At 44.2% G+C, this 288,358-nt stretch overlaps 3 protein-coding genes and 2 non-coding genes across 16 annotated transcripts; 2 read left to right on the top strand and 3 right to left on the bottom strand.

Annotated features, from left to right (window-relative positions):
- The first annotated feature begins 66,428 nt into the window (after positions 1-66,428).
- On the top strand, positions 66,429-234,514 carry GDPD5 (glycerophosphodiester phosphodiesterase domain containing 5). Of its 12 annotated transcripts, XM_027848315.1 has the most exons (21): positions 66,429-66,909; positions 78,166-78,245; positions 78,932-79,105; positions 89,910-90,201; positions 125,093-125,185; positions 127,163-127,221; positions 138,459-138,633; positions 183,103-183,206; positions 195,141-195,234; positions 197,985-198,044; positions 199,958-200,056; positions 201,080-201,173; positions 203,931-204,076; positions 208,922-209,004; positions 211,673-211,823; positions 213,755-213,973; positions 214,612-214,769; positions 215,159-215,306; positions 218,820-218,902; positions 225,628-225,740; positions 233,372-234,514. In XM_027848315.1, exons 7-21 carry the CDS (start codon positions 138,517-138,519, stop codon positions 233,488-233,490), a joined length of 1,788 nt encoding a protein of 595 aa, XP_027704116.1. In that variant the 5' UTR covers positions 66,429-66,909; positions 78,166-78,245; positions 78,932-79,105; positions 89,910-90,201; positions 125,093-125,185; positions 127,163-127,221; positions 138,459-138,516; the 3' UTR covers positions 233,491-234,514. The 12 variants fall into 12 exon arrangements, with proteins under 12 accessions (XP_027704116.1, XP_027704107.1, XP_027704106.1 ...); XM_027848306.1 differs by lacking the exon at positions 127,163-127,221 and having other exon boundaries at positions 66,430-66,909; positions 78,166-78,249; XM_027848305.1 differs by lacking the exon at positions 127,163-127,221 and having other exon boundaries at positions 66,430-66,909.
- Positions 234,515-244,318: 9,804 nt separating this feature from the next.
- On the top strand, positions 244,319-253,057 carry KLHL35 (kelch like family member 35). The gene is made up of 6 exons (XM_027848046.1): positions 244,319-245,163; positions 245,991-246,175; positions 246,807-246,925; positions 249,171-249,359; positions 251,052-251,240; positions 252,796-253,057. Exons 1-6 carry the CDS (start codon positions 244,319-244,321, stop codon positions 253,018-253,020), a joined length of 1,752 nt encoding a protein of 583 aa, XP_027703847.1. The 3' UTR covers positions 253,021-253,057.
- Positions 253,058-265,143: 12,086 nt separating this feature from the next.
- RPS3 (ribosomal protein S3) lies at positions 265,144-274,135 on the bottom strand. The gene is made up of 7 exons (XM_027848197.1): positions 274,060-274,135; positions 270,827-270,957; positions 269,769-269,862; positions 269,098-269,192; positions 268,118-268,305; positions 267,517-267,713; positions 265,144-265,218 (listed from the first exon to the last, which is right to left on the bottom strand). Exons 1-6 carry the CDS (start codon positions 274,087-274,089, stop codon positions 267,520-267,522), a joined length of 732 nt encoding a protein of 243 aa, XP_027703998.1. The 5' UTR covers positions 274,090-274,135; the 3' UTR covers positions 265,144-265,218; positions 267,517-267,519.
- On the bottom strand, positions 267,818-267,963 carry LOC114032864. The gene has a single exon (XR_003567880.1). It is a non-coding gene; the product is annotated as a small nucleolar RNA SNORD15 (small nucleolar RNA).
- Positions 271,032-271,177, bottom strand: LOC114032865. Its single transcript, XR_003567881.1, has one exon. It is a non-coding gene; the product is annotated as a small nucleolar RNA SNORD15 (small nucleolar RNA).
- Positions 274,136-288,358: the final 14,223 nt, after the last annotated feature.

Consider the following 288,358-nt stretch of genomic DNA (forward strand, 5'->3'; position numbering starts at 1 on the left):
CTTAAATGTACATAGTTGTTTGCATGTTGGCTCCCCCATTAGATTGTGATTTCCCTAAGGTAGGGACTATTTTTGTATCCCCAAAACTTAGCGCAGTGCCTAGCCTAGAGTAAGTGCTTAATAAATGCTTGTTGATCTGACTTATTTATGCTGTTGGCAGCTAGGTAACACAATGGATAAAGCATGGGTCCTGGAGTCAGGAAGACCTGATTTCAAATTTGACCTCTGACACTTATATGCTCTGACCCTGGGCAAGTCACTTAACCCTGTTTACCTCAGTTTCCTCAGGTGTAAAATGAGCTGGAGAAAGAAACGGCAAACTACTCCAGTATCTTTGCTAGGAAAACCCCAAATGGGGTCATGAAGAGTCAGAAACAACTGAAAATGACTAAACAAACATATTTATGCTGTATATGTCTTAAATCTGTTGTCACTTCCATCAGTGTGAGCTCAATGAAAATAGAAATTATTTCCTCCTTTGTATTTGTATCCCCAGCACTTAGTACAGAAGCTGGCATATGGAAAGTGCTTAAATATACTTGTTGATTGATAGATGTCCAAGTCCATAGCCCTCCCTTGTAAAATGAGCAGACTGAGGGTTAGAATTAAAGTGAATACCTCAAGATGGCAAAGGCAGTAAGGGGCAGAGTCAAGATTCTAACCTAGGATCTGAGTCCAAAGCCAGTGTTTAAAAAGAAGTGTTACTGTAGACTTTTATTTTTAGGTTACAATCATTTACCATTAACCCCACACATACACGCACACCCATCATGCTGAACTGTCTCATCTTGTAACCGAAAAATAATTAAGTAAATCCAAATGACATAGCAGCTTCATCTTATGTGAATTCCACATACCCTGTACCCACTTCCCTGGGGAGAGGAGGGAGAAATGTCTCCTTAGTCATTCTCCAGGACCAAGATCAGTTACTCCGATTATCATGATTAGGCAGCTTCTTAGTGTTGCTATCACTAGTAGTAATAGTTATTGTATTTATAATGGGGGACTAGACAATGAAAGTCTAGTCTTTGCACCAGACACAGATTTGCCCTTCCTGGTGGATTATACAGTACAACATAATATTCTCTGCCCACTGCCAATCCAACATGAGAAGGGTTGGTGAGCTTGTTTCCAGGCAAAAGTAACAAAGGGGCCCTTTCCCTAATATCAGAGCATGCACAGGTATCCTCTGACCAGGTTCTGTCAGCATAGCATGTCACAATAAGAAGTCTGAGTGGGGGAGGTGTATGGCATCTATGTCCTCCTGGCTACCATGTGCCCATGAACTCATGGCATCTTTGTTTTTGTTGTGTTTCTTCTTTCTTGATCTTAGGTAAATGAGCATCCTGAAATGGGAGTGCCCAGGCCTCCTATTGATGCTAGGACATCCATCATCTGGGAGCAGAGATCCCAGACCTGAGATGGGAACAGCTAAATCTAGGGAAGAACCAGCATAGCTATCTGGTGAGCTGCTTGATCTAGCCCAGCAGTGAATCAGCCCATCAGCTGAGACCCCACCTCCTGCAACGAGCTAGATTCAGGGAATGACCCATCCACTAAGAATGTTACTAGTGTATCCTTCTTTCCTTATTCTGCATCCTTTCATACAAATCCTCTCATGTTTCTCCAAATTCCTTATCTTTGTGGTTTCTTATACCCCAATTATATTCCATTACATTATCATTCACAATTTTTTAGCCATTCCCCAATCAATGGACATCCATTTTGTCTCCAGTACTTTTTGAGTGTTCATACCACTATATTCTCTTGCCCAAGTCAATGGTTTTTAAAATTTATTTTATTTTTAATTCATGGGATAAAACAAAAATTTCTATAACATATTATAATAAAAAATTATTACACATGAAACTGAAAATCTATTATGTACAACTTGCTATCCATTTATATATATAATAAATTTATGTATAATAAATTTATTTTTTCTTCCCTCCCCACCTCACCCTAAAGATGGCTACCATTAGACACAAATAGATATGTATATGTAAAATTATTCTATACATCTAGTTATCAGTTTTCTCTGCAGATAGCATCTTTCTTCATATGTCCTTTGTAGTTAATTTGGGTATTTATAATAGCCAAAATGACTTTGTCACTCAAAGTCGTTCTTAAACCAATACTGCTGTCATTGTATACAATGTTCTCTTGGTTCTGCTCATTTTGCTCTTCATTATTTCATGCAAGTCTTTCCATGTTTTTCTAAGATCATTGAGCTCATCATTTCTCATAGCATAGTAGTATTCCATCACAGTCATATATCACAACTTGTTCAGTCATTCCCCAATTGATGGGCGTCCCTGCAGTTTCCAGTTCTTTGCTACCACAAAGAGAGCTGCTAAGAAAATTTTAGAACATGTAGGTTTTTTTTCCTTTTCAGCTAATCATCTTTGGAAACAGACCTACTAGTAGTAATGTTGGGTCAAAGGGTTTAGGCAGTTTAATAACTCTTTGGGCATAATTCCAGATTTCACTCCAAAATGGTTGGATCAGTTCACAATTCCACCAACAACAAATTAGTGTCCCAATTTTTCTACATCCCCTTCAACATTTGCTACTTTCCTCTTCAATCATTTTAGCCAATCTAGTAGGTGTAAAATAATATCTCAAGGTTATTTTGCATTTCTTTAATCAATAATGATTCAGAGCATTTTTATATGACTATAAATTATTTTGATTTCTTTGTTGGAAAACTGCCTATTCTTATCCTTTGACCATTTATCAACTGGGGAATGATTTGTATTCTTATAGATTTGACAAAGTTCTTTAGATATTTGAGATAAGAGACTTTATCTGGGAAACTATTAAAATTTCCCCCAGTTTTCTGCTTTCCTTCTGATCTTGGCTACATTTGTTTTATTTCTACAAAACCTTTTTAATTTAATATAATCAAAATTATTCATTTTACACTTAACTTTGCTCTCTATCTCTTATTTATTCACAAATTATTCACCTATCCATAAGTTCTAATTTTCTTTTAATATCTCTCTTTATACCTAGGTCATGTATCCATTTTGACCTTATCTTGGTAAATGGTGGAAGATATTGGTCTATGTCCAGTTTCTACCATGCTGCTTTCCAGTCTTCCCAATAATTTTTACCAAATAATGAATGAAATCACACAATGGGTTATTAACAGAGCTATAACTAGAACCCAGATGTTCTGAATCCCAATCCAGATCTCATTCCATTGCCATCAGCTCTTTTCCCTCACCCCTATAACTTATATCACCAGTAGTCTACTTCAACAACTGTTCCACATTGTGAATTTCATTTGGTGGCCTGGTTCACCTCCATGGACATCTTTAAAGGATTATTTAAGGCTTATCAATCCTGTGAAGCCTCCTCTGATGACCCCAGCCCTTGATAATTTCTCTTTGTTAAGACTCCGTAGTCAGTACCACACAATTTCACACTAGGTTGTACGCCATCTTATCTTACAAGTATTGGTTCTGCCTTGATTTAGTTTGAGTACAAATCAGGAGAGACAAAGAGATAGATCCCCTGACATACTCAATCTCCCAAGATCTCTCAGAATTATAGAACCTCAGAGTGGGAAGAGAACCTTGCAGGCCCCCTAATCCCACCTTTACCTGAAAATGAACTTTCTCTACAACAAACACCCTCTTTAAGTGATCATCCAACCTTGGCTTGAAGGGGAGGCATCCATCGTCTTCCGAGATGGTCAATTCTACTTGACATTCTATGTTCTATGTTCTGAGGCTCCTTCCAACTCTGACATTCTGTTCTATCTCCTGAAGTCCTTTCCAGCTCTGACATAATGTATTCTAGAGTCCCTTCCAACTCTAACATTTTATGTTTCCATTTCAGATACACATAGCATCTGTCCTAAAAGGTATGGAAGGTCAGACAAATCTTGGTCCCTGGCACACTGCATCACCCATCAAGGTCTCTAATGCCTTTATAGACAAGTCACCCCTACTTATACCACAGATGTGTCCATTTACTTCTTAGTCATCCAGATTCTCTGAGCAGTGGGTTGGAATTTGGCTGCAGCAAGCTTTCTAAGAAAGCTGCAGAGTGAACCTGGAATCAGGAAGAAAGTCAGATGGACTGGAAGGAGTTTTCAACCAGAGCAAACCCTGCTTTTCTCCATAGTGTACCTTCCTGGTGACCACAACCATCAGGGCTGCCAAGAATAGCATTCCCCTCCCCCCCAAATAGGGCTGGAGACACACTAACCCATTATTACCCTTTGAGAGCTCCATTTTCATTCCACACTGAACAAGCTTCCTGTGTGCAGGGCCTCGGTCCTGGTCAAGGTTGTGGGAGGGTCAGACATGAATAAGGTCCCTGCTGTCACAGAGCTCATGGGATTGTAGGTAGGGGCAAAAAAAATTAAAAAAAAAAACCAGGCACATAAAGAACCACAGTCAGAGGCAGGATGTGATGAGGGTCATATACAGGGCTTTGCTAGGTTAGAGTCAGAGTAGGGGAAAGAGAGTACTTAGCACAGTGCCAGGCACATAGAAGGTGTCTAAGAAGTATTTATGGGCCCCTGACTATTGACTGATATGTAACTGGGGGCATCAGAGAAGGCTGGAGGAGGTCAAGTTTGACCTGGGCCTTGAAGGATGAAGTGGGATTTTAACAGGCAGAGATTATGAAATTTGGAGTATGAAGACAATATAAGCAATACATATTCTACGGAAGCAAAGGTATAGATGCTGGAGAGAACAGGCAGGTTGTGTATTCTAGCCTTGGTCTAGGTGACATCCAGAGAAATCAGGAAAATCATACTGTCTCAGGGCTTCGAAGAGAAGTATAGCTGGAAGAGAGAAGGGATGAGGAACAGTGGGAGTCAAAGAAGCAGGATGAAGTCAGCCTCCTGGGAATCCATTTTATGCGACTCTGTCCTAGTTCCCCTCTCTGGTCCTCAGTGTGCTCAGCTGTTTTGTGAGCGGGGTGAACTGTACTAGAAGAGAGACTTCTAAGCTCCCTTTCAATGTTGCCTATGGAGGGATCCTGCCCAGCTCTGACACAGCATGTTCTAAACAACCTCCCACCTTTGATATTCTGTGCTCTAAGGTTTCGCTGAACTCTGATATAAAATAAATTAAGGTCTTTTCTACCTCCAATATTTCTATTTTAAATACATTTTATTGATGATGCCCTTTATCTTTCTATTATTTTTATATCATTTCCCATTCCCCCTTCACACTGAATCCTCTTTTGTGACAAAGAAAAACAATTAAGCAAAAATATCTGATTCAGATGTTGACCATATCTGACAATGTATATAATTGTGTATTTTGTCCTACCAGCACCCCACCTCTCTACCACGAGGGAAGAGATGTGCCTCATTATCTCTTCTCCAGGTCCTTCCATTATTCAAAGTTCATTTTCCTTTTGGTGATCTTTTTTAAAATGTATAATCTTTGGGGCAGCTAGGTGGTACAGTGGATAGAGCACCAGCCCTGAAGTCAGGAGGACCTGAGTTCAAATGTGACCTCAGACCAAACACTTGACACGTACTTGCTGTGTGACCTTGGGCAAGTCACTTAACCCTGATTGCCTCACTAAAAAAAAACAAAAAAAACAAAAACAATGTATAATTTTTATTTTTCAGGTAACAAATATTTTTAATTAATCTTCTTCCACTGAACAAAACAAAAGAAACAAACCGAAACCCCAAATCCCTCATTACTTATTTACATAATCCAGCAAAACAAATTCCCAGAGTAGCCAGGTCTGAAAATGTCTGGCTCTTTCTGCATTTTAAGTTCATTACTTCTCTGTCAGGAGGTGAGAGACATGTTTCATCTCTTTTGGTTTATCATTATGTTGATCAGAGTTCTAAAGTTTCTCAAAGTTATTTTTCTCCATAATGTTATTATCATTGCAGAAATTATTATCCTACCCTTACTCACATTGGCAGCTAGGTGGTGCAGTGGATAAAGCACCAGGCCTAGAGTCAAGAAAACTCATTTTCCTGAGTTTAAATCTGGTTTAACACACTTACTAATTGCGTGACCCCGGGCAAGTCACTTCACCCTGTTTGCCTCAGTTTCTCATCTGTAAAATGAGCTGGAGAAGGAAATGGCAAAGACACTCTAGTATCTTTATCAAGAAAACCCCAAATGGGGTCATAAAGAGTCAGACATGCCAAAAAATGAGCAAACACACATACACACACACACACACACACACACACACACACACACACACACACCAGGCACTGTGCTAAACACTTCACAAATATTATCTCATTTCATCCTCTCATCAACCTTGGAAGGTAGGTGCTATTATGATCTTCATTTTACAGATGAGGAAACTGAGGCAGAGGTTAAGTGATTTGCCCAAGGTCACATAAATGATAAGTATCTGAGGCTGGATTTGAACTCAGGTCTTCCTAAGTCTAGGCCTAGCACTCTATCTACCATACCATCCAGCGGCATTTACCTCTGAGCAGTTAATACTGTATCTCAGAAGAGGAGACCTCAGAAGTCAACCGTCTCCCACCCAGTTCTGTGCAGGGAATCTCCTTCTTCACCCTCTCTAGCAGGGAAGTCCTCCAGCCTTTGCTTGTACACTCCAGTTCACAGCATTCCAAGGCCTCTGGCTCCATTTGGGGCATAGCTTGGATCTGGTAGTTGGGGAATTTTCACTTATAAGAATACGTCATGCATGAACACTGCCAGCCCTGCTTGAAGGCAGAGGTCTCTGACAGCCTCCTCATAAAGGGAAGAGGTCCCAGGAACCTAGGCTTGTCCAGCTCCCAACACCTCATCACTCCGACTTTGATTTCTGTTTTTCTTTAAATAACATTTATTTTTATTTGCAAACCTTAAGGTCTACAAAATGCTTCACACAGCTTATCTCCTTTTCCCTCATATCAACCCAGTGAAGTAGATAGTATTATTAGTCCCATTTTATAGATCAGAAAACTGAGGCTTTAATAGAGGTTTAATAATAATAATAGCTAACTTTCATATAGCATTTTAAAGTTTGTAAAGTGCTTTACAAACATCTCATTGTATTTTTACTACAACCCTGGGATGTAGGTGCTATTGTCTCCATTTTACAGATTAGGAAACTGAGTCATGGGGCAATTAAGTGACTTTCCCAGGATCTAAGATCTAGTCAATGTCTGAGGCAATATTTGAACTTAGGTCTTCCTGACTTAGGGGTCATTTATTCCAACACCTACATGCCCTAGGGCATAGGATTTAGAGATGGAAGGGATCATGGAGATTATCTAACCTCCTCATTTTACAGAAGGGGAAATTGAGGTCCAGAAAACAGAAGCCCCTCACCCAAGGTTAATAAGCCTGATCCCAAACTCAGGGTCCTCTCTGCTCTCATGTTGGCTCTCAGAGCAGAGACGTTGACAATGATACAGAGATGCAGAGAACCCTCTCCACATCCTGCCCAGGGCCTCAGCTGTGCACTGGGGGAGGCGCTAGAAGTGACTCCATGATTTCAGCCCTCAGAGGCCAGCCCTGCCCCCAAAGGGGCCGTGGGAACGATACGGCCTCCTCTCCTTGGCTTTCCTCTAGGGCCAAACACTAACGGCCAGAAGCAGGCCCTAAAATAATAATGGCGATCCTTTGCACCAGCTACGTCTTGCTTTTTTACTTTCTAGGGTGCCATTCTTAACTCATTCCTGCTTCAGAATTACAACATCCCAGAGTTAGAAAGGGTTTCAGGGGCCAGCTGGTCCAACCCTCACCTGAAGCATGAACTTCTTCTACATTCCAGTATCCAGAGCCACGGCTGGGCAGAGAAGGGGACAGAATGGTAAGAGAGCCAGGGGATGGCGCATTATTATCAAGGGACCAGCTGACCACCTCATGGGTTTCTCTTCTGGGAGAGCACCTAGGGTCCCCTTGATCTATTATCAAACAGGTGACGGGACACATGGGACCACCAGGCTCTGGGGAAGTTGGAGCCAGGCATCTTTTCTTTCTTTGACAGCTTCAGTGACAACATTCTAGGTGCCTCCTACCCGAGGATGTAGTGATGGGGATAGGAATGGCAGGCAGCCACCAATCTTTCACCCTCCCTGCTAGGGAGTAACTAGGGAGGAGGAAGGAGCTCAGAGAGGCAGGGTATTTTCCTAACTCCCAGTAGTGGGCTCTGGTAGATATCAGTTTGCCATAACTCTGCCCTATTTAGGCCCCTGGCTGAGTGGTGGGTAGAAGGCTTGATCCAGGCTAGGGGCCACTACCAAAAGACTGGAAGAACTCTGGTTGACTAAAGCAAGGTCCCTTTCCCCTGCATCTGGGCCTCCCTAAGGCTCTGGGCAATGTGGGGTCCTGGGCTTATAGGGATGCTGGAGAACCTCACATGACTAGAGATAATGTACTCCTTTCTGCTATCTCTGCCTATATGCACCAAAGGGTGGGGGTAGTGTTGAAGTGATGCAAATGCTCAGCCAGGGTCTAGTAGCAGGTGAGCTACCGATCTCATCACCTGGGACCAGAACGCACCTACCATCATATCAGAGATAGGAGATAATTGTTAGGGGATGGCGGGAAATTGGAATGCAGACATGGATTATGGTGGGGTGGAGAGGCAGGTAGGTAGAGACATAGGTTGAACCTTTTTTCCCCATCCAAAACCCCCATCCTCCTTGGGCAACACATGGACTAATTAGCATCAAATTAGCAAGAAGACACTAAGAATTAGCCAATATTGGCCTATGGCTCTCCTACCTTTCAAAGACAAACTCCTTTGTTTCCACTTTGTTCTTCCTACTCCTTTCTCAAACCCTTGCAATCTGGCTTCTGATTTTCCCTGGAGTGATGTCAGTGGAATCTGAAAATATTCTCTTTGAGGCTATGAAGGATCTCTGAATTGCTGAATCTGATAGCTTTTCTGAACCCTCATCTTTCTTGACCTCTGTGGCTTTTGGCTCTGTTGGCCACTACCGCCTCCTTGGGTATTCATAATCTTGCTCTCTCCTGGTCCGTGTTCCACCTGTCAAACCATTCCTTCTCAGGTTCCTTTGCTGGCTTATAATCCATGACCAGTTGCCCAACTATGGGGATCCCCCAAGGCTCTGTCCTGAGCCTTTTCTTCTGTCTCTCTCTCAATGGCCCCATCACCTAGGTTCAATTGCCATCTCTCTGGAAAAAAAACCTCCCATATTTATATATCCAGTCTTTGTCTCTCCTGAACTCTAGTCCTACATCATTAGCTGCCTGTTAGACATCTCTGAATAGACATCCCATTAGCATCTCCAACTCAACATGTCCAAAATGGAACTCGCTATATTCCCCCTAAACCTACCCTTCCTCCCAGCTTCTCTATTTCTCTTGAGGGTACCACCATCCTTCTAGTCAGACACGTTCACAACCCCAGCATCAGCCTCCACTCTTCCATCTCCTTCACCTGACACACCCAATCAGGTGCTAAATGTTTGATGATTCTACTTTTACTTACCTCCATTCACTCTAAATCAGGGACTCCAGCTCTCCTCTGGATTACTGCAATAGCCTCCTAATCGAATTCCCAGCTTCCAGTCTCTCCTTCCTGCAACTCACCCTCCTTCACAAAGTTGTCAAAATATTTTTCCTAAAGCATATGCCTGACCATGCTGTTCCGCTGGTCATGAGTGTTCAGTGGCTCTCTACGATCCCAATTCCTCAGCTTGACTCTTAAATCCTTTTGCAATCTGACTCCAACTTCCTGTCTAGTTTATTCACATTTTCACCTTCATACATTAGGTTCCAGCCACCCTGGCCTCCTGGCTCTTCCAAAAACTCAACATTTGGAGAAATGTCTCCTGCTTACATACCTCTGCACAAGGTTTGAATGTACTCACTCCTCCCTCTGACTCCTAGATTCCCTAGCTTCCTCCAAGATTCAGCTCATGTCCTACCTCCTACTGGAAGCCTTCCTTGAGTGCCCTAGCGGTTAGTTCCTCAGATTACATTATACTGTACTTATTTGTGCACATGTTATATCTTCCTCCAGTCAAATATAAAGTCCTTGATCGCTGGAAATATCATGTTCATTCTTTGTATCCCCAGCACCTAATGCAGTATCTGGTATATAGCATGATAGGGGCTCATTGGCAGATTTAGAATCATAAAACCATAATATCTTAGGATTTTAGAATCAGTGGTTCATCGGAGTTAGAATCTTGGAATAGAAGGGACCTCAAGGGTAATAATAACAACAACAACAACAATTAGTATTGTGCAGCACCTACTATGTTCCAGGGGTTGGGCTAAGTGCTTTATCGCATTTTATTTTGTTTAGAGCCATTTTTTACAGGAATTTGGAGGGGTTTGGGGGAGAGCTCAAGCAAGTCACTGCTTGTACTTCGCCATCTCCACTTTATTTCATTTTAACCTCATAATCACTTCCACTATGCCATACCGCCTGTCCAAATAACAACTCCTGTTTCTATAATGTTTAAAGATTTACAAGACCCTCTGAGGTAGGTAGTGAAAGTATTCTTAGCCTCATTTTACAGATGTAGAAACTGAGGCTACCCAGTAAGTAAATTTCAGTTTAAATTCAAAACCAGGTCTACTGACTCAAAATCCACTGATCTTTCCACTGCAATGGTCATCCTTCTACGCACTAGGCAATAAACTTAGGGATTCATTGTTCCCGAGATGTGTAAATAGAAATGGTTGGAAAGATTATTTGGAGAAGTTAATGTATGATGAAACAAAGCAATAGAATGTTAAAGCTTCTCCATTCCCCACCCACTAGCTTCTAGTACCCACTCTCTCATGAAGTGTCCTTGGGTAAGTCATTCCCCTTCATTAGCCATCAGTTTTCCTTTCTGAATAACCCAAAAATTAGACTAGATGGTTCCTATGACCTAATCCGGTCGAACATTCCAAGTTCTATGTTACAAGCTCCCTTCCAGTTTAGAGTTGGACTTGGACCCAGTAAGATCTGAATTCAGATCCTGCCTTAGATACCTACTAGGTATGTGACCTTGGACAAATCACTTTACCATTATCTGCCTCAGTTTTCTCATCTGTAAAATGAGGTTAATAATAACACCTACTCATAGAAGTTGTTGGAAGGCTCAGATGAAATAATCACTTTGTAAACCTGTAAATGCTATCATTGTTTTGTACTATATATCCACTGCCTTGTGGATATAATTCTATATTAGTTTTCATAAGTATGCATTACACTAGTCAAACTAATTTAGGATTTCAGAATTGGAAGAGACCTTGATGATGATGAAACTGATGCCCAGGAAAAGTACCTTGCCCAGGGTCACAAAGCTTGAAAGTATCAGAGGTGGGATTCAAACCCAGCTCCCTCCCGACTCCCAGCCCAGCCTGGGTTCTACTATATCTGGCTGCCCATGACTTATTCAATTTGAGGTCCATCTGTGATTCTGACTACACCCCTAATTTTGAGTGATCTTCCTGTCAACCAACCATGTCTTGCTCTTCCTTTTAAGTCACCTTCTTCAGAAAGCCCTCCATGATTAACACCCACTTGACACTGCATTCCCAATAATTTTGACATACAGTCCGCACAATTAAACCTGGTATTTGTTTCTTTGAATCTGTTCTGAAGAATTATGTTTTGTGTGTTTCTCCACCTTTCCCCTTAGACTTTAGCGTTTCCTTGCAGCTCTGACATTCCTTGAGTTGATTAAGAGGGAGAGAAGGGCCCTTTCCCAACTCCAAGCATCTCAGGCCATGAACCCCCAGGGAAACCCTCAGCCACGTGAGCCAGCGGAGTGAAAGGGGCCGGGCGGAGGGGGAGCCAGAGCCGGCATCTTGTACACTCGTAAGGGCCTCATTGGCTGGCCAGCACAGGCAAGGGCTTTCTGCCTGCTGATGCAACAACCCGCCATCCTTACGGGGCTGCTGATGGAATCCAGCTGTGCTGGAGAACTTGGCAAAGGGACACGTGGAAAGTCGGGCTCTAATTTCAGGGCGGTCTCTACATTTCAGAACTTCAGCCCGTCTGCTGTGGTTTCCTGTTCTGGGGCCTTCTCTGACTCAGGAGGGAAAAATGTCATGTTGGCTACAGGCCTTAGATCTAAGGACCAATTTGACTTTGGTCCTGGAAATCGTGGCTGCTGGAGGACAAAAGCTATGACTGATCTTACAGGGCACCAGGGCCTGGGGATTCAGAGCTCTGGCTTCAGATACGGCCTCTTCCCAAGACCTTGCAAAGAGTGCAGAGAGGGAGTGAAGCCTCAGCACAGAGCTCAAAGGCAAGGCATCATTTTAAAACCAGAGGGGCCCTTAGAACATAGAAATGTCGGAGCTAGAAGGGACCTTAGAACACAGAAAATTTGTCAGGGATGGGAGAAAAGCCAGCCTCGGAGTCAGAGGCCCTGAGTTCATATGCCATTTCTGATGCTTACTACCTGCATGACCTTGAACAAACTACTAAACCACCCTGGACTTTAGTTTCTTCATCTCCACAATGAGGCGATTGGACCAGATGGCCTCGAACGGCCTCTCAGGCTGTCGATCAGAGATATTTAATTTGAGATCTGTGTATCAGCTTTTAAAAATGTTACGATAACTGAATTTCCATATCATTTAGGCAACAGCTAGGTGGCACAGTGGATAGAGCACTGGACCTCAGGAAAATCGAGTCCACATCCAGACCTCAGACTCTTACTAGTTGTGTGACCCTGGGCAAGCCGCTTGACCCCTGCCTCAGTTTCCCCATATGTAAAATGAGGATAATGATAGCACCTACCTCCCAAGGTGGTTGTGAGGTTAAAATAAGATATTTTTTAAGTGCTTTGCAATCTTAGAGCCTATTTAATAGTTGCTATCTTTATTATTAATTATTATATCAACGGCTTCTTTGTAATCCTATGTCTTTTATTTAAAACCATGATTCTTAGAAGGGGTCCCTAGGCATCACCAGACTACCCAAGGGGTCTAGGGACACCAAAAAGGTTAGGAACCCCCGCTCTACATCTGTGATGTTGCCATACTATGACTCACCTGTGAGACTAGCTGTGTGGCCTTAGGTCAATCACCTAATCTCTTAGAACCTTAGTTTTCTCCTCTGTAAAGTGGAATAATAATAATAATAACGGTACGGGTGCATCTCCACCAAAGTGCTCTTCAGGTATTTCCTCATGGTCACAGTCATGGTCACGATGTGGGGCTCTGGGGGGATCAAAGGCTAGGCCAGCAGAAACCAAGCTTTGGGAGAGCCTACCAAGCTGGTGGGCAAGGTTCCGAGTGCAAACCCAGAGACTGACCATGTTTCTATTGTTGGAGCACCCACCTTGCTAAGCACACAGAGGCCCATCACCAAAGGAATAGCCACCGAAGGAAAGAGTTTAATATTTGGGGGCAGAGCAGTTCACAAAACCATCTTCTAAGGCTTAGAGGTATTGGGGCCTGTGCCTGTGGAATGGGAACCCATCCTGATGAAACAGATCCCTGATCCTGGAAGCTTTGAAGTCAACCAATCCTTCATTCAACAAGCATTTCATGATTGCTTACTACGTGCCAGGACCTGTGCTAAGCTCTAAGGTTATAAATATTTGTTAGTTGACTGCCCACCTAGCAGAGTGCTAGCTGAACATCATTTGGGGGTGAGGGGATGCAGCATAAGGTGGTGAGTGCTAATCAGGAGGGGTTTCCTTGGAAGGATGCAGAAGGAAGAGAAAGAACATGGATTGATTGACAGGAAGGGTATTCAAAGTTAGGGAAATGGCCAGTATCACAGTATATACATATTGCATACAGAGAGGCAATATGACAATGTTTAGAGAGCTGGCATCAAAGCCAGGAAGACCTGAGTTCAAGTTCTGCTTCTAACACATACTGGCTATGCACCCTGAAAAAGTCATTTAGCCTCTTAATGCTATGGACAACTTTCTAAGGTTACAAGAATCAGAGAGGGCTTCTATCTGCATTGACAGAGAGAGGGTTCTCATCTGGAAGTTCCAGTGAAATCACAGGACCAGTATTCCCCTTATAGTGCATACAAATTGCATATGAGGCAGTTGTTTTTTTTAAGGAAATCCCTAACAGGTGGGTACTTTATTGTTGTTCACTCGTTTCAGCTGTGTCTGACTCTTCATGACCCCATTTGGGGTTTTCTTGCTATTTCCTTCTCCAGCTCATTTTATAGATGAAGAAACTGAGGCAAACAAGGTTACGTGACTTACCTAGGGTCACACAGCTAGTAAGTGTCTAAGGCCAGATTTGAACTCAGGAAGATGAGTCTTCCTGACTCCGGGCGTGGTACTCTGTCCACTGTGCCACCTAGCTGGCCCTGGGTGCCTTATAGGATAGTACTAGTATTCATCCTCCAGCCTTCACAGTTGTTGTCAGCCAAAATCATCAGCGCCCTCAGATTGTATCCTAAGACCCTTAAACTCCCTCCCCCTATTTCTTGGTAGTTCTCTTCCTCACCCAATTGCTACCCTGACAGTCATTTCATCTCACTATTGGAGACGGTGAGATATAGTGGGAAAAGCCCTAGATGTGGAGTTGGAATCCCAGCTCTGCCACTTAGAAATTGTGCGGCTTTAGGCTGGTCATTTCCATTCCCTAGGTCTTGGTTTACTCTTCTATAAAGTGAAAGCCACCCAGAATCCTTCACGGAGGATCCCTTCCTTTAGGCTTTTTTCCATTCTGTGGATTAACAGGGTCTCGGTTTCCTCATCTGTACAATGAGTTGGCTCAGGCCTGGGTTATGCTAGATGACCTCCAAGTCCCTTTATAGCTCTGGATAGATCACTCCACGACCCTACGACTTGACCTCATATTTGCCTGAGCCACCATGTGAGCCGCTCTGGAGGTAGTTACATAATAATAATGTGCCCATTAAATATTTAAAATAATAATAATCATTCATATTTCTAAAGTACTTGAAGGTTTACAAAGTACTTTCTTCCCAATGGCCCAGTGAAGTAGGTAGTGCTGGTTTCATTATTCCAGTTTCACAAGGGAGGAAGCTAAAGCCAGAGTCATTAACGGGCTAGCTTGAGGTCAGACAACCTGCAAGGGGCCGAACTGGAACTCGAACCCGGGTCCTCTACCTCTAAATCTGGTCCTCTTTCCATGACAGCACACTCTAAAAGAGCCATGGTTTCATTCCCTTGCTTCTTCCTTTCACCAGGCACACCGAGGCAGCCCTTACCACATGGGTCTTCATGAGCTACGGTGGCCAAAAATATTCCCCTGGTGGCCTGCTTGGTGAGGAGACTCTCCAAAACTCACTGGCCTCTTCTCAAAGCTCCTCCAGTTCAGCAGGAGCCGCCTGAGCTTGGCTCTGCTGACATAACCTTTGAGAGGCCTGGGTCTCCCTCCACCCTACGATGAGGCTCAAGAGGAAGGGTTTACTAGAGAAAATCCATTTTATAGCTGGAAAACGCAAGGCAGACTGACCTCGAGTCACCTCCCCTTCATAATAAGGCCTTTGATGAGGATGTCAGTTAAGTGAAGGAGGCCCATTAGACATCCAAGTTATATAAGCATTCCTGGATCATATAACTGTGCTGTTTCTTTTACCCTAGGTAAAGGCAGGGATTGTACTGGGGTATGTGTGTGTATGGGTTTTTGGCTAGGGGTGGGGGGAAGAAGAGGGGGAATGAGTGGAAAGCAATGGCAGGAAAAGCAGGGGGGTTGAGAGAGAGTGGTGGGACTGCATCAATGCTGACATTGTTTAGGCCCCAGAGTATCCCCTGAGCATCAGGGCTGGAAGGCCGGTTCTGGGCACTGATTCTGAATGGGGACCTCTGTTCTCCATGCTGGGGCTGCTTTGGCCAAGCATTCTTCCAAGAGTGACTTAGGAACTCCCTGTGGTCACCATTGTATCCCCTTCCACCACTACACAACTTCCCTGTCCCTGAAATCCAGTCAATCCAATCAATGTTTTTCTCCTGAGACTCTCTCTCATTCATTCTCTCATTCCTTCTTCCACAAAGACCGTCCTAATTCAGGCTCTCATCACCTGTATCGTAAGTCTCCTAACTGCCCTTGTTTCCTTCAGTTTTTCCCTCTCTTCATTCCATCCTGCACATATTGCTTGAGTCATCTTCCTAAAGCCTAGCTGGGATTATACCCTTCCCCTGCTCAAATACCTTCAGCGACTCCCTGTTACCAACAGAATAAAGTCCCAACAGCTCAGCCTGGCATTTATGCCCACAATATGATTCCAACTCACCTTTCCAGTCTTATCTGTCACACACTCCATATTCCTAGCAAACTAGAATATTTATTGTTTCCCAGTTGTGCTCAGTCTTTCCTCCCTCCTCTGTGCCTGCTATATTACTTTCCTTAATAATAGCTAACATTTATGTATGTATATATGATATATAGCACCTAGTCTATGCTAGGCTCTTTACAAATATTATTTCATTTTATCCTCGCAATAACCCTGTGAGGTAGGTGCTATTATTATCCCCATTTTAAGATGAGGAAACTGAGGCACACAGAGGTTAAGTGACTCTGCCAGGATCACACAGCTAGTAAGTGTGTGAAGACAGATTTGAATGTAGGTCTTCCTGACTCCAGGTTCAGGGCTCTATGTACTATGGTACCACCTAGTCATCCCAAACTTACCTCAGGCTATTAAAATAACTAACTTTTAAATCCTAGTCCAGGTGCTACTTCCCAGCAGGAAGTCTTCCTTTATCCTCTTTCCCATCCCACCACACCCCACTAGATGTGCTCCTTCCTGGATCTCTCTGCCATGTTGTTAATCTCCTCTGCACATAATAATGTTTGAATTAGCATTAGCATACTGGTATATAGATCTCATCTCCCTTCTTGACTATAATAATAGCTTCCATTTCTATAACAGAGGTTTACAAAGCGCTTTGCCTAGCAGCAACCCAAAAAGCAGTTACCAAGAGATTGAATGAATGAATGAAAAATCACTTATTAACTCAGCCACACCCAAGGTATGCCAAGCTTGAGGTTTGAGTGGTGAGTTCTGGTGCCCTCTGCTGGCTGATTTGGACCACTGCTATCCACTCAAGGTACGTAGACTTGAGGCTCCACGGATCATCTTTGCCTTAGTACTGGCTTGTGTTCTAAAAGTATGTGTGTACTTACTACTAATGACCGTCACATTCAGAAAACTCATTTCCTAATTTTCTAATTTCTATATCCATTATTTAATTTGAGCCTCACAACCTCCCTGTGAGGTAGGCAGTGCAAATATCCCCATTGTTTAGATTCAAAGAATAGCAGAGATGGAAGAGATCATGGCCCTAAATAATGTGGCTCTAAACCATCCTTCTAACCTTATTGTGCCATTTATTGCATTTTATGTGCAAGCCAAACTTTCCTTGAATTGAACATGTCATCTCCTTAATCTGTATAATCACACAAGGCTTGGTGTTGAGGAAAAAGTTAAGTCAACAGACATTTATTAAGCATTTACTTTGTGCCAAGCAGTATGCTAAGCATTTGGAAAACAAATACAAGCAGAAGGAAAATCAATCCTTGCCCTCAAAGAGCTTACATTCTAATTGGGGAAGACCTCATATAGAAGGAAGCTGAAATGAGAGAAGAGAGGTAGGAAAGAGATACCTTTGCCTGAACTCAATAGAAAAAATAAATTGGGAGAAAAAGGACTCCAAAGAAGAATGAAAGAATGAGCATAGCTGGGGTGGGCACTTTCTTAAAATGGAGATTCCAATCGTCCAGAAATTCCTTCAATTCTGTATTTTCCCTTTTGTTTGTCTTTTTGGTAGACTTATCCAAAACTGAAAAGATGAACTTTGAAATCTCCTACTATTATTGTGTATTACCATCTATGTCATCTTGTAGTTCAGTTAACTTTCATAAATTCAAATGTTAAAGCAATTGGAATATTTATGTTAATATTGAAAAAAATGGAGATTCCAAGAGAAAGTGGCCAATCAGAGGAAGGGGCTATAGGCGCAGAATAACCTTCAAGGGTGAAAAAGCTGCTGGGTCAACCAGAGCAGATCCCAGAGGGGAATGAAGGAGTTAAAATTCAAACAAAGAGCAATGGAATTGCTCTTTGGAATCAGAGAACGTGGGTTAAAATCTTGACTGCGACTTACTCCCTGTGTGATTCGAGGCAAGTCCCTTAATGTCTGTAAACCTCAGGTTCCTCATTTGTCAAATGAAGGATTTGGGCTTCTCTGGTCCCTTCCTGTTCTCAACGTATGTCCTTATGCTGTGGTCCAGCCCCCATGCCTGGAATGCCCTTCCTCTTCCTCTCACTGTCTCAGAATCTTTATCTTCCTTCTAAGCCCAGCTCAGATCCCTCTTTCTCCATGCTGCCTTCTCAGATTCCTCAAGTCTTTAGTGCTCATCCTCTCCACTTACCTGGTGTTTCATTATAATCCATCTCCTACACTCTGACCTGGTGGTCTCAGCTCCAGAGAGTTCAGTTCCCTCTCTAGGGGGAGGCAGTGTGGAAAGAGCACTGAACTTGGAGCCATAGGACCTGCGTTCAAATTCCAGCTCTGTCATTTATTTGTTGTATGACCTTGACCAAGTGCTTAAGTTTCTCTGGAACTCAGTTTCCTCACTTATAAAATGAGGTGATTGGGAGAGATGACCTCTAAGATCCCCAAGCCTATGACTCCCCTATCTACATGTCCATCAGTCATTATCCTTCTGGCCACCCAGATTCACAATCATGGAGTCATCTGTGACCCTTCACTCTCACTCATCCTTCCACATCCAATCAGTTTCCAAGTCGCAGTGATATCGCCTCCACATCTCTCACATCTGTCCTCTTCTCTCCTTTCACGTCCCCTCTCACCTCTCTCCTTTCACGTCCCCTCTCACCTCTCTCCTTCACTCCCCTGGACTGTATTACAACAGCTTCCTAATTGAATTTCTTGATTATAGTATTTCCCCTTTTTAATACATCTTCCAAACAGTTGCTAAAATAATCTTCTTAAAGCACTGACCAAATCACTCACCTCCTAAAAACTTTTCAGTGACTCCCTGTTGCCTCTAGAATAAAATATCATCTCCACAACTTGGCATTAAAACCCTTTATCTCTAACCCTAAACTACCTTTTTGCTCTTGTTACAAATTACTATCTTTCACAGACTCTCAAGCCATGAGCCTGCCTTGGGGAATCCCAAGCCACCTTCAGCTTTAGCGTGGAATCTACTTCATACTGCCACCTCCTGCTTCCTGTCTTAGATCCCAAATTCCCCATGCAATTCCTCCTCCTCACGAGGCAATAGATCACTACCTCCTATGAGGTCTGGCCTTGAGGCTCAACTTGAGCCATATGGACTCAATTCTCAATGGTCAGTATATTCCCACCCTCTTTTACTCTATCACAGTGATACTGAAACATCCCCCTCCAAAAATCAAATCTCATTTTCCAACCTTAATTGCCCAGTCTGTTATTCCCATCCATCTAAACCCTACTCCTCCAATACCTTGATAAAGCTCTACCCACCCCTTCCATTATGGCATCTGGAACACTTGTTCTATAATTAACAAATTTTCTTCCATCTTAACTCTTTTCCTTTCTCACTCCTTTCATCTTTTATGACTCACTTAGAGCTGGCTCCCTCCAGAGGACACTGCATCCCTTGTCACCCTTTTTATCACGGGTTATACTTTCTCATGTAATATCTACCCTCCTCCCACCGGTTGTGGTGGAAGAATTCTAATATTCCTTCTCCCCTTGCAATTTCCAGAGTCTGTTTCTTCCATCATCACTCAGCATCTTCTTCTGTATTGAGGTTAATGTTACCCAAACTTATCATCCAATCCAGATTCTGGCATAGCACTTATTTACCTAGCCTCAGATCATTCTCCCTATTTCTCAATAAGTTTAATGCCTGGCTCAGAGTCTTTCCAAATCAACCTCCTGCATTTTATTCTAGGGATCTTCAACATACATATTGATGTTACCTTAAATTTTCTAACTTGGCAATACCTCAGTCTACTCAGTTCCTATGACCTACTCCTCTACTCCACCTCGGCTACATACAATAATCATCATACCCTTGACGCTGGCATCACTTCCAAATATTCCAAATTAAATGCAAAAACAGTACCTGCCCTTGAAAATTTACATTCTAAAAGAAGACTCTCTCTCTCTCTCTCTCATATATATATATATATACATACATACACACTCACATACATATATTCTAAGACATATGCTTATATGGACATATTTATATGTATGATATATGTGTATGTATACATATTTATCTCAGTATATACAAGATAAATACAAAGCAGATAGAAAGTAACATTTGTGATGAATGAAAAGCCCAAGAGACAGAGTATTTGGGTAATTAATAATCAATTTATTAATTAGGCTGGTAAATAATCAATAAATTGATGGTCAGTGGTCTCTCTCTAACAAAAGACAAAACCAAAAGACACAAGTATTCAGGAGATCTCTGAATGCTTAAATACTTTTGGAAAAGGAGGTACCCCTGACAAGTGAAAATCAACCTTGAATGGTGAACAATTAATGAGGGGGTGAGCATAATAATGAGAAGGTGGGCTAAAAGTCTTCAGCTCTTCCTTCTAAGAACTTGCCTTGATCATGAGACTCAGCTGCCTCTAGCAATCTGGACAAAAGAATCCATCTCTACCCAGACCACTCTGGTTATTTTTCTCCTTCATAAGCTGGGTTCCCCTAAACTCTAAAAGGGGGCTACAAGGGCACAAACTTATTTCCTAAGGGCAAGAATTCACCCAGATTAGATTCTGTTTGTAAGGTCTTCTAATTGGGTGGGGTCCTACTCAAGATCAAAGAGCATTACCCAGAGGATCTGGGCAATCTCATCTATCAGTCTTGTCCTTCAGAGACTGGCTAAATCATCTGCAAGGGCTGGTCCCTGAATGAGGAAATAGAAAGGAAAAACTTCAATCCTAATTTAATAATTAGTTATTAATATAAAAGAAAAATAATTACTTTAAAGGAGATTCTACTAACAGCTATGGGGACCAGAGAAGACCTTCTGGAGGGTGTGGCTCTTAAGGTGAATCTTCAAAGAAAGCAGGAATTTTAAGAATTGGAGGTGAGGAGGAAGAACATTTCAGACAGGGTATGCTAGTAAATATTTAACAACTAACTTTCCTGGGGGGAAAATATATGCAGGACCCACTTTTAAATTTAATCTACATTATTAACATTTTCTATCACTTTCTTAAGACTAGACAATCAATAAATCAATAAATTGGGGTAGCTAGGTGGCACAGTGGATAGAGCACCAGCCCTGGAGGACCTGAGTTCAAATCCAGCCTCAGACACATAACACTCACTTAGCTGTGTGACTCTGGACAAATCACTTAACCCCAATTGCCTCACCAAAAAATTCTTAAAAAACCAATAAATTAAGCCCCAATTTGTAGCATTTATGGACTTCTGAGGTATAAATACACTGAAAATTTTTAAATCTGCTCTCTTGCCCTAGTTGCACGTATGGGGATAGACAGTGCGTGCCACACATATACTGAGAGAGATATACATATATTTTGATTTATATGTATGTATACATATATATCTCAGCACAGAGCAGATTGAAGGTAACTTTAGAGGAAATGGTGCTAACAGCTATGGGAATCAGGAAAGGCTTTCTGGAGGAGGTGGGTCTTAAACTGAGTCTTAGAAAAAAACAGAAATTCTAAGAATTGGAGGTGAGGAGGGAGAACATTTCAGACAGGGAAGTATCAAAAGACTAGAAAGACATGAAGGGACCAGGTTGTGAAGAACTTTAAATACCAAACAGGAGTTTATAGTTGATCCCACATTGGAGTTAATTGAGTAGGGTTCATCTGCACGGTGTTGGACTGTTTTGTTGTTTGTCCTTTGTTCTGGAAGAGAACCAATGATATCAGGAGGTTGATGTCTTGATTTGCAAGTGAATTGGATTTAAGTGAGGCAGAGCTGTGCAAAGTCTTCAGCCTCAGTTTCTCCTCCAGGGTCATCTGAGTCCAGTGGCAAGACATAGATCAGGACAATTGAAGATGACCTCAGATTCAGTGGGACTCCTCGGCCTTTTTAAGCTAAGGTCTTTCCCAGGTCTTAGTTCGTCTGAGGCAACACCCATTCAGTGAATAAAGGCTAGGCAAGAATTGAAGCAAAAGATGGCCTAGTTTGCCTTCAGAAAAGAATTGGTCTGGGAGGGGAAGAGCCTCAGAATTTCTGGCCAGAATAGAAACAATTGCTGTTTACATTCACTCTGAGCCATCAAAACCCAACAGAGGGCAAGTGAGGCTTGGGCTGGGGCCTATTATTGGCCAAGTGGCCAATGAGAGCCAGAGTGATTTGGGTTTAAAGGCATAATCAATTAGCTCCATTTGACTTACAATGGGCATGTTCAAAGCCTGGTTTTCCAGAGCTACATTTCAAGAAATCATAAACGAAAACTATACGAGACAAAAAGGGTTAATTGTCTCAGTTTAAAAAACATAACAATGATAGATTAGAATGTATAGACACTTGAGGCAGGGAGACCAATTAGAAGGCCCTTGGCATACAGTAGTGTAATCAAGAGATGAAAAATGCCTGAGCTAGGGTGGTGGCTTTATTAGTGGAGCTAAGAGGATGCATTCCAGAGACATTCTAGAGAAAGAAATTACAATATCTAACAATTTATTAGACAGGTGGAGTGAGCAAAAGAATGCCAAGGATGACAGTGAGATTACAAATTTGGGTACTAGGAGGACTATGGTGTCCTCAGCAGTAATAGGAAGGTGAGAAGGGGATCATGTTTGGGGAAAAAGATGAGATCTGTTTTGTTGAGCTTTATTGAGTTTGAGATACCTATATAATAAATACATCCAGTTCATGCCCTATAGTCAGCTGATAAAACTGGAACTCAGGAGAAAGCCGAGGGCAGGATATATAGATTTAAGAATCACTTACATAGCAAGGATGATTGAATCCCTGGGAGTTGCAATTAGCAAAGGAGATAGCATAAAGAGAAAAAAGAAGAGGACCCAGGACAGTGCCTTGGGTTTCACTTGCAATTAGTGGGTGTGATGGGGACAAACGTCCAGCAAAAAACTGAGAAGCAGCAGTCAGACCAATAGAAGGAGAACCAGGAGAGAACAGTTACCAATCCTAGAGAGGAGGCAGTATCCAGGCATAAATATACAAGATGAAAGGAATCTTAGAGGGACATGCTCTATTTTGAACCTAAGACGTCTGACTCTACATACACTACTATTTTCATGGCACCATCCTACCTCTATTGGCCATTGATAAAACAATAATGAAAACAGCTACAGTGATGCAGCACGTTATGGCTACAAAGTATTTCCATATCCCAGACTTTATTTGATCTAAACAATAACGTATTGAGGTAGTGAGGAATGTGAGATAGGAATTATTATAACCATTTTACAGATAGGGAAACTGAGACCCAGAGAGGAAAAATTACTTGTTCAAGTAGTCACATAGAAAGTCAGTGGCCCTGGAAGCTCATTGAATGTATAAGGGTGTACATAAGTCAAGGAACATTCATATTTCCACCTCTAGGTCCCCTAATAGGGTTGGCAACCTGGTTTGAACATACTCTATAAAGCTCAGAGTAGATGAAAAGTAAATTAGAAAACTGGGTGCTAGATTAAACTAGAATCACAGGGAACCTGCAGCCTCAAGGCCACATGTAGCCTTCTAAGTCTTTTGGGTGCAGTCTTTTGACTGAGTCCAAGTTTTACACAACAAATCCTTTTACTAAGGGGATTTGTTCTGTGAATTTTGGATTCAGTGAAGTGTCACATTTGAGGACCTAAGGGGCCACTTCTGGACAGCTCACATTTGCTAGGCAGATTTCCTTGGCATCAGGCTGAAATTTGCCCCTTTTGCAATTTTCCCTATCAGCTCCCACTACAAATTTCACTCATTTCTCCCTGTGGGCTCAGGCAGAACAAGTGAACTCTGTTCCAAGGGATAGACCTTTAAATACTTGAAGGTATCCATCACGTCCTCTCCATCTAACTTCTTTCCAGACTGAACATCCCAGGTTCCTTCGAGCACTCTTTCTTTGTAAGGGCTGCTAGGTACTGCGTCAGGGTTACATGGCTGTAGTCATTGTGTATATTGGTTTCTTGGCTCTTCTTACTTCACTATTCATCAGCTCAAGTAGATTTTTTCCGTGCTTTTCAGTATTCAACACACATATCGTTTCTTACAGCACAGTGATATTCCATTAGGTTTATGTACCACAATTTGTTAAGCCTTTCCCCAATAAATGGGCATCTACTTTGTTTCCAATTCTTTGCTATCACAAAAAGCAATGCTATGAATGTTTTGATTTATATGGGGACTTTTTTTCTTATCAATGATCTCTTTGGGGTAACATAAGGCTAGTAGTTAAATATCTGGGTAAAATGGTATGGATGTTTTACATAACTCCAAATTGTGAAGCATATTTTTAATACGCAGATTAGAACAGGAAGAAAACCAGAAAGCAGGATAGCTTTGAAAGTGATATGTTGTATATAACCTTTATCAAATTGCTTACTGTCTCAAGGAAAGGGGAGAAGAGGGAGAAAATTTGGAATTCAAATTTTTAAAAATTTGAATGAGCTTAATTTTTTAAAATTTAAATGAATGTTAAAAATTCTCTTTACATGTAGTTGGGAAAATAAAATATTTTTAAAAGAAAGTTATATGTTACATGTATTCAAAAAAAAGCAAGTTGTACATAATAAGGATTTGCAGTTTCATGTACAATCTTCTTTCTGTTCTACAGTGTACACAGAAATGCTGATTTTATTTGGTGTTTATTAAGCTTAGAATTTTTAAAATTAAGAAAATTTAAATTAAAATTGTTTTAAAATTTAGCATTACAAATTAAACTTTTAATTATGAACTCATAAGAAAAGGGGAAGTCATAGAAGGTAGAGCAGATTAAGGGAGATAATGGTCAGAAGCATAACAGACTTCTGAGGAAGGACAAGACAAAAAGAGAAAGAAGGCTAAACAGGAGAAAATAGGATAAAAGGTGGTATACTGTTAGTAATCATAACTGTGGAAATGAGTGGGATGAGCTCACCTGTAAAGCCTAAGCAGATAGCAGAATGGATTAGAAACTAGAATCCAGGAATATGCTGTTTACAAGAGAAACGCTTGAGACAGAAAGACACAGAGAGAGTTAAAATATGGAGCTGGAACAGAATTTATTATGCTTCAGCTGATGTAAAAAAAAAGCCAGGGGAAGTAATCATGATCTCAGACAAAGGAAAATCAAAAATAGACTTAATTAAAAGAGCTAATCAGGGAAACCATATTTTGCTAAAAAAAAAGTACCCTAGAAAATGAAGTCATATCAAAAAAATTGTACAGCAAGTTTCTCTGATAAAGACCTCATTTCTTGAACATATAGGGAACTGAGTAAATTTTATAAAAATAAGAGCCAATTAATAAATGGTCAAAGGATATGAACAGTTTTCAGAAGAGATTAAAGTTATTTATAGTCATATGAAAAATGTTCTAAATCTCTACTGATTGTTCAGTCGTTTCAGTCATGTCTGACTCTTTATGATCCCATTTGACATTTTCTTGGTGAAGATACTGGAGTGGTTTGCCATTTCCTTCATTTTACAGATGAGAAAATCAAGGTAAACAGGGTTGTGACAGCTATTAAGTGTCTAAGCTTGGATTTGAACTCAGGTCTCCCCAACTCCAGTCCTGGCACTCTATCTTCTGTGCCACAAAGAAATGTAAATTAAAATTAAAGGAAAACAGCTCTGAGGTACCACCTCATACCCATCAGATTGGCTATCATGACAGAAAAGGAAAATGGCAAATGCTGGAGGAACTGTGGAAAAATAGGGATACTAATGCATTATTGGACTTGTGAATTGGTCCAACATTTCTGGAGAACAACTTGGAACTTTGCCCAATGGGCTATCAAACCGTGCATACTCTTTTGACCTAGCAATACCACTACTAGGTCTATATCACAAAAAGATCAAAGAAAAAGGAAAGGGACCCATATGTACAAAAATATTTATAGCAGCTCTTTTTGTGGTGGCACAGAATTGGAAATTCTATGGGGAATGGCTGAACAAGTTGTAGTATATGATTGTGATGGAATACTATTGTGCTATAAGAAACAATGAGGCAGATGGTGTCAGAAAAACCTGGGAAGATCTATATGAACTGATGCAGCGTAAAGTGAGCAGAACCAGAAGACCATTGTACACAGTAAAAATAATATTATAATGATAGCTAACTGTGAAAGACATAGCTGCTCTGATCAATACAATTTTCCAAGATAATTCCAAAGGACTCGGGATGAAAAATGCTACCCACCTCCATGAGAGAACTGATGAACTCCAAGTGCAAATTGAAGTATAATTTTTCACTTCATTTTTCTTGCTTTTTTTTGAGACATAGCTAATATGGAAATATTCTTGCATAATTTCACAGGAATAATTAATATCATATTGCTTGCCTTCTCAACAGATGAGGGAGAGCTGGAGAGTAAGAATTTAGAACTCAAAAATGTTTAAAGAATGTTTACAAATACTAAAATTTTTAAAGTAATAAACTCATGCTTATTACCCCTTTAATAATGTATATTAGAATTTTTCCAGAAATCAAAACAAATCTCACTGTACTATAGTTTGCAGTCTCCATCGTCTTCAGTATTTTGAAAATCAGAACAGCGACTGCCCTTCTCCTGACTTGGGCCTCTTTTCCCCATTGTTCAAAATCATTCAAAGTTGACTAAGAGTAGCTCAACAATCATAGCCACTAAAAGGAAGTTGGATAAGATGACTTTTTTTTTTTGCCAACTCTATAGTAACATTAGCTACCATTATGTAGAGCAGCTAAGTGGTACCACCATGCATAGAGCACTGGCTTGGAATCAGGAAGACTCATCGTCCTGAGTTCAAATCTGACCTCAGACACTAGCTGTGTGACCCTGGACAAGTCACTTAATCTTGTTTGCCTCAGTTTCCTCATCTGTCAAATGAGCTGCAGGAGGAAATAGCAAACCACTCCAGTATCTTTGCCAAAAAAACAAACAAACAAACTAAAAACAATCCAAATGTGGTCATGGAGAATCAGACAAGGCTGAAAAATGGCAAAACAAAAACTATTATGTAGCAATTTACATATATTATCTCATTAGATCCTCACAACAGCCCTGTGAAGTAGGTATGATTATCGCCATTTCATAGATGAGAAGTTAAGTGATTTCCCCAGGGTTATATAGCTAGGAAGTATTTTAGGCAGGGTTTCACCTGAGACTCTAAGCCTCGTACTCTACTATTACCACTTAGCTGCCACATATAATACAACATATGTACTATAACCATGACGTCCTCTCTCTGGGCTCCAGTTTCCTTCTATGTAAAAATCAGAGAGTTAGATCAGACGATCTTGAATATCCAGTCTGATTCTGATATAGTCTACATTCTATGGATACATCATAGATTTGCCGTGTGACCTAGGGCAAATCGCCCTCCATCTCAGCTTCAATTTATTCCTTTAAAAATGGAGAATGGTCATGAAGATTAAATGAAGTCATGTATGGGAAGTATTCTACCCAAGGGAGTGATTGCTACTATCTTCTTCCAGGGCTCTGCTCTTAGAGGAAGCTCAACCAACCTCATCCACTGACTGGCCATATTGGCCTTTGTTGGAGCCATCTGAAAAGCATGACTCTGGCGAGCATGAGGAAGGCAGCGGAATATATTTGCTTTTTTTTTTTTATTTGGTGAGGCAATCAGGGTTAAGTGATTTGCCCAGGGTCACACAGCTAGTAAGTTTCAAGAGTCTGAGGCCAAATTTGAACTCAGGTCCTCCTGACTCCAAGGCCAGAGCTCTATCTACTGTGTGACCTAGCTGCCCCCAGCATAATATATTTGAAAGAACACTGGACTTGGAGTCAAGAAATTTTGATTTGAGTCCTGTCTGTTTCATTTCTGGTAACATGGCCTTGAGCAAAGGATTTACCCTCCCTGAGCCTTAAACTAAGGCTATAGAGAAAAGACTCTATAAAGGTCATTAAGGCACCTGTGTATATTTATATCTATATATCTATAGAGATATTTTAGTGCACAGAAAAGAACAGAAAGAATAACAGGCAAGCAAGACAACTTTGAAAGCAATAGGTTAATATATACTTAATTATGTACTTAATATTAATAATCAGGGCAGCTACATGGTGCAGTGGATAGAGTGCTGGGCCTGGAAATCTGGCCTCTGACACTTACTAGCTATGTGACCCTGGGCAAGTCACTTAACCCTGTTTGCCTCAATTTCCTCATCTGTAAAATGAGCTGGAGAAGAAAATTGCAAACCACTCTAGTGTCTCTGCCAAGAAAACCCCAGACGGGACCACAAAGCGTTGGACAAGACTGAAAAAATGACTGAACAACAATTAATAATCAATATGCCTAATATTAATTATGTTATAGAATTATATAATAATATATTATATGTGGTCATTATAATAAATATACTTAATATTAATTGACTAAAATTAATAATTAATATATGAACATAACAGAGACCTGCAGTTTCATGTATAATGTTCTATGCTATATAAAATGGAAAAATTCATTTTATCTGTTATTTGTTTGGTTTGAAATAAAACATAAATGAAAGAAAGAATTCCATAAGCCTTAAAGTGCCATAAGAATGTGATGTGCTACTACTGATGAAGACAATGAATGGACATAGTAAAAGACAAGCCCACATGTATAAAGTATGGAACTTAGAGTCTGGGCCTGGGTTCAAATCTCAACTCCTCCACTTACAACTTGTGTGATCCTGAGTAAGTCATTTCTCTTCTGAGGGCTTCTGTTTCCTCAGCAATAAAACAGTGAGGATGGACTAAGTTTCAGGAGTTCTTAGCCTTTTTTATGTACCATGGTCCCCTTTGGCAATCAGGTGGGACCTGTGGACCCCTTTTAAAATGCTGTTTTTAAATGTACAAAACAAGTACAAAAGATCACAAAGGAAAGGAATTATATTGAAATAAAAAAGCTAACTTTTTCCGATCCAAGTTTGCTCACACTCTGAAATCCGGCCTCAGGCCTGTCCATGGACCCTAGGTCAAGAATCCCTGGGTTAAAGGATTGCTAAGGCCCCTTCTAGCTCTAACATTCAATGCTTCTATTCTATGCTGTGGTCATTCAGTTCTGTCCAACTCTCTGTGACCCCATTTGGGGTTTTCTTGGCATAGATATTGGAGGGGTTTGCCATTTCCTTCTCCAGCTCATTTAACAGATGAGAAAACTGAGGCAAACTGGGTTAAGTGACTTGCCCAGTGTCTGAGGCTGGATTTGAACTCAGGTCTTTCTAACTGCCGGCCTGGCACTCTATCCACTGTACCACCTAGCTGCCTTTTTAATTCTATGATACACACAAATCTCTCTGTTACCCAAAGGGCAAACTCTCATCCTTTATGGCTAATCTGGATCTTTGCTTCTATTCCCTAGGCCTTCTCCCTTCTCAGCCTTTGAATCCTTTTTTGTCCCTTAACACACACTCCATCTCCAACGTCATCATCACCACCTCCCTAGACAGACCAGATCAAAACCTAGGGAAGAAAAACTCCCACCAGGAAAGACCACTTCTTCTCTCCCACATGGTCAATTCAGCTCAAATAAGTGTCCCTTTCCCACCCCACCCCCCAAGCATTGCATGACCTTTCTGGGCTTCAAGGCTGAAATGGTAATAAGCTCTGTAGCCTGGAAGTGTGGCTGGCACTAATCAGCACTTATTAAATACTTTGAGATCCAGGGATACAGGCCACCCAGGGAACAGGGAGAGTCTTAGTCAACAAATATCAGGCCCCTGACGTCTGTCTTACTTAGATAACAGAAGAAGGCTTCTCGGCTTCGTTCTGAATCTTACAATCTCAGAACTGGAGGGGACCCAAGGTCATAGACAATCCAATCTCTACCCCAATGCAAGAATCCTCTCCAGAGCCCCTGCTTGGACAACTCCAGCAATGAGGAGCTCATTCTCTCTTCAGTCAGTCCATTCTATTCTGGGATGACTCTGATCTTTAGAAACTTCTTTCTCATCCTCTAGATCTCTGATACATTAGTTTTTGGTCCTTGTCCTTGTAAATAACAATTATAATAACAATAATAATAATAGCATATATATATATATATACATATATATAGTGCTTTCAAGTTTACAAAGTGATTTGTACATGTTATTTCATTTGACCTTCATAACATTCCTGGGAGGTAGGTGCTATTGTCTGTTTTTACAGATGAGGAAACTGAGGCATACAAAGGTTAAACAACTTGGTCAGGCAAGCACAGTGTCTGAGGTGGATCTGAACTCAAGTCTTCTTGATTCCAGGTCCAGTGTTCTATCCACTGTGCCACCCATCTGACTTCTTATATTGGGCTTATTCCTGCTTTAACATCTTATGACTTATGGAACAATTACATATTTCTAGGGCTACAAGGGGTCTACTGAAACAAAGACATGACTTAGAATCAGGAGACCTGGGTGTAAATTCTGGATCTGACACTCATTGTGTAACCTTGGACAGTTCACTTCCTCTCCTTAAGGTTACCCCATCTGTAAAATGGGAATAATGTTACTTTCACTACCTACTTCACAAGGTTGTGGTGGGGAAAGTGTTTTGCAGAGGGACAACAGATGGATAGCATTAATGGTGTCCATACGTTGTCAAGAAAAGTAGGGCAGGAGTTCTTAAAGCAGAGTCTATGGAGAGAGTGGGAGGGAAATCCATAGACTTGGATGGAAAAAGAAATTGCATTTTTATTTTTATTAACTTTTGGTTTCCTTTATAATCCTATGTATTTTATGCATATAAAAAACATTATTCTGGGGGCATTTAGGGGGCACAGTGGATACAACACTGGCTCTAAAGTCAAGAGGATCTGAGTTCAAATCTGATCTCAGACATTTATTAGCTGTGTGACCTTGGGCAATTCACTTAACCCCGATTGCCTCAAAAAAAATTCTGAAAAGGGCTTCACAGGCATCACTAAACCCTAAAGGAAATCATGACACAAAATAGTTAAGAAGCCCTGCTCTAGAGGAATGCCTTCAGCATGGTGAGTGCACCCTGTGGAAGATTTAAGGGGAAGGCGTGGACAAGAATCACACAGGATGGGAAGGCAAGGATGGGCTGCAAAGTGCTTTCTTGGAGTGCCCACACACAATGGGAGGAGGGAATAAGCCAGGCATTGAGCTTTGCACTTTTTCCAAATAATTACTTTATTTGATCCTCACAAGAATCCTAAGAAGCAGGTGCTGTTATCATCCCTACTTTACAGTTGAGAAAACAGAAGCAAACAGAGGTTAAGTGACTTTCCCAAGAGTCACACAGCTAGTAAATGTCTGAAGCCGAATTTGAATTCAAGTCTTCCTGACTCCAGGCCCAGCACTCTATCCACTGCACCTCTGTGCCTCTGAGAGGCATGGATCCAGCAAAGCATCAAAGTACAGAAATGTGAATTATTATTATGAGTTATTAACACAGAATGTCCGATTTCAATGTGTAACCCCAGCCCCAAAGTCCATTGGTGCAAATGTAACATTAGACTACTGAATATCAAATTAGTTCAACAGGCACATATGAATTACCTACTATATATGCCAGGCCTTTTGTTAGCACTGGGGATACAGAGACAAAAATCAATCAGTCCCTGCCCTCAAGAAGATTGCCTTCTGTTGGGGAGGTAAGTGTAACCCCAAAGGAATGCTTGATTTGGAAGAAATCCAAACTTCTCATTTTATAGAAGAAGAAACTGATGAAAAGAAGTTACTTCTCCAAAATCACACCCAGATTCCCTGGCAGAGCCGGACTTAGAATGCAGATTTGTTTCTTTCCCCAATACGATGTTGGATTTTGAGAGAGCTAGGGACAGACAGGCTGAGCCTTGTTTTCAAACACCAGCCTGGCTCCATCCTCCGTGGCTCAGGGGCCAAAAGAGCTAGAGCAGATGTCTCTCCGATCAGCGAGAAGGCCCTGGCTGGGTATCAGGAGCAGAAAGGAGGAACAGACAGCATTAGTGAGTTATCGCAACGTCAGGGGGCTGAGCGCCAGCCTTCAGGGCCACCATCTGGCCTCCTAGAGGACAGTCACCCTGTGCCCTGGGCTTCTATGAAGGTCACCCAGACCTAGCCACAACAGTCCTTTGTGTGAGGCCGCCATCCTATCCTGTTCAAAGTGAGTTTCTGTCCCTTGTTTTATTTCATCATTGAATGATTCCCCGGGGTGACACAGCTGGTCACAGCTAGTAAAAGGGGAAGCCAGGACTGACTCCAGACTCACCACATTGCTCTACCTCTTGGTTCTCGTGCTGTTCCACGTCCACAAAGGCTCAGAATTCCCCAATTTCAGAGCTGGGGGGGACTTCAGAGGCCATCTAACTCAACCTGTATTTGAACATGAGTCTCCCTCTGCAACACACCAACTTTGCCAGGTAAAGGGCTGCTACTGGGTCATGCCATTCCACAGCAGGACAGCTAGAATTCTTGGGAAGTTTTCTCTGATATTGAGCTAAAATTGGCCTCTGGGTGACTTCTGCCCCTTTCTCATAGTTTTGGTCTAGGGTTCGAGCAGAACAGGCCCAATCTTTACCTTGAATGGTGCCACTGGGTTAAACATCGCTACTTCCTCCTAGTGCCCCTTATCCATCTTGGTCTCTTCCCTCTCAATATATTCTGGATTGTCAATTTCTTCCTAAAATGTGACTTTAGAATTGAACACAGGGGCAGCTAGGTGGCGTAGCAGATAGAGCACTAGCCCTGGAGTCTGGAAGAGCTGAGTTCAAATTTGTCCTCAGATACTTACTAGCTGTGTGACCCTGGGCAAATCACTTAACCCTGACTGCCTCAAAAAAAAGAAAAGAAAAGAAAAGAAAAGAAAAGAAAAGAAAAGAAAAGAAAAGAAAAGAAAAGAAAAGAAAAGAAAAGAAAAAAGAAAGGAAAAGAAAAAGAAAAAGAAAAAAAAAGGAATTGAACACAATACTCCAGGTGGAGTTTGATAAGGGCAGAAGACAGCAGGAGTACTCTTTCTAGCCAACCCTGGGGGCCTCCATTTTGTAGAGAGGCCCAGGCAAGCCAGCCTTTATTCTCCTCCAGACCCAGGCCTTATTCCTGACTTTCAGACTTCAAACCAAGTCCTCACACCCAGTATCTTCATTATTTGTCCCTATTCCTTTTCCAACTTTCTTTTGTGTTTTTTCTTAACTCATTAGAATGTAAGCTCCTTGAGGGCAGGGAATGTCTTTATTTTTGCCCAGTACTTAGCACAGTGCCTGACACATGGTAAGAACTTAATAAATGCTTGCTTCCTTCATCCCTTCCTTCTCAGTTCAAGGCACTATGTTTCTCTTACTGCTGTCTAAAATCATATTATCTTTTCTGGCTGTCGTATCATCCTATGGACTTACAATTAAGTTTGCTACTCATTCATACCACCAGATCTTTTTCATCAGAATATTTTCCTATCTTCCCCACCCTCGGCATGCATGCTTTGTTTAAAACCAGACATCAACATTTATCCCTATTAAATTCTATCTTATGAGATCAGGGTCCAAATTTTAACTTGTCAAGTCTTCTTGGGTTCCATCTCTTCCGTCCAATATACGAGCCATTCCTCCCAGCTTCAGGATATCGGCTCATTAGATAACCATGGCGTCTATGAGTTCCTAAATATCTGAGAAAAAGGTATAAAATATACAGCCAAGGACCTATACTGGGAACACTGTACCAGAAACCTCATCCTTCCACTTGTTACCACTCAGATCAAGTCTGGTTATTCAACCATTTTGGCATTCAGTGATTAAGAGGTTGACCATCTCCATTTCAAACAGATCAGAGATGGAAGGAGGCTATCTTTGAGGTGTGGTCTCAGGCTCCAGCTTTGTGTCTCTTGATGCTCAGACTGGAAAAGGCAGGTGATATTTTTACTCAGAGACAATACTGTCTAACATTTCTTTTCTCACTCTCCCCAGAAGAGTGAGATAAGACAGCTCCACGTGACACTTTGCAAATACACACATCTCAGGTCTGTTTGTAACTTGGCATTTATGCTTTTTCACTTTGGTACAGAACTAGAGCTGGGATCATTTTCACATGGGGCAAAACCATTTAAGGCGGGTGAGTAAATCAGTCAAGGTATATTTACTAAGTAACAGTAGTAATAATGATAATAATAACTAGCATTTAAATAGTGCTTTAAGATTTACAAAGCCCTTTACCTAACTCATTTCATCTTCACAACCCTGTAAAGTAGGTTATTCCATTTTAACAATGGGGAAACTGAGGCTGAGAGATTAAGTGACCTACCCAGGATCACATAGCTAGCTGGTAAAAAGTAGTATCCAATTTGAGCTCAGTGTTCCTGACTTGAGTCCATCTCTAGCTCCAAATACAATGCTCTAGATAGAAAAATCAAGGGAAAGTTTTTGGTTTTGTTTTTAACAGGATTGAGATGGTCTTAGCAGGGATGTAGCCATTTTATAGAGAGAGATTAGAGATCGATTGATCTGGCTCCCAAAGGAGATGGAAGGGGAGGGAATCCAGGACAATACCATCCTCTGAGATTGAGCAAAAGAAAAATGAATGATGATGGCATGGAGGAGAAGAGATGAAGGGGCCCTTCTCAATAAATCAGGAATCTGGATAATCAGCAGAGAGATGGGTGAAATTGTGGGCTTCAGGAAAGGGGCAGCCACTGTGGGAAGCATACTAGAGGGCCGACTGCCCATCTCTCCCACTGTATGGTGTGTGTTCCAAGGGCACTGCTAGACCTGATTTGACAGTTCTATGAATCTATAGAGATGCCCATCCATGAGCAAACAGGCGCCCAGCATCACTAACGCCCGTTCAACAGCAGGGGGCAGCAGAGGCAACCCCAGGGAAGCACCACCCTCGCCAGTCACTAGAATAGGATTGTAGACAGGGTTTGAGGGATGGAGACCCATACATAGATCTCTCGTTTTGGCCTCCTTAATGGTTGGTTCAGATTGTTTCAGCCCGATCAATGGGAGCCCCTGAAAAGAACTAAATGATAATCCATCTGCTATTAGAGCTGGGCCCTTAGAACAGAGATGGTCCAGGATAGAAGGGGTCTTAAAAATCTTTTAGTCTAGCTCCCTCATTTTACAAAGGGGGAAACTGAGACCGGGAAAGAGAAAACTTGCTCATGGATACACAGTAGTAAGGAGCAGAGCCAGGATTTGAATCCAGGTCCTGTGGTGGCAAACCTCAATGGTCCTACCCCATAGTATCAGAGCTAGAATGGTCCTATGGGCATTGAATTTAGAATGTTGGAGCTGGAAGAGCCTCAGAATGCTCCTAGAGAGTGTGGTGCACATGAAATCAGGAGATCTGACTCCAACACTTATTAACTGAACTAGCATGAGCAAATCACATCACCTTTCTGACCCCCAATTTTCCCTTCTGCAAAATTAGGACAAGTATACTGGTACTACCTTATAGGTTTATTTTGAAATAAGTACTTTTTTTTTGGCAATTGGGGTTAAGTGACTTGCCCAGGGTCACACAGCTAGTGTCAAGTGTTTGGTCTGAGGTCACATTTGAACTCAGGTCCTCCTGACTCCAGGGCCAGTGCTCTATCCACTGCACCACCTAGCTGCCCCTTGAAGTGAGTACTTTGCAGGCCTTAAAGCACTATAGAAATGTGGGTTACTACCTTTAAAATGTTAATTCTAGGCACTTTTGGACAACAGTCAATATTCATATTGCTTAACTCATTTGTTATAAGGGTTTTTTTTTCCCCTTCTGGAGGGGGGAAGATAATTAAGAGGGAAAAAAATAAATACTTGATAATTGAAAAAAAATTTTTTAATCTAAAAATGTTACTGCCAGAAGGGAATAGTGTGGTATAGTAGAAAGAACACTAGGCTGAGAGTCACAAGACCTTGGTTTGAATCCCATTTCTATCATTTTCTTCTAGGTGTGTGGCCTTGGATAAGTCACTTAACCTCTAGGTTTCAGATAGGTTCCTCCTAATCTAAATCTTATGATCATTATCCTCATTGTCTGGGATGCTCAAGTCTTCCTACATCTACTCTCTCCCTCTTTAAGATCCGTGATTCCCATGCCAGACTGATCTTGTTTAGACAATGCTCTGCTCACAAGTCTTCAGTGGCCCCCTATTACATCCCAAGTAAAGCTCAGTCTCCTTAGCCTGGCATTCAAAGCCCTCTGCAATATGACTACAACTAACTTTTCTAGCCTCATCCTTCATTGCTCCCTCTCACTCATTTTATGTCCCCATCAAACCTGACAGCTCAAATTATAGCACATACCCTCTCCCTTTTCTTTCTCCCCAGACTGTTTTTTTTCTCACTCACCTGATTCCTGGTGCACAGTACCCTTTATTTCCCATTTTTATAGTGCTTTCAGGTTTAGAAAGCACTTTCCTTACAACAAACCCTATGAGGTACAGGATACAGATAGTACCCTTCCCATTTTACAGATGAAGAAACTGAGGCTCAGAGAGCTGACATGAGTTGACTTTAGTTGCACAGCTAGAAAGTAAGCTCAGCTGTGTCTGATTTCAGCTGTAACCATCAATACTTATTCCCCTGCCTCTAGCACTCATGATATGCTCAGGTTCTAGGGGACAGAATCACAGAACATTAGAGTTGGAAGGCACCCCAGAGGCCATCTAATCCAACCCATGTCTGAACAAGGACCTCTTCTACAGCTTCAGCAATAGGTAGTTATCTGTCCTCCCACTGAAGACCTTCAGGGGTGGGAAAATCCCTCCCCTGTCTGCTCCAGTATCTCTCTTATACCAGCAGGATCTGAAGTACATCAGCTAGTTAATTCATTCATGTATCCATTGAACCACCATTTATTAACTGCCTACTATGTGTTGGGCTTGCTGCTTTCTGATGGGGAAGATCCAGCAGATAATTGTATCCCTACTGTCATTCTGCTCTGTGTCTTGAAGCCTCAGCTGTTCTTAGAAAAGGACAGCTTTTCTAAAACCACCAGCTTTTACACTGGTACTTTGTACTCAATTCTCCATCCCACATGGCTGCCTTCTGACTGCCAAGCATCTTTGAGCCTGTTCTTAGGAGAAAGAAAGGCCTGAAGCTGGAAGACTGTTCAATTAAGCAGCTGTCAGAGCTGAGTTACACACACACACACACACACACACACACTCACACACATACACCATTCACGTGTGTATGCACATACACGTATACCCAGGTCTGCAGATTCTTCTTCAGTGGAAACCTAAGAAAACCTTTGCTGGAGTTGATAGAATTATAAAATTAAGACTCAGAACTGGAATCAAAGAATCTTAAGACCTTAGTATAAATTTTTTTTTAATTCACCTTTGGGATTACAGAATTTTAGACTCTTAATCCCATAGAAATGGTTGGGTTTTTTTAAGTCATTTAATCTTAGGATAGCAGAATTTTAAAACAACCCATTGCCTTGTAGCCAACCTTTGGTACTAAGTCTTTTTCTGCTTGGTTAGGCTGGAACCTAGTTGACAAACACACAGTTGTAGGACCTGCCAGAGAGTATGCTCTGCCAACATAGCCGTTGAGAGCCCAAGGTTAGCCTACACTGCTATGAGGAGTTAGTGGGCCACAGAGGAAGGACATCAAATAACAGAATTTTGGACCTTTAGAATCAAATCCCTTATTCAAAAATCTTCAATGGCTCTCTAGTACCTACAGAATAAAGCTCATCCTCCTTATCCTGGAATTCAAGCTTTTCCCCAAAAATGTCCTCACCTCCCTTTCTAGCTTTATTTCTCACCATACTTGTGTCAACTGGCATACTCTGTAACATTCAATGTCTCTTGCTTTCTCAATTCAGTGCCTGCTTTCACTATTTCTTCCAGCTGGGATGCTTTTCCCCTTCATCCCAACCTGTCAAAACACCAGCCTTCTTTCCGAGCCTACTGCAAATGCCACCTCCTCCATAAAGCCTTCCTCAATCCCCTCAGTCTGGGAGAAAATCTGGTTCTGTTCCAATCTTCTAGTGCTAATCACACTTTGTCTTGTTCTTCAGCTAAGTGTCTCCCCCATTGAACTATGAGCAACCTGAGGGCAGAGACCATGTAAGCAAAGAAGCATATAAGCAAGATTAGTTTGGTGCCATGTAAAGGATGGATTATAAGGGAGACAGTGTAGATGTGAGAAGACGTAAGGGTCCTGGAATATCACCATCTCCCTGACAATCCTTGGTCAGTGCCCGTCACAGAAGTGCTTAATAAATGTCACTGACTGACATCAGTGACCAGTAGTATCATCAGTGAGGATCCTCATTCCACCAAGTCCTTTTCACACTTCAGTGAACAGCCTTTGAGAGTTCCTATGGCCAGAAAGAATTAATCTTCTCAGAACCAAACCCTCTAGCATTAAGCTTCTCCACCCTTGGCTAGGCTGGTCCATGGCCAGGCCTGTAATGGAAGTCTTTCCAGCTTGGTAGGATTTGCACAGGGCCTGGCAAATAGTAGGCATTTAATCAGTGCTTAGTGACTGACATTCCAGAGTTTGTGTTTCCAATGGCAGTCACCCTTGGAGATGGATGGGTTGGCTTCCAAGTCAGATAGCCATGCCACATGCAAGCCAATCTTTATATTTATATAGCAACTATATGATATTTATCTTGTAATTATATTCCTTGTAAGTTCCTTAGAGGCAGGTCTATTTTCCATTTCTATCTTTGCCTACTAGTACCTAACACGGTAACTTGTACACAGTAGGTGCTTGATAAATGCTTTCTGAATTGCTTTAAATTGAACTGAATTGAACTCAATTCTCTCCTGACTCTGAGTCCTAGATTGTACTACCTAGCTTTCTAAATCTAACTCCTCCTCTTCTAAATGATAGTCAGGTCAAGTAGTATTTATTAAGTATTTACTGGATGTCAGGCACTGTGCTAAGCACTGGGGATACAAATAGAAGCAAAAGGAAAGGGACAGCTAGGTGTCTCAGGGGATAAAGCACCAGCCCTAAAGGCAGAAGAACCCGAGTTCAAATATGGTTTCAGACACTTACTAGCTGTGTGACCTTGGGCAAGTCACTTAACCCCGACAAAAAAAAAGGAAAAGGAAAGACAATCCCTGTCCTCAAGAAGGTGGGAGAGACAACCCATTAAAGGGAAATGAAAAGCTGAAAAATGTGGGGGGTGGGGGTAAACTAGGAGCATCAGGAGAGTGAGAAGCTAAGCCAGCTGACGAAGTATAGACCTTAGTCAGCCCAAACTTCCCATCTCCAAGTCTGTGGTTCCTTCAACTCATCTTCCCCATCCTGGCTGCCTTCCTCTGGACATACTCCAAAAATTATGTCCCAGCTACATAATATGTAATCATGTGTGCCCTTTCCTTGCCAACTAGTCACATTGCCCTGAACTAGCAGCGTGGTACTATTCCTCACTGGGATGCCCGTTAAGTCACAGTGTGACATTTGACACATCCTATACTGCCAAGCTGGTCACAAGATTATGGTAATTTAATGGCATCCAGTCTAGAATTTTTTAACTTAAATCATAAGATTTTAAGATTTAGGACTGGGAGGAAAAGATTATCTCATCCAACATTCTTGTTTTATAGAGGACACCTGAGGCTTAGGAAGTGCTTGGTCCAAGGTCATCTAAGAACCATGACTGAATTTGAACCCAGGTCCTCCAAATCCAGAGTTCTTGCCATGACACCACACACACCAGGCTCAGTTCTACTCCCCTACTTTTGTCCGTGCTGTGTCCCCAGTCTATAGGGCCATATCACCTCCCTCTCCAAATCCTCTTCTTGCTTCAAGTTTGAACTCAAGCACACCTCCTCCAGAAAGCCCTCTCTGATCACCCCAACACACTCGGACTTCTCAGACCTCTAGCTTCTAACCATGCTGATTTTCAGTAGGCTTGCCATTTCGTGCTTAATTAGCCTCTAATTGTTTTAATGTGTGTCTTGCCTCCCTCTAGAATCCTGCAATTTAGAGTTGTAAAGGACCTTAAGTGCTATTTAATACAACTCCCTCATTTTACAAAGGCAGAAACAAAGAAAGTGGCATCCTGTAAGGGAAAGAATATCTGGACTTGATGTCAGAGGTTCTGCATTCAAATCTTAACTCTGCCCCTTACTACCTAAATGACCAGGGCAACTAGGTGGTGAAGTGGATAGAGCACTGGGCCTAGAGTCAGGAAGACTCATCTTTCTGAGTTCAAATCTAGCCTTAGGCACCTATTAGATGTATGATCCTGGGCAAGTCACTTAACCCTGTTTGCCTCAGTTTCCTCATTTGTAAAATGAGCTGGAAAAGGAAATGGAAAATCACTCCAGTATCTCTGCCAGGGTCACGAAGAATCAGACATGACTGAAAAAGGACTCAACAACATCTATATGACTGTAACCATTTAACCTCTCTCGGGGAAGGGAAAGAATAAGCATTTACCAAGTACCTACCAAATCCTAAGCACTTTATAAATCTTATCCTATTTCATCCTCAAAACAACCCTGAGAGGTAGGTGCTATTATGATCCCCATTTTACAGTTGAAGAAACTGAGGCAGACAGAAGTTATAGACTGACTCAGGGTCAAATAGTGTCAGTAGTGTCTGAAACAAGATTTGAACTCAGTTCTTTGTGACTTGAGACCCAGCCTTCTATTCACTGTACAGTACCCCCTAGATGCTTCTCTCAGTTTCTATGTCCACATCTATTAAATGACAGGGTTGGACTAGTTCAGAAGTGTCAAAAAATGTGATCGATCAGGCAACAGCCCTTATGGGGAAAGGAACAGAGTAAAATGTAATTAGGAAATGTTTAACAAAATAAACCAAAGTACAATAAAACATAGATAATATTACATTTTGAAACCAAGTCACCAAGTGATAATTAAGGACCCTTATGTAAGGACTAGTAGCCCCTGTTTGTATTGGAGTTTGATCCACTAGAATAGAGGACCTATAAAGTTCCTTCCAGCCTAGTGAGGCTCATAGAAAGGAGGTGACTTTCATAAAGTCACTCAGTTTTTCTGACTTCAAAGATGGGTTTGGTTTTTGCCCCCAGTATTCCAGGCTGCCTCTATCAATTAAGAGATTGGTGGTGCCAGGTAATTAGGTGTAGATTATTAGTGTAGAGAGAGGTGCAGGACCTCTGGGGATAGAGAAATACTGCATGATGTCACTAGCTGGAGAGTGATTTAACAATCCCCAAAGAGACAGAAGTACAAGCAGAGGCTGATTTATTCAGTTCCTTGTCTTTTCCTTTTTCTTATTTGAGAAGCTATTTGCTTTTGAATGCCATAAGACTCTGGTTGCTCTCCTTCTTTCCCCTATTTCCCCATTTCTTTCTTTCTTTGTTTATTTTATGAAATAGAGAAACATCAAACATAGAGAGAACTGAGTCAAATTTATAAAAGTAAGAGTCATTCCCCAATTGATAAATGATCAAAAGATATGATCAGTTTTCAGATGAAGTAATCAAAGTTATCTATAGTCACATGAAAAAATACTCTAAGTCACTATTGATTAGAGAAATGCAAATTAAAACAGTTCTGAGGGACTACCTCATACCTATTAGATTGGATAATAGGACAGAAGGGGTAAATGACAAATGTTGGAGGGGATGTGGGAAAAATGAGATTTTAATGTATTGTTGGTGGAGTTGTGAACTGATGCCCAAAGGGCTATAAGACTATGCATACTCTTTGACCTAACAATACCACTACGGGGTCTGTATCCCAAAAGATAAAAAACAAAAAGGAAAAGGACCTATATGTACAAAAATAGCTCTTTTCCGGGGACAAAGAATTAGAAGCTGAGCGAAGTCCATTAATTGGGGAATGACTGAACAAGTTGTAGTATGTGATTATGATGGAATACTATCGTACTATAAGAAATGATGATCAGGATACTCTCAGAGAAACATGGAAAGTCTTACACTGACTGATGCAAAGTGAAATGTACTATGTACAAAGTAACAGCAATATTGCAAGATGATCAGCTGTGACTGACTTAGCTATTCTCAGCAATACAATGATCCAAGACAACTCTGAAGGACTTACAATGAAAAATGCTATCCATCCCCAGAGAAAGAACTGATGGTGTCTGAATACAGGTTGAAGCATACTTTTTTAACTTTCTTTGTTTTTTTTTTAGGTTTTTTTTGTCTGTATTCTTTCACAACATGACTTACGGATATGTTTTGCGTGACTACACATGTATAACCTATATCAAATTGCTTGCCATCTCAATGGGGGGGGCAGGTGAAGACAGAGGAAGGGACAGAATTTGGAACTCAAAGTTTTAAAAACGAGTGTTAAAAATTGTTTTTACATGTAACTGGGGAAAAATAAAATACTAAATAAAAGCTAAAACATATGTCCCTCAGGATTCAAAGAGGGGAGCTCTAAGAGGTTGAGATATCTCTCTTCTCTACTAACATTATCTGGAACCCCCAACAACTATGTTCCCCTTATTGTTAGGAAACAGTAACTAGATCCAGGGCAGCTGGCAGTGCAGTGGATAAAACCCCTATCCACTGTAGAGCCCACATTGAGTCAGGAAGACTCAATTTCCTAAGTTGTGTGACCTTGGACAAGTCACTTAACCCTGTTTGCCTCATTTCCTCATCTGCAAAATAAGCTGGAGAAGGAAATGGCAAACCCTTCCAGTATCTTTGCCACAAAAAAACCAAATAGGGTCACAGAGAGTTGGAAGCAACAATATTTACTTCAAAGACATAGCAAGAACAAATCTACCACAAATATTTTCCTCCATACCTTGAGGACATGCTGTCCCTGTCCCTATACCTCCACTGAGGTGCAGACTCAAAATTATCTCAGTTCTTACATAGCATTGGTCCTACCAAGATCATGTCTAGGTGTGGCATGATTGCCCGGTGAATCCTCAGGTTAGCCGAGATGCCTTTTCTTTAGGAAACTGGTGCTGCATTGGCGGCAAAATCTGGCCTGGATTCCAACTCCTGGATTCTTGTGGCACATGTTCTAAGCCTTTGAAATCCCCATGGTCAGAGACTCCACTTTCTTCACCTAGAACAGAAACGAACAAACAAAAAGGCCAAGGCCTGAAGGTTATTTCTTGGGTCCATAAGACCTCAGAGGAGAAAATTCCCTAAGACCTTCCCTCTCACTACACGGTCTCTCTTGGGATACTGGAAGGGAAAGAGTGACCAAGCTCTTTCAGATGCACATGGGTCCAAGAGCCCTGGGCTGATGTTGATGGGCCTTTATGAATGCCTCCAAAGTCTATCAAAGAGCTTTCCCTCTACCAGATCCGGTTATGGAATGTTGACACATGTTCCAGTTTCTCCAAAGTGCTTTCCTGGGGCAGCTAGGTGGCACAGTAGATAGGGCACCGGCCCTGAACTCAGGAGGACCTGAGTTCAAATCCAGCCTCAGACCAAACACTTGACACGTACTAGCTGTGTGACCTTGGGCAAGTCACTTAACCCCAACTGCCTTAACAAAAAAAAAAAAACAAAAAAAACCAAGTGCTTTCCTTACTCTTTATCCTGATTCTCCTAGAAGCAAGTTCCATAGCATCTTCTACGTGGAGAAGTAGCTGAAGCTGATGGCATCCACACATGTGCCAGACTCCCCTCACAACAGAAATACCACTGCTTCCAATGTGCTTTAAATAATCATCACACAGAAGGCAATGGAGAGGGGCGTGATGGGTGGCTGCAACATATAACTAGTGAACAGAGAAGTAATGAACAGGAATGAAGGATGGCCTCAAGGAAGAGATGATGGCCTAATCACTTGGCAATAAGGAGAGATGTCAGGGAGATAATTAGAGTGCTCTACCGGTACACTTGCAATGTTGCAAGAAATTGAGGAAGGCTTCCATCACACTGGATGGACCTCTTGTGGTGAACTTTCTGGAGTTCAACATGGGCAAAAGTTGCAAAGGATAGGGAGGCATGCATGGAGTTGCAAGCTGCACTGCTGGATGGAATCCCTTGCATATATTTGGGAGTGTTTTTAATCGATTCACATTTTTGGAAGAGTTGAGCTTTCCTGCCAGAACTCCTCAAGACCAGAACCTATATATCATTCTTAGAGAGAAAGAAAGCATTTAGCCAAACTGAGGCCCAGCAAGACTAAAATGATAGACTCAAGATCAAAGAGGCAAAAAAAAAAAAAAAAAGATCAAAGAGGCAGCAAAAATCAGAGCCTGGGTTCAAATCCAAGTCCTCCAACTATGGATCCAGCAGTCTTTCTTTGGTCACTAGGTAAAGTTGCTAGCCATGATCTAGGTCCATTTTACCAAAAGGATAAAGCTTTGAGCAAGTCTCAAGCACACCCTGGAGCCAAACAAATTGTCTTCCCCTTCCCAACTTCCCATTTCTGTTGAGGGTGATGCCATCCTTCCAGTCTCAGCTTTGTAGTCTCAGAGTCATCCTCCACTCTTTCCAGTCCCCCCCCCCATATGAAGTAAGCTGTTGATTCCATCTTGAAGTCATTCTCTTCTTTTCACCCTAGTGCAGGCCCTCATTGCTGTCTGCCTGGATATTGAAGCATCCTGTCCTGAATCCATTATCTCTCATCTCTAATCCAGCCTCTATTTAGCTGCCAAACGGATATTCCAGCCACATCACTCCTTTATCCAAAAAGCTTCAGTGACAATTTGTTGCCTCTAAAATAAAACAGAAACTCATGTCTTTGGTATCTAAAGTCCTTTACAATCTGATTCTGACCCGTATTTGTAGTGTGATTTCATTTTGCTCTCTCCCATATACTCTACATTCTCTAGGCCAGGGGTGGGGAACCTGCAGCCTCAAGGCCACACACAGCCTTCTAGGTCCTCAAGTGAGGTCCTTTGACTGAATCCAAACTTCACAGAACAAATCCCCTTAATAAAAGGATTTGTTCTGTAAAACTTGGACTCAGCCACAAGGCTGCACCCAAGGACCTAGAAGGCCACATGCAGGCCCCACATGGTTCCACAGTCTTGCTCTAGGTATTTTAACATACATGTTCTCTGTAGTAGACATCCTATCTCTGTGTCTTTGCCCAGGCTGTCCCTCACACCTGGAATGCCCCCTACTCCCCTATACCAGGGAGCAACACAGAGCGTGCCCTAGCTGTCAGGCCTAGAATTAGTTTGGGACAGCTCTGGGGCTAGAGGCCAAATGCTTCCATGCTCTGCACTCTCCTAAATCTATCTCCAGGCATACCCACTCCCAGGCAGGCTCACATAGCTCAGCGCCCTTCTCATCAGCTCCCAGATCCTGGGAAACACAACCACTTCAATTGCTGCTAGGCTTCGAACACAGGACAAAAGGCATGACTATTTCCTTCCTCTGTTAGATTTTAACCAGGATGACATAACAGAGCACTGAATTTGGAGTCAAATAATCTGGAAAATAATCCTGGCTCTGCTGTTTATTTCCTGAGTGACACCTGATGTCTCTGAACTTATCGGTAAATTGAGGGAGAGTGTTGGACTAGAAAACCTCTAGCTTTAAATTTATGGTCCTATGATCTCTAAGCTCCTTCTCGTTTAAAATCCTAAAATGTCTAAACTCCCTTCCAGCTGTAAGGCCCCCTTCAATTTATAACAGGGGGTTATAAAAAGCCTCAAGGCTAAAGGGAGTGTCCTGATCTCTCCCTCCTATCCCTCCTCCGGCAGAGGTGATCCTCTCATCTCAGAACACTTTATAGCTCTTTTTGACAGGTAACAGTTTATTTTAATTGTGGTTATTTGTATACAATGTCTCCTCTACCCTGTTAGAATGTGAGCTCCCTAGGAGAGAGGATTGATTCTTGTGCTCCCTGTCCATCCCCCTAGACCAAGACACAATTTCTCATTGGCATCTGCAGTATTATCCCTTGAACTAAGTAGTAGCTGACAACTGTGTCTACACTGGAAACTGAGACACAAGATATGGACAAACTAGGCACTAGGAAGGCAGCTTCAGGACTCCTCAAGAACACTGACCCTCAGAACCTAGCAGAGAGCTACACCTAAGGAGGAATTTCATTGAAGCTCCATAAGGGGAGAAAAGACTTCTATACACCCAGGAGTTGAGTAACCTCTTTGCTACATGTGCTCCATAAGTTTGAGGTCACTTTTCCCTGGACTCTATGTACTTATGGGAAAGTATGTGCCAGTCTTGGGCAGGGGGGTGGGGGTGGGGAGAGATATTTTTTTTTCCTTCCTTCCCTCCTTCCTTCCTTCCATCATTCTTCCCTTCCCTTCCCTTCCCTTCCCTTTTGTCTTTCTAACTAACTGGTCATATAGTAGTATGTTATATTAGTAAATACCCCTTTCTAAAAGCGAACTAAGCCAGTCTGGCTGGGAATCAATGAGGAACATCTTGGCTGGGGGCTTGTGAGCCACAGTATTAGAAAAGTCACCTCAAACCTTCAGGGTTACACATAGATCCCTGAGGTGAATAGTCAGATATCCTCTGGGAACTCAACATTCCAATGTTAGTGAGAATTGGGGAAATACCCCAGCACACTGCAGGTGAATGAATGAATGGTGAAATGGAAAGTGCCCCAGGCTGGAAATAAAAAGAAGTGGATTCTATCCCCACATCTCCCATTTACTTGCTATATGACCTAGTCAAATCACTTCCCTTCTCTGGGCCTCAGTTTCCCCACTTGTAAAATTAGAATAGTTAAAATTTATAGATGCATTCTAAGGTTCACAAACCACTTTCCACACAACAATACTATGCAGTTTATGAATTCTGAAACTCCATTTAACAACTGAAGAAAACAAGGTTCAGCCATCCTGGGTGACTTATCCTATGCAGCACAGCTGGTTTCAGAGCCAGAATCTGAACCCTCTGAACTCTAAATCTCCTCCTACTACACCATTAAACTCTTTAATAATATTTTGTGTATGTTCTTGGCAAGATTTTTGTGAAGATCTCTTGTCGTGAGGATCAAATGAGAAAATTATTGCTAAGTGCTTTGTCAACTTTAAAGCACTCTAGAAATTTGAGCTATCAGTATTACCTGTAAAATGAGAATGTTTTGTAATTTCATTAAAATTGGGAACAAATTAAAAAATTCAGGGATGATGGAACAAACTGTGCTTTATTCAATAATTCATTATAGAACAAGATAATATAGATACCACCATTGTGGTGGATGAACAAACAAAGACAATGGAAGGGAGTGGTTGATTAGCTGAAAGAACAAAAGGATTTATGTTGAAACATGCTAATCACCTGGGGGGGGGGATAATGGGTTCAGAATGAAAAATGAAGTGATTTGTTTGTTTGTTTGTTTTGGGTTTGTTTGTTTGTTTGTTTTTTTTAACATGGCCACTGCAGAAATTTGTTTTGCTTGACTATAATATACGTATTTGTAATAGGTTTTGTTTTTCTTTTGTTCTCAATTGGGTTAAGGGGAGGTGGGAGAGCAATAATTCATACCTGAAAATAAATTAAAATTTTAAAATAAATTAAACCAAAATAACAAATTAAATAATATAATAATTAATTTAAATTAAACTAACATTGAATTTATTATTTGCTTTTTAAGAAATGGAAGCTGTTTGTAATAGAGATTCGTGGTTTCATATGAAAAGACCTGACAAACCAACTTTGTGACCAGTACAGGTATTATTACTACTATTTCTATTTCACAGATAAGTTCATTCAATTCCATGATTATCCACTTAGGAAAAGAGGAAAAGAGATGCCTAGCCCTACTCTGACCTGAACAAAGGCCTACAAGCCACTGTTGTTATTGTTGTTGTTGGCCCTTCATTCTCAAAGAAGACCAATGACATAAGGATGGTGATGTCTTGACTTACAAGTGAATTGGATTTAAGTGAGGGAGGGCTGTGAAAAGTCATCAGCCTCAGTTTCTCCTCCAAAGTCATTGGAGTCCAGTGGCAAGACATAGGTCAAGATGACTGCTGATTGCCCCAGATGCAGTGGGGAACCTTAGCCTTTCATGCTAAGTTCTTTCCCAGGTCTCAGTTTGTCTGAGGCAACACCCAGGACCACTGATTATCAGTCCAAGTCTGGCCAAGTAGAGCTTTAAATATTATTAGCCAAGGACCGATATTTAAGCAATAAAAGCTGCTTTCCATTTACTGCTCCAAAAAGAATAGGTATGACAGAGGTGTCACAAAATGGAGTAACAAATTACAGATATGGAAGTAAAAGCAAGTGAACATAGCTACCCATAAAAGGAGTTTTCTGGGGCAATCTGCATCAATAGAGCACTGCTATTCAGTGTCTCGTTTCTCACTTTTTTATATGAATCATTCTTGTCCTCAACTGAACTTTCCTTGATATCAAAAATTTATTCCTACCAGTCATACCATCTATGTAAATCCAGAGGAGAAGAATCAGCATACCCAAGAGACACATATTCCAAGGAGTAATGTATAGAAAAAGAGAGGATGGTTATTTAACATCCTCCAGAAAGAGAAGAATACTTTTTCTGACTGTCAATATAATAGGGCATCATCAGTCCATTCTATGTCTTTTTGGAGGGTTTTGTTGTTGTTGTTGTTGTTGTTGTAATAAATAAAATTAATCCCATACCTGATATCTTTTTAGCTTGAGTCCTTTTGTGGGTGCCCTTAAGAAGACATGAGCTAAATGCTTATATTTGTAGGGAAGACCTTGGGTGGGGGGCAAAATACGACAGAAAAATTATAGAGACCCCCCAAAGTGAAGTTGACTGATAATGGTTTAAAATCCTCTTTGGCCAAAAACACTCCATATCTTGACTGGCCCAGTGCCCGAAATGCTCTCCCTCTTCATCTCTGCCTAATGGGTTCCTTGGTTTCCTCCTCCTCCTTCTCTTTGTTCAGTTGTGTCCAACTTTTCCTGACCCCACTTGGGGTTTTCTTGGCAAAGATACTGGAGTTGTTTGCCATTTCTTTCTCTAGCTCATTTTACAGAAGAGGAAGCTCAGGCAAACAGGGTGAAGTGACTCACTCAGGGTGGCACAGCTTGTAAGTATCTGAGGTTGAATTTGAACTTGGGTCTTCCTGACCCAAGCCCAGCACTCTATCCACTTTACCACCTAACTGCCCTAGTTTCCTTCAAATCCCAGCTAAAATCTCACCTTTCTATAAGAAGCCTTTCCCAACCCCTCTTAATATTTCCTTCCTTCTGTTGATTATTTTCAATTGAACCTATATATAGCCTATCTGTACATGGTTGTTTGCCTATTGTCTCCCAGATTAATCCATGAACTCCTTGAGAACAAGGGACTGTCTTTTGCCTTTCTCTCCCTGGACTGAATCTGGTCACCTTGGGTGAGGGGCCATTAATGGAGGAGAGGATACCATGCCCCAGCCCTTTGGAGCTAGCAATAGTTTTAATTCTTAGATTGACATATATATATACATATATGTATTTTCTTCCTCAACTAGACCGTAAATTCCTCAGGGACAGGGATTGTTTCAATTTTGTATTTGTCTCCTCAGCCCTGAGCACAGTGCCTGGTGAAGAGTAAGTGCTTAATAAATCTTTATTGATAGATTGATTCTAACACATAGTCTAAGGTTCCCTCCTGTTCTAACATTGTATAACTATTAAGCCCCCTTCTAGCCGTGAAGTTCTATAATACATTAATAATAGTTCACTGAGCTAACCAGTTGTTGACTTCTAAGATTTTAGGATTATAGAGTTGGAAGGGCCTTCCAACCCTTTTACAGATGAGGAAATTGAGGGCCAGAGGGATTGACTAGAGAGGCAGCTGGGTGGTGAAGTAGATAGAGTGCTTGAGTCAAGAAGACCTTAGTTCCACTCCCTCTTTAGACACTTACTAGCTGTGTGATCCTGGGCTTATCCTTTGTCTACCTCAATTTTCCTCATCTGTATAATGAGGATAATAATAACACCTATACCCCAGAATAATTGTGAGGATAAAATGAAATAATATTTGAAATGGTAGTTACTATTGTTGTTGTCCAGCCTCATACAGGCAATAAATTTCAGAGTCAGAATTTGAACCTGGGTTCTATGACTTCAAATCCAGAGCTCTTTCTACTTCAATATTCTTGTTAATACTTCTCCTAAAATATAGCCCCAGAACTCCAGATGGGTATTGACAAGGGCACAGGACTGTGGAAAGGGAACCTTCTGTGAAAATAAAAGCACATATTTCTTTAATGGTTTAAGGATGTTTACAAGGCAATTTCACAACCACTCTGTGAGGTAATAGATTTTGGAGAATAATCAATAAAACAAAGACACAAGTATTTATGAAGTGCTTACTGGGTGGCAGGCACCATGCCTGGGGAGGCAAATGAAACAGTCCTCATAGAGCTTACATTGTATTGAGGGAGACAATGTGTACACATACACATACATATATATATGTGTATATATGTATGTATTCTATATACACACATATATAACACATACACATAATAAATATAATTTTTGTTATTCAGTCGTTTAGTTGTGTCCAACTTTTCATGACTCTATTTGGGGTTTTCTTAGCAAAGATACTAGAGGTTTGCCATTTCCTTCTCCAGCTCATTTTACAGATGACGAACTCAGGCAAACAGAGTTGAGTGACTTGCTCAGGATCACACAGCTATAAGTGTCTGAGGTTGGATTTGAATTCAGGTCATCCTGCCTCCAGGTCATCCTCTGCTAAGAAGTCTTTGACATCACCTAACTGCCTATATGTATGTGTATATAAGTATATGTACATGTGTGTGCAATATATCTATATAAAATAGTGGCAGTCTATTGAGTCAATATATTACATCACTTCATCCTACTCAAAGTAACTGACAAACTTCTACACCATGCCTGAAAACCAGCACATTAATGTACTGTTGGTGGAACTATGAACTGGTCGAGCCATTCGAGAAAGCAATTTGAAACTACTCCTAATAGTTTTCAGACAAAAAGCCAAAGCTATCTATAGTATTATGAAAAAATGCTCTAAATTACTATTGATCAGAGAAATACAAATTAAAACAACTCTGAGGTATCATCTCACACCTATCAGATTAGCTAATGTGACAAAAAAGGGAAAGGTTGGATGCTGGAGGGGATGTGGGAAAACTGGGACACTAATGTACTGCTGATAGAGTTGTGAACTGATCCAAGCATTCTTGAGAGCAATTTGGAACTACGCCCAAAGGGCTATAAAACTGTGCATATCTTTGATCCAGCAATACCACTGCTAGGTCTATATCCCAAAGACATCCAAAAAAAGGGGAAAGGACCTATTTCTACAAAAAATTATAGCAGCTCTTCTTGTGATGGCTAAGAATTGGAAATCAAAGGGACGCCATCAACTATGGAATGACTAACAAGCTGTGGTATACAATTGTAATGGAATATTATTGTGCTATAAGAAATGACAGGGGCAGCTAGGTGGTGCAGTGGATAGAGCACTGGCCCTGGATTCAGGAGGACCTGAGTTCAAATCTGGCCTCAGACACATAACACTTACTAGCTGTGTGACCCTGGGCAAGTCACTTAACCCCATTGCCTAGCCAAAAGAAAAAAAAAGAAATGACAAGTAGGATTTTAGAAAAACCTGGAAAGACTTACATGAACTGATGCATAGTGAAGTGAACAGAACAAGAACATTGTGCACAGTAACAGCAATACTGTTGAAGAACTGTGAATGACAACTATTCTCAGCAATACGATCCAAGACAATCCCAAATGATGAAGCATACTATCTGCCTCCAGAGAAAGAACTGATATTGATTGAATAGACTGAAGCATGCTATTTTTCACTTTCTTTCTTTCATTTTTTCTTTTATTCAAATCTTCTTGTACAAAATGACTAATAAGGAAATATTTTGCATAATTGCAAAAAAAAAACTATGCTAAAAAGTTACTAAACTATGTCACTATTATGTCTTTGCCCCCAGAGATCAAATAAAGAGGGAAAGAACTTACATGTACAAAAATATTTAGAGCAGTCCTTTTAGTGGCCAAGAACTGAAAACTAAAGTGGTGGCCAACAATTGGAGAATGACTGAATAAATTATGAAACACACATGTGATGGAATATTATTGTACTATAAGAAATGACGAAAGGGATGGTTCCAGAGAAGTCTGGGAGGACTTGTATGAACTGGTGCAGAGTGAAGTAAGCACAACTAGGACAACAATCTATACAGTAACAATACTGTAAAGATAAACAACTTTGAAAGACAAGAACTCTGACCAGCTAGGATTGCAGAAGACTGATGATGAAAAACTCCACCTTGTGTCAAAGTAAGAAATATATTTTTGGACATGGCCAATGTAGGAATTTGTTTTGCTTGAATTATGTATTTGTGTTACAAGGTTTTTGTTTTCTTTTTCAATGGGGGAACAGGGTGAATAGACTTTTGCTCATTGAAAAAATTAAATAAAAAAATTTTTTAAAAGTTATTCCCTGATAGCTTTGTCAGGTGAGAACACCTCCACTGAGTTAATCATAGGGGTGAACAAGACTGGGGACAATTATATTGAATCAATCAAAGGTTTTAAATTAGGTTTGAAAAGCTTCTAATCAATTTAGAAGTCCTTGCAAGCCACTAGTTGCAATTGACTTATATTGAACAGGAAGTATATTTGGATTGGATTAGGAAATTTGGTCATGCCCTATGGGTTTTATATTAAAAAGGAAGCCAATTCAGAAACCAGAGATTTAAGTGTCTGGCTCAGAAAGTTCCAGTGGTTTTCTCAGGGTCACCCAAGGAGCCATTAAGTGTTGCAGGGTCACCTGATCTCAAGGTCCCTGCTCTTTTCACTATACCAGGATGCTTCTCCAAAACAATAGCTCCCAATGAACCAAAGCCAAAATTGGAAACTAGATGTTTTGACTCCAAGTCCTGAGCTCTTCTCACTGCCCTACTCTGTATCTCCACGCTGGAAATCTATCTATGGGCTCAGCATTTCTCCATCCATTCTGGATCAAATGAGATAACATATGTAAAGTTATTTGCAAACTTGATAATGCTATATACATGCTAGCTATGATCCTAGTAGTGGCAGTGTGAGTGGGGGGAGGGGTGCTGGTAAATGTTTAACAACCAATTTCTCCAGGAAAAAAAAGTATGAACACACTTTTAAGTTTAATTTGCATCATTAATTTTCTTAAGTCTACACAATTAACAAAACAATAAATCAAGCCCATATTTGTAGTGGCTTTTCTGAGTTTTCTGAGGTGTAGATGCTTGCATTAAAAATTTAACAATTGGCTCTGGCTCCCTTTGATACACCTTTAATAGTAGTAGTCTCTCCCTTGACCTTCACAATAGACCTGGAAGGGAGGTAGGAGCAAATATTACTCAATCATTTTGTACTAGGACCCTTTCTAGCTAAAATAAACAAATCTATCACCCTAGCGCTCTGCCCCTAGGATCACCCTGACCTCGTCCCTTGGCCCTGGCCTCTGTCTGCCTCTGAGTTTGCTTGGCAAAATCAGCAGGTCTACACCTATATGTCCTCCCCTCAACCTTCCCCTCATTGCCTTCTTCCATCCTTTCCCTAGCATTTGGTAGAAGCTTGCTGGACAACCAACCCCCCAACAAAGTCTGAGCAGGTCATTCATTCATGACCTACTGTGCGTAATGAATGTACCAACCTTCGTGCCAATAACCATAGCTCACAATTCTATAATGTTGAAACAAATTGTTTCCCCTCACAACCACCATAAGGACTAGAATGCATTTGCACTAAGGAGTGCAAGTATTATTTTCCCTCTTTTACAGTTGAGGAAACTGAGGCTCAGAAAGGATAAGTGACTTGTCTGCAATCCCATAACTAGTAACCATCTGAGGCCACGTTCAAACCAGGTCACCTGACTCTATTGTCATATTTTCCAAATATGACAAACTTCTTGCTCTAAGACCTGGAAGACGCCTTAGAACACAGAATGTAGAATGTCAGAAGTAGAAGAACCCTTAGACTATGGACGACAGAGCTGGAAATTAGCTTAGAATAAGCTGCATAGTCCGTTAAGTGACAGAATAGATAGAATTCTGGAAAGTCACAAAGACTTGGGTTCAAATCCCCCATCAGACATTGTGTGACCCTAGGCAAGTCATTTAACCTATGTTTGCCTCAGTTCTCTAATCTGTAAAATGGGGATGATAATAGTACCTACCTCTGGGGCAGCTAGGTGGCACAGTGGATACAGCACCGGCCCTGGAGTCAGGAGGACCTGAGTTCAATATGATACTTACTAGCTGTGTGACCCTGGGCAAGTCACTTAACCCTAATTGCCTCACCAGAAAAAAAAAAAAAGATAAAAAATAGTACCTACCTCCTAGGGTAGTATGATAAGCAAATGGAATAGCATATGTGAACCACTTTGAAAATCTTAAAGAACTAAATAAATGCTAGTTATTACTATTATAGCTATTAATAAAGAATATCAGAAACCAGAATATCAGAGCTGGAAGGTACATAGTATAGTCAGTTGGTCAATAAACATTTATTAAACACCTACTACGAGCCAGGCCCTGTGCTCAGCACTAGGGATACAAAGAAAGGTCAGAAAACAGGGTCCCTGGGGCAGCTAGGTGGCGCAGTGGATACAGCACCAGCCCTGAAGTCAGGAGGACCTGAGTTCAAATCCAGCCTCAGACCAAACACTTGACACGTACTAGCTGTGTGACCTTGGGCAAGTCACTTAACCCTGATTGCCTCACTAAAAAAAAAAAAAAAAAGAAAACAGGGTCCCTGACCTCAAGGAGTTCATAAGTTCATGGAGGAAACAATCTGTAAATGATATATGTAGAGGATAAATTGAAAATAATCAACAGAAAGAAGGGACTAGCATAAATGGGGATTGGAAGAGGTTTCCCACAAAAGGTTGTTGTTATTGTTGTTGTTCAGCCATTTTTCAGTCATATTAGACTCTTCATGACCCCATTCGGGTCATGAAAGTGGATTTTCATGAGTCAAGCAGTAGAAGTAAAACATAAATATAAACACATCTAAAACAAATCATGAGTCTGTAAGAGGAACAGGAAGTGTTTTGAAATCAAATGAAGGAGAAATTGATTCTAGCTCTGGGGATCAGAGAAGAATTCACAAGTAACATTTATAGAGTCAGGTGATCTGGTTTGAACTTGCCCTTAGATGGTTACTAGTTATGGGATTAGATGGTTACTAGTTATGGGATTGCAGACAAGTCACTTATCCTTTCTGAGCCTGCTGTGCTGAGAGATGGGAATATAAAGACAAAAGACAGTCCCTGCACTCAAGGAGCTTACAGTCTGAGAGAGACAACATGTAAACAACTAAGAACGAATGAGATGCAGGGGAGGATAAATTGGAGCGATATTAGAGGGAAGGCACCAACATTAAGGAGAAATTAGGAAGGAATTAATTAAGGAGGAGTTAATTAAAGAGAAATGCCTTCTTGTTGAAGGTAGGACTTTAGCTGGGACCTGAAGGAAGCCAGGGAATTCAGGAAGTGGAGATGAGGGAGAGAATTCCAGGCATAGGGAACAGCATGACTATTGGCCGTAGAGTGTGTTGTTCATGGAACAGAAAAGAGACCATTGTCAGTGGACCACAGGGCACGTGGAACGGAGAAATGTGTAAGAAGACTGGAAAGGTAGGAAAGGGCCAGATCATGAAAGGCTTTAAAAGCCGAATAGAGGATTTTATATTTAATCCTGGCAGTAATTCATGACAGAAAGAACTAGAAATGCAATCGAAGCCTCACTACTTGTGGACTTGCCTGTGGAAGATCTTAAATGCTAAGATGAGGAATTTGTATGGAAGGCTTTTGTGAGAGTAACGAGATCACACCTGTGCGTGAAAACCAATCTGGCAGCGATTTGTAGGATGGATTTGGCAGGAAGAGATCAGAGGCAAGGAGATCATTCGGGAAACTGACAATAACTTAGGTGAAAAGGGCAAAAGGCCCTACTCGGAGTGGTGGCTTGGGTGGAGAGCATATGGGAGATATTATGAGGTAATGGGAGAAGGCAAAGATGACTCCAAGATTACAAGCCCGGTGATTACGAAAATGTGGCAACATTGATAGAGACAGGGATATTATCAGGGGGAAAATAAACTCAGATCAGAGAAGTAGATTTATATCTAAAGATAGGACATACAATTCAATTCAGTTCAACAAACATCTATTAAAGGGATTAGGCACTTGGACCTGACAGGATGTCAATCCCTCAAATCCCTGATGAGCCTCTGGAGTCATGCCATGCTAAGGTAAACTCCCCACGAAGGTTAAAAAAAAAATAATCCCAGATGAGCCACCAAGACATACGGGATCCTTCCAAAAGGGGCATTTGTGGTTGATTAAAAGTCAACCCCTCAAATCCCAGAAATCCACTCTCCCCACCAAGATATAACAGGTGGTTCGAGACCCATCCCCCTAATTCTCTGGGCTCACACAGACCTGAGTCAAATTCTGGAGGCTGAACCACAAGAGGTCAGTTTCTCTTGTAGGCTCACAAGTAAACTGGCTCTGGAAAAATCTCCTAGTATATACACGCAAAATAAAATGGCCCCCAGTACTGTGCAGTCTCCTACTTCTGCAGTGATGTGTGCAGAGGGGCAGAGAAAGGAGCGGGTGATAAGAATCACAGGTTTTACACCATCAATAAACTTTAGGTTGACAGTGTTCTAAATATGACATCCTTGTCCAGTGACCAACAAGTGGACAAACTGTGGATCTTGTAATCTTGGAGTCATCTTTGCCTTCTCCCATTACCTCATAATATCTCCCATATGCTCTCCACCCAAGCCACCACTCCAAGTAGGGCCTTTTGCCCTTTTCACCTAAGTTATTGTCAGTTTCCCGAAACAGAATCATTATTCTTGACATTCTTGACATAAGTGAAGCCAGAAGAAAGAAGGAAGTTACAATTAATGAAAGGATGGCTCATAGGTTCTCTTAAAAGAAGCAAAGAAAGCAGTTGAAGAAAAGGGCTTTATTATACTCACCAAGGCAACAAAAAAATACCATTTCCTGGGGCCATTTGGTCATCATGTTCTGCAGTATCAAGGGTATTTGCAAGAAAGACCACCATGAAAATAACTGCAGCTCACACACTACTAGTGGTGGTGTGAAAATGAAGTAGAAACATTCTATGAAGAACTTATTAAGATCCTCCTTACCAAATCAACACACACTCTGATACTTGGGGGCTTCAGTGCAAAGGTGGGAAAAGGTGAGGATGGGGAGAAAGATACGGGTTCAGGAAAAAGGACTGAGAGAGGCTAAAGACTGCTAGATTCCACAGAAGCTCATATCTCCAGATCACGAACATTTCCATTGAAAAAAAGAACCGGTAGCACTAGACATAGTGAGCACAAAATAACACCATAAAGAACAAAACAGATATTTTAGAAGGCAGGAAAAAACGTGTTATTGACGTGGGAGTTATCCTTGAGTCAGCTGACTGTACAGCACAGTCAGACCATTGACTCATTGTAGTTAAAATCAGAATAAAAATAATAAGAAAAGGCTATGTTATATAAATTGAAGCAACTCAGCCCTGTATAACTTAAATAAGTAAGTGAAATTCAAAAATGGGAAATGGACAACAGAAATGACACCAGTGCTAATACAATAATACCAATGCTACATGAATATAAGAACAACACCACTACAATATAAATTAATATAAATTAATTGCCACAACAAGAAGACCAAAAGAGGTCTTAGCCCCTCAGTCAGCAGATATCTAACTTTCTTGCCAAACAGATTTCGATGGCTGCTGAAGGAAGGACCAGGTTAGAATAGAAACTGGTTCATAAAACGTTACAAAGGATGATTGATGTTAATTAGTAGTATCATCTCATAAAGCAAAGAGAAGCAATGGAGAGCAAAAACAATTTAATTAAAGTTTGGCAAGATATCCATCTAGGCAAAGTTGTCCCAAGAGCATTCAAGGATGAAAATGGAAGTAGGACTACAAAGAGAAGAAAGATGGAAAAGATTTGCAAAAAACATTGTAACAAACTGTTTTCTCATGCAGGCAGATTAGACTCTGTGTATGTTTGTGAGTGTGTTTGTATGTCTAGAACTAGAAGTGATACAACTCTAAGGGCACTGAGGGATGGGTTTATAAAATATCTTAAGGGGGAAAGATATCAAAGGCATGGAAAAAAATCTCAGACTTCATTATTTAAAAAAAAAAAAAGACCACCAAGAAAACATCAATAACCAGTGACCTACATGCCTACTTTCTCATCTATTTAAAATCTTTATGAGAGTCATCCATACATGAATCTAAGGTGAACTCTAGCCTCACAGAACAAGTATGCTTTTGCAAGCAATATTCCACAAAGGCCCACATCTATACCATTTCACAATTAACCGAAAGATGTGGAGAACATAAGATTCCATTGTACTTATTGTTCATTGGTAATGAAAAAGCATTTGGTTTTAGTAGAACAAAACACAGTCTCATAGGCTCTTTTACAATAAGTGTCACTCATCAATCAGATATAACAAGCAAAGTGCTGATAAGTGTTTAACAACCAGCTTGGGGGGGGGATAAACAAATGGCTCACTTTTAGATTTAATCTATATTACTAACATTTTCTCTATCGATTTCTTAAATCTAGACAATCAATAGAACAACAAATCAAACCCTGGCTGCATTTGCCAATTTCTGGGATGTAAATGCTCACACTGAAAATTTAACAATTGCCTCTCAAGAGCCGGTACAATCTGACTCCAGCACACCACTCTATAGATCCTTGGAAGATAGACTAACGGAAATCATCTTATTCAATGACCCTCTGATAACAATTATCCAGAGACACATAAAACAGAAGGGTATGCTTGCCAAATGTATTTGCTGCTGTGATGGAGGAGCTCCATGACGGTATCAAGGTTGAAGAGGGATTCCTGGTAGATGTGAAATCCTCCTGATGCTCCTGCTTGTGGATGACATTGTGCTGATTACATTGAGCCTCAGAACATTGCAGGACCTCCTGCAAGAGAGCTATGAGGATCAGCTAGGTGTAGTGGATATAGTACCTGCCATGGACTCAAGAGGACCTAAGTTCATATCTGACCTAGCTGTGTGACCCTGGGCAAGTCACTTAACCCTGATTACCTCCAGAGAGAGAGAGAGAGAGAGAGAGAGAGAGAGAGAGAGAGAGATCTATAAGCATTCAAAGGAGTTTAGTCTATCCATCTACAGAGGAAATAACAAGTAGGGGAAGACTATCTATGGCCCAGATTTCAATATGCATTTTGATGGACATTCTATAGAGCCTGTCAAATTGTATGTATACCCTGGACATGGAGTATAGATGGACAGTGAGCTAGGCCCAGAGTTGAATAGGAGAACAGGCTGGATTACTTTTGAGAAACTGCAAAGCTCTTACAGTAACTCCAAATTTCCCATGTAAGCAAGGCCCATCTTTTCAATACTAACATTTTACCAGTGTTGCTCTATGGCATCCATAGAACTAAAAATAAATTTCACATGTAGAGCAATGGAGAGGTAGGTATATGGTAGGTATGAGCAAATTCCGACATATAAACAATAAGGAACTCTAAAGAACAGGAGTAAAGGATGTAAGAAAAAATGGCATTGGTCACCTTGCAAGAGTGAAGGATGACCAGGAAACGGCTGGTCATGGTACGCTCATGATGTCAGGAGAAATTGAGGAAGGCCTCAAACACAGTGGATGGCCGCCCTGTAGTAAACTGTTGAGGGAACATGGCCAAGAGCTGTACAGGATGGCTTGTCATGGGTGGGTTGCAGTCTACATCCCAAATAGATGAAATTAGTTCCATGTGAATTTTTGAGTATATGAATGGAATAGTTCGTGTCTAGGTTTCCTCAAAGTGGGTGATACAAGCATTCAAGGTCCCAAATACATACTGGCACAGGATAGCCTCTATTTCACCTCACAGAAAATGTATAAGATGCAAAAAGCTAACAAATCCTATAAATCAATTCAGAAACAAAGTGCTCAAATGGTCTTAACAATTCTCCCTAAAGGGACATGAACTTGGGTTTGGTATTAGGCAAGCTTTGATGGTCTGCTCTTTCCCAAAGAGTCCTATACAGTCCCACCAAGACTCATAGCATTACCCTGTGGTTTAAACTCCCCTTGGAAGATAAATGTACTTTAAGGGCTGCTGCAATCCCCTTTCTATCACATCTATACTATCTGAGGAATTCATCAGTTTTGCTCTCTAAAGAGGACCCTGTACAGGAGTTCCATGGGCTATGCTCTTCTGTTCTCTAAGGAACACACAATTTCAGAAGATCTCCTTTCTCTCTCTAGGTCCTATTCCTGAATGTTGGATCTCTTGAATTTGGGCTTTAATCTCTCAAAACGGATTCTTCTCAGAATATCTCCATTTTCTAACTAGAAAACTAGATCAAGTTGTATAGAGAATTCAAAATGTCACCTCCTATACATAACAGTTTGAAACTTACAAATGCTGTCCATGAACTACCAGCTCAGATCACAGGTAAACACGTGCCTATCTCTACCATGTGCTTCTGATACAAGTGTTTATCCATCATTCCCAAAGGGAGCAAGCTGCAAATGGACATAGGATCCTCTCCCTACTCCACATGTCCATTGTACTTGCCTTTGGTCGATTCTTCTCAAAGAGAATGAGAAAAAGAATGTGTGGGCTGGTCTTTCAATTTGCTTTTATAGACCACAGATGAGAGTAGTAAGAAACTAGTTTCTTGAGTCTCAATCAATCATCTTGAATGAAGGAAACATTTCTGGAATAGTAGAAAGAACAGTGGCTTTGCAGTCAGAGAACCTGGATTCAGATCCCACATCTGACACTTAATCAGTGTGAACTTGAGCAAAGCCAATTAAATTCACTGGGCTTTAGTTTCCTCACATATAAAATGAGGATAGTTGGAATAGATGACCTCTAAGGATCCTTCCAGATCTAGACTGATGATCCCATGATCAATCAATCAACTAATAAGAACTTATTAAGGAAGGGGAAGGGAATGGGACTAGTATTTATTAAGCACCTACTATGTGCCAGGCACGGTGCTAAGCACCAGGAATACAAAGAAAGGCAAAAATACAAAAACCATCTAGATCCTCAAGAGCTTAATAAAGGACTCAACATATAAATAAACAAATATACCACAGATAAAGAGTAGATGGAAGGTCACCTTAGAGAGAAAGCTGGGAAGCCCTCCTGCAGAGGTTGTGTTTGAGTTGAGCCTTGAAAGAAGTCAGGGCTGTAAAGAAGTGGAATTGAGGAAGGAGAGCATTCCAAGCATGGGGCACAACCAATGTAAAAGCATGGAGTTGGGAGGCAGAAGATGCTATTCACATCCCTTTGTCTTATCATCCTGGTGGTAGTGGGCATACCCCAATCCCATGAGGATATCTTCCTGTAATCTCATCAGGTTGATTTGGGAACTCATCAAATTGATCAAGGACCTCCTTACATTTTTTAGGCAGAAACTGAGGAAAACTCAAGTTAGAGATAGAGATTTCAGATTTAAGTGCATAAAGGTCAGAGATGAAGCAAGGGAGTGGATGAGATCACAAAGAAAGAGAAGAATGTAGAGAAAGAAGAGAAGAGGGCCAAGGACTGACCTTTGGTGAAGATCAACATTAAGGGGTTGGAAAGAGGAAAATGAGCCCAAGAAAGAACATTTAGATAGGCAGGAGAGCCAGCAGAGTAGAAGGCTCTTAAGTCCAAAACAGAATTCATTATATTCCCTCCTAAACCCTAGTTACTCAGATCAGCAACTTTTGAGTCACCCTTGATTCTTCATTACCACCCATATTCCATCAGTTACTAGGTTTTATTGATGTTATCTCCACATCTCTTCTATATGTCCCTTTCTCTCCACTCATATAGACCCCACCCTGGTTTAGGCCCTCACTACCTCCTGTCTGGACTATTGCAATAGCCTCCTAATTTCCCTGCTTCCAATCTCTTCTATCTCTATTCCATCCTTCAAACAGCTATCTGAAGTCACTACCCAGCTCAAAAATCATCAATGGCTCCCTACTGCCTCTAGCATAAAATACATACTTTCCATCCTGGCATTTAAAGTTCTCTAGAAGTTGATTTCAACTTGCCTTTCCAGACTCAGCACATCTGCACACCCTATGGTCCAGCCAAATTGGATAACTGGCTATCCCTTTGACCTTGGCATTCTATCTCTTGTCCCCTGCCTTTGCATAGACTGTCCTCCGGCTTGAAATTCACTCCCTCTTCACCCCCAGCTTTCAGAATTCCTGCCTTCTTTCATAGCTCAAATTAAGTGCCACATTCTACCATTAGCCTTTTGCGATTTCCAAATTGCTCTCTTCCTCCTCATATTACCCAGAACTTATTTATGTACAGGTTGTACCTCCCCATATCCAAAGAAGATTATGAATTTTATCAGGGAAGGAAACTTTCATTTTTCTTAGTATCCCAGGGCTTGGCATAGTGCCTTACACCTACTGAGTGATTAATAAATACTTATTGAATTGAAATGGATTACAGAATAGTGCAATCAATCCAGTAGGAAGCAAGCATTTATTAAGTGCTTACTGTGTGCTAGGCACAGTGCTGAGCACTAGCGACACAAAAAAAGGCAAAAACAGTTCTTGTCTTAAAAAGCTCACACTCTAATGGGCTTAATGTCTCTGGATACCAATTTCCTCATATGTCAAGTGAGGAGGGCATTCTTAAATGACCTCTAAGGTCCTTTCTGGCTCTGAAATCCTATGATCCTATGAAATATATTCAACATTTAGGGAAGAGAGAATATCCAGGAGAAGTAACGTCAATGGATCAATTGCAAAATGATAACCAAAAAACACCCCTAGGCAGTGTAAACTTTCCTATTTGTGTGGATATCAGTGAAAAAGTCCTGTCACCTTGAGATTGCCACCACCTGGTTCAGGCCCTCTCACTTCACACTTTGATTACAATAGCCTGCTGGTGGGCCTGCCTGCCTCAAGTCTCTCCCCATTCCAATCCATCCTCCAGTCACCTCCTAAAGTGATTTTCCTAAAGCTTATCTCTGACCACTTCACTCTTCTATTCACACCAGTGGCTCCCTATTACATTGTCTTCAGGAGCAAATATAAAATCCTCTTTTTGATGTTCAGAGCCCTTCATAACATGTCCCTTGCCTACCTTTCCAGTATTCTTGCACTTCACAGTACCCCTTCTTCCTAATGTACTCTTAAATTCAGGGACACTAGCCTCCTTGCTGCTCCTCAAATGAGACACTTCATCTCTTGACTCCAGGCATTTTCACTGGCTTTCCCTCCTCATCTCCATCTTCTGGCTTCCCTGACTTCCTTCAGGTCCTAGCTAAAAATCCCACCTTCTGCAAGAAGCCATTCCCTTAGTGCTAGCGCCTTCCCTCTAAACTTTTGTCTGTTTTGGGGGGCCATTACCAGTCATCCTGACCTACATCTTGCTGCTGGACTCCAGTGACTCTGAAGGATAGAGGCTGATGACTTTGCACAGTTCTGCCTCACTTAAATCCAATTCACTTGCAAGTCAAGACATCACCTTCCTGATGTCATCAGACATCTTTGAGAACAAAGGATGAACAACAAGGTCCACTTCATCCCTCATATATCTTGTTCTTACACAGTTGTATGCAGGTTGTCTCCCTACTGTAGACTGCGAGTTTCTTAAAGGCAGATGTCTCTTGCCTTCCTTTGTATCCCCAGCCAGCAATTAACATGGTGCCTGGCACATAGTAGGCACTTAATAAAAACTTACTGACTTGAGGAAGAACAGAACCATTTCCACCAAGATGATCAGCTAACACTCCAAATTCAGCTGGTCTAAAGTGAACTCATCAGTCAGTCTCTTGGATTAACCTCAATTCTCCTGTTTCTGTTAATGCCCCCATACTATCAGCTGCCATATCTCATCACTTACATCTTAGTAATATATCTCTCATCAGTTTCTCTCCCTCCCTCTTTCTCCCTACACAGTCTCAGACCCTAACTCCAGCCTAATTCCAACCACTCAACTACACTTTTAAAAGTAATAGCCTCTTAGCTTATCATTCTGCCTCCAATCTCTCTTCCTACAATCTATGCCTGTATCTTCCCAGGGGGCCAACTCATTACAATGGAACTACTTTAGTTTCAGTCTAGCTACAATCATAAACTCTCAGAGAGCAGGAACCAGGTTTTAAATATCTGTCCCCTTTGTAATTGAAGATCACAAAATTTAGAGCTGGAAGTGACTTTACAGAGATTGTATACTCCAACACCCCCATTTTATGGATCAGGAAACCAAGGCGCAGTTTTGCAGAATGATTTTCTCAAGGTCATGCAGACAGTGCTTTACAAACATCTCATTTGAGCCTCAGGACAACCAGGTGAGATAGGTGCTATTATCATCCCTATTTACAGATGAGGAAATGTGACTTGTCCAGGGTCACACAGCTAGTTAAGTGTCTGAGGCTGGATGTGAATTCAGGTCTTCATGACTCCAGGCTCAGAGCTCTACACACTTCAACACCTACCTGCCTCTAAGAGATAGAATTTGAACCCAGATCTGTTATCACTAAATACCCAAATTCTTTTCATTGTACCAGGAAACCCAGTCCCCGGTTCAGCAGGCAGGTGCTTAAGGAATATGGGTGGATTGCCCTCTAACCCAGGGCTGGTCTTAGCCTTCTCCCCTGTCCATTCTTCTGGGAGTGAGTTCATTTCCAAAGGTGGGAGGACAGATGGGGGAGAGCTGTAATGGGGTGTTTGTTAAAAAGCATACACACTGTGGAATTTCCTTTCCTATAGCAGCACCGAGTTATTAAACAGCAATGAAATCCTGAGGAACAGAGTTGGGAGAGGGGAAGGATCTAACAGAGATCCGTTTTCTATTTTTAAAAAGCTTTTTTTCTTCCACTTCTTTAAATCCGAACATTTCCAAGGCACTGAAGCAACCAATCCGGGAAGCAAAACTAGAGAGGGAGGAGAAGGGCCCAAGGGTGACCCCGGAGTCCATTCTCCCTCCCTCCGCTTGGGGCCTCTCCCTTCCTCCACCACCCCCATCCGACCCGACCATCCATCTCTCCGGGGTTCCTACAGCTCTCCTTCCCAGCCCTACATCACTCTCTCCCTGGAACCCATCGACCCTCCCTAGAATTTGCAGGCAGAATAAGAACCCATGAGTCCCCAGGACGTTACACAACATCCCACCCCCCTTCCCCTAACTTATTTACAAAGCAATTTGAAATGCAAAATGGGGCTGAAGCCCAGAGGGCCTCAGCAAAAGCACTTTTTGCCCTAAGGTTAACCTAACCACGCCCTTCTCTTCCCAAAGCCCTTCCCCAAATCCGTCGTCCCCTCCCCCAAACACTTCCTCACACTTTACCACGCTCCTTTCCCCCCCTTTCCCTTCTCCCCAGCTCCTGGCTACCTCCAGACGTTTTCTCTCAGCTCCTACCCACTCCCCAGCACCTTGCCTACTCTCTAGCCTTTTTCTCTTACGATCCCCCCCCATCTTTTAAAACCTCCCTCTCCCCACCATCAGCCCCTACCTCTTCTCCCCAGTCCACCCCCACAGCCTTTTTTTCGTTGTCCTCTTTCCCCGAAGCCCTTCCCTCTCTTTCCCACTCTCTCCTCGAGAACCCCTTCCCCTCTTCGCTCACACAAACCCCTTCCCCTAACCCACCAGCCCCTCCCTCTTCTCCCCTATTCGTTGCCTCCTCCTCCCTCAGCCCCTTCTCCTCCAACCCCCTTTTTCTTCTTTGCTTGGCTCACCCCCTCCCCCAAGTTCTCCGACTATTGATTCCTCTGCCTCCCCACTTGATCCCTTAACCGATTTCTTTGGGGGGGCGGTTCCCCCAACCCCAACTTCGCCCCCCCTCAGGGAACGTGATTGTGCTAGCTCCACCCCATTTCTATTCAGCGCTCTCCTATTGGCTCCTCTTCCCTAGTCGCGTGCGGGGGGGGGGCGGGAGAAGGTTGGGGGAGGGGGGTCGGCAGGTTAGGCGATCCGTCCCCTCCCCCCACTTCGCCGCGGCTCCGCCCTCCCCGCGCAGACTCCTCCCGCCTCCGGGCGGGGTCCTCCCGGCTCCTTTCATTCCCGGCCCGGACGGCGCTCCTAAGGCTCGGTTTCTGACCTCTGCGGAGCTGGCTCGGAGTGGCTGGCTGACCGCGTTAGCGCAGAGCTGAGAGAGCCCGGGAGGAGGAGGAGGAGGAGGAGAAGGAAGAAGAGGAGGACTGCCGGGTTGCTCGGGACCCAGGCTAGCCAAGCCAAAGCTTGCGCTCCATTTTGCAGCGGGCGCCTGGCCCGAGTTCCCCGCTGGGGCATCGGCTGCAGAGTCCTGCTCCCGGCCCCGCGCCAGCCGGGGCTACAAGCCCGGACACCACCCGCGCCTCTGTCTGGAGCCGGAGCCGGAGCGCACCGCCTGCCTGCTCCCCCATCCCTGGGTCCTGGATCCCGGTGCGGCTCGCCAGCCCCGTGCCCGGGACGTCGCCGTGCGCCCCTGCCCTAAGGCTGCTCTTCTACCCTAGGCATCCAAGCCACAACTCTGCCTGAGCTCCGATACGCGCCCACTGCCCTCACCCCGTGTACCGGAGCCCGGGTGCTGCCAGCCTCTGCCCACGTGCGAGCGATCCAGGAAGCTGTGCGATCCCGGGCGCAGCTTGCGCCTCCAGTCGGGTACCGGGCGGCCCCCTGGAAGCAGTCGCCTGGGTCAGAACTTGGCCAGACCCCTCCGCACCCTCGGTCCCGGACCGCCGCCCGGGTCTGAACTTGTTCTGACCCCGGCCGCCTCCTTGTCCTAGGCGAATCAGAACCCGTTCGCCGCTACCACTGCTTGGCCCCCTTGATTTGGCATTTCGGCTAGCTGGAAGCCGGGACCCCACCCGCTGCCCTGTCCCAGGGCACCATACTCTCCCATAGCCCGCGTCCTTGGTCCGGCTCCCCGAGGGCACATTGGTTGCAGCGGGCTTTGCTCCCGGTCCTCGCCTTCTGGAAGTCTACGCTGTATGTGCCGGGGAGGCTGCAGGCGGGCCGGGCCCTCGCCCTCGGGAGAAGAGAAAAGCAGAGGCCGACTGGGCTTGTAATTTCCGAGGTGCCTTGGGCTTGGGCTAGGTAAGCCCTCCGCACCGAACACTGCACGGAACCCTACAGAAGCGTGGGAGAAAGCAGGAAACACCCCAGGAAGAAGGTGAGTGTCAGATTTGGGGTCTGCGAGCCGGGACTTTAGGGCCAGGATAATGGGGACTGGGCACATCCCACCGCCACCTCTTTTCAGGTCAGGAGTACCCAAATGTAGGAAAATATGAGAATTTACTTTGTCACACCCTGGGCCTCGGTTGGATTAGATGGTCTCCAGGGTCCCTTCCTGCGCTAAATCCGTATGATGCCCAATGCCACTCTGCACATCTCAGCTCTTCTCAGTGAGAACTAAGGGAAGAGACCGAGGGGAGCAGAGGAAGGGAGATAGGGGTTGGGGAGAAAAGCAAGGGAGAAGGAAACGTGGAGAGACAGTGACCAGGAGGGAGAAATGACAGAAAGAGCTGAGGACATTGTGAGGGGATATAGAGAAAGGGAAGGAAAGACAGAGAGGTGAGAGGGAACAAGTTTATGGAAGAGACAGGGCATATGAGAGCCATTATGTGGTTTTAAGGCTTACGAAGTGCTTTTATGTCCATAAGCTCTCATTTGTTCCTCACGGTGACTGAAGGAGATAGACTTGTAATATCAGCCCTACTGAGGCTCAGAGGGGTTGTGATTGGCCACAATTAGTAGAGGCCAGTTGGAGACTATATGAAACCTAGATTTTCTGACTTCAAATCCAGAGTATTTATACTATGTATAAATAGCATTTGTACTATGCTACACTGCCTTGTAGAAGAAGATGAGGACATCAAGGGGAGAAGGAGAGGGCTAGATGGGGTTGGTGGTAGAATGTAAGTTCCTTGAAGGCAAGGAAGGACATTTGTATCTCCAGCATTCAGCAAGATTGGTGGTACATTATAGGTGCTTAATAAATACTAATTGTTTGCCCGTAAAGGAAGTAGGTCAGTGAAAATAAGGGTGGGAGAGACCAGAGCAAAGGGGGAGAGGCTATGCATAGACAGGGTGATGTCAAAGCCCAGTCAGGTAGCAAAGGGTAAAGATTGTGTGCAAATATCTCTTTCCTTCTCTCTTGATACCCACTAGATACCTGTTCAGTTTAAAAACCCATTTTCTAGGTGTAGCTGGAGATACTTACCTCAGCCCTTCAGGGATCCGAGATTCTATCAGTTGGCTTTGCCATCATCCTTGTGCTTTGGGTCACAGGCTCTCTCCCTCTCCCCACCCCCCTTCTCTCCCTTTCTTTCCGTCTTTCATTCTTCATAAGAAGTAGGCTGCCTTCCCTAGTAACTGTGGCTAATCCTTTGTTGTTGGGCCTCTCTGTGCATAGCTAGACTGATCCTCTGAGGACACACCCAGGCCATCACTGGGCACTTACTTGACCAGCTGGAGTAGGACCTGCTGAGACTTAAGTATCAGAGGAGAACTTCAGCAGATATACCTGGTGATTTGAAGATGATCAAAGAACTAATGGCCTGAATTTGGGAAGATTAATCTAGTGGGATGGATGGGTAGGGGAGACAAAATCCTTAAAAAATAATTGCATTGCAAAACAGAATGTGAGTTACATGGTGCTCTGTGAGGTTTGCTGAATTGGAGTGGAGCCCAGTGACCCCTCCATGGACCTGGCATTCTAGGTCTTTTACAGTCTGACTCTCGACTATCTTTTGAGAGACTTTTCATTCTGTTCCCCTTCCTGTGTGCCATTCTAGGTGGCGTGGCCCTGATTTCAAATCCTGCCTCAGATAACTTCATGGCTTTGTGACCCTGAGTAAGTCAATTAACCCAGTTTTCAGTTATGCAAAATGAGGATAATAATAGCGTCTATCTCTAAGGTTGGTGTGAGGATCAAATGAGATCCATATGTGAAGTGTTTAGCAAGCTTCAAAGTTCTATGTAGATACAAACTATTATTATTAAACTGTACTTCAAATCATTCCCCAAATAGGTAAGATGTGCACACTTTTCATCTCTCTGCCCTGCCTTTTTTTGTCTGAGCACTCAAATGTATTTCTCATCTTTGTTCCCTTCAAAGCCCAGTTCCGATGCCCCCTTAATCCCTTCCTGGAGGCCTTACTTTATTTGTACACCTGCCCTCAGGATCGTTCTTACGTCACCCCCATCCTGTAGTCAATCAATAAGCATTTATTAAATACCTGCTTAGTGCCAGGCATTGTACTAAGTGCTTGGGGCTAAAAGAGAGGCAAAAAAGTGCCTGCCTTATAGGAGTTCATATTCTGATAGGGTTGAGATAATATCCAAACAATTATTCCCCCCCCCTTTAAAAAAAAACAAACAACAACAACTGGGGTTCAGATCCTACTTCTGAAACTTAGTATCTGTGTAACCTTGTTAAGCCTTAACTTCATCTGGGCCTTGATTTCCTTATTAGTATATGGCACTTACCTTTCAGGATTGTGAAGATGGAATGAAATTATGTTTACAAAGGGCTTTCAAAGCACTATATCATTGCCAGCTATTATTATTATGAGTTAATTCATTGGATCATTAGACTTAGAGCTGCAAGGGACCTTGAGTCTATTGAGTCTTCCCTCATTTTTACAGATGAGGAAACAGAGACAGAGAGTGGGTGACTTGCCCAGAGTCACACTGATAAGGAAGTACTAGCTGGATTTGAATCCAGATCTTTCTGACTTCAAGCGCAGTGCTTTATCTCCCTTGTACTTATTGAGTACAAGTCTGACAACCCAATTTTCTGCAGGAACCTGGACAGGGCAGGCAGGGTGTTAATGCTAGACCCTGTAGGGGGTAGGGATTTGACCAGCTTGTTTTGTGTTAATCTTTGTTCTTAGATTCCAACAGGAAAACTGAGTAATAACTTAGCCCAAGAGAGGAGGGGCCTAGATTGGATTTGCTCTGAGCTCCTTTCCAGCTCTAAATTGATGACCCTGCAGGTTTAAATCCCAGTTCTAGGACTGAAGAGCTAGGTAATAACTGGGTGAGCTCTTCAGTTGTCTGAATCTGTAAGGTGGCGACAATGATCACTTGCAGTAGGGTCCTTGTGGATAAAGGGACCAGCTTTGAAGTCAGGAAGCCTCAGTTTCTCAAGACCTGTCCTTCAGCAGAAACTCCTTGTATGACCATTGAGCAAATCACTTAACTTCTCATTTCCTCTAGCCACTGTCTTTCTCCTTGGGTCCCTATGCCTAGGAGATCACAAGTCCAGACTGAACAAATCATACGTGCCTTACTAGAAAGCCCTCATGAGGAAAGGGCTTTCTAAATCTAGCCAGTGCTGTAGTGATGGAAGTTGTTATTAGAAAGGTAGGCAATTATTATGCCTCTCTTGTCATGGTTGATCACTCCTGAAGCCAGCATATGTTAATTGCCTGTTGTGTGCTAGGTGGTGGTGGTGGCAGCGGCGGTGGCAGTGGCGTTAGTACAGAGACAAAAAAAAATCAAAACCAACCCTGCCCTCAAGGAGTTTACATTCTCACTGGGAAGTAAGGTTGAGGTCATTTTGGGAGGGATTAGAAAAGGCATCCTGTGGAAGCAGGGCTTGCTTGAGCAGAGCCTTGAAATTAGCTAGGAATTCTCAGAATAAGACATACATTTCTGGACATGGACACTGTGGGAATTTGTTTTGCTTGATTATGCATATTAGTTACAAGAGTTTTTTTCCTTTGCTTAATTTTTTAAAATTTCAAATGGGGGGGTACAAAAGGAGAAAATAAATGTCCATTGATTGGGGGGGAAATAATTAAATTGAAAAAAAGAATCCTAGAGATTCTTTGAGGTGGTAGCACATTCCAGCTTAGGCAAATGGAGATTGGAACTAAGTGTCATGTGTGAGAGACAGTTGGCCGGACTATGGAGTTTCTGCAGGATGTAATAAGCCTGGAAAAGGAGGTCCTCCACCATCTTACTCTGACATTTTGTTTTGGTATTGAGGTCACCCCAGGTTCTAGAAGGCTGCATTGGGGCAAACAAGCTGCAAAGGCTCCAAGTCCTGGCTTCGCATCAGAGATCCACTGCTAGGGGCAGCTAGGTGGCACAGTGGATAAAGCACCAGCCCCGAAGTCAGGAGGACCTGAGTTCAAATCCAGCCTCAGACCAAACACTTGACACTTACTAGCTGTGTGACCCTGGGCAAGTCACTTAACCCCAATTGCAAAAAAAAAAAAAGAGAGAGAGAGAGAGAGAGATCTACTGCTTAGGAACCAACCCAGGGTAGCTTTGGGGGTGATGGACAGTTCAGTCACAGCAATACTGGAAGGCTTCCAGGTCTCAAGAAAGCTTGGGAAGTGTGTTAGTGAAGGGAGTAGTACCTGCCGATGTTGTCCAATGGCATCATGGCTCCTTGAAGCATTAGTTATGTTATCATAGAATTGCAGGCTGGATAAGGCCAATCCCTTATGAAAACAAAGGCGTCTGTAGACACGTAGACTTTTTGAACTCCCAGGGCTCTTGGAGATCATGAAGACCAACCCTATCATTTTTTCGGGAGGGAATTGCCTTAGGAAATATGGCCAAGTTGTTGGAACTAGGACCAAGCCCCCTGACTTCTAGTCCAAGGCACCTTCCCTGGTGTGAGGGGCTCTCCTTAAGTAAGGCTTTTCCCCAGTGCCTAATTAACCCACACTAGTTTATAAGGTGCCTTTTTTGTTTTTCTTTTTACAACTTGGCTCCAATCTGTCTTTCCAACCTCACTGGACATTATCCATCCCCACCCAACTCTGTAATCCAGCCACACTGGCCTTCTCTCTATTCCTCACTCACAACACACTCCATCTCTGGTCTCCATTTCCCGTCCCTTGAGCCTTTGCTCTGACTGTACCCTGTGCCTGGAATGCACTCCTTCCTTACCTCCTCAAATAGTCTAGGCACCCTAGTCCATTTTGGAGCCTTTCCTAATCCCTGCTAAATACCCAGTGTCATCCCTCCCAAACCACCTTGAGTTTAACTATTGTCTAGATGTTTGTGGTGATTTGCTTTATATTTCTGCTGAATATAGTTTCATATGTACTGGTCTCTTGCATTGAAATGTCAACTCCTTTCCAGTAGGGATTGTTTCGTTCTTTGTACCTGTGTCCCCAGGCACCTTGCCCAGTACCCAGCATATAGCAACCCTTAATAAATGCTTGTTGGTTGATTGATTGAGCCTGCTTCCTCCACAGCTGTAGCACTGAGGAAAGAGCAGAATCCTGGGATTCTGCAGAGTGCTTGAATTCTGGTCCCAGGTCTGTTATTAACATACAGTGCGAGCTTGGGCCAGTCTGTCTGTGGTCTGACCCTCAGTTTTCTCATAAGTGATGGGAGGCCTTTAAACTGGTGATTTCTAAAGCCTCTTCTTAGCATGAACATTTTTTTTTTTTATTCTTACCTCACATTCTATTCCAATCCTTCTTAACTGTAGCCTCGCACTGCAACAGAGCTGGCTTCTTCCCTGTTCACCAGCTTATTTTAGTTTAGTTTGTCAGGATTTGAGGTCATCTTGTGGCCAGATTTGAACTCAAGTTTTCCTGACCCCAGATCCAGTTCTCTGTCAACTAGAGAACACTTAGCTGCCTATATAAAGCAAGAGAGGAGGGATGGTGTCAGAGATTCAGAACGTGCAGCCTCTAAGCCACATGTGGACTTCTAGGTCCTTGGAAACTGCGGGCTAAGAGGTGGGAAGAAGCTTGGATTAACACAATAAAGCACAGACTTGGACCCAAACTCCCCTGCTCCCATTCCAATACTCTTTCTACCATGTTACATCTTCTCCTTTTGAAGGAAGAGGGGGTTTCCTTCCCTTTCTTTCTAAATGTGAGAGGATATTGTAGAAGTCTCCAAATAGCAAGCTCAGAGAAGGGTTTTTGCTTTGGGGGGCATGTATGTGTGTGCTCCTGGTTGGTTAGGGATAGGGGAAGGATGTGTGCAGGGGGAAGCTGTTCATGGGGTCTGGCTTGGAGTCCTTGATGTCACCCGTCCTCTATCCCATATTGAGCTCCCCTGAATCACCACAGACAAGTTCAGGGAAATTTTCCAAACCAGCCTGTTGGGAGGGAGTGGTGCTCAGGGGCCTGGGGGAAGGGGCCTGTGGCTCTGTTTGATCTCATTGGTTGTCTGTCATCTCTCCAGGAAAAGGAAACTTTTCTTGGTTTTGACAGGTGCCAGAGAGGGAGGCCCCAGCTGCTGTCTGGTTCCCCCTGGACTCTCAGTCTGACCTCACTCCCTGGGCCCTTTCTCTACAGAGGTGTGTCCTGAATAATTTATCGATCCCTTAGGATATGCTGGAGGCTCAGGAAATTGTTACATGGTCAGATAAGAGTTTCCTCCATCCCCTGGAGAGCAGGGAGGTTTGAAAGGTACTGAGCCAGCATTTATGAAGTGCCTTGTCCCAAAGCCACAGAGGCCTGGGTCCTAGCACTGGCCCTGCCACTGGTTCACTGGGTGGCCTTGGGCAGTGCTATGCACAGGCATGTATTAAGCACCTCATGCATACACAGCTGTATGTTAGATACTAGGAGAAATCCAGTTTTTAGGTGAGGCATACATAGGTCCTGCCCTCATGAAGCTTTATCTGGTAGAGAAGCTCTTCACCTGGGTTCAGTGAATAGATTTCAGGGATCCAGGAACTTGGATTGGAAAAAAAAATTACATCTTTATTTCACTATCTCACTGAAAATTATTCTTCTGTTATGAATGTAGGCTACAAACATTCTGAGAAGGATCCTAACAAATTGATAGTTCAACTTCACCAGTCAAACAAAGGAGTCCAAGGATAAGGACCCCTGGACCAGGAGGCTAACACACAAACCCAAATGCCCATAATACTTGGTAGGGACATTAGAGAGGTGCCAGCAAAGAGTGGTGTAAAATTTAAAGGGGAAAAGAATTACTGGGGCCAGGGGGAGGGATCAGGGAGAAAATGCCATCTCTTCTAGGAAGTCTATAAAGAGAGGACGTGATTCCTGGTAGAAGGAATGAAGTGATCACAGAGAAAATGCCACCTTTTCTAGGAAGTCTGTAAAGAGTGAGAGGGATGATTCCAAGTATCAGGAGTGAGGTAAGCAAAGGGAGTAAGCCAGCAGAACCAGGGTCTATCTGGGGCTTGGCCCGGCTGTCCTGTGAGAGGCAGAGGAAATTGGGTGAGATAAGGCTAGAAAGGCCTTCAGATTGTGAAGAGCCTTGAATGGCAGGAATTTGGAATTTATTTAGCAGGCAAAGGGGACCCACTGAAGGGTTCTGAGCAGCGATCATATGCAATAATGTATTTAATGTGAAATTATGTAAGTAATGTGAAAAGTGCTTTGTAGATTGTCAGGGCTGAAAGAGACAATGTTATGATATAAAATAGTGAAGATTAGTAGTCTATGTATTTTAAGGAGTTATCCTGTTTCTGACAACAGCTGTGTGACCTTGGACGCGTCTCTGAACTGGTTTTCTCCTCTGTAACACAGATAATGCTTACACTCTACCTACCTCACAGGGTTCTTGCAAACAAAGTGCCGTAGAAATATTAGTAGTTTGTTTTTATAATAGGAGAGAAACAGGATCCATCTTCCCTTCCTGTGGGAAGCTCACAGTCTTATGGAGGAGAAAAGGTAATCAGTGCCTGCAGGAAGAAAGGACAGACTCATTTGATGGGTGGTTGGATGTACCCTGCTTCTGGGAGAGTTCAGCAGGGAGAGGCTTGTGACACCTGAGGCAGTCAGGGAGGGCTTCCTGGAGGAAGTGATGGAGGTGGGGTGTGGTGGGGTAGGCTGAGTATAAAGAGAATGTTATGAAGGAAGCCTTTGAAGCAGGAGTGAGCCTTAGAATTTGAGAATTTGGAGACTGCCATTAAGAGGCAGCGGCATGGCTCAGTGGAGAGAGTGTTGGGTCAAGAGTAAGGAAGACCCAAGTTCAAATGTGGCCTGGGCAAGTCATTTAACCTCTGTTTGCCTTTATCCACTAGAGAAGGAAATGGCAACCACTCCAAAATCTTTGCTAAGAAAACCCCATTGACAGTGTGGTGCATGGGGTCATGAAGAGTTAGACATGTGTGAACAGCTGAACAGCATTCTGGCTGGAACCTTGGAGGTGCGTTACAGAGGAGTGAGAAATCCAATCCAGAAACACAATAAGGGCCTCTGCTCGGTGGATAGAGAGATGGCTGCAGTCAGGTCCTGCTTTAGGGAGAGTCACCTCAGTGCCCCACACATTCACACCGAAACTTCCAGGATAGTTCTTGATCTACTCTGGAACCTCTTTACTGGGAGGGAGTTCCTTCCACCAATGGAATGGGGGCATTGTGCTTCCTGCTGGGGATGCAGAAACAAAACAAAGGCTGATTATTGGTGCCTGCCTTCAGGGAGCTTCCATCCTACCAGAGGAGGTTCTCCAATGGGTTAATCCAAAGTTATTCCAAGAAAGAGAATGCACAGACATTTGGAGATGACTCAGATGTGTTACTGAGTTTTGGCCAGCTTGGTTTACTGTTTTGTTTGGGGCCATATCCCTCAGGAAAACCATCCATTAAGAAGGGGAGAGGTTGATTTATGTGTTGTTGGTAGGGAAACCCCAAATTATGGCTCCTAAGGCATTTAAGCAAGAAGGTTTTCAAAGGTTCCTTCCATCTCTGATATTCTTTCTGAACATTTCATGTTTTTCTCTGGGCTTCTCTGTTTCTAATGTTATGTGTTCTAAGGTCCCTCCCAGCTCTGACATTCTGTGCTCTAAGGTCCCTCCTGGCACTGACATTCTGTGTTCTAAGGCCCCTCCCAGCTCTGACATTCTGTATTCTAAGGCCACTCCCAGCTCTGACATTCTGTGTTCTAAGGTCCCTCTTAGCTCTGACATTCTACGACTTCTGATACTTGTGTGCAGCAGACCACAGGGAACTATAGCAGGTTCTTGAGCAGAGTGAGGCAGTGCGGATCATGTTAGGAGGATGGGACTGTTTTCCCTGCTTGACCACCCAATGTCTGGGGAAGGGATGTCTGCTCATCAAAATGAGCTGGCTGCTTTTGCCTGAGGCTCCTTTCTCCTTGCTAATTAGCAGCTGTGCTAAATGGAGAGCCCTGTGATTTGGAGCCGGATGAAGGCAGTCTGCTGGCTGGCAGGAGGGTGGGATGGGAGGGGTTCCAGACTTAGTCAACTGCCGGTGTCGGACTCCAGGAGTTTACAGCACAAAAGCATCCTGCTGTCCTCCAAAGGGCTCGCTCAGGCACGGTGCGGCCTCTGCCCTCCCTGGGGCCCAGCAGTGCATCATCCAGCACATTCAGGGCCCTGCAGGGTCACAGCTCCTTCAGGAAGTGACTGTATATGGGTAACCAGCCTGGGCAATGGAGAGTGCTTGGGAGACCCCGGGGGAGACAGAAGTTCTCATGGGTGTGGGTATTCCCTCCACAGGGGCAGCTCAGGCCCCCTTGATGACTTCTCGTGCTGTTTGATTTTTGGCCCTGTCCTTCCATAAACCCTGCCCAGAGGATCTTCTGCACCCTGGAGGCCTTCCTCCTGGCCTTTTGTTTGTTGTTGTTATTGAGTCGTTTTTCAGTCATGTCCAACTCTTCATGACCCCATTTGAGGTTCTCTTGGCAAAGATATTGGAATGGGTTTCCATTTCCTTCTCTAGCTCACTTTTACAGATGAGGAAACTGAGGCAAACAGGGTTAAGTTACTTGCCCAGGGTCACACAGCTAACAGGTGTCTGAGGCTAGATTTGAACTCAGGAAGACATCTTCCTGGCTCCAGGCCCCTCACTCTATCCACTTTGTCACCCAGCTACCCCAGTCTTTCGGTATTTGGGGAATAATGGTGCAGCACCCTGTGGACTGGTCATGTGTTATTCCTCACCCTTATTGCATGACTAGCCCCCAACATTTGTTGTTCCTGGTGTCCTTGACGACTTTTATGCCACATCTTGCATAATGTATTATTGCATCCTATTGGCATATGCACCATGAGTCTTTCTGTTACCCTTTGGGACGCCAGCAGTTTTGACTCTTCTTTGATTATGGTGTTTGATAAGTCACAATCATACAACATGAGGTGTGAGGTATATTGATGTCAAGGCATTTCAGTGGCAGAAAACAGCTTAGGGGAGGGAGGGGACCTTTAAAAGCACAATTTAATCCCGCTGTACCTGTCCATTTTTCATTCTGGACCCAGATTATTGTTTATCTATGGTGCCTGTGCAAAAGGTGCTGCTGGTGGGGCAGCTAGGTGGTGCAGTGAATAGAGCACCGGCCCTGAAGTCAGGAGGACCTGAGTTCAAATCCAGCCTCAGACCAATCACTTGACACTAGCTGTGTGACCCTGGGCAAGTCACTTAACCCCAATTGTCTCACCACAAAAAAAAAAAGTAAGGGCTCTCCTTGAGGGCAGGTACTGTGGTTTCTGTCTCAGGTGTCCAGAAAGAGCCTAGCCCCAGAGAATGAGAGAAATGTGTATTGAGTGAATGAATGAATAAAGGAGCTTCTGGAAAATCCCATTGTTTACAGGGGATCTAGAAGAGATGTTAAAATAAGAAAATGGTACGTGCCCTCAAGGAGTTCACAGTCTAGTAGGGGGTGGGTGGACATAAGACATATACACAAATGTAATATATGTTAGAATGTAGAGAAGGTCAGATGTGAGAGAGGAAATTCCCAGCTTGGGGGAAAAATCAGGAAAGGAAGCATTGTAGAGAGTACATTGAATGAAAAGTGTCTGAGAGGGAATAAAAGATCAAAGAAGGAAAGTGCTGTCCCACCTCAGATCCTTCCTGTGTAAGTTCTAGGTCTTCATTTCTCATATCTAAAAGTGGAGGGGGAGGTTGAACTCTCTGGCCTCCAAAAGTACCTTCTGTTGGAAATCTGTGATCCTATGAGGTCACTTTTAGCTTTGGGGGATTAGGAGGTGGTGGTGGGAGAAATCAGGAAAGTCTTTATTGGGGGAGGAGGAGGCAGGCGGTGGTGGCACTTGAGCTAAGCCTTTAAGGATGAGCTGGCTGGCTGTCACTGGCAAAGATGAATAAGAGAGGCATTCCTGGCTTGAGGAGCCTTGTGATCAAAGGAGCAGAGTCTAGAGTTCAGCAGACATTGAAAAGTCTGTTTTGAGTGGTTGGGGGGGGTATTTGGTTGGGGTGGGGGGCAGTGGGGAATAGTATGAGGTAGGTAGAAATCGGGAGGCTTGGTTCTGAGTGCCTTCTTCTCTGACATTCTGTATTCCAAGGTCCTTTCCGGTCCTGGTGTTTCAGAATTCTAACTGGTACCATGCTAAGTGTTAGATAGTGGGTCAGAATCTAAAGGCTATGGCTAGTTAGAGGAGGGAGAGATCTCTCCTCTCTCCCAGGCTCTGGCCTGGGGTGGTCTGGGAAGACTTCCTGGAAGAGGTGGAGCAGAGTCTGATCAATAGAAATTTGATGTCCATCCAGGTTCTCTGAAATACACCCCTGCTTGGAAGTAATGCTGGAGAATTGCCTCTGAGGGCTGAGCTGGAGCTGTCTGAACGAGGGTTGGTGAGATGTTCATGTGACCTGACTGGGGGAGAGGAGAGGGGAGGGAAAGAGGTGTTTTTCTTCTCCCTCTTGGCACTTTTCAGTTCTTATCAGAGTGAATGACCCAGTCAGGATGAACCCAGGCCTGGCTCCAGCCAACAAGAAGGTTCTATCGGGCCTTAAAGGGAAAGGGGGCCCTGTCTCTCCGCCCCCCCACCCATTACATAGCCTCTTCACCCCCAGAGGAAATCCAGTCTGAGCCTCTTATGGAAGAGGAGGTCCTCTATTAAAAAAAAAAAAAAAAGTCCTGTGTTTGTGAAACCAGGCAGGGTGGAGACATGGGAAGAGGCCTGAGCTGGAGGTTGGAAAGGGGCAGAGGTGGTGGGAGGGGAGGGAACAGAAGGGTAAGAATGGAGGCAGAGGGTCTGATGGGGCTGTGTCGGGGTTCTTGGCCTTAAAGCCTCTGGTTCTGAGTGAGAGATAGATGTTAGAGATAGATATTATGAGAAAGACATTCACCTAGAAGGTGTGGGTTCAAGTCACCGACTTGCCCTGTGACCTTGGACAGGTAATTTCCCTTATTTGAAGCCTCTGGTTTCCTCATCTACAAAATGAGGGGGTTGGATTTGGTCCCCCTTTCCTCTAACTTTTGCCCCCATTTTAGAGCTTGGTAAGAAACAGACTGAATCACTTGCCTCCACAGTCATGTAACAAGCTAGAGGCAGAGAGAAGATTCTGGGCTGAGGATCACTCCAGGTGCTTCAGGGGGTCTAGACTCTGACCCCGAGCTTTCAGCCTTATTGGTGGGAAGTTATGACAACAGTAACCTGTACCCATCCAGCAGAGCACTATCCTCAGAACAGCTCTTAGAGATTGTGTAAGTAGTGTTTATCTTCATTTTACAGAAGAGGAAATTTGAGGTTCTCAATTAAATGATTTGTAGCAAGAGTCTGGGGTAGGATTTGAACTCAGGTCTCCTGACTCCCAAGCCAGGATTCTTTCTCCTATACATCACAAGAAAAGAGTGTGGTAGAGTGGAAAGGGCATTGGGTTTGGACTCAGACCTAATTTCAAATCCTAGTTATTCTGGGTGTGAACTCAGGCAAGTCATTTCACTTCTTCAGCCTTAATATCCTCCTCTGTATAGCTATCCCTGGGCCTCAGTTTCCTCATTTACATCATAAGAGGGTAATGCCTTAATTGACTAAAGAATGCATATTCTTGGATAAGTCCCCTCCAAGCTCTCGTGCCTAGACTGAGTTTTGTGATGGCAGGACTAGGTCTTTTTCCCCCTGTCCTCCTATGGTCCTGTGCAGAGTGCACACCTCAGAGAGTGTGCCTTGAAAGAATGAGTGACCAAAGGCAGCAGTGGGTATTGGATAGACCCTTGTTCTTGGAGTCCAGATCTTTGAGTTCCTAGCTGTGAACCTTACTTCAAAATGGGAGTGATAATCCTAGCAGTGCAGGAACACCCTCCCCCCCTCAAGAGTATTGTGAAGAAGTACTCTGTAGACCTTAAATTACTATTGAAATAAGAGTTGTTTTTGTTAGACAGTCTTGAAAACCAAACTTCTTTTAGCCTAAACAGACTTAAAATTATCATTGGCAGCCAGACTCAGGACTCTTAGGACCACCCCACCCCCCCCCCATTGGAATATAAAATAAACAGCTGGTTACCTCAACTTTCAGTCTCACTCTGAAGAGAAAATGAAAAATAGGCCCCATTTTTATGGTACCTCGTAGTTCCCAAAGTACTTTTTCCACTGAGACCTTGCAAGATAAAGATTAGCTAGTAAAGACCCAGTATTATTGTCCTTGTTGTACAGAAGGAAAAACTGAGGTTTGGGAAGAAACCATTAAATCCTAGATATAGAACTGGAATGGAATTCTGAGGTCGTCTGGTCTAATACCCTTCATTGACAGCTGAGGAAACTGAGGCTGGAGGAGATTAAGTGATTTGCCCAAGGTCACACAGGTAGGTGGGAGTTGGATGTAGGTCCTCTTGACTTTCTGTTTCCCCAAATTGCTTTCCTAAGGTCATCTAGCTTGTGGGAGGTAGAGTCAGAGTTTGAAATCAGGCCTTCTACTTTCTGGTCCAGTTTTTATTTTTGCTCTAAGATAGAGCTGTTCTTGCTCTGTTCCCAGTCCCAGTCATTGAGGTCCTGCTGCCATTGTGACTGTGACCCTGACTTGGCCTTGTTACCCACTGCCTCTTGTCCTCTGGGACTCAAGAGATAGGGAAGAGACCTGCCTTGGCCAGCTGCTTATGAGCAGGGGTCATGCCGCTTCCATTCAGCCTGCTGCTGGCGTGCCCTCACCCTCTTCTGAGACCTGCCCTATAAGGGTTGGTTGAAGGAACTGGGGCTGTTGAACCCAGTAAAGAGAAGACTTCATTCGTACATGTTCAGTGTCAGACTTGTTCTTCCTGACCCCAGAGGCCAGAACTAGGAACAGTGGGTGAGAGCTGCAGAAAAGCAGGTTTCATTTAGAGAGAAGGAAGGATTTCCTAAAAGTTAGAGCTGGCCAGAAGTGGGATGAGCTCAGGAAGAGGGGAGTTCCCCATCTTTTGGGGAGTTGAAGTAGAAGCTGGATGACACTTCATTGTAAGTGGGTTACCTGCTTAGGTATGGCTTGGACTAGACCAGAGATGGGGAACCTGCTGCCTCGAGGCCACATGTAGCCCTCTAGGTCCTCAAGTGTGGCCTTTTGACTGAATCTTGAAGTTTGGATTCAGTCATAGGTCCACACTTGAGGACCTAGAGGGCCACATGTGGCCTTGGGGCTGAAGGTTTCCCCATCCCTGGACTACATCCATCCACCTGTTGATTAACATTTCTTAAGGGCCTACTATGTGCCAGCCACTGTGCTAAGTGCTGAATGACTACTAGGTGATATCCAAGGACCCAGCTGTCTCACTCTGTGACACTGTGCCCCTCAGGACTGTGGCCTGCTGGCTGCTGATAGAACCTTGGAGGATCATTGGCCTCTGGACCCCAGCCATCCACAAGGTACCCAGAATACAGGACTTGGGGAGAGGGGTGATGGTCAAAGTGCCTAGATAGGAGTCCAATATATGATCTTGACCAAGTCAATTTTCCATGGTTTCTGTAACATGAGAGAGTTGGAAGACATGCTTCTCCCCCACCCCTCACTCCTCTTTCTGCTCTGACATTCTCTGTTTCTCTCCAGCATTCTTTGAAATGTGCTCTGTGCTGATGGCTCTGCCCGGTCTGGGTTGCCTGAGTCCCAACTGAGAGTTTTTGCAGTCAGTCCTTGATGGGTAGGGGGTGGGAAGGAGAACAGGTGCACTAAAGGGGAAGTGAACTGATGGAGTATGATGGGAACGGTAGGGGGCAATGAACTTCCCAATCAGTTGGTCCTTTTTAGTGGTTCCTTGGTATGGAGTTCGGCATTTGTTTATCAGTTGGTTAGGGGTGGGGGATCCCCTCTGCACCCTGGATTAGCAGCCTGCCTGAGAGGATGCAGCCATTCATTCACTGATACTTTGATCTGCTAGAATGGTTTGTTCTGTGGAGCAGCACACAACTCCTCATTTGAGTTTGCTGAGGCCTCGGAGCAAGAGCCCGAGTCTTGGGAGGCCCCTCCCCTTTGGCTAGGGACAGCTGTGTGCTAGTAAATGTTTCACAACTCATTTAAAAAAAAAAGTGCTGCAGGAGACAATTTTAAGTTGAATTTGCATTAATAACATTTTCTCCATCGCTTTAAGTCTAGGCAATCAACAACAACAACAAAAAAACAAATCAAGCCCTGGTTTGTAGTGTATCCAGTTATGTAGGATGCCAATTTCCAACGTGTAAATGTTCCGTATGGAAAATTTAACAAGGGGCAGGGTACAAGCTGGCTCTGGTCACATCCGAGCCGTGAAGGACTTTCGTTTCTGCTACTCTCAGTTGGTCTTCACTGTAACTTTCAGATTCCAGAGACTTAAACATGGAATGTCAGAGCTGGAAGGGACACTGGAAATCATCTAGTCCAACATCCTTATAAAATGGGAAGAGACTGGGTAGTCCAACGCATCAATAAACATTTTTATAAAACAAAAACGAGACAGAGAGAGAATGAATTCCTGTCCAGAAGGAATTTCCATTCTGTCAGAGGAGACATATATATATTTTGAGGGGGATGGGGAGGCCACAGAGAGGAAGCGATTCCGTCCGAGGTCACAGAACAGGAATGACTGAGGTGAGGGAGCAGCCAGCACAGGACGGGGGCAGTGGGTCGGGAAGGTTCTTCCCTGCTGACGGGGCCCAGTGCGACAACACTAGACAGAGTCGGGCACCCTGGTTAGACTCTGAGAACCGTCGGGATGTCAGCATCCCACAAACAATGTACACGTTGTTGAATGAATTTTGACACTGAGGCTGGTTCTTTTTAAAAACAAAAACAACCCACTCTTGTGTATTTTACTTTATTCTTTTATCTGGGTGACTATTTGTGTGACCGGGGGAGTTTGAGCTCCTTGTCACTCCCTCTGGGCTTGGGAAGGATCTGGTCAGGGCTGACCAGGGGCTGTTCAGTTAATACTTGTTGTTTGGAATTGGAGCCGTGGCCGGGGACTGGCTGACCCGGTGACCTTGGGCAGGTCACTTCTGAGACTCTTTCTACAAGATGAAGGGGCTGGGCTAGATCCCTTCCAATTCTGAACATCCTACGAGTTCAGGAAGGCCATGAGGCTGGCACAGGAGGAGGCTTGCCTCCTTTCTTCCCAGACAGTGAGATTATGGCTAAGGAAAGAAAGGCCTTAGATGTCATGAGGTAGGAGGTTGCGTCACTGGTATCCCCTCTTTATCCTCCCCACCTCTGCATGGAGAGGGCATGATAATAATAATATGGATACTAACATTTATATAGTGCTTACGAGGTACCAAGTACTTTATAATTATTATCTCCTTTTATCCTTAGTTCAACCCTGGGAGGTAAGTGCTATTATTATCATCCCCATCTCACAGATAAGGAAACTTGAGGCAAACAGAGGTTAAATGACTTGACCAGGGTTATACAGTTAAGTGTTTGATGTTGGATTTGAACTCGGGTCTTCCTAACTCCAGCTCTGGTGCTCTATCCACTGAGAGAAGGAAGGAAAGAGGAAGGGAAGGAGGAAGGAAGGAAGGAAAATTTTTAAGTGCTTACTATGTGAGGGACACATTGAGCCTCCAGTCCATGTGCAAGGGCCTAAAGGTTGCCCTGACTTAGGGAACAGGAGTCATTTACTTTGGCTGGAGTGGATGGTATGTACAGTGTGGAAGGTGTGATGTTTCTGGTCTTAGGAGATTGCCAGGTCCTGGAATTCTAGCCTAGGAATGGACGTAGGAACATAAAACGTCAGAGCTAAAAGGAGAAATCTAGGTGCATGGATTGGGATGGAAGGGACCTTAGGGAGGCTTAGGCCAATCCACTCATTTCAGAGGAGGAAATGGAGGGCCACAATGGGGAAGTGAATCTGCCTAAGGATACACCATGAGGTAGTGACTTCTTAGGTAGTAAAGATAATCTCTCTCATTTCTATAGTTCTCTTCACTACAACTTGGTGAAGTAGGAAATACATATTCTCTTAGGCCCATTTTACAGACGAAGAAATTGAGGTTTAGGTGAAATGACTTATCAGAGGTCACACGATCTAAACTCTGAAGGGGGATAAGATCAAGCTCATTACTTGATAAGCTTAATTAGTTCAGCAATCATTAAGGGTCTGCAAAGCTAGGCATAGGAACTAAGTTCTGACAAGGGAGGGAGAGTGATGTAAAGCTGAGCTCTTGGTATTACTGAGTTCCTGCTGTTCCTTCCTGGACTGGAGCCTGTGCCCACCAGGCCCTTTCAGCTCAGCTGGGCTCCTGGGCTGTGGCCAGCCCCATACCTCTCCCGTGGCTGCCCTCTCTCCCCTGTGAATGGGCATCCCTCCTTGGAGCCCGATGCCCATGACTTTGTCTTAGAGTTCCTGATCTTGTCCTTCTCTTCCTTTCCGTAATAACACTGGTCACTATTTATGAAATGCCCCAAGCTGCCCAAGAGGAGATCCAGAGATTAGAGATTAGCCCCTGCCCTCTGGAGTGCCCAGCTCATAGGATGGCTGCATGCATAGAAAACTAGACTATGCACTGGGGCCTAAGGGCTTTATAGAGGGGGCAGGGAACCAGCATTTAAATACTTTATCAATCATCTCGCAAGGGTAAACAAAGTGTTAGAGGAGAAGTGGATAAAGGCAGTGATTTGGGGGAAGCTTCTGTAAAATGGGTCTACTTTTCTTTGGATGTGTGACAATCAATCTCTGGGGTTTTCTGAGGGACATCCCTGGGCCCCGAGTAAAAATTGATAGAGAAAGGACTTAGAACTAGAATAATCTTTTGTGAAACTGCTTCTGTGTGATAGCTTGGAGGCTTATAAAGGGCTTAGACTCAGAGCTGGAGGAGAACTTTCAAGTCATCTAGGCCAAGCCTCTCTTATTTGGCTGTGGAGGAAACTGAAGCCCACAAGTGTTAAGTGACCTGCTCAAAGTTGCATGGATCATAAATATCCAAGGCAAGATTTGAACCCAGGTTCTTTGACCCCATAGTCTTTCCACTGTACCGTCACTGCTGTCATCCCGTTGGGTCCTCCTCACCTGCGGTGTGTGAGGTAGGCAGTGTGGTCACTGGTATCCCCATTTTACAGATGAGGAAATAGAGGCCCAGCCTAATGAAGTCACAAAGGGTCATCCATGGAATAACTTAGTGGTAGGGTCATACACTGAATAAGTGATGGGTCCAGGACTCAACCTAGGTGTCCTGGCCACGGTTCTATGTTCTTTCTCCTATATCATCCTGCCTTTTTGGTCTTTTCTGATCCCCTTGATGCCTCCCCTACTGGCCTGCCTCATTGCCTGAAATTCTACCATTAAAGAAAATGTCTGGGGTGGAGACCTGGTCCCATTTAACATACTCATCCTCCCATGCAAAGCAGAGCACAGAGGGAGAATCTTTAGTGGCACACGGCCCTACGCAAAGCCACGTAGGTATAGGCCTTACAGCTTGGGGAAATTGGTGGTCAAGCCCAACCCCCTCATTTTAAAGGGGGTGGGAGGAGGTACTGAGACTCAGAAGGGAAGTGGTTTGCCCAGGAGCAAGGCAGGGACCTCAAACCCAAACCTCTTGATTCCTGACCTAGTACAGTCTTTTTCCTGTGTTATTGATTTGAGTTAACCATTCTTTCCAGTTTAGCAAGTAATTACTAATGCTGACTGTAGTCCTGGCTGAATGCTCTGGGGTTTGAGGGAGAGACAGATAAGACCGAGTTCCTGCCTACAGGGAGCTCGCAGTATAGGGTGTGAGGGCATAAGATACACACAGAGATAGGCGTCATGTGAAATACAAGCTAAGCATACCAGAGAGGTGCCACTGAAATGCTCTTGCCTGGGGGAGGGGTGGTTAGAAGAGGGAGGGCTTTCTGGAGGAGGTGGCACCTAAGCTGGGCCTCTGTAGAGGCAGAAGGAGAGGGCAGTCCAGGCAGGGCACAGAAGTGAATGTGGGAATGGTGAATCCAGTTTGGTGAGAGGAGAGGAGACAGGGAGGGAAGTATTGAGGATTAAAAGTTTCAAATGCCAGGTTGAAGAGTGATGAGAGAACACAGAGTGTGAGAACTAGAAAGGGCCTTAAAACACAGAATGGTGGAGCTGGAAGGGGCCTTTCTCTCCATGGAGAATGTCAGTTGACAGGCATTGGCTAAGCTGTACTGTTTGCTAGGGATAGGGATAATGGATAGACTTGTGATTTCATTAGTACAGTGGAAACTTCCAGGCTAGGAAGTTCCCCCTCCCAAGTAGTTGGCCCTTTCTCTGAAACTTTTTTTTTGCAAGGCGGTGGGATGAAGTGACTTGGTCAGGGTCACATAGCTAGTGTCAAGTGTCTGAGGTCACATTTGCACTCAGGTCCTCCTGACTCCAGGGCCAGTGCTCTATCCACTGTGCCATCTAGCTGCCCCACCCTTCTCTGCAACTCTTAAGTCTAGAACACTGAAGTCTGAAGTGAGTTAACCAGGGTCACATAGCAAATGTGTCAGTGGCTTCTTGGCGTCAAGGCTAGCTCTTTATCCACTATTCCATGCTTCCCCTATAGGCACAGGCAAAAAAAAAATTAAAACTCAAAGCTTGGGGACTGGGGAAAGTGGTTTAGAATGAAAAATTTCAGAGCTGGAAGGGCCCTTTAGAAATCTTGGCCAATCACCTTATTTTACAGATGGGAAAACAGATTGAGATTTAGCTTACCCAGGGTCCTGGTAAGCCGTGGGAGGCCACTGGAGGATTCTGAGCTGAGAAAAGTCACCAGAAAGGTTTAATTGGGCCGATTTGACCAGGTAGCTGTGAGATGGCTCAGAGAGAGGGAGAAGTGGAGGTTTTGGGTACTCTTTACTGAGGGTACTTGGCATGGCCAGAGGACACTGGACATCTCCAGGAGAGGAAGGACACATACACACACACACACACACAGAGAAACTTTCCGGGGATGCTATTGGCCACCCAGCTCCCTGGTTTAGGGAAAGTAGAGGAAAGACCAGGAGATACATAGGAACTCCCTGAAAGTTTCACTTAAAGTATGTTTCTTCCCCCCTCCCACTATTCCACCGATCCACCTACCCCACTTGTTTCCATGGCAACTCCTTAAGCTCCCTTGTCACAGCTGGTTTATCTTCAAGGTCCAAAGGACGGTGGTTATCAGAGTGTTGATGTCAGGGGAGCAAATGTCCAGGGATGGGGAGTTGGGGGGAGGGGAAGAGAGAACTTTTGCTTTGAGCTTTGAAGGAGGCTCCAGGGGCAGCCCAGGACCGGCCCTTTACAGGCCCCTCGGTACTTGCTGATACCACTGGTACCCTGAGCAGGGAAGGGGGGGATGCCCCATGTCTCGTACCCAGGGGAGTAGGTGGGGACGTGGGCATCACTGTGGTGTCCGCACAACAGAGCAGTGGGAAGCAAATGGAGATGGGCCCCCCAAGGGCCAGGCATCTGTGAGAATAGAGGGGCCTTCTCACCTAGGATGAGGAGCTCATTGTATGTGTCTGTGTCACTGAGGCCATCTCTGTCTCTGTGACCTCGTCTCCCTCTGCGTTTGTCTATCTGATCACTGATTTGTATGCTGGCTATGAAACATTTCCTGCATTTTGCCTTTTTCCATAGGAGAAAGAGACTTAAGCAGGGTTGAGTGTGCTGAATTCCAGGCGGCAGTATGTTGCAGCTGCTTTTAAAAAAAAAGGTGGGGAGGAATTTGATCTCAGGCTACATGAGTGGAAGTTTAATGCCCAGATGTGTGGTTGTTGTGGAAGGAGCCTGGGTTCGAATCTCATCTTCGCTGTATACTTTAACGTGACCTCGGGGGAAGTCATGGCCCTTTCTCCTTAATTTTCTTTTTTTGTAAAATGGGGGTTGAGGTGTTGGTATATCCAAGTCCCTGCCTCCTTTCCAGGAATGTTGTGAGAGTCAGGTGAGAGAATGGAAGGGAAATGCCCAGCCCATAGAGGGTTTGGGGCTGGGGTGGGGAACCAGGCACCTTGAGGCCTTTGAAAGGGCCACATTTGAGGACCTAGAGGGCTGCGTGTAGCCTCAAGGCGCAGGTTCCCCCCTCTGATTAGGAGCACAGAGAGATCTCATGTGATGTGGAGGAAAGCCACTTTGACTGAGTATCAGAAGCCTTCGATTGCAGTTTGGGCTTTATCACTCAACTGATTGAAAGCTGTGGTTTTTGGGTGATAGCTTGGTGAAAAAAGCAGTGGACTTAGAGTCAGGTGCCTTGAGTTCTAATCCCACCTAAAACCCTCTTTTCTTGTCTCCAGAATGCTACCGCGCTCACCTCACAGGGTGGCTGTGAAGATGCTACATTTTAAATCTTAATGTGTTAGAGAAATGGGGGTTAGGTTGTTATCATTATAATGGGAGGTACCAGTCTCACTGCCCTCTGCCCTCATCAGTTTCCATATGGAGTATAATGTATAGTTCTACAGAATTTTGGAATCACAGGCCATGGGTTTAAATCCCAGATCCGTCATTTGCCATCTAGCTGACCATTGGACAATCACCCATAAAGGAGTAAAATGAGGCGGTTAGACTTGACCTCCAAGCTCCCTTCTAGCTTGAAATCTGTTATCCTGTGTCCTAGTTTTGAATCCTACTCTGTGACTCTGTGATTTTGGTGGAATCTTGGGCACCTTGGGGTGGAATCTTCATTGACTGGAGTCTTCCCTGTAGCCCCATCCATCTTGCTCAGACCCAGTTCTTTACATGTTGTCTCTCCCAATAGACTGTGAGCTCCTGGACCCCGGGGGGCTGCCTTTAACCTTTATCCTTGTCAACAGGCCAACTCTTTCTGGCCTTCAGTTTTCCCATCTTTAAGGGAGAAGGGGTTGGACTAGAAGCATTTAAAAACCCTGTCCAGAAAAAATGAATATTAACATACTTTACATGTAAATGGGGAAATATATAACAAAATATTGGTGCAGTGGATAGAGTGCCAGACCTGGAGTTAGAAAGACTCATTTTCCTGAGTTCAAATTCAGCCTCAAACACTTACTAGCTGTGTGACCCTGGGCAAGTCACTTAACCCTGTTTGCCTCAGTTTCCTCATCTATAAAACAAGCTGGAGAAGGAAATGGCAAACCGCTCCAATACCTTTGCCAAGAAAACCCCAAATGAGGTCATGAAGAGTTGGACATGACTAGAACGACTGAACAACAGCAAAATAAAAATATATATTTAAAAAAAATAACCTCCGTTCAGCTCCCAATCCTATGATCCTCCTATAAGATGAAGAATGCCCAAAGGAGGTCTTGATCATCCTGAAACCAGGCTAGCAGAAGGGTAGTAGCCTGAAAAAAAAAGTCTGAGTATTATGGGATTGAATGTTGAAAGGGACCTTATTGAATTGAGTTCATCTCTTTACTTTTAAAATAATAATAATAATCATGATAATAATAGCAGCTAGTATTTATATAGTCCTTTAGGACCTGCAAAATGCTTTACAAATATCATATTTTATCCTTACAACCACACTGGGAACTGAGGCTTGAAGAGGTTCCACATCTATTTAGAGTCCAAGGCTGGATTTGAACCCATGTCTTCCTAGCTAAAGCCCAGCACTGTCCATTACACCAAGCTACCTCTCAAAGGCAATGGGAACGAAACAAGGGAGAAAGAGCAGGTGGATGGAGGCAGAGAGGACAGGTAGGCAGTTTTTGTAAAATGGCTTGAGAGTGTAGTGGTGAGGGGTGCCCTTGGCGGCTTTGAATTGTCTTGTTTGGCTGCAAGCTGACCTTGATCTTTGGGGGTCTCTGGGGGACCGGAGGAGGAATGGCTCAGTGCCAACCCTGAACCCTGGGGGAGGAAACTACTTGGAGCGCTTGGTTTACTGAGAGAGAACATCCCTGACAGCTCTGAGAGTGATGAGGAGGGTGTGTTCTTGAACAAGGAGAATTAACCAGAATTGATGAGAAACTCATTTGCCATCCTTGAACCTACATAAAGTTGAGTTTGGTTATCACCCAAAAGCCATTTCTTTAAGAAAGGTCTTTTCCAAGGGGCTTTTCCTAGGAGTCAGGAAAGGGCTTTAGAGGAAAATATTATTCTTAATATTTTCAGTTTTACTAAAAACAAGATTTTAAAAAAATATTTCCACAGTGTTATTAGCATTATTCCCATTTTACAGATGGGGAAACTGAAAACTGAGAAGATAAGGGACTGACTGAAGGTCGCACAGCTAACGAGAGTCATCCTGACTCCAACTCCAGCACTCTCCGTGCCTTGCCACCAGACTGCCTCTAGCAAGATGACCTTATCTGACTGTGTATGGGACATTCAGCATCACTATTCCCCCACCTGTCTAGTGAGAGAAGAAAAGATTTAGGCTCAGACAGGCTGGGATTTGAACCTAGGCCTCCCGATTCCCAGGCCTGAGCTCTCCTTCAGGTCTTGTCATCTGTTTTCTGTGACCAGGATTGGTGAGTGCAGTTGATCTGAGTTCAGTGACTTCTTTGGGTGGTTTTTGTATATATTACTGTTCTTCTCCCTCTCCATTTTGCAGATGAGAAAACTGGGGTCTAGACAAAGTGAATTGTCGTCAGAGATGGCACAGGGAATTGGGAGCAAATAGGTGATGGGAACCTAGGTTTCCTGACTCTGGGGAGTCTTCCCATTATACCACTCTGTCTCAGAGGTGGAGCAGAAGCCCCTGGCTAGGGACTGGGTGGGAGGGGGTGGAATGTGGCTGTCTTTGGGGGAGGAGGCCACCGGCAGCCCAGCTCTAAGCACAAACCCTCCCCCATGCCGAAGGTCCCCTGGGCTCTGATGCACATGAATATTTCAGGAGCCTAGTTAGAACCTTTGTCTGAACCACTGCAACTGCCTAGGCAGTCAGGGTTTTAATTTTTAAAGGGAAGATGAAAAGCAGTTATTTCCCAGCTCCTCCTGCTTGGGGGTGTTTGTCCACGTTTGAGTGCCTTGCTTACAGGCACTTGGAGTCAATATCAGAACTGGGGCGAATTGATAACAAAATCATACTTCTTCCATGACATTTTGATGTCTTCCAAAGCATTTTCCTTACACGGACCTTGTGAGCTTGATAGCACTAACCTTTTTATCTCCATTTTACAGATGAGGAAACTGAGGTCTTCAAAAAAATGTTAAGCTCCACTTACATAGCTGGGGAGTACCATAGCCAAGATACAAACTCAGGCGTCTGGGGGAAATTCCCTTAGGCTGAGCTGTAGCCCCACCAATCCCTCTGGTTATTAGAATTATTCTTTTATAAGGGTTAATTATAAAAATAGTTATGTTCAGTGGCTTCTATGATTGGGACTGTCCAAGAAGCAGTGATCACAACAGTGAGTGGTTAGGGTCAGGTCCAGCTGAGCTGGTTTGGAACTGAGAGGAAGAGACCTGAACTAAGCCATTGGAGCCAGATAAGCGGAGGAGAAGGGTACCTGTGGGCGTGCACCTCCATTCAGTTTCCTAGTCTGCCTCGGTCTTTCCCTTGCTGTTTGCTGCCTTCTGTGACTGTCTATCACCCCTCGATGGGATATCTCTATTTTCCTGTGCTTCTGCGTATTTCTTTGACTTTTCCTGTTTTTGTTTCTTTCCCCCCTTCTCCCTTCCCCCCCTTCTCTCTCCATCTCTCTATCTCTCCATCTGTCCCCCTCTCTTTCCATCTCTTTCTCATCATGTTTTCTTCAAAAGAAATTTTTATTGATATCTTTCATTTTTACATCACCTACATATCCCCCTGTAGCCCTCCCTCTTCTCTTCTTCTCTTAGAACAGAGTACATTTTTTAAAGAGAAAGGAAGAAGAGAAAAAAACAATAAGCAAAACTCATTTTAAACATATATGTAGCACTCTGCACCTCTGGTATTCTTGCCTCTCCCAGGGATTTGGGGGAGCTGTGTGAGCGTGTCTTTCAGTCTAACTCGTAGTCTGTCCTTCTGTCTCTGATCACTGCTCCCCCCCATCTCTGCCCCTCTCTCTTTCTCTCTCCTGTGTTGATGGTTCTGACTCTGTCTCTGTCCGGGTGCGTCTAGGCTTCTCTGGTTTTGGTTGTATGTCTGTTCTCATGCCAAATATATTACAAACCTCCATGAGACACAAACCCGTCTGATCTTACTGATGTCACAATGAGCCTGGTGGGCTCGGGGTGTCTGTCCCACCTTGGCCCCAGGGGCCTGAGGAGGTGGCTCGTGATCTCCTTCCCCTTCCTCTGTTTCTAGGGTACCTGTTTCCAGTGGTGGAGGGGGGCAGACCCAGGGAGTGGGCATATCACGGGAGGAGATTCATTCCCATCCTAATATGAACCCAGAGCCCTGAGAGGCAGAGCTGGATGGGAGGCAGCAGACTTCATGGCATAGTACAGAGGACACTCTGGCCTTTCAGTGCAAAGGTCTGAGTATTTCAAGTCCCTTGTCCTGTCTGGGTCTAGTTTCTTCCTCTTTAGACTTAGAGCTATGGTCTATAACCGGGGTTCTTTTAACCTGGAATTCATGAAAGTTTTTCATATTGAGAATTGCATTTCAGTATTATTGGTTTCCTTTGTAATCCTCTATATTTTATTTGATGCATTTGAAAACATTCTGAGGAGGGATCCATAGGCTTTCAGACTGGCAGAAGGGTTGCTGATACACAAAAGGTTAAGAACCCCTAGTCTGGAAGGTCCAGTCTAGTTCTGACATTTTCTGAATCTTGGCTTCACCACTTCTTTGCTCTATGACTTAGGTTAAGTCGTTTAACTTGATCCTCAGTTTCTACATCTGTCAAATGGGGATAATCATCCCCATATGAGAGAGGCTTGGGTTTTCTTCCATTGGATTGTAAGCTTAATAGGATTCAATTGTGTGAAATGGTGGTTTCCTGCCCCACTCCCCACGTCCCCACCCCTGAACTCGGTCTTAGAGGCTGCACTAAGAGAGGCACAGAGTGGTAGTCCAGCTGTCTGCTGCCAGGTCATTTCTTATGATCCAGGTGCCTCCACCCTTGTGGCCTCCTTGCATTGGTGAGTTTCTCCCCAGAACTTCCATTTGAGGAGCTATGCTCATTTCACACTTGGCTCAGCCCATGATGCCCTATATTACTTTTTTGCTTTATCCCCAACTGAGCACCTTTCTCTCCTGTCCCCTTTTTCAGCTTCCTTTTCTGTATTTGTCTTCATCCATTAAGAGGCAGCTAGGTGGCACTGGGCTTTGAGTCAGGTAGACCTGGATATAAACTCATCCTCAGACACTGGTGAGCTGTATGACCTTGGGCAAGTCACTTAACCTCTGTTTGCCACCGGAGAAGGAAATGGCAAACCACTCCAGTATCTTTGCCCAGAAAACCCCATGGAGAGAGGTCCAAGGAGTCGTGAAGAGTCAGACATGACTGAAGAGACCCAACAACAACTGCAACAACTTCATCCATGAGAATGCAAGCTCCCTGAGGGCATGGACTGCTTTTTCTTGTTGCTTCTAGCTGTATTCTGAGCATTTAGTACAGTTCTTAACAGATAGAAAGTGCTTAATAAAGTCTTTCTTTTTCTTCCTTCCTTCCTCTCTTCTTTCTCTCTCCTTCCTTCCTTTCTCCTTCCCTCCCTTCCTCCCTCCCTCTGCTTGGAGACCTGTAAGTGAGAAGGCAGCCCATTTCCCTCTAATTGTCAGGAAGCTGGTCTTTAAAACAAGCTTGGATCAGCCCCTTTGCAGTTCCTGCCCTTTGCTCCTGGTTGTGCCTCTGGGTACATGCAGAACAAATCTGAACTTTATTCCCTTCTAATACTTCCCTAAGGCAGGTGCCATGTATCCCCCAATTCTTCTCCTGACTCAACATTCTTGCAGCCAGCTCTTCAGACCCAAACATGGAAGCCCGGAATGAGGCAGGGCCTTGCCCCAAGGTCACACATCTAGTCAGCAGCAGACCCTGGATTGAAGCCCAAGTGCCTTGACGTCCGGCCCCGTCCCCCGACTTCTGCAGGCACATGGGATGAGGTCTGAATTCTCTGGGGGTCAGAGGAAAAGATTCCCTCTGGATGGGCTTGTAGAGAAGTTTTCTACTCATATACAAGTTGAACTATCTAATCTTGGAGATTCTTATGGAGATATTGTGATTGCCTGTCCTGCTTCCCCCAAGCTGATGGAATAATGAGTGTGAGAGGCACTAGCCCACACCTCTATAGGAGCCCCAGACACTGCCACCAGCCTGCCTCCCTCTAGAGAAAGAAAGGCCTCAGTCTTGGTCCTGTCCAACTCTCCTGGCTTCCTCCCTTGGAACTTGAGAGCAAGATGGGAAGCAAGCCTGGCTGGGGGTGGGGATGAGAGAGCAGTGCTGTGGCCTAGTGCCTGGAGTCCGACTTGGCCCAGGGGACCGGTGACCTGGCCTACATCCTGACTTGTCTCTCACCCCTGCTTTCCATCTCTCTGGAACGCCTTCTGCTAGCACAGTGAGACTGGCATTGACCCTTCCCACCATGATTGGGCTCAGGAGGACAAGGGTCACTTCATTTTCCTGGTGGGGTGTGTGTGTGTGTGTGTGTGTGTGTGTGTGTGTGTGTGTGTATGGAATGGGAGGATTATTTGGATTATTTTTATAAAATAGGCAGCTTACTATACCATGTCCCAAAAGTTTTAGTGCAGTTTAATTCTTTAAAAAATTAATAAAAACATACACTATATTTTGGGACACTATATTAGAGTTTGAGAGTGAAGAAGACTTTACCTCTTGTCCTAGTTTGGCCACCAGTTAGCTATGTGACCTTGGATAAGTCATTTCCATTTTATGGTCCCATTTTCCTCAACTCAGAAATAAAGGTTGGGCTAGATGTTCTCTAAGGTCTCTTCTTTTTTTTTTTTTTTGGAGAGGCAATTGGGGTTAAGTGACTTCCAGGGTCACACAGCTAGTAAGCGTCATATGTCTGAGACTGGATTTGAACTCACGTCCTCCTGACTCCAAGGCCGGAGCTCTATCCACTGCGCCACCTAGCTGCCCCTCCCAAGGTCTATTCTTGAAGACAAGGGCAGAGGCTGTCTTCCCACAGGCATGGGGGGGCTTCCACAATGGGCAGACTGGTCTGCTAGGGGTTAAGACTGGCCTGACCCAGCCATGGGGCCAACTAAAGTTGGGGCTTCCCTGCTTCGGGTTGGCCCCCTTCCCAGCAGAGGAAGCTGGCCAAGAATCTTGTCCTTCCTGTTACTCGGGGGCTTGGCCACACCATGCCAGGCCTGGGCCCCTAAGCCGGAGGTGACCATAATGAAGGGAAGAGGGATTTGGAACCCTGGAATTCTTAGCCCCAGGAACCATGCCAGATATCAGGGAAGCCCCTGCAGAGTCTGGGATCTGAGGTAGCTATTGGAATGACCCCTCCCCCCCAACCTTTGTGAAAAGGTTTTAGTCGATAATCCTGGAGTGGTTTATATTTATCTTTGGAATGCTTGCTGATGACAAATAACAATGGCTTACGTTTATGTAGCACTTTGCAGTTCAGGAGAGATACATAGAGAAAGGGAGGAAAGGGAGAAAAGCTGAGGGAGACACAAACAGTGGTCTGGAGTTGGAGATCTGAACTCAGAAGAGAGAGAAGATCTAGTTTGGGGAATTATCTGCATAGAGGCGCTATTTGGAGTCATGGGAAGGGAGAGAATGTAGAGAGAGAAAGGCGATGAGGGAAAGAGCTTTAGGGAGCACACCCATGATAAGGGACCAGAAACAGGATGAAGAGGAGCCAGAAAAAGTCCTGATTAGTTGTAGTGATGGTGGTTGGAGAGGAGAAAGGAGAACCGGGAAAATGTGGTATCTCCAAAGACAAGGTAGGAGAGCCTATACAGGAGGTGGAGAGGGTCATCATTTTCAAAAGTTTTAGAGAGGTCAAGGGGGATGAGCATAGGAACATAGCTTTAGATGTAGAAGGCACCGTAGAGGCCATTGAATCCAAACCCCTCATTTTACAAGTGAAGAAACTGAGGCACAGAATAGTTAAATAACATGCTGAGAGTCACATTGCCAGCAAATGTCAGGTGGGATTTGAACTTCTTGACTGCAAGTCCAGTGCCCAGGGCCTTATACCATGCCTCCTTTCCCTGAAGAATAAGAAAAAGGCCGTTGGATTTGGTGATCCAGGGGCACTGGTGTGACTGAGTCAGTTTTAGCGGTGTTCACGATGGAATACGGGTTGGAGGGCATGGATGAAAAAGTCGGTAGTGAGGTAAGATCTGGACTAGGTACTCTTTAAGGCCCCTTCCAGTGGTGAGACTCTGTGAAGGGTCAAGGGAAGATTTTTTTAAGATTGGGCCTTTCTGGTCAGACAGAAAGCAGCCAATGAAGAGCAGAGATTAGTAGCGAGCAGTTCCAAATCTGTCCAGCCGTCTCCATCTTGCCCGCAGTAAACCAGAAGAGAATGCCATATGCTTTTCTATAATCTACACGAATTAAAGCTCTCAGGTTCCCCTGATCCACCCATGCGGTCACCTTGCCAAAAAGAGAAATGAGGTTAGTCTGACTTTTCGTGATCACTCTTCCCTTATCTGGATCACCACAAACCATCCCCCAGTGGGGGAGGCAACATTGTGTGGTACAGAGCTTCTTCACCGGGGGTCCATGAATTTGGTTTTAAAAATATTTTTATAATCGCATTTCAGCATTCTAGGTCTCCTTTGTAACTCTGTGTATTTGACTTGATGCATTTAAAAACATTCTGAGAAGGGGTCTGTGAAGCTTCGCCAGACTGCTGCCAGAGGAGTCTAGGACACAGAGTCCATGGTATAACAGAAAGAGCCCTAGACTTGGTGTGAGCAGAGAGCCAAGTTTGAATCCTACCTTTTCTCTTATTAGCTGTGTGAGCGAGAGCAATTTACATAACTTCTGCTCCTCACCTTCGTCTATAAAATAAGAATAATGACACCTGTGTGGCCCACCTTGCAGGGTTGCTGTGAGGATCAATAAGGTGTGCTATTAAAAATCCAAACCCAACGTTTTAGAAAGTTTTGAGAGTGATATATAAATGTTGGCTGCTATTCTTAGATGCACTAGAATTTTGAAAGGATGAGAAGTCAAGCTTATTGGCCCAGATTCTACCCTTTTTTGCTTCTTTGAAAACTGGCCCTTTTCTTTTCTTTCTTCACCTGTGCCTTCTCCCAGCTCTTTAGAGATCTCTAATGGCAGCAGAGCCCTCCCGCCCACCGATTTTTCAGTATCTTGGGATACAGGTGGCCTGGATCTAGCAACTTGAACTTATTGGAGCAAACTAAAGCCATCTCCTCACTTATCTTTGGCGTCATCCCTCTTTTAATCACTTTTCTTCTGTCCTTTCCAGTCCAAGGATCATTCTTCTCAGATGGGATAACAAAAGCAAAGCAAGAATTGAGAAATTCAGTCTTCTCCTTGTCTTCTGTTATCATCATCCCATCTACCAGACAGGAATGACAGTCCTATCCAATCTTTGATTCTCCTCTGTTTCCGAAGTGGTTTAAAAAGACCTTTTTTTGGGGGGGGGGGGCCTTGATGTTCATCAGAAGCCTCCTCTCTTGTTGTGTTGTACCATGTCGGGCCAGGACTTGCCCTTGCTTCACATGTCTTTGAAAAATCTCAGTTGGTCCCTAAGATCTCTGTCTGGCTGGTTTCTTTGCGAAGCTCCTCCTTTTCTTCCTTGTGAATTCTTTGTGCCTTCCAATTTTTACTCTGTTGAGCTTCCTGTCCCTTTGACCCAAATTTCCCCCCAAAGAATGTTAAGCCATTGAATCGTATCTATGCTTTCTGTGAACTCTTTGAAATCTGCTTTTGCACCATGTAGAATGTACATCTGAAAAAAAAAGAAAGAAAGAAAAAAAATAGAATGTCCATCCGACAGTACAGGGCTTTCTTTGTTCTTCCTCCCACCTCCTCCCCAAGGGTTCCACCATTCTGCTTCAACAACCAGTTTTAGGTATGTTCAGAATCAGGTTCAGAATAGCAGCTTCCTTCCTTGCTCTCTTTAGTCCCCCCCCCTTCAGATTTATTATTTAACATTCTTTTCTTTTTAAATTTTGAGTTTCAGATTTTCTCCACCCCCACCCTTCTCTCCTCTATATTTTTACCCACCCTCTATCTGCTATCTTTTGAAGGAAGAAATTATCATTAAGGCAAGTCAGTGGTTTATCAGCAGCTATTTTCTGTGTGTGTGTGTGTGTGTGTGTGTGTGTGTGTGCGCACAATCATGCACTTACATAGAGAAAGTAGTTGGCTGAATATTTGAAGTGTTCCCTCACTACACACTAGGCTTTTGTTTTCTCCTCCTTTCTAGGTGGTCTTTAGTATACCTTGAGGAAAATAGCATTCCCATTTCTGCCTATATTGATTTTCACCCAAATTCTGTCTACCATGTTTCCCCTCTCACATTCTTGGAATTTTCTCCTGGGTGTCTTCTTAACATCCATGTAGTACTTAAGTACAGTGTCTTTCACATCATAAATAGTCAATAAATACTCTTATCTTCCCCAGTATCCTCAGCTCTTCTGTTCCTTTTGAATTAGCTATGCCTTTCCAGAATTTAAAGGATGTTCTGGTCCTTCCCACCGAGTCTCAGAGATGACTATGAAGTTAGATTTCCCTTCTTCTGCAGGATTTCTGGTTTACCATCTCTGTTAACCGTATTTTGTGCATTTGTTTATAGACATTTGGAGTCCATGAGTTTTCTTTCTAGCTTCCTTCTGGGATGTTATCTCCCATTACTATTCCTATTTCATACCCACTACTATCTGTGGTGGGCAGCTAGGTGATGCAGTGGATAGAGTGCCGAGCCTAGAGTCTGGAAGACTCATCTTCATGAGTTCAAATCCAGCCTCAGAAACTTACTAGCTCTGTGACCTTGAGCAAGCCACTTCACTCTGTTTGCCTCAATCTCCTCATGAGCCGGAGAAGGAAATGGCAAACCTCTCTAGTATCTGCCAAGAAATCCCCAAATGAGGTCACAAAGAATCAGACACGGCTGAAACAATTGAACAACAACAAAAAATTGTCTGTGGTATCAAGCTAGATACCTTCTAAACAAGTCAGACCTGATGTTTGGAACATCGGTGACAGCTCTGGACATTGCTGACTGAGCCAGAAATTGTAAGGTTCATTAGGGTCATTCATATCTGTGACTATTCAAAGGTCTTGATATTGCCTCATAGCCACCCCATCCTTGATAAGGAGAAATGAATTGTCTTGGCAGTAGGAATACAAGCCTCCCACCCCTCTAAATTGTTCCTCATCTTGGCAGGGACATCCTCTCTCTTTGATTGTTACCTATAGGACATGCATGGAGTTAGCCTTGTGGCAACAGTGGGATACTTGAGCTCCATCTGGTCCTTTCTGCCTTCCTTCCTATGGGAGCTCAGATCCATGGATGGAGCTGACTTAGAATGCCAGAGCTGGAAGGGGCCACTGGACATGGATGGGTAGTGCCAAGAGGGACCCTTATGGATCATTTGAAAAAAATCAAACCTGTGATTTCATTGGTATAGGGAGTTCCCTGTGCAGACCATCCTCCCCCAGTGCAAGTCATCACCTTCTCTTCAACCCATCCTCTTAGAGAGGCTCAGTGAGTTGTCCAGGGTCGCACAGCCAGAATGTGTCAGAGATCTGAGCCTTCCTGATTCTGAGGCCAGCTCTCTGCCCGCTCTCCCATGTTGCTTCTCATTATAATTATTTTTCTATATTACACTTGTCAGAGCTTAAATGGATATTAGAATGTAGACTATTAGATCACAGAACTTAGATCCGTTAGGGACCTTAGAGATCATACAGCTTGGCTTCCTCCTCTTGTGTGTGAGGAAAATGAGACTCAGAAGAGGCAGGTTGATTTTTCCAACGTCACACAGGTAGTAAATGGCAGAGCAGGGATACAGACCCAACTCTTAGCTCTAAAAGAAACTTTGTTGTTGTTCAGTCATTTTCCAGTCATGTCTGACTCTTTGTGACCCCATTTGGTGTTTTCTTGGCAGGGATACTAGAATGGTTTGTCATTTCCTTCTCCGGCTCATTTTACAGATGAGGAAACTGAGGCAAACAGTGTTACGTGACTTGCCCAGGGTCACACAGCTAGTAAGTGTCTGAGGTTGGATTTGAACTTGGGTCCTTCTGACTCCAGGGCCTGCACTCTATCTACTGTGTCATCTAGTTGCCTCAGGAGAAACTTTGGAACTTGAGATATTGGAGCCGGAAGGGATTTTAGAACACAAAAAGTCAGGGCTGGAAAGGACCTTAGAATAAAGAATGATAGAGTAGGAACAAAAAACACAATATCATAGCTGCAAAGGACCTTAGAATAGGAAATGTTGGAGTTGGAGAGTCCTTAGAATACAGAATGTCAGAACTGGGAGGGGCCTTAGAACCCAGAATGTCAGAGCTGGGAGGGGCATTAGAACCCAGAATGTCAGAGTTGGAAAGGACCTTAGAACACAGAATATTAGAACTGAGGGGAACCTTAGAGCAAAGAATGCAATAACAGAGTTAGATGGAACTTCTAGAATATAGACTGTTAAAGGTAGAAAGGATCTTAGGACACAGACTGTCAGAGTAAGAAGGAACCTTAGGGAGCAGCTAGATGGTGCAATGGATAGAGCACCGGCTCTGGAGTCAGGAGGACCTGAGTTCAAGTCTGGCCTCAGACACATTAAAAAAAAAAAACAACTCACTAGCTGTGTGACTCTGGGCAAGTCACTTAACCCCATTTGCCTCACTTAAAAAAAAAAAAGAAGGAACCTTAGAACAAAGAATATACAAAATGTCCACACTGGAAGGAACCAGTCTCTTGAGGCCAATGCTTTTCCCCTTATACCACTGATTCTGTTTGTCCTCATGTGTCTTCCCAGAAGAAAGGCCAGGCACAGCAGGGGTTTGTGGGGAGAGGTTTCCCCAGCAGAAGGCTGGGTAACAATGCCCACAACATTCATTATTCATGCCTCTTTCCCACAGCCAGGATGAAATGGCCAGTTGTTTGTGCTAATGGCTAATTTGACCTAAACCGCAGGAGGTACTAACAGGACGAGGAACTGGAAGCCCCACCTTTAAATGCCTGGTTTCATCCAAATATTTACAACCATGAAATATGTTGGGGGGAAATGGAGGACTAGGAACACTTGGGATATGGTTATCAAAAAAAACCTAACTCCATCACAAGCTGCATTAAGATAGATATAGTTTAGGGAGGGGGATGGTTATTTTCTAGCTGCCTTAGTCTCACCCCATCTAGAGCCTCATTGACAGCTCTGGCACACACTCTCTCAGAAAGGTGCTGACATCTATCAGAAGGGCAATCCGGGTGGTCAAGGGATTGGAGACAGAGTCCTTTGTTACTTCCTAGCTATGTGAACTTGGACAAGTCATTAATTTTTTAAATCATTACAAAATAATTTTTTTCAATTAAAAATCCATTTTCTGCATTTGCCTCATCCAAAATGAATGCTTCGTTCTGCCCGAGTACACCAGCCTCTCTGTCAGGAGGTGGTAGCATGCTTCATCATCAGTCCTCTGCAATTGGGATTGGTCACTGCATTGATCAGAATTCTTACGTCCCTCAGACTTCTTATCTTTATGGTGTTGTCACTGTAGAAATTGTTCTTGATCAAGTCACATAGTTTCTTTGGTCACCAGTTTCCCTAGCCATAAAATGAGCGGGATAGAATTGATAATAACAACTAATATTTATGTAGTGCAGATGGAACTGATAATAATAGCTGATATTTATGTGGTATAGATGGAGTTGATAATAATACCTAATATTTGTGTGATGCAGATGAATAGATAATAATAGCTAATATTTATGTAGTGCTTTAAGGGATGCAAATCTTTTCATGCATATTCTTATTTGGTCTTCACAACGACCTGGGAGGTAGGTGCTATAATTATCCCCATTTTACAGATGGGGAAACTGAGGCAGACAGAAGTGAAGTGACTTACCCAGGATCTCACAGCCAGGAGGTGCCTGAGGCAGGATTCAAATTCAAGAATTCTTGACTTCAAATCCAGCTTTCTATCCACCATGTCACCTAGCTGTCTAGATGGGTGTCCCTTGCGGGTCAAAATCTGTTGTCCTTAAGGATCAGTTGAAGGAATTAGGAACGTTTAGCTTGGAAAAGGTTTATGTGGAATACATGATAGCTGTCTTCAAACTGATCTACCTTCTGTGCCTCGGTAACATGCCATTCTGTCTGTTGCTTTAATGCCTTTGCTCTGAGAGTCCCAATCTTCCTTCAAAGCCTGGGTTCGGGCACCACCTCCTTCCTGTACGAAGACTTTTCTGGCTCAAACTTACTCCAGTTTTGTGTTTGTCATCCCTGTGACTGCCACAGGACAGATACTTAAAGCCTGTTTGATTGCTCTCGGGTCTAGACCAAGAAAAAAATATTTTCACAAGTCAGGTCAATAAGCAAGCCCTTCTGAAGGGCTGTGTGCCAGGCACTGTGCTGAGCCCTGGGAATAAAAATACAAGGATGAAGAAAGAAAGTCAGTCTCTGCCCTCATGGAGCTTACATTCTAATGGAGGAAGACTTCACATAAAAGGAGGCTATAAAGGTGGAGAAGGGCACGGTAGATAGGGCAAGGCTAGAGAGTGAGGAGAGGGATCCTGGAGAGGGGTGATGAGATGGCTGACCTGGGCCTCCTTCTTTTTGTGGAGGAAGGCCAATCAAGGAAGGGGCTGCAGGGCCTGAGGTGCTTCCAGGGTGTGAGATCCAGAGGTGCACTGAGCTTCCAGAGTGAAGAGGTTTCTATGGAATGTTAGAGAAAGTTGAGAAATTCTGGAGAGGAATGAGGATGGAGACTGTTTATGTAAGATTTATTTCTCTCCCACGCCTGTCTATATTGTCCTAAACACAAGACACACTTAATATTAATAGATAGTGGGTTAACTTTTTTCTTTTTTGACTGACTTTTGAATTTTAGTTCCAATATTTTGTCATTCTATAAAGTGCTTTGTAACCATAAAGCCTCATATAAATGTAAAGAATTATTAAGATTGTTATTAATAATAGGACTTAGAGGCTTTGCTTCTCTATTCCTGGCCCTCTCTGGTTTATGGATTTCAGCCACTTTCCCCCATCCTGAGGTTAGCCCTCGGGCATCCCCATGGCCAATCTGTCCATGTATTGAGCTGTGTGCATGCATGTCTCTGTGAGTGTATGCTGTTTCAAAGAGCCAGGCCTTGAAGGGAGAAGGAAAGCTCACTGACCAGGGAATCCCTTAGGCCTCACCCTCTCCAGCTGGGGAAACATTATCCTGGGGGATGGGGGGGATATTTTAGCCTTGACCTGGCAGGACCAGCTGGAGGGTGGGAAATGGGAAAGCTGGGAGCTGTAATAGGGCCAGGAACATACAAGCAAGTGGCCTAAGTCATTTAGGCCCAAAGTGGAGCTTAATTTTCTTCCCCTAATTGGATAGCTGCTCATTAGGCTTGGAGTGTCCCCAGTGAACAAATGGCAGGCCAGACAGGGTATGCTCTGTGTGTGCTCAGCCTGAGAGACAAGCGGGTCTTGATGTCCCATTTGTAGCCTAGGAGATCAAGGGATTGACCACTTCCCCTCCACGCTGGGCTTGGGTGGAAAAGACCTAGGGAGGAGAGATGCCTTTTCTGTTTGAAGTTGAGAGGATGGCGATGGGGTGGCGGGGATATAGCCTTATTCTAAAGATGCCCTACTGGGAAGAAATAGTCCTTCCCCTCAGGGAACCTTGGGGGGGGGGGGGCAGGGCCTGGGGGGAGGAGAAAGACCAGAAACCAATGGAAACATTACATTTAAAGAGCCAATAGGTCTGAAGGGGAGGAAATATGGCTGTGGCCCAAAAGCCCCCATTCTAAGGGGAAAGATACAGCTCCTGAGGAAGGGAGAAAAGAGAGGGTAGGAAATGGATGATAGGTTAGGCTAGGCCTGAGTGTCGGTCTCTGGGCTACTGGGCGATAGGGGTGGTTGAGAGTTCAGCTGGAGGGCACGGGTGTCTTGTGTATGGGGGCAGTTTGGGGTGAGGAAGAGGGTGAGATACTGACCTGAGAGGGGATGGCCTCTTTCCACCTCACCTGCCATGTGGCTGAAAGCACTGGACTGTAGGCAGGAGACCAGGGTTCCAATCCTGGCTCTGCTACCATCTTACTTGGTGACCTGAAGTCACTTCCCTTATAAGGGCATCAGTTTCCCCAACTATGGAATGGTGATTAGCATACTTGGATTACCTGTCTCACAGGACCATTGTGATAGCAGAGTGTTTTATAAACCTTAAAAGCTCGAAAATTGGATTATTATTGCGATAATTGCATAATAATTATGACATTTTAATAATAGTCCTCATTTGTCCAGTGCTCAGAGGTTTACAAAGTGCTCTCTCTCTCTCTCTCTCTCTCTCTCTCTCTCTGTGTATATATGTATGCATATATGTGTATATGTGTGTGTATGTATATATATGTGTGTGTGTGTATGTGTGTGTATATATATATATATATATATATATATATATAAAATCTCATTTGATTCTCACCACTAAACAGACCTCTGAAGTAGGTGCTATTTTACAGAGAGGAAACTGAGATTCAGAGAGGTTAAGTGATCTACTCTGGTTGCACAGCTATTGTCTCTAAGACAAGATTCAAACTGCAGTCTTCCTGACTCTCACTATGGCACTGTCTCCACCATGCTACAATACTTCTGATTCTTTGAACTTGATCATCAAGACAGCCCCAGGCTCTACAGGAGACAGCAGCCATAGCAGTTTTGGAATATCAAGACATAAATTTTGAATTGCAACTCTACTATTCAATTGCTCTGTGACCTTGGGAGAAGGGGAAAGGGAAGGTAAGGAAACGAGCATTTATGAGGTACCTACTGCATGCTAGGCATTGTGCTAAGCGCTTTACAAGTATTATCTCATTCGATCCTCACAACCCGGGGAGGTAGGTGCTGTTATTATCCCCATTTTGCAGTTGAGGAAAATAAGGCAAATGGAAATTAAATGACTTGCACAGGGACATACAGCTGAAAAGTGTCTGAAGTCAAAAGTGTCAAATCTAGATTTGAACTCAGATTCCTGTCCAGACCTTTATCTGCCTTGGACAAATTACTTCTACCTGGGCCTTTGTTTCCTTATCTGTAAATTGAGTGGGTTAGACTAGGTCACCTCTAAATTCCCTTCCAGCTCTAAGGCATGTTATGTTATCTTGGGGAATGTGTCAAGGCACTGAACTCTCACCTCCCCTTTGGTCCAGTTGGGGAGACAGGCCTAGGGACACGTGAGATATCCAAGGAGCAGTAAACAGCCGTATCTTATCAAGTGCTAATGGGTGAGTGCAGGTTAGGGACCAGAGAAGTCATTCAAGGTCAGGCTGGATCAGGAGATCTAGTCCTCTCGTCTCAGCTGTGCCTCTCACTTGCTGTCTGTCTTCAGGTAAGTCACTTAAACTCTCTGAGACCAGTTTTCCTAGCTGTAAAATGACAGAGTTGGATCAGATAATCTCCAAAGGTCCCTTTTTGCTCTTAATATAAGATCCCTTCTGAATCTGAGACTCCGTAGTCTTGTTGGGAAAATGAGGTGGGGAGGTGCCCTCCTAGATAGTGCCTACTATGTACCAGACACCATGATAAATAATTATAAATATTATCTCATTTGATCCTCACAACAACCTTGGGAGGTAGGTGCTATTATTAATCCTCATTTTATAGATGAGGAAACTGAGGCAGACAGAGGTGAAGTGACTTGCTCTGGGTTGCACAGCTTGTCGGTATCTGAGGCTGGATTTGAACCGGGGACTTCCTGACCTGACTCTAGGCTGAGTGTGCCAACCACTGCACCGCTAATCTGGGTCTTAGGCAGTGTGATCCAGTGGAAAGAATTCTGGAGAAACCACTCTTGGCCTTTGATCCCACCTTATCTGTGAGGAGCTTGGTCAGATCACTTCATCTCTGTTTTCTTGTATTAAATGAGGGGATTGGTGCTGAGAAGGCTGAGGCTGTGAATTTCTTTGCCCTCTGGAGTTCTGACCTGCAGTGGGCTAAGCTGCTCCTTTTGCCCAGCCTGACTCTGGTATTGATATAATGAATTTCCAGAATTGGATTTCCCTAAGTTGAGGAGCAGGTGAGAAGGGCCGGGACTGGAAACTGAGCAAGTCAAAGCTACCTTGCTGATCGATAATGCCATCAGGCCTGTGAATGATTCCTGCCCTTCCAGCCAGAACCAGGTAGGGAGACCCAGTGTCAAAAAAAAGGGGGGGGGAGCAGGGAATTGGACCAGATGGCCTGCAAGTCCCCTTCCAGCTCTAAATCTCTGAGCCCATAACCTTAGGCAGGTTTTATATAAGTAGAGAGGCAAGAGGTAAAGCATTCTAGGCCCAAGGAACGTCATGAGCAGATAAGAACGTGATAGAATGGCAACCATGTATTATCACAGCAGGGAACAGAGAAGGGTAGCTAGCCATCAGCAAGCTACCTCATGGACCATCTGGTCTAGGCTTCTTAGCCTGGGATAGGTTGGGGGGTGGGGCAGGGGATGATCTATGAACAAGGATGGGGAAAAAAATGTACATTATCTTTACTTACCTGTCACTGAAATTTTGTATTTTCTTCAGTTATTTAAAAACATGATTCTGGGAAGGGCTTGTTTCACCAGACTGTCAAAGAGCCAGTGATACAGAAAGAAAGCTAATTGTCCACCAGCAAATGAGAGAGGACCAGGGACTTGCCCACTATGACGTAGTAAGTAGCAGAACCGAGCCTTGAACCCCGGTGTCCTGACTCTCCACTGGGGGCACTTTCCACCTACACCAGGCTGTCCCCATTCCTAGGGAACTTGAGGACTCTGCTTTTCCAAAGCTGCCCGCTACAAAAAGACAAATACCTCTGGGAGGGAGGATAACTGCGGAAGCTGGGAAGCTGTCAGCTTATCAGTCGTGAGCACGTTGGGGTGGGGGTCAGGGTGGAGGGTGCTCAGACAGTCACCTGATAATAACACACATATCTGTAGGGCTTTTGAAGGTTTATTATATAGCACTCTTCGCACTAGTCCTGTGATGTAGATAGTACATATCATTATCTCCATCTTACAGATCATGATGAGGATAACAACTAGCATTTATATAGAGCTTTAAGGTTTGCAAACTGCCTTACATGTTATTTCAGGTCTCAAAAAAGGGAAAGTGACTTGCTCTAGGCCACACAGCTATTTAAGTTGAGCTAAATTCATTCCTCCCCCTCCACTCCCCACCCCAGGACCAGGGGCTGGGATCAAGGCCAGAAAGGAAGGGGGAGCTCTCTAAAAACCAACTTGTGCTGTAACTGAGCAGCATTCAGCCGGTGCTGTTACCGAGAGCGGGGCTTCCAGCCTCAGCCAGTTTCAGGATTACTGTAATCCCCTTAGCTTTTCTGCCTTGGGAGGGAGCTGGTCCTCTTTTGCCCTTCCCCAGCCTGAATTTGCAGATACTTTAGTTCCCTAGCCGGCCTGTTATTAGGAGAGAACTGAGAGAGAGACAGAGAGACAGAGAGAGTTTTCTTGGACAGAAAGAAATCTCTGGATCCCTAATACAGGTGGAAGAAGCCCAAGAGACAGACGCCAGGCTTCGGGTAGGTGGACCCTCCTTGGTGACTGCTGTACTGATCTAGGGCTGTTTTAAAGGTAATGTGGAGTCAGGGGGAATTGGGCTACAGAGAGAAACCTAGAACAACAGAGATGGGAGGTATCTGGGAACATGGAATGTTAGAGGTGGGAGGGACCTTAGAACAGAGAATGTCACAGTTATGAAGGACCTTGGAATATAGAATGTTAGAGCTGGAAGGGACCTTAGGATTCAGAATAGAGACAGACTGAATCTGTGATTCCTTAGGAGGAAACTGCCTGTACCCATACAGATTGGCCCCTTCTTGGCAATTTACAGTCTTAGAGAGTTACCTAGATCCCTGAGAGGTGGAAAGGACTTGCCCAGGGTTCCATCCCCAACAAGGATGTATCCGAAGCAGGCCCATGGGAGGTGGTCTATCCATTTCCCAGTGGGTAGTTGTGCTGGAGATCTCCAGAACCCCCTGGAGCGAAGATACAGTTTAAAGCTACTAAGAACAGGAAAGCTTTTTGAGACTTAAGTACCAGACTGATTTTATCAGACATCGTCAGCCCTGTCTCATGGGATCTTATTAACTCAGATTAGTGGAAGGCCTGAAATCTCCCATCAAAACCAGGCTGTGGCGCAGGCCAAAGGGAAGGAGTATGAAATGTGGTGCACGGGACCTGGTTGGAAAATGTGTGTGGGGGATGGAGGGGGAGGAAGAGGAGATCTCTCTAGAGCTGTCCCTTAGAGAGCCCTCTTTGGTTTCTAGGTCTATGTATACATGTATCACATGCCCGCATGGTGTTGTTGCATTTTGCTTCCCAAGCAACAAGACTGTCACTGGGGATGCATCAGAGACTTAACTTTACTCATGTCCTTCCTGGGGGAAAGTCACTATCACCAAAAAAAAAAAAAAAGAAAAGAAAAGAGGGAGGGAGGATGAAAATCTCAGTATTTAAACATTAAGTAATAAACTGATTTACAAGGAAGGTCACAGTCCCGCTGCCAGATACACTGGTGTGACTGCTCCTGGAGGTCTGTCTCATCAGGTAGTGAGGTCCCTGTTATTGAGGTGCAGCCTGAATATTAATAGCTGACATTTCTCTAGGGCTTTAAATTCACGGTGCCTTTTCCTCCTAATAATGCCGTCCTGTGAGATAGGAAGAAAAGAAAAAATAAAGGGGAGAAAGCATTTATTAAGCACCTACTATGTGCCAGGACTGTGTTAAGCACTTTGCAAATATCTCATTTTATCCACCCAACAAGTCTGGGAGGTAGATGATATTATTATCCCCATTTTACAGTTGAGGAAACCCAGGTGGACAGGAGTTAGGTGATTGCCAAGGGTCACACAGGTAGTAAGTGTCTAAGGCTGGATTTGCATTTAGGTCTTTGTGATGCCAGACCCTGTGCTCTATTTAGTGTACAACTCAGCTGCCTCTATAATTATAATAATAGTATAAATGGTATAAATTTAAATATATGTGACCACTTCAGGGGATTCTTTATTCTCACTAATTGGGACCTAGCTATATTATCTTATTTGATCCTTACAACAGCCCTGTGAGGTAGATGCTGTTATTCTCCCCATTTTACAGATGAGGAAGCTTTGGCAGACAGTGGATAAGTGACTTACCCAGGTTCATACAGCTAGGAAGTATCTGAGGCCACATTTGAACTCAGGTCTTCTGACTCCAGACCCAACCCATTATTCTCTGTGCCACTAGCTGCCCCGATAGGGAATGTAAGAATTATTCTCATTGTAGAGATGAGCAACATGAGTCAGCTACTTGCTTATGGTTCCACAGTGGTGAAGTCAGGATTCAAACCCTGGCCCTCTGACTCTAAGAATCCTTCTAAACTACACCGAAGCTGTTGAGCATGTTGTACACTATTTAGTTGTACTTAATCAACTAAGAAGTTGACTTCTTAGGACCATTTTAAGGACAGCAGTACAAAAAAGCTCAAATGTTGGATCCATAGAGGCAAGAGTGTAGGGGAAGACGACATGAACTTGCATTTTAGGGGTCTGAGCACCAGTGGTTCTGAGAGTTACACTCCCCCTCCCCCCGCCCCGCCCCATCCATTCATTGAGTCCTAGGCCAATCAGGTGTTGGTTTTGAAAGGGACTGGAGAGCACAAATATCAGAGCTGGAAAGGACCTTAGAACAGAGAATGTCAAGAGTTAGGAGAGATCTTAGAAGACAGAATGTCAGAGCTGGGCGGGGCCTTAGAGCACAAAATGGCAGAGTTGGGAGAGGCCTTAGGACATCACAGCTGACAGGGGCTGTCATCTTGTCCAACGCCTAACCTGACAGAACCTGCACTAGATAGAGCGTATATATTTTTATTGTTGGAGAAGAACAGAAGGTTGAAACTTGGTTTACTCAGCTCACATGGTGTTGGTCCCAGTGTAGACTGGGAAGCTGCCAGCTGACTTCTGGGAACAATTACCCTTTTCTTTCTTGCTTGTCAGCATCTACTCTCTAGCCCTGTTTTTTGTGAAACTCAATTAGACTTCTCATACTTCTCCCTCAACCTACCTTCCCCTCCCCATGGGAAATGAGACCTCTACCGTGGGAAGAAGGCAGCTGAGGTTTGGACCCAGACATATCGTATCAGTCTGGCTTCCTGGGGGCGAGGTGGACTCTGGAGCCCTATTTCCGTGCGATCAAACTAAAGGCCTTCAGTCAGAATTGTAGAATGTTAGAGCTATAGGAACCATAGAATGTGCAAAGGCCTTTAGAATATAGACTATCAGAACTGGAAGCAGTCTTAGAGATCCTCTCTGTGACACCTTCACCTTATAGGAGAGGGAACTAAGTCCTGGAGAGGGACTTCAAAGTATCAGAGCAAATTGGTGAGAGAGCCAGGACAGAAATTCTAAATCAGAGGAGTCTGCTCTGCAGTGCCTCGAAATGTCTTCTGATAATAGGGAAGTTGGGGGTAGAAAAGGGGAAATTCAGTAAGAAACCTTGGCAAAGAAGGTGTGGAAGTGTGGGGAAAGTATAGGATCAAGATTTAGAACTGGAAGGTACCTTACAGGAAACTGAGGCTCAAGGAGGTCAAGTGACTTGCCCAGGATCACACAGGTAGTAAGTGTCTAGGCCCAGGTTTTTCTGACTCTTTATTACCACTCAGCGCCTCTCTTGGGGGGTGGTAGCTAACAAAATGTGTGATGATGAGTGCATTTATTTGCTTTGTTGACCTACCCATGAAGCAGTGGTCATGGAGGGAAGGGAATCCTGGAGGCTCCCTTGAGACTGGTCTTTAGGTTTTTGACACTGTCTTTGAAAGGACAACTTCACCCTCATTTTGGGAGTGCTGTCTAGCTTCTTGCTCTCTACCTCCCACCAACTTATATATCCCAACAGTTCACACCCAGAGCCTGGAAGAAATTAGACAGTTGGTCCCAAAAGAAACAAGATGGCGAGTCTGACAGAAATCAGGCCGAGGCCTGGAAACGTTGATTCTCCAGTGAGTTACCCCTGTTTTGGGGCAAGGAGAGCTGCGGTCTGGGGTTTCTTTCCTTTTGCTTTTAACAATGGATTGGCATCTTCCTAAATATCTGGTTCTTTGTTTGGGGTCCTGGGGGGCGGGGATGGGATAAGAAGATGGGAAGAGGGTATTGGAGCATCTAGTCTGATCTGACGTGGCTGCCTCATTTGGTATAGTAGAAAAGAATATTGGGCTCCAAGTCAGGGGAGCTGCAGTTGAGTTCAAGTGCTGGCTCTCGAATTTACAAGACCAAGTTATTTGACTTTTCCTAAGCCTCAGTTGCCTCACCTGTAAAATAGGGAGAATGCTTTGGAAACCTTAAAGTCTTGTAAAGACAGGAGTAATTATTGTTATCTCCCACTACCCTCCTCCCACAGCTCTCAGGACTCATTTCACAATCTGCCTGGCATTGTGGTCATTTGTGTCTATATCTTGTTTCCATGGTCTCTCCTGCTGAGACTCTGAACTTTCCAGGGGTCAAGGGCCAGTTCGTCTTTATCTCTGTATCTCTCCTAGTGTTGAACATGAGGTGTACTCAGTAAATGTTTATTGAAAGAATGAAGTGATTCCCAAAGAATCCCAAAGTTGAAGGAAAACAGAGGTCATCTTGTGAATCATGGGGTTCAGGGGACTGGGGGACCTGGGTTCAAAGATGAACCCTGCCATTTGAGCTGGGTTATGTGCATTCCCATGGCATCCCAGTGGGTCTGTCCAGTGTATGCCCTGGATTACTTTCCCAGGATCAGGCAGACCATGTCTGCTCCCTCAGAGTTCCAGGGTAGCCTGGGGGCTTTGTCATTGTCTCTTTTGCCTGCCCTTGACTTAAGCCCTACTGATTGTGTTCCTTCATTTTCAGGGTGCAAGCACTTCAGGTCCATTTAGCCACTTAACATATTGACTTTTTCAAAGATATAGCAAGAACAAATATATAAATATTTCCCTCAATGTGTTCCTCCCTAGCATTGGTCCCACTAGCTATTTGGCACAGTGGAGAGAGAGCCCTGGACTGAGAGTTAGGAAGATCTAAATCCTGAGTTACTTACTAGCTGTGTGACCCAGGCAAGTCACTTCACCTCTTTCTGCCTCAGTTTCCTCAACTGCAAAATGGGGACGATGATAATAATAGTACCTACCTTCCAGGGTTGTCGTGAGAATGAAATGAGAATATAGGCACTTAATAAATCCCTTCCCTCCTTCCTTTCCTTCCTCCCTCCATCCCTTCTTTCCTTCCTCCTTCCCTTCTCACTTTCAAAGTTGATGCTAGGTAACTCCACCGGGCTGGGTCCTGCTCCTTGGGACATCAGTACTAGGTTCTCTGTAACACCCAACCTGGGCTCAATCTCCCTACTTTTTGAAACTCCCAGGGTCACAGACCTATGAGTGACAGAATCTCTGAGATCCCTCAAAAGCAAATGTGGCAACGAGCAGGGAGTGGAAGCTGACAGGCCCTTCTGAATGCCTTCAAAGCCAAAGAGCCTCCTGGTCACCACGTGGCTATCAGGCCAGAACCAGTTATAGGAAGTCCATTTGTGCCCAGTAGACTCTCTCCAAGGCACTTCTCTGAGATGTCATCATGAAGCTGCTACCTAGCTCACTGTCCTCCACATGGAAGGGTCATGTCTGTCAAGCAGGCTGATGGTGATTGCATATGTACCAGACCCCCATTTCACCAGGTTCTTACACTTTCTGACTAGGGATCCAGATGTTTTACAAAATGTCCACCCAGCCTTTGCAGCTGGGCTGGAGGAAGCCACATACTTGTGTCTTAGGATGACCTGCAGTGGGGTTGGTGGGGAAGGAAAGATCCAGGTGTCTGAGATGGTTTGCATTGAGTTCATTTACAAGTGCTTTGTGTACAGTTTTGAATAATGCAGACCTAATTCCCCTTTTCTCACCCCCTAATACTGCCTGAGAGACTAAGAGTTTGTTTTGACTAAGCCAAGACTGGAAAGTCCTAGAGTGAGGAGGGAGCTTTTGGAGACCATTGACTCCTCAAGAGGGAAAGGGTCCATCGGTCAGCAGTCTTAGAACATTAGAACTTAGAATGCCAGGGCTGGAAGGGGCCTTATTCTTCAAGTCAAGAAGGATTTGCTAAACACCTGCCATAGAAAGATGTGCAGGAATACAGATGTGAGAGCCTGCCCTTTTCTGAGGGAGTTATAATGTAATGGAGGAAAGGGACACAAGAGAATGCCATCAGAGAAGAGGAGAGATTCAGATAACATCTGTGAGAATGGGGAGGATGAGACCACTTTTACCTGGGGACATCAGAGAAGGTTTCATGGAGGAGGTCCAACCTCAGCTGGACTTTGAAGAAAGGAAGCAATTGCAACAGATAGAAAGAAGGGGAATGAGGTGATGGGTCCAATCCAGACATGAGGGGGCACCATTAGCAAAGGCCCAGAAAAAGAGGCGAGGGCAGGACAAGAATGGGAGCATGGAGAGTGATGCAGGTTGAGGTCTGTCCGAGAGTGCAGTGGGAAAAATGTTGGCTTTGGAGTCAGTTACTCAGGAAGCAGATGTCTTCCAGTGAAGACTAATGACCATTTGGATAGGTTGTAGAGGGGACTCTTGTTCAAAGTTACGTCAGACGTGATGGCCTCTGAGTTTTGTGATTCTTTGATGTAGAAGGAACAATCAGAGAAGTAGGAGGAGAATCATGACTGACTAGAGTTATGGAAGCCAAGGGAGGAGAGGGTATCAAATAGGTTAGAGTGATTCCCCAGTGTCCAATGCTGCAGAAAGACCAAGGTGGAGGAGGCCTGAAAAAAATCTATTGGATTTAGTGATAATGAAGTTAGTAGAGACAGCTGTGGACTGATGGGATTGGAAGCCATACTGCAAGCAAGAATTGAGAAGTGAGTAAATAAGTAAGTAGTGAGGAAATGAAGGCAGTGAGTGTAGATCAGGGGTGGGGAACCTGTGGCCTTCAAGGTCGTTGGGTGCTGCCTTTTGATTGAGTCCAAGTTTTATAGAACAAAATTCTTTTATTAAGGGGATTTGTTCTGTGAAGTTTGGATTCAGCCAAAGAGCCACATTTGAGGACCTAGAGGGCCACATGTGTCCTTGAGGCCCCAGGTTCCCCACCCCTGGTGTAGATTCCTCTCTTTTAATAGAGTAGCAATGAAGGGAAAGAGAGAGAGGACAATAATTAGATGGGATGACAAGGTGAAGAAAGGTTTTTAGGCTCAGGGAGACCTCTCTAACTGAGGGAAGGGAATGACTGGAGAGAGATGGTTCGAAGATGCCTGAGAGAATGGGGAATGATTAAGGGAACCAGGTCACCAAGGAGCTAGAAGGGAGTACGGTTCAGGGTTGGCTTTGGCATGAAGGGTCACCCGTAATGAGACAAAGGAGGAGAGAGGAGATGGCTGAGACAGGATGCTGAGAAAATGTTAGGAGTAGAGCAAGGAGGAATTCACATTGGATGGCCTCAGGAGTCTCAGTAAAGGAGGAAGTGAGGTCATCTGCTAGGGCTGGGGGTGGGCAGAAGGGAGGAGGGTGTGCTTTTCTCTTCTCTCTGTGCTTTTTCAGTGAACATTTGAGCTTAGAGATCAGCTAGTTCGACCCCTTTATTTTATAGAGGAGGAAAAGGAAACCCAGAGAGGAAATGACTTTTTGGAGGATAAATAGTGAGTTAGGGATAGACCCACTACTCAAGATCTCAGATTTCCTGTTCCATGGAGGAGGCTGGTATGTACAGAGGGTGGAAAGAGAAGCAAAGACCCAAGGGATAGGACCCAAGAACTGTTTTACTGAGAAAGGGAAAGGGTTGGGGTAGTGTCTGTGTGTCAGTGGGGGGGGCAGGGATTCAGGCTGAGGTACCCTCGTTCTCCCCCCAAAGTAGGAAACCTAAAGAGCCCAGGCTGTGGACTCTCCCCTGCTTCCTTCCAATCCCCTCTTCCCTCCCCTTCCCCTTTCCAGAGAATAGTTTTGAAGGAAGGAATGACTTCCTATGCCAAGGAAGTCCAGTACTAGCCTTGGGTTCTGGAGAAAGCCTGCTTTGGTCAGGTTTGCTGACTCAGCTCTCTCCTTTCCTGGGAAGGGGGAGGACATACTGTCTCTGATCCATTAGTTTAGGGATCACTGTTCAGGAAGGAATAAGATACCAGAGAGAGAGAGAGAGAGAGAGAGAGAGAGAGAGAGAGTGTGTGTGTGTGTGTGTGTGTGTGTGTGTGTGTGTGTGTGTGTGTGTGTGTGTGTGTGTGTGTGTGTTGAGCTTGGGGGAGGGGGATGTTTGTTTGATCGGTCTCTGGGTAAATGTTAAGAATGGGGGATTTAGTTTGGCCACAACCCAGCCTGTACCTACATTGTGAATGTAGCTTGGAAGGAGGGCGGGGCAGAAGAAAGGCCTCTGACCGCCTTTAGAGGACCCCCTAGTAAGAGAGCAAGGACAGCAGGAATCCCTCATCTAAGATGGAGACATCCCTACACTCCAGGATCCTTTGGCCTCGACGAGCACCATTTCTGAGTGGGGAGACAACTCCAGATCACAGGCAGGCCCTTGTTTTGGGTGGCAGACATGGTCCCCACCAAAAAGAGTGTAGCAGTTAGAAAGAACCAATCCTGTCTGTCAGTAGATTTCCTGGGGAAGGCGAATCTCATTGAAGGAGAGCAGTAATGGTATCATGGAGAGCAAGAGAGAGAAGAGCATGCTGGCAAGGAGGGGCAAGAGATGGAGATAGATCACAACTGAGACAGCATGTTCTGGCGCTGCACTGGAGGGCAGGCTCCCTGGCTTACCGTCCTTACTCGGACACTTAACTCTCTGTGTGACCTTGGGCAAATGAGTTCCCCTCTCTGGCCCTTAGATTTCATGATAAAAAGAGGAGATTGGACTTCATCTCATGCGTTCCTTTATGGCTATGAATATCTCAGACCTTCTGAGGCACAGGTATGCCCTGAGCTCAGCCAGTGTTTGGGGCTAGTCACCCCATAGAGTGACTGTGGATCCTGAAATGCACAGGCTTTAGGCTGTCTGACCACAAAGCAGAATCAATCGTAAAAGCCTTTTGAGGTCCGTAAATGAAAGGTGCTGTGGGATAGAGAGGGGTGGAGGATGCTATGGTTGACTCTTATTGGACCCGGGGTGGGGGGTAGGGAAGAACCTTCAAAAGTCATCAAGTCCTTTCACCCTTATTCCTAATAGGACCACACCCAGCCCGTTGTCCCTGACTGGGCAGCATCCCTCCCACTAAGAGGCAGCTCTGTGCAATATGGACAGAGAGCTTTGCTATTTAAAAAACTCCACAGATTGTCCAAGCTGGAAGGGGCCTTAGAAAACCCATCTAATGTTAGAGCCTTAGATCATAGGATCTCAGAGATAGGAGGGGCCTTATAGGATGTCAGAGTGGGGAGAGAACTTAGGGGTATGGGTTGGGAGGGCCTTGGGAACATAGAATTTTGGAGTGGAGGGTTAAATGATGGAGCTGGGAAGGCACCTTAGAGCATAGGTCACAGGGGTGGGGAACCTGCAGCCTCCAGGCCACGTATGGCCCTCTAGGTCCTCAAGTGTGGCCCTTTGACTGAATCCAAATTTCATAGAACAAATCTCCTTAATAAAAGGATTTTTTCTGTAAAATTTGAACTCAGTCAAAAGGTTGCACCCAAGGACCTAGAAGGCCACATGTGGTCTCAAGGCTGTGGGTTTCCCATCCCTGGCATAGCACATCAGAGCTGGGAAAAACTTTAGGTCATAAAATGTCAGAACTTGGAAGGATTTCAGGGCATAGGATGATGGAGTTGAGTGGACCCTGGAAACAGAATTTCAGAGGGAAGGGGCCTCAAAACAAAACAAAAAAATGTCAGAGCTAGCAAGGACCTTAAACATAATTTGGTCCCCTCTTTTATTTTACAGGTGTCTAAATTGAGGCCTAGAGAGTCTGAAGTTACTTAACCCAAGATCACACAACTGAGAGGGAGCAGAATTGGGAACTGAGCCCAAAGGTCTTAGAACATAGACTGTCAGAGCTAGAGGTGATCTTGGGTCTAAGCTCTTCATAATTCGAATGTGGAAATTGGTATTCAGAGAGAGGAAGGATTTGGCCAATATCACAGAGTTAGGAGCACCCCCTCTGAAGGCTGCCTGGTCCACCTTGGGAGAGCTTGACTTGGTAAAAAGCCCAGACAGGCCTCTTGGTAGCTTCGATGCGTTGCTCCTGCTTCTGCCCCACTAAGGCCGAGCAGAATTGGCTTCATCCTTTCCTCACAGGGTGGTTGGACCTCTCATTTTACAGAGGAAACCTGAGACCCAGAAAACGGCTTACCCAAAGTGGCGTCCTCATGAGTCAGTGGTAGAGCTGGGATCTCGTGGCTCTTGGACCCAGGGCTGGCTCCAAAGGTCTTTCAGGGCGTGGCTTCTTCTGATGAAATGTTCAGCCCAGTTACATCTGGGCGAAGCAGACCAGAAAGATTGGCTGACTTGGGTTGCTTTCCTGACATGTGGCCAGTTTTATAGCCTAGTGTCTTTGTTTATGTTTGAAGTGTCTGCCAGCTTTCAGAACTAGGGAACCACCCCTGTTCATGTGGATAGACCAAAACAGCCTCCCAAGCCAAAAAGAAAGAATTTGTGGGAATCACTTGCCAGGGTCACATAGAAGAAAAGCCCTGGAGCTTCAGTGAGAACCTGGATCAAGGCCAAATCTCTTCCCATATCTGATAGGTCTCAGTTCCCTCCTCTGTAAAATGGAACTAATCATAGACCTCATGGTCTCTCAGTCATAGGGCTAGTATGAGAAAAGTATTCTGCTAGCCTTAATGAAGGAGAGAAATGGGAGATATTTTCTTTGTCATTATTTTGAGTTATGTTAGAAGTAGGCACTGGATCTGTGATTTCATTGCTAGAGTCATCTCCTAGATAAGAAGACTCATGTCTATGCAAATTGGCAATTCTCTGAGTTGCCTAGGGCAGGAGATGAGCAAATTATACCCCCAGAGCCAAATCCTAGCTATCCAGCCTGTTTTTGTACCATTAGGCTAAGAATAGTTTTTACATTTTCAAATAATGTTTTGTTATATTTAAAAATGTGAATTCTCTTTGGCTGACACCACCACCCACATCCAGGTGACTTGTGCGGGGTGTCAGACAGCTAATGTGTGTCAGGAGTGGGACTCAACCTAGGTCTGGCTCTAAAACCAGCTACTCTGTCCACTACTCCTGGCTGCCTGCCAACGCCTGCCAACACCTGCCTGGATTAGGTTAGATAGACCCCTTAATGGTTTACTCCAAAATGCTAGACAGAGTTTCTCTCTCTTGATCAGCCCAATAGCCCCAAGATGGCCCCTGACCTCCTCTTCGCCTACTTTCCCCAAATCTTTGTTTTTCAGTACTTTGGACCTATGACTTCACAATGGTTAGCATTTATATATTGATTTAAGGTTTTGCAAAGCGTTTTACGTATGTTACGTCATTTGAGTCTCACAACAACCCTGTGAAGAAGGTGCTATTTGTTCTCATTTTATGGATGGTGATATCGAGGCTAAGTGATTTGACCAGGGTCATGCAGCTCATTAAATGTTTGAGGCAGGATTTGAACTCGGATGTTCCTGTCTCCCAGGTCCAGTGCTCTCTCCTCTACGTCATCTTCACGCCCTCTAACTCATCAGTGTGGTTATTTTTCCTACCGGGACAGATCCCAGCCCTTTCAAACCTCCTCCCCTAGCTTGTGTGGATAATGGAGTGGTAAGAGAAGGGCTCTAGTCTGCTTCAGCTTCAGTTTCTGCATCCAGAAAGTGGGGATCACAACAATTCCTTCGTCACAAGGGTTGTTCTGAAGACCAGATGACGGAACATAAAACTACCCCATCCTCACAGGGTGGCAGTTGTGAGGGTCAAGTGAGAGTGGGTTATGTGGAGTGCTTTGCGCAGGGCGCCACACAGATGATGGCAGTTACTTCTGTTGCCATTTCTTCCTCTGATGCTTTGAGTATTGGGTGTCCCAAAAGTCGGAGTGCATTTTTAAGCTTCAATATCTTTTGTGAGTGCTCATGCCATGCTTGGGCTGCCCCTCAGTTACCCCTTGTGGACACGACCTGATAGAGCCTTCCACTCTTGTATGTACATGTTATCTCCCCCATTAGGCTGTGAACTCCTTGAGGGCAGGGACTTTTTTTTTTTTTTTGCCTTTCTTTGTATTTCCATTGCCCAACACAGTGCCTGGCACATAATAGGAGTCCAATAAATGATTGTTGATTGATTGTCTTTGATGATGTCATTTGTGCCACATCCCAAGAGGGAGTGGTCATTGGTGACCTGCTCCAACCTGTATATACCCACCATGTGTCTCTCCATTGCCCTTTGGGTTAATCAGCAAATTTTTATTAAATGCCTACTATGTGCCAGTCACTGTGCTAAGCTCTGGAGATATAAATATGGAGACCTCTGATCTCAAGTTGCTTAGCAATCTAATAGGGGAAGACATGACACAGAAGGAAGGTAAGAAAGGTGGGAGAGAGAGGAAGAGAAGAGAACCGGAGTGTGCAGCCAGGCGGGAAATGAAAAGCCAGGTGGTTACCCTCCTTGAATGGCACTTTGGGGAAAAGCTCTCTGTTCCCCCTTCTGTTTAGAGGGGTCCCAGGAGTGGGATGAAGTGTGAGGATCACGTCTGAAGTGGCCCTGTAGGGTGCTGAGATACTTTGGGGACATGTTAGAGAATGCCAGAGGAGTGTAGCCAGGTGCAGGTTCTGTAATCGATCAGATGAGATCATGTCTGTAAACCACCTGGCAAAACTTTCAAGGGCTACACATTCTTAGTTGATTTTGTTTTTGCTTTGGTTTTTGGGCAATTGGGGTTAAGTGACTTGCCCAGGGTCACACAGCTAGTAAGTGTCAAGTGTTTGGTCTGAGGCTGGATTTGAACTCGGGTCCTCCTGACTTCAGGGCCGGTGCTCTATCAACTTTGCCACCTAGTTGCCCCCACATTCTTAGTCTTACTAAGGTGGCGGCCCCTAATTCACAGCCCATGGACGGTCCCAGTGTCAGAGTTGGGCCCTTAGAGATCACCTGACTCAACCCTGGTGTCACCAAAATTCTCTTTGATAACATGAGAAATTCCATCCAGCCTCTTCTTGGAGACCTCCAGGGATAGAAAACCAGCCATCTCCCAAGTCGACCTCATCTATTTTTGGATGGCTCCAATAGTTAGGAAGCTTTTCCTCGAATGGAGCCCCAAATCCTCCTCTCTGCAGTTTCTACCTGTTGCTCCTAGTTCTGGAACCAAGCAGGAAAAAAGCTGACCCTTTGTTCAAAATACAGCCCTGCAAATACTCCAAAAACAGGGATTACTTCCCACCACTACAATGTTTCTCCAACAGTAGTATTCCCAGTCTCTTCAACTGTTTCTGATGACCCCCAGCCCTTTCACCATCCTGGTGGTTGTCCTCTGGATATCCTCCCATTTGTCAGTGCCCTTCCTAAAAGACTAGCACAGAACCCGATATTCCAGTTGTGGGCTCATCAGGTAGGAAAACAGCAGGACTGTAGTGGTTCTTTTGCCTCCCCTGCTCATGCCATGCCCTTTGCTTCTCAGTACAACCTTAGCTCTGCATTAACTTTTTTTTTTTTTTTTTTAGTGATGAGTGCTCAACAGGGAAATAAGGTTAAGTTCTGGGTCTCAAAAATATCTAGCAAAGAAAACATCTTGGGAAGGTCTTCTCCTTCTATCCAGGTAGCTGATGCCCCATTGGGACTGAAACTCCCGCAGACTTAGACCCCATACCTTCCTTTTCTGAATGGTTGTACAATGATGCTCATCAGCTCCAGGAGAGGCAGCTGAACAAACCACTGGGCCTGGAGGGAGGAAGACCAAATTCAGCCTCAGACACTGTGTGACCTAGGCCATGGCACTTCACCTCTGTCTGCCACACTTTCCTCATCTGTAAAATGGGGATAATAATAGCACCTGCCTCCCAGCATTGTTGTGAGGATCAAGTGAGAGGATATTTAATAATAGCAAGTATTTATTTGGTGCTTACTATGTTCCAGATACTGTGATACACACTTCACAATTATTTGTAAAGATTGCTTAGTACAGTGCCAGCACATAGTGTTCAGTTGTTGTTCAGTCTTTTTTCAGTTATGTCTGACTCTCTGTGACCCCATGTGGGGTTTTCTTGGCAGAGGTACTGGAGTGGTTTGCCATTTCTTTCTTCATCTTATTTTACAGATGAGGAAACTGAGGCAAACCGGGTTAAGCGACTTACCCAGGGTCACACAGCTCGTAAGTGTCTAAGGCCAGATATGAACTCAAGAAGATGAGTTTTCCTGACTCCAGGACAAGTGCTTTATCCACTGTGCCACCTAGTTGCCCTGACTGGCGCATAATAGGTGCTACATAAATGCTTACTCCCTTCCCAACTTCCCCTTCAGGAGGTGTGGGATGGTATGTTGTTGGAGATTATCTAGTCCATTTGACAAATGGGGACATTGAAGCCCAAAGGTACTGAGTGACTTATACATCCACACAGTAAGTTAGTGTCAAAGTTGAATCCATTTCTCCCAATTCCTAATGCAGTGCACTTACCATCACACCCTATTTTCTTTCTGAAGTGGTTAGTGAGCTGGCCTTTGGACCAGAAGACCTGGGTTCAAGTCCTGTCTCTGACACATACTGGTTCTGCGACCCTTACCTCTCAGTGCCCAGGCAACTCTCTTCAGACTATAAATACCAACCTGCGTTGGTAGAGGGACTGTCCTCATCTGCGAGTTCCTTACACTAATGAAATCTTGGGTCTGGTTCACAAAGAAAGAAAGTGACGAATATGTGGAGGAAAATTTGTTTCCAGACTTGACTCTACCATTCACCAGCAATCTTTGGGAAACCTCTCTCTAAGCTTTATTTTCCGATTCTGTACCAATATAATCACAAATCCAGACCTTATCCCTATGAAGGAAGCTGAACAGCAACCGTAGAGTGTTGGTTGGAGAGCCCTCCTCCGGGTCAGGAAGGCCTGGTTCAAGTGTTACCTCAGATACATATTGATATTGCTTTGACGCCAGGCAAGTCATTTAACCTTTAGTGTTTCAAAGAGTTCTCTAGTTTTTTAAAATAAATTTTATTGCCATCTCTTATTTTCATATCACCTAAAATTTCCCCTTATCTCTCCCATCCCTCCTCACAGAGAGTCATCCAATATCAGATTTTTAAGTCCCAGAACTGATGCTGAATTGCAGTGGGTGGTGAGCTCAAGAGGTCCTTACCAGGGGCTCCCTGCCCCAAGGAAATCATCTGTGTAACTGGCAGATGAAGGATGGTCTGAGTTCCAGTGCTGCCATGCACTAGCAACCTTTTAAAAGCTGGTCACCCTTTCTCCAAGGCTCAGGTCCACTTCTGTAAAATGGGGGGGAGATAATAATTCTTCCTACCCATGTTATAAGGTCATTGTGAGGGTCAGATGAGAAAGTGAGTATGGAAAGCACCTCTGGATGTGGGAAGATCAGAAGTCTGACTGGCTTGGGCTGCTTTCTTGACAAGTGGCTGGTTTCAGTGGCCTGGTGTCCATCAGCCACGTCAGGCGTCACGGTGACTGTTGGAGCTTTAGAGACGGAAGACACTTTCAAGAAGATCACTTGGTCCGGTCCTCTCATTTTATAGAGGGAGGGAACCAACCCAGGCAGGTTAAGCGACTTGCTTAGGATCGCTCAGACAGCAAACAGACGATACTGTTGTTTTACTAATGGACTGTCTGTCAGGGATGGGGAGCCCCTCGGGGAGGCCGGCATCCCGTTGTCAGATGTCATCATTCTTCCCTTGACAGGAAGCCAATGATCTTAAAAAGTGATGCACAATTCTTGTATGTCTTCGATCTTCAGACTCTTCAGAGTGAGTCATTAGTCAGGGCTGGGCTGGGTTGCCCAGTTTCTCCATCCAAATCGTGCCCCTCCCCCAACGCCTCCCTTCAGCTTCTTGGAGTGTTGTGCTATGTTCCAGGTGGGTTTAAGAAGGACATTGGTAAGATGGAGAATATTTAGAGTAGGGCAGCCAAGATGGGGAAGGGCCTTAAGTCTGTGTCGTGAGAGAGAGACAAACAGACAGACAGGAGAGAGAGAGAGAGAGAGCCCTGTCCTCTATATGTGTATATGCAAACAGATACTGTCAAGCTTTTCTTTGGGGTGAGGGGTACCCCCTTTCTCCACCAAGCCAGATGCCCACCCCTGCACACCTTAGTACAGCTACCCTCATATAAATTATCTACCCCAGATTTCAGAAGCTCTGTGACATTATTGACATCTCCATGGGTCGAATCTTCTAGCTCCGCTGGTTCTTTGTTTACTGCATTCCATCTCCTTCCTGGGGTGCTCTCTTCCACAGTGCCTCAGCCTCCTTCAGAATTTAGCTCAATCCCATTCTGCAGAAGGCTTTTCCTAGTCCTCCCCAGCTACTAGTGCTGTCTCCTCTAAGGTTACTGTGGTTACAGTTTGTCTAGATTTTGTACAGGTTGGTTTGCCTAGGAGAATGTAAGCTCCTTGAGGACAGGCATGATTTATTTCCCTTTTGTCTTTGAATTCCCAGCACTTAGTTCAGTGGCTGGCACAAAGTAAGTGCTTACTTATGATAAATGCTCATTGATTGACTGTGTAGGATTCTATAGTGAGTCAGTAGCAGAGCTAGGCCACAAACATGGGTCCTTTGCCTCTTAGGCTATAGGTCTTCATGGATCAGATGGGACTGGAGCTGAGCCTCAGTTACAGGGTGAGGCAGAGACAAGCATCCTTGCAGCCTCACCTGCTGTGCCCCACACTGACAGCTATTCATTTACCTTTTGTACTGCTGCGGGATGTGGAAGTGTCAGTAATCGGGCATGAGGATGGGAGGTGGGGTGTATGAGGGGAGCAGGGCTGTTTCCTGTCTGGTGCTTAAGGCTTCCTCTGGCTGACTCACTGATTCTTAGCTGGGCCCTGCAGGCAGTGAATGTGATCAGGTGGGAGCCAGGGCTGGCCCCATCTCAGAGGTATTGGTCCCCCTATTTTCCCAGTAGTGCCTGCCTCTGAATCCCGCTGGGTGCCCAGAAGCCCTGAGAAAAGGCCAGGTTAGGCCTCCATGTACGTTTTCCTCTCTTGTCTCTGTCTCTCCCTCTGTTGTTTTCTCTCTGTCTCCCTCTCTCCTCTCTCCTGCCTTTGGTACCTTTGGCTCTATGTGCCCATCTACGTGCCTTCTAGAGTCTGGCACATTTATCCGTCTCTGCATGGCTCTGTCCGGCTTTGTGCTTATCATTCGCCCACCTCGGGTGTCTCTCTCCATCTCTGTGTCTGTTGTCTCTCTGCTTGTCTCTCAACCATCTCTGCAAGGCACAGGCTGTCTGTTGTTGTCTCCCTCTAGCTCTGGTTTTGTTGTCCATGCACCCCGAGTGTCTGTCTGCCTCTGGTTATCTGCATTTCCTATCTCTCTCTGGCCTTGGGTCTGTGGTCCATCTGCCTTTGTGTGTCTTTGCCTCTGGGTTTCCCCCATTCTCGTCCTTTCCTGTTTGTCAGAAGCTTCAAACGACAAGAGTGATGCCGTGCTTTCCTCCCACCCCCAGCCTTACAGACAGGGCTTCTGTGTAGCCCTTCCCTGTCCCTCCCCTCATCTCCCTGTGAAGGGCACCTTGTCAGACGAGCCCCTGTCCTGGGGTTTTGGGGGTCTGGGCCCCGCTCTGCCTATCCCCTCTTGTGCGTGGGAGTTGGTCATGGTTCCCCATTGCCCCACTTTACCCTGGCTTGCTGAGAGTGAGGGGGCCAGGAGCTGTCAATGAGTCACCCACATGCTATTCTGTGCCGCTAGGCTCTTAGTAATGTAATTGGAGTGTCCCAGTTCTTCCTCCTTCCTCTCCCTGCTTTCCTCTGTGCTTCCTCGTCTTCCAATTCCTCTTCCAGACTTTTCCTCCCCTAGTTTCCTTTTCCTGGTCTTTCTCCCTCCCCCCTCCTTTTTCCCCTCCTCATCTGGGTCCAAGGGCAGCAATATAACAGCTGGTTTCACTGACCAGCCCGAGAAGTGGGTTTCAAACAGCTGGAGAAGGAGACTTGCCTAGGCAGGGGCATAAACATCAGCCTCCACTCCTGCCCTTGGGCCTTGCACCCCTCCCCTAGGGGGATCTGGAGCATAGCCCTGAAGGCAGCATGCTGGCTAGATAGGAGGTGCTGCGGCCCTGGATTCACTGGCCGGCTCCTTGGCTGGACACTGGATGTATTTCTATCTTCTCAGTGTTGTGTGTGCATGTGCAGTTTGGCATGCGGCTGTGTGTGTCTGGTTTGCGGATTGTTGTCAGCGTGGTGGTGCGTTTGTGAAGATTTCAGTGCTTTCCTGTTTTTACTTGCTTGCCTGGGGGCAGGCTATACTTGAATGACCCGTGTCTATCTGCCTTCTTTCTCCCCTGCAGTGTTGCCTGTGAGGTGGCTGTGCCCCCTGCAGAGGAGGTGCCCTTGGGCAGTGGAACTTTGGACGACAACTGGGACAGGCCTTTGAACTACAGGTAAATTTGAGAGCTGCCTCGGGAGGCCCTCAGCCTTGTTATTCAGGGGCCCTTCTGCATTAAGGTCCATATGTGGAGAGGAGAACAGCCACATTTGGTGTGACCCTAGAGGACACAGCTAAGACCAGGTGGGTTGTAGGGTGGAAAGGGACTCGGAGACAGATTTAGTCCAATGTATAGAAAAACGCACTAAAAGGCAAGTCTTCAATTAATACAGAGAGTTAGCAGGAGAGGTAGTGAGCCCCTGTCAGTGAAGATCTGCAAACAGAGATTGTAGGCCCTCTTACCAGGAGCCTTAGACCCTCCCCATAGTAGGTGGACCTAGTAAATGTTTGTGCAATTAAATGGAAGCATCTGAAGGGCTGGTAGGTGAATAGGGATGTGGCTCATTTTGCCTGGTCCCAGTTGACCAAACTAGGACCAAGATGAGGAGAGTTACAGAGAGGAAGATTAAGGTTCGTTATTAAAAAAACTTGATAAAAGTTAGAGCTATCCCAATGGTGGAATAGGGTGTATAAGAAGGTAATGAGTTCCCTGTCAGTGCAATTCAAGTGGAGGCCGAATGGAAGACCTCTCAACTGGGATGTTGTAAAGTGGATTCTTGCCCTGGTGTGGGTTGGACTGAATTCCCTTTCAGGTCTGAAAATGTGACTCTGTGTCCTTTGAGTTCCCTTTCGCGGCTGAGATCTTGTGGTTAGAGAGGCCTTCTCCTCTGGTAGAAAGAAAATTGTATTAGAAGGTGGAAGATCAGCTCTGGCATTTATTGCTACCCAGCTTTGTGACCTTGAGTGAGTCAGTCCCTGCAGACTAGAAAAATGGAAGCTGAGAGGATGATGCTAGTGCCTGTGGGTTTTCTTTTCTTTTTTTTAATTAATTTATTTGTGCCTGTGATTTTTCAAAGCGTCTCAGTTTCCTCCTTCAAAAAGTGAAGGGGTTGGTACTCAAATGGCTAGGTGGCTCTGGGGTAGAGTGATGGACCTGAATGCAAACCTGGCCTCACACATTTTCTAGCTGTGTGACTCTGGGTAAGTCACTTTACCACTTTCTGCCTCAGTTTCCTCATTTATAAAATGGAAATAATAGCAGCACCTGCCTCCCAGGGTGGTGGTAAGGATCAAACAAGATAATATTTGTAAAGTGCTTACTTATCACAATGCCTGGCATATAGTAGGTGCTTAATAAATACTTGTTCCCCTCCCCCTTCAACTGATCTTGGCGAGCTCCTTCCACCTCTGACATTCTCTGTCCTAAGATCCCTTCTTCGTCTATCTCTGACGTTTTGTGAGTGATGCGGTGGTCCGTCCAGCCTTCAGATTAATGGCACGGGAGGGGATTGATGAGAGCTGTTTTAGAGATACAGACCCTAGACTTCTCCTCTCCTGGGGCTCTAGCCTCAGGCCTCCTGACAGTGTCTACACTTGCTCACAGGTGGAAGGACTCCTCTTTTAGGTCAGAACCAGTTCTAAGGAGCTGTCCCCATAACTAGTCTCCCTGGGACTGAGATAAGGCGGCTCTGTGTGTGACTTTGCAAATACACACATAGCAGGAATGCTGTTAACCTTGTGTTGGTATATAGCTTTATGCTTTTAACTTTGGCGTCTATTATCTTAGCAGTAGTCCTGTGGGGGAGGGAGTAAGGGGAAGGGAAGAAATTAAGGCCGGGAGAGAAATCATAGACTTAGTAATAATTTGCATCCCTATAGCTCTTTGAGATTACAAAATGTTTTTTCCAACAGCCCTGTAGGGTAGGTAATTTAAGTACTGTCATTGTCATTTTACAGACAGGCTGGGGATGCTGAGCTCCAGAGAGATGAGTTGACCTGCCTAAGGTCATCATACATGAAGGAAGTTGTTAGAGAAAGAATTCGAACTCGGGTCTTGTGACCTCGCCCTTTCTACTGCAGTGTGACACCTTCCTAATTTCATAATCTTAGAGCTTGCAGGAGGCTTAAAGATTACTTGGTTCTTGTTTTACAGGAGAGAGCTGGGGAGAACATTTCCTTTTGATCCCACAGGGAACAATTCATAGGCCCTAAGTAAGTGTTGGTTGGTTGATTGATTGGATCCAGATCTAGGTCACTGACCAGTTCTGAAGAGGAATCTTTAATGGGTGGATGATGTGTTAGAGGGACATCTCTGGTCTGGGGTGCCTGAGGGGATTTATTGTCAACCTTGGGCTGATTTTCTAAAATGTCTTTGGCTATGTTCCTCAAAGGAAATCTTAAAGGCTGAAAGTGGTGGGTGGGGGTGTGTGTGATGTGGACAGTGAGGAACTAACTTACCTAAGGTCACACAGCAAATTATTGGCAGAGTCTCTACTTTTGTATTATTTTGTCCCTATATAAGTACCAGCCCATTGTGCTTATGAGCACAAGGTACTCTTATTAACTCTTATTTTACAGCTGAGGAAACTGAGGCAGACTTGCCCAGGGCCACACAAAACTCATATCTCTGAGGCTGGATTTGAGCTTGGGTTTTTCATAGTCCAGGCCCATCCATTGTACCATGTAGTTGCCTACCTCTGTTTACCCAAATGGACCAGAAAAACTGTTTTCTGAGCAAAGAAACTGTTATTGTTAACTATTGTTAATTGCACTTGGTGAGTAGTTATCATTTTGGACTACCTGAACCTTCCTCATTTCTTCTCCCCAAAATAATGGAAATGAAAGAAAATGGGGAGGGAGGGGGAAAGTTTTGCTAAGTAAGAGCTGATTGTACTTGGGAGCCCAGTGTTTTTCTAAGCATTCTGAAAGTGCTAGAGGCTAGATTGAGGTGGCAGGATGATTTTATCTTGGTGTGGGGAAGATATGTCTACAAAAACATAAACTGGGCCTCAGTTTCCCAGTCTGTAAAATTGAGAGGGTTGAGTTAGTCTATGTATGGTCTCTTTCAGTTCTGTCATTCTCTGTTCTATGTTCTAAGGCCCCTCCCAGCTCCAACAGTCTGTGTTTTAAGGCCCCTCCCAACTCTGACACTTCGTATTCTAAGACTCCGCCCAGCTCTGACATTCTCTTTTCTATATTTCAAGACCACTTAAAGTTAAAGTTCTAGCCTATGTTCTGCATTCTAACTCCTCTCTCATTTTATTTCCTATAATTTGATGTCCTTTTCAACACTGGCATTGTTTTCAGGTTCCTCCCAGTTTTGCTATTCTGTGTCATATTTTAATATCTTTTTCATCTGTACTGTTTTATGTCCTAAGGGTTTTCTCATTTGGATAAGTACAGTTCCACCTTTTTTTTATACAGATAAAGGAACTAAGGCCCAGAGAGGGAAAAGGACAAAGAAAGAGCCCATGTCTCCTGACCTCCAAAGCTCTGGCTCTCTGACTGACTGATGGAAATACTGACTGATGGGCAATGAAGAAACAGGCTAGGTCCCTTTAAAACGCCAGGGTTCAGAATCTGGCATTTAGAGTTCATGGAGAGGAGAGGAAGAACTGGGATTGGATAAACATGCCACTCTTCTCCCCTGGCTTTTTACAAGCCCTGTGGGGCGGATGGGCAGTCCCCACATGCTTATTGGCCTTTCAAAATTGAAACAGATTTTTTCCAGAGAGGCCTTTTTCCAGATAGGTCCTGCCTTGTTACCCTCCCCAGGCCTCAGACATCTGGTCTGTGGGTGTTTGGGACTGTTGTTGTTTTTAAAAGAAAAAACCCTGCTTGGAAGGAGACCCAGCCCTGTTCCCAGGACCCCGGGGAACGTGGGCCACTGATGGATGGCTTCGTTAATCCATTCATTTAGCAATCATTGTTAAATAAGCCCCTTGATATGCTAGAAGAATCTAGTCCTGGATTCCCCCCACCCCCTACTCCCCACTAGCTGTGTGCCAGTGGGCAACTTACTTAATCCCTCTGAGACTTAGTTTCCTTTCCTGTAAAAGGGGTTAATTATCTTTAGGATCCCTGCTTCATAGAGTTTGGTGAAGAAAATGCTTTGTAAACCTTAACACTGGGGTTTTGCATTCCCTTCCTCACAAGACTGTCGGGAGAAAGATGCCTTTTAAATGTACTAGATAGGTGAATGGATAAGTGGGTGCATGGGTGGATGGTTAGATGGATAGATAGATAGATGACGGATGGATAGATAGGTAAATAGGTAGGCAGATAAGTAGGTAAGTAGATGGATGACTGGATAGATACGTGGATGGATTGATGAATGGATGGATGGATGAATGGATGGACAGATGGATGGATAGATAGATGGATAGGTAGATACATAAACATATAGATGGTCGGATTGTTGAATGGATAAACAGATGGATAGATAGAGCATTGGATGGATAGACAGATGGATAGATAGATAAGTAGATAGGTAGAGTATTTATTAAATTCTTACTGCATGCCAGGCACTGTTACAAATAGAAGCAAACTAGTCAGTCTTTGCCCCCAGGAGCTTCCATTCTTGCGTGAGAAGATAACGTATGGGGTGGGGAGAGGGAGTTGTATGCCTTGTATGGAGATATCTGGAATGGTTCTGAGCAGAAAGCTCTTGTCTTGGGGCTTAGGGCAGTTCCAGAGGCAGAATCCAGGGGAGAAGGTGGGTATAGTTTGGAACCAGTGGCCAGGAAGTGGCTAGTCAGCTTACACCTCTGAACCTCACTTACTTCCCCTTGTAAAATAGGGATGATGATTTCTGTGGCCTCCACCCCACAGAGTTGGAAGGATAGTGCCTTGTAAGTCTTAAAGCACCAGAGAAATGGGAGGAGCTATTACCAGAATTATTATTGTAAGCGGCACAGTGGGGGAGGGGCCTATAGATTGTACCATTTGAGGATCAGTTGGAGAAGCTGGTGATGTTTAGCCAGGAGAAGAGAAGATTTTGTGGGAGAGATGGTAGCTGTTGTCAAGTATTTGGCAGGAGGCAGCATCGTGGCTAAGTAGAAAGAAGGCTAAATTTAGAGGCAGAGGTTCTGGGTTCACAATCCTGGCGCTGATATTTACTACCTTTGTGACTTTGGACAAGTGGTTTTCTTTTTTTTCTTTAAGGCAATTGGGGTTAAGTGACTTGCCCAGGGTCACTCACACAGCTAGTAAGTATCAAGTGTTTGGTCTGAGGTCGGATTTGAACTCAGGTACTCCTGACTTCAGGGCCGGTACTCTATCCACTGCGCCACCAAGCTGCCCCCTGGAATAAGTGGTTTTCAAACCCTCCCTTAATAAATGACAGGGTTGGAATAGATCACGTCTACAATCCTTTTTTCCAGCTCTGGACCTATGACCCTATATAAAAGAGGGATAAGGCTTGTTCTGTTTATTTGCCCAGGGGGTGGCCTAGATGCCATTTGGGTTTGATGTAGGGAAAGCTTCCTAATGCATAGCACTATGCAAAAGCACAGTGGATCAGCCCTAGGAAGGAACAAGTCCCCTATCCTTGGAAGTCTTGATGCAAGAAAGTTAGAGAGGGCCACTTGCGTGTGTGTGGGGAGGGTGGCAGGGGCTTGCTTTAGGAGGAGGATTCTTGTCCAGTAATGGGTCTGACTTATGCCTTCATGCGCTCAGAGGTCCCAAGCTCACCTGAGAGGCAGCTGCCCCAGGGCCCTAAACATAGCTGTGTGCAGAGAAGTCCTCTGCACCCCCACCCCCCCATCAGAGTCCCTGCAGTAAATGTGTAGGGAGCTGTCCTCAGAGAGACACTGTTAGCAGAAATCCGTCCTGGCTGATGTCTTCAGTGGTCTTCTGGGGCTGATCCCACAGCTGCCAGGCCCTTGGGCATGAGGACGAATTGCATTAGGAGAGGGGAGATGTTGCTGACTGTCCTTCTCGTCTGTCTTGCCAGAAGAATTAATCTTTAAGTCTGCAATTGAATTATTCCTCAGAGAGCCTGCACACACACACACACACACACACACACACACACACACACACACACACAGAGGCATGCACATATGCACAGTCCCAGACATGTCAGCTATGAATCTTATCTTCTCTGTTATAGGTGGGAGGCAGAGTTAACATGCCCTGACCTTAAATTAACTCACTCCTGAGCTTCAAACCTCTGAAAACCTGGCCAAGTTGCTGCCAGCCATGAGTAACACCCAGGGTAGGGAGTGGTGAGCTTGGGGCACTCAGTCCCTGGTGTATGGCCTGACAAGGGGTCTGGTTAGGCCTTTAGCAACAGAAGCAGGGATTGGGGGGGTGGGTGGTATTGAGAGAGACACAGAAGGAGAGTCATAGACCCTGCCATACTCTGAAGTGGGGAGTTCCAGGCTTTGCCCCTGGTCTGAGAAGATTCTAGCATCAGAACTAAAAAGATCCTGAAAAATCATTTAGGCCATACAAAGCATTTACAGATTTGAAAGGTGGGGAAAGTGAAGCCTCAAAGAAGCAGCAGCAGCAGCTTATCCAAGGCCATTCCATTGGTTATGTAGCAGAGCAAAGATCTAGCCCACATCCTCCACCACAATGGAGTCTTGGAATCAGAAAGGCCCACCTTGGGTAGCTGTGTGAGCTGGGGGAAGTCGCTTCATTTCCCTGTGCCTCAGTTTCCTCACCTGTAAAATATGGGAGTTGCCTTCTAGCTCTAAAGCCAAGGTACTGTGATCCTGCATGAATCCATTGTGGGGATTAAGGCCAGCTTAATGAGCCTGGAGCCCAGAGAAACTCAGCTCTAGTCCCACCTGTCATACAAAAGAGCTGTGTGACCTTGGGCTGGCCAGACCTCTTCTTAGTCTCAGCAGCACCATCTCTAAATGAAGAGATTAGTGCCTGCCCTGCCTCCATTACAGGGCTGTTGGCAGAGCCCCAAGGAGAGTAGGGAGGGGGACAGGATTGGGAAAATGAAATGATAGATGAGAATGTCGTTAGTTCTTGCTTTAGTATTATTATCATTATTATTATTATTATTATTATTATGATTTTATCCAGGAGGAATACTTGTCCCAACAATCCCCATTTGTCCAGTTCTTGACAGATGCAAAGCATTTTCACACATACCCCCTCATCTGATCCTCTCAAGAATTCTCAGGAGAGTGAATGTTTTTCTAATCACCATTTTACAGATGAGAATATCGAGGCTGAGAGGTGTTAATTGACCTGCCCTCGGGTTCACAAAGCTAGTAAATTTTGGCGCCAGGCCTCCAGCCTTACACTGCATCACTTGAAGGTGATGAATAAGTCAGTCAAAAACATTTAAAATCCTACTTTGGGTGAATGAGTAGTATGGTGTGTGGGATGACAGGGAGTGTCGGACGAGTCCAGCAAGTTCAGTTGGGGTCCTGACTCTACTTACCAGACTGCTTGTGTGACCTAGGGCAAGTCACTCATCCTCTCTGAGTTCCAGTTTCCTCTTCTGTAAATGGGGCTAATGATACTCAGAGGCTCTACCTTTCTGAGTGTTGTGAGGAAGGTGCTTGGTGAGTCATAAAGCCCTGTAAAGGTATTATTATTGTTAAGGAGAGACGTGGTAGCATAGTGGGCTGACAGCCGAGGCTGGACTTGGAGTCAGGGACGCTCAAGTTCAAGGTCTGATTCTGACACATAGGAACTGTTCAACCTGGACAAGTCATAAGATCACAGGTTGAGAGCTGGGTGGGACCTTAGAGGTCTTTAAGTCCATGCCCCCTCCCCCCTCATTCTACAGATGAGGCCCACAGAGGTGAACAGGTTTGCATAGCTCATAAAGCTAGTAGAGATCTGAAGCAGGATTTGAACCCAGATTATCCTGATTCCAATTCTAGCACTCTGCTTACTACTCCTCTGCACTGCCCTTCAAGTCGCTGGAACCAATCAGTGCCGTAGAAGAACACTCTACTGCAAAGTATAAGTTACTGTATCAGTGCAGAGATACTCTAGCCAAAAGCTCTGGATGCCCCCTACTCCCCCAAATTCTTAAGATCCAGAAGACTAGATTAATTAATTCCCTCTTGCTGAGGGCTGCCAGCTCTCCAGTGGTCCTTTACCTCTCCCTAGTTCCAGCCAGAATCTTCCAGTTTTCAGGGCAGAGGCGTCAGTAGCCGTTGGGTGGGCTCAGAGTCGGAATGCTAGAATGAACTTGAGAGATCATCCATTCCAGTCCGCCTCATCAGCTGACATTTCCCCAACAAGGCACCAGTGGGAGCTAATAACTTCCAAGATGACATGGGGCATTTCTGGGAAAGGCAGCGAGGTTAATCCCAAACCAGAGCAAAGCCCCAAATGGGACAGCTGTGCTGTGGGGGAAGCAGCAACCAGAGAATTCTGGCTCTGACATAGTCCTGTGGTATGACATTGGGTAAGCCACTTCCCCTGCTGTTGCCTCAGTTTCTCTTCCTGTAATAGAAGGGACTTGAATGATTTCCCTTCAAACCTCAGCTCAGACATCACCTCCTAAAATGAAGCCTTTCCCAATTGCCTCACAGCTATTTACTTTGTATATTTAAATGTATACATTGTCTCCTCTGAAAGATTGTCGGGTTCCTGGAGGACCAGGAACCGTTTCATTTTTGTCTGTGTATCCAGCAGAGGTAGCAAAGAGCCTAATTACTTCATAGGTGATTAATAAATGCTTGGATATGGATTCTGAGGTTCCTTTTAGTTGTAACATATGGTGTTCCAAGATCCTTTCCAGCTGACATTCAGAGAACATTCTGTGTGTGTGTGTGTGTGTGTGTGTGTGTGTGTGTGTGTGTTCAGAAAACACATACACAGCTTGTAAGTCTGAGGATCATAGATTTAGAATTAGGAAGATCCTTAGCAGCTGTTGAGTCTGACCCGTGTTTTATAGATAAAACTCATGCTTAGAGAGGTTCAGAGATTTGCTAGGGTGACCCGCTGCTAAGTGTCTGGGGTCAGGATTTGAACTAGGGTCTCCCTGTAGTCTATCCAGTGTTGCACCACCTAAACCTCCCTCAGTTTAACTGCAGGTACAGAATGTAGCAAGGATAGGTATTATTAAGAACCTCAGTAGTCTCTCCCATTGAGTCCCTTTCCATTGCATTTGAATGAAAACCCAAGGTTTCAATAATACCACAAACCCTTCCTGAAGTCTTCTGGGGGGATATACAAATGACTGATAGTAGATCCCTGTCCCCACCGACCTTACAGTCTATTACCTGAAGATAAGACATCAGTAAAGAACTGCAGTATTAAAGGGTTTGATATGTGCTTATTTGGAACATAAAGTGTTATGAGATCAAAGGAAAGAGAAATCACCACTGACTGGAGGGATGGGGGAATGGGGTTGGGAGAAGAGATCAAGGAAGATTTTGTGGAGGAGGCTGGACCAGAGCTGGACCTTAAAGCATGGCTTAGAGTTTCATGGGGCATCAGTATTTCCTCATCTATAAAATGAGAGGACAATTAGATGAGGCAGAGACGTGGTAGAGGAGATAGTGCTGACCTTAGAGTAAGCAGTTAGGAAAACCTGAGTTCAAATCCTTTCTCAGATGTTTATTAGGCTATGTGACCCTGGGCAAGTCACTTAACCTGTTTGCTTCAGTTTTCCCTTTTGTAAAATGAGAATGATAATAAAAGCACCTATCTCCCAGGGTTGTTGTGAGAATCAAGTGAGATGATAATTATAAAGCATGTAGCACACAGCCTGGCACATAGTAAGTGCTATATAAATATTGTTGTTTAGTCAGTCAATTGTGTCCGACTCTTCGTGACCCTGTGGACCATAGCACACCAATGCTGTCCATCGGGTTTTCTTGGCAAAGATACTGGAGTGGTTTGCCATTTCCTTTTCCAGTGGATTAAGGCAAACATAGATTAAGTGAATTGGCCAAGGTCACACAGATAGTAAGTGTCTAAGGCCAGATTTGAACTCAGGTCTTCCTGAGTCCAGGCCCAGCACTCTCTCCATTGAGTCCTCTAGCTGCTATTATTAGTGATTATTTAGCTCCTCTCTGCCTCAGTTTCCTCATCCCTAAAATGGGTGTGATAGCACCTTCCTTATAAGCTCATTGAAAGGACCAAATGAGATAACATGTGTAAAGTGCTTTGTAAACCTTAAAATAATAAATACTAGTGGTTTATGATTATTAAAGGACTTGGAGTCAGGAAGACCTAAATTCAAATCCTACCTCATATGCTGACTTGCTGTGTTAACCTAGGCAGGGTCATTTAAGTTCTCAGACTGTTTGCTCATCTGCAAAATAGAAAATCCTACCACTGCCATCCCAGGTGGTCATAACGTTCAAAAGAAGTGGCCCAGGTAAGGCCCTTAAAATGCTAGCTGTTAGTATGAGCTATCCAGTTCCTTTCAGGAATCCTTCAATCTCTGTGTTCTAGGTTCCTAAGGTACAGGCAATGTGAGTGTGGTTAACTATAATTTTATGGAACCCCACAGGTCAGAGATCAGAGCAGCTGGTGGGAGTCACCAGGAGGGGATCTCTCTGGATGCTAAAGAGAGGATTCTTTTCCTGAAGAGGTCTATTCCCTCTGTGGTCTGTCCCTACAACTCTGAGATTTTGTGCTTTACCCAGCACACCTCAGTTGGCCAGTGGCCAAAGACCCAGTAGGGATTACCTAGTCATATAGCTTCCCCTCCCACCTTAGGTCTTAGGGCTGGTACAGTGGGCACCAATCCCCTGAAGGGGAACATAGAGGTCATTGCATCCCGTCCCCCACCTGCTAGATGAACCCCTTCTTCAAAGTCCCTGGCAGATGAGTGTGGAGCCTCTGGTTGCATGGTTCCAGGGACAGGAGCAGGGCAGGGCTTGGCTTCCCAAGTTCCCCTCTCATAGATTTTAGATTTCCATTCTCTTCAGTCTCCATGAACATAGATAAATACTCTAGTCGTGGAGAGAATCGAACAAGGGGCCTTGTTTCTTGTTTGGGTCCTTTCCCTGAACAAGCCCTGGCGTTCAGCCTGCCAATTAAATGTGTTGTCAGCAACAGTTAGGAGACTAAGCAAGTCATGAGTCTCACTTAGTCTCTTGCAGTCTTGAGACCAGGAATGCGCACATAGCTCTTGCAGTCTTGAGACCAGGAATGCGCACATAGACCAGGGCTCAAGCTTCCCAGCTCCATGGTTGGTTTTTAATTCACAGCTGGAGGACTCCAGCATCTGGCACAGACAGAATCATGGAGTAGCAGAGTTGGAAAGGAACTCAGAAGACACTTAATGTAACGAAGACCAGAACAGGGCTCCTCTCTGGAGAGGCACTATGGTGTGATGGGTAAGCTAATGGACTTGGAATCGGGAAGCCCCAGCAGACAATTACCATGTGACTATGGGTGAAGTCATGTTGCCTCCTTGCACCTCAGTTTCCTCATCTGTAAAATGGAAATAATAGCATCACCAACCTCAAAGGCTCAAGTGAAATCATGTGTGCAAGTAAAGTGTTTTGTAAACTTTAAAATGTGATATAAATATTAAGGTTATTATTAGAACATCTTCAAGAAAAGAAGCCCTTTCTCCTATTACCTCCTATTTCGCCCCTGAGACATCTGACTTTTCTCATTCTGGAGTGAGGTGGTGAGAACTCTGGCCTGGGAGTCTGGAGGCTTAGATTTGAATTCAGATTCTGCCTCAACTCTTGAAGCGACCATAGCAAAGTCCCTGTTGTACTCTGGACCTCAGTTTTTTGCCTCTGTAAATACAGGCTGCTCATATATATAGATTTAGAGCTGGAAGAGGCCATCATCTCCTTGCCTTCTTCTTTTTATAGGTGAAGAAATCAAGGCTGAAAAAGTTTGACTTGCCCCCCAGGGTCACATAACAATTAAGTATCCAGGGCAGGATTAATAATAACAATAATAGCTAACATTTATATAGCTCTTACTCTGTGCCAGGCACTGTGCTAAGCACTTTACAATTGTTATCTCATTTGATCCTCATAACAACCCTGGGAAGTAGGTGTTGTCCCCATTTTAAAGATGAAGAAACTGAGGTAGACACAGGTTAAATGACTTACCCAGTGAGGCTGGATTCAAATTCAGAATTTTCCTGACTGTAGTTCCCAGAAAGAATATTTCAGCTCAGTGGGAATGAAATTACCCAATGGCCTCTGCCAATAAGACTTGACAGCCTGGCCAAGTGATGGAGAGGATCTTCTGTCTGAGTCCTGAGAGATACATCAGCAAAGGTTTGGTCTCTATTTTTTTTTTTTTTGGCTGCAATTCCTGAAGGAGACATACAGGAGGATCTTGGAAGTATTGAAAGGCTGATGCATTCCCCCAGAAATTCATTATCTTGGGACTTAGCCAGAGAGGATCTCTTCTGTCTGTGAACCCTCTAAGTTCGGTCTCTGGTCCTTTTCTCATGGCAAAGCAGGGATCAGTACTCTCATCTTATAAATGTGGTAACAACCTTTATGAGCTGACATACACTAGCAGCTAGGATTAAGAATTTCATGTAGAAGGAGGTGAAAAGGGCTTGCATTCCAGGCATGGGGGGCAGCCGATGCAAAGACTTGGAAATGGAAAAAGAACTTCTGTGTAAGGAACAGTCAGAAGCCCAGGCTGACTGGACTGTAGTGTTCATAAAGGGTACTAATGTGTACTAAAACTGGAAAGGAGGGGCAGCTAGTTGGCACAGTGGATAGAGCTCTGGCCTTGAGTCAGGAGGACCTGAGTTCAAATCCAGCCTCAGACACTTGGCACTTACTAGCTGTGTGACCCTGGGCAAGTCACTTAACCCTGATTGCCTCACCAAAAAAAAACAAAACAAAAACAAACTGGAAAGGTAGTGCAGGACCATGTTATAAAGAGTTCTAAATGCCAGAGAAGTCTGTATCTGATCCTAGAGATACAGGGGCCTCTGGAGTCTATTGAGTAGAAAAACGTCAGACCTGTACTTTAGGAAGAATGACTTTGGCAGCAGTGGATGGACTGGTGAGAGGAGACTTGGGGCAAGAAGATCAGTGAGGGGGCTGCTGTCCTGGATTAGGTCCTAGTCCAGCTGAGAGGTGATGAGGACCATTGTGATGGTGGTGGCTTGAGGGCAGAGGGAGGGTGATCCATGGGAAAGGTCCAGGTCTTCTCTAAGAATTCCAAGAGGGGTTGCTATTCTCTGAGTCAGCTCATAAATGAATGGAGACGTAATTTAGAAATCTGTTGCCCAAATAACAACTGGAAATTTACAAAGGAAATTTCTTCACAAAAGCTCTTTGGGATGGGCTGGTACATATCCTATTACCTCCTCCTAATACCAAGAAACCAAGGTTTATAGAGGTGGTTGCTTTACCCAAGGTCGCCTAGCTAGCAAATATCAAAACCAAGACCCTCGATTCCAAACCCATCATTCTTTCTGCTTCGCAGAACTCTATCAGGATCATCAGAGCTTTCTCCCCATTTCTATCTACCTCAGCTGATGCCTTTCCCTCCTCACACCTGGTCTCTTTTTGCAGGGTGCACAGAGGCTGGATGGGGCTCTGAGGACGAGTTCCCAGGGCTGCGGGCAAGAGGATGGTGAGACATCAGCCCTTACAGTATTACGAACCCCAGCTCTGCCTGTCATGCCTCACCGGGATCTATGGTTGCCGATGGAAACGGTACCAGCGGTCACATGATGACACTACTCCAGTGAGTTCTACCAGCACCTGGACCCAAATGTCGTAGAGGGATCTGGAGGTGGAAGTGAAGGGAGAAAGGAAACAATTTAGCCCTGGGGGTAAAGGGGACAGACCAAAGCATGGGTTCTGAAGACATAATTTAGTTCATTCAACACATGTTCTAAGTATCTACTATGCACTGAGCCCGACTAGGCTCTGGAGGAGGCATAGTTTAGATAAAACGTAATTCCTGCCCTTGTAGAGTTTATTGTCTGATGGGGGGTAAAATGCAAACACAAAAAATTGGAAGATACAATATTCCATGCCAAGTGCATTAGAGAGAGACATACATGGTGCTCCCTTAGATCCAAGGAGAAAGTGCATTAAGGAGCAAGAGGATTATTCCCACTGTTCCTTATGTCAGGAATGCCTTTATCTCTTACCTTCTTTATCTGCTCAATTTTTGCCCATCCTTTAAAACTTAGCTCAAATGCCTTCTCTTCCATGATTATTCCTTGTCCTTTAAGGCAAGGAGGATAGATAAAAGCCAAATAATGGTTCCTTTACTTGGGTTCAAAACTGGTGAAAAGATCAGTTAGAAAGAGGAGTTTCCAATGGCTTCATGTTACCCTGAAAGGAGATCTCCAGGGGGTTGCCCTTGGAGTTGGTACAGACCAACATTTTTAGCAGTAACATGAATTAAGGTATGGATGACATGCTTGTTATATTTTCAGAAGACTCAAAACTGGGAGAAATAGCTACATAGTTAAGTAATGGGATCCAAGACTAGGAAGATGGCAGCAGGCTGGAATGGTGGGGCTGAAATTAATGGAATGGAATATTCTTACTTTAAAAGACTTGATAAGAATTGGGGTTTGTCATTGTGGGTATTTATCCCACTAATACTAATTTATTTATTTTTAAATCTTTTATTGATGTCTTTTATTATTACATTGCATTTTTCTTTTTTTAATATTTTTTTCTAATCAACAAAAATCCACCTTCTTTCCCTTCCACCAATCAGCTTACCCCTCACCTCTGATGAGAAAGAAAGAAAAACAAAATCTCCATTACAAACATGCATTGTCAAGCAAAATAAATTCCCTCATTAGCCATATTGAAAAAATGTCTTTATCTTAGTCTGCTGTCTCAATGCATCACCTCTCAGTCAGGAGTGGGGCAGCATGTTTCCTCATGAGTCATTCGGCATCCCCAGGACAATTGTAACAGTAATAGTTCTTGTTTCTGGAGCACTTGAATTCAGGTTTGAAAAAGTTTCCTTGTAATGATCCTGTGAGATAGAATTAGGGTCTCCCCCCCAAAAAAAACCCCAAGCAAACCAGACTAGATTCCTTCCTCCTTCACACCTACTCAGCTAGCTTCTTGGGTTTCTGTGGTTAGAAAAGTCCTTGCTGGTGACCAGCCCTCTAGTAATGAGATTCTCTGAGATGTACCAGCCCAGTCCTCCCTGGAAACAGACTGGTCTTTGTTGCTTAGCCCAGTGGTGTCAAACTCAAATGGAAACGGGGCCACTGATGGTTAGATAACGATCCCCGTGGGCCACATACTGACTTAGAAAACCACATGTTAACATTACCTATATTGTGTTGTATTTTGTTGTTGTTGTTCAACATTTCTTACATTTATTGTTGTGAGCCACATGGGGCTGAGCTGGAGAGCTCACACTACGCTTAGTTGTTTGTTCCAGCTGAAATCCCGTCTCCGAAGGAAGACTTCCTCAACCCCTCTCAATTCTAGTGCCTTCCCTCTCTTAACTGTTTCCTCTTTATCCCATGGATAGCTTGCTTCTACGTATTTGGTGATTATTGGCTCTCCCATTAGACTGTGAGCTCCCTCAGGGCAGGAACTGTCTTTTGCCTTTTTTTTTTGTAGTCCTAGCTCTTACTTGGCACATAGTAGGCACTTAATAAATGTTTACTGACTACGTGCCCACCAAGATGAGGATTTGGAGGAGTGCTATCATGAAGGTGGGGGAGATAACATTTATGGGGGCAAAGTATAAATATTTAAAAATCTTTCAATTTTTATTCCAAACTTAACAAACACCAAACAGAATAGGCACTAACATATAAATAATAGAATGGGGGGAAAATAAGGTTTTATATAAAAGTACAAGTCTTTATTATATATATACCACTTGCTTTTCTTTGTAAGTCTATAATAAGAGGGCATTGACAAACTTTGGCATATACAAAGGATAGCAGCCATAAGGGTGTGGGAAGGAGTGTCTATGCCATGCACAGTTAGACTGGAAAAGGAAAAATTTGATATAGTGGGGGTGAATGGGAGAGAACATGATAGGTAAGTGTTTCCAGCTACCTGAAGGGCTAGGTTGAATCAGAGGGAGGATTTGATCTGTTTCATTCTACTGAGACAAATTGGGAGTAGATTTTACTCAGTATAGGAAATGGAAGAGAGGAAGCATTAATTAAGCGCTGAATATGTGCCAGGCACTGTACTAAACACTTTATAAATACTATCGATGTTTCATCCTCACACCTACCCTGGGAAGTAGGTGTGTTATTATCCCCATTTTACAGATGGGGAAACTAAGGCTGCAAAGGTTAAATGACTCACCCAGGGTCATGCAGCTAATATGTGTCTGAGATTGGATTTGAACTCAGGGTGTCCTGACTCTAGGCCCAATGCTCTCTATTCACTTTGCCATCCAGCTGCCTCTTATGTTGGATAATCATTATTATGTTGGATAATCATTATCCAACTTAAAAAAAAACTTAGCATTTGAGACCGACAAATGTGAAATAGGCCACCCTGCATAGTGAGTTTTCTGTCAGTAGAGGTATTTAAGAGAAGACTGGATGGGGAGGGTGATGATTCAGGTGTGGGTTGGACCACATCAACCATTAATTCCCTTCCAGCACTGAGATTAGAGGTGGGCAGGATAACGTGGTGAGTAAACAGTGCTGTACTAGCACTTGGGTTTGAATCTAGCTTATGACCCCTACCAGCAAGTCTCTTAGCCTCTCCACACCTGTTTCCTCATCAGTAGAAGAGAGGTACTACTTATCATGAAGATTAAATGAGACAATGCGTGGGAAAGTGCTGTGTAGTTAGCTGCTGTTAACATTCTTCCTGCCCCTGTATCTTGAAAGCATTGTGGGATGATTTTTCAAGATATTTCTGAGCAAGGGAGATCTTCCCCCCCCAAAAAGGGGGGAGAAAACCACAGAAGTGATTACTACTCTGAAAAGGTGGTGGAGAGGATATGAGAAACTATGATCCCATATTCTTACTTTTATTAATTCTTTATGAGAATGGTCTACATACTTCTGGAGGGTATCCATGATGAAAATTCAAGATGGGAAACGGGCAAGGTTTTTGTGAATGATATTCCAGAGCTGGGTACTTTATAGTCACGTAGTATCCAAAATGAGTAGTGTATACAAGAACCCTGTCAAGAGCCCTCAAACAGGTGTATGGAGCCAAGCCCTTTCCCCCCCTTCCTTGCCAAATCCACTTAGCCACATACACTGTAGGCAATGGCTCCCACCCTGTGCAGTGGCAGCCCGGTTTCCCAGAGCATGAGGTGTGTGCTGGGGCTTCTCTTCCCTACCATGGGCATGGTGGCCTCTCCATGGCCATGGCCAAGTGCATGAGTTACAATCCACCTTTGCCCAGAGTCCCCTGGAGCACTCCCCTTTCCTCTCCCAGCCTTGGCACTGCCCAGATTCAGCTCCAGCTGTTGGTGACCTTGCTTCCCATCCATGCAAAGCAGTCAGAGTCAGATGAAAGCTGGTCCAAGCAGGAACAGATTCTGTGAGAAGCTCCTTGGATCGGGAGCCCTACGGGGTTTAGGGGAGCAGCTGCTTCCTGGAGGCTTTTTAGTTTCATAGAATCATGGTATCTGAGAGTGGTCAAACTGGTGTGGAAAGATCTCTGCCCTGGGTGTCAGGAGACTAGGTTCTAGTCTCAAGGTTCTAGTTATGCCTCTGACTCAGTGTGTGAATACTGCCCTTCCCCCTCTACCCCACATTGATAAAATGAGGGACTTAGGCAAAATAAATTCTAAAGCCCTTTCTGGCTCAGACATTTAATATTCTTTAAGGTCCCTTCCAGCTCTGGTATTCTATGTTTTAAGGCCCCTTCTGGCTCTGACATTCTGTGTTCTAGGGTGCCTCCCTACTCTGACATTCTGTGTTCTAAGGACCCTTCCAGCTCTGTGCATTCTATAATTCTACAATTTTGTGAGGAAGATTTATATCCTGACCCATAGTGGGAGGAAAGTAGAGAACAGACAACCAGATATCATTCCCTTTGGGTTAGGCTTTGAGTTCCCAGGATTCTTCTTCTTCTTCCCCCACTCCCTGCCCCCTTCCTTCTAGGCCCTTGGCTGACCCATGTGGCTCCCATGAGAAAGGCTGGACAGAGGTGGAGAGGTGATGACCCCAGCTTGGCACCTCTTCCTCAGACCCTCCCTGGTATGGCTGGGAGCCCAGGGAGCTGGCACCATGTAACTTGCCCGAAGCCTGACCTCCCTCCGAAGACAGTCACCTGAGCTGCTCCTAGGCGCCCAGCCCAGACAATGGCTCCTCAGTCTCCCTTCCCTTGGGCCAGACCCCAGGACTCCTTTGCCCCATCCTAGGACTTTATCTGCCCCAGCCTATCTGGTTTCTTTTCCCAGGGAACACAATTCCCCTCCTTTATTTATCTAAAGACTTTGCAACCTGAAAAACAACTTTTTTTCCTCTTCTCCTTAAAAAAACACTCTGAATACTGAAGCAGTGTCTCCAGCTTCACCTGGGTAGACAGAGATGGGATCTGAGGCAGGCTTCAAGAGCAGTTGGGCAGCTGAGGCCCAAGGGGACTGGAAAGTGCATGCATTGGGTTTAGTGTCAGACCTGGATTCAAATTATGGGTGACCCTTACTCACCCCATGTCCTTGGGCAACTAATTTGACCTCTCTGGGCCTCAGTTTCTTGCTCTGTGAAGTGAGGGGATTGGATTTGATTCTGTCTCTTATGTGGTCCCTTCCAGTTTCAAGTCACTAGCACCCCTATGTCATGGGGGCATCTTTTTGCCAAGATATTTATCAGAAACCTACTTTATATAAGGCATTGTGCTCTTGGTTGGTAGAGATACGAAATTTGGAGATCAGAGACAATCATATCCCTTCGCTATTACATAATAGAATTAATGAGACATAAGCAAAATGCTCAATGAGGTAGGATGGAAGGTGGCTTTTATTATGCTGAATCTAGGGAGGCTTCTTGGAGGAAGCAACATTGCAGCTTTAAAGATTGATAGAAATTCAACAGGCAGATGGTGGAGAGGGTTTTCCAGGTATAGGGAGTATCATGATCAAAGGCACATAGTCCTTTTATTTACTTACAAAAACCCTTTTGGGTTCCTTTTCTGATTTCCCCCCACCTCCTTTTAAATATCCCTTCCCTATCTGGTGAACACTGAATTGGGAGCCCAGGTAAGCACATGGGCAGATCACTCCCTGCTCCCTTCAGTTTCCTCATCTGTTAGAGGAAGCTCTTGGATTAGATGATTTCTTAGATAATCTGAACATAAGAGGAACAATCCTTATGACTTCAGATGTTTCTAGGCCCCAATCTTACTTTTCTAGACCGAGTTACAGTTTATAAGCACTTTACATCTATTGTCTCCCTCAGTTCTCAAAACACCCCACGAGTAAGGGAGAGCAGAACAGGGACTATGATCCCCATTTTTCAGAAGGGGAAACCAAAACCTGCCCATTCACTTAGTGTCAGTTGAGGAAACTCACCCTGTGGTTTGATGAAGAGAGCCCTGAACTGAGCTGGGAGGCAGGGGCATAGAATCATAGACATAGAGCCAGGGGGGAACTTGGAGGTCCCTTTGCCCTATCACACACACACACACACACACACACACACACACACACACATACACACACACACACACACACACACACACACATCCTTCCTATCCTTACCATTTCTCTCTCTCTGCTTCTGTCTCTCTCTGTCTCTCTGTCTGTCTGTCTGTCTCGCTCACTCACTCATACACACACACACACACACGCACACACGCACACACACTTTAAAAAGGTAAAACCTGAGGACCAAAGAGGTTGAATAACTTAAAAGATGATAGATATGGAGCTGAAAGGAACATTAGAGACCTTTCAATCTGATCACCTCATTTTTATAGATAAGGAAACTGCAGCTCAGAAGATGTTAAATGATTTGCTCGGTATTACACAGCTATTAAGTGACTGAGGCAGGATCTGAACTCAGATCTTCTGATTCCAAGACCAGCTCTTTATCTACTTGTTCAAGATCATACAAGAACTAAATAACACAGCCAGGATTCAAATCCAGCTGTGCTGTCTCTAAATGAAGCATTATCCTGAGCCAGGCTGGTTACTAAGCCTCCATCACTACCTTGCTGGGTGACCTAGGGTATGGGCCTGGCGCCTTTGCAAAATGATCAGCTTGTAACAAGTGGTTTCTACTATCCTCTATGAGGATTCCCTGGTCCTACCAGTTAGCCCCGTCTATGAGTGGAATGGGCTACATCATGAAGCAGTAAGTTTCCTGTAGTTGGAGGTATATAGGTAAAGACTGGATGAGCTTTTTCAGCGATGTGATAGAGGTTTGGGCTCAGGTTACAGGCTGAACTGGATACTACCTTCTGAGGTTTGTTTCTAGCTCTGAGATTCTAGAATTTGGACTTTATTTAAGATACAAGATTCATTGTTTAAACTGTTGTATTTAAGTCAATGAGAGGCAGTGATGTATAATGTATTTGAGCCTGTCTCAAAACTAGAGAGACTTGGGTTCAAGTCTTGCCTCTGATGGATGTAATCCTGAGCGAGTGCCCTGATCCCCCACAACTCTAGAACTATGAAGAGTAGCCCATACTCCTTGAAGAGTTCTGAACTAATGAAATCACAACCGTAGTCCCTATCCCTATTGTATATAAATCAATAAACACCCTAATTGGATGCTTGGGGTGGGGGAGGGGAATTTGTTGTTCAGTCATTTTCCAGTGGCAAATATCTCTAATAAAGGACTGATAGCCAGGACATAAAGGGAATTGTTTCAAATATAAGAACAAGTTCTTGTTTTTGTTGCTTAGTCATTTCAGTCATTTCTGACTCTTCGTGTCTCCATTTGGGGTTTCCTTGGCAGGGATACCAGAGTGGTTTGCCATTTCCTTCTGCAGCTTATTTTACAGGTGAGGAAACTGAGGCAAACAGGGTGAAGTGACGTGCCCAGGGTCACACAGCTAGGAAGTGTCCAAGGCCAGATTTGAACTCATGAAGATGAGTCTTCCTGACTCTAGGCCTGGTGCTCTATCCACTGCACCACCTAGGTGCCCTAGCTTGGAAGAGAGAGCAGTGAACAACATAGGATCCTTTACCTTCAGGGAGCGTGTGACCTATTAATAATAGATCATCAGTATTGTGCTTTATTCTTTACAAAAAGTTTTACATGCATGTGGTTATTTGGACTTCCTAACACCCCTGTAAAGTGGGTATTTATTATTTCCACTTTACAGATGAGGAAATTGAGGCCCAGACAACGTAAGTGATTTGCCCAGGGTATCCTCCAGCCAGGCGGTATCAGAGTTGGATCTTGAATTCCATGATTCTCAATCCAGTGTTCTTTCTGTAATTATACCGTAGGAAAGGGATAAGCCAGATACACACAGGAAACTCTACCCACAAGCCAGGGTGTGAGTAATTGCCAAATGAGTGGCATACACACAGAGTCGGGAGGGGGAAAGGGAGCCCTGAGGGTTGGGGCAGTCAGCTGAGGCTTGCTTCAGGCGGGGGTTTCTACAGGAGGGGATGTATAGGAATTACCCATCCCCATCCTAGGGGGTCACAGACAAGGCTAGGAAGAAGGGATCTGAACAGAAGCTGGAAGGCAGTAACCAGCCTGGCATGTTTCCCAGAGGATAGTGAACAGACTATTTGAAATCAAATTTTTATAAATGGAGTACTTTTTTAATGGCCCTCAGAGAATTTATTATTTTGTAGAGCCCTGCAGGGAATCTTTCTCTAAAGCCAGAGGCCTTCCTCTGGTTTATCTGATTTTGCTATGGATTTTTCTTTAATAATATTTTATTTTCTTCCAATTACATGTAAAAAGAATTTTTAACATTTATTTTTTAAAATTTTAAGTTCCAAATTCTTTTCTTCCTTTCTTACCCTCCCCACTGCCTAAGACGGTAGGCAATTTGATGTAGGTTATACATGTGTAATCTTGCAAAACATCTTTCTGTATTAGTCATTTTGTGAAAGAAAACACAGACAAAAAAATAAATGAAGAACAGTTTGCTTCAATCTACATTCAGACTTCATTAGTTTTTCCTCTGGAAGTGGATAGCATTTTCCATCATAAATCCTTCAGAATTGTCTTGGATCATTGTATTAATCAGAATAGCTAAGTCATTCACAGTTGATCATCATACTATGTTGCTGTTACTGTGTACCATGTTCTCCTGGTTCTGCTCATTTCATTTTGCATTAGTTCATATAAATCCTTTCAGGTTTTTCTGAAATCATCCTGCTCATCATTTCTTATAGCACAATAGTATTCCATCACAAGCATATACCACAAATTGTTCAGCCATTCCCCAATTGATGGGCATCCCCTCAATTTCCAATTCTTGGCCACCACGAAAAGAGCTGCTATAAATATTTTAATACAAATAGGTTCTTCCCCCCTCTTATTTTTAATCTCTGGGGGATACAGACCTAGTAGTGGTACTGCTGGGTCAAACAGTATACACAGTTTGATAGGCCTTTGGGCATAATAGGATTTTTCTCTCTCAGGCCCCTTATAATGAGTCACTTCCCTTTGCCAGGCTTCAGTTTCCTCTTTTGTAAGATGAGAGAGTTGGACAAGGCAATCCCTACCAGCTTTGATGTTTTACATTCTAACCTTTTCACTTAAATTTTCTCTTCTTTTTTTCATTTAGAAGTTTTTATCCTGAACTTAACAAGCACCAAATAAAAAAGAACATTTCCATTTACATCATAGACCAGGAGAGGATCATGTATGAAACTACAAATCTGCATTTCAATGGAGATTTTTTTTTAACATTTTCTTTTGTAAAGACACAACTCTCAAAGTTGCTATTGTCAGGCCTCCTCCCCATATAGTGTTCTGTGTTTGAAAGGCCATCTCACTTCTGACATTCCAATATTAAAGTAGGGTTGGTCTGTGTTCTCAGTCAATGAGGCAGGTCTCCCTAGGCAACTGCCTCAGAAAGGGGAAAAGTCAGGGAGAGGGGCTCCAGAGCTTTTTTTGGGGGGGGTTGTCCCTTGGAAACTCCTGTCCTAGATATCTTCATGATTCTAAACACAGATATAGGAAAAGCAGTTTCCTCTGCAGAAATCACTCCCACCTCCCCCGGCTTTGAGCCTGGGTCTATGGGTAGGGGGGAAGTAAGAGCCTCAAATCTTGTGGTCTTGGGCCGGGCTGGAAGAGAAAGAAGAACAGAACTCGGAACAGAAAGCCTCTCTGTGCCTGGGAGGAAGCATTTAAGTGGTGATCATAGCATCTCATGTTGACAAAGGGCTTTGTTCTATGGATCCCCAAGCCCTGGGGTTGGCTCTGGGCTGGGCATATCTTGTGAGTGACAAGATCGTGGCTGGGTCATTGGTTTGATTCCTCATGTTGTCTTCTCTTTGCAGTATTCTAGGTAAGAAGGAGAAGGTTGTGGGAGAAAAGGTGCCATGGGACCAGTAGGAAGCCAGAGCTCTGGGTTCTAAAACCGACTCTACCATTCACTCACTGGGTGACCCTGAGAAAGTCCCTTTTCTCGTTCTGGGTCTGATTTTCCTCTGCTTGTAAATTAAGAGAATGGGGATTACTTCTAGTTCTAGCATTCAACATTCTGAGGGCAATTTTTTGCTTAAAATTATATGTTGCAACATTGCTTTGACCTCTAACATTCTGTGTGCTAAATCCCATCCCGCTCTATCATTCAGTGTTGTAACTTCTGCAAGACCAGGCATTCTTATTCTGTGCATGAGCCTCTGAGGACTGCCCAGCTCACCTCCGGTGACTCCGGCAGCAGAAAGTGAGTTTCCTCCTCCCTTCTTTGCCTCCAGCCGATATCATTTTGTCTCTTCCTCTCTTTGTGTGTGTCTCTCTTCCTTTTCTGTCACTGTTTCCTCTTCCTCCTCCCCCCTTCCTCCCTCCTTCCCTCCCCCCAATTCTCTCCTTAGAATGTCATTAGGTAGCCTGGCCAGGCTTCCAGAGGGAGAGAAACACAAAGAAAAGGGAAGAAAGGGAGTGTGGGGGGAACGGAGGCAAAAAAAGAGGGAGATGAATAAAGAGAGGACAGAAGGAACCTAGTTGGTCTGTAGGCATGTTGGTAGCTGTTATGTACAGGTACTAGGCTAGGCCCTAGGGGTGCAAAAGGAAAGAATTCCTGCTCTCAAGGAGCTTTCATTCTAACATAGTAACTAAATATACATATATGAGTGTATACAGAATAAATGTAAAAATAAGTACTAGGAAGAGAAGAGAGGGAAGGAGGAGAGAAAGAGATAGGAATAGGGAGGGGAAAAGAGACAGAACAGAAAACAAGAAGAGGGAGGAGGAAAGGGAAGAAGAGAAAGGGAGGAGGAAGAAGAGAGGGTAGAAGAAAGACGCAAGGAAGAAGAGAGAGAAGAGAAAGAAAGTAAAGAGATGAGAAAAAAGGAGAGAAAATGGGAAGAGGGAGAAGGAGGAGAGGGAAGAAGAAAAAGAGACGGTAGAAGAAAGAAGCAAGGAGAAAGAGAAGAGAAGGAAGGAGATAGATGACAAAAGAAAGAAAATGGGAACAGGCGGAAAGAGGAGAGGGAAGAATAAAGGAGTAAGAAAGAGAAAGGAAAGAGATGAAGAAAGGAGAGAAAATGAGAAGGAGAGGGAAGAAGAGAGTGAGGGGAGGAGAGGAGAAGAAGGAAAGAAAGAGATGGAAGGAAGGAAAAAGAGAAGAGAGGAGGAAAGAAGAGAAAGCAACGGAAGGAGAGAGGAGATGAGAGAAGAAAGAGAGAAATAGGGAAGAGGGAGAGGGTGAGCTGGGGCCCTTTCCCCCACCCCATAATAGCTTTTAAGAGACATGTCAGCCGCATTCCCTTTAGGGTGATATGCACTAGATACTGATAAGAGTCCTAAAATATTAGAGCCCTTGTAAATCTTCTGGTCAACACTTTGTAGCTCCTGGAATGCTAACAGCAGCCATTCCTTCAGGGGCTACCTGAACTTGTCCTGTGATAGAGATAGGACAAGGATGATCATCCCCATATTTCAGATGAAGCCAGCGAGAGGAAGTCACGAGGTCCTCAAGGCAAATGAGCAAATGTCAGAGCCAGAGCACTTACCATTGTGACTTACCTCTTGGGTACATAACCTGGAGTCAACGATTCTTTAGGCCCTTTCCCTGGGAAAGGGAATAGCAGTGACCTGTGACCCTGGCTGTTACCTAGTCTAGAGCAATAGGGATAGGACTAGTTTCCCCCTCCTGCCTTGGCAAAGACTAGTTCTAACCCCAGGTCTGAATTTGACTCCCCGTGTAACTTTGGACAAGTTATTTCATCTCTATGGGCCTCATGCTACCTATCTGTAAAATGGGAAAGTCTGCTTCTAGCAAGGTTAGTGGTGTCTCTCAACAGATTTTTTCGTTCAACTGCGTCCTCACATCCGCCTTAGTTAGGAGTTTGGAGGAGAAGGAGGAAGAGGAAGAGAAGGTGGTAGTGGTGATGGTGGTCTGGACAGGAAGGGAGGGCTCCAGTACTAGCCCCTGGAAATTGAGGTTAACAGTAGGCTGAGAGGGGATGTAGGGAGCCAGGGAAGAGAGACAGTCTTCTCTGGACCTAGTTTTCTTATTTTATAAAACAAAGGGGTTGTGCCATGTAGTCTACAACAGGGTTCTTCACCGTTTCGGGGGGTCAGCCAACTTGGAGGGGGAAAAAATTACAAATTTATTTTTACTAATCTCTAACTGCAATTTAGCATTCCCTTCAGTTATTTAAGAACCTGATTCTGAGAAGGGCTCTGGGACTTTCACCAGACTGACAAAGGGGTCCCTGACACAAAAGTTAAGAACTCCTGGTCAAAAAGGTCCCCTCCCAGCTCCGTCTTAGCTCTGATACTGTATGTTCTCAGCCCTAACATTCTACGGTTCTAATGCCCCTTCCAGCTCTGACACCCTGTGCTGTAAGGTCCCTCCCAGCCCTGACACGCTATAGCTCCCCCCGCCAACCCTGCCACTATCAGATTGGGAGCTCCTCGAGGGCAGGGACCATCTTTGGTCTTTCTTTATATCCCCAGCACTTAACACAGTGCCTGGCACATAGTAGGTACTTAATGCTTATTGACTGACTGGCTGGTCAGTGTTCTAAGACCCCTCTCAGCTTTGAAATTTTGTGTTAATTGTACATCAATAATTAGTGGGATCCATGATCTCATTGATATGGATATTCCCTCCAGCAGCACAGCTCCCACCCCACCTCTGTGCCTTCCCATCCTGTGGGATTCTTGTTCATTCGCTCTCATGGGTATTCCACAGATGCTGGAGGCCATCTTCTGGGTTGTTTTACGTCTCCCAGATACCCATGCAGTGCTCAGGCTATCCTTATCTCACCCCATGTGACCAACTCACCTCCCCGTCCTGAATATTTCCTCAATATCCTTTGGCATAGAAAAGGTCATCCCTGGGAACACCTTACTTCCTATACTCAACATATATCTCTCTATTGCCCTCTGGGTCACGCACAACTCAGATGCAATAGAGCATTATCAGCAGGACACTGCTGTCCATCAGGAGGAATTTTCATGCTAGGCAGCAGCAGATGTGGTTATTAAAAAAGGCACTATTGGTGTTCCAAATTCTATCTGGTTCATTGACCTTCTGAAATGTATGTCTTTGATATATGTACCCATGGATGGATTGATTCAATGAACTGGCCATTCTCCTTCATGATAGGGCCTGGACAATTGGCATTTTTTCATCTAGTTAGGTCAGTTTGTCTGACTTTTTTTCTCTCTTTCTTCCTTCCTTCTTTCCTTTTTCTTTCTTTCTCCTTCCTTCCTCCCCCTACATTCCCTCCATTTCTTCCTTCCTTTCTTTCCTTCCATCCATCCATCTATCCATCTATCCATCATAGTATAATAGAAAGAGCACAAGATTTAGAATCAAAGACCCTGGGTTCAAATGCACTTCTGGCATGTAATAATAATAGCTCACATTTATATAGCACTTTAAAGTTTGTCAGGCACTTCACAAATGTTATCTCATTTGATCCTAACAATCATCCTGGGAGGTAGGTGCTATTATTATCCCCATTTTACTTAGGAGGAAACTGAGACAAACAGGGGTTAAGTGACTTAGGTAGCTAGCTAGTAAGTGTTTGAGGCAGGATTTGAACTCGGCTCTTCTGTCTGTTTGAATAGAGTTCACTGTGCTACTTAGCTGCTTTTGGGATTGACTGCCACTTGATGCCTCTGGCAATTTGGGCAAGTTTTTTCATCTGTAAAATGAGGTTTTTGGACTAGGTGACCTTCTGGTTTTCTGAGTCTGATTCCCCAGTCATCTTTCAGGTGGTCGCTGATCTCATGGAGGCAGCCCTGTACTCCAGTACTTAATCTCCTGGGGCTTGAGACACCTGACAGAGTCTGCAAAGAGGCACCACTGGAAAATCTCACTATTTGTAGTGAGTCCTTCTTCCTTCTGGACTCTGTTCAGTTTGCCCTCTAGGGCAGTGGCAAATGCCTGGGGTGGGCAAACATCTCTGTGTTTTATGTCTCCCTCATTATTCATAATCGGGCTGTTGAGCAGAGTGATCTTGGTGGTCTACCCTTTTGACTGAGTCCGAGTTTTACAGAACAAATCCTTTAATTAAGGGGGGACCCTACCTGACTTGAATGTGTGCCTGAGAAGCTCCTGCTGGGAAGGAGGAAGGAGAACCCTGCAGACTGTGTTTTGCTAAGCAAGTCAAGTGCTTTTCCGCAATCAGCCAACAGTAAACACAGTGGGATCTTGGATTCTCTGCACCTTTCAGGCAATCCTGTGACTGGAATGGTGTCTGCTGGAGAAGGCGTTTCCCAGATCCCTGCTTGTCTTTCTCAGGTTTTGTTCAGGGGCTGCCCTGCATATGTATATAGGTCATTCTCACGAAGATGAGAAAGTAGGCGTTGAGATGTCCTCTCTGGCAACTTTTTTTCCCCTGATTTTTTTCCATCCTTCCCTGAGATATCTTGCAAAATGATCCCTCCATGCTTTCAAGATATGAGAGTGCTAAGAATGCTGTAAATATCCGGTTGTTACAAAGGAGGTTTCCATTTAAGGCAGGGGTTCTTAACCTGGGATCCCATAACTTGTTTCTTCAATATTTTGTTAATTATATTTCAATATAATTGGTTTCCCTTATAATCTTATGTATTTGATTTTGTGCATTTGAAAACATTATTCTGAGAAAGGATCCATGGGTTTTATCAAGACTGGCAAAGGGGATCATGACACCCAAAAGGTTAACCTTGGATTTTAGGGGAAGTTTGCCATAGAGCACTGGGCTTGGAGTCAGAAATTGGTATGCTAAACAGCTCTGTGACCCTGGGCGAGTCACTCAACTCCCTCACTCTCATTTTCCTCATTCTATAAAATGAGGGGGTTGGGCTTGATAGCTTCAAAGGTCTTTTCCCACTTAAAATCTAGGAGCCTATGATGTTCAAAAAGAATGCATCAGTAAAATATTTGTCTAAAATAATAATAGCTCACATTTATATGCAGAGTAAGCTCTCTCTCGCTCTCTCTCTCTCTCTCTCTCTCTCTCTGTATATATTTGCTATCTCATTTGATCCAGTGCTTAGCACACTGCATAGCACTCAATAGGGATTAATAAATGCCAGTTGACTGATCGATCCTTGCAACAACAAACATCATGAGCTAGACACCACAGGGTTTTTTATTTTCATTTTACTGATGAGGAAACTGCCTCCTCACATCCAGTTGCTGCCTGGTGGCAGAGAGATGCTGGGCTGTGAGTGCACGAGGTATAACACATTTTCAGAACTGGCCTGTGTGTTTTGTTTTTCTCTATTGTACTTGTTACAAGGAAGGATCCTGTTGAGGTTGGGGAGATGACAATGATGAAAAAAGAACCTTAATTGAATGTTTAATGAGAACAAAGAGAAAAGTAGGAAGGCTGAGAAAGATTAAGTCACTTTTTTTCTCATAGCTAATGTGTCAGAAGGATAATTCAAAACTAGGTCTCCCGTTCCATTCTTTGTGCACTGTGCTATGCCGCTTCTAAGGGTTTCTTCCTACTCTGACATTCTCTTCTCTTTATTAAGGCTCCTTCCAGCTCTTTCAGGGGTGGGGAACCTGTAGCCTCCAGGCCACATGTGGCCCTCTAGGTCCTCAGGTGCAGCCCTTTGACTGAATCCAAACTTCACAGAACAGATTCCCCCTTAATTAAAGGATTTGTTCGGTAAAACTTGGACTCAGTCCAAAGGTCACACCCAAGGACCTAGAAGGCCACATGTGGCCTCAAGGCCTCAGGTTCTCCACCCCTGGTCTAGGTTCTAGAGTTCACCCCAGCCCCAACATCCTGTGGTCAATTAAACAATAAGAAAAGATTGTGGCAGATTTTTTTTAACCTACTGGATTCTTCTATCATCAGAGACAGAGTAGTCTTGGGACTATGTGGTTCTTGGGGCAGAGGACCTTTTTCTTGGAGTGGCTTTGTAAGTGAGCACCAATAATCCAAACTAGATAATCCAAGGATCTCTCTTATTTGGGTTGGGTTGCATAGAGTCAGTGATGATTTTTTTTTTAAGCTATAAATTCATCCTGAATTCTTTCAGAGCTGGAAGAGACTTCAGAGGTCAGATACCTGTCTGGTCTAACCCCACAGCTTGATTCATGAGTCTCCTCTGCAGTGTCTCTCCACAGCTGACTCCTCAGTGTTTGCTTACCCACTAGTTAAGCAGACTGGTTATGGGGTTAAGTCTCCATAACCTCTTGTTGTGGGGAACTCACTCCCTTGTGAGGTAGCATGTTCTGTTGCTAGGCAGCTGCGATGGCTTGGAAATTCTGACCATCGCTCTGGTTTCCCGAGTGAGGGATGAAGCACAGGACGTGGGAGTTCCGAATCTCCAGAACTTGGAACAGCAGCAGGGATAACCCCTTTTGCCAGAACATGTGCATGGTAGAAGGGGGGCAGTTCTGGACCTATACCAGAAATAGGCTGTGAGTGTATCTGTCTTTGGACAACTCCTAGGCTCACTGTTTAGTTCAGTCTCCAAATAAGAAAATTGTGGCTCAGAGAGGAAAGTACTCAGTGGTGGTTTAAATCAGATTTAAAACTAGAACCTGGGCTCCATAACTCCTGGCTCAGTACTTTCCTTCTTGTACCCCACCTTCCCTGAGGGTGTGGCTTCCCTGACCTGCTTTGGGGAACCAGGAAATGCCTTCCTCCTTTAAAAAAAAAAAATCCAGGCCTGTGAAGGGAAAGCCCTGGGAAATTGACAAACTTTGCATCTGTTACATGAGGGTCTCCTTGTTCATTTCACCTGTAAGCATCCAGTTTTCTTTCCTGCATCTCTCAGAGATAAGGGGCTCCCTCCGAGTAAGGGCTTAATCTCCTCCTTGAGACTGGGGAATCCCTAAAGGTAGGGGGCCATTTTTCTCCCTAAGTCCAAAAATAAGGCTTTTGAGATTGAAGGGACTTCAGAAAATAAAATACTGTGCCTCTTCATACTTATGTGACCTTGGCCTTCATTTTCCTCATCTCTAAAATGAAAGGATTAGGCTAAATGACCTTTCAGGTCCCTTCCACTTCCAAATCTTCCACCCCGTAGTTTAGTCGAACAATCGCTTCATAGAAAGCCCATAGAGGTGATGCTATTTATTTGTCCAGGGTGACATAGCTAGAAGAAAGCAAGGCTGGGCTTTTCCCCTGATTCCAAAGCCATTGCTTTTCCTGCTTTCTCTTGCCATATCTCTAAGGCTGGAAGAAGTGGTTCCCTAAGGAGACCAAGCATCTTCTTCTTTCTTCTCCATGTTGTCTTCAGCTAGGACGGCGGATGGTGAGCTCACAGTTTATATACCCTTGGAAGAGCAAGTGTTCCTGAGGGTGGCAATCCACTCTAATTGGCTAATAATTAATGAGAAAATTAATATTACAATGAGAGGATGGGGTGCAGCTAGGTAGCGCAGTGGATAGAGCACCGGCCCTGGAGTCAGGAGGACCTGAGTTCAAATTTGACCTCAGACACATAACACTTACTAGGTGTGTGACCCTGGGCAAGTCTCTTAACCCCATTGCCTAGCCAAAAAAAAAAAAAATGAGAGGATGGGCTATATTACAGTGAGGGTCTTGGGGTACATGACTTGGATCAGCTAGATCTTGGTCAAAGAGATTTATCAATTTCCATATCACCTGTCTGACAATAGGGACGATCCACATTTTCCCAGTCCTATCTGAGCAAACGCAGTGAACAGAAATGCACCCATTAGCCCAAATTTAGAATTTCTTTTACTGTCTTTGATTAGATCTCAGCCAGCCTGGCTGGGTAAGTAAGTCTTTTAGAAAGATTTCCCACACTGGTTGATTTCTGGATGAGGAAGTAGAAAAGAAGAAAAGCCTTGGTCTCAATACAATAATTAATTATTAGTACAAGAGAAAAATAACCATTTCTCACAAATCCATTCTAACTGAAGCTTTCCCTTACATCATGTCAAACTCTGCCTCTGCAAATTTCCACTTTCTTCGCTTAACCTGGGGTGCATGAGCTTTTTATTTCAATGCAGTTGGTATCTTTTAATCCACTTTATGCATTTAAAAACCTCATTCTGAGAAGGAATCTGAAGGCTTCTTCAGACTGACTACCATGACACATGACACAGAACCCCTGCTCGTATGCAGTGAATGAGAGCATACCCTAACAATCAAACTCCTCCTAATAACCCATCCGGTACTTTAAGGTTTACAGAGAACTCTTCTCATCTGAACCATCCTTCAAGGCCCTGCTGAGATGTCACATGCTCCCTGAAGAGAATATTGGTTCTGGAGTCAGATCTGTATAGCCTTAAGCAAGTCTCTGGGTCTCAGTTTCCTCACTTGTGAAGTGAGGGGGTAGGATGAGATGGTCTTTGAGGGTCCTTTATGATCTAGATTTGTGACCCGATGATCCTGAGATGTCTCAAAGGGCTGCTTCATAAGGGAGTCAGCTCCCTTATTATTTGAGGTTTTTAAGTGAAGGCTGAATGATGAAGTCTTGGGGGTGTTACTGAGGGGATTCTTGTATGAGTGTGGGGTTGGATTAGATAACATCTGAGGTACCTAAAGCCCTGACAGTCTACTATTCTGTGATTTCCTGGTGTATGTGGGTATGGCACAGAGTGGCAATCTTTCCCCATTGCCCCAGATTTGCAGTGTCCTGGAAACTGCAGCTGGGCTGGTACTGCCAACCACGGCCCTGGAGGCTGATGGTAGTGATGGGTGGGCAGCCTATGTGTGATTCGGACAGATGTGGAAGGCCCTTTCATCTCAGGCATTGTTCCTCCATTCCCTAGTCTCGGATTCATTCAGCATACTGTTTTAGAAGAACAAAAGCCCACAAGAATTGAAGAAGGGAGTATGCAGGGCCTGCTGAGAAAGAGGCTGCTTGTGGAGGCAAACTCCAAAGCGGCCTCTTCTCTGCATTGCTGGGATTCTGTTCAGCCAGAGCCATCAGATGACCTCTGAGGGCATCTCCTCTTCACCCCTCTTCTGCACTCTCAACTTCTGCCACCTAAGATAGAAATCCCATCTGACAGAGGTCAAATCCTCCCTGACACATTTACTAGCTGTGTGACACTGGGCAAATCATTGGAAGCCTCAGCTTCCCCACCTGTAAAGTGAGGATAATGGTACTACCTACGTCATAGAGTTCTGAGCATCAAATGAAGATAACATAGTATGTATAATATATAAATACTGATATCATTATTATTTTCATTATTATTATTTTTGTTGTTGTTGTACATCTGTTTGAGCATCTCTTGTGTTGGGAAGCTATCATTATAGGATAGCTATAATAGCTGGGAAATTAATAGTGAAATGAAATCTGTTTCCTTGTAACTATCCTTCATTGTTCTCAGTTCTGCCCTCTGGGGTATAAGGAGTGTAATTCCTCCTTCATAGAGCAATCCTTCAAATACCTGAAGAAGGGTATTCACACACACACACACACACACACACTCTTCTTCTCCAGGTTTAACATCCACCCTCATTTCCTTCAACAGAGCCTCAGATGGGAGGGTCTCCAGTCCCTTCCCCCATTCCATTACAGAAGAACTGAATGTACCTGTTTCCCCAGCCTTCCCTAGCACATAGTAGGTACTTAAAAAAATGCTTGTTGCTTGCTTGAATGAATACTTAACCCTCTCTACCTTCGGGATTATTTTTAAGGAAAGTTCTTACAGGATCTTTATTCATTGTACAAATATGAGAGCTCATTCTTACTTTTTCCACCTGTTTCTCCTAAGGACCCAGAGCAGGGCTCATAGTATTCTATGATTTAGAGCAAAAACAATCCCAGAGATAATTCGATCCATCCCCCTTCTTTTACAGATGAGAATTCCAAAGCCCAGAGGAAATGATCTTGCCCAAGGTCATGCAGCCAGATACCAAAACAGGCCAGAATCAAACTCTTGTCCTCTGGTTTCAAATCCAGTGTTCTTTCCAGTAGAAGGACTGGCTCCAGGAGCGTTTTTTGAACTAACTAAAATGGTGGCAAGTGGCTGGCTATCTATTATGGGGGAGGGACTCTGCCTGCCTGGAGTGACAGGAACTATTGGGGAAATCCCCAACCTGAGGCTCAGTTCCTAGCAGGGTTCAGGATGTTGATTTACACTGGTACTTTAAAAAAAAAAAAGTTTCATTGATGTTCCTTTGTTTAAAAAAAATGTCATTTTCTATTCAATAGACTCCACTCTTGGAAAAAAATAAATACCCGTGAAACAAAGTCCATTGACACTTGTCCATGTCTTTTAAAAAGTACGTCTCATCTAGCACCTGTAGTCCACCACTTCTTTGCCAAGAGATGGGAGGCACACTTTCTCCATCAGGGCTCTGAAGTCATGCCTCATCCTGGCGTGGATCAGAATTCTGCAGTTTCTCTGTGTCCTTTTCTTTCACATTACTGTGTTCATTGTATAAAGTGTTCTCCTGTTTCTGTATCAGCTTAGATAAATCTCTCCACTTTGAATTCTTCCTATTAATCATTTCTTCTGGTGCAGTAATATTCCACTGCATTCATAACCATAATTTGTTCAGTCATTTCCCAATCAATAGGCACCAGCTTTGTTTCCAGTTCTTTGCTGTTTCAAGAAGTGCTGCTATAAATATGTTTTAAAATGTATTTTAAGCCTTTCTTTTTTGTTTTTTGACTTTCTTGGCTATAGAAGCCTAGTAGTGGTATTACTGCATCCCCCAGTGAATTTGAGGGGCTTACTTCTCAATTGTTTTCTGAAAGGGTTGGACCAGTTCACTTCTCTACCACCATGCCTATTTACTTCTTGTCTTCTGTTATCATCTTTGCCAATCTGATGAGTATGAGGTGAAGCCTTGTTAGTGGTTTGGAGCATTACTTCCTGTGGTTGTTAGTAGCTAGCATTTTTCATTTCGAAAACTGCCTGTTTATATTGTTTTGACCACTTACCTATTAGGGAATGATTTTCATTCTTATCAAGAGTTAATCTTGTTCTTACAGGGGCAACTAGTTGGTGCAGTGGATAGAATACCAGTCATGGCGTCAAGGAGACTCGTCTGGGTTCGAATCTGGCCTCAGACACTTACTAGTTCTGTGATCCTGGGCAAGTCGCTTAACCCTCTTTGCCTCAGTTTCCTCATCTGTAAAAATGAGCTGGAGAAGGAAATGGCAAACCACTCCAGTATTTTTGCCAAGAAAACCCCAGATGGGGTTGTGAAGAGTCAGAAATGACCGAAATGACTAAGCAACAAAAACAAGAACTTGTTCTTATGTTTGAAACAATTCTCTTTATATCTTGGCTATCAGACCTTATCAGAGGTATTTGCTGCAAAGATTTTTTTCCCTTCCTTTAACTGTTTCTCTTTTAATTTTAGGTATGTTGATTTCAGCCCCTTGTTTTAAGAATTCTTCCCCTAACCATAGTTGAGATATCTCCTTCCATTCTCTCATTTAAAAAAATAAAACAATGTAACCTTTTTATGTAGGTCAGATGTGGCATAGTGAAAAAGAAAAGTGGGTGTGGAGTTGAAAGACCTGAGTTCAAATACTGCCACTTGGTAGTTGTATGACTGGACAAGTCACTTAAATCTCTCTCTGATCCTCAGTTTCTTCATCTGTAAAATGAGCTAGCTGATTGAAGTCAAAGACATCGAAGGGCCCTTCCACCTTTAAATCTATGATCCTGTAATCTGTTTGGAGTTTATTATGGGATGTGCTTACACCCTGTGCAGGAAGAGGAAGCAAAGCACTTTGCAGCCCAGTGATAATTAATTGATAATTGCTCTTGGCTCTTCACTAATGCTCCTGCTTAAGTAATTGGGAGAAGAGAACAGGAAGAGAGGGGTTCTTTCCTGGACTCTTTCCAGTAGCGTCTCTCTTGAGTGGCTCCTGCAGTTCTTTTAGCTGCCTTTGTGTCTGCTGGCAAGTAAGAGTGGGGCTCTCCTGAAGCAGGAAGGAGAGAGGTCAGACGCCTGAAAACGATGTCCTTCTTAGAATGTTAGCTCCTTGAAGGCAGGAACCGTTTTGTCCATAGTAGGTGCTTGTGGGATTGAGTAGAAGCCTCAGTGGAGAGTGAATAGGTCTCATTCCTCCCTCCTTCACCTGGTTCCTTGGCAGTGAATTCCTAAGGAGCAGCTCTTTTTCCTGGACCCTTAATCCTGCTCCTTCCCCGCTCACACAGGGCACACATGTGTAGCTAACGATTTTTTAAAATAGTGACTTAAGATTTGAAGTGTGCTTCATGTACATTATCTCAGTTGATTTTGACAACAACCCTGTGAGGTAGGTGCGATTGTTAGGCACTTGGGTGGAGAAGTAGAGCATTGGATCCAGAGTGAGGAAGAGCTGAGTTCAAATCTCACTTCAGATACTTGATAGCTTTGTGACATCTGCGCAAGTCCCTTAACCTTTCTCAGCCTCATTTTGCTCATCTGTAAAATGGGAGCACTTGTATAGGGCTATTGTGAGGATCAAATGAGATAACATATGTAAAGTACTTTGCAAACCTTAAAGTGCTTGATAAATGCCAGCTATTGTTATTATTATGATGATGATGACCCCCCCATTTTACAGATGAAGAAACTGAGGGAGACAGAGGTTAAGTGACTTACCCAGGGTCACACAGCTACTACGCAACTGAGGATAGATTCAAACTCGGGTCTTCCTGACTTCGAGTCTAGCATCTGCCGTGTTCAAAACATTGGTTTAATCCCTAAAAAGATATCAAATTTAGATAACTTAGTCTTTGTCCCTAAAGAGCAACGGTTCTGTCTTGTAATTGTCATTCAGTAGAGGACCTGGCTTCCAATCCCATTTCTGACACTACCTGTATGACTTTGAGGGAATCATTTAATTCCTTCTGGTCTCAGTTTCCACATCTGTAAAATGAGGGGGGAGTTGGAACCAAGATGGCAAAGTGATAAGAGCTCCACTCTGCACACTCCTCCTCCAAACAGATCTAGAAAATGCACTAGACCTAATCCTGATGGCAAAATCCAGAAAAAGTCATAGTGAATCCTTGGTCTAGCCCAGCTAGGTATTGGTAGACAGACAGGGAGGTCTTTGGACCCTGGAGATAGGGTCAAGCCAGAAGCACGCTGCTCAGGACACAGTAATGCAAAAGGATATACCAGACCTAGACTGGGCACACCCAGACCGACACGCAGGTACTGAAATGGGAGCAGCTTTGTCATCCACTGTCCAGTCCCAGGGCTCAGGTCCAGGATGGAGTAAGAAAGAGACCTGTGCACCGCTTAGGGAAGGGAGACAAGAAACGAGGAAGTTCAGAAGCCAGCAGCTGCAGCAGCTACAATGATATCGCTCAGACCCTGAGGCAAAGCAAAGTCTCACTTCCAGCATCTTGCCCAGTCTGCAGAGGAGTAGCCAAGGCAAGAATCCCAGACCAAAGGGGAGCCTGCAGTTCTGCCACTCTGAGCCAGCAGAGCTTTCCAGCCGACTGATGGGGCAAAGTCCAACAGCAGTTTTCTCTTGCTGACTTGCTGCACGTCAGGAACTTGCAGAGCTCAGCGCAGAGGGCAGCAATCAGACTTTGCCCTGGGTCAGACCCCTTTGGGAGTACTGAAAGCTTGAAGGTCTCCAAGCCTGTCCATGAGATCCTGGATTAACAGCATTCCTTACTCCCAAGAAAGCAGCAACAGGACCAGCCTAGACCTTCCCTCCAGAAGTATGCTGGAACTCAACCCTAACATTAAGTCTGAAGTCAGGAAATAGGCTAGAAAAATGGACAAACCAACCAAAAAAACTATCATAATGAGCTATTATGGTGTCTTAAACACAAACACAGAAGAAGAGAGTGGCTTCAAACTATCTATGAGCAAAGCCTCAGAGAAAAACACAGATTGGACACAAACTCAACTAGAATTCCTGGAAGAGATGTAGCAAGAGTTAAAAAAAAAAAAAAAGAGTCACAAAATGTTTTTATAACATGGAATGAGAGCATTTGAGGAAAAAAGTGCAAAAGAAGTGAGAGCTATGGAAGAAAGAATTGGAAAGGGAATTAACAGCCTGGCATAAGAGGTGCAAAACCTGTTTCCTCTTTCTGATGGTTCCTCCTATTGGTTTTAATTTTTACTTACAACATCACTAATGTGAAAATATGTTTAATATGAATGTAAATGCATAGCCTATATTAGATTGTGTGCCATCTTGGGGAGGGTGGTGGGGAGGAAGGGGGAGAAAAATTTTAAACTCAAAAGCATATGGAAGTGATTATTAATAAATCAAAATAAATTAATAAAAAAAAACAAATAGCCAAAAAAAAAGAGGTACAAAACCATCCTGAACAACAAACTGAAAACTCAAATGGACCAAATAGATGTTAATGACTTTATGAGGTAATTACAAATATTTAAACAAAGTTAGAAAACTTAAAAAAAAATAGGAGAGTAAGGTAGCAAAAACAACTTATTTGGAAAAGAGATTGAGGGGGAAAAAATTAAGAATAAATGGACTGTCTGAATACCAAGACCAACAGAAAGAGCCTAGACATGCTATTTCAAGAACTCTTTTAAAAAATAAAACAACAACAACAACAACAAAAACTTCCCAGATCTCTTAGAACCAAAGAGCAAAGTGGGAAAAGGAAGACTCCACCAGTCACTTACTTCCTTGAAAGAAAACCCCCAAATGAAAACTCTGAGGAACATCATAGCCAAAATCCAGAGTTTCCAGGTCAAAGAAAAAATACTGAAAACATCTAGAAAGAAAGAAAGAATTCAAGTACTGAGGAGTCACAGCCAGGTTCCTCACACGTGATTTAGCAGCCACCACTATAAAGGAGCAGAGAACTTTGGAATACGATATTTCAGAAGGCAAAGGAAATGAGGTTTACAGCCAAGAATAACTTACCCAGCAAAACTCAGTATAATGCTAAAGGAGAGAACTTAAATGAAATAGAAGACTTCCAAACATTCCTGATAAAAAGACGATTGCTACAGAGAAACTTTGAAGTACAAACACAGAAGTGAAGAGAAACATAAAAAGGCAAACAAGAATAAACAACAAAGAATTAAACATGGATAAACTTGCTTATATTCAAATATGATCCCTTCTAATCCCTATCATCATCAGGAAGGGAGCCCAGTTAGACAAGACCTGGGAGTGGATATGTTATGTCTTGATCTTAAGAAAAGAATATTAAAAAAAGAAAAATTAAAATAAAAAAAGAATAGAATAGAATAGAAAGAGAGGGGAAGAGGAATATATTGGGGAGAGGGAAGAGAAAGGAAGGTTAGGGAAAATGATTTCATGTAATGAGGGTGCACAAGTAAACATCTATACAAACAAGGTGAGGGGAGTAGTTGACTCTCATCTGAGCTATTCAGAAGAAAGACATACATATACACACACAGATGGATACAGAAATACATTTTATTCAACAGTGATATAGTAAGGAAGGGGGAGAGGGAATTAGAGGATAAATTAAGGGAGTCCTAAGAAAACCGATTCTAAAGATGTACAAAAATATCTATAGCTCTTTTTGATGTGGCAAAGAATGGAAATCTGAGGGGATTCCTATAAAGTAGGAAGGACTTAGAACATGGATTATCAGAGCTGGAAGAGGCCTTAGGTAGAGATAGAATAATAATAATAATAATAATAGGATGGACAAGATATGATGTATAAATATGACAGAATATTATTGTGCTGAACTCTTGTCAGTTTAATAACCAATCCAGAGGTCTAATGATAAAGCATGTTACCTACCTCCTGATAGAGATGTTAAGGACTTAGAATGTAGAATAGAATATTTTTTTAGGACGTGGCCAATGTGGAAATTTGTTTTGATTAACTAATTACATGTTTTTGTAATGGGCTTGTTTTTCTTGTGTTCTTAATGGAAAAGGGTTTGGGATGGGAGAGTGAGAAGGAAGATCTTGGCTGATTAAAGCAAAACAAAGAAGTGCGTGCGTGTGTGTGTGTGTGTCTTGAGGATTCATGATGAAGCATGTTGTCCACTTCCTGGCAGAGCAGTAATAGACTAAGAGTATGGATTGAGAGATTTTTTTAAACATGGCCAATGAATGAGAAATTTTGTTCTGCTTGACTATACCTTGTTTGTAATAGGGGTTTGGTTTTTCTTGCTTTCTCAAGGTAGAGGGAGGGAAGTGGGAGGGAGAGAAGGCTGGTCCCTGTTTGAATATAAAATAAAACTTAATTTTAAAAAAGAAAAAATAAAATGAGGAGGTTGGATCAGATGGCCTTTGGGGTCCCTTCCAGCTCCACATCTCTAAGCCCGAGAGCCTTAATTAGAACCGTATGACCTCACACTTGAAAAAAATCTAGAGTCGTCTAGTCTAACTGTTCATCCAGGAGAGGAGTTACCTCTGTCAGTTAATAAACGTTTATTAAGCACCTATCACGTGACAGACATAAAGAAAGGTAAAGGACGGTCAGTCCGTGCTCTCGAGGAACTCACAGTCTAATGAAGTAGACAACTTTCTACTAACTATGTACAAATATGCTATACATGAGATAAATTTGAAATAATAAACAGGGAAATTGTGAGCATTAAGGAAAGGAAACTATCATTTCTCAGGTGCCCACTGTGTGCTAGGAACTGTGCTAAGCACTTTTCAAATCTCATTTGATCCTCACAACCATCCTGCAAGATAGGGGTTATTATTATCCCCATTTTACTAATGAGGAAGTTGAGGCAGACAGAGTTTAAGTGACTTGCCCTGAGTCACACCAATAGTTAGTGTCTGAGGCTGAATTTGAATTCAGGTTTTCTTGACTCCAGGTCAGCACTCTACCCACAGAACCCCCCCTAGCTGCCTCCAAGGGACTGGGTAGGCTTTTTTGTGGAAGATAGGATTTTCACTGTAATTTGAAGGAATCCAGGATCTGCGATCCATCCAATTTATGCTTGAATACCTCTACGGATGGGCTCATTGTTTCGTGGGATAGCTCTGATTGTTACAAAGTTCTATCTTACATTCAGTCAAAATCTCCTTCCTGTAACTGCAGCCCAGATCTCAGGTAGATCTCAAAATGCCAGGCTGTCTGCTGACCATGGTTTTATCCCAACTCTTTGTCTCATCTTCCTCACTTCCTGCTTGTCTCTTAAAGAAAAAAAGGACTTCAGAGTGTGTGTCAGAAATGCAGATCCTCCCCACGAAAGGGAGGGGGGAAAGCCTTTTGTCTGATGCTTCAGATTCCATTCTTTTACATCTTTATCTGTAGACTCCTTCACACCAAAGACTGGGAGAACATAGACTTCTAGAGCTAGGATGACTGGAACTTAGAACATGGAATATCAGAGCTGGAAGAGACCTTAGGTAGAGATAGAATAATAATAAGTAATAATAGTGATAATAATAGCTAACATTTTTATTTTGCCTACTATGTTCCAGGTGCTGTGCTAAGTGCTTTACAAATATCTTATCAGTTGATCTTTACAATAATCCTAGGCATCTAGGTGGTACGGTGGAGAGAGCAGTAGGCTTGGAGTCAGAAGGACCTGAGTTCAAATCTAGCTTCAGATGCTTGTTAACTATATGACCAGGGACAAGTTACTTAACTTCTATCTGCCTCGGTTTCCTCAACTATAAAATGAGGATAACAACTGCACGTGTCTTACAGGGTTGTTGTGAAGATCATGAAATAATATTTGGGTTTTTTTTCTTTTTTTTTCAACATTCATTTTTTTATTCCATGTTCCAAATTATCTCTTCCCTTCCAGCCCCTTTGCTATCGCCTTGAAAAAGCAAGCAATATGATACCTTAAATGGGATAATATTTGTAAAACACTTAGCACCGTGCCTGGCACATAGTAGGTGTTATTATTATTCCCATTTTATAGATGAGGAAGTTGAGACAGAATTCAACTGACTTGCCCATAGCTGCACAGCTATGGGGCCAGATTTGGTCCTTACAACAATCCTATGAAATAGGTGCTATTATTATCCCCATTTTCCAGATGAGGAAGCTGAGGCAGACAGAGTTTAAGTAACTTCCCCAGGGTCACACAGCTTGTCATAGTGTGAGACTGGATTTTAACTCAGGGCACTGTACCTAGAGTCAGGAAGACCTATCAGCTGCACCTGAGAGACCATTTAGTCTTACCACCCCATTTCTTAGGACAATTTAATGAATGTTCCATTTAAAAATTTATTTTGGGGGCAGCTAGGTGGCGCAGTGGATAGAGCACTGGGACCTGGAGTCGAGAGAACCTGAGTTCAAATACGGTCTCAGACACATAACACTCACTAGCTGTGTGACCCTGGGCAAGTCACTTAACCCCATTGCCTAGCCAAAAAAAAACAAACAAAAAAACAAATAAAAATTTATTTTTAAATTTCATTGTTACCTTTTGGGTTTTTTATGCCACAGTGAGTTAATTCCATATACAACATTCCCCTCCCATCATGGAAAACTCCTTCATAACAGAGAAAGTGAAGCAAAATCAGCCAGTGCATGGAACAGGTCTGACAGCATGTGTAACCATAACCCATCACCTTTGTCCAGAAGAGGTTTCATCATCTCTCCTCTGGAACCAAAACCTCCGTCACTGCATCTTATCTGAATCCAGCTGCCTTTTACCACTTCATTTTACAAAGAAGAGAAGGAAATGGGCCCAGAGAGGTTAACCTGGGTTGACAGCAGCCGGCAAGTCACATAGGCTAATAATAATCCCTATTTCTTCAGCACTTTGAGGTCTGCAAAGCACCTTCCTTTAAAACAACCCATGATGTCCAATGCCCGGAAAACCTCTCTCTTCTAATGACCGACCCAGTTCCCCTCCCTAGTCAGCCACTCATGGCTCATGATTCCCAGCTCTCCTTTGTTGCTGCTGGAGAATAAGCAGTGAACACATTTGGCTCAGGCACATGCAGGAAGGCTAGCTGTTGGTGGTACAATGGCCATGATCCCCCTTTTGCCGATGAATGGGGAAGCTGAGACTGAGGCTGTGCTGAAATGACCTTGGGCACGCTTCTAACTAATGCTGGAGCTGGGATGTGAACCCTGGCTCTGAGCCCAGGGCTCTCTTCAGTACTCCTCTATGCCAATCGGAAGCTCTAGCCTGTCATAGTTCTGACCTTTTCTGCTTGCCAAGATTTTACATTTTACTGATTAGACCCTTTCCCCAAGGGACTGCTTTGGGGTGGTGAATTTGACTTTTATATCAATTCTTTCCCTTAAATACACTCCTAAAACCTCCCTCTTAATGACCCAGTTTCTCCCTAATAAACTGCTCATTCCTTGTGACTCCTAACTAACACTTCTCTGCCGGAAAATGTTAAATGCGTTTGGCTTAGCTGCACCTGCTGCTCTGAGGGAGGCAGAAGTACCCCTCTCATACCTCTGGATTATAGCTCAGGGCTCGTCTCAAGGGCAAGCAAAATTCCTGACTGTTCTGGCTGGTGACTCAATCTGCGCGGAAATGTATATCCTGGTACTAGGCACTCTGGGACCATCAAAACCATTATTTATTTTTAGCATTCATGTTTTTAGAAAAATTTTGAGTTCTAAATTCTCTCCCTCCCTCCCACCCCTCCCCTACCCATCGAGAAGGCAAGCAATATGATATCAATTAGCTCTGGGATGATCAGAAGCAAAAAATAAGAAGGAAAATAGGACACTATGTACAAACAGCACTTTACAAAGTATTTTTCTATCCTTTATATCATTGAATGATTGGTCACAATAGCCCTGAGAAGTCTTCAGGGTACAGATTTTTAGCCCCACTTTACAGATGGGGAAACTGAGTCCCAGAGGGGGGAAGGAAATTTGCCCAAGGTCACAGGGGGAATCAGTGTTAGAAAGGGGCCAAAGACATAAGTCCCCTAATAGACGCAGAGGTGGCCCAGTGGAGTAAGCATGAGGCTGAATTCAAATGTGGCCTCAGCCACTAGCTGTGTGATCTGGGACAAGTTACTTAACCTCTGTCTGACTCAGTTTCCTCTGGGGATAACAAGAACATCTATCTTGAAGGGTTGTTGTGAAAATCAAATGAGATAATATTTGTAAAGCACTTGGAAAAGTGCCTGGTACATAGTAGGTGCTGTATAAATGCTCATTCCCTTCCTCTTGCTCTTCCTGACCCCCAGGCCCAGGGATCACAGAATTTCCAAGTTGTAGCGGCAGTTATGTGGTGCAGTGGATGGAGCATCAAGGCTGGAGTGGGGAAGACCCGAATTCAAATCCAGCCTCAAACACTTAGTAGCTGTGCGACCCTGGGCAATTCACTTAACCCTATTTGCCTCAGTTTCCTCATCTTTAAAATGAGCTGGAGAAGGAAATGACAAACGACTCTGGTATCTTTGTCCAGAAAACCCCAAATGGGGTCATGGAGAGTCAGACACAACTGAAACAGCTGAACAACAACAACAGGGCTCTCTGCCTTCTAGGCCAACCCATACATCAAAAACCTGCAGAAGGCCCATATTATACTATGTTACTGTTATTATTACCATTTATTCAATGCTGGAAGCTTCCCTCTTTCACTGCCCAGAGATAGTTGTCCAGGAACAGAGGCAGACATCAGGTCCCTGACCCCAGTCAACCTATTTCTGACAACAAACGTCAATTGTTCTCTTTGTAATTTCCATTCATTGTTCCTGGTTCTGCCCTCTGTAACCACATGGTAGCCCTTCATCTACTTAAGGAGAGCTTTCTGTCTCCTCTAAGTCTTCTCCAAGCTAGACGTGTACATTTCCTTCAGCTGATCCATATATGACAGACTCGGGGACCCTCCCTCACCTCCAGGTTGTCCTCCTGGACACTCTTCCTGTTTATCAATGCCTTTCTTAAACCACAGTGCCTAAAACTAACACAGTCCATCAGATCTGTGGATAATCCAAAACTGGCAAGGATAACTAGTATGATGTACAATAGAATCAAATTCCAAAAATATCTCAACTATCTAGAATGATGAAACAAATCTAGGAAGATGAGATTTAATGGAGCTAATTAACTGCGCTCCTCACCTTTGAGGAACCTTCCCACCCTGGAGATAACTCTGCCCTGAGGCCTGATCTCTGATTCAGGAATCCCTAGCCCTAAACCCCAGCATTTTATGAGGGGCCCCCGTCACACTTACTTCACTCCCAGCTCCACTCACTCTTTGGGCTTCTCCATGTCAATAGCACCCAGCTCCAAAAGTCTCCTTCGCAACACCCTTCCCATTTTCCTTGCTGTAAATTCTGTGATCCCTGAGCCTAGGAGTCAGGAAGAGGAAGGGAATAAGCGTTTATATACTGCACCTACTATGTGCCAGTTTTCCAGTTTCCCATACTCCTTAAATGTTGTCTTCAACATTAGAATATAATTAGAATATGTTCTTTAAGTTATGGTATATGAATGTAATGGAATATTCTTGGTCCATAAGAAATGATGGGTAGGCGGATTTCAGAAAAATCTGGAAAGACTTATATGAACTGATGCTGAGTGAATTGAGCAGAACCAGAACGACATTATACACAGTAACAGCAACATTGTGTGATGACCAACTTTGATAGACTTAGCTCTTCTCAGCAATGCAATGATTTAAGACAGTTCCAAAAGACCCATGATGGAAAATGCTATCCACATCCAGAAAAAAGAGCGATGGAGTCTGAATGCAGATCGAAGCATACTTTTTCTCTTTTTTTTTTCTTCCTTGTGGTTTTTCCCTTTTATTCATATTCTTTCACAACATGACTAATGTGGAAATATTTTTAATATGATTGTACGTGCATAACCTATATCAGATTGCATGCCATCTTGGGGAGAGGGGAGGTGAGAGAGGGAGAAAATTTTAAAACTCAAAATCTTATAAAAGTGAATGTTGAAAACTAAAAAGAAATAAATAATTTTTTAAAAGGGAAAAAAAAAACTAACATGATCCTCCGTGTGAGGTCTGATGAGGGCAGAGCACAGTGGGACTATCACTTTCCTATTTCTAGGTCTTTTCATTGTGCCATGCCCTGAAAGTATATGGGACAGATATTTCCCCCATCCCAGGCTGGGAATGATGCTCCTATGGCCCCTTCATTTTAGGCTCTGACCTTTGAGTTTGTGCCTCCAGTATTGGGGTGGGGGGCAGACTGTCCTGCCGCATCTACACCGGCCCTCCTTAGCATCAGTGGCACATGGCTGTGAGGCAGAATGGTCGTCCAATTCATGTGCAAGTCAAGACGTCACCTTGTGATGTCATTGATCCTTTTTGAAAATGAAGAATGAGGGCAGAGAAGGTGGCACAGTGGATAGAGCACCGGCCCTGCAGTCAGGAGGACCTGAGTTCAAATCCAGCCTCAGACACATAATACTTACTAGCTGTGTGACTCTGGGCAAGTCACTTAACCCCAATCGCCTTACCAAAAAAAAAAAAAAAAGGAGAATGAACAACACGGTTATGAGGTAACCACCAGAGGTCAATGCTCAGTCTGGGGCAAGCGTCAGGGTGGCCAGGGATCAGGGTTAGCAGAACAGATTTTTTTTTTCTTTGCTGTATTTTTAAGGGGACTTAAATAAATTAATCCTACAACTTTGGCCTTAGTGACTGGTCTAGCAGAGCACTGACGGCAGACTATGCATATCATTAATAATAGTATTATTCTACTGTGTTATTGTTATGATTACCATTTATTCAATGCTGGAAGCTTCCATCTTTTACTAACCAGAAATAGTTGTCCAGGAACAGAAGAAATCAGGTCCCTGACCATCAGGCAATCATCAAGGCACTGTGCTAGCACTTGGGAAAGCAGAGATTAAAAAATGGAACTGACCTTCCTAAGGGGCTTAGAATCTTATCAGCCAGCTGGTCCATACTGTCCTGGGCCCCACCTCTTTGTGCCTAGCCCTGTGCTTAGCAACACTGTGAGGGTGACTCAAGCAGGAGAAGGCATGGCCAGTGTCCATGAGGAGCTCATGGTTTAGTTGGCGGGGGACGGGGGGTGGACACACAAGACTTTGTGCAGGAAACAACTAGGTAGCAGTCCAAGGGTCATTATATAGGCCCTGAGAAAGGAAGAGAAAGATCAGTGTGGGCTGCAGTGCTCGGGGAGGGCTTCCCAGAAGAGTTGGGACTTAAGCAGAGACCTGAAGGATGTGTAGAATCTGGGCACCAGGGGACAAAAGGAATCATGGAGGAAGAGAAGTTCGGAATCAGAAACTGAGACCCAGGTTTGCCCCTAAGCCTGGGCTCTTTCCACCATAACTAAAGAGGTGGTTTGAAATGCCATGAAGTCTAAGATCTTGCCTTGGAAATGAGAGTAGAAATAGGATCCTCAGTGGTGAAGTGTACTTTCCAGATGCAAACCTTAGCCTGAATTTACTCTCTGACTCTAACATAAACACCAGGAGCCCAGTGACTTGGGAAATGACTCAAGGAGCTAGGTGACACAGTGGATAGAGAGTTGGGCCTGGGGTCAGTTCAGATCCAGCCTCAGATGCTTACTAGCTGTGTGCCCCTGGCCAAGTCACTCAAACTTGTTTGCCTCAGTTTCCTCAACTGTAAAATGGGGATAACACTAGTACTTACCTCCCAAAGTGGTAAGGTTCAGCTGAGATAATATTTGTAAAGTGTTTGGCACATAGTAGGTACTACACAAGTCATAGTTGTTGTGATTGTTGTTGTTGCTGTTAGTTATACTCCTTCTAGCTAAGATCCTTAGGAGATAGAGCCTTTCATGTGAGGCAGATAGGAGAAGAGGAAAAAACCATCTGTCTGCCTCCCAGTGGACAGTGGTTGTCATCTCTACTGCCCCTGGCATCTGGCTTTCAGACACACTGCCCCTGTAACTGGGAGGTAGCACAGAGAGTGATTGCTGCCTTAGTAATAACAGATGAGGAGTAGGAGAGCCAGAGGCCCCAGACAACCCATGGTGTATATTGGACTGGCTTATTAAGGAGATAATTTAACATTCGTGCCAACTCAGCAATCAGAGCTTTTTATCAGGGTCAGAGAGGAAGCCCGGCTCTTAGAACAAAAGATGGAGGCCTGGGGGGCAGAGGGAATGGGAAAAGCCTGGGCTTGTTTCCATATAAGAACAGTCCTTCATATTTGTAAAATGCCTTCATTTGGGAGGATTTGAGGACATATACTTAAAAACAGTCATATTTGGACCATAGTACACTGAATGTCACCTGGGAGGGACTTTAGAGCATAGAATATTAAAGCCAGAAAGGGCCTTAAAATGCAACTCAGGCAATTTTTCCTATGTGGGCACTGTGCTGGTCACTGTACAGAGGGACATTTATGTAAGATTTGGTCTTTGCCCTTCTTGAACTATCTGGTCTTACATCCCCTCTGCCCCCATTTGACAGATGAGGAAACTGAGGCCTAGAAAGGGGAAATTATTTTCCCAGGGTCACATTTAGAGTCATTGGCACTGTCTGAATTATCTCCCAGGTGCCCTGAATCTCTATTCTGTGGTTCATGCTGCCTCTTTTTGGAAACATTTATACTCTAGCCCAAGGGTGGGGAATCTGTGGCCTCAAGATCACAGGTCCCTCACCCCTGCTCTAGCCCATGCATAGAGTTTTTAGAACAGAAAGCTCCCCCAGCTAACAGTAAGAAGGTAGTGAGATTCACCCATCCTTCCTAGACGGGTCCCTGTGGAACTCAGGGAGCTGCCAACTGTGGAGGACGTGTGGCCCATCTTCCTTTTACTAGGATCCTATTGGCCTACTGTCACTGAATTAGAAATTAGACTGGCAGCTCCCACCCCCAGGATACGCTAGCCAGTGGCTTTGTTTGACAGGGAGCTGAGAAGAGGAAACCCAAGGGCTCCAAACATATCATGCTTGGCTGGCTTCTTCAATTCCCAAAGGCCTTCCATCTCCCAGAAGCCACCAAAGGGCTGGCAGTTACTTGCCTGAGGGTTCATCCACCTGCAGCCACACAGCAGCTCTTAGCTAACAGCAGACCCTTCTCCAGTCCCTCCTGCTCACACTGATCTCAGCCTTCCCTGACCTTCTCCAGCACTCCCTCCCTCACTGTCAGTCCCACTCATTCCCTGCTAAGGCTTGTTCCCAGAATCTCCTGAGCCAGACAGCTTGCAGAATCACAATCAGTCAATAAGCATTTAATAAGCACCTACTATGTCTCGGGTAACGTGCTAAGCCTGGGGATGCTAAGAAAGACAAAAAACCATCCCTGCCTTTCTCGAGCTCACAGGAGACAACGTGCAGACAGCTACGTCCCAGCAAGAAATAGACAAAAAATCGGAGCTCATCGACGGGAAGGCATTGGTATTAAGGGGAGGGGTTGGGAAAGGTTTCTTGCAGAAGGTGGGATTTTAGCCAGGCCTTGAAAGAAGCCAGGCAAGTCAGGAAGAGGATACAAGGAGGAAGAGCATTCCAGGCATGGGGGACAACCAGAGAAAGTGCCCAGAGCCGAGAGAGATGGAGTGACTTGTTTGTGAGATGGTAAAGAGGCCGATGTCACTGGAATAGATGGGGGTAAGGTATAAGAAGATTGGAAAGATGCAAAGGGGCCAAGTTGTGAAGGGCTTTGAATGCCAAAGGTTTTATATTTGATCCCGGAGTTGATCAGGGACCACTGGAGTTTACTGAATGGGTATGGGGGGGGGAGTGGGAGTGACCTGGTCAGACCTGTATTTTAAGATCAGTTTGGCAAACGAGTGGGGAGAGACTTGAGGGAGGGAGATACAGCACCAGGCTACTGGAGTAGTCCAGGCATGAGATGAAAAGGGCCTTTACTAAAATGGCGGTAGCGTCAGAGAAGAGAAGGGGCTGTAGAAGGAGATTTTGCAAAGGTAGAATTGACAGGACTTAGCAGCGGATTGGACACGGGGTGTTGGGAGAGAGTGAGGAGTGGAGGCTGGAGCTGAGGCTTCAAGCCTGAGTAATGGTGGCATAGTGGTGCCATAGACCAGAAGTGCCCAACAGAAAGCCCAAAACATTCCCATGGGTGGCCCAAACCAGATTAAAATGTCATTGGGAAATATTTAACAAAATAAATCAAAATAAGGAGTTTACTGTGGGGTTTACTGAGTGGGAGTGAGGCAAGGGGAGGATTGACATGGTCTGCCCTGTGCTTTATTGATATTATGATGTGATTTTTCTAAGTCATTATGCTGCTGCAGGGATTCTTATTACAGTTTAGTGACCCCCATTTACATCTGAGTTTGACAGCACTGACCTAAACAGTAATAGGGAAGTTAGAGGCTCAGAGCTTCAAGGCGTCTCAGGTGGTTGGTTGTGGTCCTTTGTTCCAAAGAGACCAGAAATGACATCCCACATAGCATGTAGACTAAGTAGGAATCAACCATCCCAAACCAGTTAACAATACAATCTACTTCAAGACCCCCAGAGATGGGGAGCCCACTACTTCTTGGAGCAACCATTCTACTTGGAGACAGCTTTGATTATTTATAAAGTTTTCTTGATATTTAGGTGAAATTGGCCACTGTGCAGTTTCCACCCATGGCTCCCAATTCAGTCCTCTAGATCAAATCAGAAAGAGCCTAAGATAACTTTTGTAATATTTGAAGGTATCGTCTCCTCCCCCACCCCCAGTCCCTTCTTCTCCATGCTAAACATCCTCACTTTTTTCAGCTAATTATCAAATGGCATCCTGGTTACTTCCCTCTGGACTTGTTCCAGCTTGTCAATGGCCTTCCTAATATGTGACCCCAGAACTAAATGATAGGATCTGGCCAGGAGGAAGACAGTGAGACTGTCACCTTCTTCTTTCATTCATTAAACTTAATGAGCACTTACTGTACAGAACCCTGTGCTAGATGCTAGGAAAGATACATAGTTTGGATAGCACAAATCTCCTGCCCTCATGGAGCTTAGTCTTACTTGGATACTGGATGATCCCATTAATCTTTCCACTCCATCTTCCGTTTGGCTGCCAAAATGATTTGCCCAAAGCACAGCTCAGACCATGTCACTCTTTCCCCTGCCTCACCCCTACTCAGTAAACTCCAGTGGCTCCCTATTGCCTCCAATATGAAATACAAAGTCCTGTGTAAGGCATTTAAATTTCTTCATGACCTGATCCTTTTCTACCTCTCAAGTCTTGTTATACTTTACTCCTCTTACCTTATTCTATGATCCAGCTACACCAGCCTTCTTGTTGTTCCCTATACATGGCACTTCATCTCCCATCTGCCTTTTCACCGTCTGCCCCTCATGCCTGGAATGTTCTCCCTCCTCATCTTTGTCTACAAGTTTCCCTGGTTCCCTTCAAGACTCAGCTCAAATGCCACCTTCTGCACAAGACCTTTCCCAGTTCCCCATCTGTGACCTTCTATTTACTCTGTATATATTTTATACGTGCCTAGTTATTTACATGTTATCTCCCCCATTAGATTGTAAGCTCCTTGAGGATGGGGACCATATTTTTTGCCTTTCATTGTATCCCAAACACTTAGTACATACCTCAAATATAGTAAGTGCTTAATAAATGCTTGTTGACTGACTGACTTCCCCCCCAGTGGTATAGATCACAGATCTATCCTTGTATGACATGATCCATTTAACCTGTATGACTTTTGTTCATATCTTATAAGTCTTCTGCAGGGGACTTGATCAGCATGCTAGGGCCTTTGAGGCTTATCCATTGGTTGTCCATCACTTTGGCTGTGTGACCACCCTCCTCCTCTTCTGGTTTTCTTTAACACTATTTTTTGGTGAGCCATTTGGTGTGGGTGACATGCCAACCCCTACTAACACCTACCCTTCACCTCTCTATTGTCCTATGGGTGACCCTCAACTTTACTTCTTCAGAGACGATGATATTTCCTGTTTAAGGTTGGTGTTAAAAAGATAGTTCTTTGTTTCAAGGAGAGTCTTGGGGTCATTGTTAGCTCTGTACACCCACCCAAAGGCTGCCCAGCACACACCCTTCCTAGTGAACTCTAGCCCCATTCGTTGTCTATCTGCAGTTTCTATCCAAGAGTTATATACTGATGAGCCAGCTCCATAGGTTGTCTTTCCAACTGCATGGCATGGTCTGAGCAGTAGGTAATCTTCATCCACTTGTTTTTTCCTGTGTGGATAATTGGTGTTGATTATGGATGTCATCTAGGAGACTTTACAGCGTTCTGGGCTTGATGTAATCAGCACAAGTCCATCAGTGAGCAAGAGCCCTCTGAGGACCTACCCATCTATTAGGATCCTTCATTGGACATCCTCCATAGTGATTCCAAACCCCTAGGACCAAGATCTGTCACCTTGTTTTATCCCTTGCTTATATTCAGAATCCAAGAGGGAGGTTGCCTGCCTTGGTACTGTTTAATGGTACTGTTTAATTCCTATCTATACACCCTTGTGGGGTATTCAACAATATCCACACAGGAAAACATAAGTGGATGAAAAATGCCTGTTGTTGAGACTATGCTATTTAGTTGGAATAAGCCATCTGTGTATCTGGCCTGTCAATACATATATATCTTAGACAGACACTGAAGATGGACAATGAATGAGAAGAAGACAGTGTTAAGTTGCCGTTGGGTGTCTGCACAGTGATATAAACCGATGTATGTGGACACGTGGAGTGGTTAGTTTGGAGGTTCCTGTTCAGGTGTGGGGTAGATGAGGTGACCAAGCTGTAGGTAATCTGGTGTAGTGGGAAGAGTCCCTGGGCCCTTGAAACTCATGGAAGTAAATAGACATTTTTTGATCATTACTTGTAGGACCTTGGACAAGTCCCTTCACCACTGTAGACCTTGGTCCAACCTGAGTGGTTATATGTTTAACACAAACTAATGACCAGTAATGTATGCAGTCATTTCGAACCCTAGGAAGCAAGAACTTGAAACTAGGAAAGGAGGAACTTGAGGTGTTTTACTACATGACCCTATGGAAAGGGTCTTGGAACCGGGTATCAAGAGACTCCAGTTATGTTCCTGACTGTGCCACTGACTTGCTGGGTGACCTTGGGTAAATGAAGTCTACTCATCTGTCAGACAGGGGAAATGCTACCCACTGACACATCATGAGGATGAGGACAAATTCTAAGGGGCTTATGGGTGATTATGATGTGGTTATCATCATTGTCAGCTCTGGGGAAGGTGGCTTAGGGGAGTCCAGGCACAGTGAAGACAGCCCAGCAGCTATGGGGTGTTGCGAGGAGAAAAGGGAAGAGGGCTTTCAGCCAGGTTTTATGGTTTTAATAAAGATGTTCTGGCCTCTGCAGTCCTACCCTGGGCTCATCCATCTAGAAGCAGGGGATTGAAGGGTGCAGATCTAACTTGCAGCAATGCTGAAGGGGGGAGGGGGGGAAGGGAGAGGGAAGTGTGCACCAGGGAGAGCTAGAGAGGAAGCAAACTAGTTATTTATATCCCTCATTACGTTCCCGTGCCAGTGCTGTTTGTCTCTCTGCTGTGCACATTCTCCTCTCCATTACCCAGCCTCCAGAGGTCCCCCAGCCTCTTGCTGATTGCTTCTAATCTGCAGGGCTGGGTCAAAAGCCTCAGAGGCTAAGACAGTGCCAGGATCCTGGTGATTTCTTTATTTCATGGTTGCCTTCCCAAACTCCTGGAACATCTGCTTAATCGCTTCTGACACTTTGGACTTGGAGAGCATTTTTAGAATCACGGATCTTGGAATCTCAGACTCATAGAAACTTAGAATGAGTCATTGAATCTTAGACTCACAGCATGTTAGTGTCTCAGAATCCCAGGCTCATAGAAGCTTAGGATTTGGTTCATAGAAGCCTTCAAGTTGGAAGGGATCTCTGAGGCCATCTAATGGCCCTCGTTGGGGTTATCTTTTTTTTTAGATTCCCAAGCTCCAGTCCTGGAGGATTCTGGGCTGGGTAAATGTGTTTGATTTCAACTTCTTTCCTTTCAGAAAATCCCAAGCATTATTTGACGTATACTCATAGAAGCGAAGGTGCAAGCTGACAGAGCAAACAGAGGAGATACAGAAGGTGCAGTTTGGGGTAGCCCTAGAATAAAAAATTGTAGTTGCAGTTATAGTCAATCATAATTAGCATTTATATAGCACTTTAAGGTTTGCAAAGCACTGTACAAATTCTATCTCATTTTATCCTCACACTAACCCTGAGAATTTCTATTATTATCCACATTTTATATAGAGGAGGAAACTGAGGCAGACAAGTTAAGCAAACTTGCTCAAAATTACTCAGCTAAGTAAATGTCTGAGGTGGGATCTGAACTCAGGTCTTCTTGACTCCAGGTCCAGTAATCTATCTACTACTGCCTCAGCAGCAGTAGTAGGAGTAATAGGGGCTAACAATTATGTAGTACTTTAAGGTTTGCAAAGAGCTTTATGTATGTTATCTCGTTTTATCTTCACAACCATCCATGTGAGGTTATAAATGAGGAAACTGAGGCACAGAAAGCTAAAGTGATTTGCCCAGGGTCAAACAACTTCTAAGTGTCTGAAGGAGGATTTCAACTCTGGTCTTCCTGACTCCAGGCCCAGAGCTCTGTCTGCCACAAAGCATAGCTGCCAATTCAGCATTTCCCTAATTTAACAAGAACAAAGTAAGTACCTACAGAGCTAGGGGGTATATGAAGTTTAGAAAGGATCCTATACTTTTTCATTTAGAAAGTACAGGGATTTAGAAAATTCAGATGTTAAATCTAGTATAACAGCTATAATGCACCACATTATACAGTAGATCCATCAGCGAGGTTAAGTAGTGGCAGGCTTTGTAGAGCCATTACTGAACTTGCAAAGGGGACTAGGGAAGGCTTTATGGAAAAGGGAATGTTTGGGCTTTAAAGGATGGGTACAAATTCAACAAGGGGAGGAAATGGGTGAGAAAAGGAAGAATTATCCATAGGGGAGATGAAATATAACCCAGCTCCTTCCTACCCAGGGTCCCATTTCATCCCATGCCTGCCCTGCGTCCCCAAGCTGTTGTAAGGAGGAAATGATAGGAGGGATATGGAAGTACTTTTGTAAACTGCATAAAGAGATAAAATACGTGAATCTGTTGTTGTTGTCGTTGGATTTGCCTATAAAACCTGCTTTATGGGATGTAGTGGAAAGAACCCTGGCCTCAGGAGAGCTGAGTTCAAGTATGACCTTGGGCTTAACACTGTATGACCTTGGGCAAGTCTTTTCTGTGGGCTTTAGTTTTCCCCTATGGAATTGGACTCTGGGTTGAATTCAGTGAGCTCTTCTGGCTCCTCCAGTTCTGACATTCTACATTCTAAGCTTCCTATAATTTTAATATTCTATTAATGTTATTTTGTTAATTAACATAATGTTAATTCTGTTAAGTGATCTGAGGTCCCTCCCAGCTCTGACATTGTGTTCTAACATTCTGTGATCTGACATTCTATGTTTTAAGCACGCTTTTAGCTCAGACATAATTATGTTCTGAACTTCCTCCCAGCTCTTATATTCTGTGTTCTAAGGCTTCCCAGCTCTGATGTTCTATGCTCTGAGGTCCTTCCTACTCTGATGTTCTATTCAAAGAGCTCTTTCATCTCAGACATCTTATGTTCTGAGGTCTTCTAGCTCTGACAGTCTGTATTTCATTCTGCCATTCTGTGTTCTGATGGTCCCCCCAGCTCTAACATTCTGTGTTCTAAGGGCCCTCCTAACCCTGATAATTCTGTATTCTGAAGCCCTTCCTAGCTCCAACATTCTTTGTTTTGAGGTCTTTGTGTCTGTGTGGTGCCAGAGGATGGTAGATCTCTTTCTTTCTCTCCCCTCTCCCCCAGAAAGCTGACCAGGAGGGTGGCTTACTGTATTTCTCCAGTTAATGAACTTCTGTAAATAAGTGGAAGTTGTCATGGATGGGGAGCCCCCTGCTGCCCTGTGCTGGGCATCCTGCCCAGAGCTGATAAGAAGTCTAATTGCCTAGTCTAACAAGGCTAGAAGAGGCAGGGAAGGAGGAGGCTAGCAGTCACCCCATCTCCATGGGGAGTTGGGGCGGGGGAGAGAAGGGGTGAGTTTGTGTGTGTGTGTGTGTGTGTGTGTGTGTGTGTAGGAGACATTACTTTCCTAGCCATTGTCACATCATGGAAAGTGTGGTGGAAAGAGCAGCCTTGGGCCTTTTCATCCTTTGGAATTGGACACAAATCTTCCCTTTCCTCAGCAGCATAATGTAGGAAAAAATCAATAGGCCTTAGGGACATGAAGCCTGGGTTTGAGCCCCCAGTGTGCCAGTAACTAGCCATGGAACTGATCCTGGGCAAGATGGAGTTCCTGGTCTGATGGGGGAGACATGGCCCCTGGCCACAGAGACTCCCTAATCTGCTGGTTAAAGATGAGCTTAATCGTCTACACACAGAGGGAGAGGCCAGGAGACTTAAGTGTCAGCCAATTAATCTCTTCCTAATGGTCAGGCCAGAAGATAGCCATAACTCATGGCTGATTGGAGGCCCATCCACCTTCAGGAATCAATAGCCTATTTATTTTTATTGCTGCGAGAAGCCTTTCTCAGTTTTTCATGAGGATTTCTCACTTGCTGAGGAAGACGTCCCGGCCTCCCTACGTGGTAAAGGGCCCAACCCAGAATTGGGGCCTTGCTGATTCTGAACCTCCTCATAGGAAAAACAAACTAACAAAAAGTGCTCAAGCTTTTCTTCATAGTATGGGAAAAGCCAAGATCCCCATCCAGCACCTGGACTGTTTGTTCCTCTTCCTGCCCTTTGGGTATCCAACACTGGGCAGCATGGTGTAGATGCTGGGCAAATCTTTGATAATTGTTTGAATTTCAAAGAATCAAAAGGGTTGTTTTGTTTTGTTTTGTTTTTTGTAAGAACTAGGAGGGCACATCCGAGGATAAGTGCCTGAAAGGGTTTTAGAACCTAAAATATCAGCGAAGATAGAATCTTAGTGATGGGAAGGGATCTGAGTGAGCATCCAGGCCAACCCACAGCTAAGCAGGAATTCCCTCAATGTCTGTGGCATCCTTGTATCCACCCTTCCATTGAAAAGCATGGCTAGCGGCAGCTAGGTGGTGCAGTGAATAGAGCACCAGCCCTGAAGTCAGGAGGACCTGAGTTCAAATCCGGCCTCAGACCAAACACTTGACACTTACTAGCTGTGTGACCCTGGGCAAGTCACTTAACCCCAATTGCCTGAAAAAAAAAAACAAAAGCATGGCTAGAGGGCAGGATTGGAAATGAGGACGACCTTACTTTGAATGTTGCCTCAGACACTTAGTTGTGAGAGCCTGACATTTAACTTTTCTCAGATTTAGTTTCCTCATCTATGAAATGGGTGTAATAATAGTATCTAATTCAAGGGGTGATTGTAGGGCTCAATTGAGGTAATATGGGTAAAGTAGTTTTCCAACCTTAAAGCTTTATATAAACAAACGTTAGCTATTGACTACCTTTTTCTAGATACTCTTCTTTGAGCATGCTATATCTTGTGCTTGGAATGTCTTCCTCTCCCTCGGTTCCCCCCTCATCTCATTTTCTTCTTGCCCACCCATGAAAGCCCAACTTAAATGCTCCCTGCCCCAGGAAGCTCTCTCTAATCACCCCAGCTAGGTGTCACCGAGCATTTCTTCCCTCTCTAATGCTGCACTTATCATGGAATAGTCTCTGTTATAGTTACTTCTCTCACCGCCTTGCCCCCCACTCCCACTAGACTTTGAGCTCCTTGAGGTCTGGAAACAAATGAATTAAAAAACATTTATTAAGATTTACTGTCGGCAAAGTGCTGTGCTGAGTGCTGGGCGTACAAGTGAAAAAGCAAGACTTTTCCTGCTCTCAAGGAGCCCACATTCTGATAGGGGGAGATAACCAGGAGAACAATTTACATGATAACAATGTATGGAAAACCAATTTTGAAAGACTTGAGAATTCTGATCAGTGGGCTGACAAATGATTCAAGAGAAGCATGCTAACCTCCTCTTGACAAAGAGAGATGATGGACTCAAAATGTAGGTGAGACATGCATTTTTTGGACATGACCAGGGCAAGTTTTATGTTGTTTGACTATTGAGGGAGGATTTATTTTTTATATTTTTGTTGTTTACTTGGAGAGTGGAAGGTGGGAATAAATGCTTATTAATTGAAAAAATAATAAAATTAAAATGTTTAAAAAAAAAGAGGAAAGGTCCTTAAGGTACATTGGCATCCAAGGGTAATGCATTTTCTTTAATATAATTTTCATTTATAAAACCAAATCTGTTTCTGATTTTGAACCATTTAATGTTGCCAAAAACTAGTGATGAGAACTTTCTTGTCTGGGTCTTTAGTAGCTGTGACTGCTAAGGAGTTAGGAGCTGCAGACCCCAACTGCAGGGGCAATTGCCAGATTGACACTTCTCAAGGGTTTCCTTTCTGGATGATGGCTGACATTGAGGCAGGGCCGGCAGTCTGAGGGAGCAGGGCCTGCAGCTCTTAAGCTTGTTGGCCCATCGGTGGTAGTTGGTCAGCTGGTGTAGATGTGGATGGGATGGGTTGCTCTTCATGATGGCTATATCCTATGTAAAGTAAACTTAGCACAGATCGCAAGACTCTGTACATTGTAGAGGTTTAATAAATATTTGTTGAATATGATTAAAAAAACAAACAAACAAATGTTGGGAAGTTACAAAGTACAAACTTGATTCCAAAGGAGAAACATGAGAAGAGGCTTCCTTCCATTGCTTTGCAGGGATGGGTGGGGGCAATCCTTGGGCATGGAGCATTGCATGTGATGTCAGATTCTTTTTAATGTATTGATTGGTTTTGCTGATTTTTTTTCTCTTTCTCTTTTTTTCTTTAAAAAAATTATTTGCTATTTAGGGTGGCTCTGTTGTAGGGGAATGAGAGAGGAGACAAATGGGTGGCTGGATGAATAATCTGTGTTATCTTCAGAGCCATGCCTAGACTTTGAGTGACCATCCTACTTTTCTGTCTCCACAGTGGGAACGTCTCTGGTTCCTGATTCTTGTCTTCACCTTCTTCCTCACCCTGACCTGGTTCTATTTCTGGTGGGAAGTTGACAATGACTACAATGAATTCAACTGGTGAGTGGGGCTTGGTCCAGATATATCCCTGGGAAGGCACTCTGTCTCGGTGCTCCCAGATTCAGTAAATTAGCAAGCATTTATTAAACACCTATTGTATACCAAGCACTGTGCTAAGTGATGACGACACAAAGAAAGGCAAAACTTGTCCTTGTCCTCAAGAAACTTACATTCTAGTGAAGGAGACAACATGTTTATTAGTGGATACATAGAAAGTACAGAATAGATGAAAAGTAATCTTAGAGGGAAGGCTTTATCAGCTGGCGAGACCCAGAAAGACCTCCTACTGAAGGTGGCACTAGGTCTGAGTCTTGGAGGAAGCCGGGGTTTATAAGACATGGAGGTAAAGAAGAATAGCATTCCAAATATGTATTATAAAGGTACAGGATAAAGGGAGATGGAGTGTTGGGTACAAGGCCAGTGTGGCCAGATTGTAGAGTTTATGGAAGAGAGTAATCTCCAAGTGGACTGAAAGGAAGTCAGACGAAGCCAGGTTGTGAGGCCCAGAGGCTGAGGTTTGATTAAGATGACCGTACCTCTTTCTAGATGGAGGGCTCTGAATCAGAGCAGGCAGTAGAGTAAAGCTACTTCTGACTTCTTGGTGTGAGAGAATGGATGTAAAGCACTTTGGGAGAAATTGGGGAAAAATGAGCCCTGTGGAATGAATGGTCCCTGATTACCCAAATGTTGGGCTTGCGTGGGTCAGCTTTTCCATGAGACACACCCAGTCAGAGGAGGAATAATAGAATCATAGATTCACAGGACTAGAAGAGACCTTTAGGATCATCAAACCCAATCTATTCTTTGACTGATAAGTTAACTAAAGCCCAGTACTGGGAAGTGACTTGCCCAGTGTCACGCGCTGAGTAAGTGGCACTTACTATCCTCCTGTCTCTGCCATTGACATGCTGTTTGATCGTTTGACCCCTCTCAGAGCCTCAGTTTCCTTCTTTGTAAAATGGGGCTTCACAGTAGTTGCACAACTGACTTAGCGGAGTTGTTGTCAAAAAGTACTTTCCAAGCATTCGAGAGCTTTAGAAATTGGAGTCGATGAGCTCGCAAGCTGTCAGACTGTACTTCTATGACCAAGCAGCTGCCTCAGGAGAGGAACAGAGTTAGCCTCCGGTCCTACTAGGTTTGAGTTGGGTGCTGATGACCCTTTTCTTACCCATCTTGGGGCCTTTGTCTGTTAGATATAGACTGCAGCAAACAGTCACAGGAAATGGAGTCAGCAAAGCATCAAGCATCCTTTGGTTCAGGTGTTGGCAAACAATGGCCTGAGGCCCCAGTTCCTGTCAAAACCATTCTGAGCTCAAGGGCTATATAAAAATAGGCAGCGGGGCCTGTCTGTAGTTTTCTGACTCCTAATCCTAGTCCAGTCTTTTCATTTTACTTAAGAGGAAACTGAGCCCCAGAGGTAGGAAGAGACTCCCCCAGCGTCATAGATGTAATAGGAGTCAGGCTCTGGGCCCTTCCTCCTATTCCATGCCACCTTGTGGGGCACTTGACCTACCTGACTTGGAGGCCCACCGTCCTTCAGAGACCAGCAGAAAGAACATGAACCCGACAAGCTGCTTGGTCTCCATACTTGTAGAAGTAGTTCTGAGCTACGTATTGGAAGGGAAGGAATAATTATCCCTCCTGCTTGTATAGGATTTCATATGGTCAAAGGTTTGTCAGGTCCATGATCTCCACAGGCCCATGGAAGAGGGATTGGATTGACTGCATGGGGCCTTGGGGGGGTCCTTGAGGAGCAGTTGAAGGGGCGGACAGACAGGGAAGCAGATTTTAACTTAATGTAAAGGAGGGAGCTCTTCCAGGAAAACAATCACCACGGTGACTGCTATGACATAAGCGGAAAGAGTGACCGCTACAAAACAATCGAAGAGGCATGTTGCCGAATCAGAGAGAGCAGGCATGGCCCCAAAGAAGAGAAGGGAGAAGACATCTCCTCCTGCTCCTTTGCAGAGGTCGGGTGTGGAACGTTGTGTATGTTGTCAAGGGTTTTTTAAAATATATGTTGAATATTGTATTTAGTGTAATGAACAGGAAACGAGGCAAAGATGACGCTGAGGTTCTGAGGGAGTTGGGTGGTGCTGTCGGCTGAGAGGGAAGTCAGAAGGGTGGTGGCCTTAAGAGGATGCATTCTCCTTTGGCCACGTCCAGCTTGAAGTGCTTGGGGATATCCAAATGGAGATAGAGTCCCACGAGCGTCTGTCATTATGTGTAGGGCGCTGTGTTGGCTCTGGGAGTGCGGGCTGGTGGATATATAGGGGAGAGATGAGGGCTGGACGTAGATATCAGAGTCAGCAAATTGAGGCACCACTGTCCACAGCGGAGGACAGCTCAGTGGTGCAGTGCATAGAGCACCAGGCCTGGAGTCAAGAAGACTCATTTTCCTAAATTCAAACATGGCCTCAGACACTTACTAGCTGTGTGTCCCTGGGTGAGTCACTTCACCCTGTTTGCCTTAAACCACTGTGCCAAGAAAACCCCAAATGGAGTCACAAAGAGTTAATGGCTGAACCATAACAACAAGAAGAAAGACACGATGTCCACAGGTTGATGGGCAAGGGTAATATTTTTGGGGGGCAGTTAAGTAACACAATGGATAGAGCACTGGGCTTGGAGTCAGGAAGACCTGAGTTCAAATTCAGCCTCAGACACTTACTAGATGTGTGACCCTGTTTGCCTCAGTTTCCTCATTTGTAAAATAAGCTAAAGAAGGAAATGGCAAAACCCCTCCAGTATCTTTGCCAAGAAAACTCCTAATGGGGTCACAAAGAGTTGAACACAGCTGAAATGAATGCTGAATTTGGAGTCAGAAGACTTGAGTTCAAATCCCACCCTTGAAAACTACCACCTGTTGTGATCCTGAGCAAATCTTTTCCCCTCTCCGAACCTCAGTTTCCTCATCTATAGAATGCGGAAGTTGGACTAGATGAATTCTGTGATCCCTTCAAGAAGTAAAACTGATCTTCTGACCCCATGGGAGCAGATTAAACCATCTCTGAAGAGAATGTTGAGGGAGAAGAGAAAGGGACCCAAGCCCAGGCTCTGAGCAATAGTAAGACTTAGGGAGCCAGAGGAGGATATTGAAGCAGTGATGGAGATCAGGAAGGTGTGGTCAGGCAGATAGGAGGATCAGTGACACAGAAACCCAGGAGGTGAGAGTATCCAGGAGGAGGATATGGGGCTGAGAGCTGCCTTCCACAGAGGTCAAGATAGACCAGGAATATTCAGGTGAAGTGATGAGAACCATTTCATTGGAGTGGCAGAGTCAGAAAGAAGCCTGTGGTGAAGCAGCCGCAGCAGGGATAAATCATTGCTTCTAAGGATTTCTCTCTTTTCTATTTTATTTCTATTTTCTATTTATACTCATCCAGGGGAGGAGATACCAAGGGTCCCCCTTCTGTTTCATCTCACTGCCTCCAGGAAGGCACATGCATTGCAACTTTGGGAGTGAGAAGAGCATGTGAAGGGTGAAATAAAGGCACAGAGTTATTTGTAATCCAGCATGTTAAGGTCCTTAAACATCCGCACACATAACCAGCTGTGGGACCCTGGTCAAATCCCTTACCTTCTTACTCCAACTAGCACTGGAAGTTGCAGAGTAGGTGTGATCTACATTGGTAGAGGGAGTTTCCTTACTGGGAGTTCCCTGTACTGCTAAACTTACAGGACCCATCCAAAAAAAAAAAAGGAAGAAGAAAATTTGTAATGTATGTAATACACAAAGGTACAAAGTTAAACAACATTGCAAGAGTGCGCTGGTGTCAGCCCAGTGAGGGGCCCAGTGAGAACTGTGGGAGCTTAGGTTAGGCCACCAACTGGTGTCTCTGACTTTTAGGCTGGACAGGCTAATTACAATCAGAAAGAAATCCTAGAAGCCAACTGGTCCAAAGTGTCCTGGAACAACAGGCTCTTCTACAATGTGCCTGACAAGTCCTTGGAGACCTCTCTCGCTACCTCCCAAGGCAGCCCATCCTCCTGTTGGAGAGCTCTAATTGTTAGGAGGTTTTTCCTGACATCAAATCTAAATCTTCCTCTGCTCCCTCCATTGTTCCTAGCTGTGCTATGGGGGGCCAAGCAGTACAAGGCCCCATGACAGCCCTACAAATACTTGAAGAGAGTTAACATGTCCCCCCTCACTCTCCTCCCTTTCTGCAGTCTTTCAAAAATCCAATTTGGTTGTGGCGTTTTCTGTGTGTCTACATTGGTCCTTTGAGACAGTGTGCCATCCCCACCCTCTTCCTCCTCCTTCACTTGTTTCTCTGTGTTAAGAATTATTTTCTCAAGAACTTCCCATTCTTCAAGACTGACTGACCCTGTAGTTTCTACAGTACCTCTGGTTTTAGCCATCCTCCCCCTGAAGCCTTTGAAATCTGTTTTCCTAGAGTCTAGGGTGCATTTTATACTGCCTGTGTTTCCTGCCAACTCTAAGGTAGAAATTCTAAGGTAGAATAGCCCCCCAGCTCAAGGCATTGTTTGGGTTGAGAATCAGGTACAGGACAAATGTTCCCTTCATTTCTTCTTCCACTTTTGAAAGATGAAATTGTTATTGAAGCAAGACAAGAAAAGATCAGCTCCCTGCTTTTGGCAGAGAGAGTGAGAGAAACAGAGAAGAATGGGCTGACTGTATAGGTAGCCTGTAGTATGCTCCACTCCAATTACAATATTACTTGGTAACTCAAGTCAGCTCGATGGAACAGTAGACAAAAGGCAGGACCTGCAATCTGAAAGATATTTACTAGCTGTATGACCCTGGGCAAGTTGCTTAACTTTTGTTTGCCTTAGGTTCCTCGTCTGTAAAATGGGGATAATAACAGCTCCTACCTCCCAGGATTGTTGGTGAGGATCAAATATCTGAAATGCCCTTAGCACAGTGCCTGGCCCATAGTAAGCGCTATATAAATGTTAGTTGTTATTGTTATCATTATTTGTGCTCTGGGATCCATTGACTTGTATACAAATGTTCCTTCTATCTGGTTCCTAGACTTCCTTACATGAGTATATGTTAGACTCTGTACTCATTCCTCCCTCTCACCTATACTTTTTTTCCCCAAACTTATCCTGTTTGAACAGGATAATATCAAATATTTTATTTGAATCAAGTCTGCCTTTTTAAAGCCATCTTCTAGTTATGGAGCTCATCGAACCAGGTTTTAGTGATACTGTCCACTTAAGCTGACATCGTGTGTGTGTGTGTGTGTGTGTGTGTGTGTGTGTGTGTGTGTGTGTGTAAAAAGAGAGAATCCCAAAAGACGTTCTTGGCAAAGGTACTGGAATGTTTTGCCATTTCCTTCTCCAGCTCATTTTACAGATGAGGAAACTGAGGCAAACAGGGTTAAGTAATTTTGCCCAGGGTCAATGGCTGGTGTCTGAGGCTGGATTTAAACTAAGGAGGATGAGTCCTCCTGACTCCAGGTCTGGCACTGTGTCCACTGCAAACACGTGCACATATAATAAAATATAAGAGAGGTTATACATATAACCTCTATACATATACATATATACATGTACATATACATATATAGCTTCCTGGGAGCTGTTTCCTAATAAATAAGTGATCAAAAGATATGGACAATTTTCAAAAGAAGATTGGCAAACTGTGAATGAGATTAAACTATGAAAACACTTTCCTAATCACTACTTGTAAAAGAAATGCACACTAAAACATTCCTGAGGTGCCCCCTTACTACATGCAAATTGGCAAAGCTGAAAAAGACCTGGACAGACAAGGTAGAAGAGGCTATGGGAAGATGGGCAAGTTTGGGGAAACTGTGAAGGGGTCTGGGTGTTAGGCATCTGGATTTGGAGTTAGGCAAGAAAAGTGGCCAAATGGAGCTTCCGCTCTGACCCATCAACCCCACTGCTGGGCACATACCTCAAGGAAGTCAGAAGATAGAAGCAAAGGCCCACTATGTCCCCAAATGCTGCATTCTTTGGGGTAGCAAAGAACAAACGAGTTCCCCTTAATTAGAGAATGGCTGAATAAAACAATAGCATGTGAGTGTATTGGAATATTATTTTATTCTTGACCAAGCTAGAAGTACTGAGGCCTGTCCCACGGCTCTGCTTCCATCCCAGGTTAGTCCTCCTGTCTTTCAGCCACCTGGCAGTCCACACCCCTCCCCAGCCTGGGCAGGCGGCTGTCCTCATGTGGGTGCCACACACCCAATCAGCTTTAGCTCTGAACTCTCAGGCTCAAAGAGATCGCCAGCCTCCTCCCCAGGAGCAAGGATTTACCAGCTAAGCCACCATCCCGCCACCATCCCAGGCTGTATGGGATTATTGTTGTGCTGGGTGAAATGATCAAGAAAATCAGAGTCAAGAGAATAATGACTACTATAATGTAAATAAAAAAATTGCTAAAAAGAAGTTGACGCCTGAGTAATAGAAAAGCCAACGTAGGTTGTGGAGAAGAGAAAACAAGATACTCCTCCTTCCTCAGGACAGACCCTTCTCTACGTGGCAGCCAGTCCCCTGTGTTGGACGTTTTTACTTAATTGTTTTTCTTTGTCACAAGAGAAGTTTCGATGTAAGGGGAGGGGAAATCACCATGATGAAAAGACCAGAGTCATCAATAAATCATTTATAAGAGTTACTGAGAGCTACAGAACAGCAGAGCAGACATTATCTAAATGGACTGACTCCGTTTCATACTTCATAGGATTTAGAAAGGAAAGAAACCTTAAAGATAGTCTGATGAAACCCCCTAGTTTTATTTTTTAAATATCATTTCACTTTATTTTCAGTTAAGAAGCATTTATTTTCTCTCTCACATACCTCCCCACTTAAAAAGGAAAAAAAAAGAAAAGAAAAAAATCCTTGTAATCAATATGCATAGCCAAACAAAACAAATTCACTCATTGGTCATTTCCAGAAATATCTTATTCTGTACCTTGAGTCCATTCTCCTCTTCCACCACACCTTAACAGGTTTCAATTTAACATATGGAAAAATTTCCTAATAATTAGATCTATCCCGAGGTACAATGGACCGTCCCAGGATTTACTGCAGTCCCCACTACTAGAGGTCTTGAAGCTGGGGCTAGGTGGCCATTTGTTGGGGATGTGGAGAGTAGTCCACTACAGGGTATGAGTTGGACCAGAATGGCCATCAGCGTCTCTGATTCATGTTATGAGCTCATCCTCCAACATTGAAAAGGTTCACAGAAGCCTGCTCATTATCTATTTAAGTCAGTAAGTTCAGGGCCCTGAGACAGAGGTGAAGAACAAGTCCTTGCCCCAGTAATAACACCCAGGCCAGTTGGGGAGACCAGAGAGCAGTGGAAGACAGAGAGGAAGAGGTCACATCTAGGCCCTTGTTAAGACCTATTGGTTCTGTCTTTAGTCTGCTGCATTACTAGAGCTACCACAGTATTTCCTGCTTATGTGTTTGCATGGACTGTCTCTTCCACATCCTTGAAGTCCTGTCTTCTCTTCTCTCCATTTTGAAGTCCTTTTCTTCATTAGAATATAAGCTCCTTAAGGGGCAGCTAGGTGGTACGGTGGATAGAGCTCCGGCCTTGGAGTCAGGAGGACCTGAGTTCAAATCTGGCCTCAGACACTTGACACTTACTAGCTGTGTGACCCAAGTCACTTACCCCCGATTGCCTCACCAAAAAGCAAAAAAAAAAAAAAAATACATATATATATATTTGGCTTTCTTTGTAATACTATGTATTTTATCTTATGCATATAAAAACATCATTCTTATATATATATAAGCTCCTTGAGGGCAGGGTCTGTTTTATTTTTATTTTTTTTTTGTCTTTGTATCTTTATACTTAACACAGAATATAGCCTTTTGATAATTGCTATTCTCTCAAGACCCAGCTCAAGTACGATCTCTCTAGGAAGACTTTCTCCCTCCTGATTGGAGGGGGCCAGTGTCTTTGCTCTCTCTTGATAATTTTCCTAGAGTACTTTGTCTAGATCTCTCCTTTGCCCCTTTCCTTTCTGTCATTTACTTGTGTACCTGTGGTAGAGCCCACTATTAGCAAGCTCCATGAGGTCAAGGACTTATTTACCTTTCTGTGCCCAATGTTGAATGAATGAATGAATGAATGAATGAGAAGATATTTCTTGTGTTTACAGAGCAATGCGCTAAGCTCTGAGGCTACAAAGAAAAGCAAGACAGTCTGTTCATTCTCAAGCAGTTCTTGCTCCAATAAAAGAAGGACAGGGCCCTGTACATAATAGCCATTTTACAGCTATTATGGAACTTAATTATATATCCTCTAAGGACTGTAGGAGAGAGGGTGATCATTGTGGGCTGGGATTGTTAAGAGAGAGCTTCCTGAAGGAGAAATGGGGGCTCATTTAGAGCCTTGAAGGCTAGACAGGAAGGGAACTGATCTCTTGGGCCTTCCTTGATAGTTCTGTCTGGTCCTGGCTTCCCTTGATTGCAACGGAGATTTCCTTACACTTGTGATAGCTTGAATTATCACCGAGTAGTGGGGAGTGGGGGTGGGAGTGGGGAAGGACAGAAGAGAGAAATTCACGTTGCCTTTGAATTTTTGCTAGGTGAGGGGAGGAGGGAGGGAGAACATGAACTATAAAGCTGACCTTCCTCTAAGAGTGATGTTTTTATATGCATAAGATAAAATGCATAGTATTACAAAGAAAGCCAAATATGTTGAAATAATAGTTATCTATATTTAAAAAAAAAGTTCAGGGACCCAAGGTTAAGAACTCTTGCTCTAAATGTGTATATGCTGACCCCTCCTTCCTTGAACTGAATTGAATACGTCACAAGCTACTATATCAATCTGTAGTCTTCTCTCCCCTCCCTCCCCCTCCCTCTCCCCCTCATGTACCCCAAGATCCAGCTTCCCTTGTGCTCCACATTCTCCAAGTCACTGAGTGGCATGATGGGCTGGGAAAGACCATTGAACTGGGAATCAGGAAAGTTGGATTCCAGTTTTAGCCCTTTCACTAACTTGCTGTGTGATTTTGGGCAAATCAGTTCACCTCTCTGTACCACCCTTCATCTCCAAATGTCCAGAGTCGGACACGATTCAATTAAATTTGCCAAGCATTCCTTGAGCCCCTACCGTTTCAGAAGTTTTGAGGGATACGAAGATGAATCATAGACAATCAGAGCTGGGAAGTAATTTAAAAAGACAGAATTTTAGAGCTGGAAGGGGCCTTAGACATTATGTAGTATAGGGCTAGAGACTGGACCTGTAATTTCATTGGAATAGTTTGCTGAGGCCGTGCCTTCCACCTTCTCTGCCCCTTTGCAATTCTTTTGGTTTAGAGTGCTCTGGGCCCTAAAAGGTAGATTAAGAAACTTGCCCAGAGTCCCACAGCCAACGTATATCATAGATGGGACTTGAACCCAGGTGCTCCTGACGCCATAGCCAGCTCGCTATTCACCATAACAAGCTTTCTGTCATTATGCAGGTGAAGAAACGGAGGCCCTTAAGAGTTTAAGCCCAAATTCCCACATCAGGTAGAAGGCAGACCCAGCACTCAAATACAGACCTGACTAGGTCTGGATAAAATGTTACTTTTTAACCTCATGAGTTGACTGAGGTATATTAATAGAATAAATGTCACGTCTTTTAAGTGGCTTTTAAGTTCTACTGAATCAGTTCTAAAACAGTAATACGTCCTTATTCGGTACCCCCACCTCTCCTCGCTTCTCCATTGAATCCATTTTACCTGGGAAACGAGAAGTCTCATTTCCTCTCTGTCATTAGGGATTTCAATATTCCTTCCATCTAACCATAGCAAAATAAGGATGGTTTGTATGTATACTACACCTCTCTGTTTGAATTAGTGCAGAGTGATATATCAAGTGACTCATTATTTCTTCCCCAGTGGCACATTACAGGCAGTGCCATTTATGAATGCTCAACTTACAAACCAAGTCGGCCTATAAAGAATGGAAGTTGAAACTGGAACCCAACACTGTATGTGACTAGAGTGGGGAATAAGGACTTTGACTTAGGGCGCTGACTTCTGGGGGGACCTTCTTCCCAGCAATGGGCCAGAGGCCGACCTATACGTATCTCCCAGATAAGAATTAAACAAAATAAATTGATTTAATTAATTAATTAGATTGTGAGTTCCTTGAAGGCAAGTGCCATTAATTAATTAATTAAAGAATTAAATTAGATTGTGAGTTCCTTGAAGGCAAGGGTCATTTTTGTCTCTCTCTCTCTCTCTCTCTTTCTCTTTCTTTTTTTTTTTTTTAAATCTCTCTAGTACGTAGCACAGTGCCTGGCACATTGTAGGCCTTCAGCAAATAAATGCTTGTTGACTGGACTTCTAGTCATCTGCTAGCCTGGACCGTGCATTTCCTTGTGATTGATCACCTGTCCCTTTGATTCCTAGTCCCTCATTCCTTCCACTTAATCAGAGCTAAAAAAAAAAAAAAAGATGTTAGAAGGTGGAACACAGGATGTCAGAGCTAGGAGGAACCTCCAGACTTAACTGGACTTTAGGGGATGAGTCCATTCTACAGACATTCCCTGAATACCTAGTGGTCAGGGCCTCATGCTTTCATATCATAGAGGACATAAAGATGAATCAGGGCAGTGTAGCCTGGTAGAAAGAGAATTCATCTTGGAATCAGGAATACAGATGCGTATCCCAGCTCTGAGATGTGAACCAACTGTGTGGATCCTAGGCAAGTTCCTTGTCTTTGAGCCTCAGTTTGCTTATCTGCAAAATGGTAACAAGACCCCTACCCTCACAAGGTTGTTGAGAGATAAGCAGCTTTGACACCTTAAAACCCTACAGATACGTGAGCTATTTTTGTTTTTTAAATTGATAGTGATATCTTCTGGTTTTGTCCTCTTTGTTCCCAAATATGTCCTTCCCCACCCGTGGAACCATCACTTATCACAGTGAAAAAAAAGAAGAAAAAAAATCTGCAAAACTAACAAATACATCAATAGTCTGACAGTGTAAGCAGTGTTCTAGACCTTCAGTCCCCCACCTCTGCAAATAAGATGCATTTTATTATGTAGGTGTTGTTAACAAAAAATAATAGTAATTGTCCACGAACATCTTCATCAAAGACATCATAGTGGCAGACAGCTGACCATGGGTTCACAAAGGTTCAAGCTCTTAGCCTAGCCTCCTGACCTGGGCAGGCTTCCATTATATGCCCAGTGATGGATTGTGTTTGTTGACTCAAGATCAGCAGAGTTAGTGCCGGACCAGTTTGGCCAGAGTGATGAAATGTTGAGTTACTGCACATTTCCAAGGTGTATTACATCAGAGACTGTGAGCTGCCCTGATAAAGGAAGATGGGAGATGCCATAATTACAAAACCTGGGTCTTTTATTTATATCACCATCACCATCATCATATATGGTCCCTACCCTTCAGCAAGCTCACAGTCAAGTCTAGCACCAGTAAAGAAACTTGAACCCCAGAGAAGGTAGGTGTCATGCTCAAGGTCACTCAGCAATTTAGTGGCAAAGCTAAGACTTGAACTTGGGCCTCCTGACTCCCAGTCTGGGTCTCTTGCCTCTATACCAAAACCTGATTCCTGCCTTTAAAGAGCTCAGAGTCTAGTAGGAGAATGAGACTCAAAGTACAGGCAAGAGGTGATGAAAGCCACAAGAAAGAATCAGGGTCTCCTCTGAGTAGAAGAGTCCTAGAAGGTTTCCTGGAGGAGGCAGCATTTGAACTAATTCTTAAAGGGGGAGATGGAAAGGGATATAGGATTTCCACAGGCAGAGCTGGAGTAAAGGTCTTCCTAAGTGAAAGTGGAACAAAGAGCCAGATCTCTAAAGTTCCTTTTAGCTCTGACGTTCTGTGTTCTATGGTTTCCATCCTGCTGCCTCCACACTGTCTCCCTCTCATAAAACCCTCAGGGATCTCCTCACATTTTTTGTCCCAGCATCTATTTTTCAGCCTTAAACTCCCACCCTGACCTTTGTTTGACTCTTCACCCTTCTTTTCCCAGGTTCCTCTATAACCGGATGGGATACTGGAGTGACTGGTCCATTCCTATTCTTTTGACCACTGCCACTGGCTTCACGTACATCACAGGATTGTTGGTATGTCTGGTAGGACATGGCAGCATGAGAAAGACAAGTCATCTCTGAGGATAAGGATGTTCCTTCAAGACACTACCCCTGATCTTGGGGACCCCTGTTTTGAGGGAAGTGACAGGATGTCTTTCAAGCAACGGATGGATGGATGGATGGGCAACAGGACTAATGAAGGATGTTTGAGTGGACTGACAAATGAATGCTTAATTTAAAAAAAAAAAGAAGAGGGTAGTCTTCAGACCATAGGCCAGTGAACTTGACTGATTCCTAAGCAAAATTATAAAACATATTATTAAAGGTTGGTGAACATCTAGATAAAGAAGCTGGGTCACAAAGAGCCAGCCTGGTTTCATCCAGAAGTCTCTCATACTATTCTTGTGGGGGAAATGGAGATATATAGGCAAGATCCATGGTTTCCAACTCAAGTAGAAATTGAGGCCATTGAACTGTACATAAGAATCCCTGCAGGTGCATCTCAATCTAGAAACCCACATATTAACATTATGTTCTGTTGTATTTTCATTAATTTTATTAAGTATTTCTCAGTTATATTTTAATCTGGTTTAGGCAGCACTAGGAGTGTTGTCAGGCTCTGGGCTAGATGAAAATTTTCATATTTAAATGATTTTGAAATGATTGAATGACCAGGTGGGCCCAAACAATAGTCATTAATGATTTGTTGCAAAAGTGTAGAAAAGTCTCTTATGAAGCGTCCCAAGGATCTGTCTTTGCTCTGTGCTAGTCAACAATGTTATCAGTTACTTGGGTGAAAGTTTAGATGGTATGCTTATCAAATTTGCAGAAGGCACCAGGCTCAGAGAGACAGCTAATATACATTGAATGATAATGCATCCAAGAAGATCTCAACAGGCCGAACATTGGATTGAATCTAATAAGGTGAAACTTAATAGGCCTAAATGTAGTGTTATTACTCCAGTTGAAAAACTTAATAAGAACAAGATGGTGGGGGTGTGGCTAAACTACAGTTCCTGTGAAAAAAAGATTTGGGGATTTAAATGGACTGCAAGACTGGCGTGAGCCAGCTCTTTGACACTGGCAGAAAGACTCTTCTTTGTAGCGCATTTTCGCAAAGGACATTGATAAACTGGAGAGCGTCCTGAGGAGGGCTCCAATTTCATGCCATATAAAGACTGGTTGAACAAACTAAGGCTTTTCAGGGTTGGGGAGGGAGGCAGGGAATGGTCCTCAGGTGTTTGGAGGGCTTTCCTGTAGAAGGGCTGGATCTGTTCTGCTGGGCCCAAGGGGGCAGAACGAGGAGCAGTGCGGGGAGAAGGGGAGGGGGAGGGGGTGATTACAGAGAGGCAGATTTGACTTGATGAGAGGAAAAAACAGTTATGATTAGAGCTTTCCAAAAAGTGGAATGAGCTGTCTCGGAGTAGTAAGTCCCCCCTCTATGAAGATATGCAAGGAAAGATGCCCATTTGTTGGGTGCAGTGTAGAGATTTTTGTTCAGGTTCAAGTTGACGACCTCTCAGGCCCATTCTGGAGGTAATGTGATCTTGTCATTTGAATTGAGTCCCATTAAGGGAGGGTAGTCCCAGAGCTGGGCATTGTAGGAAAGAGAGAAGGCCTTCTGTGGCTGCCTGGTCCATATGAAGTTCTCTTAGTAAATGCTTGGCCTGATTGGATGGAACTACAGTGACCAAGGGTACACAGATCAGTCAGTCAGTCAAAAAGTAAGTATTTATTAGACACCTACTTTATGCCAGGCACTTGTATTAAATTGGGGATATAGGGGCAACTAGGTGGCACAGTAGATAGAGCACCAGACTTGGAGTCAGGAGGACCTGAGTTCAAATCCAGCCCCAGACACTTAGTATTTCCTAGCTGTGTCAACCCCAATTGCCTCACTAAAAAAAAAAAAAAAAGATTGGGGATATAAGTGCAAAGAATGAAACAATCCCTACTTTCAAGGAGTTAATAGTCTAATAGGGGAAACAACGAGGATACATACATGCATGCATGCATACATATGTATTCATGTATATGTATATATGTGCTTGTGTGTATACACACACACACACACACACACACACTCTAGGTGTCCCAAAAGTAGTTTTAAATTGCATTAAGACTTTTGAAACACCCTGTATGGAGAATACGTACAAAATCAATGAGTGCAGAGTAGTTTGAAGGGAAGGGCACCAGCAGATAAGAGTGATCCTGGTATGTAGAGGACTCATAATAGGAAGATTATTTCATAGAACCCCAAGGCTCTCAGAACTGGAGGGATCTCAGAGGGTATCCCAGCCCACTCATACCTTAGTAGGAATTCTCCCTACCCCAATATCCCTGACAAGGGGGCATTCAGCCTTTGCAGAGCTAGGAGCAGCGGGGGAAACTGCAGAGAGGCAGATTTGGGCTGGGTGTAAGGAAAAACTTGCTAACAGTCAGAGATCTCCAAGAATGGAATGAGCTGCCTCGGGGTAGTGAGTTCCTGTAAGTCTGGAGATCTCCAAGAGGAAACTCAGTCAGGAACACTGTGAAGAGGTTCTCTGCTCAGGTGTGAGGGATGGACAAGATGGCATCTAGGCGCCTTCCAGTTCTGAGGTTCTTGATTTCAGTGAGAGACAGGGAGCTCACTACCTTTAAAATACAGCTTGTCCCATTGTGGGACAACTGATTGTTTGAAGGTTTTTCCTTCTACTGAACCTAAATCTGCCTCCGTTTTGTTCCCTCTGTTTTTCCTTGTTCAGTGGGAATCTGAAGGCTCTCTGTCCTTTGTGTCTCCCCAGATCCTGGCCCTCTGTCACATTGTTGTGGGACAGCAGATGCACCTTCACTGGCTTCATAAGGTAAGGGCCTTCATCGCCCTGTGGGTATAAGGGGAAAGAAGAGGAGAGACAAGTAAGAGGAGAGCAGGGGTATAAGAGAGAGGAGTTAATACCTGGGAGTGGCCAGCACCCGCAGAGCACTGCCCCAAGGACTGGAGGCCAGACCACTATGAGTTCAGAGGGAGCGGCTAATTACAGATAACGTGGGCCAATAAAAAGAACCCTGGCCTGGGAATCGGGAGACTTGGACTGGAATCCTGGCTTAGCTACTTATTGTAATAAGTCAATTAGCCTTTCTGATCCCTAGCTTCCTCCTTTGTAAAATGGGAGATATTGATATTCCCTCACAGAGTTGCTGTGAGGAAAGCTCTTTGTGAACCTCCACAAAGCTTGAGAAATACTCGTTTTTAATTATTAAACTAAAATTCACTATATGTGGGCTATTATTAGTCCCAGGTCTGCTACCATCTGCTACCATCGCTCTTTCCCACTTTTCCCACCCTGAGCCTCAGTTTTCTCACCTGTCAAGTTGTACTAGATAATTTCTAAGGTCTCATGCCTATTAATTTGTTATGTGACCTTGGGCAAGTCATCACACTCTCTGGGCCCTCATTTCCTCCTCTGTAAAATAAGAGGTTTGGTCTATATCATCTCAAAGGTCTCCTCCAATCAGTTCAGACATTTTCCAGGTCTGTGACTTTACCAAGGACAGTATATGTCCATTTCTAGCCTTGGGTGTCCTTGTGACACCACCCCCTCAGCCTCACCCTAGGCCTTCCTGCTCATTCTCCTCAGAACTGAACAATTTCCCCTGGCCTCCTGTGCTTCCCACCAGGCACTCCTTTCTCTCAGCTTTGGGGCTGGAGGATGAGAGAACCATGCCAGCTGGCACCCACCGGCGGGGGCTCAGCACTCCTCCCAGCTGCCTCCTCCAGGCTCTATGGGACTTGCGTCAGAGCCACAGACACGCCTAAGCTTCCGGAGGAGAACATAGAACTTAGAATGTCAGACCTGGGAAGGATCTGAGAAAGCATCCTCTTCATGCCCCCTATTTCACAAAAATTGATGTCCATGCAATGGAAATGTTTTGCCCAGGGTTGCAGAGCTGAGATAAGAACCCAGTTCTCTCAACTCCAGTTAAGGGTTCTCTACCTGTCCTACTGTGTTCTCATTCTCTCTCTCCCCCCCTCTCTTCTCTCTCCTCTTCCATAGAAACAGCCTTTTCTCATGCTACCATTTTTATTTTTCTTGCTTATTGTTATCATTATCAAACATGTCACAGTAGGCTGCTGGGCTCAGGTGACAGTCTTGCCAAGATCCAAGATAAAATACCATTAACACTTAATCCATCATCCCGGCTCCACCTCATTCAGCCTCAGAGCATGGAGCCATTTCCAGACACTGACCCCTGAGGATGTTGAGGGTATGCTGAGTCCCCCTCAGAATTGAGGCGGGCGTGGAGGTTGAAGTCTGGCAAAGTGCCTCTTCCTCTCTTTCCTTCCTCTCCATTTATCCCCTCTCCCCTGTCCACACACATCCACAATCGTCCAATTGTGCACATGCAGTCTTCATACATACACACAGATGCACACACACTGATCCCCACATGTGGTCACACATACACAGTCACACAGACATACGCTGATCACACACAGACACATAATTGTACACATTGGCACTCATGCAGTCACAGATATGCACACACATGGTTAAGCTCATGACTGGTCACACCTACACGTACATGAGGTCACACGGTCACTCACATATGATTGTACAGGGTTGCACCCGAGTACACAGTCAGATAGGTACACTTACCCACAATTGTGTATATATAGACAAGCATCAATACAGAAGCAGGAGCACGGGGAAGGGAGTTGTTCCCCCATCCTGCTGCTCTGGGGGCCCTGCTTTGACCCTGGCTCTTCTTCTTACAGGTAGCGCTGACCGTAGCCTTGATTGCGACCCTTGTAGCGGTGTCTTCTGTAGCCCAGCTCTGGGACGATGAGTGGGCCGTGCTGCTAATATCATTGCAAGTGAGTAGAGGTTGCCCAACTGGCCCACAGCTGCCTGGGGATGTACCCCCTGACTTTAGCTGTGGTGGAAGTTCATAGATTATGAGGCCACAGAAAGTCAGAGCTGGAAAGATGGGCCTTTAGAAGTCATCTAGTTCAACTGCCTTGTTTTACGGATAGGGGAACTGAGGCACGTAACAGAGAAGGAATTTGCCCAAGGTCATTGAGCAAGGGAGTTTCAGAGCCTGTATTCAAACTCAGTTCTCCTGACCCTAAGTCTATGATTCTTTCCATTGTGCCCTCAAAGTGGGCTCAGGTTCAGAATACTGCTTAGTATAGCAGATTGTCTGGATTTTTAGGGCTGGAAGGGCGCTTAGAGCATATCCAGTCCACCCCCTCTCAGTTTACAGGGGAGGGATCTGAAGCACCAGGAAGGAAACCATTTTTCTCAATGGCCCATAGAGAATGTGTAGCAGGAAGCAAGGACTAGAAATTCAAGTCTTCTGACCCCTGCTACTGCATTTAATCATAAAATCTCAAAGCTGGATGGGACCTCTGAGGTCACCTTGTTCAACCCCCTTAAGCACTGGAACCTTCTTTCTAACTTCCTGCTTGGGTCCCTCCAATCATGGGCAGCTTTACTACCGGTGAAGACAACCTGTTCGGTAGGGGTTCTATATTGTTGTTTACTGTGAACTGTAATCTGCCTCCTTGTAACTTACCCTAGTCCTCACTTGGCTTACCTCTGCCCTCCAGTGCCAAGTGGTTCTAGGTAGAGTTCCTGAAAACCACTTCCAAGTTGCCCGTGGATGTCCAGAAAGCAGCCTGTATATCCCATAGCTTTTCCAAGCTAGCCCCTGCTACGTGAACCTTGCAGAGAGGATAGGAGCAAGCACATGGCTAGTTGTGGGAGCCCTTCCTCCGTAGGTCGTAGGATGGGGCCGGCTGAGAACTGACATCCCCTATCTCTCCGCTATCCCCGGGATTGGGGAAATCCGTGTGCACTGCGGGGCTGATGCATGAAATGTTGTGTCTCATCTGCAGGGCACAGCCCCATTCCTGCACATCGGGGCCCTGATAGCTGTAACCACTCTCTCCTGGATTGTGGCAGGCCAGTTTGCGAGAGCTGAAAAAGTCTGTGAGTATAAGACAGCTTGGCCTCACTCACAGCCATCCCTAAAGGGCTCTTATCTGGGTTCAAGAGATGGAAGGTGTGTGGGGTTAGGAGGTGAGGTTAATTTGGAGCTGTCTTTCTACTCATACTTAGGCTATCAGGGCTGAAAGGGGGCCTTAAAAAACATCTTACTTGGGGCAGCTAGGGAGCACAGTGGATAGAGCACTGGCCCTGGAATCAGGAGGACCTGAGTTCAAACGTGACCTCAGACATAACACTCACTAGCTGTGTGACTCTGGGCAAGTCACTTAATCCCAATTGCCTCACAAAAAAACAAAACAAAACAAAACAAAAAACCATCTTACTTTAGAAAGGTTGAGAGGGGTGGGACAGGGAGTATAGTACCTTGGCCTAGGTAGGCCTCAGAAGACCCAGTTCTAACTCTGGCCCTCCCAACCCCACCTCTGTCCCCTGCCACCACTTTTCACTGACCATCCCCTTGTAGCACTGAGCACGTCACATAGTGGATGTTTGGGCTGGACGAATGATCAGAGCTTACATGTCTGTCACTGTAAGGTTTACAAAATACTTTATACACATTATACTCATATACAGAGAGCACCACATTCTACCTGAAGTCTTTCCTGATGCCCTGCCCCCAACTGCTGGTGCCGTCCCTCCCATGACTGTTTTGTATTTATATATGTATATTTTATATACATATATAATATGTAAATTATATTTGTGTTTATATATATAATATATATAAATTATATATTTGCATTTATATATGCTTTGCATATATCTCTATTCCCTTTATACTGATGTTGCACTTATTTGCATGTATAACATGACTTGTTATATACAAGTACCTATATAAAACATCCTTCTTGTCTCCCCAGTTAGAACATCAGCTCCTTGAAAGAGATTTTGTTTCCTTCTTTGGAATTGTGCCTCCTAGTCTTGTGCTTAATAAGTGTTTAATAAATGCTTACTGATTCTTCAACATATAGATATATAGGTCATTGGATCCCCCCAATAGGTAGGTAGAGTCATTATTGCTCCCTCCATTTTATGGAGGAGAAAACCAAGGACATGATTTGCCTACGGTCACCTAGTTTAATGAGTATTAGAAGCAGATCTCCTGGATCCAAGTCCAATGTTCCTTTTTTTATTTTTTATTATTATTGTTTTTATGTCTTGGCCCTGACCAGATAGGAAGAAGGAACCAGACCATTGATTTTTATCAGCATAGGAAAGTCTCAATGGAAAATCCCTCTATTAATGCGGATCATCCACCCTCTTGTTAACTTCATGTCCCAGGCAACTCTCTAAGACTCTGAGAGTTTCAGTGAATTGCCCAGGGTCATACAGCCGCCGTGCGTCGGAGGCAGGACCTGGGCTTCCCCTATTCAGAATCCAGTCTTGGATGCATTTCGCCATGTTCCTTTTCCTTTCTGAGAGCCTTCTCAACTGCTCCATTGATTGTGGCTTGTGAAGTCAGGCCCAGGAAGGGGAAGTCTTGAGCCTAATTAAGAACATAGTAGGACCTCCCTGGACCCAGGATCTAGGTCCTGGCTGGAGGTGAGGCAAGTACCCAGAACCCTAGCAGAAGATCTGGGCTCAGTTCCCAAGTCACACCCTTAATGAAGCTCAACAGCTCTGGCAATTCATCTTACCGAACCTCACCATGCCCGTGGTAACAATGGAATACTCGCTTCATGGATTTTTTCCCCAGAATTCTTTGGAGGAAAACATTTTGTAAACTTTAGTGATTGTCATCATTATTATTACTACTATTACTGCTGTTGCTGCTGCTGTAGTTGTTATTATTGAAGGCAGCTTTCAGGAACACCATTAGTAATCTACAAAGAAGAGCCTTCCTGTTCTTCAGGGTTTCTGTGGGCCGCAAGTATACACAGCAGTCTATTTAAAACACCCACCTCTTGGGTTGTTTTTGAAATTCAGCACTTCTTGTTTATCACATCCCCCGCATTGTGTGGACAGGGCCCATGAGCACACGAATGTGTGTTTGCAAACCTCTTGTCCCACAACCTAACACCAAAGAAAAGTAAAAGAATATCATCTGTTATCTCTCTGTCTCTCTAGTCCAGCTGATCAAAGACAATTTGAGTTCCTTAAGTACCACCTCTGTCCCAAGAGGGGAAGAAAAGAGACTGTCCTCTGCACCCAGGGCCTGTCCTGTGCTCTGTATGCCCTGGTAGGAGAGATTGGGGACAGGAGAAAGCCCAGGTAGGGAGGGGAAGGGATTTAGTCCCTGACCTCAGGTAGCCCGTTGACTGAGTATATCTAGGGTCATAGATTCAGAGTTGAAAGGGGCCTTGGAGTTCATTTACTCCAACACCCTCATTTTACAGGTGGGGAAACTGAAACCCAGAAGGATTAAATGATTTGCCTAAAGTCACACAAGTATTTAGTATTAGAGGTGGAATTCAGGCCCCCAGTCCTCTGATTCTGGCATCTTCCTACTATAGCTTACTACCTCCCATGGTCCCTGCCCTCACTGGGCCCCTCCCCTGAAGGGAGAGCTCATTGTCCAGCTGTGACAGATGTCCACATGAACAAAGGTAATGGAAACGGGGAAATAGTTGGATGAGAACTTCACGCGAGAGCAGAGGGTAGCAAGCATGGTGGTTCCTCTTCCAGAATTCAGGGTTGGGGAGCAATTGCGTCATTGCCTAGAGTGGGGACAAGGATATGTATGCTGGGCTCTCTCTCATTCTAGGAGGGCTTCATGGAGTCTCTCTTCTGTACTTTCAGCCTCACAGATGGTCATCTTCACCGCCTACTTCGCAGTGGTGTTTGTGCTCTACCTGATCCCCCTCTCCATCTCCTCCCCCTGCATCATGGAGAAGAAAGACCTGAGCCCTAAGCCCGCCATCATTGGCCACCGAGGAGCGCCCATGGTGAGTGTGTGCTGTCTCTCCTATTGCTGACTTCAGAGAGTGAGTGGCCAGGAGAAACAAAATCATTCCAGCCCTGGAGATCCCAGGGCCCTCTGTCCCTTGGCAGGATTTGGGGAAACATGGGAGCCCCATCATGGGATGGACCAGGCCAGGGAATATTCATTTGGCCCAGCCATCTTTGTTTTCATGCTGCCCCCTTGTGGGAATTGAGCTTTGACGTCTTTCACTGGCATTAAGGAGAATCCTAAACATGCAGAATTAAATTAGAGGTAGAAGTAGCCCTAGAGACACCATTTAGTTAGAGGAACTGGGTTCAAATCCTGACTTTTCTAGTTCCTTCCAATGTGACATAGGATAAAGTTCTTTTGCTAGCCTCAGGATAGTGGGAAGGGCTTTGGCTCTGGAATCAGGACCTGGGTCCAAGCATAGTATAGTGGACAGAGTACTAGCCTTGAAGTCAAGAAGACCTACCTGGGTTCAAATCTTGCCTCAAACACTTAATAGCTATTTGACCCTGAACACATAACTTGACCCTTCTGTTTCCTTCTCTCCAAAATGAGAGAGCTAGACATCAGCCTTCTCTGAGGTCCTTTCCAGCCCTATGACCCTGAACTTCTGATGCTTTCTACTTCAGATGACCTGGGGCGAGTCCCTTTACCTCCCTTGGTGTAAAATTAAGGACTGGAGATGAGCCCTGGAGCCACTTCCACAGAATCATTGTGTCTGAGTAAAGTGAGCCCAGCATTGTTGTCCTCTCATGCCAGAAGAAGATTCCTTTCCACATATGGTCCCTGACCTTCCATCATCCAGCCTCTGTTTAATGAAAGGGAAGGGAAAGTAGAGGGAAGTTCCCTTTCCTCTCTCTCCTTTTCCTCCCGAGGCAGCCCCTTCTACTTTGGGACAGCTCTGACTGTAAGAGTTTTTCCTTATGTCAAACTAAAACTTGCCTCCGAAGCCATCGGTCCTCACTACTAGTTCTGCCTTGCTGGGGCCAAACAAATCAAATTGGATTCCTCTTCCACAGAACAGGCCAAAGTGATCCTGACTCTTCTGCAGGCTAAGATGTTCCCCTTCCTTCACCCAACCCTTGTCTGCTCCGGACTCACCATCCTAGGAATTGTGATTTACGTGCCCTCAATTTTGTCAATGTCCTTTCCGCAGTGCGGTCCCTGGAAAGGACCCCAGTGCTCTATACCAGATGGGGCCCAGCCCCAGCAGAAGACAATGGGACTGACCTCTGTCCCTTGTGTCCTCATTTTCTTTCCTCTAAGACAAGACTTCTTAATTGTGGGTCCAAAGACCACTCCCCGCTACCCCCACAAGGAGTTCATGATTAGATATCAAGAGGGTCTCTGAGGGTTTCCTTTGTATTGTAGAGGCAGCCAGGTGGGACAGTGGGTAGAGCACTGGGCCTGGAGTCAGGAAGAACTGAGTTCAAATTTGGCCTTGGACACTTATTAGCTATGTAATCCTAGACAAGTCACTTAACCTTGTTTGCCTCAGTTTCCTCAACTATAAAATGGGAATAATACCAGCACCTACATTCCAGCGTTGTTGTGAGGGTTAAAGGAGATAATATTTATTTGTTTGCTTTAAAGCAATTAGCACATGTTAGGTGCTATATAAGTACTCATTCTCCACTTTCCCTTCCCCATTCCCATGTATTTTCTGCCTTAGTAACCATGATTCTGAAAAGGGTCCCAGTGGCTTCCCCAGACTGCCCAAGGGGTCCATGCCACAAAGAAGGTCTAGAATCTCTGAAGGCCATACCACCCTAGGGTCATACTGGTGTAGAGCTAGAAGTGATTTCCCCAAGGTTACCCGGGAAGTGACTGGCAGAGATGGGACATGGACCTATCCTTCCCTTCCCCCTTCTCTGGATGTCAGAGCTGCATGCCCTGTTCTGGCACAACCTGTTCTGATGTTGCTTCTCAGAGAAGTTTTCATTTGTGATGCTGGCTCCCAAGGCCAGCAGTGCCTCCTAAGCCCTTCCTATTTATAATGAACTTCGTTCATCGGGCATTTACTGTCCCACCTCATCCCATACTGAAAACATGCCTCCATGTCCCCAGCCCAGTGCTTGGTGCACAGTGACAGAATCTCAGGATTGGAAAAGGCCTCAGAGGGAGGGGATCCAGTCCATCCCATGCTGGAAAAAATAACCCCCTCTACACTGTATTCTGCCTGTGGTCAGATGTCCAGCCTTTGTGCAAAGACAGGGTGGGGGAGGCATTGACCTCTGTGGGCAGCCCATCCCCCGACCATGGACAGCTCTGATTGTGAGGAATCTTGTCCTACTTTGGCCCCTCGGCAGGTTCCACCCATTGTTTGTAGTTATGCCCTCTGGGGCCAAACCAAACGAGTCTGATTCCTCTCCTACAGCTCTCCCCATACTTGAAAGCAGCTATCCCATCTCCTCCTTTCAGCTAAAAGTCTTCAGTTCCTTCCGCTGATCATGGTATGGCAAGGTCAAGGCCCTTCACCATCCAGTGAATTATTAATGGCCAGAAATGAACGCAGTAGTCCAGATGTGAACTTGACTGACCAGGGCATAAGATGGGAGAACAGTGACTTCCTTATTCCTACAGGAAGAAAGGAGGAAACAACGTAGGGGCCTGCCTCTGAGGAGTTCCCTATCTGACTCCAACACAGGAAACCATTGTGGGGGGGGGGGGAATCAGAATAGGCATAGATTCAAGGATGAGAAGAAAACATGGGGTAATGGGAAGGGGAATCCTTAGACTGGGGAGTTAAGAGGCCTGGGTTCCAAACCTGGCATCACCACTGACTGGCATTGTGACCTTTAACCAGTCCCTTTATTTCTCTGAGATAATAATTTCCTCGTCTGTAAAATGAAACTTATAATCCCTGTGTTGCCTTCTTCACAAGATTATTTTAAGGCTCAAGTGAGCTCTTGTGTCCAACTCTGAAAGACTGTATCAAAAAGTTTACCTCCATAGAGTTGGCCACCAAGGGATGAACTTTTTATCACATAAATTCATGAAACTATCTATTATGACCAGCCTTGGTAAAAGGTTCACATCAATAAAGTCACATACCCTTGAAGTATTGAAAAATTACAAAGAGAAAGACTGTTTGGTATAGGTTAGAAGTCCTCCGCTATTCATTTCCAAAAATATCCTTTCCCTTCTCAAAGAAACTGCCTGTAATCTGCTCACACCTTAGGCCAGAGTTTGGCCAAATTGGACCAGGAGGGGAGACCAAAAGCAGGGGAGTAATGCATTCCAGGTTACACATTAGAATCAGAATGGCATCAGGAGAAGGACCTAGTTATCCAGCCTCCCAGCCCTATGGCATCATCATTGGAACAGCCATCCATAATAACCATCTGTAAACACCTTATCTTGTGATAAAACTCACAATAAATAATAAGGAAAGGAGTCGGGGGAAGTACTATGACCACTTCAACTCTGTGTTTTCAGTTCTAAGATTCCCTTGTAGCTCAAACTTTCCAGCTCTGACATTCTGTGTTCTAAGGTTCCTCCAGCTCTGACATTCTAGGTTCTAAGGTCCATTCCAGCTCTAATAGTCTATGTTTTAAAGTCCCTTCCAAATAAAACATTCTATAATATATCTGTATCTCCCTTTGAGCTTCTTATATTAATCCTCACAACCATAGCTTAGACAATGTAGTCATCGGGTTAACAGTATGTATAAATAACCTGGCCTCTGGTGGTTTAGTTTCTTCATCTGTAAAATAGGGACAATAATACTTTCCCTGTTGACCTCAAGAGACTCAATTTCTCCCAGCTCAGGTAGGAAATAAAGGGTTGAGGTGACACTTTCATACCACCAGAGGGCACTCTCAGAACTCCAGGGGACAGGATGCCACTCTTCTCCCTACCATTTTTCCCATCCTATGTCTGTCTCCATTTTTCTTTCAAGAATCCCACTGCCTCTAATTCCCTCAAGCTTTGGCCAGAGTTTGGCTAAATTGGATCGGGGCAGGGGGAAGACCAAGAGCAGAGGAGTGGTACATTCCAAGTCCCAGCAAGATCCAAATGGCATCAAGAGAAAGACTTAAGTATTGGGTCTTCCAACCTGACAGCATCACTATTGGAATGACCCTTAGGGACATCTAGTTCAACCACCTTTTCTTGCCGAAGAGGAAATTGAGGCCCAAAGAGAGGAAGTGCCTTGAACAAGGTCATCTAGCCAGTAAAGTGACCCAACCAGAATGCCTTTTTTACCCCAGGTTCCCAGAATGTCCTTCACAATTTTAGATGTCCCTATTGCCTCTCAAATACAAGCTCCTTAGCCTAGCATTGAAGTCCCTCTGTGGCCTAGTTCCAACATATTTTCCCAGCCTTGTTCCACACACTCTGTGTTCTAGCTGCACTGGAGGTCTTGCTCTAGAATTGACATTTCATATCCTCCTCCATGCATTGATATAAACCATCCCTCATTCCTGGCATGTACCACCTTTTGTCCACCTCTACATCTTTTTCTTCCTTCAGAGCTCTGCTCCTGGGGTGCTACCTCCTCCATGGAATTGTTAGTGTTTCTTCCTCTTCAGGATACCCTTTTAAAAAAGTGAATGTATTTGTGGTATCCCTCAGTAGAATATAAGCTCCTTAGGGCAGGGGCCATTTTGAGTTTTGTCCTTGTGTTCACCACATCTAGCATTTCGAAGGCGCAAGGATTACACATAGCAGGTGTTTGTTGATCTAAATTTGGGTAATTACTAACTCTGATTTCTTGGGGTGCTGGGATAGATAAGGCAATTACAGAGAGGGGTGGTCTAGAAGAATTACAAGAGCTGTCCTTGAGACCTAGAAGTCAGGGGCTGGCCTTCTGATTCTCTTCTTGTGTCTTCCTTCCCAGCTGGCTCCAGAACATACATTGATGTCCTTCCAGAAGGCCAGGGAGCAGAAGCTCTATGGGGTCCAAGTTGATGTGACCATCAGGTCAGTTGAGCCAATGATTGGTTTTTCATCCCTTTCCTGGAGTGACCTGATTTCAGATTGAGTCAAATCCTAGAATCACACAGTCACAGACTTTTAGAATTGTGTATTTTTTTTGGAGGCAGCATTGGGTTAGAATTTTAAGGTGCTAGAGATAGAAGCGACTTTTAAGATAAACTAGCCCAACCCTCTCATTTTGTCAGTGAAGTTTGCTGAGATCCATGAAGAGAGAGTTACTTGCCCATGATTATAAAGCTAAATTGGGATTATCTGGTCCATCTACCACTCACAAACATACACACATACACACACACACACACATATATATATATATATATAAATCTCCATATATATGTTCGTATACACACAAACACACATACATACATACACTCACACAGACCCCTCCCTGCTCTGACATTCTGTATTCTAAGGGCCCTCCTCACTCTGACATTCTCTCTTCTAATATTACTTTTGTTGATGCCATTCTGTTTTTTGTTGTAGTGTTCATTATTATAAGGTCCCTTCCATCTCTGGGTACTAGGATTCTGTGAATGTCTGGATCTGAGAATGGTTCAGCCAGGGAACAGAGGGTTTGGAGAGGTGGTACATGGGACAGCAGTGAGGTGGAGGAGTGGTCTTACCTAAGAGAACTGGATGGATGAACCCATTGGCTAAAGTGTCAGTCAAAGTCCAGGGTACACAGAATAATTCTGATTAGGCCCAGGAGGAGTTTGGCACAAAGAGACCTAACCCATCAGATAATGCCCTTATCATAGGATCAGAGAATTTAGAATTTCCTCTTTTCATCATTCCCAGTCCTTCACTCCTCTGGCACACTTTCCCCCTTTGTTCTGAAGCCCATATCTGATAAACCCGCAATCACTATGAGGGTTAGAGGGACAGACTTCCATTCTCTGAGCATAAGTTAATAGGAGCAGGAGGGCACACAAGAAGACTGGTAGAACCAGGGAAATGCAGCCTAGCATTGTTGGCACCAATAATCCCTAGGGTGGGCTGCATGAGGGGGCCTAAGAGTATAGATACACTGATACGTACACAGATAATTGAGTGGATATTCAAGAGTGGGTAGTATTTAAGGTATGTCATATAATTGAGAGAAGGTAGTGAGTAATGCATGTAAAGGTGATTGAAAATGGGCAGAGATTAGTCCACAAGCAGAAAATCACAGAGTCTCAGAGCTGGAAGGAGCCTCAGTGGCCGTCTGGTTCACTAAAACCGGTCATTAATCCCCTTTACAACCTCTCTGGCAAGTGGTTATGCAGCCTTTGCTTAAAGACCTCTGGCCTTGAAGGGGAGCCCTCTATCTCCCAAGGCATCTCATTCCAGCTTTGGATAGTTCCAGTTGTTGGGGAGTTTTCCCTTACATCAAGTCTAAAGTCACCTCTCTGTAATTTATAGGAATTGTTCCTAGTTCTGTCCTTTAGAGCTAAAGAGGAAATCGAGTTCCTGTTCCAGTGACAGCTCTTCAAGTACTTGAAATTAACAACCACCCTCTCCACATACACAAACACATACACATCCCCATGCCAAAGTCTTCTTATCTCTTCTCTAAACATGCCCAATTCCTTTGCCTCATTCTTATATATCGTAAACTCAAGGCCCTTGGTCATCCCGAGACATTTTCTGTCTAACTTGTCACTGCCCTTCACCTGGGACTAATCACAGTATCCCAGCTGTGGCCTAACTGTGGCAGAATTCCACAGGACTGCCACCTCCCTTCTGGTTACACTGATCCCACCCTATGCTTGTAAAGTTGATATTTTTTAACCCAAGTGTAAGACTTTTACATTGATCCCTAATAACTTTGATCTTATTCCATTTGGCCCATTTGCCATCCGCAAATTTGATAAGCACTTCATTGATTAAAATGTTGAATAACATAATGTCCAAGCCTTCTTTCAAGTTGACCTAAAACCCTTAATGGTCACTTTTTGGAGCTGTCCATCCAACTAGTTCTGAATATCATCTAACCCAGAGGTGTCAAGCACATGGCCTGCCAGCAACGCTCCCCAGTTGAGGTCCAAGCCAGATTTAAAATGTAATTAAAGTTTTAAATTAAAATTAAATTAAATTATTAAAATGTAATTGGTAAATACTTAATAAAATAAAAATACAATAGAACGTAGATAATATTAATATGTGATTTTCTAAGTCATTATGCTGCCAGAAAGATTGTTATGTATGATTTAATGCCCCTCCTTCTTCCTATCTGAGTTTTATACCATTGACCGGGCCTACATGTCTCCATCTTGACTATAAGAATAGCTTGGGAGTGGACAATATGCAATCTACACAGGTAATCAAGAATGACCCATCTAGGGGCAGCTAGGTGGCACAGTGGATAGAGTACTGGCCCTGGATTCAGGAGGACCTGAGTTCAAATCTGGCCTCAGACACATAACACTTACTGGCTGTGTGACCCTGGGCAAGTCACTTAGCCCCATTGCCTAGCCCCCCCCCCCAAAAAAGAATGACCCATCTTTAAGGGCCTAGGATAGGGTAGAATCTGTACAGCTCAGACAACACTTGCCCCTCACTTTGAGTACCTCCTGGGGAACACACCCCTGGGCTCCCTGGAGCTCTGGTTCCACTAGCTCTGGGACAAGGCCCAAGATAATGTGCTGAAAAGGACCTACCCCTCTCCCTGCAGCCTGGATGGTGTTCCATTCCTCATGCATGACACTACACTGCGCCGCACAACCAATGTGGATGAAGCCCTCCCAGACCTGGCCCGACGGCCTGCCTCCATGTTCAACTGGACTGACCTGAAGCAGCTCAATGCAGGAGAATGGTTCCTCAAGGTGTGTTTGTGCTTCCAGTGGGACCAGCCTGAGAGATGAGGGTGAAGGAGAGAGGACCCTGGAAAGAGCAGTCAGGCAATAAATATTTATTAAGTACTTACTACTACGTACCAGGCACTATGCTCAACACCGGGAATAAAGAGAAAGATAGTTCCTGCCCTCAAGGAGTTTACAGTCTAATGGAGGAAGATAATATAGAAAAGGAAACCAAAAGGGGCAAAGGGGTGTGTGTTTGTGTGTGTGTGCGCACGCGTGCACGCCCGCACTCCAAAGAACCAAGGTGGGGGGAGGGGAGCAGAGTCATTCCGGAGGAGAGGAGCCAGGTGGGAAAATGAAGAGATGGCTGCCTGGGCACCATCCTTAAATGGAGGCTCTGGGAGGAGCCAGCCAATCAGAGGGAAGGATCCTAAGGACCATGGGGACCGATGAGGTATGAGTGTCAAGGCAGGAACAAGTATGGTCATGGCTAGAGGAAGGCAGGAGGGGCGGTGCTGGGAAGGGAGTAGTGCTGCTGCTAAAGGTGAAGTCACCTGTTACATGGGGCTGCCCCTGCCTTGGAGCATTTGCTCTCAGACATCAATGTTGGGGTCCTCAACAGGTGGCAAAAGATTTCATGTGCATTATCCCATGAAATGTATATATTTATTTAAAAATAGCTCTGGGCCGTTATCTGTTGTCTTCCCTCCAGCGATGAAAATTGTAGCTCCTCTGTGCTTTTTAAACAACAACAATGACAGCAACAACAATAATAATAGCAAGCGTTTATATAGTAAGGTTTGCAAAGTGCTTTCCATGAGGTGTGATATGAGGTGATAGGGTACATCATTGCCATCAGGGAACTCCCAGTCTGGCACAAGACAGTACAAACACCAGTGACTCTTACTAGGCAGAATGTAGGCACATGCTCCGTCTTCCATGAAACCTTCCCTGATCCTCCCTCACTGTCCCTAACTCTAACCCTCCCACCCCCCATAGTAACATATACTCTCCCTCTATCTAAATTTCCCCAGAGCTTTTTGTCCGGATCCTGCCGTTGTCCCAACACATTCTACTTTGTATTATTTCCATGTGCATATATTATATCCTTCCCTGTTATTAGTCTATAAGCCCTTTGAGGGTAGGGTTGCTGTGTCATTTGACATTTGCATTTGGGTAGCATAATACACAGGGTCCTCTGCATGTAGTTGGCACTTAGTAAATTCAGGGTCATTGAATGGGATCGTGGCTAAACCTGTCTGGGGTCCCTACAGGTTTTTAGGAGTAGAAGGAAATGAATGGAATATACAGAAGAGTTAGGGTTTAATTAATGGAAGGGGTGGGATCTGATCTGGGTCTTAAAGAAATGGGGTAGAGAGACTTGGAAAGGAGGGTGTTTTGGGCATAAAAAAAACACGCCTTAGCAGAGTAAGTAAAACTGGAGGCATTTTTTAACCCCAGGCTAAGCCTTTACCCTGAGCTTTGAGCAGAAGCTTAGCAATAAATGTGTATTGACTGACTGACTGACAGTGCCTGACACATAGTGAGTGCTTAATACTACGACATTGTTGTTGTTGTTTTCCAGAAAGAAATAAGCTAAACAAAACTTCATAACTAAAGGGTTGGTAAACATGGAGTAGGGATTAGAGGGAGAGGGGAAGAAAGTCAAGAATAATGGGTTTGTATTAAGCAAAACTAATCATAGGAACAAAATCCTGACTTAAAGAGGAAGAGAAACCAAGAAAATCCCAATTTAGGGGAAAAAATACTAGAGACACAAATGGAAGAAAACATAAATCTAATTTTCATCACCTTAATGTGAATGGATTCAACCAGAGTGACAAATTAAATGAAAAATCAATACGTATTCATTCAGAACGGGTGTGATGGAGTGGTAGGGTATCCATGGAGCTTGTGTGTGGCATGACTGACATGTGGACCTTCTGTGCATACAGACTGACCCCTTCTGGACCGTGCACTCACTGTCAGCCTCTGACTACAGGGAAGCACAGAACCAGTCCATTTGCAAATTGACTGACCTCTTGGAACTGGCCAAAGGGAACATGACCCTGCTGCTCAACCTTTGGGATCTGCCCCATGACCACCCCTACAGGGGCACCTTCTTCAATGTCACTCTGGATGCTATCCTCCGCTCTGGCCTCCCACAACACCTGGTAAGCCCTCCATGGACTATGGGCAGATCCCTGGCCCCTTGGGAAGCCAGGTAGGCTGCTCCAAGTGCATGGCTACATCCGCAATAAGCTTGACCCATGAACTCATGGACCATTTGGAGTTCTGCCCTTGCCTTAGCTAACTCTTGGTCTGGCAAAGAGAGAAAATACAAACCCTTTCCTACTTCTGTTGTGGCTCATGCTCTCCTCCATGTTTGGGGTGGTCTCCTTACCCACCGAAAACCTCTTCCTTCAGGTCCCAGCTCAGGTATCAGGAAGCCTTCCCTGAATTCTGACTATAAGTGCTCCCTCCATCTTTGAATGTCATGGGCTTCTCTGTGTTTGACCTCTACCATTCACTAACCATGTTCTGTCTCGTATTAGAGCGATCCATCCATTTTCCAGGTGCCCTTCCTCCTAGATCTCAGGAGATGGGAGGGAAGAGATTCCAAGTAGAGACCCCACCCTGGTTTCTCTTGTGTCCTGAGCTGCTGGACTCTCACTTTGGCTCCTTGTGTTAAGGTGGAGATTGAGAAAGACCTGAATGAAAAGTTAGATTAAACCTCATCCCAATCCCAAACTGAGCCTTGACTTTAGGTCCTTTCTTCCTCTCCCCCTAACCCCACCCTACTCCATCCCAGGTTATGTGGCTGCCCAGCAGACAAAGGCCATTGGTAGAGAAAGTAGCCCCAGGCTTCCAGCAGACCTCAGACATCAAAGAGACAGTTGCCGGTCTACGACGTGAGCACATTCAGAAACTGAACTTACGCTACACTCAGGTCTCCAGCCAGGACATCAGGTACAGCCACACCTTCCTTCCAGTGTTTTCCCCCTCCCCCTGGTTCCAGGGAATCCTCAGACGAGTGGGGAAGCTCTTAACTTTACTACTGTATCCCTGTCCTCAGGAAGCTTACAGTTTAGTTAGGGAGAAAGGACATCCCTAGACCATGATGTAATAGAAGGAAATACAGGGTGATGAGTTAGGAATTAAACTTGAGTCCCAGCTCTGCCACTAACTCACACCTATCCCCTCCTCCTTTCTGTGAAATGAGGAAGTTAGGCTAAAAGACCTAAGAGCCCTTTCAGCTCAGAAGCGCCCATGACTGTGGTTTTCCAGTTGGTTCTGAGAGGTCAGACTTCAGAGGCACTCACGTGTTCTTTTTCACTCTTCCCTGCTCCCCTAATTAGGGACTGCTCTGCGTGGAACCTGAGCGTGAACCTCTACACGGTCAATGAGCCCTGGCTCTTCTCCCTCCTGTGGTGCTCAGGTGTCCAGTCTGTCACATCTGACAACTCCCAAACCCTGTCCAAGGTGCCTTCCCCCATCTGGATCATGGTAAGCCTGGCAGACCCCAGCACAGGTGACAGAGAGAAAATAATTAAGAGACATTTATTAGACGCTTATTGAGCTAAGCACAAAGCAAAGTCAAAGGCAGTCCCTCAAGGAGCTTACATTCTAATAAGCCAACACTATAGGAGACTGGAACTAAGAGCTAAGGAACCCAGTTCCCCTTTCTTGCCCTGTGGGTGTGAAAAAAAAAATTCCCCTAGATCTGTGATTTTATCTGTGTAGTCCCTGTATCAATGCAAATCTTATAACTTAGAGTCTTAAGGAATTTTTCTGGGGGGCACTGGGAAATTGAGAGACTTGCACAGAGTTATGTAAGCATCAAATGTCAGAAATTGGACTTCAGATCCAATTTAGAGGAAAAATACTAGAGATACCTGGAAGAAAACACAGATCTAATTTTCGTAACTTTAAATGTGGGTGGATTAAACAAAAGTGACAAATTAGATAAGAAATAAATGCTATTTTGTACAGAAGGGAAGTGATGGAGAGGTCAAGGTGGTCTATGGAGCTTGTATGCCAAGTCTGGCCTGTTTCCAAGGCCCCATCCTCTTTTCTCTTTATCATCATGATTCTCATTTCTCTGGTTGCATTAAGGTTTATAAAGAATTATGTTCACAACAACTCCACGAGGGAGGTGGTGCATCTGTTATCCTCATTTTCAAATGAGGAAACTTATCCAGAATCGCACAGTTCATAGGTTCCAGAGCCAGAATACAAAAACCAGGCCTCCTGGCTCCGCAAGTCCAATGTTCTTTCCACTACACTAAGCTGCTTCTCAATAAAAGAACCAGAGGGTCAAAAATATAGAACCAGCAGCAACATTAGAGGCATCTAATCCAACCCTCCCGTTTTACAGGTAATGAAACTGAGCTCCAGAGAGAAAAAATGATCTGTCTAAGGTTGCACATAAGATCACAGATTTAGAGCTAAAAGGCATTTTATTTTTGAGGCTTACAGTCATCCACCCATCTCCCCTCTAGTATTTTTGCAAATGAGTTAATACTCTCAACTGGTATTGCCCCTGGCTACCATCCCTCTTCGATGAGCAAAATGGTTTATCATTGTGCGGATAAGGCGGTTTCTGAGCCCATTTGACCTCCTTGTTGTAATGACTGCTTTATGCTGGTTCAGCTCTTGTGTGAAATGATCATCATCAAGGTCAATGTCTTTGTCTCTTAATTTCTCGTTTTCCAGCATCAGTGGCTGCAGGATCAGTCAGATCCTAGCTGTCGCAGTTCTGTGTGTCTTTTATTTTCATCAATGTGTCTTCAAATTGGATATTGATTTTGACCTTTGTTGATATGACTCCCACATCAATAGTCAGCCATTTTTTGTCTGTCTGGATATAACTAGTTTCTTTTTCTTTTCTTTTCTTTTCTTTTCTTTTTTTTTTTTGCCATTTTATTCAGTGCCTGCAGTGTCCAATGCCTTCCAACTCTTAAAGAACATATGTTTCTGGGTGGTCTACATACCTTTGGCTTCTTTCATGTCTTAAACCCAAACCATATTTTCCTACATCTTCTCTTCATTTTCCCTGTGCCCACCTTCCATTTGAAATCTCCAAAAATCAGGGTATAAATTGACTTGAATTGAGGTTTCTTATCAAGTCTCCATAGGGCTACATAAAAACAAAAGGCAAATTTGCGTGGTCTTTTTCAGATTTTGTTTCTTTTCTTAAGGGAAAGAAATAAAAGATTAAACTCATCAATTTAAAAATTAATGACCTTCAACATAAAATGTTATTCAGTGATCACAAAAAAAGATTCCTAGTACAGTATTTCTGAAATAAAAAGGTACACCATTAATTAATATTAATTAAAATTAATGACCAAGAACATAAAGTGTTTTTCATTGTTAATGAAAAAAATTTCTAATATAGTACTTCTGTTCTGAATGAGATCTAAATAAAGTGGAAGATGGGAAAGGAATAACGATAACATTTATATTGTGCTTACTGTGTGCCAGGCACTGTGCTAAGTGCTTTACAATTCTTATCCCATTTGATCCTCACAACAATCCTGGGAGGTCATTGGAAGGTAGGAAGAAGGGAATGAACGGTGAGAAAAGCAGACAGATCAAGGAAAAAGTTAGAAAGAGACAAGTAAACATAAAGAGAAAGGGAGAAATAAAGGGGAACACACACATACAGAGAGGGAGATAAAATACACATACTTCCCACTTCTATCCACTTACATTTACAAACATTTATTGACTACCTGGGAGGGTAAAGTAGTACATCCCAGACAATCAATTCATAAGCATTTATTAAATACTTACTACGTGTCAGAAGAAATATTAAACACTAGGGAAATTTTTTCTTAAAAGGCAAAAACAACCTCTGCCTTCAAGGAGTTTTCATTCTACTGGGTAACCTACAAGAAATACATGGTAGATGAAAGGCATCTTGTAGGAAATGTCCCTAGCAGCTGGGAGGTGGGGGGGATCCAGGAAAGACCTGTTCGAGGCAGGTGGTGCTTGAGCCAAGTATTAAAGGAATCCTGGGATTCTGAGAATCAGCAGTTGATAGGGAGAACATTCCAGATGCATAGCTGTCCTCATAGGTGCATACATAGTACCAAGATATACAACTCCAGACCGAGACATGAACTCCACAAAGACACAAACTCCACAAACACTGACATCCCAGATATATACTCCACACACTAACGTGGAATAAAAACATAAAGAAAGAGGAGAGAAAAAAGACAGTTCAGCAAAACCAACCCACACATCAACCAAGTCTGATAATGGATGCCATATCGCACGTCCATCCTTCCCCCAACTCTGCAAACAAGAAATAGTGTTCGATTTTTTGTTTCTTCTCCAGGGCCAAATTTGGTTATGAAAATTGTAGTTTTGTTGTTTCCATTTACATTGTTGTAGTTGTGCCTATTGTTTCCTGGTCCTGCTTGCATCATTCTGCATCAGTTCATGTAAGTCTTCCTGTGCTTCTCTGAAGTCTTCATATTCATCCTTTCTTACAGGGTAATAATATTCCACCATCGCTTGATTTTCACGTGTTACCTAAAGATACTCCACCCCACAGATACAGACACACTCCCATTTTCCCATACTTAAAGTGATTAGTAATTTCATCAGTGTGGATTGGGTCACCGGTCCAACTCCCCTCCCTTCTGTATCTTACTCTATCGTTTCAGTGAGTTGCTGTGGCCAAAAAATTGATGATCGCAGCAATGAGCTTCTTGGACCTTAGCTAGGAGGTCAAATGCTGAGTCCATCCCTGGGCTTAAAGGCTTTCCAACTAGATGGGACCTTTGAGAGCCCAAGCCCCATTTAGGCCACCAAAAGACATCAGGGAGGTTATTATATCCCTATATTACCATAGGATCGTAGACTTAGAGCTTAAAGGGACCTCAGAGGCCTTCTAATCCAATCACCTCATCTTCCTCTCTGAGGAAGGACCGTGAATTGTTGCAGCTCCTTCTGGAGGGGCTCCTCCTGCCCGCTGAGTCCTTTGGGTATCCAATTGTTTTCCAGGCCCCGGACGAGTACTGTCTCATCTGGATCACAGCTGACTTGGTCTCCTTCACACTCATCGTGGGCATTTTCGTACTTCAGAAGTGAGTAATGTCGGCTACCTCCAACGGCTGGACCCCAAGCCCTGGTTCCTGCCAGGCCAGGATTAACCTTACCCTCAACCTATTGCCACAAACTCCTTGCAGTCCAGGGGCCTCATCTCGAGGTTCTTTCAGCTGTACCATTTTTTGCCCATTGAGGTTACTTAAGGGACCTTGGACCGGTCATTTCTTTTGTCTGAGCTTTGGCTTCTCCTTTTTAAAATGAGGAGATGGGTCCAGATCAGAGGTGTCACACTCAAATAGAAATGTGTGCGTATTAATTTAGAAAACCACAAATTAACATTATGTTGTGTTGTATTTTTATTTATCTTGTTTAACTTTTCCCTAATTACATTTTAATCTGGTTGGGTAAGCATTAGGCATTTGCTGCCTCTGGTCTAGATAATTCTGTATGGCTGATTCCAGTTCTGAATCCTTTGAGCCCAAGAGTTTTCTCCTTCTCCTCTTTGGCCAGAGGCTGAAACCCCAGAGTCAAGCTCAGTGTATAGGAAAACAAACCCGAAGTTAAAAGGATTGATCCCAGTTGTGCCTCAGCTCTGGCAAGGTTGGTGGGCTGAAATGAGAGCCCCGGACCGAGCATCAGGAGACCAGGTTTCAAATCCTAAGTTGTTTTCACATGTAATTAGAAAAAAAAAAATTTTAAAGAAAAAAAAAAGAAGGAAAATCCTAGTTCTGTTACCCCCTTACCATGTGACCTTAAACAAGTCACTTTCCATCTCTGAGTGTCAATTTCCCTCTTCTTCAAAACTGGCCTGTGGGGCCTTGTTCAGTCTTCCTCCCAGAGGAGAGTATGATGGAACACTTAAGAGAATCCAGACACTTTATCTATAGAGAATAATCCCATTTTTGCCTGTGCCTCAATTTTTAAAGCTCCTTATATTTTAAAAGCTCTTTGTAATCCATAGGGAGCTCTCAAGAAGGGAGTGTCTTATAGTGGTCTTGGAAGGAAGGAAAACTCAGGTTGGCATCCTGTCCCCAACACAAGTGGATAGGGAATGATAACACCTAAAGTACATGCTGCACAAGATTGTTGTGAAGCTGAAATGAAATTAGTAGGTGAAGTGTTTTTACAAACCTTAAACTGCCATAGAAATATCCGCTATCATCATCATTATTATTATAACTGTTTATAATCCCTTTTAGGGGCTTAACAATTTATAATGTCTTTTATAATTTTAAGGCAATTTATAGTTTATAACTAACAATCTGTGAAGCCTTTTACTATTTACAAGGCCCTTTTCTATTTTCACAGCGTTTTATCTTGTCTATTAAGCACCTACTATGTGCCAGGCTCTATGCTGGATGAGTCAGACCATCTTTGCCCTCGAGAAGCTTATATTCCACTGGGGGAACAGAGTTGTCTCTGCAGTTAAATTTTTCAAGGAACAATTATATATCTTGAACATATCCCGGAGAGACTCCTTGCTGAAGCAAAGCCCGCCTTTAAGGTGGCATTTGGCATTTTTATTCTCCAAGGAGGGTCCTAAATTCCCTATTTTTCAATCAGTTTGTGTGACTGGGAATGTGCATTCAGCTGCAGAGAATCATTTGCAAAAACTTGTGCAAGTCACTTCACCTCTGTCTGCCTCAGTTTCCTTATCTGTAAAATGGAGATAATAATAGCGCCTACCTCCAGAGGTTGTTGTGAGGATCAAATGAGGTTGTAATTTGTAAAGTGCTCAACACAGTATCTGGCACATAGTAGGCACTCTATAAATGTTAGCTATCATCATTAGTGGTGTTGTTTTTATTATGATGGGTATCAGTATTATTATCATCATTATTATTAACATTGTTATATCATTAAGGTTGCCCTTGACCAGAGGATTGGAGGGGCGGCTTTCCCCATCCATTATCCCATGTGCCTCCTCATAGCGCCTGTGTGGAGTTGACCGCACAGAGATTAGTACCTTTGTCAAGTGGGACAGTAACCTGACTCACTGAGGTGCCACAGTGAATCATCTGCAGGCCCCCCACTCTCCTGGTCTGCAGTCGAGAATTCTTTTCACCCCGTCACATCCCTGTCTCAGAGGGTGTCAGAGGAGATGCTTTGTCTGCCCCATGAAAGACCGTCTTTTCCCCTACCCTGGACAAGAAGCACAGGGCTGCGCCTCCCTGTGGCCTGTGCCCCAGGGAGGTTCAGGAGGCACTGGGGAGATGGAAGCTGGCCAGGGAGAGAGCAAAGAACCCATTGGGTGGAGTCGGGGGGAGGAAGCCCCTCAGAGGCCCCTGACTTCTCTGACCATTGTGCCTGTCCCTCCTCTCTTCTCTTCTGCTGCGCTCGGGCCTCTCTCAGCTATCACTTAATCAGGTAATTCTGCTGATGCCTTTCTTTCCTCCCTACTTGGCCTTCCTCTCCCCACTTAGCCTCTGTCCTTCCCATCCCTCACTCCCTTATCTCTTTTCCTTCCTTCTCCATTCTCCTGTTTTCTTTTTCCTCACCTTACCCTTGCTTCCCTCCTCTACTCCTCCTCCTGTCCTATTCTCCCTTCTTCCTCTCCTGCTTTTTCCTCCTGTCTCCCATCTCCCTCCATCCTTCTCACTTCTCCTTCGACTTCTCTCCTAGTGTGATAAAAAGAGCCCTAGAAACTTTGATTTTACCCAGCTCAGTTGGTCCCTGACTTGTCTGATCCTAGACAGATCACTTCTCTTCTTGGGAACCTCATTTTCCCCATATGTAAAATCAGGAGGTTGGACTGAATGGACTCTTAAGATTACCCTTCCAGTTCTGGTAGTCTAGACTATTTCTGTGCTCCCTCCCCTCTCCGCCTTCTCAAGGAACACTTTCTTCCTTCCCTTCTGCCTCCCTTCTGCCTCCTATCCCCCTTGGATAAGAGAATTGCACTCAGCAGGGCTGGGGGGGCTAAGGTGAGAATAAGGACAGGGGCTGAGCTGGGAAAAGGATAAAAAAGGAAAAACCACTGCTTTTGTCAATTGGAGTTCCAACTGACATCTCCTTTAGATCCCCAAAAGAGGAGAAGGCTGCCTCAGTCTCCCCACCCTGTCCCCTTTCAGGGTTCCCTTCATTTTTGTGTCCTGGACCTCTTTTGGCGGTCTGGGGAAGCCTGTGGACCCTTCTCAGTCACATTTTTAATTTCATAGAATAAATGCATAGGATTGCAAAGTAAACCAATTACATTAAAATACAGTTATCAAAATATGGTTGTTGTTTTTTAAAGTTCACAGACCCCAGATTAAAAACCACTGCCTTAGGCCCTTTCCTCGGCCAAAATGGAGGGAGCAGTGAGCCCCATGGCCCAGCCATTCAGGAGATGTGGGCTGTGCTGCATGGCAGGGGAGCTCTGGAGCTCTGTGGGATTAAAGCACAGGTGCTAATTGTAGGCTTCTTCCCAGACCAGACTTTCTACAGTGGTGGTGTCTGGTAGGCTGTGGTTGGCATTGCACTTAGCACAGTTCTAGCACAGTTCTGGAATACCCTGGACACATGGCTCAGTCTCTCCTCTCCCTCTTTCTCCCCTTCTATATGTCTCTCCTTCCCTTCTTCTCCCTCTCCTATCTCTCTCTCCCTCCTTCCTTCTCTCTTTTTTCCCCTCTTCCCTTTTCCCCTTTCCCTCTCTCTTTTTCTCCCTCTCCCCTTCACTCCCACTTCTCTGTCTCTCTCCTCCACCCCTGATATAGATTAATTTCTGCTTGCCACTCTCTCTGCTTCTCTCTCTATCAGTGATCATGGATTTCTCCCTCTCTCTTCCCCTCTGCCCATCCTATCCTCATAGTTCTCTGTCCTTCACTGTCCTGATTATAAAAGAGTTTCCAAAACTCTTTTCCAACCCCCACCCGCAATCTCCTTAACCTTACCTCTTCCTTTAGGGAGATTTTGGGTTCTGATATCAGCTCTCCCACTAACTTTCTATGTGACCATGGGCAAGTCATTTCCCTTCCTTGGCCTCAGTTCGCCCATCTGCCAAATGAGGAGGTTGCATTGGCTGATCCCCTAGATGCTTCCTCCTCTGGCATTCCAGGTGTCTGTGGCTGGGTTAGCACGGTTTAAGGGTCCTCTTGCCCTCATTCTTTTTCCCGCTCCTTCCCAGTTCACTGCCCAGCAGCCCTTGCTAGCAGGAAATGCTTCCTGCCCTCCAACCTCCATCTTTTACAATGTTGTCCAAACCTTCCCTGCCTTCAGAGGACGGGAAGGAAGGTCTGGCTCCTGCCCCTGGCTATAGCTGTATGGGGCAGGCTTCTCTATGCTAGGGGATCTCTGCCTGGGTACTTCAGATCTGTATTCTTTTAAATACTGGTCAGAGAAGCTGACATGTAAAGAGAACCCTCGTTGATAAAAAGAAGAATCACTTTCATAAAGTACTATTCCTCTAATTTGTTTTGGATGCCAAGTCAGATTTTTATATGTTGAGGGGAAGGGTCACTTGAGATGGAGCCCACTGGGATGTTCTTAGCAATACCCCTGCAAATTTATACCTACTTTTAAGCCAGAACTCACCTTCTACCCTTTTTTGTGGATAATTAATTTATAAAATGATCCATTTGATTTTTGGTGGAGAAGGAGCCTATCCCTACTCCCTGGATAAGCCATTGACTGGGAGAAGAGCCCTAGCATTCTTTGCGTCCCCATAACAATCGTCCCTTCCCCCCCTCCCCCCCAGCAAAGGATGGAACCAAAGGCCTCGCTGGTCATTTGCCTCCTTCCCCTTCTCTCTCCCTTACTCATACGTGCCCCATCTCGATACCCCCCTCCCCAGCCTCCCCTCAAAGCCATTCCTCCACCACCTCTTACTCCTTGCTTAGCTTTCCCTTAGCCATCAGAGGAACACCCTCAGCGTGGCTGGTTAATGCTTCAGACTGTAGCTCCCCTTGAAGAGCAGTTTGGGATTGTCACATTGCTTTAGCACTGGGGGTAGAAGAGAGGCAGAGGAGCACTGTCTCCCTGGTGACAAGCTCTGCTCCCCTTTCACTCTTCTGCTCCTCCCTCTTCCCCCACAAGACTGTCCTCCCTTCTTTCTCTTGGTTCCTTCTTCGCTAGCCATTAAAAGTAGATGCTGTCTGACCCCCCCCCCCCCCCCTCCATTCTAGCAGACTCCCTGTCACGATAGCCCAGCCCCACAAAGCTTGTTATAGTAGACTCCTGTTGTAGTGAACCCCAGTATAACAACCCCTTATCAAACCAGTAAGCCTCTTTTATATTTTATACAAAATACCCAATATTGGGTATAAAATACTTTTATACCCAAGTCTGGATCTAGCAAACCTTCTTGAATAATAATCCTCCAGGTTATAGAAGACTCCCTCTGACAGTGACTTTTGTTATAGCAGGGCCCTTTCAGTGTATTCTTCTTATAGTAGACCCCATGTGCTGTAGACTGTGAGTTTTAGCTCACTCCTATTACAGCCAATTCTCTGCCTAGAGACTTTTCTAATCGCATACCTCTGTTAGAGCAGACCCCTGGTGCCTAGTGCATACCTGCTGGATAGCAAATCTCTGTTACATCAGAGACCTCATAGATCAGATCACAGTTCCAAAAGGCCCCAGTTTCGGGTTGATAGTTGTTACAGTAGATCTTAGCTAGACCACATCTGTTATTGGCAATGTCTTCTGCCCTGCAGTAATCACTATTGATCCCCTTTAATAAAGACGTGTTAAAACAGATCTTCTATGCAGTGGGCCTCTTATACTGTAGCCTGTCCTAGCTGATGCCTTTGTAATAGTGATTCCTATGGTTGTATGTTATCAATAACATAGATCTCTGTAATAGCAGACTCTTTATATGAAGCCCCTATTATAGCAAGCTACTGTAGTAGTGATCGATGATATAGCATGCTTCTCTTATAGTATACCTTTCAGATACGTAATAGGCCTTTCTTAGTAGCTAGCCTTTCTTATATTCAGCCCCTATTATATAGCATGCCACTGTAATAGTGATCGCTGTTCCAATAGGTTCTTCTTATACTAGGCACCTATTGTAGCAGGCCACTCACTGTAGTAGTGATCGCTGGCATAGCAGGCCCCTTTTGTAGTATACCCTTCAAATACATAACAGGCCTTTTTTAATAGTTAGTGTTTCTTATATTAGGCCCCTATTACAGCAAGTCACTATAGTAGTGATCTCTTATAATGATTATAGATTCCCTGTAAATAGTGCCTCTATTATAGTAGGCCACTGTACAACAAGAGACCCCTGTTAATTATTAGTTCCCCTGTAATCATGACCTCTGTTAAAGCAGACCCCTTGCAAGGGTAAGGGGATAGGCTAGACATTTACAAACACAGTGTACCCCTCAGAGCGTGAGATGTATGCTGGAAGAAGCCTTGAGCTAGGGAACAGGATGCTTCGGTTCTAGACTGGGCTGTGTTATTCCATGACCTTGGTCATGGCCCTTTCTGAGCCTCAAGTTCTTTCTCTAGACCAGAAGATGACCTCTCAGGGCCCTCCTAGCTCTGCATTCTGTGTTCTGAGAAGCTTTCTAACTTTGACAGAACATGATTTATGACTCTTAGTTTCCCTCTGCTTTCTGGAATACTCTACTCCAGAGCGACTACTGTAGCTTGGGGTCTCTTTCTTGGAAAGGGAGGAAACAGCAAGACCTGAGACCCAAATGCTAAGCCCTATGATCAGGCTTCCTGAACCTGACCCTGACTGGCCCTTACTATGCAGGCAGGGCACACTGGCTCAGGGCTTAGGCCCAGGCCACTCAAAACAGTAGAGCATCACCCTCAGCCTTCTTCCCATCCATAGGTGGCGACTGGGCAGCATCCGGACCTACAACCCAGAACAGATCATGCTCAGTGCAGCTGTGCGTAGGACCAGCCGTGATGTCAAGATCATGAAAGAGAAGTTGATCTTTTCAGGTGAGCCGCGGGATCTGCCCTCTGAACCTGCTGTGGGGGAGGGATCTGGGAAAGATAAAGCTGGAGGTGGGAAATGTGGAAAAGGGGAGCAGGTACCCTATCCCAGCTTTCCTGAGAAAGGGCATCCCTTAAATCGGGGGTTCTTAATCATTTTTGTGTAATGGACCCCTTTGGCAGTCTGGTAAAACCTATGGACCCTTTCTCAGAATCATGTTTTTAAATACATAAAATAAAATCTATAATATTGCAAAGGAAACTATATTGAAATAGTTATCAGAACTTTTTTTAAAGGTCATAGACCCTAGGTTAAGAATGCCTACCATAAAGAATGTCTCTCTTTAGTAGCTGCTCCTTACCTCCACAACATAGACAGATATGTCCTAGCCGATGGACTCTATCATGGGGAAAGCCTGGTGTAGAAGTGTGTGTGTATGGGCCCATCTTTCTGAATATCCTGCCCTTTATACAGCCGTGAGTAGAACACATACTCTGAGTTGTGCCTCTGTCAACAGAGATAGGTTTGCACTATTCACACAGTCCTCAAAACCAGTCTCACACATTTTTGAGATACACAGTTCTGGAAACAGATTATATGCAAATGGCCCAGATAGACATTTCCCATAAATTCAACCAACATTTCTCATCCTGGGCTAACAAGCCCTAAGGATTTGAATTTCACAAGTCACAATGATAAAGGGGAGTGAGATGACCCTCGGGAGACCTCAGTTCTGGACCTGACTGAGCCACTGGCTGCTGGTTGTATGTGTGTCATTGGGGCAAAGTCACTTCCCTTTCTAGACCCCAGTTTCCCCATCTGTAGAATGAGCAAGTTGGAATATTTGCCCTGTGAGATTCCTTCTGTTTCTGAGCCTTCTTATTCTAGGTTCTAAGCTCCCTTCGAGCTGTGATGTTCTGTGTTCTGTGTTCTCTTCTAGCTTGAATATTTTGTGTTCTGCGTTCACAGTCACTGAATCTCAGATCTGGAAGGGACCACAGAAGGCATCTAGTCCAGCCCTTGGCTGAATCATGAATTCCACCTCTTATATTCCCAAAATCGTTCATTCAGCCTTCCTGTAACTAACCCGGGGGGATGGGGTTTCTAGGACGACTCTCCATTAGGAAGTTTTTCCTTACTTGAATTGAAATCCTCTTCAGTACCATTGATTGAAGCCCAATTCTGCTGTCTCAGCCCAAGCAAAGCAGATCTAACCCTTCTTTGATATGACAACCCTGCAGATAGTGGAGACTGCCCTCCCATCTGCCCTGAGCCTTACCACCTCCACACTGAATACCCTTGGTTCCTTAAACCCCTCCCCATGTGACATGGTTTCAAGTCCTCCGCCCATCGATGGTCTCTGGACACTCTTCAGTTTTGTAACCTTGAAATAGCATCAATGACTCCATTTTGCTTTATCTACCATTTTGTGAAATGAAGTCTCAAAGTCAACCAGCGTCTCAGTTCTTGGCTGCTGAAAGCCCTGAGCCCGGTTTGCTTTACAACCACATGCGCTGCTAAATAAATCACTTGTTTAGATGATGCTCGGTTTTATTATTTAACTGTTAACAGTTTGTTAGAGTCCTTCCTAAAAGGTGGTACCCACAACAAAATTGTTCTGGATGTGGCCTGATGAGAGCTGAGAAGAGTGGGACCCTCACTGTTTTCACTCTAGTTCTTAAGCTTTGTCGTAGACCCTTTGGGCAGTCTGGGGAAACCCCTTCTCAGAATGATGTTTTTAATTGCATAAAAATGAACTACATAGGGTTACAAAGGAAACAGATTCTATTGAAATAGAATTACCAAAATAGTGGGAAGGGAATAAACATTTATATAGCACCTACTATGTGCCAGGCACTGTGTTAAGAACTTTACAAATAGTATCTCCTTTGATCCTCACAACACTCTTCGAGGTAAGTGCTATCATTATCTTCATTATGTAGTTGAGGAAACTGAGGCAAACAGAGGTTAAATGACTTGTCCAGGGTCACACAGCTAGGCAAGTGTCTGTGGCTGGATTTGAATTCAGGTCTTCCTGACTGTGGGCACAGTGCTATATCCACTGTACTACTAGCTTCCTTAAAAATATTCATATAAGCCAGTTAATGGGCCCCAAGTGAAGACCCTTTGCTCTCGGGTCTAGACTTTCTGCTATGTCCTGTTCTCTTAGCTTCTTTGTCATATTATTGAATTACATTAGCTAAGCAGTCCATGAAAATCCCTGGCTCCTTTACATACTGACTGTAGTCCAGCTATACCTCTCCCATCCTGGACTTACTCAGTTGATTTTTTTTTTGTAAATCAGAGGGTCTCAAAGTTTAACTCAAAGCTAGCTTCTCTTTTTTTCCCCATTGGAATGATTTCTGTTTGTATTTGTAGGCTTTCTTTCTTGAGAGTTTCCCGTCCATCATGAAATGACGTACCCTATAGGCCAGAGGATCTGAGCTATCCTTTCTTCAAACCGTTGGGAATCTCTTCTTCCCAAATCTAAGATGCCTATGAATCTGTACCCCCAGCTTTCTGGTCCTCTAGCCCATACTCCAAGGAGGATTGGCTGCAATACTTCCTCTTAAGAATCCCGTCATTTCAACTTGTTTGGGAGAATTAGATCAAGAATAACAATCACTGATGCCACTCCTGCCTTCTTCTAAATCATCATTAATGCAAGTCAAAAACGTTTCCTTATGAAAAGAGGCCCAGCAAATGACTGGGGAATTGAGGTCTCCCCCACCCCCACACTGCTTCTATATCTTGTCTCTGTCCTGGTTTGGTTTTTTGGGTTTTTTTTTTTTTGGCAGGAAGCTAGGCAGGCAGTCTAAATTTGCTCCCACCATGATGCCACCTTTTTCTTCCTTCTTTAATAACAACATTGACATTTATATAGTGTTTCTAAGTTTTACAGAGCACTTCACAAAAATTCTATCATTTGAGCTATTTGACAACCCTATGAGGGAGGTATGACAGGTATTATCCAAATTTTACAGATTAGAAGACTGAGGTTCAGGGAGACTAAGTGATTCACCATGGTCACACAGCTAGTGAGCATCAGGGTAGGGTTTAAACTCTAGGTCTCTATAGACTGAAAGACCAGCAGTCTTTTTCAACATATCATCCACACCCAAAAGCTCTCTGCTATGCTCCTACTATTCCCACCATCTTCTGTTTAAAGAAAACCCTTACAGCTCTGACATTCTGTGTTCTAATGTCCCTCCTAATTCTGACATTTTATGTTCTAAGGCCCATCCCAGTTCTGACATTCTGGGCTCTAAGGACCCTCCCAGCTCTGACATTTCTGTGTTCTAATACTCCTCCCAGTTCTGACATTCTTTGTTATAAGGTCTCTGTGCTAAAGGCCCTCCCAATTCAGACATTCTGGGTTCTAAAACCCCTTTCATCCAGCTCTGACGTTCTGGCTTCTAAGGTCCCTGTCAGATCTGACATTCTGTATTCTAAGGAACTTTCCAGATACAGCATTCTATGTTCTGTCATTTTGGATTCGAGGATTCTAAGCTCCACTAAAGACCATCTTAGCAAGCCCCCAGGTCTGGTCTCTTTCATTCTACCCCACTAGGTGGCAATATGAACCATGTTCCTAGACCACCCCTCTCCCCCTATTTCAGAAGTGCTTCAGAAGGCAGTGCTGCCAGAAAAAAAAGAAGAAGAAGAAGAAGAAGGCAGTGCTGCCTTACATCCTCAAGAGTAAAAGAAGCCAGGTGATTGGCCTGAGCACGGTGTTAATGAAACCATCTCCCCTGATTCCTTAATTCTGGTCCCAGACTGAACCCTAACCCTACATTATCATTGACTAGAGAAGATAAAAGACCGTGGATCATTCTGTGCAAACCCATCTTCCTGCTGGGATCACAACTGCATTGACAAGAATGTTTTCATTAAAAAGTATTGAGACTGCCTGATCTTACTTTGTGATGCTCCAGAGTGTCTCCACCCAAAATCAACTAAAAGTGTCTTCAAACAGAAGGGAGAGTTGGGTGGGCTTGGTCCAGAATTGACACCAGCTTATAGAGAATTCCCCATTTCAACACCCTTCCCCAAAGTTGGACAGCTCAGCCTGAGGGATTAGAGGGGATGGTCCTCTTCATTGGCACCCCCAGGGTCCTGAGCTTTCCTGGCCCCTTTACCAGTATCTTTCAGTCCCCAAGCCCATTGACTAGTGAGGGAACCAGCACAGACAAATAGGGTATCATAGACCCCCAGTCAAGAAGATAAGAGCAGCCTTCTCCTGCCCCAATTTATTAATGTAGTCTATTCAAGAAATATTTACTCCCCTACTGTGTGCAGAGTACTTTGTTGGAGGAGACACAAGTTACAACAACAAACATTTATTAAGCACCTACTGTGTATAGAGAGATAATAGAAAGATTAAAGATTCATTCCCTGCCCTCGGGGAGCTCACAGTCTAGTAGGTGGGCTAAGTCCAGAGAGAACAGAAAACTAAAACACAAATAAGAATATGGTAACAGCATAAGAGGAATATAGAGTGCCAAGGTGCCAAGGAAGGAGAAATCACTTGGCAGGGGAGATTAGGGAGGCTTCCTGAAGGAGGAGGCATTGGAACTGGGTCTTGGAGCATATACAGGCTACATGAAGATAGATTATTTTTGTATTTTTCCCAGGGCCAAGTCAGTCATTCAGTCAACTGGCATTTTTTTCAGCACCTACTACGTGCCCAACGGTGTGCTGCACACCAGAGTTGCTGACTAATAAATGGTTGATAGATGAATGAATGAATTCTCATCAACTGTTTATTAAGCTCCTCCTTTCTCTCTCTCTCAACCTTACTCCCCATATCCAATGAGTTGCCAAGTCCCATCCATCCAACATCTCTCACATGTGTCCCATTCTCTGGACTCACACAGCTTCGCTCTGGTTCAGACCCTCATCACCTCTCCCCTGGACTACAGAGATTCCCAACAGGAGTCTCCACCTACAGTCTCTCCCCTCCTCACTATACCCTCTAGACAGCTGCCAAAGCAGCATCCCGAAAGCAAAAGTTTAAACAGGTGCTCACTCACTCCAGTGTCTCCCCTGTCTCCTTCTTGCCTCCAGGACAAAAGACAACCACCACTGCTTGACATTTGAAATCCTTCACCATCTGACTCCGACCTATCTTTCTAGATTGGGTTCTTATTACCTCCAGTTGATCCTGTCTGTGTCCTGTTTGTACATAGTTATTTACAGGTTGTCTTGCCCCTTGAGCTCTTGGAGAGCAGGGATTGCTTTATGCTTTTCTTGAATCTTCAGTGCCTAGAACAGTGCCTGGCGCAAAGAAGGTGCAGAATAAATGCTTATTGACTTCAATTGTTGTTGATATCACGCACCATCACATGGTCGACATTTCAGCTGAAATGAATTCTTTGCTTCCCCTGCATGGCATTCTCCCACCTCTGAGCTGTCCATGCTCTTCTCCATGCCTAGCGTGCTCTCACTCCTCACTTCTGCCTCTCCAAATCCCTATTGTTGTTGTTCAGTTGTTTCAGTTGTATCTGACCCTTCATGACCCCATTTTGGGTTTTCATGGCAGAGACACTGGAGTAGTTTGCCATTTTCTTCTCCAGCTCACTTTACAGATGAGGAAACTGAGGCAAACAGGGTTAAGTGACTTGCCCAGGGTCACCCAACTAGTAAAAGTGTCTGAGGCCAGAATGGAACTCAGGAAGATGAGTCTTCCTGATGGCCCGACCTCTGTGCGTCATGGTACCACCTAAATGCCCTTAGAGTCAGAAGACCTGAGTTCAATTCCCAACTTTATTCCTTACTCCCTGTGGGACCTTGGGCAAGTCACTTCTCTGAAGAAGCCAATTTCTTCATTGGTTAAATGTGCTGGTTGAGGAAGTGAATGTTGAAAACTAAAAGTTAATTGATTGATTGATTTTTTAAAAAAAGAAAAAATGTGCTGGTTGAATTAGACAACTCTTAAGGTCCCTTCCAGCTCTGAACCTATGAATTTATGAATACTGCAGATCTGCGAATCTGACTTTCTTCCTTGGCCCCCCTAATTCTCCATGTTACCCCTTTTCTCAAGAGAAAAGACTCTCTCTCCCTCCTCCAGTCCTCTTAATTACCTCTTGGAAATGTATGCAGGATGCACTTTTAATTTAGTTTAATCTGCGCTATTAACATTTTCTCCATCACTTTCTTAAGTCTAGACAATCAACAAAATAGTAAATTAAGCCCTGATTTGCTGAGAATTTAACAATGGACACAAGCCTGTTGGATCTGGCTCTAGCAGCCTCCTCCTGATCCTCTGTCTCCTTGCTAAGGTCTCTGTTTTCTCCTCTAAGGAGCCTCCCTTCCCCCTCTATCCCTTAAATCAATGGAGTCAAACTCAAATAGAAATCCAGTCACAAAACTATATATAAGGATCCCTGTGCGTGCATATTGACTTTGAAAACCACATTTTAGCATTATGATTTATTTCATTTTTATTTATTGTTAAACATTTCCTAATTACATTTTTATCTGGTCAGGCCTCAGTGGGGAGCAGTCAGTGTGGTTGACACCTCTGTCCTAAAGAACTCCTCTCCCTGAACACCCCTGGGGCCCCTCCCCACCACACCTACACCCACATACCCCTTCCCTTCAAGATCTCTCTATCCCCTTCCCTTCTATCCCACGACCGATGTTTCTTTCTCTCCTTGGGTGACCTTTCCCTCCATCTCCACTTCTCCCCCCCAGGCTCTCCCTGCCCCTTCCCCTCTCTCCCTCCCCAGAGCCTCTCTAGCCCTTCCCTCCTTCTGTTCTCTCCAGCATCTCTCTCTCTCTGTTTCTGTCTCTGTCTGTCTGTCTCCCTCTCTCTCTCTTCCTCCCCTCCACCTGAAATGTTCCCCTAGAAGTCTCTGGAGATAAAGGTCTGAAACAACTAATTGAGTTCTCATTTGTCCTTGGTCACAACTGGGCTCCCTGCTTCCAGACTCCTTCCCTTAGTCCAAGGCATTGTGGTGAAACAAAGAATTTAAAACAGCAAGGAGCCTTCAAGATGTAGTCTGACTGCCTCCCCCATTTTACGTATGGGATACTGAGGTCCAGAGAGATTGTAAGACTTACCCAAGATCACATAGCTCAGAAGGAGCAAAGCCAGGATTCAAACCTGGTCCGTCGGACTCCAGTCCAGGATTCCTTCCATTACATCTTCTTAATACACAGCCCTGATCACAGAATTCCTCCTCTCAGCAGCCTTCAGTGGCTCCCCTTCACCTTTCATGGTATTCAGGGCTGTTGATGGCATCTAGCCGGTCTCTCTAGACTTGTCCCTCACTATTCCCTGTCACATAATAAATTAATAACAAAAGAAGCAAGTATTTAGTGCTTTAAGGTTTGCAATTTGAGTTATTGAATGAGGATATTGGGAGGCACCTGAACAGAATCCTTGCTATAAGCTTAGCGGATAGATGTCCAGTTTAGCTAGAGCCAGAGTCTTTACCCTCCCCCACTTCACCCAGAGATTGGGTGTCTCTGACATCAGTATCAGTCTGCCTGCCTCCTCCCCAAGGCCAGGTGGAGGTGTCTTTGGCCAGGCGTTCTTCCCTGCTCCCCACTCCTTTATTTCTCATCTCTTCTGTTTCATGAGCATGTACATAACATATATTAATTACCCTTCTCCTTTCCTAACTCTCAGAAATCAGCGATGGTGTAGAGAACACGGATGAGCTCTCCATGTGTTCCGAAAATGGCTTTTCCAATGATGTCCTCACCCCTGTGGAGCCCAAGACACGCCCTGGCAGAGGAGGACGCTAACCCTGAAAGATTCAGTGTCCCCAGCCCATTCCTACCCTTCCAGCCAAGCATGGGAAGGGCCACTGGGCCCCATGGCCTGGCCTGTAAATATGTAGAAAGCCCTCTGAGAGCTGGTGGTATATGTAGGAAGTTGGAGTGCAAGGCAGAGACCAGCAGAAAGTACCCCATGCAGGTCCCCATACTGGCTCCAGTGGGGACATCAAGGTGACATGGAGAAAGAGTTGTCAAGATGCCTTCCCCAACCCCTCAGCTCTGCCTTCACCCACGTTCTCAGTTAGCACCAACCTGTTAGAGTCCTCTTTGGCCAAGCACCTCATCCCTGTATATGTTCTGGGTGGTCAGAATCAAGAGCCAAGCTGTCCTTGGCCCTGGTCATAGAGGGAGGCTACAGTCCCTATGGGAGGGAACCCTTCCTCTTAGGAGGTGCTTTGTTTCCGAACTCCTGGGAGGAGCAGAGACCACAGCCGTCACTGCCCCCAGCTGCTATGAAGATGGGGGTGGGGGCATTCAGGAACTGAGTGCTCCTTGTCAGCCCCACATGGGGGAAGCTAAGAGGAAACCCCAGACAGGACCTGACTCTTCTTTCCCCATGCCCCAGGCAGAGATGTTTCCTCAGTTAGCTCTGCCACCACAATGGAACTACAATACAAGAGGGTCCAGTAGTCAGGGCCACCTGGGACTCTTCCAAACCAGAGAGGGGAACATATGTGTGTGAGATGTCTGTCTGTCTGTGCGCATGAATGAAATTCATTTTTTTAAATTTTTAAATACGGCCTCCAAGGGTAATGGGCGCCCCCTCTGATGAGTGCTGAAACAGCTCCAATCACAATGTAAATATGGAAGCACAAGTGGTATCACTCCCTGCAGAATCACTTATTGAACAAGAAAAGAAATGCCCTGTTTCTTGTGTTCTTGTGCCATCCTGTGCCTAGCAGCAGAGGGCAGCCAGGGTGGCAGAGGGACAGGAGATCATTCCAGACAAGATCAGTTGAAGCTGGGAATGTTTAGCTTAGAAAAGAGAAGGCTTGGGGTGGGGGAAGGGTGGGAGGGAGGGAAGCAGGTGGGGATGAATAATAGTTAGCATTTATATGGTGCTTTAAGGTTGACAAGCACTTCACAAATAGGATCTCATTTGATCCTCACTACAACCCTGTGAGGTTGGTGCTATTATTATCCCATTTTACAGATGAGGAAACTGAGGCAGGCAACAGTTGTGACTTGCCCAGGGTCATCACACAGCTAGTGTCTGAGATCAGATTTGAACATAGGTATTCCTGCCTCCAGGTCCAGTGTGTCATCCACCGGGACAGCTAGCTGCCTGAATGATCCTTAGTTCACATCTCTTTAGTACTCAGCGAATCAATCAACAAGCTTTTATTAAGCACCTAGTATGTGTCACGCACTGGAATACAAAGACAAGAGTGAAACCATCAATCCCTGCCCTCAAGAAGCTTATGTTCTGAGTGGAGCCAACATTTATGTCTATGCAAAATTTAAACAAAATGAGTACAGGGTAGTTGGAGCAGTTGGGGATAGGAGAGATCAGGAAAGGCTTCATGTAGGAGGTGATCCTTGAACCCAGGTCTACTGACTCCTAATCCAGTACCCTATCTGCAGATACCTGAGGAGGGAAGAAAATGAGTTGGTGAGTTAATGGGAGAGTTGAAGGGTCTTTAAGTGCTTGAAAGGAATGGCTTCTTTCCTGACTTGAGAGGACAAGAAGCTTTTATTTCTACCACCTGCCCTCCCCTTTGGACCTTTTTCTTCCTATAGAGGTCCCTCCTGATGGGTGGAGAAAGGAGGGAGGGAATAAACATTTATTAAGCACCTACTCCGTACCAGACATAATGTTAAGTGCTTTACAAATATTACCTCATTTGGTTTGAAAGGAGCAGAGAGGATGGAATGTTTTCTTATACTCTCCAGTTCTGGTCCTGTTAGCTTTCTTTGAGATGTGTTCTTCTAGACTTATGGGTTTCCTTTTCTTCAAAGGAGATGTGACTCTGATTTCTCATCTTCCTTGGGCTAAATCCGGGTTGAGGGGAGGGGGGAGCAAAACCAGGAAAAATGCATCTCGGGGCAGAGAGCCTGGAGCTCACAATCCATCTGGAGAAGCAAGACATGCACACAGAAAACCCATTCCAGCCATTGACCGTTAGATTTTCAGGTGTCCACCCCCTCTCATCTTTGGGACAGTGTCCTTATCCAAGTTCCTAAGGTAGGTGAAGGTCTCTCTTGGGGTCTGAGTCACGCTGGCCAAGGACTAGATCTCAGGACTTCAAGGGTGAGGTGAGAGTGAGCCGTTGGTATCAAGGAATTTCTGGTGTCTCAGTCTGGAGCACAGGAGCCCTGCTTTGGTAGGATTCTTTGTTATAAGGAGTGTGTGTGTGTGTCTAAAAGACAGCAGATGGGCCTGGCCTCAGATGAGGGCCCCTGCCTGGGCAGTTATTAATTTGGCGAGTGTGCTGTGCTGCAGAAAGTACTCTTGATGGAGCGAAAAAGCCTAGATGAGCTTTTTCTCTAGGTACATAAACTGAATGAAGGCCCTGGGCCCTGCCCACCCAGGAGCTCATACTCTGACACCGGAGCTCATGTAATTCAATGGACTTACCAGTGCTGGTGATAAGAGAAAGTTCAGTCCCTGCCCCTCAGGAGGATTGCAGTTTAATGGGGCAAAAAGAACAAAATGTTTAAGTAGAACATAGGCACAATGGATGAAGTCATGGATCAAGTAAAATTTCAGAGCTGTTGTGTTGTCCTACTGCATATTATAGAAGAGGAAACAGAACCAGAGGGCAGTGGCAGGAGGTTGGCATATAGTAGGTGCTTAATAAATATTGATTGATTGATTGCCAGAACCAGGATCAGAAACCACTCCCAAGTTCGACCAGTCCTTTCCCTGTAGCTCAAATGAGAGGTGCAGGTATGAGAAACTGGAGGAGGAGCAACATTTCACCATTCCATGGACTGATGATGAAGCTTGACAGAGGTGGTGAACCCAGGATGCAGAAGGAGATGTTTTTTGGACGTGACCAACACAGGACTTTGTTTTGCTTGACTCTGCTTATTTGTTACAAGAGGGATTGTTTTGTTTGAGGTGGTGGAGATGGAAAGGAGAAAAAAATAAATTATCAATTGAAAAAATAAAAATAAATTTGAGGGTAAACCTGAAAAGGTAAACCAACCCATATACAGTCAGACATTCATCGGCTTGTGTGTGCCAATCCTCTACTGTGGGGTGGCGGGAGACAGGAGGAGCATATCCTCGGCTTCCCCAAGGGGGTCCAGCTGGGGCAAGGAGACTTTCATTGAGGAAAGGACCAGAAAGGTCCTAGAGATTGGCTAGTCCAACTCAATTCATTTTGAAAGAAGGAAACAGACCAGGGGAAGGGAAGGGAATTGTGGTCACCCTGCTAGCTAGTCAATGGTAGAAAAGCGAGAATCAATAACAAAACCAGGACTTGAAAACTTCAGGGCCAATGGTGCCTTTGCTGCTTTCCAGATAGTCACATTTCCCAGTCTTTGAAGGGTTGTATGAGGGAAATGGAACCAGCATGGGGAGAGAAGCCATATTGGTTATTGAACCTGGTGAAGAAAAGATTTACAAGCAACACCTGAGCTCTGTGTTCAACTGTCTAACAGGATAGATTCTTCGTGATCTCAGAGGGAAGAACCAGGGCCATTAAGGAGTGGTGAAGATGTATTCTGTATGATCCCAGATAACTGGGGAAAGGGATACATGGTACACAGAGATAAATCAACAAGCATTTATTAAGTGCTTACTAAGGTACTGAGCTAAAATGCTAAGGATACAAATACTGGTAGAGAGAGACAGTCCCTGCCCTCAAGAACCTTACATTCTAGTGGGGAAACAAAGGGAAACTCGGTGGAGGTGGGGGCAGGGCAGAGAAAGTCCTGAGAGGAATAAGGTAAGTTTCAACTCAATCAGAAGTTTCTGTGGCACAATAGCTATCTTATGAAGTAGTAAGCTCATCATAGATCATTCCAGGTCCAAGCAGGGGTTGGATGACCCAGTCAAGGAGACTATAAAAGGAGATTTCAGCACAGGGAGGGAGGTTGGTCTAAATGGTCCCCTAGCTGTTTCTCCTGCAGGTGGGAGGTGAGAGAGAAGGATTCTGGGCACTTCAATGGCTCTTAACCTGCACTGAGGGAAGACTTCCTCCAAATTTTTAAGTGAGAGGATTTCCAAAAACATGGGAACTTTAAACTTCCTGGAGCCTTGACTCTAACTGTAGTATTGGGTCTCGGTCTAGCTTTGGATCTGTCCCCAAATACCACCCAGCTCCCAGGGGCCCTGGGGACCTAGTGGTTGGAGATAAGAGATGGAAGGATCCCAGCCCTATCTTAGGTCTCCATTGAAGAGCGGGGCTCAGCACTGCCCAGTTTCCCAGGAGCCAGCTGAGGGTAGCACACATTTTAAAATAAATCCATTTGACTAAAGACAGTTGAAGAGCCAAGTTTAATCCCCTCATTTTACTATTGGGGAAACTGAAATTTGGAGAGATTAAGATTACCTGAAGTCAAATAAATCAAATAACCTGAAGTCAAATAAATATACCTCAGAGCAGGGGTTTAAACCCAGGTCTGTTTCAAGTCCAGGGCATTTTCCAACACCCTCCCCTTTCCTCCTCCCCTCTGCCTTCCTTCTTTCATTTTTCCTGTGCTATGCTTTCTGCTCCCCAATCACAGAACTACAATAAGAGGATGGATTTGGAATCAAAGGATTTGAGTTCAAATCCTGATTCTTGCCATTTACTAGCTATATGACCTTGAGCTAGTCACTCACCTTTCTGTACTTCAGTTTTGTCATCTAGGAGAGACCTTGGATGTCATCTAATGCCTTATCATTTTTTTAAGCCAAGGATCATATTTGCCTTACGATCATAAAATTTAGAGCTGGAAGGGACCTTAGAAACCACCCTCTCCTTATTTTACAGAAAAAGAAACTGAGGTTCAAAAAGGTGACTGGATCTATCAAAGATCACATAGGACACACACCATAGCATGTCATCTCCCTATGGCAGGACTCTTTCCACAGCCCATTCTCACCATTCTTTCCCCTAATTCCAAAGGTCTTTTCCTATTATTCTCCCTCACCACCTTCCCCAGCCTCCCTTGCTCTCCCAGGATCAGCTCAGGGTTCTGGGATTGGGAGTGGTATGGGGAGCTTCTGCTTTGTTCCTCATGGCTGTGTCCCAGAGGGAGGCTTGGAATTGGTCAGCAACCTTCTCCTCTGTCTACACATAGGGACAGACACAGATACAAATGTGATTCTACAAATATGTACAAACAGGAAGTTAAATACAGACATGGCTTTAGTATCATAATTTCCAGTTGGACCTCAGAGGACCTGTCCAACTTCCTTATTTTACAGAGGAGGAAACAGGCAGAGGCTAAATAAGTTGCCCAGAGTCACAAATCTAGTAAGCATTGGAGGCTACATTTGAATTCAGGTCTTCCTCCAGGTCCAGGACTCTACCCCCTGTGCCACCTAGCTGCCCATCATCTCCATGGTGATGATTTTTTTTTTTTTGCTTTGGCAATTGGGGTTAAGTGACTTGCCCAGGGTTACACAGCTAGTAAGTGTCAAATTTGAACTCAGGTCCTCCTGACTCCAAGGCCAGACCTCTATCCACTGCACCAGATGGTGATGATTCTTATATCCATTTATCCAGTCCTAACCCCCAGACTTGCATCTCCAACTGCCCATTTGAAATCTTGAACTAGGTGCCCCATAAACGATTTACACTTAACATGTCCAAAACAATTCATTATCTTTTCCCTGAAACCCTTCCCTCTCCCTAACTTCCCTATTACAGCCAAAGGCACCACTAACCTCTGTCACCCAGACTTGAAATCCTAGGTATCCTTAACTCATTCTCTCTCCTCCCCTGCCCCAGACCCAATCTGTGGCCAAGTCATGCTGATTTTACCTTCATAAAATCTCTTGTCCACCTATGCCCCTTTCTTCTGACACTACCACCATCCTAGGGCAGACTCCCATCATCTCACACCTGAACTACCTTTTGCTTAATCTCCCTGCCTCAGGTTCTCTGCTCACTCCAATCCACCCTCCACTCAGCTGTGAAATAAATCTTCCTAAAGTTCAAGTGTGACCCACACACACACACACACACACACACACACACACACACACACACTCCAGTGCCTGCTTATTATCGCCAGCTATACAAATCTGTTACTTGCCATTCAAAGCCCTTCATAACCTGAATTCCTCCATATCGAATCTTCTGATGCATCACACCCCTCTTGGGACTCTGCTATTAAATGACTACCCTTCTTGCTTTTCCTGGAACGAGACACTCCATCTCTACACGGTGCGTTTTCGCCGGTTGTTCTCAAAGCCTGAAACACTCCATACTCATCTCCCTTCTTCTGATTTCCATCAAGTCCCAGCTAAAATTTTAAAATCCCATCTTCTGTAAAAATGTCTTTCCCCATCCTCAATCGTAGTACCTTTCCCTCAGAGACTACCCCCAATTTATCTGGTAAATATCTTGTTTGTGTATAGTTGTTTGTCTCTCCCTTTAGACTGGGATCCTTGAGAAAAGAGACTTTTTTTTTTATTCGCTCCAGTGTCGAGAACTCAGTAGATGCTTAATAAATGCATATTCACTGGCGCGCGCACACAGACGCAGATCTCCACATAGAGTCACAGTGACAAACGCAACCATGACCATAGCGATACAGGATCTCAGTCACCCAGAGATACACACTCATATACACAGAATCGCACACTGAGGGATACAATCATACGCATAATCACAGTAACAAACACAGCCACGTGCACGCCAACTCACACGAGCCCCTTCAGGTCTCCAGAATGGAACAAAAGCTCTTTCCCCGCCCCTCTCCTCCGCTCCCCGGGATTCTCTCCCTTTTCCCCTCCCCCTTGAGGCTATGAGGCTTTGTCCTCCCCTCACTCACAGCCCAGACTGAGAGGGCTGTAGTGCGTGGGCGGACTGGGCCGGGCTTGGGCAGAGGTGTGAGAACGAGCGGGCGGCGCTCCTGAGAGACAAGCCAGGTGAACTCCAGGTAGGTCCTGTGCGTCCCAGCTGAGCCGGGGCAGAGGTTGACAGGTCGGCTGGGTGACTCTGCCTGTGTCCGCTTGTTTGGGTGTCCCCAGTGTGTGTGAATCTTTCTTTGCATCTGTGTGTTCTCCTGTGTGCCTGTGTTTCTGTGCAGGTGTCTGTCCCTACAGGACATAGAGTTCTGAACTTAGCCTTTAAAGAAGACACACGTTCTACCCCAGCCCTGACACTTGTGAAGATGTCAGCTTCTGGGTGTCAGTTTCTTGATCTGAAAAATAAGAGGATCGGGTTAGAGATCTCTAAGGTCCCTTCCAGATCTAAATCTGTGATCCCGCCCAGGCACCTAGCATAGTAAGTGCTTGTTAACTGTGTGTGTGTCCCAGAATTAGTATGTTTCCATTTGTTTTTTTCTCCTGTATGTGTCTTGAAGTTCACTGAGGGGCAGTGACAAGCTGGAGGCATCCAGAGGAAGTCAAACCAAGATGAGGAGGGGACAGAGGAAGATCATAGGAGCATCAGTTGATTGAACAGGCATATTTAAAGCCTAGGGAAGAAAAGGCTTGGGAAATGGGATCAGTGTCTTCAAGACAGGGCTGACAGGGCTGAGTGAGCAGATTTTTTTTCTACTCATCCCTTGAAGGCAGAACTTAGAGTGCTGGGGGTGAAGTTACTATATGTCAGATTTCTACTTACATTAAGGTGTTGTCCCAATCAGAGCTGACCCACAATTGACTATCAGATCATAGCTTTAGAGCTGGGAAGCATCTTAGAGGCTTTTGAACCCAATATTATTTTACAGATAAGAAACTAAGGTAAAGTGACTTGACCAGGGTCACACAGCTAGTGCCTGAGGCAGGTCTTGAACCTGTCTCCCTGACTCCAGTGCCCTATCCACTATGCCATGCTGCCTTTCCAATGAGCTTCAGAAGGCCATAAGCTCCCAGTCATGGGAGATGCCCAAGAAGTTTAAGGTTCCTGAACTCGGAGGGAGATCGGCTCCTCTCAGCAATCTTCTTCAACTGAGGCCAGCCCCCTCGTACCCCCAGCCATGAGGTTGGGAGACTAGGCTGATCTTGGACAGGACTCTGGTTTGAGTGATCTGGAGAGAGAGAAGGGAAGCTGAGATGCTGCCAGTGGAGCCTTCTTCCTCCTCTCATAACCAGAACAGTTGAGTTGGTGGGGAGGAGGAAGCAATGTCTAAAATATAATGACAGTATGGCCTGGTAGATAAAATGCTCTCAGAAGACTTGAGTTCAAATCTCATCTTTGACATTTACTATCTCTGTGACCTGGGCAAGTTATTTAACCTCTCTGACCTTCAGTTTTCTCCTCTGTAAAATGGGTTGAATCAGAAGACCTCTGAGGTCCCTCTCAGTTCTACATCTTGGATCCTATGGTGCTACCCCCGTGCTGAGGAAGACAGGAGATAGAGGTCATTAAGAGAGGGGGATGGAGAGGCGGAGTGTCTAAGGGGAGATGAGGCAGGAGAGGCCTATGCACCAAATGATGAACTCATTGGGAAGGACAAAGAGCACACTGGAGGTCTGGAGGTAACAGCCTCAAGGACCTGCACTGGGTCCCAAACTGAGTGAACCTGAAAGAGGAGGTGGGTGGCTGTTGACTAATGGTGGCAAGTAGGGGGAGGGGGGTGTCTGAAAGTGGCCCTGGGGCTAAGGCATATGCCAGCTCCTCCTGCTGGCCCTGACAGTCATGAGACAGAAGAAAAGGAGCCAAAAGCCTTAGAGAAGATGTCAGAAGACGTAGGAATAAGACATTTCAATGAGCCCCAGAAACTTGAAGGAATGTACAAAGGAAGAGGTCTAGGATGAAGGGAGTTGAACAACAGAAGAGAGGGGCCACCGAGGAAAGGGAGGGCCGAGGAGGATGGGTGCTTGGGAGGGCCAGGGCTGAATGTACCATCTGGGGAGGAGGTGGTAGTGATTGGTGGTGATGGCTGATCGCAGTGATCCCAGACACCCTGAGGAATCAGTCTTTGGACCAGGAAACAGATCAGGAAGAACCTACCCAAATGGGTGGCCAGGTCCCAGAAGATGGGTATGGTTCTACGCAGTCCTATACTGGTTCTAGCTCTGATCCTTCCATTCCATTCCTACCTCAGTATTTTACAGATAAAGAAACTGAAGCCCAAAGAGTGTGCCTTGCACACAGGCTGCCTCCTCTTTCTTTTTCCCCCTTGCACATTCTGTCCCTCCATTCCGGTTGAGGCTACAGAGAGAGAAGCAGTCCAAGACTTGGATATTTTACTAATCCACAGGATTATTTAGGTCTGGGAAACAGATGCCCCCCTCATTTGACAGGTGAGGAAACAAAGCCCTACAGAAGGGAAATGATTTTCCTGAGGTCATGTGCTAGCAAATGTCAGAGCTGAGACCAGAACTCCTCATTCCCAGTTCATTTCTCTTATATCAGGTCATCTTAAAATAAAAATAACTCTCATTTTCATATGTGTTGCAGTCTATACACCACTTTCCTCACTGAGGTCCTATGAAGTAGAGAGTGCAAGAATGACCGACCATACAAGATCTTTGTTGTTGAGTCAGTTCAGTCATATCTGACTCTTTGTGACCCCATTTGGAGTTTTCTTGGCAAAGATACTGAAATGGTTTGCCATTTCCTTCTCCAGCTCACTTTACAGATAAGGAAACTGAGGCAAACAGGGTTAAATAACTTGTCCAGGGTCTTACAGCTAGTAAGTGTCTGAGGCTGGATTTGAACTCAGGAAGATGAGTCTTCCTGACTCCAGGCCCAGAATTCTATCCACTAAGACACCTAGCTGCCCCATGCAAGATCAAGAAAGGGTCAAACCCTCTATGAACAAAGGAGGGTACCTAGGAATGTGAGAGGACTAGAAACTATGCCATAGGAGGAGAAGTTTGAAGGAACTGAGAATATTTAGACCAGAGATGACACTAATAACTGTCAGTCAATAAACATTTTTTAAATGTCTACTATGTGCCAGGCGCTATTCTAAATGCTGGCCTCATATAGAGAGAGACTTCTGGGTTATGTTTTGAGAGAAGATAAAAATCTTTTCAGTGGAGGGGAGAGGGAAGGTGTGCATTCCAAACATGGCAGCAGCCTATGAAAGGGCTAAAGGTGGGAGATGGATATGCAGAGCATGGGCTAATAAGCCCCATTTTCCGAGAAGGCATGAAGGGGAAGAATATGGAATGTGGAATATGGAATAAGACTGGGGAGGGAGGTGGGAGCCGGGTTGTGGAGGGCCCTCCAATGCCAAGCTGAGGATTTTGTATTTTATTCTAGGGAGGGAAGATTTTTGAGTAGGGCAGTGCTGTGATCAGATCCGTGTTTTCAGAGTATGAATTTGGCAGCTCTGTGGAGGATAGATTTGGAAAGGGGAGAGGTAGAAGCTGAGAAGCTGATTACAAGGCTACTACAATAATCCAAGTGAGAGGCAAAGAGGCAATGAGGGTAAAAGCTACGTCAGTGGAGAGCAGGGGACAGAATGGGCATCTTTGCTTGGTTCCCCATCATCTAGAACCTTGCCAGGCACAGAATAGACATTAAATTAATGTTTGTTGGCTTGGGTTGAATGGAAGTGTGTGATCACTTTTTGTAAGCGAATACTCGCATAGTCAAGGCACAGGGCCTTGAGCTGGACCCTGAAAGAGGGGGTCACAACCCACTTCATCTCCTTTGCCGTCCCTCCTTCAAGCCTTTGAAATATTGAGGAGAAAAGTAATTTTTCACTTGTTTATTTTTAAGAAAACAGGATGCCTGAGAACCCTACCAATAAGAAAACAGAACCTTGCTCAGACCATCCACCCCGGGCTGTGCCCTGTGTTAGCTCCGACCGCATCCTGCAAACATTCAATGTGTCCCAGCTCCGAGACACCCTCATGAACGTGGTCTTGAGGGCTGGCGACTCTGACTTTCCTTGTCACCGGGCGGCCTTGTCAGCTGGTAGCACCTACTTCCGGGCCCTATTTGCTGGTGGTGGGCCCCAGGAGGACGTGATTCCCCTACCTCAAGCCTCCCCGGGATTCCTGGGCCTGTTCCTGGACCACCTCTACGGGGCTGGCGTGAGCCTGCTGGAGGAGGAAGCAGCTGCTCTGCTGGCCCTGTCTGACCTGCTGGGGGTGATTCCACTTCGGGAGGCCTGTGCCAACTTCCTGGAGGGCCGGCTTGGACCAGAGAATTGCCTGGCTTTTCTCAGGCTGGCTCAGACCTTCTCTCTGCCCTCCCTGGCAGAGGGGAGCCGCCGGGTGCTATGCCAGGCATTTCCAGAAGTCTCTTTCCAGCCTGAGTTCCTGGAGCTGGAGCTGGCCCAGGTGGCTGAGCTGCTGGCTGATGAGAGCCTTGCGGTTGCTAGAGAGGAGACTGTGTTTGAGGCTGCCATGCGCTGGGTGCGCCATGATCCTCCTGCCAGATGCGGACAGCTACCATATCTCTTAGAGCGGGTCCGGCTTCCCCTACTGGCCCCAGCCTACTTCCTGGAGAAGGTAGAGACTGATGAGATGATTCAGGCCAGCCGTGAGTGCCACCCACTTCTGCTGGAGGCCCGCCAATGCTTCATCCTCGGGAGGGAGGGCAGCTCATGGAGGGCAACCCCCAGGAGGTAGGGGGGTCCTTCAGTCCCCCCAGAACCAAAGGGCAGTGCTAGGGTATCTGGGGGACACATGGCTCCTGCCCTGGGGAACCCTGGGATTGAGTAAAATCAACAGATGTATCAATCAGTGAAACTGAGAACCAGTAAAAATTAGGAGGGTGGTTGATAGACCCGTGGAATCAAATGGACCAATATTTGGTAGACTCAAGGAAAGATCATCAGAATTAGTGGTTAGGGGTCCGTGGAGATGAGGGAGGGGGAAAGCCAGGATGGAGAGGGGCTATAGAGTGGAGCTCAGCATGATTTTTTAAAACAGTATTTTATTTCCAATCACATGTAAAGACAATTTTTAATATTAATTTTTTATAAAATTTTGGAGCTCAGCATGATTAATGGTCAGTGATCTGAAAGATCACTCCTTGAGAAATCAGAGTGTTCAATGGCTAGTATCTGAATGGTCAGTGGGACCAGTGGTCAGTGGGATGGGATCAGTGGCTTAGGGATCAGATAGGTTGGTCATCATTAAACTGAAGAGGCCATCCAGATAAAGGTCAATGGAATTAATATTCAGCGATAGCCTAAAAAATCAGTGGGACTTGGATTAGTGGCCTGAGGGGACAATCCCCAGGTGGGTAAATGAGATTAGTGATCTTTCCTGGGAGGGAAGTTATCAGTACTCTTGAGGGATCACTGGGATGCATGCAAGTCAGTTGCCAAGGGGCGAGATTAATGGTGGAGAGAAAGGGGGTCGGCAGCCTGAAAGATCAGTGGCATTCCTGGTCCCTTCCTGAGCAGCTGGCTCCCTCCCTCCCCCCCCCCCCCCCTCCTGGTACTAGGTTTATGGACGTGGCCGAAGTGATTGTGGTGGTTGGTGGCTGCGACAGGACAGGGCTCCTGACACTCCCCTTCGCCGGTGCCTATCATCCCTGGAGCCACCAGTGGAAGACGCTGCCTAGTGTACCTGGCTGCACCAAATCTGAGTTTGCCATGTGCACCATGAAGAACGATGTCTACCTCTCAGGTGAGGGCAGGTGCCAGCCCAGGACCCGTCCCAACCCTGCTTGGATTGGCTGAGAGCCTAGGGACAGAGGCTTCTTCCAGCCTTCAAGCAAGTGTCTCCTTTCCACCAATGAGAGAGCCTAAAATAACTGGGTTCAGTTTCATCCTCTCCTCCTGCTCCACTGCTAGCCCCCACCTCCCCATCCAGAATGTACCATTTAGAGCTAAAAATAAGCCTGGAGATAATGTAGGCCAATCCCCCAATTTACAGATAAGGAGACTGAGGTCCAGAGAAGGGATGAGATTTGTCTTATATAGGAAAGCAGTGGCTAATCCAAGAGGGGAATTATGCCACTTACTGGCATGATCTATATGGACTGTGAGACCTTGAGCAAGTCCCTTCTGTTCCCTGGCCCTGAATCAACCCATCTCACCAGGGGGTGAGGTTGAACGAGATGATCTCATCTCACCACTTCCTGCTCCACCACTCCAAGATCGGAGGTCCACCCGAGCTCTGACATTCTCTTTTCTGAGATCTCGTCTATCACCAACATTATGTTTTCTGTTCTAAGATCCCTTCCAGGTCAGACATTCTCTGTTCCATATTCTAAGGTCTTTTCTGTCTCCGACATTCTATGGTTCACTCTCCTCAGGTGGCCACATCCACAGCCGGGACCTCTGGATGTTCCTATCCCAGCTGCAGACTTGGGTCAGGGCAGCCTCCCTGAACGAGGGCAGGTGGAGGCACAAGATGACTGTCCTGCAAGGGCGGGTAGGTGGGCCCCGCCATCTGGGTCGCCAACCCTCTTGGGTCTCTGAGGTTCCCGGAGCTGCCCCTTAGAAAGTTACATCCCAAGGCTGGACTCATCCAGAAGGCTCCAAGTCCAAAGAGCCCCACAGATCTAGGGGGTGTATGAGGCTGGTCACAACATGGCAGGGACAACAACACTAAGGCCAGAGGAGTGGGCTGACTGGGAGAATGAGATAATATTTGTAAAAGCACCTAGCACAGTGCCTGGCAAATAGTAAGCACTTCATAAATACTTATTCCCTGCTCTTCCCTCCCAAGGCCCACTGGAAACCACCCTGGTGGTAAAATGGGAATAGACTAGCCCTTACTTCCCAGGGTACTTGTGAGGATCGTATGAGATAATATTTGTAAAGCGCTTTGCTGACCTTACAATGCTATGTTAATGCTAGCTAGAGATCCAAGGAAAAGACTGGCCTGGCCAGAGCTAGCTATTATTACTGTTATCTCTCCCCTTATTAATAAACCCAAGAAATGCTCTCATGCTCTCAATCCAAAAGAGTCACCGTCTGTGCCCCCAAGGATGTATAATTTAATCAGGGGAGAGAACATGTGCATATATAAGCACATATAAAACACATGCGAAGCAGACACAAGCTAACCTTGGATGGGAAGGCCCCAGATCTTTAGAATTTGTGGAGAGAATCTTTTTACTCTTCACTGCTTTCAAAACCTTTCCTGATTCCCAAGCTCCTATTCCAGGTCCCTGAACCTGCTTGATGCCTGCATTATACCTTATCTCTAATTATCCTCCCCTTTTGGTTGCTGCCTCCAAAGCTGTATGCCCTAGCCTGCCATCTGTTCCTGCTCCCCCTTCTGCCCCCCATCTCCACGCAGTGGAGATGGTTCATTTCTAAGGCTGATTTATAAAGGAAAGGTAATATGAAGATTTGTAAATTGTGAGGTCATTTGAGGTATAGGGCCAGAATCTACTCAGTTCTACACTAAATGGATGAAAACTTCCCAAGATATTCTCTGGAGTTAACAATTCCCAGGCCTGCATCTCCCTCCTTTCTGGATCCATGTGAAATTCAATAGAAACATAACCAGGGTAGGGTGTTTGGCACTTTGTACCAGGGAGTTGATACACCTTGGGCAGTTAGAGACCTCTGAGCTGAGCACATAGTTAGCGATAAGTAGTTAAATTAGGAAACTACCCAGGGAATTCCCCAGCAGCCTCTTTCTGCTTCCCCCCCCCCCAGATAAGCCCCCTCCTCACCTGCCCTTTGGCATTTTCTTCAGTAACAGCCTCTCAGTGTCCCAGGGTCTCCATGGCTCCCCCCCCAAAAAATACCCCAAAACAACTGAATTAGGATCATGTTATATGCTGCTTACACCCAGGACAAAAATTTCTAGTTACAACTCTAGACTTTAGACCTAAACAGCCCCATGCCTATTTATAATTGGTGCTAGATCAAACTCATTGGTTCAGGCTATAGTTCCCTGTTACTTTTTTTTTTTAAATCCCATTAGGAATCCTCTGGATGCTGTGGCATCCTGCTCCCATTTCTACCTAATCCTTACCTATTTGCCTCCCCTACTCCCTCACCTCCCCCCCAAAAGAAACCCACAAGGGAAAGAAAAAGAAACACAAACAGGGTTCCCATTACTCTAGAGATAGAACGTTACCATTCTGAAAGTACACTGCAGACTCACAGATCTTTAGGAAACACAAGAGACTTTAACTTCCTCTTTATTTTACAGAGGAGGAAACTGAGTCCCCAAGAAGGGAAGAGACTTGTCCAAAGTCACAATACTGCCAAGTGAGGAATTTGAACCCAGGTCTTTGGACTTGAAGTCCAGCATTCCTTCCATTAAGCCTCACTGATCTCATAAAGATCTATGTCCTGGGAACATTAGAGATTTCTGATTGTTGTCTGGAGTGGTGAGGAAGGACTTCCTAAAGGCTGTGGGATTTGACCTGGACCTTAAAGGGAGGATAACATTAAGTGGGTAGAGGAGGAGAAGGGCATGGAAGAGAAGGGAAGGGAAAGAAGAAGGGGAGACGTGGAAGAGACCCAGGAAACGATTAGGGGGCCAGAGCAGAGGCTTCATAGAGCAGGGAAGTGTTGAGAGATCAGGCTGCAGAGGTAGGTTGAGACCAGGTAAGTTGGAAAGCCACAAATCAGAGCTCAGGAGTTTGGACGTACCATGTGGGCAAGACATCAACAATGACCACTTGGTCCTCTGGTACCCCTCTGTCTCCCAGCTTTATGCCGTGGGAGGCTTTGATGGTGTCCGCCGCCTGGGGAGCGTGGAGTGCTATGACCCCTTCTCCAACACCTGGGCCCCCGTGGCCCCGCTCCTGGAGGCTGTGAGCTCGGCAGCTGTGGTGGCCTGCCGCAAGAAGCTCTATGTGATTGGAGGTGCTGTGGACGACAGCGCCAACACAGACCAGGTAAGCCAAGGAAAGGAGTGGGCGTGGGGAAGGCGGGAGGTAGAGGGAATGAGGGGGGAGGACAACTTTCCTTTGGAGCCTCTTTTGCCCAGGCGGCGGAGTCACCGCTATCTATTGGAGGGCGATTCTGAGATTCCCGGTTCCAGGTAGGTATCCTCTTCCCTCCTGACCAATACAAGGTCCTTGTGCTGAGTCTAGTCCGACAACTCTTGGTTCAATTCCACTAAACAGATCCAAAGCTAACATTTTTGAAGTATTTACCATATGCTTCATCTGCTGAGAGACAGACTTGGATAAGACTCATTTCTTGCCATCAGGAAGCTCCACATCTAGTAGGAAGGTTATGTACACATTACCCAGAGTTATAATTCAAAAATAGAATGTGATAAAAACATAAGGGAGGGGGACAGCTAGGTGGTGCAGTGGATAGAGCAACCAGCCTTGGAGTCCGGAGGACCTAAATTCAAATCTGGCCTTGGACACTTACTATGTCGCTGCCCTTAATTTGGCTTTCATTTGAGTGGAGCACAGAATACAGGAAGAAAGCAGAGGCTTAAAAGGGAAGTTGAGACTAGGATGAAGATGACTTTGAATGCCAGCCCAAGGAGTTTGGACTTAGTCCTGCAGGCAGTGAGAACCCACTGAAGTCTTCTGAGCAAACAGAAGGACATTGTCAGACGTCAGGATCAGGAAGATGCCTCTGGTGGCTACAGGAGGGATGGGGTGAAGTGGAAAGAGACTGGAGGCAGGAACACTAATTAGGAGGCTATTGCAATAGTCTGAGAAGAGATGAAGTTCAGAAGGAGGACGATCAGTGTAGGAATGGAGAAGGGGGGATGCATTTGAGAAAGGTGGTGATGGATCCATAAGTCTTCGGTAGAGCTCAATTCCAGCTCTGATAATCTATTCTAGGGCTCCTTCTAGCTCGAAAAATCTCCAACTCTATCCAGGGGTTCTTAACTTTTTTTGTATCATTGACCCTTTGGTAATCTAGCAAAACCTATGGGGCCCTTTTCAGAATTTTGTTTTTAAATGCATAAATGAAGTATGTAGAATTACAAAGGAAATCATTCCATTAAAATAGTTTTTTTTTTTTGTTCAGTCATATCTGACTCTTTGTGACTCCATTTGGGCTTTCCTTGGCAGAGATACTGGTATGGTTTGCCATTTCCTTCTCCAGCTCATTTTATAGATGAGGAACTGAGGCGAATGGGTTAAGTGACTTGCCCAGAGTCACACAGCTAATAAGTGTCTGAGGCCAGATTTGAACTCAGGAAGATGAAATTTCCTGATTCCAGGCTGGGCGCTCTATCCACTGCACCACCTAGCTTCCCTAAAATAGACTTATCAACATATTTTAAAAACGAGTTCACTGGACCCCATGTATGATGTGTGTAAGAACTCATGTGTGTATAAATAAACTCCCCAGCTTTCTATGCAAGGTTGTAGTATTACACTGTAGCTTACATTTATTATTACTATGAATAATAATAATAATAGGGATAACAAATAATAGCTCAAATTTATATAGGGCTTTAAGGTATGCAAAGCATTTTTCATTTGTATGTAGACAAAGGTGGTGTGTGACTGGGAGGGCAAAAGCCCTGGCCTCTCATCTCCATCCGTCTTTCTGGAGCTTCCAGCATCAGGAGAATCCATCTCCTCCCTGACCCTGCTGGCCTCCTCCCCCAGGTGCAGTGCTTTGATCCCGGAGAAGACAAATGGAGCCTCCTTTCTCCAGCCCCCTTCACCCAGAGATGCATAGAAGCTGTGGCCTTGGATGACATCATCTACGTAGTGGGGGGTCTCCTGAGCAAGATCTTCAGTTATGATCCACGCAGAGATCTCTGGGCAGAAGCAGCTTCACTCCCTGGGCCCCTGGTAAGGAGGGGGCCAGTGTTCCTTCTGGGCTCCTTTTGAGGATGATGGGAGAGAAATAGAAGCCCCAAAGGGACTAGGTAATTCCTGATATTGTAAGGGCCTAAGATCCCTCCCAATTCAGACATTCTGTGTTCTAAGGCAGGGCTCTTAAAATGGAATTCACAGACCATGGATAGATAGATAGATGTCAGGGAGTCCATAACTTTGGATAGGGAAAAATGTTACATCTTTATTTCAGTGAAATTTGTTTTCTTTGTAATGCTATGAATTTTCCTTTATGCATTTACAAACATTATTCTTTTTTTTTTTATGGCAATTGGGGTTAAGTGACTTGCCCAGGGTCACACAGTTAGTAAGTGTCAAGTGTTTGGTCTGAGTCCAGATTTGAACTAAGGTCCTTCTGACTTTAGGGCCGGTGCTCTATCCACTGTGCCACCTAGTTGCCCCCCAAAACATTATTCTTAAAAGGGGTCTATAGGTTTCACTAAACTGCCAAAAGGGTCCATGACAAACAAACATTAACAAACTCTGTTCTTATGTCCCTCCCAGCTCTGATATTCAACATTCAAAGGTCCTTCCCAACTCTGACCTTCCATGTCTTAATGTGTCTTCTAGGACTGACATTCTACAGAATTCTAAACCTCTTTCCTTTTTAGAGTTTATACTTTTCAAAGCATTTTCTCATCTACAGTCTCATTTGACTTTCCCTAAAATCTTGTGAGGGAGTCCACTCAGTGGTCACAATCCCCATTTAACAGAGGGAGAAAACTGATGGCCAGTTTTCAAAGTCAAAGAGGGTAGCTGACTTTCCCAGTCATACAGTGTGAGGCAGCTAGGTGGCTCAGTGGATAGAGCACTGGGTCTGGAGTCAGGAAGACCTGAGTTCAAATGTGACCTCAGACACTTACTAGCTGTGTAACCCTGTTTGCCTTAATTCACTGGAGAAGGAAATGGCAAACCACTCCAGTGTCTTAGCCAAGAAAACCCAATGGATGGTATGAGTCTGTGGACTCGTGAGTCAGACATAACTCAACGACAAGAGTACATTGGAGAACTCTTGACTTTGCCTGACTTTGATTCTGAGTTGGCTGCCTGGTTCCTCCAAAGGTCAAAGCAGAGGACAGATGGCATCAATAGTTTGACAAGGGGCAGGATGAAGGGTTTGGAGCTTCTAGGAGGATTTTCTCCGCTTTTGCAATGTTATGTTAAATATATATAGAATTATAGAAAATTTTAAAGCTGGGAGGTGGGGAGGGGACCTTATAGAGCAACAAATCCAGCAAATCCATCATTTTACAGAAGAAACTGAGGCCCAGAGAGGGGGAGTGATTTGCTGAGTAACACAGCTGATAAGTGGGAGGGCTGGGACTGTCCGTGCATGAATGTTCATGGAATTCTGAGATTTTATGATTCTGTGATGGTGATATGATGCTGATGTTCTACAATGATAACTCCGACTCTCTCATTTCAAAATTCTACCCTTCTGCAGCTGGCCTGGCTAGGTGGGGGTAAGGGAAGTGCTAAGTCTGAACACGTCTGTCTCTTGGCTTTCCAGGAGAGCTGTGGAGTGACCGTTTGTGGCAGGAGAATTTATGTCCTCGGTGGTCGAGACTCAAGAGGAGAAGGCACAGATAAGACCTTCACCTTTGACCCACTGAGTGGGCATTTGGAAAACCAACAGCCCCTGCAGCGATGCACCAGTGCCCATGGCTGTGTCACCATCCTTCAGCACCTGGGCCAGGGACAGACCTACCCCAATGGGCAGGGTAGGCCCAGCTGAGCCCAGAGCTTCGGGATAGACGCCTGGCTGCAAAGCAACCAAGACTAAGGCCACCCAGGCTTCCTGCCTCTACTCCTGTGAGGTCTCTGTGTACAAAAATCCAAATAACTTATTTTTCCCTTTTCTTACAGAAATAAGACCTGATTTTAGTTCCACTCATTTACGCTGGCAAGTGTATTATTCCTGACTGCAAACAGACCCTGTAGTATTTCACTCCTTACCTCCAAAAAAAGAGCCTTAATTCCTTACTTTTACATGGTGCTTTAAGGTTTATTCTAAAGCACTATAAATGTTTGAGCTGTTATTATTACAAAATGTTTTACAGTTTTGTAAAGGCTCTCCCATCTGTTTCTTAGAGCATCTTTTCTGAACTTCTTTTCTCTGATCTCACTCCCCAGTATATTTTGATTGTCAGGGTTCAGAGCTGGAAGGGACTGTAGAGATCATCTTGGCCCTTTTTTCATTTTATAAATGAGGAAACTGAAGCCCAGAAAAAATAAGTCAATTGCCAGAGCAAAATGGTAGAACTAAAAGCCAGGTTTTCTCAGTCACCAATCTCAGAGCTAGACCATAATTCAGGAAACATCCATGAATCTTTTATGTTCAAGAAACTAAGGAAGATTAAAAAAAAAAGACAAACAAGTAGATTTTTTAAATTATTTTAGTTTTCAACATTCACTTCCACAAGATTTTGAGTTCCAAATCTTCTCCCCATTTTGTCCCTCCCCCCACCCCAAGATGGTGTGCATTCTGCATATCCTTTCCCCTGATCTGCCCCCCTCCTTCTCTTATCCCCTTCCCCTTCTATTTTCCTGTAGGGCAGAATTAGATTTTTTTTTTTTAAAATAAAGGTGGTAGTTTGAATGTGGTCTCTAAATGTGATGCTATATGCAAAGAGCCCTGGGCTGGGAACCTCAAGACGTTCCTTGGAATTACTGCATGACCTATATGCCCTGGACCTGGGTTTCCTCCTCTTTAAAATGAATGGGTGGGACTAAATGATTTCTAAGGCCCCTCCCAGCTCTGACCTTCCATGTTCTAAGGCCCCTGCCAGCTCTGACATTCCCTGTTCTAAGGACCTTCCCAGCCCTGACATTCCATGTTCTAAGGTCCCTCCCAGCTCTGACATTCCCTGTTCTAAGGCCCCTGCCAGCTCTGACATTCCGTGTTCTAAGGCCCCTCCCAGCCCTGACATTCCATGTTCTAAGGCCCCTCCCAGCCCTGACATTCCATGTTCTAAGGTCCCTCCCAGCTCTGACATTCCCTGTTCTAAGGCCCCTGCCAGCTCTGACATTCCCTGTTCTAAGGCCCCTCCTAGCCCTGAAATTCCATGTTCTAAGGTCCCTCCCAGCTTTGACATTCTATGTTCTAAGCTCCCTCCCAGTTCTGACATTCCCTGTTCTAAGGCCGTTTCCAGCTCTAACATTCCATGTTCTAAGGTCCCTTGCAGCTCTAACAGTCTACATACTAAGAGCAGTTCTAACTCTCGGTGTTCTATGATGTGGGAGGAGCCAAATGGATTTTATAATCCCCTAGTCATTTGCATCCCAGGAGCTGACAGAGCGAGGCTGGTCTTGGTGATCTTTTCTCTAACATTCTACCCCCACTCCTCATTTGCACATAGATTACTTTTTAAAGGCAAAATGTTTTTCATTGAGCTCTGATGAGAAGCATGGTAGCCCCATTAGGGTTCTCCTGCACCTTCCTTTGCCCTCAGCCCCCCTGGAAGCACTAGTGCTGAGGCTTCCCCAGCTGGGGCCAGGCTCATCAAAAACATTGTTTTCCAGCTGAGCCTGGGGTCCAAACTGATTAACCAGGATTATAGGCACTGGGACCATCTGGAAGCCGCTGATAATGACAGAGGAGGCTGCCCTGTCCCCCCGTTCCCCCCATCCCATCACAGCAATCCCTAGGATCACGCTGGTAAAGGAGAGTCAGCCAGGAAGCATCAGGGATACAGGGGATCAGGAATGAGACACGCCAACATGAACATTCCCCACCCCCCCCAATCCATCCCTTCAACCTGACTGCAAAAGCCCAGGCAAATCAAGATGAATTCTTCCCTAAAAACAATGAGCATCTTAATGTTTAGTTGGCAGTGTTCTCTGCGTAGGGAGCTGTGTACTGTGGAGGGGTGATTGATAGAAAGGGGATAGCCACTGGCCTTAGGGAAGCCCCTGATTTGGAAGTGAGGGGAGAAAGAAGACAGGTAAGCACATCTTCTGCCGGTGTTAAATGCCCAGACTGATCCATCGTGAACAAGCACCTTTTCTCCCTGATCAAAATATCATTCTGACAAGTGAGTGAGAAACGTGAATAGAATAGCTTGGAGGGAAATGAGTAAGAGGAGAGAAGCAGCATAAGCCCTAAACTCAGATCCAGTAGATGAGACCTGGACAGTCAATCTAACTCTGCTGCTGTAGGACTTTGAGAAAGTGGAGGAAGAGAGGCTTCATTTCTGTGAGCCTCATTTTCCTCCTCTGTCCTATGAAGACATTGGATTAGATCAGAGATTCTAAACCAGGGATATATGAACTAGGGCTCACTGGACCTCATGATAATGGGTTTCTTTTGTCCTACAATGGATTTTATTTTATTTTGCATTTAAAAACATGTTCTGAGGAGGGGTCTCTGCGCTTTACCAGACTACTGCCAACGTGATCCAGGACACAAAAAAAAATCAAAAAGCCTCTGGACTAAATGACCCTTAATGTTCCTTTTAGTTCTCAGTACCTATGATTCAGAGTAGGTATTTGTGGCCAGAGCAGAGGGTACCAGCTGCGGCCATTTGCTGTGGGGACCCTAATGAGCACGTGCCATTCTATCTGATTCCCTGTCAAGAGGGCTCGAGCCAGGCTCTGGGGACACTTTTCAGAAAAGGAGCCTAGGAAATAATGGAGGGGAAAGTGCCATCCAAGTGTTGGGGTTACAACCGAGAAGCCAAATCAGTGTCCAAGGAATTAGGACATTAGAACTAGAGAAGCCCAAAGATCCCCTAAGTCATAGGATCATAGACCACTGAATCAAACCCCCTCATTTTCAGATGAGAAAATTAAGGCACAGAGAGTAAGTGACTTTTCCAGAGTCACACAGGTTGTGGGTGCCCAGGTCTTCCTGACTCCAAGCCCTGTGCTCTATCCACTACAACACCCTGACTCTCTAAATCCAAATTTCTCAACTTACATAATAGGAATTTGAAGCTGAGAGAGGCACTACTATACATGGGGAAAGAGTGCTGAAAAGAGTACTATACATGGGGAAAGTCAGAGGAACTGAGTTCAAGCTCTGTCTCCATTAATTTCTATCAGTATGACCTTAGATAAGTCATTGAATATCTCTAGCCTCAGTTTCCTCACCTGCAAAATGAGAGTCTTGGACTAGAACAGGGGCCCTTAAACTTTTCTGTGCCTTTAGGCAGTCTGGAGAAACCTGTGCTGTCCTCAGAATCATGTTTTTATATGTATAAATAAGAAACCAATTATACTCAAATACAATTATCAAAATATTTTTAAAATAAGTTTATGTTAATCCCTGAACTAGATCATCTCTATGGTTCTCCTTCCTAGACCACACAGTAAATCAGTGGCAGAGTTGGGTCAAGGCCCCAAGTCTTTTAACATCCATTACAGGTCTCTTTCCCTCACCTACGACTCAAGAAAACACGGGGAGCCATCCTCCGAGGCTCTATGAATGCAGATGGGTACGTTTGACAGTTATAATCTCCCCCTGTCAGCCAGCCCTCCGTTCCCTGTGCCCAGGAAAGGGCACAAAAACCTCCATACTCAACTCCAGATTGGGAGGGGGGAGCCCCGCCCAGGCAGAAGCAATATGGAACTAAAGGAGAGTGATTCCAGATAGGCAATTTACCCAGCAGGTGAGCCCCACACTTAACAAAGCTTTCCCTCACACAAAGACCTCGAAGAGGTCTGAGGGCTCGTCTGGATGCAGGGCGGAGGGCGGGCCGGAGAAGGAACAAGATGAATACATTACAACCTCCCCCTCCTCCTCTGGCAGAGACAAAGACGTCTGCTTGATTCACAGCTCTTTCAGCTAAGCTTGGCTTCAAATTGAGGAGTTAATTTCCAGGGGCACAGTTGGAGAAGGGAGGGGACCCAATTTCACTCTGAATTATCCTAAACCCACTCCACCTCCACTGACATACCTTTTCTGTAGGGCACATTGACCTTCTGTGATCACCCAGGAAACAGCCCTCGGCATTAACAAATTGCAAAAAGGTTTTACTGTCCAGGACTGGCAAAGACATGTGTTTTCTCCTCAATAAAATGGGGATGGTAAACTATGCTCTGCCTACAGGATGGGGCTATTGTAAGTAACACTGAGATAATGGATGGGAAAACACTCTTCCCCCACATCCGGCACCTACTAGCCCTGTCCTCGGCGGCTGGTGCTGAATAGCTTTATTGAATCTGCTCAGCATTGTAATAGGCATTAGGGGAGAGAGGGATTGGGGAGTAGTAGGAATTTTCCTCTCTCAAATCTTAAAATACTCCCCCCACACTTCTCCCTCCTTCCTCCTCCTCATCTTCCTCTTCTCTCTCTCTGTCACCCCTTCACTCTCAAATTCCCATGTGCCTATAAAACATGCTTCTGCCTCCCCAGTGCTTTAAAAATAAAAAAATAAAAGCCATCCCTTGACTTTGCTACCCCATCCAGCTACAATCCCAGCTTTCTCTTGTCACAGCTAAATTTCTGGAAAATGCCACTTACCAGCTGTGTGACCCTGGGCAAACCTCATAACCTCAAAGTGCCCCAGGCAACTAAAAGGTGACAATTGGCACCGATGAAATCACAGATTCAATTGGAAAAAAAAAAAGTTGTCTCTACTACTTGCTTTCACTCTACATGACCCACTCTCTTCTTTCACAAGTCTACCAAAAACCAGTCACTAATGATATTAACCAGTAAATCCAATGACATTTTCCTGACTCCCCCTTCCCCTAATCTCTTTGCAAGACTGAACACTGTGACCACCTGCTTTCATTTCAGACATTTATTAAGCACCTACTATGGGATATGAAGATGAAAAGTAGTTTCTTCCCACAAAATTTAGTCTAGTTGGAGGAGATATGAATAGGAATAGACAAAACTATACAAAAGAAGAATTGGATTAAGTACACAGATGTCAGAGAGGTCTTAGAATCAAGGGGAGGAAACTTAACTTCTGGGTTTGGGGCAAAGGGAAAGGTGCCTCCAAGGCAAGACTTGAGCCCGGTGAGAGGCTGTGTATGAGGTGCAGCCTGCCTAAGAGAGGAGGGGCTTATGATCAGAAAGTTGCTCATTAGGGCAAAGGTTTCAGAACTTTTTTTTTGTCATAGACCCCATTGGTGATCTAGTAAAACCTATGGACCCCTTCTCAGAATTAAATAACAAAATCTGTAAGATTCTATGGATTCATAGAATCCATTGGTTTTCATAGGAAACCAATTGTGTTGAAATTTAGTTGTTAAATTTTAAAAAAATTAATGGCCCCCAGGTTGGTAAAAGACTTCTCTGAGTAAGTTTCAGAAACTTGTGAAAGTTGAGGTAGGAGGAAAGGCATAGATCGGGCTAATACAATTTAATAAACATTTATTAAGCACCCACTGTGGGCAGAGTAACGTACTAAGGAGGGATGTGGTCCCTGTCCTTGTGGAGACAAATATAGAGGAAAAAAGCAGAGCACCAAGGACAGAACCTTGGAGGATAAAGAAACAGTGAAGGAGACAGAGATGAAACAGGTAAAGAGTAAGGTAAAATGAACTAGGAACATTTGGGAAGGCAAGGGAGAAAAACATCTAGAAGGCATTCTTCTGTCACTACCGCTGTATTTTGTTTGTCCTCTACATCATTGGTTCTCAAAGTGTAATTCACGGACCCTTTGGGGATCTCTAAAACCCCTTCGGGGGTCTGTGAAGTCAAAACTATTTTCATAATAATACTAAGACATTTACATTCCTAACATAGTAAATATTGATAGCCATCATCCACATAAACTCTCTAGTGGGGTCCTCGATAATTTTTAAGAATATAAAGGGAGGCATGTAGGTAGTGTAATGGATAGAACGGAGTCAAAAGGACCTGAGTTCAAATCTCTAAGACACTTACTAGCTGGGAGACCTTGGGCAAGTCACTTAACCCCATTTGCCTCAGTTTCCTCATCTGTAAAAAGAGCTGGAGAAGGAAACGGCAAACCACTCCAGTATCTTTGCCAAGAAAACCCCAAATGGGATCACAAAGAGTCAGACACGACTGAATAACAAAATTAGGGGGTTTGTACTAGATCATCTCTGAGGTCTTTTCAAACTCCAGACCTACTACCCTACTGTTCCTTATCTTCTCATGTATTCTAGATTCCAGGTAAACCAGACCACCAGCTGTTCCTCAGTTTCTTCCTGTACTCTGCACTCTTCTTCCTCCCAACCCCTCACTTCTTATGGCAGGAAAAGATCCTTACCAATTCTCTCCCGATTGAAATCCTTCCCCTCCTTGTTTAAGGCCAAGGTCAGGTGCTGCCTAGGAGGCAGTGGGCCAGGAATGCACAGTGTTCAGTGTTGCACAGAGCGGGGTAATCAGGAACATGACTTTGGATTTACTGATTAGTAAGTCACTAGTGAACAGTTTGGGGTAGACCAGTTTTTGGGGAAGACCTTTTCAACATAGTGGGGTCTGCTGGAACTTAGGATCTGCTGCCATAATCTTAGATCATACAGTATGAAGTATTTGCACTGATGAAAAATCCAAAGGGTCTTTAATAGCACACTTCACCTTAGCAAGAGCTAATCTCTCCCCAGATGGCTCAGCAGCTGATGACAGACAGTGATAAGCAATTGAGGTAATTGGAATGTTAGAAGGAATCATATACATAAGGCATTAACCTTATCTATCCCCACACTAGACTGTAAGGATGAGGTTGAACTCAATGGCCCTTCTAGCTCTAAACCAGTTGTTGTAGTGGTTGTTGTTATTGTTCACTGCTACTATACTACTACTACTAGTCTACTACTACTACTACTACCACCAATGATTGATTCACTGTGACTCCCTGGCTTCAATCCTCAACCTAAACGCAGTGTTGTCTGACAGAGACTTATTGATAGTAGGTCCATTCCCACTGCTGAAACAGGAGGATGGAGGAGTGGGGCATGGCAGGTGTTGGCTCTTTGAGAAGCAGGGATGTGTTCCCCACTCCCAACGCCAAGGGAGATAAGCAACTGCTTCTGGCTATCTCTCACTTTGGATTGCAGAATGGCTGAGATTAGGGGAGGCTTCAGAAATACAGGCTCCTAGATCTGGATCTGGAAGGGACTTCGCAGGTCAGCTTGGTCCAAATCTCTCATTTTTCAGATGAGAAAACTGAGGCCCAGAGAAACAAAGTGATTTGTCCAAGGTTACACAAGTAAGAAGTATCAGGAGCAGAATTTAAACCTAGAACCATTGCTCTTTCCATTGTATGAGATAGGATTTGAACCCAGGTCCTCTGTCTATAGAGTCAGGATTCTCTCTAATGAACCAAATTATGGGCTAACTGGGTACCTTTCAACTTCTTTAACAGGTGGGAACATGGACAATCAGAAAGCACAGTGAATTGGCCAAAAGCACAGTTAAGGGACAGAGATGAGGCTTACCTCTGGGTCAAGCATCCTATGAAGGATGACCAGGGTGATTTGGGTCCTGGAGACTAGGCCACAGAACAGGGGGGGGGGATTTTAGGCTTAGGAGAGATCTGTCTTCAAGATTACCAGGTGCTTGGTTGTAAATGGCAAAGCTGGGTGTAGTGGGGATGAAGTGGCAAAGGGGCAGAGCTCAGCTTGATTGAAGAAAGCATCCAAAACGTGAATGAGGCTACCTTTAAAGGAGATGAGATCCTCTCCATGGAAGGGCTTCAAAAGGAGGCTGCTCTTTCTGCACCGCCCCCCCCCCCCACCAAGTGTTATTGTTAATAATGATCTTTTTTTTTTAACATCAATATGATTTCCCAGTGATCTCCATTCCCACAAAGAAAACCCTCCCTTGCAACACAGTCAAACCTAGTGATTAACATATTGACCATGTCTGAAAATGCCTGCATCTTTAGGCATCTCTGGTGCATCTCTTGAGAGGCAGGAGACATGATTTCCACCCCCCCACCCCTCCCGACCCCCCAGTCCTCTGAAGTCATGAAGAGTCACTATTGCACCAAGTTCTAAAGTCTGAATGTTGTCTTCTCTTACATCACTGTAGTCATTCCAAGATTTTTCTCTTGGCCCTGCCTACTTCATTGTTAGTTCACACAAGCTGAATGACCACTTGTTGGCAATGTGGCATGAAGAAATGCTGTTCAAGCATGGATTAGACTAGATGATCTGAAGTATGCCTTTCAAATTTTTTTTTAAACTGGTTATTTTTATGGAGGTAATTCTTCATTATCTCACTGTGTTTCAGCCCTCCCAACAATTATTTTCAAACAAATGTCTCTTTAACCAAACAAAAGGTGACCTCTGCTCCACCCCCTAAAGTACCAATACAGCTGTTGGTTATTGTCTAAAAGGCCAGCACTTCCCTATGCCACCCTGGGAATAAAGTCCCATTTCTAGCCAAGCACCAAAGTCAGACAGAATGGTGAGTTTAAGAATTTATTCTATTGTGGTTCAGTCATTTTAGTTGTCTGACTCTGTTACCTCATCTGGGGTTTTCTTAGCAAAGATACTGGAGTGGTTTGCCATTTCCTCCTCTAGCCCATTTTTATAGATGAGGAAACTGAGGCAAACAGGGTTAAGTGACTTGCCCAGGGTCACACAGCTAGTAAATGTCTAAGGCTGGATTTGAATTCAGGAAGATGAGTGTTCCAGACTCCAGGCCTGCCACTCTATCCACTGTGCCACCTAGCTGCCCCTAACCATTTAGTGTGGAGGAGCTCTAATGATTGGGAAGGGAAGCCATGATGTACAACTGAAGTCACTAGGTATTTGTTGAATAACTGGGCAAGGGAATAAATAATGCAGTGGGATAAAGTACTGGATCTGTAGTTAAAGACCTGGGTTCAAAACCTGGCTCTGCCACTTACTATCCAAATAAGTCAATTTTCTTCTCCAGCACTTAATTTCACCATCTATAGAAGAGGGGCGTGGTCTTGGCAGTATATTTTAGTACAAGGGTTCTTAGCCTTTTTTGTACTATAGATTCTCAAAGTCCAGGAAAGTCTACAGACCCTTTCTCAAAATAATATTTTTCAATGCATGAAATACAAAAGATCCCAAAAGAAAGCAACTACATTGAAATAGAATTACCAAAACATTTAGACATTTTTTTCCACAGACCCTAGGTTAAGAATCCTTTTTTTTAGTGGAGTACTAGACCTGAAATCAGAAAGACTTAGATTCCTATCTTACCTTTGACACTTAACTAGTTGGGTAACTGGAGCCAAGTCACTTCGTGTTTCATAGAGGATTCCTTCTGAGAAAGGAAGAATGGTTGCAGAGGTGTCAGCCTGTATTGGCAGGAGTTTCTGCACCTGGAATTTCCCTATACCAATGAAATCACTGGTCTTATCTACACTTACTTCCAATGAATTGCATACTTCAAGTCAATATATGAATGGCAATTACTACTATTTTAAATCACCAGAACCGGTAGGGACTGTAGACATTTATTCCAACAATCTCATTTTGAGGAAACTCTGGGAAGCTACTGCTCCCTGGTGGATAACTCGGGAGTACACCATAACCCACTCAGTTCTCTTTCCGGGGCCTATTTCAAGTCACTACTCCACCTACTGAGAGAGTACTAACATTTGAACATTTCAGTTAGGCCTCAATGTACTTAAAATTCAGAACCACAGAATACCAGGAATGGGAAGGACTTTAGAGATCCTCTACCCACCCTCACACCCCCTCCTCCCATCCCCAATCAAAGGGCTGATAATTCAATCAACATGGAAGCTGTGGGCCTGAGGCAGAGCTGTCTCTACTAATGAGGGACAACCACAAGTAGTTTCAATACTAATGAAGCAGCAGCAGGGCCAAAGTTGAAAGGAACCGCAGCTGTAGATGCTTCTGGTGACGAAAGAGAAGTCCAGTGCTGTAAACGCCCATCAATGTTGCATAGGAATGATCTGTGAACCAAGGCAAGCTAGATGTGGTCCAACAGGTGATAGACAGTTTAAACAACAGTATCTTAGGTGTCAGATGGGATGGGAATGGATGAATTTAATTCAAGTGATCATTACATATACTACTGTGGGCAAGAATCCTTTAGAAGAAATGAGTAGCCCTCATAGTCGATAAAGGTGAGAAAAGTAGTACTTTTGGTATGTTAAAAACAACAGAATATGTTTAAATCCACAGCAAACCACTCAACATCACAGTAATGTCTATGCTCCATCCACTGATGCTTAAGAGGCGGAAGCTGATCAGTTCTATGAAGACCTTTATCTTCTAGAAATAACCAACAACAGAGGTCACATTTGTCATAAGGGAATGGAATGCATGCTAATAGGAAATCAAAAGACAAATGGAATAACAGGCAAGTTTGGCCGTGGAGTACAAAATGAAGTAGGGCAAAGATTAGTTTTGTCAAGATAACTCACTGGTCATAGCAAACATTCTTTTTCAACAACCCACAAGATGACACTACACAAGGATCTGTCACCAAATGCTCAAAACAGAACTACAGACAGAAGTTCACAATATAACACAAGAGACAGCAACAAAAAACACTCCAAAGAAAAAAAGCAAGAAAGCAAAATGGCTTGTCTAATGAGGTTTTACAAATACCTGAGAGAAAAAGGAAAGGAGAAAGGGAAAGACATCCAACTTAATGCAGAATTCAATAGCAAGGAGAGAAGCTTTCCTTAAATGAGCAATGCAAAGTAGAAAAAAAAACAGGACAGGAAAGACGAGATCTCTTAAGAAAATCAGGAATACTAAGGGAATGTTTTAGGCAAAAATGGACATAAAATATAAAAATGGCAGGGACTTAACAGAAGCAAAAGAGATTAAATATACATAAGATTTTAACATCACTGATAATCACAATATTGTAGTTACTGATCTAGAGCCAGACATCTTGGAGAATGAAATCAAATGGGTCTCAGGACATTGCGAACAATAAGGCTAGTAAAGGTGACAGAATTCCAACTGAGCTTTTTAAAATCCTCAAGGATGAGGATGTTAAAAGTGCTGTATCAATATACCAGTAAATCTGGAAAACTTGACAGTGTCCATTGTATTGGAAAAGTGGAATTTACATCAGAATCCTGTAAGGGAAATGCTAAAGAATGTTAATTATCAAACAAGTGTGTTCATTTTACATGGCAGCAAGGTTATGCTTAAGATTCTGCAAACTAGGGATGCCCATCAATTGGGGAATGGCTGAATAAGTTGTATATGAACATAATGGAATACTACTGGAATCTGAATGCAGATTGAAGCATACTATTTTCTTTTTTCCTTTCTCATGGTTTTTCCCATTTGTTCTGATTCTTTTACACGACTAATGTGGAAACAGCAATCAGGATTGCTTGCTGTCTTAGAGAAGGAGAAAAAAATTTGGAAGTCAAAATTTTATAAAAGTGAATGTTGAAAACTATCTTTACATGTAACTAGAAAAAATAAAATACTAGGGGCAGCGGATAAAACACCAGCCCTGGAGTCAGGAGGACCTGAGTTCTCATATGGTCTCTGACACATAACACCAGCTGTGTGGCCCTGGGCAAGGAAAAAAAAAAACAAAAAAAACAAAATAATAAAATAAAATACTATTAAATGAAAAAGATTCTACAAGCTACACTTCAGCAATATGGGAACTTAGAATTACCAGAAACACTGGTTTTTAGAGAGGCAGAGCAACCTGAGACCAAATTACCAACATTTGCTGGATTATGGAGAAAACAAGGGAGTTCCCTTGGGCAGCTAGGTGGCACAGTAGTTAGAGATCCCAGGCCTGGAGTTCAAATCCAGCCCTAGACATTTTACTACCTGTGATCCCGGGCAAACCACTTAACCTTGATTGCTCTGGTTTCTTCATTTGCAAAATGAGCTGCAGATGGAAATGGCAAACCATTCCAGTTACCTTTGAGAAGACCCCAAATTGGGTCATTTCTTACTGGTAATATGCCCACATTTAAAAAATACAATAATCAGAGTGTTTGTTTTTAAAAAGATTTTATTAAAGATCTTTACAGAAGAGCTTCGGGCACACCATTCCAGGTGTCACAGAGTCCTTGAAACCAAAATAAGACAAAAGTTAGATCAAGGCAGCAATGCTGAAGTCTAGAAGTTGGTTGTTATCTTTGGATATGAGAGGTGAGGGAGAAGGAAAAGCCGGTTACCAGTTTCTGATCTCCACATCTCTCATACCTGTCCCCGTCATTTCCACTGCTATCACTACACATCAGATCCTCATTACCAACCCACTGGCCTAGTCTTCCCATCACCAGAATAATTTATGCATAAATCTAGTCATATCACTAGTCTGCTCAAGCTTCAGAGGTTTCCTATTGCCTACTAGATCAAGTTCAAATTCTCCTGCTTGGCATTCTCGGCTATATAATTCAAGTTTACTCCTCTGCCCACCAGACCTCTGCTATTCCTGCCTTTGCCATAGCTCTTGAGGTCTGCAATGTCTCCCCACCTACCACTTTTGTCTGAATTCCCAGGCCAACTCAAAAGTCACATCATGTATGCAGCCTTTCAAGACCCCCCCCCAATAAAAACCTACCATCTTGACCCCCACGTGGCATTTTTTTTCCCCCTTCCTTGTTTTTTTTCCCCCCCCCCCCCCACTAGTTGACAGACTTAAGGTCTAGTACTTACAGGCTCCCTCACTCCCCCACCCCTCAATCTTGAACTAGCTGATTTATACCATTTCTTCAAGATATTCAATCAATTCAATCCCCTTTGCCAACATCCCAGTGGCCTGATTTCTTAAACCTGATGAAGATCTAGTCAACTTATCTACTTCCAGGCCTTTACTCTACTTCACACTAGCCCCTGATTGGAGGCAGGGAGGGACTATTATCTTTTTTTATAGATAAGGAAACTGAGGCAGAGGGGAAAAGAGCTGCTCAAATTTGTAAAAGATTAACACTGCCTGAATGAGAACCTCCTAGATCAATATTTTCTCTGTCCTAGGAGGAGAAAACAAGAAGCTGTAATGAATTATAAGTGACAGACAGCTACAAAGAAAATCTGGGCTAGACTATCACATCTTCTGGCAGGGGTGGGTTGGTGGACCTGATCCTCTCATTCTGGACCATGTCTAGTGAGGTACTATTGAGTACACAAGTTCCTCTGGGGAAACAAGGAACAAAATGGCTTGAAAGCCAGAGGGGACCTAAATAAAGCTAGCCCCAACTCCCTAGAAAGGGTGATTCACTCAAAGCCATACAGGGAGAGTTGGTAGAACTGGGGCTTGAAAGCAAGTGTGCTGGTCCAGAGGTCTTCCCATACATCAAACCTGCCTCCCTCAAATACCTGAAGGGCTAGAAAGGGGAAGGAGTAGACATTCTCTACAGCTCCAAAGAACTAGGATAACTGGCTGAAAATAAAAGGAAAGCAGAGTGTTTTCAACTGAACATTTATTAATTCATATATGCAAGACAGACAAATAAAAGGTGACAGCAAAGTTTTCAACACAGTATGGTTAAGAGACATGCATACAAATATCTACTGACACAGACAGAATAGGATAAGGTAAGAGGACAGGTTTATTGAAGGCTTCAGTGAAAGATGTTAAAGGTGTTAAAAAGATTTCCATTGGTGGGGATAGCAAAGAGTTCACCAGAACAGCTTGAGCAAAAGCACAAGGAAAGGAGGAAAACTAGACAGTGATAGTTCACTTTGACCCAAACACGAGAGGTGGGATTTAGGCTCCGCTTCAGAGCGTCTGAGCAATCAGAAATGCTCCAAAATGGTAGCCACTCACCGTTGGGAATTAGAGCGTATCACTTGACATACACGTAGAGGGTGGACAGCAAAGTGGGGAAGGCAGGGGGAGTGTGATGCTGAGCAAGTCACTTCCTCTCTAAGCCCATTTCCTGCTCTATAAATTGGGTCACCTCTCTGGTCTCTCTTGCTGGCCCTACTATTCCATGTTCTATGGGCCCCTTTCAAGCCATTGATACTTGTACCATCCAACAAAGCTAAGAGCTGCATTTCAGAAGTCTTGCTTTCTGTCGCTAGCCCAATATTAAGAGCTGAGACACTTCAATTTCCCAGTGCCTCAAATGGACTAAGTTCCTACCCTGCCTCCTTCACAGGACTATGGTGCAGATCACAAGGCAATGGACATAAACCCATTTCGAAAAGTCGCACTTTTCAGTGGGTATGTTAGGCAAAATGACCTCTCTGGTTGCTAGCAACTAAGAAACATTCCATGGGAAAAGACCCAAGGCAGAACAAGCCTCTGAGGATTAAACATTAAACAGATACACACACTCTTAGCATTTCTTTTTTTAAACACAAGGCAAAACAATTCCTAGCTAACTGCTTCCACCCAAAGGCAATTCTACAGACTGACCTGTTATGCAGTGGGCACTGGCTGGGGCATAGCTGGTTGCTCTGCCTTCCCACTCTTCTGCTCGGAGATGGGGGTGGTAGGAAGAATCTCATCTTTGGGCTCTACGATGCTCACGTGGTCAGGCAGGGGCTTCTTAGGGCCAATCTTGCCACTTGGGTCCCAGGGCAACATGATTTTGACTTTAATTCCCAATACACCTGAATGGCACCAAGGTTAAATATGAAGTGGCTTCATTTATGTAGCCTGAGACAAAGATCTGACAGAATCTAGTAACTTTCTGGTACAGAAAAGCTCTTTGGCCCCTTCTCAGACAAATGCCTCTAGTTCAACCAAAGACAAGACACTTTTGCAAAGGCCCCCATGTACAGTGACACAAAACATGCCAGTGCCAGGGGACTCAGAGCAGGATGTGTCCTTTCTGACTCGTCATCTTTGTCATCACTGAAGGAATTCCAGCAGCCTTCGGGTACTTTAGAGTCCTGGAGGTGGGGTGCTGACCCAGGCTCCCAACCCAGCCATTTCCCTTCCTGAATTCACTTCCTCAGGGCATAAGCTATCTGCTGCAACACCAAGTTGCACCCAAGTTTTTGCAGTGGCTCACCCTGTCTGAGGAGGACGTGGCGCACAGCTGTGTCGACGTAGTAGTTGACGGGGTCTCCACTGTGGATCATCAGGCCATCCACAAACTTCATGGACTTGGCCCTCTGGCCTCTGAGCTTACCAGATACCACCACCTCACATCCCTTTGCTCCACTCTCCATAATGAATCGGAGGACACCATAGCAGGCCCTTCAGGGGCAGAGGAAAAAGGATTGTCATCTAACAATATACTAATTATTTGGGAAGAGTTGGGGGTGGGGTGGGGGAAGGACTGGGGGACCTCAACAACACTTATTCATTTTAATAGATACAAGACCCAATCAGCATTAGGGAAGGGAAAGAAGTTCTGCAAGCCTCAGCTGAGTTGACTTCCCTGTTAACATAAAAAACACTCAAGACATACAAGCAAATCACAAGAAATAACTCCTAATGCTGGAAAAATTCTTAGGTCTTCTGGCCCCCTATTGGCACATCTTACTGATGGGAGAAACTGAGGTACAGAAAAGCAACTTGCCTGAGGTTAAAGAGCTGGTAAATAGCAGACCCAGGTCTTTTAGGCACCCACTATGCCAAGCAGCCTCCAGATAATTAATGCTACATCTGGATCAAACGATAGGTAGAACACACTTTTGATAAGGGCCCTGGACTACACAATAGTATAAGGTAACAGGAGCTAACCTCTGACTTGGCACTGCCCCATACCAGAACGTATCCCAGGCATGAGGTGTTAAAGACCATACATAATCCCCCCAACTCCATTTCCAAGGACTGGCTTGAATTCTTCTAGCCTGGGACATTCACAAACTGTTACCAAGGCATGATGGAGCCCAGCTATGAGCTCTCCATGTTGGAGATAACAGCTGTTCATGAAATCAAAGGTCCTCAAAGAGATAATAATAGCTCCCTAGGTTATGAATTCTGCTCACAACAACCCTATGAGGCAGACTGTACAAATAAGTCCTATTGGACTGAGCAACTTACCTACGCACAGCAAGACCTCCCAGGAGTTTGTAACGCAGGGACTCAGCCTGGGCAATAGCACAGAGACCTCTGGTGGCCACCTTCTCAGCATACAGCTTTAAAAGAACAAAACAATGATCCCGAATGCAAACCTTGTTAAGACTCTGCAAATGACAAGATTCTTCTCTTCTCATGTGTGATATCTGTATCAATACATGCCATGATAATATTTTTAAAAGTTCAATTAAATATTTAATTAGAGATGGCCGTAAGCTTAAAAAAATCTACCCAAGGTTACTGTTCTGCTTGGCCTCCAAAGACCAAAAACAAACCAAACTGGCAAGTTCCAAATTCCATATTGCTTCTCCCTCTAGAAATAAGGAACTAAAACTCCCTGCTCCCCCCGGGTCCATCTCATAGCTTTGTAAGGAACCTCATTGTTCTGCGCTTCAACAGGCCAAGACCTTCAAAGTAACTTCCAGACCTCAGTCTTAATTTGGCCAACAGAAGCCACAAAGAACCAATCTACCTCTTCCTTTCAGATATTTGATGACAATCAGTTATGCGTCCCTCCCAAAACTCTTCTCCAGAAGAGCAGCTGCATTTCCCTCACGTGTTTTTCCTACACAAGTTTTCCAGGTGATGACACTGTATCGACAAGGATAAGAACTTCGGCCAAAGGCCACACTTACCTCTACACTGCCTTCAGGGAAGCCAAACCTCTTCTGAACGACAGCTGTCAGTTCACGAATCCGGCGACCCTTCTCCCCAAGGACATTCTGAGTCCTGAAAGTGGAGGCAAATGGGATCACTGGAAGGAGCAGTCATGGAACAGTTTGGCAGCTCTCGAATGCCTAAGAAAAGCTGACATTTTATTTGGCCCAGGAGCACGTGGGTGAAAAGTAAAAGGGAAGGCAAGAAACAAAGGCTTAACCATTAGACTGGCTTGTCTTCAGAGATAATTTCCAATTACTGGCAGTGTTCAGAGACAGACTGGATGATCTTTTCAGGAACGTCATAGAAAGAATTCATGCATTCATATGGAGCGTTTCTGAAGTCCCTTTTACCTTCAACCTTCTATTACACATGGTGTCTCTGGGAGTCTTTAAAGCTTTAATACCTTAAACCTAAACTAAGATTTCTGGAGTGAGGCTAACTTTGTGCAGCTTTACCTTACTTCACACGCAAGACAGCATCATGTCATCGAGAATGAAGACAGAGCACAGGATTATCTCAAGTCTTTTAATAGCTTTAAGCTAAACTAAGACTCTTGGGATAGCCTGTCTATCTTTTGGCCCAGAGCACCTTCACCTGAAGCCCTCATGTTTTCCTACATATGCAGAAAATTTACTCTATATCCACTACATTATTACATAGATAGCAGAGATGAGAACATTAATTCCTAATCACTGCACTTTGCTTCCACCTACCCAATCAAATGGCTAGTGAGTGTCCAAACCAGGACATGAACACAGGGCTCACGGCTTACAAAAATCCTAGTTGAAGTCAAATCCATTGTACGATAAATACTAAAACTAGCTTGTATGGCCTATAGCAAACTACAACCTAAAGGTTAATTTATATGTCAGGGGTGAAACATAACTTCCGATATCTGCTAGGAAGAACAAGTCCATTTAAAAAGATAAACTTTATCATTAGTCTTGTAAATGAGCCTTGTTTTTTAAGTCCAAATTTCAGCTGGTGCCCTGTTCAACACATAACTGGCTTTTAGAGTCAAGTGAGGCATTACCTGGTGGCCAAGATGATGATTTCTGTCCTGGTTGGGGTTACTCGAACCTCCACCCCAGAATAGCCATCCTCAGCCAGCTCCCTGGTGAGAAATTCATTCAGCTCGGCTTTGAAGATGCCATCAGCAACAAACTAAACATAAAAGAAAGAGCCTGTATTGGTATAAAGTCCTATTAGTTTTCTGCTCTGATTTAAGTGTAATCAACCCTTCTCAGACAAATGCCTCTAGGTCTTCTTTAGGAAGTTACTTTGAGCCAGGAGTCTGAATTCTGGTCTGCAGAACGCAGCAGAGTAGAGCACCTGAACAAAGAGTCTACTTCCTGTCAGACTCGTCATCGAATCTTCATTGAAGGGTTTCTGTAACAGTTGCATTTGTGGTGCTTTTAACATTTGCAAAGTGCTTGACAAACCTTTGAGGTGGGTGCTATTATCAGCCCCATTATGTCTAATCAGAACCAAATACCCAAAGAACACAAAGTTTGCTGTGTGCCTAACTGGCTAAACATACCATACCACCAGATGTGGTTCTACCTGGACTAGAAGTGGTTGCCAAGTCAGAAACTAGAATAAAAGGTTAGATTATTCCATCTAAACGTCACATTTCAGAGAAGTAAACTGAAGTACAGAAGGAAAGTGACTTCCCTTAGGTCACCTTATTAATGTTGGGTGTTAAGACCCAGATTACCTGACTTCCAATTTAAATTCCCAACTCTACTATATCAAACTTACCCTCAAATTTCAGCTTCAGTTCAGCAGCCACTGAGCAAGGGCCATGTAAAGGCTCATGATCAAACTACTGTAGGGAGAGCCAAAAGTAACTAAGGCCTAGTCTTCTCTGCCCTGATAGAGCTTACTCCCTTCTCTTCTACACAATGCTGGTCACAGATAATCAGTTAAAATTCACTCCCTTCTCTTCTACACAATGCTGGTCACAGATAATCAGTTAAAATTCACTCCCTTCTCTTCTACACAATGCTGGTCACAGATAATCAGTTAAAATTCTCTTTTTTCTTAAATGTATATTTATCATGAATATTACAGGTAAGGATGCTTAAATAAAAAAAAATGTATAATACTTTTTGCAAGTTTTTGTATCTGTAGCCCACTATGGTTGCAATTCAATTATGATTTGACAATTTACATCCCAATCTGCTGTTAAGTTTTTCCAATAAATTTTGTCATTAAATCTGATATGCAGATCTACTGTTAAACTATTTCTCCCCCTTCTATAAAGAACTCATTAAATTGAAACCTCTTTCAGTTAGTTTCGGCACTGATCAGCAACAGTTAAGATCCTTTCAACGTGGTACTGGGAGAGAATTCTGGGTGAGGTTGATTTCATTTGAGGTTGTTCAGTGGTGCCCAACTTTTGTGACCTCATTTGGGGTTTTCTTGACAAAGATACTGGAATAGTTTGCCATTTCCTTCTCCAGCTCACTTCACAGATGTGGAAACCGAGGCAAACAGGGTGAAGTGACTTAACCAGGGTCACACAGATAGTAAATGTGAGGCTACATTTTAATTCAGGAAGAGCCTTCCTTGACTTCAGGCACTAGCACTCTGTCCACACCTAGCTGCCCATTTGAGATCTGGACCAGTAAATGCCATGAACACGTCTTGGTTGTTAATAAGTACTAAGCTACAGGTTAAGTGGTCTCACTGCTCTGAATACTCAATAATATCCATAGACCCAGGAAAATAACAGTGTCGTGCTACACCTCCTTCCCCACCCCACCAGGAATCTCCCCAATATCTACCAGCCTACTTTCTTTGGTAAGCATCAATAGAACTAAGAATTCTAAGAGGGGAAAGCTTCAGAATCTAAACACCTGGAATCTCCCACCCTGCCAGTGAGTAGCTATGACTCCGGATAACTTAATTTTACCTTTTTGGTGGCTGTTTCATCACCTGTAAAAGGGAACGTTTCTTACACCACTTACCTTACCTCACTTATGTGAAGCACTTTTACAAACAGTAAGATACAAGTCACTGCCATAAATGGAAGCTACTGTTATTTAACCTCATACACCAGAATCCTAGTGTGATACAGCATCTAAATAACTGGATTGAATGCTGGACCTGGAGTCAGTAAGACCTGAATTCCTATTTAGTCTCAGACACTTACTAGCTGTGTGACCCTGGGAAAAGTCCCTTAACCCATCTGCCTCAGTTTCCTCCTATGTAAAACAGGAATAAAATAGCACCTCCTCCCAAGTTCTTGTGTAGATAAAATGAAATCTGTAAAGTGCTTTGCAAACTTGAAAGCACTCTATGTAAATACTAGCTATTATTATAATTATGTAATTAGAATACATAACATCCCATAATGCATATTATATATTGTAATAACCTCTAGTGATTACATAGAGATTTTTTTTTCTTTTAAAGAGCTAACCAACAAGAAAAGTCTCTTATTCGTAAGAGTTTGGCACTTTACCACTTGCAAAATGAATAAGACCTCCACTTCCTACCACGCAAGAGGATGGAGGGTAAGGTAAATTCCCTTATATCTTCAAGTAGCTCAGTGCCTGGCACATAGGAAGCGCTTGATAAATGCCAGTTGATTAGTCTTCTGGTATATACAACCGAGAACTCCTTCCTATTACAATGTGAAGGTGTAGGAGGGGCTTAATCAAAAAAGGGTAGGAATGCAAACAAGGCTTAGCAACTAAATGAAGGCTCGTTCATTGATACACGGGTTCTTTCTCTTATAAACACTCATACCCCTCGGGAATAGAATATTTAAGTAAACCGGCATTCGTTCCTTCCAGGCTCTCCCTCCTAAAAGGCCCCAATTAGACATTTTTACGGAGAAGGAAAATGAGGCCCGGAACAGGATTAGCCTAGAACGCACCGGCTTCAGATGGGCATCCCTCTCGGCTCCCAGGCCTGGGCTGCTACCAGCCAGCCTGGGCCGCCTCTCCCCTCGGTCTCCCCTTCCCTGGCTGTTCGTTGATACAGTCCACGCCGTGGTGCTCCCCCGCCAACCCGGGCCCTCGCCATCGTGGGCTCGCCCGGCACCCCCACTGAAGCCCAAAGAAGAACATGGAGTGAGCCGCGGCAGGAGCTTTGAGCCGCGGCAGGAGCTTTAATCCGCCGCCATCCTCCTCCGCCGAGGCTCCTTGCGATGCCCAAACAAGCCCAGGGCCTGGGGCCAGACGACCGTTCCTTCTTGGGCATTCCAGGAGGCCCCGCAATCCCTTCCCTGGCTCCCAGGAGCGACTAGGACCTCACCTTCCTCTTCTTGGAAATCTGCACCGCCATCTTGCACCGACAGGAAAGGGAGAGGTGGACAGAGGAAGTGACTATAAAGACGAGGGGGAGGAGAATCAGTCACAGCGCAAGTGCAAAGCGCAGCGGCAGTGAAGCCTTTGTCAATTTCCCAGCTCGGGTGCTTCTGGGAAATGTAGTTTTTTTGATAGAGACGCGGAAAAGAGAAGGACAAAGAGTCAATTAATGCACAAATCAAGCCAATCAGCATTATTAAATGACTGTTATGTGCCAGGCACTGCCCTCAAGTAACTCACTTTCTTAATGGGGGAGACAACATATAAACAACTGTCTCTTCCACTTAGAATGTGAGTTCTAAAACAAAAAATGTACTTTATAAAAGATACATAGAAAATAAATTGTAGATAATCACTAGTGAGGAGGAACTTGCATTTGCAGCGCTGTGTGGATAAAAGTTTAACATCCAGCTCTCTGAAAAGCGCAGCATATTTTAAAGTTTAATCTGCATTAGTAATATTTTCAACATCATTTTCTTGGGCAGCTAGGTGGCGCAGTGGATAGAGAGCCGAGCCTGGAGTTGTCAGGGAACCTGAGTTCAAATTCGACCTCAGACACGTACTAACTGTATGACCCTGGGCAAGTCATTTAACCCTGTTTGCCTCCGTTTCTTCATCTGTAAAATGAGCTGGAGAAGGAAATGTCAATCTTCCACATAAAAGAGCTCTTCAGATAGCAGTGGAGACATCCCTTTTGAGTAGCTCAACTTTTTTTTATTCCATTTTAGGTTGTGGTGGGTTACCTCCTTCCTTCACCAGAGCCTGGGTATTGTCAGTACCCATGCCCGTACCTTCCACAGGGCTGGGTTATGAAAATTACTATGTTATGCATCAGAGAGCTCTCTAAAAAGTGAAGGGGCAGAGATGTAGGTTCCTAGCAGCAATTCTTAGCTCAGGCCCCTGTGCTTCAGAGGGAAAGGAAAGTTACAATCAAGTCCCCAGGGACTGACCTGTATTCAGAGATTGGTTCTGATTAGCGTGAATAGAGAAACCTCTGAAGTGGTCATATTATATACAAAGTTATACTTATATCTAAAATATGATCATTGGTTCTAATCCAATGCAATGAAAATTTTTTTTGTTTTAAAAACTGTTAATGTAAGAATAAGGAAAAAATATTTCTAATTCAAGTTTATCATAAAGTAATAGTTATAGAAAGCAAAATTTTAAATTAACTTAAATTAATAAATTAAATAAATTTTAAATAAAAAATTACTGAATATCGTACCTAAAAATAAGCCTACACTGATGATATGATGAATTGTCATTGGTGTCATTTAAAATATTTTAGCAATGTAGACTGAACTGTCTTCTCTTCTTTAAATGTTCATACATTTGTTGGTAGGTACAGAGAACTTTGTGGGCAGTTGGGTGGCACAGTGGATAGCGCTGGGCCTGGAGTCAGGAAGACTAACCTTCCTGATTTGAACTCACCGGCTGAGTGTCTGTGTGACCCTGGGCAAGTCATTTAATGCTGTTTACCTCAGTTTCCTCATCTGTAAAATGAGCTAGAGAAGGAAATGGCAAACCACTCTAGTACCTTTGCCAAGAAGATCCCAAATGGGATCAGGAAGTGTTGGACATGACTGAATGAAAAACGAAAGAGAGTTTTATCTACTTCTTGGCAAATCTGCATGCTCACAGTCTCACACAATGAACCAAGTATAGTCCGGTGAGCACGAGACATGCTCTAAAACCAATAATGTTTGATTATTGTCCTTGCAATATTTTTCAGCAGCTGGACCAAAATTAGTCATACCCCCTTTTTTTTTAATCTGACCACCAAAGAATTGGAAGCTATTGATGGTTGTAACCTCTCAGAGCACTGGAGTACTTTGAGACTGATAAACAAGCATTGACTTTAATTTAAAATTTCCTTCTGTATTAACTCCAATAAAAATGTTAGGTGATCCTTAGATACTTTAAATCCAGAGTTTTTTCTTTCTTAGATGTAAATTCTAGGAGGCATCGTTTTTCCAGAATAATCCTGTTTCATCATAGTAAAATTTGTCGATCAGTGTATCCTGAGGTATGCCGATAAGTGTCTAAGAACCAGTTTTTGGGGCGAGCAGGGAGGGGATGTACATATGAAATATGTTTAACTTTGATCTTCGTTATTAACATTAGTTCATCATTTTCTTAAGCCTAGAAATCAACAAAACAATACAGGAAGCCCTGGTTTGTAGCATTTGCTCAAAGTGTACATGCTTCCACTGAAAATTTAATGACTGGCCGGTACAAACTGTCTCCAGCACACCTCTGAGCACACCCATCCTTTCTTCAAAACATGGGGATATTTCACTGCTGCATCCTCAGCCTTGTTGGCTGCCTCTCTAGTCATTTTAACTCGATGCAACTGAGCTTGATTTTTAAAGTGACAGAACCAGCCAACACTTGCAGTAATAGCTTCTTCACTATGTATGTCGAGTCCATTTTCTTAAATAAATCTGAAGCTTTTGTGTAAATGGCTGTTCCAGAAGGAATTTGTTTTTAATTGAAGTCTTCGATGCATTCACTCTGTTTTTGTCATTGTCACACTTCTATTCTTTGTAATTGTTTGCAAACCACAAAAAACTTTTTCTGTTATTTTGCTACTGTTTCATAGTATCTTGTACCATAGATTCAGGCATTCCAACATCTCATCCTATTTTAGGGTAATTATAACCAGGTTCATGTTGTTTGATTACATCAAATTTTTGTTCTGATGTAATAGCAAGCTTCTCTTTTGCATTGGCAGGGTTTCATCTGAAATGGGGCAGCTAAGTGGCACAGTAGATAAAGCGCTTGCCTGGAATTGGAAAGATCTGAGTTCAAGTGTGACCTCAGACCCTTTCTAGCTGTGTGACCCTGGGCAAGTCGCTTAACCCTGTCTGCCTCAGTTTTCTCTTCTGTCAAATGAGTTGAAGAAGGAAATGGCAAACCACTCCAGTGTCTCTGCCAAGAAAACCCCAAATGGGGTCATAAAGAATTGGGCATGACTGAACAATAATAACAACCATCTGAATTATTCTTTCTTTTGTCTATTTTGTTAAGGGTTCTTAAAAAAATACTAGCTTGAATACATTGCATCAGTTCAATTTTGAGTTACATTAAAGAATACCTGGTATCATTCTATAATTCACACTAAATCAAATTTCACATTATTCAAACGGACATTAATCATGACTTAGCAGTACCTTGCAGGTGGAAGGAGAGGGGAGGGTTAAGGCAGCGAAGAGTCTAATGGCTAAACTCTGGTGTAGGCTTGGTGTTTAGGCTCTGCAGCAGAGCTTAATAATTGCCTCTATCTCCCAGGGTTGTTGTGAGGATACAAATGACATAATATTTGTAAACTGCTCTGCAAACTTTAGAGGGCCATATAAATGCTAGAATTGTTGCCTTTCCTACTGCATCTCACTACTCCGTGATGTGACCCAGTTGGATTTCTGTTATCTTGCCATATGAGAGAAATAATTATTTTTCTTTTATATGAATAACCAATTATTAAATTAAGATTAAGGTTTTCCCTTCCTATTTCCTCATTCAGAAACCAACCCCTGTGGGTTATTCAACCATCCTCTGAAGGACATTGCTGATAGATGAGATTGCCCAAATCCGTGGGGTACACACTTTTCCACCTTGGATGAGACCCCACTGAACCAGAAGACGTTACAGACAGAATCCAGTCGAGGTGAGATTTTGCCCTTAGGAAATAAGCCTCTGTCCTTGGGACCTTCTATTAGAATTTAGGGTGTTGCTGTTGTTGTTTGTCTCTCATTCTTGACATCATGGAGATGAAGCCATGACATGCAAGTGCACTAGATTTAAGTGAGGGAGGGCTATGCAACGTCACTGGCCTCACTTTCTCCTCTGGAGCCATCTAGGTCTAGTGGTCAGATACAAATTAGGACAATTGGAGGTGGCCCCAGATTCGGTGGAAGACCTTGGCCTTTTAAAGCTAAGGTCTTTAGCAGGTCTCAATTTGACTAAGGCAATGCTCATTCAGTGATTAAGGCTAGGTAAAAAAAAAAAAAAAAATGAGGCAAACAATGGCCTCTTTAACCTAGTCCAGAAAAAAAAATCAAACGGGGGAGGGAGGACTCTCAGGGTTTCTGGCCAAAACAGAAACAATTCCTGTTTATATTCACTCTGAGCCAATCAGGGACCAATCAATGACTAAGTAGGGTTCGGCCTGGGACCTATTTTGGCTAATCAGTGAAATCCAGAGTGATTTGGATTTAAGGCATGGTCCTTAAGAAATCTAGCCTATAAAGAGAAAGAAAGGAAGGAAGGAAGAAAGGGAGAAAGAAAGAAAGAAAACTGTATTGCCCAACTGGTCAGTTCCAGTTGGGTCCCCAGTGGGGCAGCTCCTACTACTCACAGGGTTGTTGTTTGTCCTTCATTCTCAAAGAGGACCATGGCATCATGGAGGTGATGCCATGACATACAAGTGAATTGGATTTAAATGAGGGAGGGCTGTGCAAAGTCACCAACCTCACTTTCTCCTCCAAAATTTAGGGTGATCCAGTTTATGAAGGGGAAAATCAGACAGAGTAGTCTGAGTAGAGATGGATTCTTTTGTCCAGATTGGTAGAGGCAGCTGAATCTCACAATAGGGTCACATTCTCAGTAGGAGGAGCTGACGACTTTTTGCCCACCTCCTCATAAATGTTCTCCAGGAGCTGTCTTTGATTTACAAGCCAATGACCATCATTTTATCAATCATTTGCTAGCCATAATTAATCAAATTGATTATTAATTGCCCAGAAATTATCTTGGACTTTTCATTTGTCACACTTATGTATCATTCCCACCACCCTTTCCAACTACTAAACTTGGAATGCCTCCTCCCCATCACATTTCTACCCATCCTGTAAAGCTCAACTCAAATGACATCTCTTCCAGGAAGTCTTACCTGATCCCTTTCAGTTTATAGTCCTTTCCTCCCCTCAGTTCATTTGTACCTCTCTGTAGCAGAGGATTTACTGAGGATGGGTGACCACTGCAGGAGAATATGGCACAAGTGACTCTCCACTGGGTACATGTTGGACTGAAAGATGGAAATGTGACTTCTGGAATTCTATGAAATTGAAAACCTATGGTACTATTGCCCTAGTTCCAAAGTCCACTAGTATGGGACTTTCTCATTAGTAGAGAACAATGCCCTGCACCTGTGCCAGAGAGAGGCGAACTCTTCAGTCTTGTAGTTTTCTTCAAGTCGATGAACCTCTTTGGCTTTTGGGCTCTTCTAGCTCCCAGCTTCAACAGAGAAGATGGGTAAGACCAACCCCATTTCAAGATACTGAAGGAAGCTGACATGAAAGGAGCTGGCAATCTCCAACATGTACCTATCCCCAGCTTGCTGCACTAGAGATTTCCTCTTGGGTGAGATCTGGGACTGACTCTCTCTCTCTCTCTCTCTCTCTCTCTCTCTTTCTCTGTCTGTCTCTATCTCTTTCTCTGTCTCTCTGTTCTCTGTGTCTATCTTTGTCTCTCTCTCTGTGTCTCTGTTTCTCTCTCTGTCTCTCTCTGTATTGAGATAAAAGTAGTTGTTACAAAGCATTTGCTCCATCGTTTATTTCCAAATACAGCATGACCCAATACAGCAACCATGACAGAGTTGCTCCTTTGTTTGTAGGACCCAGTATTTTGTCTTCAGGGTCAATCAGCTTACTGGGCTGGGTCTCACCAAGCCTGGATAGTAAAAACAGGTTCAGCGATCTGCTCACTCTGGCAGCTCCCGAACCTCTGGTGGTTCTCACTGCAGGGAAGCAGTCTCTTTGATCCTCTCCAAGTGATTCTCTGTCCCATTCTATCTCACTCACTCACCAAAGCAGCTGTTCTTAAACGCACCCAGTTAACAAGAATTAGTTAAGGGCTAGGCACTGTGCTGTGTTTGGGAGGCTTTAAAAAAAAGAGGAAGAAACAATCCCTGCCTTCAAGGGGCTCCTATTCTAATGGGGGGGGAGGGCAACAACATGGAAACAACTGCACACACAAGATATAAACAATAAAAACTGGAGTTAATCTCAGAGGGAAGAAGGCACTGAGTTGGGGGAGAGGGGGAGGGCTTCTTGCTGAAGGTGATATTGAGCTGAGCTGAGAATTGATGAAATCACCAAGTGAGATAGTACAGAAGGAGAAGAGAAGAAAGCTGGGCAGAGCCTTGGGGGGACACCCATGCTAAATGTGTTAAAAGGAAAATTCCTGGCTTGGGCTTTTGCCTTGATTAAGGAGGCAAAACTCAGGATAAAGAGAATTAAAAGGAGTTTTTTTAAACTGCTTCCGGGTAGCAATATGTAGATGTTGACAGGTTGATCACTGGAGATCAGCAAGGCATTCAAAGTAGAGCCAGCTTTACTGATAACTTTGGTAAGGAGATAAAGACAATTGGGTTAGGCCTAAGTCAGTAAAAAGGGATGGCCTATCACGTCTCAGCTCCTCTCTATGATAGCAGGGACGCAACAACTGCCAGGTACAAACAGGTAGGGGATGACATACAATGTGATAAATAGCAGGTAATACAAAAGCTTCAGACTGGGTGATGCCTCCCCCAGCATTGATTGACAAGCAGGGCTCAGAACAAAGTCAGCGTAACTTTCAATAAGTGAATGTGGCACGGATGAAGGTGTATCAGAGGGCACGAAGGAGTAGGTAGAAAGGTAAAAGGAGAACCAGAAGAGAGCAATGTCACAAAAGCAGAGGAGAACATGACCAGGGGGAGGGAGTGCAAAAGTGTCACAGGCTGCCAAGAGGTCAATAAGGATGGGGCTTGAGAAAAGACCATTGGCTTTGGCAAATTAAATAATTTGACACTGGTCACTTGGAAAGGGAAGTTCCAGTTAAATTATGGATGAGTTCAGAAACCAGAAGAGGGTTTAGAAGTGAGTGAAAGGAAAGGAAGTAGACACACCTCGTGTAGATGGCTTTCTCAAGAGGTTTAGCTAAGAAGGGAAAAAGAGATATAGGATAGTACTATTAATCAAAAACAGTATCACAAGTCCATGAGACGTGTGTTACAACTGGATTTATTACAGGAGAAAGGCACATGCACGTGGGAATTCCCTATGCTAAGGAACCCTGTGGATACAGGGAAAGCCTTGGTGGTTGTTGACCCTTCCTTCTCAAAAAGGACCAATGACATCAGGAGGATGATGTCTTGACTTGCAAGTGAATTGGATCTAAGTGAGGCAGAGCTGTGCAAAGTCACCAGCCTCACTTTCTCCTCCAGAGTAATTGGAGTCCAGTGACAAGACATAGGTCAAGGGGATAGCCCCAGATTAAGTTAGTGGGGAAAGGGAAAGTCATGGGGGAGAGGAAGTGGACTAATCCCTTCCCAAAGGGGAAGAGAAATCATAAATAAGTAAAATGGCCAGAGCAGCATTCTTTTTCCATGGGAACTGCTAGACCACGAAGATAGGATGGTCTGCTTATCTCCAAGGGTCTCAGCTGCAGTTTCTCAGCCTAGGAAGACTGACTGGGGCCTGTTTTGATTCCCAAGGACACACAGGGAGTCCAGCTTGGGGAGCAACCAACCAATTGTGTCAGCTCAGGGTGGGCTATGTCCTTGACAAGTTCAGGGCCTCCTGCATACTCCAGGTCCAGTGTTTCTGGAAAATGTGGCAACTCAAAAAGACAAATTCAGTGCCTATTACTGAACAGTACCTGTCAGGGATGGTCAAGTGAGCTTTTTTTTTTTAAAGGATAGGAAAGACTTGAGAACATATGTAGGCATAAGGGAAGCAACTAGTAAACAAGGAGAGATTGAAAATTAGTGAGAGTGAAGATAATGGGGGGGGTGATCTACTATAGAGGATGGGAGGTGATGGGGGTCAAGGGTTTGTGTGGGAGGATTGGCCTTGGAAAGGAGAGGGGCCACCTCTTCATGTGAGAAAAGGATGAAAGAGGAAATAGCGGAGGAAGGTGTGTGAGTGATATGACGCTAGGAAGAGGGGAGAAGAAGAAATGCTTTGTGAATTTTTTCAGCGAAGTATAACTTGAATTCTTTAATAGAGAGGGTGACGATGCCCTCAGGAAACCTGTTTGCAAATGAAAAACCACAGGCATTTCAGAAACCTTTTTTCAGGAAGTCATATACTTACCTTAAATAAAAACTACTCTGAAAGTCAGTGATCAAACCTGCTCCCCCAACAGCATACTGTTAAGAGAAGGGGAATAGGGAATAAGCATTTATATAACACCTACTACGTGCTCTGCTCTGTGTTAAGTGCTTTACAGATATTTCATTTGATTCTCACAATGAACCATGTTTTACAGTTGAGGAAACTGAGGCAACCAGAGGTTAAGTGACTTGCCTGTGGTCACACAACTAGAAAGTGTCTGAGGCTGGATTTGAACTTTCTGACTTTAGGCCTGGTGCTTTATCCACTATGCTACCTAACTACTCCTGCTAAGTCAGAGCAACTGAGGCAAAAGCCTGAATTTCTGCTCATACAAAGCCATTCCATCACCCACCTCCTTATACAAAGCGATGAGGGAGGCATCTATATTCCATTTCATTTTGGGGAGCACTCCCTAATGGTCTCGTTGCCAGCATTTCACACACACTGATCCATGAATTTCAAGAAAGCACAGTAATTTGCTATGACATTCATGGTGATGCTAGGTGCTAGGTGTTTACCTAGGTGACTTCCAGGTTGCCTATCTTCTAGCACCAGGGGGAAGGCCTAACTGACCAAATGCACTTGAGCTCCATGATAGAGCCTGCCTATTTCCTGTAAGAGAAAAAAACTAAAGGGAGAGATATTTATGACCAATACTGATCAATACTGTCAGAGTTTCTATATCAGCAGGGCCCCTGACCAACAGAGATGATCTCAAAGATAAGGAAGGTCCAGGGCTTCTAGGCATCTCCATTCAATTGAACAAACATTTATTGAACACCTACTATCTACAATATTACCCTGAACAAGGGCACTGGGAATATGAAGAAAAATGAGACATAACCTCAGACCTCAAGAAACTTAAGAGACCAGCTGTAAGAAAACCTGTTAAGGGACCAAGGAAGGTATTTTATATCCTGGCTGCCATGAAAATACCATCTATTTAAATCCTGCCTACTCGTGCCAATGTGTTTGCATTTAAAAGCAGAAGCCCTCTGGCAGCTGTCAGAGCCACCATTGCCCAGGGCCTCTCAAGGCTGCCTCACAGATTTTGTCAGCCTTCAATCACATAAACATTACCATTCCATCCTGGCCAAATATTCTCTTGCTTTGGCGCCTACTATTTAACCTCTCGTAATCCAGCCTTGAGCCTATATAATTCTCCAGTGGCAGCAATGACCATCACAGAATCCTTAGGCAGAAAGAGACCTCCAGAGGTCCTCTAGCTATCCCCTTCCCCACACCTGCACACCTAAGCCAAGGAAAAGTCTCTTCTACTTAGCCCAGGAAGAGGAAATCTTTCTTCCTGAAGGAAGGTATTTCCTAAAGTGTCATTTCAAAGCAGAGTAACATAATCAAAGCTCCAACTATCACCCAGCTCTTTGCCAAATTTCTTCATATAAGATAGACCAATAAAAGTCACCTATGAATAAACTAATGAAATCCCAGCCACAGACCCCTTGTAGGACAGGGCAGCCAATGGGGTGCAGTGGGGTGCAAGGGGTAAAAGGCAGAACATTTTGAGTGTGACCGAGTCTGAGCTGCCTGACCATCTTTGTTCAGGTCATAAACAAAAAGGTCTCCACTGTGGCGGTTTAGAAGTTCCAGAGACAGAGTTTCTGCATAATTTAATCATTTTGTTAATAACGCCAGCATATTTATTAATTAAAAAGATGGTCATTTGGTGGTTTCTCTTAGACCAAAGACCCCTCTTGGCGTGAGCTCACAGTTTATACGCTCTTGGAAGAGGAGGTGTTCCTGAGAGTGGCAGTCCACTTTGATTGGTTAACAACTAATGGCAGAAGGAATATTACAATGAGCGGCTGGGCTATATTACAACGGGGGTCTTGAGATCAAGCCAATCTTGGCCAAAGAGACTTATCATTTCCAAGTCACCTGTCTGAAAAAAGGGAAAATCAACATTTCCCTAGACCTGTCTGAGTAAACACAATGAGCAGGAATCTTCCCATTAGCCCAAACTTGGAATTTCTTTTACTGCTTGATTAGATTTTGGCCTGGGTAAATATCTGAGAAAGATTTCCCACACTGGTTGATTTCTGGATGAGGAAGTAGAAAAGGGGAAAAACCTTGGTTCTGATTCAATATTAGTTATTAATATAAGAGAGAAATAATCATTTCTCTCACCTCTGCCTACCAAACAGAAAATTTCCAATGAGCACAACTGGGGAAACCTCAACTTACCAAAACTTAAAAAGAGATTTCAATTCATTGAAATTCTTAGACTTAGATCAACAGCTTGCTTACTGCCTAAAAAACTCCAGTGACTATTAACCTCTAGGATGAAATATTCAATTCTCTCTGGCATGTAAAACTCTTCACAATGTGTCTTCCTCCTATCATTTTGGTTTTCTTACATATTATTCATCTCCTGGAACTCTGAGGTCCAAACCGACTTCCTATTCTTCACACATGTCCCATCTCCACACCTTTGCCCTCGCTGTTTCCCCTGCCTGGAACGCTCTCTCCTTTCTCACTTCCACCTCTTGGAATCTCCAGCTCTCTTCACCTCTCTTCCAACTCCCTTTCTCATTTGCTAATGTCTTCTCCTCTAAAGCAACCTAGCATCTAATATCTATCTTTGTATGTATCTTACAGTATATCATGCACATACTGTCTCCTCCATTAGAATATAAATTCCTTGAGGGAAAGGACTGTTTTACTTTTGAGAAACCATGCTCAGCAGAGTGCCTGGCACTTGAAAAGTGAAAAGCAAATGCTTGTTGATTGATTTGAATTGCAGTCTTTGAAGGGCGTAGGCAAGGTAGGGAGACTGTAGTCTTTCTCCCCACCTCATGCCCCAGTCTCCAGGAAGGCTTCCTGGGGAGGTGGACCTTGAACTGGAGCCCTTAGGGGGATCCAGGGCTTGAGGTGGCTCAGTTGTGAGGAATAAAACTGAGCAACCCAGGTACCAGGGTTCCTGGATTAACATGCACCAATCATCGTCTAGCCTGAACTACCTGGATAGCTCTTTAGCGTCAGGTGGGCTCAGCAAAGAGCAGGGGTGGGATGCTGTTGGTGTCCATTTCAGTAATGCTCTGCCCCTGGTCCCCTCCCCTGTACCTCTGCAACCACCGCCTCCAGAAAGACTGCAACCATTTCTGCAGGTACTCCCCCACCCCAACACTCTCCCAACACTCCCCCCACCCTTGCCCCAGGCACTCAGTGGAACTCAGTGGGAAGGGTGCTAAATTTGGAGTCAGAGACCCTGGGTTCAAATTCTGATTTTGCCACTTATTACCTGTGTTGCTTTGAACAAATTCCTTCTTTGGGCCCCAGTTTTCTCATCTGTAAAATGATCACATCCACCTCCTAAGTTGTTGTGAGGATCAAATGAGATAATATTTGTAAAGGGCTTTGAAAACCTGAAGGCACTATATAAATGCTAGTTGCTGTTAGAGTATATGCATCAAATAAGCTATAGTTACAAAGGAAACCAATTATATTGAAATAAAATGATGGAAACATGTTTAAAAACAAGTTCCCACACCCCTGTTCTGGACAGAGAAAACAGAAGTAAAAATGACAGGTGGGCAATTCTGCCTTTTTTCTCTCACTAATGCCTCCTGTGGCTGCTGGGAAGTCAGAGAGAGGTCATGCAAATGAGGCCCATTAACGCCCTGCACCATCAGCCCCAGCCAGCAGGGGGCCCGCTCCTTCTCTGACCTGGCTGACCGCAGCATAGTTCTTGGTTGCTTTTAGCTGCCCTCAGTGCAATTCCTCCCTGGCCTCTGCTCCTTAGGAGGGCTAGCAGCTTATTGTTCCACAGACCTAGCCTCTTTCATACTCCCACTACACTTCCTGCCTGGCTTCCATCTTCTATGATCTTTTAAAATTTCAAGCTGGCTGAGTGTCGAAAGGAAAATTCTTCACCTCGATAAATGAGGCAAAACACAGAAGAGCATTAAAAAGTCAACATGCTGTCGGCATACTTATGATAAACTCCTTTAATTCTTTATCCCGAGTTTTGCCCAGTTAATCGGGGTGAGAGGCCAAATGAAGAATTTTCCTTTCAACCGATCCCTGGGCATCATTGCCAGTCTCTTAGACAACCGCCATACCCCCTACTCTTCTCCTTGGAATTTGTTGTTTTGGTGTTTTCCTGAGTTCCATTCTTCAGACCTTTTCCCCCTCTTAATACGTATGGTCAAGTAAAACAAATTCTGGTTTTGGCCATGTCCAAAAAATATGTTGTTGTTGTTCTTGGTCCTTTGTTTTCAAAGAGGACCAATGACATCATAGGGTCATGACTCATGGGTGAATTGGTTTTAAGTGAGGCAGATCTGCACAAAGTTGTTAGCCTCACTCTTTCCTTTAGATTCATTAAAATCCAGTGGCAGGATAAAAGTCAAGGCAACTGGTGATGGCCCCAGGATGCAGTGGGTGACCTTGGCCTTTCTAAGTTAAGGTCTTTCCCAGGCCTCAGTTTCTTTTCTAGCCAGAAGAAAAAATGCATGTCTCAGTCTTCACTCTGAATCCATCACCTTTCTGTCAGGAAGTGGGTGGCATGTTTTACCCTTCCTTGACTGACTTGGCCTGTAGCATTTTAGGTCATGGGTCCTACCTATCTTCTCTTAATTATTTTTTTAAAATTTATTTTCAGTTCTAAATTCTTTCCCTCCCTTGAGCCCCTCTCTCAACTATTGAGAAGGCAGACAATATGATAACCCATCATACATGTGAAATCATGCAAAAAATATTCCCTTATTAGCCATGTTGCAAACAAAAAAAAGGGGGGGGCAAGAAAAATAAGATATGTGAAAAAAAATGCTTCATTCTGCACTCAGAGTTCATCAGTTCTCTTTCTGGGGATGGATGGAATTTTTCATCATGAGTCCTTCGGAATTGTGTTGAGTCACTGTTTTGATCAGGGTAGCTAAGTCTTTTACAGTTGATCATCATTACAATATTGCTGTTACTGTACAATGTTCTGGTTTTGCTCATTTCACTTCGTATCACCTCATATAAGTCTTCCCAGGTTTTTCTGAAACCATCTTCTTCATAGTTTCTTACAACACAATAGTATTCCATCCCAATCACATGCCGTAACTTGTTCAGCCATAGCCCAATTGATGGGCATTCCCTCAGTTTCTAATTCTTTGCTACCACAAAAAGAACTGCTATAAACACTTTTGTACATGTGGGTCCTTTTCCCTTTTTTATGATCTCTTAGGTAGATCTTGTAGTGGTATTGCTGAGTCAGAGGATATGCACAGTTTCATAGCCTTTGGAGAAGAGTTCCAAATTGTTTTCCAGAAAGGTCAGAACAGTTCACAACTTTACTGGCAGTACATTGTTGTTATTATTGTTGAGTTGTTTCAGTTGTGTCTGACTCTCTGTGACCCCATTTGGGGTTTTCTTAGCAAAGATACTGGATTGGTTTGCCACTTCCTTCTCCAGCTCATTTTACAGATAAGAAACTGAGGTAAACAGGGTTAAATGACTTGCCCAGGGTCACATAGTAAGTGTCTGAGACCAGATTTGAACTCAGGTCTTCCTGACTCCAGACTTGGTGTTCTATTCACTATACCACCTAATTGCCCAAATCTGCATTAGTGTATTTATTTTTTCACATCCCCTCCAGCATTTGCCATTTTTACTTCTGTCATGTTCGGCAATCTGATTGCTGTGAGGTGGCACCTCAGAGATGTTTTAATTTATATTTTTCTACTTATTAGCAATTTACAGCATTTTCCCATATAACTATTGATAGCTTTGATTTCTGTTTCTGAACATTGCTTGTTCATATCCTTTGGCCACTTATCCATTGGGGAAATGACTCATATTCTTATAAATTTGACTCCATTCCCTAAATATTTGAGAAATGAGACCTCTGTCAGAGAAATTTGCTATAAAATTTTCCCCTAGTTTCCTACTTTCCTTCTGACTTTGGCTGCATTGGTTTTGTTTGTGCAAAATCTTTTTAATGTAATATAATCAATATTCTCTCTTAACTCTGAACTCTGCTTTCCCCAAATCTAGGCTATACACAAGACTGACCACCTTAGTGAATAGGGTGTTGTACTTCGAATCAGGAAGACCTGAGTTTGAATCCTGCCTTAGACATACATTAACTGTGTGACCCTGGGCAAGTCACTTAATCTCTCCCTGCCTCAATTTCAACAT

The sequence above is a fragment of the Vombatus ursinus genome, unplaced genomic scaffold (assembly GCF_900497805.2).
Source record: "Vombatus ursinus unplaced genomic scaffold, bare-nosed wombat genome assembly UNPS02005659.1, whole genome shotgun sequence".
Taxonomy (NCBI): domain Eukaryota; kingdom Metazoa; phylum Chordata; class Mammalia; order Diprotodontia; family Vombatidae; genus Vombatus; species Vombatus ursinus.

Coding starts and splice junctions, on each gene's coding strand:
- GDPD5 (XM_027848315.1), top strand. CDS start 138,517: ATGGTGAGACATCAGCCCTTACAGTATTACGAACCCCAGCTCTGCCTG. Junction 200,057..201,079: donor TGCTGCTAATATCATTGCAA/GTGAGTAGAGGT, acceptor TCTCATCTGCAG/GGCACAGCCCCATTCCTGCA. Junction 201,174..203,930: donor TGCGAGAGCTGAAAAAGTCT/GTGAGTATAAGA, acceptor CTGTACTTTCAG/CCTCACAGATGGTCATCTTC.
- KLHL35 (XM_027848046.1), top strand. CDS start 244,319: ATGCCTGAGAACCCTACCAATAAGAAAACAGAACCTTGCTCAGACCAT. Junction 245,164..245,990: donor TGGAGGGCAACCCCCAGGAG/GTAGGGGGGTCC, acceptor TCCTGGTACTAG/GTTTATGGACGTGGCCGAAG. Junction 249,360..251,051: donor ACAGCGCCAACACAGACCAG/GTAAGCCAAGGA, acceptor CTCCTCCCCCAG/GTGCAGTGCTTTGATCCCGG.
- RPS3 (XM_027848197.1), bottom strand. CDS start 274,089: ATGGCGGTGCAGATTTCCAAGAAGAGGAAG. Junction 270,958..274,059: donor AGATTTCCAAGAAGAGGAAG/GTGAGGTCCTAG, acceptor TTTTATGTTTAG/TTTGTTGCTGATGGCATCTT. Junction 267,714..268,117: donor CCACGTCCTCCTCAGACAGG/GTGAGCCACTGC, acceptor GGTGCCATTCAG/GTGTATTGGGAATTAAAGTC.